The 272,061-nt window shown below is 39.9% G+C and overlaps 14 protein-coding genes across 16 annotated transcripts in view; 8 read left to right on the forward strand and 6 right to left on the reverse strand.

Annotated features, from left to right (window-relative positions):
* Positions 1-7,545: 7,545 nt before the first annotated feature.
* On the reverse strand, positions 7,546-22,633 carry kif5aa (kinesin family member 5A, a). The gene is made up of 28 exons (XM_030784083.1): positions 22,505-22,633; positions 20,801-20,888; positions 20,213-20,286; positions 19,436-19,540; positions 19,181-19,229; positions 19,000-19,055; positions 18,401-18,488; positions 17,770-17,894; positions 17,451-17,555; positions 17,189-17,337; positions 16,415-16,563; positions 15,198-15,418; positions 14,785-14,853; positions 14,429-14,635; positions 14,048-14,194; positions 13,606-13,794; positions 12,861-12,978; positions 12,472-12,530; positions 12,208-12,314; positions 11,659-11,760; positions 11,267-11,327; positions 10,921-10,992; positions 10,675-10,779; positions 9,595-9,811; positions 8,414-8,555; positions 7,940-8,004; positions 7,727-7,754; positions 7,546-7,624 (listed from the first exon to the last, which is right to left on the reverse strand). Exons 1-28 carry the CDS (start codon positions 22,631-22,633, stop codon positions 7,546-7,548), a joined length of 3,105 nt encoding a protein of 1,034 aa, XP_030639943.1.
* A 2,686-nt stretch (positions 22,634-25,319) lies between these two features.
* Positions 25,320-30,322, forward strand: stac3 (SH3 and cysteine rich domain 3). Its single transcript, XM_030785249.1, has 12 exons — positions 25,320-25,336; positions 25,558-25,636; positions 25,986-26,142; positions 26,591-26,688; positions 26,902-26,962; positions 27,286-27,383; positions 27,625-27,691; positions 27,837-27,883; positions 28,332-28,423; positions 28,646-28,697; positions 28,799-28,936; positions 30,215-30,322. The coding sequence occupies exons 1-12, from the start codon at positions 25,320-25,322 to the stop codon at positions 30,320-30,322; spliced, it is 1,014 nt and encodes a 337-aa protein (XP_030641109.1).
* Positions 30,323-37,324: 7,002 nt separating this feature from the next.
* ndufa4l2a (NDUFA4 mitochondrial complex associated like 2a) lies at positions 37,325-40,217 on the reverse strand. The gene is made up of 4 exons (XM_030784878.1): positions 40,100-40,217; positions 38,443-38,528; positions 38,192-38,252; positions 37,325-37,814 (listed from the first exon to the last, which is right to left on the reverse strand). The coding sequence occupies exons 1-4, from the start codon at positions 40,139-40,141 to the stop codon at positions 37,758-37,760; spliced, it is 246 nt and encodes an 81-aa protein (XP_030640738.1). The 5' UTR covers positions 40,142-40,217; the 3' UTR covers positions 37,325-37,757.
* A 1,846-nt stretch (positions 40,218-42,063) lies between these two features.
* On the reverse strand, positions 42,064-48,161 carry actr5 (actin related protein 5). The gene is made up of 9 exons (XM_030785250.1): positions 47,778-48,161; positions 47,457-47,695; positions 47,084-47,253; positions 46,452-46,669; positions 46,133-46,270; positions 45,905-46,012; positions 45,552-45,691; positions 45,017-45,149; positions 42,064-42,393 (listed from the first exon to the last, which is right to left on the reverse strand). The coding sequence occupies exons 1-9, from the start codon at positions 48,159-48,161 to the stop codon at positions 42,064-42,066; spliced, it is 1,860 nt and encodes a 619-aa protein (XP_030641110.1).
* Positions 48,162-53,433: 5,272 nt separating this feature from the next.
* Positions 53,434-55,806, forward strand: LOC115821297 (vesicular inhibitory amino acid transporter-like). Its single transcript, XM_030785085.1, has 2 exons — positions 53,434-53,823; positions 54,619-55,806. Exons 1-2 carry the CDS (start codon positions 53,434-53,436, stop codon positions 55,804-55,806), a joined length of 1,578 nt encoding a protein of 525 aa, XP_030640945.1.
* Positions 55,807-62,233: 6,427 nt separating this feature from the next.
* LOC115821423 (bactericidal permeability-increasing protein-like) lies at positions 62,234-70,634 on the forward strand. Its single transcript, XM_030785251.1, has 15 exons — positions 62,234-62,328; positions 63,009-63,120; positions 63,323-63,451; positions 64,135-64,290; positions 65,051-65,114; positions 65,215-65,275; positions 65,365-65,456; positions 67,603-67,779; positions 67,968-68,027; positions 68,235-68,402; positions 69,272-69,339; positions 69,476-69,518; positions 69,747-69,810; positions 70,401-70,477; positions 70,581-70,634. Exons 1-15 carry the CDS (start codon positions 62,235-62,237, stop codon positions 70,632-70,634), a joined length of 1,419 nt encoding a protein of 472 aa, XP_030641111.1. The 5' UTR covers position 62,234.
* Positions 70,635-93,689: 23,055 nt separating this feature from the next.
* On the forward strand, positions 93,690-100,160 carry LOC115821424 (bactericidal permeability-increasing protein-like). The gene is made up of 14 exons (XM_030785252.1): positions 93,690-93,810; positions 94,356-94,467; positions 94,673-94,801; positions 95,351-95,477; positions 95,837-95,897; positions 95,996-96,087; positions 96,340-96,516; positions 97,069-97,128; positions 97,401-97,568; positions 99,138-99,205; positions 99,298-99,340; positions 99,551-99,614; positions 99,914-99,990; positions 100,122-100,160. The coding sequence occupies exons 1-14, from the start codon at positions 93,690-93,692 to the stop codon at positions 100,158-100,160; spliced, it is 1,338 nt and encodes a 445-aa protein (XP_030641112.1).
* A 1,817-nt stretch (positions 100,161-101,977) lies between these two features.
* LOC115820915 (PRELI domain containing protein 3B) lies at positions 101,978-106,186 on the reverse strand. 2 transcript variants are annotated; one of them, XM_030784626.1, is made up of 6 exons: positions 106,091-106,186; positions 104,823-104,991; positions 103,762-103,851; positions 103,588-103,658; positions 103,207-103,309; positions 101,978-102,969 (listed from the first exon to the last, which is right to left on the reverse strand). In XM_030784626.1, the coding sequence occupies exons 1-6, from the start codon at positions 106,120-106,122 to the stop codon at positions 102,853-102,855; spliced, it is 582 nt and encodes a 193-aa protein (XP_030640486.1). In that variant the 5' UTR covers positions 106,123-106,186; the 3' UTR covers positions 101,978-102,852. The 2 variants fall into 2 exon arrangements, with proteins under 2 accessions (XP_030640486.1, XP_030640487.1); XM_030784627.1 differs by lacking the exon at positions 103,762-103,851.
* Positions 106,187-107,633: 1,447 nt separating this feature from the next.
* On the reverse strand, positions 107,634-149,298 carry LOC115821426 (piezo-type mechanosensitive ion channel component 2). Its single transcript, XM_030785254.1, has 54 exons — positions 149,235-149,298; positions 146,991-147,086; positions 143,421-143,522; positions 143,116-143,161; positions 138,194-138,356; positions 137,689-137,902; positions 137,166-137,379; positions 136,686-136,851; positions 136,221-136,313; positions 135,622-135,751; positions 134,513-134,664; positions 133,982-134,245; positions 132,604-132,709; positions 132,069-132,256; positions 130,712-130,860; positions 130,083-130,250; positions 129,608-129,649; positions 129,475-129,507; positions 129,268-129,371; positions 128,906-129,069; positions 128,471-128,647; positions 128,088-128,234; positions 127,411-127,611; positions 127,020-127,224; positions 126,533-126,634; positions 126,252-126,417; positions 124,243-124,486; positions 122,356-122,452; positions 121,812-121,971; positions 121,458-121,547; positions 120,912-121,009; positions 120,325-120,375; positions 119,876-119,985; positions 119,630-119,750; positions 119,309-119,380; positions 118,498-118,664; positions 117,683-117,882; positions 116,895-117,086; positions 115,785-116,030; positions 115,068-115,326; positions 114,468-114,656; positions 113,864-114,071; positions 113,467-113,593; positions 113,185-113,332; positions 112,414-112,628; positions 111,966-112,124; positions 111,549-111,696; positions 110,878-111,066; positions 110,654-110,746; positions 110,142-110,311; positions 109,666-109,782; positions 108,502-108,577; positions 108,159-108,361; positions 107,634-107,889 (listed from the first exon to the last, which is right to left on the reverse strand). The coding sequence occupies exons 1-54, from the start codon at positions 149,296-149,298 to the stop codon at positions 107,634-107,636; spliced, it is 8,061 nt and encodes a 2,686-aa protein (XP_030641114.1).
* A 4,129-nt stretch (positions 149,299-153,427) lies between these two features.
* Positions 153,428-172,465, forward strand: LOC115820457 (guanine nucleotide-binding protein G(s) subunit alpha). The gene is made up of 12 exons (XM_030784049.1): positions 153,428-154,754; positions 157,718-157,790; positions 160,159-160,213; positions 160,459-160,578; positions 163,880-163,977; positions 167,090-167,144; positions 167,258-167,331; positions 168,972-169,030; positions 169,151-169,271; positions 169,433-169,563; positions 169,818-169,885; positions 170,496-172,465. The coding sequence occupies exons 1-12, from the start codon at positions 154,616-154,618 to the stop codon at positions 170,640-170,642; spliced, it is 1,140 nt and encodes a 379-aa protein (XP_030639909.1). The 5' UTR covers positions 153,428-154,615; the 3' UTR covers positions 170,643-172,465.
* Positions 172,466-174,725: 2,260 nt separating this feature from the next.
* Positions 174,726-181,180, reverse strand: LOC115820420 (vesicle-associated membrane protein-associated protein B-like). Its single transcript, XM_030783999.1, has 6 exons — positions 180,980-181,180; positions 179,172-179,324; positions 178,542-178,645; positions 177,949-178,029; positions 177,671-177,847; positions 174,726-177,385 (listed from the first exon to the last, which is right to left on the reverse strand). Exons 1-6 carry the CDS (start codon positions 181,035-181,037, stop codon positions 177,218-177,220), a joined length of 741 nt encoding a protein of 246 aa, XP_030639859.1. The 5' UTR covers positions 181,038-181,180; the 3' UTR covers positions 174,726-177,217.
* Positions 181,181-185,912: 4,732 nt separating this feature from the next.
* On the forward strand, positions 185,913-201,157 carry LOC115821427 (L-rhamnose-binding lectin CSL2-like). Its single transcript, XM_030785255.1, has 9 exons — positions 185,913-185,925; positions 187,600-187,644; positions 188,385-188,514; positions 189,018-189,127; positions 189,786-189,830; positions 190,719-190,854; positions 192,025-192,122; positions 200,784-200,919; positions 201,046-201,157. Exons 1-9 carry the CDS (start codon positions 185,913-185,915, stop codon positions 201,155-201,157), a joined length of 825 nt encoding a protein of 274 aa, XP_030641115.1.
* Positions 201,158-202,287: 1,130 nt separating this feature from the next.
* LOC115821428 (L-rhamnose-binding lectin CSL3-like) lies at positions 202,288-219,716 on the forward strand. The gene is made up of 9 exons (XM_030785256.1): positions 202,288-202,417; positions 215,994-216,123; positions 217,083-217,192; positions 218,121-218,165; positions 218,552-218,687; positions 218,813-218,928; positions 219,132-219,176; positions 219,319-219,454; positions 219,602-219,716. The coding sequence occupies exons 1-9, from the start codon at positions 202,288-202,290 to the stop codon at positions 219,714-219,716; spliced, it is 963 nt and encodes a 320-aa protein (XP_030641116.1).
* Positions 219,717-270,681: 50,965 nt separating this feature from the next.
* chmp4bb (charged multivesicular body protein 4Bb) overlaps positions 270,682-272,061 on the forward strand; it is a 2,334-nt gene continuing 954 nt past the window's right edge. For both annotated transcript variants that reach the window (XM_030784278.1, XM_030784279.1), the window contains exons 1-3: positions 270,682-270,917; positions 271,622-271,799; positions 271,912-272,026. In XM_030784278.1, the coding sequence (XP_030640138.1) occupies positions 270,734-270,917; positions 271,622-271,799; positions 271,912-272,026 (477 nt within the window). In that variant the 5' untranslated portion in view covers positions 270,682-270,733. The remainder of the gene's footprint in view (positions 270,918-271,621; positions 271,800-271,911; positions 272,027-272,061) is intronic.

Genomic DNA, 272,061 nt, shown 5'->3' on the forward strand with positions numbered 1-272,061 from the left:
GGACGCCCTCAATCTCTTCATTCTCCTGCAAAATAACATCCGTGATGTCTTCAATAATCTCAGCTCTAAACTTCACAGCAAGTTTACAGACAGTGTCCTTGAAATGCCCTTTGCTGATGACACACTCTCCTGGGCTGGCTTCTGGGATGACACACTCAAGAATCCCAGTGATCTGCTGATGGAAATTAACGATTCAATCCAGAAGCACGACCAGGACATTGCCAGGGCTGACGACAGCATGGGTGTGTTCATGAGAGAGGACCAGGCTAAGGTAAAGAGCCAAAGATCAAAACGCCGTAATGCACTCCACAGCATCCTAGATCAGCTAAAGAGTATTAATGACACAACCAAGCAGCAGGCTTGCAAGATGCGCCTGGCAATGGAGGGCTTACTGGAGATGAACATGCGGATGCAGACACAGACAGATCCCGGCACTGAGCAGGAGCAGCAGCAGTTACCCAGAAATACCTTCAGTCCTCCTTTGCCCAGCTTGAAAGAGGATGTGACTAAACCACCCATGCCAAAGCCACCCAGCCAAGCTAGGCCATCTGCACCCCCAAGGTTTCAGAACAGAGTGAGGAGTTATGTCTCCAAGATGTTCACCCAGCAACAGCAGACAACCGTCCAGCCACAGCCAGACAAACTTCCACCTCTAGTTCCACCTGCAGATGCAAGGACGTTGGAACGCTATAAGGTGGACATGGTAACAGAAGGGGTGGAGATTGAAAGGACACTGCTGGGAAGCGTGAGGTATTTGTCTGAATGTTTGTTTGTATGCTACTCACATTGAAAGCTTACTTGAAGAGCCACTGCTACCGTATTGTGAGATCCATAATTTTTGTCATTTATGGGAAGAAGATGCAAATGACCAGCATTACATTCTGCCTTAGTAGGCTAAGCATTGCTACAGACCTTGAGTTCAAGATATCTTGGGGAAATAAAACATTGTATTAGTAGAGTAATGAGATCCAAATAACTAGTTACTGTAGATTAGCAGACCCAAATGAGATCTTATTCTGCATGAGCATTTGTCTTGAAATCACCACAGGCTTCAGATAACAGTGATTTTTGTGTGTGTGTGTGTGTGTGTGTGTGTGTGTGTAGGTACATCTTGAACGCAGATTGTCAAAAGGCTAATTTGGTGAAACTGCACAAAGCTCTGTGTAGGGGACGGATCTCAGCCGACATCTACAAACTCTCTAAAGGGCTGATTTTAAATGCGTTTGACCTCGGCCAGGAACGACTTGCGTTGCTGATGCGCAAATATATCAGCTTTAAGACTCTGAGGAAACTAAGGTACTGTCAGCTGTATATTACTCAGCAACTTTAGGGGAAACCTTTCAGGTGTACTGACAGTAATGTGTGTGTAAGAGAACAAATCAGGGAGTGCCAATCAAAAAATAAACTTTAGACATGGATAGCACTGGAAGTATAGCATAGGATGACTTGTGAAAGCATTAGTGGTCATCACTGATGCTAAATAAATAAATAAATAATTTCCCTGTTTTATTCCAGGCATAGTCTGGACGCGATGCTGCACTCTGCTCTCAATCAGCACGAAGTTGTGTCCATTAACAATCTCTGCGTGTCACTGAAAAAACTGGATTCGTATGAGAGTTCGGTGATGGCCCGTTGGACGTCCAGGCAGCTTGATCTGGAGCATCGTTGCCGAGCCAACTTGGCCCGCATGATATACCTGTTTGATCAGGTGAGAGGAATGGACTTTTGGTATCCGGTTGTTCAAAACTGTAATGTGTAGCAGTGTTCAGTAATATATATGACAGAAATACTTTCTTAGAGCACTGTGCTATTGCTGGTGGGCAGTGATAAACAATGAAACAATCCTAAAGTATAGTCACCACAAACTTTTTAATCTGCTGACATTTGCCCCTCAGCTGCAGGAGGACTTTGGCCTACATCTACAGAGTCCATTCCATAACACAAATTGTTTCCTTGGGAAGCACTTTGGGTCCTTTGAACCCTATGACTCTTGGGTGCTGGTCAACGGGATGGAGAAGTGTGGCCCCACGCGTCCAACCATACCACAAATTGTACAGGCGATGCCAATGGAGTCCTACACTAGACCCGAAACTGCTGAAAACCTGGGAGCCAGGTATAAGCAGGCCTTCAAGGCCATTCACACATGACAATAATGATTATCAGCACTGACAATGGTAGTGATTTATAAGACCTGTAAAATCTGTACCACACAGGGTTTAATAGCTCAAACAGTTCACTGGGACAAATGATTATTCCACTCATGACAGGCAAATAGAAAGCAGAAACTACATAAATGTCTGTCGATTTTTTTAATGGAACCACAGTCCATTTTCTGATTGCACATAAACAAGTTGATACAAATAATAAGTTTCTGACTTTTTATTTTTCCCTCCTTTGTTTGAATGTGTTTTTCATTTGTGAGTTATTCAAATTATGTTTGATTTTTTTATTACGAAACCCATTTGCTGGCATTCAGTATTGATTAGTCTAGGTTGGCGGTCTGTGATTTTACACTGAATGTCATAAAAAATCTCTGAAAGTGATCTCAATGACGGCTATTGTTAACGTTCACCACTCTTTTATAGTTTGTTTAAGAGCAGTGTGAAGCATTGTCCTAAACCTCCAACCAGACCTCCATTACGTCGAGTGAGGCCGAGGTCCAACATCAAGCTACAGCCGGAACTGTCACCAACACTGGGAGTCAGGTAAAATCAGACCTTAAAGCCCATTCACACACACCATAATAACAATAATGATTATCAGCATTAACAGTGATACCATGTGAATCATTTGTACCACACAGTGTTTTACAGGTGAAACAGGCAACCTGGACAAGCCTCCAGTCTGGCAATCCAGTTGTATGAGTTCACTCTTTTCTATCACTGTTATTACAAACTCAGCACTGCAATATATGATATACTGACTTAAATATTTTGGTTAAGTGCTGTGTTTACGTTAGAGCGATGTAGTAGCCCTTTAACTAGTAAATAGTTCACCTGTATGCAGTGTTTTGAGGCAAAGCAGTATGTTAACATGCTTTGTTTTATAAGAATGAAAAAAACAGTCTGTGAGAAGGAAAGCTAATGTCAATAAACAACATTGTCAACAGAGGCAAGAAACTGAGCAAGGAGGTGCCGTGTCTTTGGGAGGTCTCTGCCACCCTTGAAAAGATGCAGCAGGCCGATAATGCATCAGCAGCTCCGCCCACACCTCTGACCAATTATGTGTCAGCAGCCCCGCCCACCTCTCTGCTACACACTTTAAATATTCCCCAACTGCTGGCACTGGACATTGGTCAGAGCAGTCCTCTCAGACCTTATCTGGACAGGTGTGGCAGCCACAAACACATACAGTTTCCTTCATTGTTGGCTACCTTACTGAAATATCTCAAAGTTTCATAAAACAATAATATGATTCACACGGAGAGCTGATTTAATATTATATGTACTTTGCTTTAAAGAGCAATAGAAATGTTACATTTTATAACAAGACTACATTACAATTTGATGTCCACCTCTTTCTCTCTCTTTTTTTGAAGACCTTATTTTATTTTTTAATTGCTCTGTTTCTTTGTTCATTCACCGAAAGGATGCTTGCAAATCTGAGGCGATGGGGAGTGGATGTTAATCGTCCAGCAGTCTGATGAACAGAAGTAATGCGTCCCACACAGACAGAAGCATCAAAAAATAAAGAATTACTTTCATGCAAGTTTGTGCCTATCTGACTTGTCTTCAGTGTAAAGTGTATATGGTTGATTGACATTTAAGCACAAAAATTGAAAAAAAAATCTTGGTTGTATATAGTTGTATATAGTTGTATTGCACACACTCCTGGCTACTCAGATAGTTTGCTATAATTCAGTTTTTTGTATTATGTTAATGGTATCCAAAAACTTACATAAACTCATCACTTTTAATATCAAATAGAAACAGGCAGGATATGAGAACTGAACTAAGATAATGGCTGTGTCCGAAATGGCATACTAGCGTACTGCATACTGCATACTAGCCTAGTATACACTGCATACTGCGCACTACTCCACACACTAGTATACAGTATGGTACGCAATTATGAGAACTTTCGTGTAGTGTACTACACGTTTGCTATTGGTTGGGTTATCTATTCTGTTAAAATCGAACAACACACGACAACCACAAATATGTATCAAAAGTAGCCCTATAAGAAAGCGTATGAAGACTTATTACACCAAAATATGCAACTGATACATTTATATTCGGAACTGCAGCTGCAGTTGAAGTTGAAGCTGGTTCTGTCGCTGTCCGCCATGTTTTTAAAATTTTTTGACAGTTGGAAATCACCGCGTTGCTTCATGGGATGCAGTAGTCGGCGAATTGAGCAAGTAGTATGTAGTATGCCATTTCGGACACAGCCATTGTTAGCTCACAGTCAGGCCTCTTAAAACCACACATAAATAAAATGATGCATCTGACATGGATTCGCAGTTTTCAAGTCAGCTGGACTAATGGCAGTCTTTGTCCTTTATTACCAGTTCTAATCAATTAACTTCTCTGAGGACCTCGTCTCACCTTGCGGGGGTGGTATTGATTCTTTCCCTTTATTTGTATTCTCTGCACTTAACATCTCTATAGTATCTGTCTCGTGGTGACAGAAGTAAAAGCTGTTTGAGTGACTGAGAGATGCTGTGTATGCACTGTTCATTGCTGGAGGTATTCTCTAAGGGCAACAACCTTACAGTGTACAAAAAAACAAGGCTCGTGTTAAAATCTTATTTAAAAACTTGATAATTGTGTGAATAATTGAAGAAGAAGTTATGAAACTAATGACCATGAATTTGGAGCTCTGAAAAAGTAACAAGGCAAAACTCACCTCTTTACCTTCTGATGTACCTCAAGGATGGTTATCTGTTCTTCCTGGTTGAGCAAGGAGACACTCTCCACAGCGTTATCCAAATAGCTGCCTGTTAAAAACTTATGGTGTCACAGTGTATGATACCCATTTCTTGGACAAGATCTGTTTATCCAGAGTTAGCCTCAGTATTATGTATGGACTTCAGAATTTTTAGTGTTGCAAAAAGATGCGTCTGTATTCTAAACTTAAGAATTATTTCCATTTTTCTTGATTTTTTTCCCCAAGTGTAAACAGAGGAAAACATGTTCTGGACAGTAACACCATATGAGAATTCTGATGTTCAAAATTCTGGATAGAAATGTTTGCAAGCCCAGTATACTCTGCTGATCTGATTAACTAAACAAACATATTTTTTTTACATAAATATACTTATTTTTTACCTAGGTGTGACACCCTAGACATGTAAAAAGCATATCACATCAACCACCCATAATAATATCTGTGTTTATGTGTAGCAGATATGTCAGGAGAAAAAATAGTGACTAAGTGATAATGATAAGTAATGTGGAGAAAAATGAAAGAGATGTTATTCACAGATTGGACAATCAGACTTAATTGGGTTTGCCTTTGTCACAGAGTAAAATATAATCCTATTACTGATCCATCACTGACCTGTTCATCCAGAACCTTCATGTTGTGATTAAAAAAAGGGTTTAATATGATCATATGAAAGGTTCCCAACACATCTCTGTTTATACAGTCTCATGGTCTATTTGTATTTGCACTGACTTGATATGTAGTTACACCTATTTTTAAATGATCCGTTGGCATTAATATATTGATTGAAATCATATATAAATATGCAATCAACAAGAAGGAACCCACACACAGGATTGTCTTTTAATTAACATTTATGTCTTGCAATTGCTTTCCAGCAAACTACATCAAATGTACACATTTTGGAGCAGGTTCATGAACAGCTTTAAATAAACAATTTTACAAAGTAAGACATCATGGGCAATGTAGTTTAGCAATGAGCTGTTCTAGACACCACTTTTCCCCACTTTTCCTTTATCACTGATTTCTAAACTAATCTAAATTTCCTCTGCAAGGATAAAAGCACATTTCAGCTTTTAAGAAGAAACACCACTGAGTCATTTCCTTGTTCAAATGATATGCATGTGAGTATTGGGCGGGCTTCAAACAGTATAGAGGAAATTTATCATGGCAGAACCACATGCACTGAGATAGACAGTTGAGTTCTAACCTCTCTTACCCCCGTGTATGATAATTGATAAATGTATATGTGTTTAAGGGCTGGAAGACATTGGACGTCACTGACAGTCAGCTCTCTAAGAGGCTCTGAGGATCCGCTGGGTAGGTCACATATTATATAGATTAAATATCAGATAATAAGGGTTATACACCCTAAACATGAGCCTAAGTTTGCACACATACGCACTCGCATATACGCATATACACATATACACATATACACGCTTTCAGAAGATGGAATTAGCAGGTGTTTTACCATGGTTGTCCACTTACATATGTACACACACACGCACACAAAGGGTTAGCAGACCCTGTGCTTTAGTGTGTCTTAACATACATACCCATACACATACTATCTAATATAATCTACCAAACATAATTCACACCTGTAATTCATCCTGATTGGCTGATCAGGACCTTGGCAGAGATAGCAGCACACCTCATTGGACAGAGAGAGTGACCGACAGGAAAATGTATTATTCACATCATCCAATTACAATCAGAAGTTGGGGGTTCGCGTCAACCACTTTAAAAACTAAACTCTACTTCAGTCCATGTATGCCAGCTGAGAAATCTCTTCATCAGTATAAAGATTCAGAAATGATACAAAGGTTTTTAACCAATCCAACCAATGACGTGATTCCGACAAAACTAGATGGGGGTCATTTAACCCTTAAAAATGGTGTTGGTACATCTGGAGGTAGTAAGTACATGGATATCATGTGTGTATTGAAACCACACACACAAACACACTCACGCTCTATAGAAGTGTGTACATAACCACACACTTGTGCTGCATGTTTGCAGAGTTTGTGATCAGCTGTCTTGGGTTAAGGCTTGGTAAACTCTACTGGGGAAATAACTAGACTTTTCTCTAATGATACATTGATAATAGTGCATGTCTAGGTCTTAATGTGGAGTTGTGTGTACATATATATATATATATATATATATGTATATATATTTATATGCATATAGAAACTATGTACTATTTATTCACTATACAGGACAACATGCAGAAGTGTGAGTGCGCTATGAAATATACAAGACAAGATGTACAAGAGAGGGAGGAGGTCTGGGAAATGCAGTCATAAAGGAGTGGGCAAGGAGATAAACAGTATAATACAGGACAGAGAAAAGGACTCTGGGAGGTGGAGTTCTGAAGTTCCAAGAAGGTGAAGAAAGCTGATTGGTCGCATGCAGAAAATCAGGATTATCTGCAGAGAGAATGAAACAGTGAGAGAGAGAGAGAGAGAGAGAGAGAGAGGCAGAAAGAAAGAAAGAAAGAAAGAAAGAAAGAAAGAAAGAAAGACAAAGAAGTCTGTCAAGGAAGGAACTTGGTACTAGGTATTTGTGAGTGCACAAATGAGAGTGCAAGACATGAAAGAGTGCGTGTATAGTAATGTAACGTTGTGTGTTTTTTATTCACCTGTAATTCGATTAGCTGGCTGCGGTCTCTTGCTGCACAATGTAAAGTCTGGATGGATCTTCCATCCCACTGCCACAGTGAACATCATTCCTGAGACAATAGTGAAGTGTTAAAGGTGAGACCTACTGACCTACTGGTACTGAACACAACCAATAAATACAACATGACTTCATAAAGTATTGTGTCTCTCACCTGTTATCATTAATATCTGTGCTGTTTCCTGTATAAACCCAAAAAAATGGCATTAGATAAAGGTTAGACTGTGTGTGGGGCAGCTCCAGATATCCACTCAGAGTTACACACACACTCAGTACTTCCTAGTCATTCATTTATTACACACACAGGGATATTTCACTAAGTTATCATTATGCAGTCACACACACACACACACACACAGAGACTCACCGTTTTCCACATCCAGAGGGTAAGAGCTCAAAATATCTACAGATCTTACAGTACTGTAGCCCACTCTGTGAAATAAAACACACACACACACACACACACGCACACACATAAACACACACGCGTGCACATGCGTACACACACACACACACACATTAACAGAGAGTCAAGTGATCATGAGGACAAGCAGTTTTCTAAACAGTGTAGTGTACTCTTCTTTAATCAGAACAGTCCTGTGTTATATTACATGTATGGTCTGTGGCCCTTGTCCCACTTTACACACAGGACCACCCTGACAGTAAGTAAAAAGCAGAGTGAAAAGAACTTGAAGGGAGAGAAGATATGGATAAGAATAGAGCTGGAATAGCAAGAGGCATTTGAGGAGAAATACAGAAAGACGATATATGCATGAGGAGAGGACAGGAGAGGAGAGGAAAGTAGAGGAGAGGCAGACGGGAAAAAAGAGATCATACGTACGTGTTGGTATTTGGGACGACAGGTTTCTCTTCTCTCTGAAAGAGGGCATTGCTGTAGGATGTGACCGGTGGCTCACTGGCACGCACAGACAGTGTGGTTGTCGGAGACATGACAACATGGTGCCCAGGCCGGATTGGTTTGGCTGAGGATAAAAAATGCACCATAACAGGTTAGCAGCTGTCCCCAAACAGAGAGTGTAATAGAAACTCATAACTTTCCCTACACTGCTTTCTTTTTAGTCTAGCAAAAGTAATAGTAATTAGCTAGCTCTAGCATGGCTCGATGTCTAGCTATGTTTAAAGCAGGGCACAAGATTTAGTGCTTGTAAAATGTCTATCAAGTGCTAAGTGGACTACACAACTTCTAGCTTATAAAAAGACGTGCCACTTACTTCACGCTAACTTAGCTAGTATAGCAAGTAAACATGTAAGATGTAAGTAAGTAAGTAAACATGTAACATGTAAGTAAAAAGCTGTATGCTCTTCAATGAAGGCTCTGTTTACATACAGAGACAGAGTGCTTCCAAAGTACTCTGAAGAGATATAATTTGTTGTAAGATGTTCTCATGTCAGGAAATGCAACCAACAAAAATAGCCAAGGCATTGCATGGGTTCTCATTGTCCTGAGTGTTAGCTTTCTCAGGAAGGTACACTAACACAAGCTAAACATTCTTAATGCAAAGCCCTAGAAAAGATTAAATCAACTGAAAAGTAATTTTTTTTGTTGTTGTTGTTTTTTCTTTACAGTACAATTCATATTTTATACAGTACAATTCATATTTTATAGCCCAAGTTAGCAAAGGTTATCAGCAATGGATTGTCTAAAATTTCATCTCCTAGGTACTAACTCAGATTACTCATACTGTGTGTGTGTGTGTGTGTGTGTGTGTTTGTGAGAGAGAGAGAGAAAGGGAGAGACAGACAGGGAGCTGGAAAGAGAGAAAGAGAGGGACAGACAGAGAGCTGGAGAGAGAGAAGGAGAGAGTAAGACAGAGAGCTGGGGAGAGAGAAAGAGAGAGAGAGAGATGGAGAGAGAGAGAGAGATGGAGAGAGAGAGAGAGAGATGGAGAGAGAGATGGAGAGAGAGAGAGAGAGATGGAGATAGAGAGAAAGATGGAGATAGAGAGAGAGATGGAGAGAGAGAGAGAGAAAGAAAGAAAGAGATAAAGAGAGAGACAATACCGATTTGTGCGGCATGAGGGCGGCGGAGCTGGTTGCGCAGACGTGTAGGGTCACGGAGGCGTTCCATTTCCTGCTGGTAACGGCGACGGTCATTCATGGCACCCTGCTTTGCGTCCCTCAGTGCCACCTCCAACGCCCGAACTCGCTCAGCCGTAGAACGAAGACGTTTCTCCAGCTTTGGAAGCTCACAGCGCAAATCTGCATTATCACGTACCAGCTACAAAGAGAGAGACAGAGAGAAAAGACTTAAAGTAGTGACAATAAGGAATGCACACGAATCATGAGACTACAGTGATGTGTCAAACATGATCAGATGCTGAGGACATGCCAAACACACAGCCAAGGCATACATCTCTCTCTCTCTCTCACTCTCTCTCTCACTCTAGTATCTGATAACTAATCTGTCACTCATCCTCGCTGCATGTAAAAGGAAAATTATAAAGCAACCGGGGAGACATGTTAGCTTCAGTTTAAAAGCCTACTGGATTGTGGGAATGTGCAAGTAGCATGATGTGTAGTGATATGCAGGGGAAGTTGGGAAATGTAGGCAAGAGGTGGAGCTAAGGCCTGTACCTGCCGATAAAACTCCATCACCTGCGCGGAGAGTTCTCCAAATGCAAGATCAAAGACACACACGCGTACGCACATGTACACACGCAAATACGGTAACACAAACAACAGCAAAATAAAGACATATAACAACGAATAAACACGCATAAACACATTGGACATTCAAGCACACAACAAAGCAGCACAAGACAGGGGTGAAAAGGAAAACAAGCAAAAGTGAGAGAGAGAGAGTGATAGAAGAAAGAGAGAACAGAGAGAAAAGAAAGGGGAGGGATAGTTTTGTGGAGAGTTTCATGTATTTGGTGTTTGGGAGTGTGTGGTTGGTAAAGACATGCTTTGATGTTTTCTCATTAGAAGTATCTATATAAACACTGTTTTTGGAGTGTTCACAAGCACTTGACATGAAGCGATACAGAGCATCCAACACTGTGCATCCATGTGTGTGTGTGTGTGTGTGTGTGTGTGTGTGTGTCTGTGTCTCTGTCTGTGTGCATGTCTGTGTGGACCCACCTGTTTGTGAACTTTTGTAAGCTGATCCAAGTTGTTCTCAAGAAAGGAAATCTTCTGTTTCTGGGTGTTAGACCCCCCACTATCATCAGGTCCAATTTCTGAACTCTACTCAGTGAGAAAGAGAGAGAAAGACTGAGAATGAGAATATTAACTTAAACTTTATTAAACTTTATCTCATTTATTAAACTTGTTTATCTTCTCATCTGACATGCTGGTATAGTGACACTGGTTGGATCTGGCACTAACTTTTTTAACTCGAGACGTGAGGTCTTGAACGAACAGCTTGCGCAGGTTGTGGAGGGTCTGGAGTTCACGGGCCTACAGAAGAAAAAGACATAAGTGACATCTGTAGGCACTGTTTACGAAGAATTAAACACAGATGAAACTAAGGAACTGTTTACTGGCTGTGTGTGGTGTGATGTTAAAAAATCATGTTTATTATACTCCACAAGCAGTTACTCAGAGCTTCAGAGGAGTTCTCATTGAGACGGAAAACACAAACATAAAAACAGCATTTCTGAGAGAGCACTACTGTAAAGAGATCAGAGGACGAGTGAAAGAATAAGGAGCGAGAAGAGTAACACAAACGTACGACAGTCTCCTCCAGTCCTTTCAGATCCTGTTTGGACTGCTCGTGCCTCTCCTGCTGGAATCTGCAATATCACACACACACACACACACACAGATACACACATGCACAAGCACACACATAGAGTACATACACATACACACATTTACACGTACGTACACACACACACACACAAGCGAATCTCAGTCACATTCAGACATATAACCAACTCATTCTACCCTAAATTGTGTCTTTTCAGACAGCATGCCCAACACGTTTGTGTTTCAGTGCGGACTACAGCTTAATGCTTTCACAAATTTAATCTCTCTCTCTATATATATGTGTCTGTGTGTGTGTTCTGCATTTGTGGAGTAGTTAAACAGTGCTGTCACAGTGAAATGGAGACTGAGGCGTACGATAGCTGTTCCAAACGAGCACTCTTGTTGTCCTCCTGTCTCTTCAGATTACTGAAGTCTGATCGCACATGGGCCAATTCCAGCTCCAGGGCCTGGTTCTTACTGTGGAGAAACATTACACACTGTCATTACAATATTGTCACCACTACTACAACTACTACCACCACAGCTGATATTCTCAATCTTAAAAGGTTTTCTAAAAATGGAAAAAAACAACTTCTATAAGTGCTTGCACACAAATGCTGAGAAAAAAGGCCTGTGGACGCGGTGTCATGTTTGTATTTTGTTTTGGGCTGTTAATTTTACACAACAACATTCTGTCAGTCTGAAATAGAAGGATCTGATTGGTTTTAGAAGGATCTCTTTGATCTGAGACGGGGGTAACTGATTGGTCTGAAATGAAGAGATCTGACTCGCATATATCTTCAGACTGGCAGATATGAGTATGTTGATCTGATAAGCGATCTGATGGACGTGAATCGGTGAGATGTGGTGCTTGGAGATGGAGAGAGAGAGAGTTCTCTGTGAGAGAAGGGAGAAGTGACTGACTCAGTGATTTCATCAATGACACGCTGTTTCTCGTTGATCTCGTCTCTCAGCCTGCTGAGCTGAGTCTGCCTAGGTTCACGGTGGGCACCCACCCGACGCACAGCCTTCTGTTTAAACAGAAGAACGGGAGTCAGGTCTGTGGCTAGACCGAATGAAGGATTTTATTCATGAATCTTTACAGGATCACATTGAGAATTCAAGTTCGTGGTCTTTTTAAATCACATTAAAGGAATGAAGTCAGTTTAAATAGTTTGGGAGAATTACCTTCCCATCAGCCTCCTCTGTTTCAGCTTTCTCACCATCATGCTCCTCTGCGACGCTCTCTGTTTGGGGACAGACACATAGAAAACAAGCTGTATGAAGATATGTATGTGTGTATATGTATGTGTGAATGTATGTGTGCATGTGTATGTGGGCGATGGTGGTGTGGAGAGATTTCATTAATTTGTTAATTACACATATCTGTGTTTTAGCTGGATTTTCCCAATTTGCATGTGTGTGTGTGTGTGTGTGTGTGTGTTTGAAGGGGTATGTGTGTGTGTGTGTGTTTGTGCATGCGTGTGTGCGTGTGTGTGTGTGTGTGTGCATGTGTGAGTGTGTGTTTGAAGGGGTATGTGTGTGTGTGCGTTCCTGTGTATGTGTGTGTGTGTTACCTGGGTTCTGAAGGAGAGACAGTTCTTCACTGAGAGCGTCATAACTATCCTCCAGCTGCCTCTTCTTCTGCTCCACATTCTGCATGTACTCAGTGAGAGAGCGGATCTTTGCCTCATGCTGCACGCACACACACGCACACACACACACACACACACACACACGATATGTATGCATGTACACACACATACAAACACACATGCACGCACGTGTGCGTGCGCCCACACACACACACGCACACACACATAAACATAGCAAAGCACACATGCAGTCACATTTATGTTGTGAATAAATATCTACTAGATCACATACTGACTGAAACCACAAACCACTCAAAACTGACATGTTTGTAACCTCACATGAAAATAACATTGTTCTGCACAAACACACATTCACATACACACACAAAAAAACCTGTACACTCGTCATCATTATTTAGAATGCAGGTTCAATTCTCGCACTGATACTTCAAAGAGCTTTTTCACCAGTTCAGCTATTTGGATTATACAATACATGGGTACCATGAAGACAAGACAGACAGTATAATATGAACATAAACACATATTCATATGAACTTACTACACTAACTGTTGACCTGTTAAGGCAAATATGCGCATTAACACCCACTATTTGAAAGCCACTATAACACCAAGTCCATGAATATTCATACATATGCGAATTATAACCAACAGGTCTTAAAGGCACACTGCCACATTTCCACACACACACACACACACACATACACACCTGCGAGATGAGGAGCTGGCAGGAGGAGAGCTCGCGGCTGGTCTCCTCCATTTTACGGTGGCATTCCAGCTGCATGCTCTCCAGCTGCCTGCAACGCTTCACCATGGACTTCACCTCCGACTTGATCTTACTGATGTACAGCCTCGCCACGGTGAACTCCTCCTCTATGGCCCCACTAATCTCTACTGGCTACAGACAGAGAAAGAAAGAAAGACAGAGTCGGCACCATTGTTTTATCAATAGAGTTGGTTGACATTACAGTAAACGTTGATGAACTGATAAATGACATTGAAATAAAAGAGAACAAAAGAATAGAGGAACACTGTCAGCAAAAATAATGAAATTACAGCTAAATTTATAAACAAACTTTAATGTTTATTTTGTTTTAAACATGTGTGAATTGAAGCAGCTTCATATTTTCTCTCCTCCTTGTCTTCCTCACCAGCTTAATCTCTCCGTTGCCGACGATGGTGCTGAACTCACTCAGGTCTCTCATCAGACCGTTGAGAACATCGGCAATGCGCTTCCTCTGCTGTGAGCTCACTTCCTGCATCTGAGCTAGCTCTGCCTCCAGCTCCATCAGACTAGCCTACAGATGGAGACAGAAAGGGAAAAAGAATTCTCTAATTGTTCTGAAATGATTCAAATATGTTCTGGATACATATTTTCATTTTCTGGATATGCTGAAACAGCTGTTAAGTTATGAATGTTTTCAGTATGTGAATGTATGCATATATGTACGTGTGTGTGTGTGTGTGTGTGTGTGTGTGTGTGTGTGTGTGTGTGCGCGCACGTGTGTTTCTGGACGTAGGTGTGTCCTCACCATCTTGAGGCTTAGTTGCTCGGCAAGTTGTTTGTTGTGGAGGCTCTTCTCCTCCACCTCCAGGCTCTTCTGATCATAGTTAACGGCCAGCTCCTCCAATGCCTGCAGCACCTCCCTCACCTCTGCCTTGGCACTCTCGCTTTCCATCTGCAGCCGTCCCAGCTCCGTCTGAACCTTATCACTGTCCCCACGAGTGGAGGCCAGCAGCTGCAGCACACACACACACACACACACACACACACACAGGCACACACACACACAGGTCATTACTATAATGTGAAGAACCACGAGTGGTAACCTTGGGGCACAGATCTTTACATTTCTTGTACTACTATTATAAGGTGTCTAATACTTACCTCATCTTGATCCAGCATCTGCTGCTTTAACTTCTCAATCAACTGACACTGAAGATTAATCTCATCATCCTACACATAAACACACAGAGAGAGAGAGAGAGAGAGAGAGAGAGAGAGTGAGAGAGCGAGAGCGAGAGAGAGAGAGAGAGTTATGTCGTTAGGGATTATGACAGGCATAATTTTAATGATAGTCATTCAAGAGTGTCCATATTATTAAGACCGTGCATAAGCCACTAATAATGTTGAAATGTCAGCATTACTATGACATAAATAATATTCTACAGGACTGATGATGACACAGGACAATCATAACATGGACACGTATGTGTTAGGGTGTGTGTACAAATATAAGCTTGTTGATGTGTTTGTGTGTGTGTGTGTGTCTGTAAACGCACTCGTAAAAACACACAAACCTTGTCGTCCAGTTGTCTATACAGTTTGCGAATCTCCTCCTCATATTTCTGGCGCTCCTCCTCGGAGATACGCACCACGATGGAGGAGGAGTCAGTATCCCTCTCTTTCTCTTTCTCTTTCTGCTTGTCCATCTCTCTCTCATTGTCCAAAGCTGAGTCATCGATGGTCTCCAGCTTCACCACATCAGCCTGGGCTTGCTCTGTCTCCGGCACCTCCTCACCTGCCAGAAATCAGCACGTCATTATGACTCAGCATGTCTGTGTGTCTGCACCGCAGCCAATTCACCCATAAACTCAGGGCTCAAAAATCAGCAAACATTTCAAGATCTCAGCATGCTGATTCATCTTTTCAGCATCTGCTTCACTTTGACTACTTGTGAAAAAAACGGCAACAAACCACGTCACTGCTGATCTGCCACTTTGCCACTATGGCCATGTACCCAGTTTATCCCAGTATCCCACTTTTTAACTAGTGTCTGATAAGAATAAGAGGCAAATGAATTTTAGCTTTGTTTTAGGACCTTTCAACAAAACAGGATGTTTCTTTATAACCTTTCTTTGTATGTCTATATCTGAATGTCACCCACCCTCCTGAAAAGGCAGTCCTATTGACCTGCAGGTAAATATGGTCTACCAGACAGTGCTACACTGCTAAGCAAGGCCAGTGTAACCAGGAACAAAGTCCACCCAATCCAAGGCCCTGTTCAAATACAGTCAAGAATTTTCCTCTCCTCTTAACCTTTTCTTCCATTGCTCTAATCTTCGTAAATAAGGGGTTGAAAATGACCAATCATGACAAATTTTATGGGTGCTGCTGTTTTTCACCAAAAAGCCAGAAAATCCAAACAGTCCTCATAAAACCCAGCAGAGAGAAAGGGTTCAGAGGAGCATGCTTGTCTAAAGATCTGGAGCAGGGCCGAATCTGAGGCTTTGTCTCCTGGCTCTGGAGCCAGAGAAGAGGATGCTGACAGCATGACTCAGCTGTTAGCTTTATTTTAACAGATGTTTCACTGCAGTACAAAGACAAGTTCACAGTCAGATGGGTTTGTCCTCTGTCGTCAAAGAGCGTCTTTATATCTGTGCAGTCTTTTGTGTGTGTGAGTGTGAGTGTGCAGAGAGAGCAGCAGAGAGAGTGAAAGAGACAGAGAGATGGAGACAAAATGTAAGAGAGTATTGTGTTTATCTGTGGTGTATGTATGTGTGTGTGTGTGTCTCACCATTGCGCCAGCGTTTCAGTTCAGCCTCCAGTCTCTGGATCGTGTCTCTCAGAGTCTTGTTCTTCTCTTTCTCCTTCTCGTACTTCCTCTTCCACTGCTCTGCCGTCAGCTCCAGGTTGATAGAAGCAGTGTTCCTGATGGTCTTAGCTCTGAGCAGCGGGAGAGGCAGAGAAAGAAAGAAAGAAAGAAGGTATTTTGATTGATGATGTATATGTTTTAAGTGAAATGTGCCTCAATTTCTGTTTGGTCTGTGTGTTCTGTAAATAGTCACTTCTGAAAGTCGGAGTAAAAAACGAAGGGAAAAGATTTATATGAACCAGTGGTTGTAGCTGTGACACAAGGGAACGAGATGACCAATATTTTGTTGGGATTTGGCTCATGAATGGTACAAAGCCTTGTCTCAAAAAAGACAACTCTGATAGTTTCAAAGACAGAACCACTGAGCGTCTCCCTGCTTTATGCAGCCACTCTCATTACTGACCAAGCAGTCTGCTGGGCCTAATAAAACAGCCATGCTATCAATATCTATATCAATATCGATATCAATATCAATATCAATATCGATAACTATATCAATATCTATATCTATATCTATAATCTATAATCTATAATCTGTATCTATATTTATATCTATATCTATATCTATATCAAAATCGATATCAATATCAATAACTATGACATAGCATACCAGTGGTACACGATGCTTACATTAAGATCACACATGTGTATGTACGTATGTGTGTGAGGGGAGATGTGTGTGTTTCTGTGAGTTACCGTTGCCCAAACATGAGGGTAGATTTAGTCTCAGCCTCATTGAAGCTTGAGGGGGAGCAGCAGATGAACATGGTAGTCCTGCAGTTTCCCCCCAGCGAGTCCTGCAGGATCCTGGTCATCTTACTATCACGGTACGGCACATGGGTCTTCTGCTCTCACACACAGACACACACACAAAATGAGATGACATGAGTGAAACATTATACAGTCTACGCACAGAGTTAATTCCTTAGTCTGTGAATGTGTGTGTGTGTGTACTCACCGTTCCTTCAGCGAGTGCTGAAATAACATTGCCCAAGGAAGAGAGAGACTTGTTGATATTTTTGGCCTCATCCAGAACAGCACCAGCAGCACCAGTCTTGCTGACCTGAGAGAGAGAGAGAGAGAGAGAGAGAGAGACAGAGACAGAGACAGAGGGAGCGAGAGAGAGACAAAGAGGGAGAGAGAGAGAGAGAGAGAGAGAGACAAAGAGAGAGAGATGGAGAGAGTAATTTCAGTTTAGTTTTCATGTCACTTTTTACAAATACATATGGATATGTTCACACATACATACGTGTGCGCGCACATACACACACACTCACCTTCTCGCTGCCAGCCAAGTCCACCAGGTAGAGCTTTCCAGAGAGTTTCTGCTCTGTCTCCACATGCTCTTGCTTAATGTTGATCAGGAAGATACTGTGACTGCGAGAGCTATGCTCATTCATATCTGAGAGAGAAAGAAAGAAATAGCAAGAGAATGAGAACGGGGTGGGGATTATTTCAATAGTAGTTCTCCTAAAATTGAACACACTTCTTCTTTATCAGCTTTATCTTAATTACACGTTATAAACTTGGAGTATGTTATGAAACTCATGACATTTCAGCATGGGTGCATTTCTGAAAGACACAGAATGCTACATCTCAATTCACATCAAACGAAACCTTTCAGTCCTGCAGTCAGTCAGTGACTGTGACTGAATGAGACTAAACCACTCTCTGATGCTCAGTTCAGCTACTAAATCAACCTCTGGGGAGACAGAAAAAGAAGGTGTGCCTTTCAAACCCATATAACCAAAGCAAAAGTGTTTACATGCCACCAGAGGGCGCCACACAACATATCAAACAAATATACTATTTCACTCAGCTTGCATACTATATCCTACTGCAAATTTTACAGTGTACAAAAATTTTTTGTAAGTAAAAATGTAAGATGTTTATTGGAGCAGTACTCACTAGTGACTGCAACATGGCGGTTTGACTTCCCCTCATCAATCACGTCCATCACCTCCTCTGGGCTGGAAACAAACCGCTCAGTACAGCCCTGTGAGTCAGAGAGAGAGAGAGACAGAGAAAGAGAGAGGGAGAGAGAGAGAAAGAGACAGAGAATGGGAGGGACAGAAAGAGAGAGAGAGAGAATGGGAGGGAGAGAAAGAGAGACAAAGGGAGAGGACGGGAGGGTAAATGGAAAAAAGGACTGGACTCATTTAAAGCTCTCCTTAGAACAGGGGTGTCAAACTCCGGTCCTGGAGGGCCGGGGTCCTGCTGATTTTTGTTTTCACCTCTTAGTTACCTGTTGATTTTCACCTTGAAAACAGGTGTGGACACTCTTCAGCCAATCAGAGATTCTATTTAGTTGGTCTACAAGAACAACAGCAGGACCCCGGCCCTCCAGGACCGGAGTTTGACACCCCTGCCTTAGAATATCATCAAATGTAATTCTCACATCAATAAATAATACAAGGCAACATGATGGAGAGTGGTCTCTCATACACAATATATACATGGAGACCAAAGTAACCTGATACAGTCACAGCAGCTGCGGTATCACCCACCTTGACGTATGGGACTCTGTTCTTGTCCTCATGCACAGACAGGTTGGTCTTAGTGACTGAGACAGAGAGGACAAGAAGTGGACATATGATCTACTGTACCGTTTTACTGGAAAATGTTTAAAAAGGATGATTACTGTGTATATAAGTAACAAAATGGACCCAAAAATAGCTGTGTACAAACCATCCAGAAGATCCCTGATCTTTTCCATATAGATCTCAAAATAGGACACCTGAAAAAATACAAAAAAAAAAAAGACAACCAAAGAGAACAAGAGGAAAAATAACAATGGAGATTAAAAAGGGGGAAAAGATTCACGTCTGGAGTCAGATCCTGATGTAGACCTCTGTGTGTGTGTGTGTGTGTGTGTGTGTGTGTGTGTGTGTGTGTGTGTGTTAGAGTGTGTGTGTGTGTGTGTGTGAGTGTGTCTGTGTGTACCTTGATATGAAACTCCAGGTTCTCATCCATGGAGAAGATATGGTTGAAAATATCTTCAGCAATGCGGGGAATGATGCCCATTTGCTGGGGATCATGCAGGTTTCCCTGGGATAGGCGACCAGACATGTCAGTCAACAGGTAGTATAGGAGACTACGACAGGCAAACAATAAAATCTTGACGTGTCAGAGTGAGATGGTAAATACTTCTCTTTCAATTTTAGTTAGCAAATACAATATTCAGCTGTACATTTTGGCTGCAATTTGGTTATAGTTGTGGTGGAGATGATTTCATTAAAAATTGAAATCATTAAAAATATTTCAGTTCTAAAGCAATTTCCCTGAACTGATATACTTTAAGGAAACACAAAGCAAAAAAATAAATCATAAAGTACGACCAGTTTGCATCTGTGAGGACACAGACAATAATAAACAATAAACAGTATGAAAGCCTGCAACGAACATTGTCCCTTTAAGACAGATGTATTTTGTTATTGAACATCTTTGTGTCTGTATTTGGTTTGTTTGTATACAGTCTTACATCAGTACTGTACCACAGAATAAATCCCCTCTCACACCCCAAATGATCTTATAGCATAGTTTTTTTCTCTCAGATATATTAACATAATATTCTCATTCTCAGAAATTACATTGTAATTAATTGGAATTAAGACAAAAAGAGAATAGTAACCATGGAGCACATGTGTGGCCATGCAACAGGACCAGCCTAATGTATAGGACATTGTGTAATGTCATTAGGTTTGGTCCGATGACTCTTACCTCCATGGTATGGGTTTTCCCAGAGGACGTTTGTCCATACGCAAAGATAGTACCATTGTATCCACCCAGGACATCTTTACACATAAACACACACACAAAGAGAGACAGAGAGAGAATAATAATTATGTGACAGAGCAAAAACAACAGAATAACTAGCAGCTCCTACACACAAAAGAAACACACTCTCATTATTATCATATTCCTAGGCTCCTGGTAATGAATATACTACAATACTATGCAGAAAATAGTAGAACAGCTGACAAAACACACAGCAGAAGAGCTTTCTGAGGTCTGGCATATGGGCTATTACTCATAACACCAATAAGATGTAATGCTGCTTTTTATGGCTCTGTTTGCTGCATGTGAATGTCGTCTGAGAAATGATGTCACGTTTGACCCTGGACAATGGACCTGACTACACATGCACACACACGCGCACACACGCGCACACACGCGCACACACACACACACACACACACTTTTTCTAGATTCCATAACATGTCTGTTGTGCTAATGATAATAAAGATGTCCACATACACAGACATATACAGACACAAAGAGACATATTTGCTATGGTATCAGCCTCACCTTTCACAATCTGCTTGGCACAAGTATTGTAGACCTGTTCCTGAGTGGTGTTGTTGGGAAACACTCGATCAAACGCATAGGACTTCCCCTGTAGGCAGATCAGACGATTAGATAAATGATATACACACACACGCGCGCGCACACACACACACACACACACACACACACACGCACCTATCGCCATGACTATAGCAATTTCCAGACAGTCAGTAAGCAGAGAGAGAGAGCGAGAGAGAGAGAAACAGGGACAAATAGCCAGTCACTTGGTTGGCTTTCAGTTATTGATCATACAATGTATCTCATTAGCCTACAGAGGAGACCAGAGACTGGGGACAATTGAATTTACTACTGGAAGAGTTTAGCTGTCAGATCCAACTGACCCCCATGCAGAAGCACACACAAGATCATATATATTCATATCTGCAAAACAGTTTTCCTCTATCATGCACAAACCACCTGGAGCCACTGAAATCTAACCCTACAATGCATCTAAATGCCTTATTCCTTGTCTTACCCAATCCAGAACCCCACATTTGACTATATTCATGCCAAACGTATGGGTTAACCTGACCTCAAACAAGAAGAAAAATGTTAAATTCTAACGATCTAACAACAGTGTTCTTTTCCTGGCCCAGGTCCAATCACACACCACATCCTTATGCTCGCCAAATATTAATCCAATAATCCTGAAATGTGTTACACTGCCCTCTCCCAAATTACTGCTGGCACTGCCTAGCCCGACACACATAATGAGCTAGTGTCTCCACGCCCTACCAAATGCAACCACACAATCTAAACCAAAACCCCACCCAAGCACCACCGCAACGTCTACCAAAAAAACCTCCTAACACTCAACCTCCACCCAACAACCAACCTCGGCGTATCACGGCAACGCCAGGCCGGTCGAGCGCCCGCTCTCACGCTAGTCTGTCAGCATTTCACTTTCTATATTCCCTTATTAACAACCAGACCAGCTATATCCAAACGCAAACAGAATTTAAAACACCTATTTTAGGATAAATTACGACCTCTTCAGGATCACCATTCAACTGATAACATCACATCTTAAAAATGTCTTTGTATTTCATTAACCTTTTTTGCAAATGAAAAAACTGGCACCATTCGAACAGCGATATTGCAATTAATCTGACGAGAGAATATTTACGATATGATAATTAGCTACATCTGAAGCCATGAACTGAATGACAGTGGTACTGTGAGGACAATTTTTAACATCTCCCTGAGAACAGGAAAGCGATAACGTTTAAGAGACAGACGTAGCAAATGTAAGGCCGAACTGTGTTACCAACACCGTCAGACAAGAGAAACCGAACGACGCATACAATCTTTGCCAACAGACTGTATCCAAGGACACCGGGCCTGCATAAACTATAACATGTTACTTAATTATCAATCCAGCATCCTTAGCCCTATATAACGCTACATCATTACTGCAACCAAAAATGTCAACCTGAAATCTGTTTTGCATAGCAAACATGATTTAAATCTAAAATTAAAATTGTGATTACGTCATAGTCTTCATTTTGTATTACTCCCCCTTTCATTATAACGGTTTTTACACTATATTTCCACGACTTTGCCTTTATTGTTGTTGTCGTTATTGTCACTGAAATAAAGTGAACAGACGAATAAGGAGCAAAGAGAATAATTAATTTATGAGGCTAACAGACAAAAGCGTCTTACTCCGATGATGACGGTGTCGTCCCCTTGAAATGTAGGGAGAAATTTATCCCCACGCAGAATCTCGGCTTGATTCAGGGGGCGAAAGCGACACAGCACTTTAATGTTGCATTCTGCGGCGGCGTCGGTCATGATTCCAGCGGTTCTAGCGAGATTACTTTACCGGATAAAAGTATTAAATGTTTATGTCAAACAGGCCTATACGCCTGACGAGGATGTCGTTCGAGGGACGCAATACACCAAGCTTACAGATAATCGAATGAATTGCACAGCAGTAGGCTACACCGCCGAATATCGCTAAATTTCTTCAGATTTCGATTGCTGCTCTAAACAGGCTAAAAATCTGAAGGTTAATCGGTCTTGTCGGTTTTGTTATTGTTTCGGGCCGAATAGGATGCGAAGCCTTGGAGAAGGTGATGCGTCTCTTGTAGAGCTGAAGGATGCTGCGCTCTGTTTAGTGATTCAGTAGCAGGGCGTGGTCTGGTTGCTCCTTTAAAGTGGTACTCGCATCCAGCGGGCTGCGAGAGAAGTGTTCTCTATAGCGCTATGGATATACTGCAGTAGAAAAAAAAAACATTATCAAACTACTAAAGTTGGTCTCCCTTAAAATTTTAGACAGGTACTACATATTCAATTAATTTCACTGGGAGGACAAAATAGAGCATATTTTGTTCTCGTTTCATGAGATGCTGGGATAGTGCATCTGAAAGCAAACCCCTGAATCATGCCTTCCCGGAACCCGACCCACACTGATGTCAAGACAAAATATCGATTAGTGACTAAGATCGGATATCCTTAAAGAGAAATTTCTTCTACATTCCCAAGTCTGTTGTGTTTACCTGACCTAGATAACGCTATTTACATCGACACTGTGAAATTTGTTCAGTATTTACTACATGTACCCCCATGTATCTAAGCACTAGTGACACCATTATTTAGCCATTAACATACGCATGTGCACTTCTTTTCACCGTTATCATAGTTCTACCGTTATTAAGTTCAAAGTATTGAACAGTGATGCATATCCTTAAGAATTCTATCGGTGAGTCAGAAAACGTATTTATATATCCTTACGTGAATTATAATGTTTCAAAAATAAATATGAGATGTACCAAACATTGTAAAGATTAAAAATATTATATTCGACATTTCTATTGTATAGTGTTTCTCTTTATATAGACCTAATCCAAATCTATGCACAAAATCCATTTAAATTGAGAGCAAAGGGTAACCTATAAAAATGAGTCATTTTAATGGAGATGCAGATGATGATGATGATGATGGTGATGATGGTTTGTTTGAACTGACTGTGAATCTATAGGCCTTTCACATTCAGGGTGGTTTGAATAAGAGCAGTGGAAGAATGTGTGTGTGTGTGTGTGTGTGTGTGTGTGTGTGTGTGTGTGTGTGTGGTGTACAGAGGGGTGTCCAATTACCCCTCGTCATCCTCCAACTGAGGCATCCAGCTGTCGCAAACACTCACCGTGACACACACATACACACACACACACACACACACACACACACACACACACACACACACACAGACACACACACATGCACACAGAGACCGTACTCCTTACATGTAGTGACCTGTAGTGCAGCACTACAGTATATAATAAAGAGGACAAATCCACCACTGAGAGAACTGCTTACAAAACAGACCTAGGTCACACAGGGCATTATCAGTATATGTGGAGTTTCCTTCCCCTCTGCCTTGGTTTTAACCTGTGGACAGAACTTTCATTTGTGACAGAAGAGCCCTGATTTCCACTTCAGCTGGAGCTTCTGATCTGTAGGTAATATTTAGTCGTACTTTCTGTGTGTTTTTGAGATTTTGTCGTGTTGCCTGTCAAAAACATCTTGTAACTGATTCTGATTTATGATTGCTTTATTACATGTTTATAAATTTCTGTTTAACAATTCTTTACGTTAAAAGATTCTTCATAATGTAATAATATACATCTTAATTTATCCTCAAAATTTAGCACTACAGGGTTTATCTTAAAATTTGTTGTCAATTATTAAAGAATATTTGAGGCCTTTTTTTTAACTCTTGTTCTGCCTGGCAGATGACCCAAATTTAGACATGCGGGGATATGGTTTCCTGGTCCGGGAATAGAAACAGTGGTTACTAGTATACTCTGGAGTGTTCAGCATTGGGCTGAAGTTAAAATGAAATACGTTGTTTTTTGATATTTTACTTCATACTGTGCCCACACAGCATGTAGCGAGAATTGTAGGAAAGGAGCCATCAAAAACTCACGGTCCATCTGTTGAACTCTGCTATGCTAACAGATTTATGAAGTAGGAAGAAATAGGAGAAGTTTCTATTCACAACAAGAGACTTCTCATAGTGTAAATGTGTGTGTGTGTGTGTGTGTGTGGTGGTAGAACTAGTGAAACTAATATTGTACACTACTTGGAGTAGTAGTAGTAGTAGTACTCATAGAGATGAAAATTCAGCAGTCCTCGCAGACCCAGAGTCGCCATGTAAAGTGCTTAAAGTGAAACTTCTGTAAAGTAGTAAAGTGCAAAAGTGTTAAGTAGCAAGCATCACATGATTATGTTTAGGAAGTCTCTCAGCAGGCTGTAAAATACAGTCTTCACATTCACAGAAAAGTCAGAGAGCTGTATCTTATTTCGTATCTTTACAGTAATGTATTCAGATGAATGCCTCACTCAGGTACATTTGAATTCTGTACGTTTTCCTGTTGTGCTATGGTATGATGACAGACTGTGTCTCTGTAGATCTGAGCAGACAGTGCTGGAAATACAGTGACTTCTACAGAGGCCCAGAAGGTTCAAACAGTGCGTCATGGCTCAATATGACCAGTGAGTATATTTTTCCACTCATCACAGAATGTCATGACTGACTGGATCTATGAAATGAATAACACCTGTGTAGCAAACCAACCAAATAGACTGACAGAAAGGGAGACAGGCAATCACAAAGGCAGACAGGCAGACAGAGAGAAATGTAGGGAGACAGGCAGACAGAGAGAAATGTGAACTATGTAAACCTGGGCTCTCTCTCTGTCTCATATGTTTAATAGACTAGAAGATAAGGACTCACTGGACATCCATGACAATCCTCCAGCTCCTGACAATGTGGTAAAAGAGGATGACAACACTGTGAGTTTTCTCTCTTACTCTCTCTCTCTCTCTCTCTCTCTCGCTCTCTCTCTCTCTCTCTCTCTCTCTCTCTATCTTTCTCTCTCTTTCTCTCTCTCATTTGCTTGTTCTGACACATACACACAGACACAAACGTACACTGTCACACAAACACACTCAGACAATTACTTTAAGGTTCACAATACCTCTACAGTAAGTGAGATTCCCCACTCTAAACTTGCCTATTCATGCCCCCCCCTCCTATCTTCTCTCTCTGTCTGCCTCTGTCCTTCTCTCTCTCTCTTTCTCTCTCTCTCTCTCTCTCTCTCCCCCTCTCTCTCACTCACGCTCTCTCCCTCTCTTCCTGTAGGTATATTTTGTTTATGATGAAGAGGTTGAGGAAGAGGAGGCCCCTCCCGCTCCCACCCCTGAGCCGGTGATACTGGTGAATGACAGACCACACAAGTTTAAAGACCACTACTGTAAAAAACCCAAGTTTTGTGACGTCTGCGCTCGAATGATTGTCCGTGAGTTCACCCCCCTCAACCCACACAGCAGCATAACACTGCCACAACACTAATATAACATCACTTTAACTAAACTGTCCAAATAATGTAGGGTCATAGCCATCAAGACATTTAAAATGCCACAGAGAAAGTCCCAGGTTAAACTGAACTTCAGCTCTTGAAAAAATTAATAGTTTTATCCTAAAATTTTACAAATACAGCATTGTAATTCATAACACTTACCAGGATAAAAAAAAATCATGGCCTTGGGGAGTCTATGTTGAAAACCATTTTACATCAGAATGTTCATCGGTTTATTTAATATTTCATAAACAGATTTAGCAGGATAAAACATGAAGCTTGGTGTGAGTTATTGCAGAGCTGTTTGTTTCCTCCCTTTGATGTTTTTAAGATATCTGCAGTGCTATTGTTCTTTTTCCCCCCCTTTTCTCTCCTTCTCTCCTTACAGTCAATAATAAATTTGCTTTGCGGTGCAAAAACTGCAAGACGAACATTCATCACCAGTGCCAGTCCTATGTAGAGTTTCAGCGGTGCTTCGGTAAAATAGTGAGTTATCCTTATCAAAGGCCAGCTGTCTGGCTCTCATCTCTATCCCACCCATTCTCTCTTCATTCAGTGTACAGTAACCTACTGCTGTGGCAAACTGACGTGTAACAAAGCACCAGTAATTTCATTCACTGATTTTAGTCTCTCTCTCTCTCTCTCTCTCTCTTTCCCTGTCTCTGCCTCCTTCTTTCTCTCTGTCTGTCTTTCTCTCAGCCCCCAGGTTTCAGACGAGCATATAGCTCTCCTCTATATGACCAGGAGATTAATAACCCTGGTGAGTTCAGTTATGGAAATTATGCTCATTATCATGGCCATTACAGAACCAGCTGCTTTTTTGTGTCACCAGATACAAAGGAAATTCTATTCCAGTCTAAGCATACCAAACTTCTGTTTGTGTGTGTGTGTATGTATGTGTGTGTGTATGTGTGTGTGTGTGTGTGTGTGTGTGTGTGTGTGTGTGTGTGTGAGTGTGTGTATGTGTGTATGTGTGTGTGTGCGTGTGTGTGTGTGTGTGTGTGTGTGCATGTGTGTGTGTGTGTGTGTGTGTGTGTGTGTGTGTGTATGTGCGTGTGTGTGTGTGTGTGTGTGTGTGTGTAGGCCAGACAAACCGTACTGATCCAGTGTTTGAAACTCTGAGAGTTGGAGTAATTATGGCAAACAAGGAGCGCAAGAAAGGCTCAGAGGACAAAAAGAATGTGAGTCATTAGTATTTTTAGTTTCTGCATGTCTCTCTCATTCTCTGTCTGTCTACTTGTCTCTCTGTCTTAGGGTTGGTCTGTGTATGTCTAGCCTATGGCTGTCGCTCTCTCCATACATCTGTCTTTCTCTGATTTCTCTAATTATCTGTGAAGCTGCTATTGTTATAAGACAACGACAAAAAAACACTGCATAAAATGATTATAAAAATTAATTAAATGTTATGTTCTCTATCATCAGATGATGATGATGATGATGGAGGAGGAAGATGCCCAGCAGCCCAAAGAGAATGAGGAGGGTGGAGAAGGTGAGTTGGAGGGGTGGAGGGGAAGTCTGGTGTGAAGTGTGGCGGGGAGGTTATAAAACTGAGAAGATTATCAAACTGAAAAGATTACAAACTGAGTGTGGTCATGCCTTAAAACTCACACCTTCATCTCCTCTGACCATTTCAGTGAAACAAGATGGAGACAAGAAGGACAAGACAGCCACGGATGACAAAGTGAGACACTGATTTCAAACTGAGATATCATCTCTGGCCAACGTATATATAAAAAAAATAATAATAATATGGTGGAAGACAAGAAAAAAAGCAAGCAGGCAGAAAAACAGAAAAAAAAGAAAGAGAGAGTGCACTGAGGATTTGAATTTCAGTGGTTATGTGTTCCATCAAACCTTCCCGCATTTGGAAGTACATTCACTATTACCGTATTAGCAAAATCTTGACAGGCATCAGTTTGTATGAAACACAGGTAAAAGTAGAGGCTATGTGTTTATGAAATACCATCTGCTATGATATGAACCAGAGTAATATAGAACGTAAAAATAAATATTTCATTTGCATAACGGTTATGTTTATTGACACTGGAATGAAATAGTCGAAAATGACCACCAATTATTTAGTTGGTCAGTTTGTTTGTTTGTTTGTTTGTTTTGACTGATTGTTACAGAATAAGAAGCAGCAGCAGACGTTCAGTCAGTCTCATTACTACGTGGCCCTCTACCGTTTCAAAGCCATCGAGAAAGACGACCTGGACTTTTTGTGAGTGATTCAAGAGCATTGTAATGATCTGGTTTTTTATTAACATTGAGTCCAGTCTACAAGCCTGTTTGGAAATATTTTCACTCAGCTTGTTGCTGGGGAAACCAACTTTAAAACAAATATGTTTTATTATCTGAAGCAGAAACTGTTCAATAATCTTTTTGTTTTATTATTTCCCTTTAAATACGTGTGTGTGTGTGTGCACGTGCGCGCCTGTTTCAGTCCTGGGGATCGTATCACAGTTATTGACGACTCTAATGAGGAATGGTGGAGGGTGAGTGTTAATGATACAGTAAAACTTCATAATCCGATAACTGTTAATGTAATCCCTGATCTTAAACTCTGCTCTAATCTCCATACACATGTGTGTATCAGGGTAAGATTGGAGAGAAGACAGGTTACTTGCCCATGACTTACATCATCAGAGTACGTGCAGGAGAGCGGGTCTTTAAGGTGACACGATCATTTGTGGGAAACAGAGAGATGGGCCAGATCACACTCAAGAAAGACCAGGTTAGTGTGTATGTCCCTCTTTGTGTGTGTGTGCGTGTGTGTGTGTATGTATGTATGTTTAGATGTAAAATAGGTGAATGTGAAAGTGTGTTTGTGTGTGTGTGTGTGTGTGTGTGTGTGTGTGTGTACGTGTATGCATGTTTAAATGTGCAATACTTGTATGTGAGCGTGTGTGTGTGTGTGTGTGTGTGTGTGTGTGTGTGTTTAGATGTGCAATAGGTGTATGTGAATGTGTGTGTGTTTGTGTGTGTGTGTTATTATTGTACACTAAATCTAAAACTAAGATGAAAACTAATGGTTTTGAGACATTTTTGTAAACTGAAATGAAATAATTTACCCAAAGAAAATGTAAAAACAAAACCAAATGAAACTAATAATGATTGCTAAAAAATGACAAAAATAAAATAAGAAAAGGCAAAAAAAAAATTGCCGTTCTCGTTTCAAGGCGGCGGACGTCGTATCCATTCAAGGCGGCCGATGTCACACTCGCAAAATTCGGTGTTGCTATAGCCAACAAACATAAAATGGCAATCAGGACCTACGCTCACTAACTAATGGAATTAGGCCTTATAAGTCAGATATGTCAGGGAGGAAACCTGTATGGGGCTGTTTCAAAGTTAACTGTGAAAGCGATACAAGCAAATGCATGGTCAATTCAGGTAACAGCATCTGTGGTGTAGAAATCAAAGGGAAAAAATCTTGAAGTTCACCTTCAAAGTTACCATTGATGGGAATACATATTATTCATGGAGAGAGATGTAGTGAGACAGAGCGTGAGTGATGAACTTAACGTCAGCAATAGGCCTGCATCCAGCCAGCTGCAGACCCTAAAGGTTGACAGTGAAAACCCATGTCATATTGTTTGTATGAAGTAAATGTTTGAAATATTTAATTGTGTTCTCGCCATTTATGCATATTAACAAGCTTTGAGTCTGAAACAAATGTATTGCATATATTGGTTAAGTTTAGTCTTGAAATGTTGATATCTTCAATGATAAGCGGATTATTTTTCACGCTGCACTAATTCTAAGGTTTTTGTCCTTAACTAAAATTGCTAACTCTAAAACTGAAACTATAATAAAATAGAAATGAGTCCATGAAATAAAAACTAAACTAAAACTAATGAAACCACTGGTGAAACTAACTAAAACTAAACAGAAATTCAGATCGAATACAAACATATTATCACAGTAAAAGTGAATTTGAAAATGGAGCACTATCAGAACCTTGGTGTGAATGAATGTATGCCCTAACAGTCACTCACTCATCTGTCTGTAGATAGTGGTGAAGAAGGGAGAGGAAGTGAATGGGTATCTGAAGGTGAGCACTGGTCGTAAACTGGGCTTCTTCCCTGCCGATCTGCTACAGGACATCACTCCATCCTGAATCTCCTCCTAACTACTGCAGTTGGTTGCCATGGTGTCACACTGTCAACTTCCTACTATGGCAACCCATCAGAATCAGAGCTCATCATGAACAGTGTGTCACATGTACACACACACACACACACACACACACACACATTTTAGACACCACAGTTTTAGGTTTTGTTATCCCTCATCTGCACAAAACTTTTGCTATACTTTTTATAAAATTTTATGAGCCAAAACAACCAAAGCCAGACCAACCAAAAGGAATGCCTGAGATAATTCAGCATGAGAGAGTTGAAGAGTATAAAGAGTGGAATAGTAGACACAGAAAGACTGGGCGGTCATACAGGAATCCTCCTCCTTAGTCCAGAACACAGATGTTTACTGAGGCAAAAGAAAAGGAGCCTGTACATTTATAGAGACCATTGAGACAATGTTTCTGTCCTACTGGATCGATGCCAGGCATCAGGTTAGACCAAGACATGATCCAGCAGGTTCACATTAACCGTGGGGTTCAGAGCAAGTTCTGATGTGTAGTCTTCTCTTGTTTTTCTCAGTGTCCTGACACAGCAGTCTGCTCACACAGAGCAGACACTGTCTGGGATTCTGTACTGAGAGGGAGGGAGGGAGGGGATGGGGGAGGGGAGGGGAGTGGGTAGGGGGGAGGGGGGAGGTGAAGGGAGGGTGGGTCAAAAAGAAGGAAGAGCGGAAGGAGACTAAAAGATGAGGGAGTTGGGAGGGGGGTAACAGTCAAATTCAGCTCCTTGGGGTAAATGGGTCAGCTGGACAGAAACTCGAGCTCTCTCTGTGTACGTGTCTGTGTGTGTATGTGTGTGTGTGTGTGTGTGTGTGTGTGATGACTGTGTGGTGATACCTTGTCTTGTTACAGTATGCTCCTTAAAGAGAGCTGCAGTCACCGTGCACCACTGAGGCTGTTTCAACAATCCTGCTTAGAATGAGTTACAATCACAATTCAAATAAGCACAGAAATGAACACATGCAAAACAGGCAATTAATACCAAAGTTTATTCAATGCTTGATTCAGGGAAACACAATATGCCTCAGTTATAATAGAATAAACCTAATGCTAAGCTACTCAGTGAGCAATACTTTGGCATTTGGTTATTTTTTAAAATGATTTTGCCCTTCAGAACTTAATCAAGAGTGAGGTCACAGAATTCTCTAGTCAGTGTGGGAGGTTTAAAATATCTTTATTCTATTTTTTTTTCTTTTGTGTTTGTGAGTATGTGTGTGTTTGATTTATTGAGAAGGGTGTCACATGTTCATGTGTTCTGGTTTGCTGCATTCTAATTTTGTACAGCTATTTACACCACACTGCTAAATAGATATAAGTACAGAAAGTAGACTGTCCTTAACTGAGCGTACAAAGATTGTTTTTTTTTTTCACCAGAATTTGAATTCTAGAACTTTCATAGAATTGCAGCCTGCCTTGTGTAACCTCGAACAGCAAATATGTTTTGCTTGTAATAAAGGTTACTATTTTTTGTATACAACGAGTCTCTTGAATTTGCACTCTTTTTGTGTGTGTGTGTGTGTGTGTGTGCATATGTGTATGTCTTTGGGAGAGCATCTACAACATGCATCTAACTGACCACCTGGTTGTACACACATTTGAGAGCATTATCATACTATGTTTTACTCAGTGTGTGGCTCAGAGTTGGATTAAAAATCATATGTGTTGTGCAAACCCCTGCTAATGTGTTTACACTCAGGTAACTGTATTTTGTCCCCACTGCAGTCTGCAGATGCCCTAGTCACAGAGCTTTTGTCTGGGTCAGTTCCTATAAGCTCCACTAGAGGGGGATGTTGCCTATGTCTTGGTGACTTCTGGAAGACTGAGGATCCTGTTTATTCTCACAACTATAACTACAATTATATTGTAGAAAATAATTGGATTTAACATGTGTATGTGCGTGTGTATGTGTGTGTGTCTGTGAGTCTTGTTCATCACGTTTGCAGAAATCCATGTAAGCCCTGCTCGGTGTGTCTTACATCATAACAAATGAGTATCTCCAGTGTTCATTCAGCTTATTGACATTACCACTGCTATGACGGAAACCAGACACACTACCACATTCAGGAGACATGTGGTCACTGTGTGTGTGTGTGTGTATGTGTGTGCGCGCGCACATGTGTGTGTGTGTGTGTGTGTGTGTGTGTGTGTGTGTGTGTGTGTGAGTGTCTTGGGGTGGTTGAGGATGGAGGATCTCAAAGAATTAACAGGTGGCTTTTTACACAGCAAAGAAAGAGTGTATGATAAGTAGAGGGTAACGGAGCCTGAAGAAACAAACAGAAGACAGATCACTGATGGCTAAGGCAAGTGTTTATGCAGAACTGAAAACATTGCAAAGTGACTTAATGACCAAAATACAGTTTAAGTATAAAATACTCAATAATTCTAAGACACATGGGGCAACTCCTCACATGGGGACCCTACTTCACAGGGAGCTACAGATGAGAAACAAAAGTGCTTGTGAAACTCACTTGATGAGAATAGGAGCAAATCGTCATGGTAACCACTCTAATGGCCACTCTTACACCGTGGTCCCAACTCTCATGTGACCACCTGTTCTCGCTCCAGACTCTCCTTTACTGTCATCACAAAGGACAAATTATCAATCAGTTATGGAGCTGGGCTCAATGTCTTTTCATGACATGTGTGACAATACACGACAAAATACATATGTCTTACTACCACAAACTTATAAAACAGGGTGTGGATATGTGACGATTCAAATGAAAAAGAGTAACACTCTTTTTGCTTTTACCCCATAATAATTTACATCATAATAGCACTCCCGTGCTTTGGGGCTGTTCCATCTCAACAAAGGCGGGAGGATTCTAGAAACGTCTTAACTGAGATTCAGTTCCTTCTTCACTGAGGCAGGTGATATTTTGATGGTGTTGTGGTAAGCATAAGAGAGGACACTCTAATGAGTAAAGGTAACTTGTTAACTCTGCCTGAAGAATGAATGCTTAAGAGATGCATAATTAAAATGATCATAAAACTGATAACAAAAAAATCTAAATAAATAACAATGTAACAGAACTAACTGAGCTATATTTGGAGAAAACAAAGACATATTTGATAATAGCTTACTACAATGACAAGATTGTCCGCTGAAATGAACTTAGGTCGAGCATATAATGAAATCAAAGTGTTCTCCTCTTATTACAAATCAAATAATATGTTCACAGATGATCTTCATTCACTTTCAGCATGTTTCTGCTCTCTCTTTGCTGACTGGAAACACTGTCATAATACTGGGGATGTGTAGACCACTGTGTTTTGGTTGAAATTAGGAAAACTATATTGCTACAGAATTTCTGCATTTATTTATAGATTTTTAATAGTATCTGCAATGGAGAACTTTTATACACCACAATACTCCTTATCCCTTTTTTAAATACAGAAAATTCAGTATTAGTGAATGTCACAGTTTGACTTAAATAGTAGCAAACATTTTGGTAATACATTGTGAAAATTAATGCATGTTATAGAAATGTTTTTGACGATTTCTAAGCAACAGCTTCCCATTTTGACTGGAGGTTTCCTGAAGCATTGTGTTATTTGTAAATTATTTCTCATGTAAAGTGTCTGGACATGCGCCAGCAGATTCCAGCAGCCGGGCCATTTACTGGCTCCAAAATGACAAACACACAAACACACATAACCCACAGGGACCATCTTCTCCTCTAAGTCAGAGAATGGAGAGAATGTGTGTGTGTGTGTGTGTGTGTGTGTGTGTGTAATATACACTAAAGTCAAAGTGTCATAAAAGTCAGCTTATTCCCACTGAGTGTGAATCTCTGTCTCTCACCACACACACAAATGCACACACACACACACACACACACACACACACACACACACACACACTAGCCTCAACACATCATCTCCCCTGGTGAATAGCCTGTACAATCCAGTTTCCATGGGGCACTGTTCAGAAGCCACACCTGTTCTGATCACTCATCCTCTCTCTTCTGAACACGAGAGGGGAAGAAAACAGTCTAGTTCTCCCGCTGTGCAAAATGTCAACATCAGGGACAATATCAAGAACGTCACACATTATTCTGACTTGACCTCAGATAAACACATGTTTCTGATGCGTTTCTGTCATCAGCTCACTTGGGCTTATGAATACACAACAAGACTTTTTTTTGTAATACTAACAAAAGTATAAGACAGCTGAGTCTCTTTCAGTGCTGACAGTCCATAAACAGAGCTTAGCCAATCAGAACAAAGGCCTTCAACCTTCAGGACCACAAAGCTTTTACATTTCGTGGCTATGAGTCTGCTCTCCATACTAAATAATGCAACATTACCCAACTGCAGTATTAACAATTTGTTATGAATGCTTATGAGGTTAGTAACATTCTGTATCTCAAGAAAGAACAAAAACATTATTAGAGATCCTAAAGAACATCCATTGAAAATTTGCCTTTCACATGCTTTTTTTCACTCCCTCACACACAAACACAGACACACACATGCACACACACACCACTTTCTCTGTATGCCTGCCATACAGACATGACCAAAATATCATGTTTGTATTGTTGAAGCACACTGGAGGGCACCAATCTACAGCAGAGAGAGATGCCAAAGCAGCGCCTCCACATGTTTGAATACGACAGATTCAAAATGCACCATTTTCTCAGTACAACTGGCAAACCATCCACTGGACTAGGAGCAGAGGTGCCCTCTAGAGGTGAAGATCAAAAACAACACAGGTGATGAGTCATGATCTAATGGGCTTACTGAAGCATTATAACAGGTTTATGCCACAGTCTCACAGCTTCATTAAGGCATTTGAGTGGCAGAGGGAGCTAAGTGATCTATTTAAGCTATACTTGGATCTCAAGATGGGTAACCAGGCCCAGTTTCCAGACTTCCTCCTCATTATCCCTACACACACACACACACAGATTTGTTCTGATATATTATTTTGGACCAAGATATACTCGTATTTTTATTTTTTTTTCTAGTATTTTTTCGAGTATTTCTAGTATTTTTTGTATATTTTGAAAACCAGAGAGCATGCCAGTGCATGCAACTCTCATTGGCTGAGCACAAGAATTGGCTTTACATCCTTTACAGTTATACACCATGTAGAGGAGCTGGGCAAGAGGCAGTCTTCCCCCCCCCCTCATCCATTCCAGATTTTTAAAATCATCTGACATCATCTGATTTTAACAGTTGCATGTGATGTTTTGGGAAACACTTTGCACGTAGCCACTGCCATCATAGGTGATAAGACACATTTGAAAGAGGGAAGTGTACAGTCAAATAAATCCGTGTAGGAACTGACTGTAAACACAGCTGCCATCAGGAATGGCATGACAAATCAATGTCATTTTGATTAACAATATCAAAAAAGTACAAATACTGACTGAGAATTAAAATATAATATCATAGCGTTGGAGCAAACCTTTGAAGAGGCCAAATGTCATCTCCCCTCTTGTGTTATTGTTAACATTGTTATTGTGCCTTGGGATGTGGGAGGAGTCCACACTGTTTATAGATTCATCAGACTGGGAAAACATACTTCTGAAATCTAGATGAGTTTATTTGGCTTATCTCAGCTGGGGCTGCAGCAGCATCTCAGAGCTCACTAAGTAAACACTGCACTGAAGACAGTGTATTTCCTGTGTGCGTTGGGTCCATTTCCTGTCCCTCACAGAGGGTGAGACGGAAAGAGTGAGAGGGAGAGAGAGAGAAAGAGAGAGAGAGAGAGAGAGAGAGAGAGCATTTTCTAGAAATACTACGTCAGTAAGTTGCATGGGGTCAGAGTTAAGCTTTCAAAATCTGTTGACATAAAAAAACAGCCATCTGCTCATCTTTCCATCCGTTCTTTTCCCTGTTTCTCACGACCTGTGAGTTTTAAGTGAATCCTTAGGGAAAGGGGTTTTATCTCTTCTAAGACTGCCCAAAATACTTTCAGAAAGAGGAACGGATTAAATTCTGCAAGGAGAACATACTCTACAAAAGGCTTTACACAGTTTAACTCAGCACACAGCAACAAAAGAAAAAGCAACAAACACTATAACACTGCAACCTAATATCATTAAACTTTGAAACAAATCTCTGTTAAGAAACAGATTGCACTGCATAACATTAGCCATTGTGCTGAAGCTAAGGCAACACACTTGTGGCACAGTTGCAGTGTGATTTAAAGAGCCCTATAAACCTCTGGGCTATTAGTGGTCCACTTTTTAGTCCATTTGGCCAAGACACCTTGTGTTTTTATTTATGTCAGAGCAGGGTTCAACATAAAAACACATAATGTGTAGCAACAACACACACACACACACACAAACCTGATAACCATGAACCACAATGAAGCACTCTGCTTTGATATTTTTTTGTTTAAAACGTTTTGACTTTTTTTCCAGGGACACTACATTAAGCCTCTGTCTGGCAGCAGGCTCTTAGATAAGGAGGTCAGTTTATTACGACTGGTTCAGACTACAGCTGAAGGGACTAACATGACCTGCTCTGGTGTTCTGCACTAAATGTGCATTTGTGTGTGTGTGTGTGTGTGTGTGTGTATGTGTGTGTGTGAGTGTGTGTGTGTGTGTGTGTCTGTGTGTGTGTGAGTGTCTGTGTGAGTGTGTATGTGTGTGTGTGTGTGTGTGTGTGTGTGTGTGTGTGTGTGTATGTGTGTGTGTGTGTGTGTGTGTGTGTGTTTGTGTGTGTCTGCTCCCCAAAGATGAAAGCCACAGACAGGTCTTATCTGTGGGCTGGATCTGTTCTAGGCAGTGATTGTGCCTTGTTCACCCAGGCACACCTGTCAACTGACACCCACAAATAGAACCCTGTACAGACAAAACACAAACAAAGAAACAAAAACTCAAATCACATGCATTCATTTAATTTTTTTTTTTTATTAGGGTGGAGTGAATAGCAGGTCAAAATGACCTGAATTTTAGCTACTTCACATCCACAAAGATCTTAATCTTATTGAACAAACTTTGCCATCACACAAAGTCATGTCTTTTTTACCACAGTATTACCACACATAACTCTGTTACAGTTGCTGTCCTCTGCTTGAACTGTGCTGATGACTGTAAAAAGGAAGAAGAGATTTTAGCAATCACACTGGATCTTTTAGGACTGCAAAGGAACAGGGAGGGATAATGTCAAAAATCATGAAACACATCTGCTTTTGTGTAGAAATCTTCAAATTCCTTGTGATTACTTGCAGATATGGGATTTAAGACAATTACTTTTGCAATCCTAATCTACACCTACTCTTCATTCTCATCCAACATCAATATTTCAGTTGATACACAAAAACTTTACTTGAAAATGTTCAACATTTTCAGTGGGGGTCCACATGACTGATGTGTGTGTGTGTGTGTCCGTCATCCAGCAAGGAAAGAAAAATGAAAGGGCCCTGCAGTCCAGAGAATGATCTAGAAGACTTTCAGAAGTCTGGGCCCTCCTTCTTCAGATTCTTGTAATCAGTGTTGATTGCCACAAACTGAGAGGAAGCAAAATAGATCATCAAATCAACATAACTACTAGAAAACAATGATAACCATTAGATTTTGAAGTGATTACGGTCAGACAAATTGTTGTTGTTAGCTTATGACCTTAAGTTCATCAAGTTACCTATGTTAGATAAAAATAAAAAAAGATAAACAATTGATACAAATGTAAATGCTGTTAGTTTTTGCAGTCTGTGAGGATATTGTAAATACTTATTAAATTAGGTTCAGTGGTGAAGTAAATGATGAAACTGCTGAGTCATTTTGTCTAGTCAGTTCTCTATTATGCACAATACCACGTCATGCTTCCGTAGAACAGGGCTATAGTTAGTTTACAGCTTAATATGAGGCTTTAGTTCGGCATGTTTACCTTGTACTGATAGGTTGGGTTAAGCTGATTCCAGGGCTCAGGGTTGCTGGTCTTGTTCCAACTGAGCGTTTGCAGACGTAGAGTGCAATGAGTGCAAGTAAGACCAGAGGATCAGACAAAGAGCCACAGAGTCCCAACAGGCAGTAATATGTCTCAGTAAGGGCTAACACACAACAAGTTCGTTAAAGAGAACACCCAGGGTGTGAGGAGGTGCGCAGAACCGAAGCATTTGAATTCGTGTTTTAACTTACGTGACATGGGGTCCCCTGGCCAGACGGATCAAATAAAGAGTTGCTCCACCCATGCCCAGACAGATGAAGAAAAACTGCGGAATAAGCTGTGTGTGGGAGTGAGAGAGAGAGAGAGAGAGAGAGAGAGAGTACACTCTTATGGGTGCCATATGAAACCATAGAGGTTCCATAGAGCACCCTCTTAGCAAGAAGGATTCTTGAGGGTGCTATAGATTGTTAGTTTTTTAGGTTACACAAAAAATAGACAAAAGTAACACGGGAAGTAATATTATCACTAATTAATCAGCGACAATCGGGCCAGTAAGTAAACAAAGCTGGAGCCCTTATGTTGGGTTTTGGATTATGTAATTTATGCTGACAGTACATTTTATGCCAAATGTAGGCCTACAGTCTAGACTCGGCATTAATTTATCAGTAAGGTATCCTGAAATTCCTCCGCTTGTAAGACTACAATAAACTACAATTTCCGATGTTCTGTTTTTTTTTTTCTTTGCGACAAAAACACTGCTGTCCGAGCATTTTGAGCGTCGGGTTTGCCGTCAGTAGTCGCAGGGATGTATAAAGTTAGATGTTGGATACCATCAAGATTAGATCAATTTACATCCCTGCCCTCTGGTTGTTCTGTTGTAGACCGCTTGCCAAGCATCGTCATACACTGTGTCTGCGTGTCTAGACAAGTTTTTTTTTTTTTTAACTAGCCAACGTAGTCTATAGCAGATCGTTTCTCTCCCAGCGCAGTATGCCTACGATATGCGCTGTCCAAATGCTGAAAGCTTCTACAACATATAGGAGAACGTAGAAAAGCCATGCGGAATTAGACTGATTTAACATACCCTACCAGAAGGACAACGACGTTATGATTTGAGTGTTCCGGTTAAACGGTACAATTTCTGAGGAACATGAAAGGCTGCATTTCAAAAATCCGCGGCGGGTATGTGGGTCAGTCGCAGATCCGTTTGTCCTCTTGTTTAAGTTCAGAGCCAGATTGGATAAAGAGGGCAATAAGGACGTTAATCTCTCTGATATTTTTTTTAGGTCCCACACGTGAGGAGTAAACAAACCATGTGGAACTAAAACGCAAAGAAAATAATGAATATGACAAATAAAGAACCGACATGGAGCTAGAACGCAAAAGATAATAATAATAATAATAAATAAGTCAATTAAACAGTAAAGGATTTTGAACTGAAAAGCAAAGAGAGTGACTAACATTACAATGACAAAAAACACAATTACAAAAACACAATTTAAAACAACAACAAGGGCATTTCAAGATTTGATTCGATTAATTTACTAAAACCATTCGTTTTTTAAACTGCAAAGGCGTGAGATCATGAAACACTCATTATATCAAATCATAGATAGATAGATAGATAGATAGATAGATAGATAGATAGATAGACAGATCAAATTTGCCTTGCGCTTTCACGCAGGAGCAGTTTATCCGCTAAAACAGCAGAACTACACATACACAAGCTAATTGGTGTCACAGAAGTATTCACTCAAGAATATATCTATCCGTTAAAACTTCGGTCTTAATGACATTTGTTTTAAAAAAAAAAACAATTTAGACGAATTTCGTTCTGTAAGCACAGCAAATATACAAACTACAATGCCAACAACAGGGTGAGGAAATAGCCATAAAAAACGAACTCACTCCTGGGTGCTTCCTTGCATGTTCCCGAACAATACGAAGCATTATGACAGATACACGCCTACAGTGCTGTGATCTGCTTAATTTAAATTGACCAGACTTTTTAGAGAAAACGATCTAATTTTACGTGCAATACACACACCCAGCTGTTCTAACTTTGGAAGATCAAGAAGCCCAGAGATCCTATTAGAGGGAGGAGGGGAGGAGACGTATTGAGAGAGAGAGAGAGAGAGAGAGAGAGAGACATTATCTGATTTTAACAGTTGCATGTGGTGTTTTGGGAAACACTTTGCACGTAGCCACTGCCATCATGGGTGATGAGACACATATGAACATTTGAAAGCGGGAAGTGTACAGTCAAATAAAGGAGTGGAAGTTAAGGGTTCTTTGATATTCTCCAGTATTTGGATCAACTTTCTTTCTTTCTTTAACGAAACCAGCTGACCAAAGGCTGCCTTGCCATTCCCTTTTGGCTCAAATCAAGGCACGAGGGAAAAGAGGGGAAACGCAAATATTTATCTAACAACAGATTATTTAAGTTAGAGTCCATACAGTACACGAATAAACACTCAGTGTTCCGAAAAACTGATATTTAAACATGCCCCGTTTCTCGTTTCAAATATAGTAAAAAATAGTCTGCCCACAATATGTTAGTCAAAGACGGCGACAGTACACTGTATTATCTAAGTGAGGTTTTTAAAAGAATTACTTTACTGCAAATGAACAGGCTATTGGTTAAGTTGACCCATTGGTATTTGTAAAGTGGAAAGACGATAAGCAACCACTTTAATAGTAGTGTGGCATATAATGTTATAGTGCCATAATCCAGTTCAATAGGCGATTGAACCTCCGTAACACTGAGTTGGTCAGATCCCTCACTTAAAGTATGCAAATACCTTACGGTATGTAATGGCTTATGGTTCGACTCCTAAGAGAATGAATGAACGTTGAGCGTACTGTGAAATTAATGAACAAATTATTGAATTCATGCAAAGCGAACGACGTTCGCTTTTACATGCAGCACTAGGGGGAGGGGAAGGGATGGGAGGTGAAATAATTCGCTTAACAGATCGCAGAATAAGATAGCGAATACAAAATAGTCAGAAAACCCAGTCCCGACATCTTTCCCCCCTGCACCAAGAGTAACATGTACCGTGAGGTCCGTTGTGACACCACTTGTCTGTTGCTTTCTTTACGATGTAGGCTACTGAAAACTATCCTAACAAATTACCCACATTCTGCAGGCTAACGAGAGACTCGGTGAAACGATAAATAAGAGGAATTTGTCCCAACTGAGAACAAATTGCCCTCTTTCGGCTGGGTGATGAGAGACTCAGTGAAACGATAAATCAGAGGAATTTGTCCTTAATCGAGCCGTGGGTTAGAGCTCCGCTTTGAATCCAGACATGGTGACGCCAGCTTGTTCCTTTGTAATTGGTGGGTTACATAAATCCTACAGAGGAAGTCTGCAAAACCCTGTCTCACTTTTGGACAGCGTAGCCTTGGGTCACGGTCTGGACAGGGACTGTCTGACAGAAGTTCTACTGGGCTTGAGGAGAAATGAGGTGTCAGCCCGTTTTAAACTATTTTGATAGTAACTCGATGGGTCGTCACTGCCCCTGAGAAAACTGTGCTCCCAATATTTTTCAGCTGACACTGTTGAAGGAAAGCAACTCAGTGAAAATGTGCAGTTATTTATATATCATAAAAAAACACAAATTACAGAAATTTAGCACAAACCAGGAACAGAAGGGACAGACAGTTTAGCACAACAATCTCACGGTTTAACATCAGCACTATAAAAATAAAGTCTTTTCAATGTTCATCAGGTGCAACGTGTCCTGGCCATGCACTCTTCAAACTCTAAATACAAGAGCATTGAGATGTCGGCCTCCTTAGACATCTTTCCTCTAAGTAGAACTGCTATGTATGTGGTACTGGCCACGCTGTATGGATACACAGCTGTTCTATTGTGTGGATGTGGGGACTCCAGATTCTGAGGCAGAGGCAGGTGCAGGTACAGTGTCCATGGCTGATTCTGGGGTGGTGGCATGCAGTGGCTGCTGTGTAGGGGTGGGGGGCTCCGCGGCCTGGGGGGGGTCACTGGCCCGTGGTGCTGGTTTGCTGATCCTCATGGGGATGAAGAGGTTGGAAGCACAGTGTTCACTGAGATATTCTCCCCCTTTCTCTTCGTAGTCCTGACGACTGATCCAGCCCTGAGCCCCAGGAGGGTTCCTCAAAGCCCACTCACAAGCCCCAAACCAGGCATCCAAGGCTGGTCGTGATGCCAACGATACCTGGGAATTAATAACATGGTTTCTTTCTGAAGAATGTAGCTAAAACCCTAATAGAAGACAACAAAAATAATCCTAGATTTTTATTTAATATTGTATCAAAACTAACTGGGAATAAGATCACCTCGGAAACAGGCACACCATCAATATACAGTGGTGACGCCTTCATGAATTTTTTCAATAGCAAAATTGAAAATATCAGGCAAACAATTCAGACTACAAATTTAAAACCAGATAAATTGATTTCTAACACTGTAGATAACAATATAACTATATCAGATCAGCGATTAGAATGTTTTACTCCCCTTCAAGCGACCGAATTAACCTCACTAATTTCTTCATCAAAATCACCAACTTGTGTATTAGATCCCTTACCTACACATTTCCTCAAACAAATACTACTAGTAGTCATCGAACCTCTTCTAAAAATAATCAATTCCTCCCTTAGCACTGGCTACGTACCTAAATCTTTTAAACTAGCAGTTATCAAACCCCTAATTAAAAAACCTGACCTTGACCCCTGTTCGTTGTCCAACTACAGGCCAATATCTAACCTCCCCTTTATCTCCAAGATCCTAGAGAAGGCTGTAGCACAGCAGTTATGCTCATACCTACATAGGAATAACATTCATGAAATGTATCAGTCAGGATTTAGGCCTCATCACAGCACAGAGACAGCACTGGTTAAAGTTGCAAATGACCTATTACTGGCTTCTGATCAGGGTCGTGTCTCCTTGCTTGTGTTGCTTGACCTCAGTGCAGCCTTTGACACCATCAATCATACTGTTCTCCTTGATAGACTAGAAAATGTTGTTGGAGTTCAGGGAACGGCCCTCTTATGGCTTAGGTCCTACTTGACTGATCGTTATCAGTTTGTTGATGTAAATGGTGACTTCTCTACACATACTGAGGTAAAGTTTGGAGTCCCTCAAGGTTCTGTTTTAGGCGCACTGCTTTTTTCTTTATATATGCTATCTCTAGGTAATATTATTTGTAAACAGGGTATTAGCTTCCACTGCTATGCTGATGACACACAGTTGTATGTCTCAGCGAAGCCAGACGAGAGACACCAGCTTAACAAAATTGAGGAATGTCTAAAGGATATTAGGCACTGGATGCTTACTAACTTCCTCTCACTTAACTCTGAAAAGACAGAAGTACTTGTACTAGGATCACGTGCAGCTAGGAGTAAGCTTTCCGATCACATAGTAACTCTGGATGACCTTTCTCTTTCATCATGTGCAGCAGTAAAACACCTTGGTGTAATTATTGACTCCAGTCTTTCATTTGAAGCTCATGTAGATAACATTACCAGGATAGCCTTCTTTCATCTTAGAAATATTAACAGGATAAGAAATGCATTGTCATTTCAAGATGCTGAAAAATTGGTTCATGCTTTCATTACCTCTAGGTTAGACTATTGTAATGCCATACTGTCTGGATGTTCTAATAGGTGTATAAATAAGCTACAGTTAGTTCAGAATGAAGCAGCCAGAGTTCTTACTAGAACCAAAAGATATGATCACATCACCCCTATCTTATCCACACTGCACTGGCTCCCAGTCAAATCTCGTATTGATTATAAAATATTACTGTTAACCTATAGAGCACTAAACAGTACCTGCGCGAAGACCTGGTCTTTTATGATCCACCACGCCTACTTAGATCAAAAGGTGCAGGCTATTTGTTGGTACCTCGAGTTATGATGGCTACAGCAGGGGGCAGAGCCTTCTCTTACAGAGCCCCACAGTTATGGAACAGCCTCCCAATTAATGTTCCAGACTCAGACACAGTCTCTATGTTTAAGTCAAGGCTGAAAACTTATCTGTTTAGCCAAGCCTTTTGCTAACAGCTCTTTACTAGGTAAAGGAGCAGATCTGGAGGGTTCTCGGGCACAGAATGTATGGTAAACTGGGTGTTTGGATGCTGTTGCCCCCCCACTCTAACATGTTCACTCAGGTTTGTTGATGGTGGAGTGGGTGGCCGCCTTGTGTCCCAGAGTGCCCTCATGTCCGTATTACCTTCTAGCTCTCCCTTTTAACTATGCTGTAATAGCTAGTCTTGCTGGAGTCCCTGCCTGCACTCGGCACACGATGTATATTTTCCCTTAAACATTATGTGGAAATAAACATCTAACAATTTCTCTCTCTGTCGAGCCACACGTGCTACTCCTGAGATACCAGTGATCCTGACTCCTCCTGCCCTCTGGACTGATCCATCCTGGTGTTATCATCTTTCATCCCCCTGTCAGCCTCCTGTCAACATCGCCATCCCCTTTGTTCATGCTCTAATTCACTTGCAATTGTAACTGCCCACTGGGTCGGCACCTATTGCACACCTGTCTGGCCAAGGAGGGGTCTCCTCTCTCCGTGGTCCTTCTCAAGATTTCTCCCATTTTCCCATTTGGGTTTTTGGAGAGTTTTTTCTTGCCCGCCATGAGGATTAAGTCAGGGGGTGCCGTCCTGTTTTGATTTGACTGTTGTTGCCTGTAAAGCCCTTTCAGACTGTAAACAGTGATATTGGGCTCTAAATAAACTTGAAACTTGAAAACCAATTTACAAAATCTGTTTTGGTTGCATGGTGTAATTGTGAGTGTGTATGTGTGTGTGTATGTGTGTGTGTATACCTTGAAGTGTGACTGAAAGGGTCTTATTGCAAGAAGCTCTCTCTCCACTCTGTCTTTTACACCATTGTACTGCAAGTTTCCTCCAGTCAGAAACACATTGTTTACTAGCTCCCCCTGCTGTTCTGGAGTGTACCTGAAACAACACACACATGCACAGACTCAGGTACATTCAGACATCAATTCTGTTGGGAATCAAAACATTACCTGATCAGATTTCAGTGACTTATGAAGTTACATGTGAACTAGGGAATGTAATTTTGCAGTTCCTCTTATGCAGTACGCAAAATGGTATGCTGCTATTCAACTGTCTCAGGGACTTTTCATCCTTTGAAAACAAGGGGGTTCATAAATGTACCAAGGATATAACTAAGAATTTAAGACAATAAAATTTACACATAAAACTCAAAATGCAGAAGAGCACACTAAGTTTAGTTACTCAGCCAGTTTGCCATGAATAAGGGAGATGCAGGACAGAGTTTCGTAATGTTGGTTGTAACATGTGAGTAAGGTGTGTTTAAACTGGCTGTCTGCTCACTGCTGAAGCACAAACTGCACAGTCTCCATCAGGCCCATCTGCTCTTCACCAATCAGAGAAGGCTGGAACAGGACCTCTGGGGCACGTAGTCTCTCAGTGCCTACAAACAGCTGGTGATACTCTGCCATGTTAAAAACCGGCTACACAAAGAGAGAAGGCAGAGACAAGAAATTAAAAAAACCAAGTATACACTACAAACATAATTTAACATCTTTCCCTATAAAGAGTTTGCATAGTGATGAATCTAGCATCAGAGAACTGACTGAGCCATTGTTATTAAAGTCATACGTATTAAATTATGGCAATGTTATGAACTTGATATGTACTGTGTGTATGTATATAAACGACAGTACCTGGGCAGTGCTGACAGGTTTCTCTGACTCCGTGCTCTCTTCACTAAAATCAGGATCCATCTCATTAACACTGTCCCCTTCATCCACAGGCTGCTCCAACTCTGCAATCTGATACACAGAAACGGTAAACCCTCCATCAGAACACACACACACACACACACACACACACACACACACACACACACACACACACCCCCACCCACTCAAACGCAACAAATAAACAAACACCTCTGTCCTGGTTTGTCTGCTGTGCTCCACGCTGATGCTTAGTTTGTGGATGTAAGATTGGAGCTCTTCGGCGGAATCCATGTTAAGCTCCATCAGGCGCCTGTGGAACTGCTCCACTAAACCCATCTCCAGCAACCTCTATACAAACACATTAACACAGCAGGAAGCAATGTGTGTATGTGAAGAAGTATGTGGTGTATATGTGGTGTATATGTACGGATGTGTTTATGTGGCTTTACTTGAAGTGCAAGGACCGTAAGCAATCATCTAGTTATTTCTTTGCGTAGGTATATGTGTGTGTGTGTGTGTGTGTTTGTACCTGCACAGCAAGCAACGTGTCTAGTCGTTCCTGGTCCTGCTGCAGTCTCTCTTCACGCCGACGGTTGTTGATCTCCTGCAGCCTGCGCAGCTGCTGTGCTCTTCTCTCTTGCCGTTCTTCCACACTCACGACTGCGCCTGCAGCCTTCCCAGAAAATGGCAACTGCATGCGGTGCACCTCCTCCTCGTAAAACTCCGCGCTCCGCCACTTTTCAAGTTCTGCAGGAAAAAAAGCAAAAAACAAAACACACACACAATGCACAATGACCAACAATGAATGAGCTCTAAATTTAACACAGACTGTGTGTGGTTTATGTAGGTCTGTTTTAGAGTCATAATATTAGGTATACTTATGTTGGTAATACTCAGACACTGTGAGACTGTGTGCTTAAGTTACACAGTATGTTGTAATAAAACACACTACGCTATTTGAAAAAGACACCTGAGGAGTGATGTAAGGTACTCTGGATCAATGCTAAGTGATGGTACCCTATGAGAGCTGCAGTACCCTATGAGAGCTGCGGTACTCTGTGAGAACTGCGGTGGTGTTGAAGAGGGGTTTGGTGTGGTTCAGTGTAGCCTAGTGGTGTTGTGCAGAGCACTATGGAGCAGATGTGAGCAGTGCAAAGTTACCTTGTAGGTAGTCAGGTGCAATATAGCTGTGCTCGTGCAGTAACTCTTCCATGCGGCTGAGTGTGATGGCTGCCTGGTGGGCTGGGTACTTGAGCTGAAGCAGTCTCTGCAGGTACACTGCTGACTGACTTCCCCCCACATTCACACGCTTGCAGTTTACTGCATCCAGTCTATGGCCAGAACAGAAAAGAAACACACAGAAAGAAAGAGAGAGTGTGTGTCTATACATGATATGTAGGCCTTTACCATTAACTACATGAACTATAGTATATAGCAGTAGTATCCACTGATCAACAGCGGTTACTGCATCTCCGTAATGAGTCTGTTAGCCAAAATGCAGTTGTTTAAATCGAGAGGACGATGTGTTCCGTACCGGCCGTTGATAAAAGGTAGGACGTGAGAACAGTGGTATCCAGAAGAGACGATCAAGCCGGTGTGGGGAGGCTCCAAACATCGCTGAGTATTATTGTAGAAGAAGCTAAACAGACTGTCCACTCCGTAAGCTACCTGCGGTGCACCATAACATTCAAACACAAGCTCCGACATCATCTGACGGCAGTGGAGTGGGTTACAGGGCGCCTCCGTGAGGACCAGAGGGTGTTCGACACTTCCCTGCAGATAAAGTGCCTTTGAAGTGAGGAACCAAAAACTGGGAGAGCAACACAGAAACTGTTTCATTGGGTCAACAACTCACCTCTGTGCCAATACCAAGGTGCATGAATATGTAATCAAACATCAGCTCTTGTATTTCGAAATTAACAACAACGTTACGGTCGAACTGGCTCTTGAGAAGCCAGCGCAGGGGTTCCAGATTAGGGATGTCATTGCCGATTTGAGTCTCACTCCGTGCTGCTCCTCGACTCCGTGCCGCCACGGATTTGAACAGCAATCGAGGAGTGGACAAGTCCTCCACGTTGCATGCCCACCCGGCACGGGTCTGGAACGAACCATTATCTATGACTATCGGAACAGGACATGGTCGCAAACATTCCGAATGCACTTCGAATATCGGATCAGGCGATGATTTGTAATCTTGAAAGGAAAATATTTTACATGTTGAACTTGTCTTGGTCGTCATTTTGAAATGGGCGTCACTTCAAAATACACCCGGAAACTGTGCTGTCCTCGTATTGCTGAAAGAAAAGTTCCGCCAACAGCGGAAAAGTCAAAGCAATCTTAAAACGATCGCGCGATCTCCAAAAGTGACCGCAGGGGTCCCTACAATTAATGTGATGTATACATATAAATATATATATCCTTCAAGGAGTTGCATGAATTGTTTAAAGCAGGAGATTTCAATACGACATCCAGAGTCTCCATGTGATCTCTGTAAAATGTCGGTCAAGCACTTTTGACAATGACCACAAGGTGGCAGTAAAAGTAGTGCCATCCTTGCGGAGACTTAAAGTCGTCAAGGGAGATATCATGGAGATATCACCAAGGGGTGTCCCTCTCGTCCATGACGTAGTTTACCGGGGTCTTTTTTTGTCCAAGAAGAAGAGGAAGATGCAGACAAGGCGAACCGAATGTGACTGAGGATATGGAATCCCTGATAACTTCACCGCATACGGTGCTTTTGTTGTAAACAGCGCTATAAAACGCTTACATCCCTCAGAATAGCTCAATGTAGAATTTCAGGGAACCTACCATGGTCTTACAACGATTTGCTAATACCATCAATATCCTTCGGAAACCTCAAATTACAAATAATATCACATATTCCGAATTACTGATTATGAATGAGAGGGGCACGTGGGAAGCCTGCAGGTTAAAAATAACATATATGTGGACATACATTAAATGAAACTTAATTGCAGTAATCGACTCTAGTTAACTAATGAATAGAGAATCTGAAAGCGATTGTGATCATTGCTCAGCAGAAGATAATAGATGCTGTGTAACTGCTTTGTGACATGCATGCATGTGTGTGTGTGTGTGTGTGTGTGTGTGTGTATGCAGGCGCGCCTGGATTGAGTTAGACACACAGTTCAGTGCTCAAGCACAAAGCTGTGACTGAAGCAGCCCTCGGTGACACTAATGAGCATAACTAGGTCACATCATCTGAGACACTCACACACACACACACACACACACCCAGGAGGCATGAAGTGACAGTGGTCAGGGTAGAACACATGGAGCCCATGCATGTGTTACTCACTGTCACTGAGAGAGAGAGAGAAGGACAGAGAGAGACAAGGGGACATACTCTGCGAAGAGGCTCTTCTCCTCATTTCTCTCCTACAGTCTCCTCCTCTCTTCTCCTCCTTTTCTGACTTCATCCCTTTTGCTCGCTCTTTTTCTTTTTATTCATTACAGACGGGAACCTCTCCTAACCATGAACAATTTATGGCAGTACCATACTGAACAGCAGTAAATTTAAAAATCATATTAAAGGGGTTTTATAGACCTTCATAGTATGTTTCAAACACTCTAAGTACATTCTCATAATTTCTGAATCATGCTTAATATTCCTTAAGCATATTCAGCCTTACCTCAATAATGTTCTATGTTTTTTTAAAGGCTATTGTGTTCTGGAACTTAGACAGGAATAAACATGCAGCAAAATTATTAAAATGGGTTTTTCTTACCTCTCCCCATACACTCTCTCTCTCTCTCTCTCTCTCTCTCTCTCACTCACTCATACACACACACACACACACAATCACATTTATGTATTAAAACATAACCACACAGAACCATCTTCCAAAACCTTTTAGCTCCTTTGACAAACAGAAACATGCAAGAATGTATGAAGCACTAAAGCACACATACTCCCCACCCCACCCCACCCATCCACACACACACACACACACACACACACACACACACACACACACACACACACACACACACACATTCACAATCACACTGTCACAACTACTCTCCTCATTTCCATGCCCTGTAAACACAACAGACCTTTCTGTACCCATCACAGACTAATGTGTTTGTGCACCTGTCGGTTTGCATGCATCTGTGTCTATGGCTACAAATGTGCGTGTGTACGTGTTTTTTTGTTTGTTGGGTTGTTTTTTTTGTCCTTTTGGTGAACGCAGAGAAATGTAATATACATCTCAGTCCCACTCTGTCTACACATGAACCAAACAAAGCAAATTTGTTCACTGCAGCGTAATAAGAATTCTTGCTTAATGTGGAATATTTTTAACAGTTGCACTGCTGTCACCTCATCTTCTGAACTGCCATCTATTCACAACTCAGATGAATAAAAGGGTGCCCTCCAAAACATTTAGCTTCTGTGCTCTGCATTTGATGCCTCTAAGCTTTCATTCCCATTGGCTAAGCTGTGAAGTTACAGTCCGCCTTGATTTATTTTATCTCAAAGCTCTCAGACAGCCGTGAGTGTGCACGCGCTCGCGCACACACACACACACACACACACGCACACACATACACACACTCACACCCCACCAGTTACGGAATCCATGGCAACTATCAGAGAGGACTGCTCACCAGACATGGTTTGGCTAATCCCAGGTAAAAAGAAGCCCTCTTTCTGCACCCCCCTCATCTCCCCAACCCTGAGCTACTTAACTCTCTCTCTCTCTCTCTCTCTCGCTCACGCGCATGTACACACACACACCCTATCACTGAGTTGCGAAACTAATCTTTGTCATTGTGAACCAAAGCTTAGTCAATCACCATGACAACCCCATTTGATGCAGGTGCAGTTAAAATGCCAGATTTCTGATGCCTGTATATGAATGGGCTTCATAAAGACATGAAACATAACATTTCTTTCATACACTTATTTCAAACCTAATTATTTGCTCTTAGGATTTAAAATGACTTCTTTTGAAAGACATCTGATTTTTGTTGGTATAAAAATGGGACTGTTTGTACATTCCATAATGATCTACTCTATGAAGTGCTTACATTATTTTATCATTTTAATACAACATAATAATACATTTATAATTTTACATAAATTTTCTTTTCTTTCGGTACATACAGCGATGCAAAATATAATCTTTTTGGAGAGAGAGAGAGATAGAGAGAGAGAGTTGCATTCCTTGAGGCATGTTTGAGATTTAGCAACCCTCCCCCATCGTGCTAGGACAGAGACTGAGAATGTGACACACACACACACACACGCACGCACGCATGCGTGCGGGTTGGAGGGGCTGAGGATGTGACACGCGCACAGATTGCCCAAATACAGGATCCAATGCCCATCCACACACGCATCGTGCGAGCGCACGCGCGCCAAATCTCTCTCTCTCTCTCTCTCTCTCTGACACACACACACACACACACACAAACACACACGCACAGCACTCTTCCTTGGACACAAATGGCAGCTGGCAATGCAGCATAAGTGAAGCATGAAAATATGCGGAACTTTATCTGTCCTCTGGGTTGTGGCTATTTTTAGAGCGCGAGTCGTCTTTTACCCCGCTCTTTTTGGTAATACCAAGGGAATTGTTGCTGCCAGTGCATGTAGCTCTTTCACTCCACAGACTCTGAAAATTACATAATTCTTACCCTTTCGCAGTAGTATAACAATTTTAATGCAGAAAATTCACGTTTTGTTTCGCCGCATTTGTCCTGATTTGGAGAAATTCAGGCATTTACTGCAATCTATTCTTTAACTCCGTATGGCATGTACAGTGATTGAACCTGGATCTACAATTCTATGCTCCCCCCACCACCACCTCCAGGAGACCCTTTAATTATCTAAATAACTAAACTCAAACAAAGCAGGGAATATTAAAATGCATACCAGAGATGCTGTACATAGGCATTAATAAGTATAATACAGGGACTTTTACATCTTTTTAAGCATTGCGCATAGGGTACGTGAGTGTATGTGTGTGTCTTTGTGAGAGGGAGAGAGAGAGAGAGAGAGAGAGAGAGAGAGAGAGAGAGAGAGAATACTGAAGGAATCTTTAGGCATCTTTCCAGTGATCCTGGGAAGCAGAAGAAGAGAGAGCTGCAGAAATTTTAAAATAATAAAATAAGAAACATTTTATCAGTGTTAACTGTGCAAACCATAGCCCCTAACTGTATCAAATAGTTGAGAATATGTAAAAGGATCAGTATATGCACTGCGAGGAGCGAAAGACAGCGATCGGTTACCCTGTCTTTTTATATCAACTGACAGTTTTCATGCAAATCGAAAACCGTGAATACACGTTTCATATCAATATATTGAGTGGCTGGTGACACACGTTGGAAAAAAACATGTATTTCAAAGCATCATTTCCAAGGATCTGATTTTTTTTCAGCATCACCGTGTTGCGTGACAGAGCCAAATTAATAGCCTTTAAAAGGGAGCTCCAATGCACAGTATAAACGCACCGCGAATCTTACGTTATTTTTCACATGAACTATAGTGGTCTGTGGCAAATCAAATGTGGTTTATTACTAATATTATTGTTATTATTATTATTATTATTATTATTATTTAATAATAACAACAACAACAATAAAAATAATAATAACCCCATCCTAATTTGTCCCAGCTCTTATGTACTTTTTTAAACAAAGTAGTTAATTTCAGTGCAATATCTCAGCTGTTGTTTATGTTTATGTTTTTTATTTTTAATATCCCAAATAACCTTTGCCACAGCTAATTTAACCTGGCCGTTCAGATCCCTCAGCCTGTTTGATCTCCCCTGTATCCAAAATTCTGCCTATGATGTCTGATTAACCTAACATTTCATAACGTGTGCATCCAGCCCAGTGTCGCTGTCTCCTACACCCTGGTGCTGAACAAGGATTGCGCTGAACCATGTACTGAGCAAACGTTCGCATGGACAAGCGCACGTGCCCGATTCACACACACCCACACGCACACACACTCTCCCTCTCACTGCACCAACACTAACACGGACACACACATACACGCGCACACACACACCCGCACGCACGCACGCACACAATCATTGGGAACTGCCATTTGTCACTTCAGGAGTAATACCGTGTGTGATTTTGATAGGGAAAATCCCAAACTGATAGCTACTTTTAGAACAATAGAGTTTTGGATTCGACAAGTTAAGGTATTCCATTCGGATTATTTTTTGCGTACCCGTTGGAAACCATGTTTGCCAAAATCGAATTGTGTGGACGTTTTTTTGAGAATGACACGGACGGTCAAGGACAACCTTCGACTCTTTAACCGGATAAAACGAGTCTGAAACAAATATTTAGGGAATCAAGAGCTAAAAAAAAAAAATACGCAACACGTTGAAATGTCTCTTCAGGAAGAATGACAACCGTCTGACAGGGGCGTAATTACCTTCAAATTTGATAAAATCTGGATGATTTCATATTTATATAGCTATATATTGAAGGATTCAGAGGTAGTGAATCTGCTTTCGAAATAAATAGAAATGGCTCATTTAATACGTCACAAGATTTCCAATAAGATCACAAATGCCATGAACACAGCCTCCAATAAATCCCAGGCTAAGGTAAGCGGGGTGTTCGCGCGTTTGGGCTTCCAGGCGGCCACGGATGAAGAGGCGCTAGGCTTTGCCGAATGCGATGATTTGGATTATGACTACCGGCAAGGCATGCGGATGGACGTCCTGCAAACGGACGAGGCCGGTGGAGAGATGGATGGAGACGGGATGGTAGAGGGAGACAGCCACTACCAAAGAGACGGCACGGGCCCGCGGGGTGCACGCAAAAGTACGGGCAGTTGTGAGGAGCTGGCTGCACAAGACAAACCTAAAATCACTGCCTGGGAAGCGGGTTGGAACGTCACTAATGCCATTCAGGTAAAAGAAAATTAATAGCAATAACAATTTAAATTTAAATAATCTGGAGAATGAACGCAAAAAACGAAATAATTCATATAATAGTTATATTACATGGTTACTTAAAAATAAACTGACAAAGAGGCGTGTTGATTAAACGCAAAGACGACGTCTGACGTGTCTTTATGCCGTAGGATCCTGAAAATCAGGCAAATATTGATTTTTAAATGTATACAGTTTTCATATTTACAGCACACAAAATTAAGATATGAAGTGAAATCCAGTCTTTTATTTTAGACATAACCTGTTCTTTTAATTCGTTTATTGTTGGTTGGTGGGTAACGACTTTTTACAGTTGATTTTCTAGAGCCATATAACCGGGAAAATCCAGAATTCTTTCTCTTTTTTTTCATTCTGCAGACCCAGTTCGATCATATCCTATTTAACTAACTGTCGCTGAAGGAAGGAGGAGTAAATACGTAACTCTTCCCTCCGCCCGATTGGTCATAACCCAAAATGCTCCATTCCAAATCGACAAACACCAAAATTTAATTAATTTTATACCGCAACAATTTGAATTTATACACGAACAATTAATTAAAAAATGACCGAATGTATCAACTCGTATTACATGACAAAACAAAGTGTCTGACTGCTCAAATTAACACATGTTCCTGCTAATCAATAATACACTGTGATTTAAAAATATGAGAAGGTTATATCGTCAAGAGTTTTAACGAGGGGAACGAATGAGCGACTGAGGGCCTAAATGATGCGCTGACTCTAAGTGCACTCTCTTTGTTTTTTTGTCCTCAGGGCATGTTCGTCCTTGGTCTCCCTTATGCCATCCTGCACGGAGGATATCTCGGTCTTTTTCTCATCATCTTCGCCGCTGTCGTCTGCTGTTACACCGGTAAAATACTCATCGCGTGCCTCTATGAGGAGAATGAGGACGGCGAGCGAGTCCGCGTGAGGGACTCTTACGTGGACATCGCCAATGCTTGCTGTGCGCCACGTTTTCCAACTTTGGGTGGCCATGTAGTAAACGTAGCCCAGATCATCGAGTTAGTGATGACGTGCATCCTTTACGTGGTCGTCAGTGGCAACCTGATGTACAACAGTTTCCCTAATCTGCCAGTGTCGCAAAAAGCCTGGTCGGTTATTGCAACGGCAGCACTGTTGCCATGCGCTTTCCTCAAAAATCTGAAAGCTGTATCGAAGTTCAGTCTTCTCTGCACGCTGGCACATTTCGTCATCAACATTCTGGTGATAGCTTACTGCCTGTCCCGAGCCCATGACTGGGCATGGGAGAAGGTCAAGTTCTATATCGACGTAAAAAAGTTCCCAATCTCCATCGGCATTATCGTGTTTAGCTACACCTCACAGATCTTTCTGCCATCTCTTGAGGGCAATATGCAGAAACCTAGTGAATTTCACTGTATGATGGACTGGACACATATAGCTGCCTGTGTTCTCAAGGGCCTTTTCGCCCTTGTGGCCTATTTGACTTGGGCCGACGACACCAAGGAAGTTATCACAGACAACTTGCCGGGCGGTATTCGAGCCGTTGTCAATATCTTTTTGGTGGCCAAAGCCTTGCTCTCGTATCCACTGCCTTTCTTTGCTGCCGTGGAGGTCTTTGAGAAGTCCCTCTTCCAAGACGGAGGTAGAGCGATGTTCCCTGACTGTTATGGACCGGGTGGACAGTTGAAATCTTGGGGATTGGGTCTACGTATCGGGTTGGTCGTATTCACGTTACTCATGGCCGTCTTTGTCCCACATTTCGCGCTGCTCATGGGCCTAACTGGAAGCCTCACTGGCGCCGGCCTGTGTTTTCTGCTTCCGAGCCTCTTTCATCTGAAGCTGCTTTGGCGGAAACTCTTGTGGCACCAAGTCTTCTTTGACGTCGCCATCTTCGTAATTGGAGGGATATGCAGCATCTCCGGGTTTATCCATTCCATCGAAGGGCTCATTGAAGCCTTTAAATATAATATTCAGGATTAGGAGACTGACGAAGGGCCTCTCAGTAATCCCATATAAATGCTAATGCAGTCTTCGTTTGGGTCCAAATCTATAATTGAGCGTGAAAATGAGAAGTGTTTCACGATTCGCCAGGATTAACTCCAGCGATTCTCTCTCTCTCTCTCTCTCTCTCTCTCTCTCTCTCTCTCTGTCGCATCCTCATCCCAAATAACGTGCAATATTTTAATAGACGTTTCAATATTGTGCTGGTGCGTGCTAGTTTATTTTTCGTCAGTAACTGTATGCAATATATCGAAAAATCTATTAAAGAGTTCATGTAATCCATTGCAAAAGGATCGCCTGCTGGGAATATTTTGTCTAAGACTTAAAATATCGTAGTGGCTGTTTATTGCACAGCCAAAGTGAACTTGATGGTATTTTCTTCAATATATTGACATTTGAATTGTTATGAATATATGAACAAAAACATATTGCGAAAAAAATAAGTAGTTTTAAACTGTGACAATTTTGAGCAAACCCAAGAGAAATTTATTCTTAGATTTTCCTCTAAATATAAATAAATCAAAATGTTAACGAGATTATCGACTCTTCTCAGGTTAACACAATAAAAACAATACGTGTTTGAAACAAGCCAAAATGATAGTAGGAATTGGGAAGGACAATTTCTTTCTGTGCTCTAAGGGGCGTCTTGATCTGAACAGATTACACGTTATCAGCCACGCGCATATATGGTGAGGAAATCCGCTTGCTCGGATTTCGAAGGTGCTTTCGGATTTGAAAAATAAGCAGACATAACTGGCAATTTATTCAAATGATTTCGTTCTCAGTCTCCTCGATTTAGACGTTTGTCTATGCACTTGTCTTTGGTGTTTTGCGTGGTAACTATCATTTGTGAGTCGATTTGAAGTGCGGGTCAGAATGGCTTGTGTTGAAATGTAATTAAACTGTGTTAAATGTAGCCTAAATGTGAGAAATTCCAATTGTGCTTTCGTCACAGTGAGTATGCAAACTTTTATGTAAATAATGAAAACAACAATAAATGTAACAGTTTATTTCTGTTGCTCTTGTGGTTTATAACCGTTATAAACTAATATGACGACACTGGCTTTCAACCGAGATTTTAAAAATATGCGACTTACTGGTTTTCTCATTAATAATGTATGCGATTTCTTTGTTTTTAGGTGGCTTTGAAAGCCGTCACAGTGGTGAGGATACTCTGCAAGGCTCTTCATATGTTCAATTTTTGTAACGTAATAACAGGTGTGTTAACGTGTTATTGTAACTATAAGTACAAACAGATGCTCCAGGGGGCAGTAGTACATCAGACATTCACTGTCATAGAGAGTCTTATGAAGGGGAAGCGAGCACTGGGCCATCTTAAAATTCTTCTAATTTGCTTCTAACCACTTTTTGGAAATAGTCAGAACAAACAACACAAATTCGGAGAAAAGCTTTCACTTCCATCTTTACCATTTAGAAAGAGGATGTGCCAAATAAATGTCAAATAAAAAGCACCCTGAATTTGCTTCCCCATTAAAAAAAAAATGGTGAGAGTATCATGTCTCTTTTTGGTTTGTTCTTCTGTGATGTGTGTTTGTCTGTTCTAGGTTTTTATCAACAGGAAGTGCTTCAGACAAGAATTCAGTGCTAAAAACAGACACCACCACTTCTTACAAAATGTAGTTCAGCTGGCCAACTGTACTGCGTGTAGAATGACTGCCATTTTATCTGAGATGCTAATGCTAATGCTCAGGTGGAAGACATTTCTGCTGCAGAGTAAAAATTACACCATGGCTTTCAGTCAGGTCCTCTAGGTTTGGCAGGCACTCCACCCCATTCACTCCCATTAAAAGTGTCACTGTTTAGCTCTAATTCACTTCACTTTAATTCTGTGGAATGCGTTTGGTAGCTCTATGTTGCCATTTCTGAGGTCAAGTTTGTAGTATCAGCACCCCCCTTACAGAAAAGGAGTTCATTCAAGTGTGCTATTAGCATACTTCTTGTAAACCAAAAATTACTGAGTGTGCTTTCAGTTAACTTTTTATGTACTTGTCAGAGATATACTAAACAAAATTATACTTGAGTATACTTGGCTTAAACTGACAAGTATACGGAAAATTTTAAGTATATTTGGCCTATACTTGTACTTATACTTACATATACTTGGCTTATAGTGACAAGTATACAGAAAAGTCTAAGTATATTTGGCTGTACTTAACATTTTGACTGAATTATACTTAAGAGAAGTATAAATAAGTATTCTTCCCTTATACATAAAGTTTAAGTATACTTGGCTTGTAGTTGTACATACTCTTTTGATAGAGTAGCCTATATACTTATTCAACACATATTGGCTTCCTTGAGGTAGTACTCCAGCATATCTTTTACATACTGTCTTACAAACTGACATGTTCAAGTTTATAGTAACAAGTCAGCTTTGGAGTGGAATAGCTTACAGTAAATAATACATGGGTGGAACTGAACCTGATCTTTTATTCAAACAGTGTTATTAACCCACACAGAAACACATAAACATTTGGCTTCTTTTATTGACAATTCTTCCAAGGTGTGAGAGAGTATTGTAACAGACTTGATTCATATTGTGATACTGGCTTATATTATAAGCCATTACCATGCATACACACACGCATGGGCGCGCGCGCACACACACACACACACACACACACACACACACTCACACACACACACACACACACACACACACAAACACACACACACACACACACACACACACACACACACACACACACACACACACACACACACACTTATTTATTTATTTATTTTAAATCTCATCATAAAACATCAAATCAAATGACAAAAGGAGCAAGTCTCTTTAAGTAATACACAAATCATTGGCTACGACACTGGACTTGTGATATGACTCATGACTGTTCTTTTAGTCCCGTTCATATCAATTTGGCAAAGGTGCAATGTACAATTTGTCAACCATTTCAACAACAACACATTTCACTGTTATCATATCTGGCCAGATAGCACTGATGTTTCCAGTCTTCCTAACCTTATGTATGAAAGTACTCTGTACATTTACTTGTGAATCTTTACATAAAGGCCAACTAGATTTAGCAAGTACCTCAACTAAAACACAGCAATGTTTGGTACATGCACAATATGCAGGGCTTTGATGTGCACACTTTTATTTAAAAATGACTAAGTCATTAGCTATTTGTGAAGGGACATTCTGTGTTCCATGAAAATACTTTAGTAGTGTGTCAATATTGGATTCAAATACAAAGGCTGACGTAGCCCATAATGGCCCCAAGTGTTTCACACATTGTGTGATGTGTGTGAGTGAGAGTATGTTGAAAGTCATGTGGTGTTTCCTGTACAGTCTTTGATATTCAATGACCAATTTTTTAGACAAACATGCTCTCAATCCTGAGTATGTCTTGTGAATTTTAATATGTGTAGTCCACTGGTAGCGTTCATATTAGTTAACCTGAAGTCTAATTAAAGTACAGTTAAAGTGTTGGGGGTGGGGGGCAGAGGAGTGGAGCATCCCAGCATGCACTGGGGCGCTGAATTGTAAATTAGCCCCAGTTAGCTGTTGTTGGTTTATGTTTCCCTTTTGTGTCTTGGCAAAGTGTACGTGTACTGTTTATCATGTTGTCTTTGTGTTGTGATGTCCAGCTCTTGTGACAATTTGCATACCTTCATTGTCTGTGCGAATGATCTATTCCCTTCCTATTATACTTGAAAGTATAGTGGGTATTACTTCTGAGTTGACTGCTGCTATATGATGATTGCTATAAAGCAACAAGAAATAGTGTCATCACTCTAATTGAGACCCAGTTGCTATGTACTTAATATACAACTAAAGTTCAATTTCAATTGTAAAACAAAACCTAAATAAAGTGAAAAAATATACAAGTAGTAAACTGTACGTATGATGTTAAGTTCACTTAACTTACAAGTATGCTTGCAGTGTAAAAACTGTTAGAGTAGTAGTTTACTGAGAGTATATTTAAAACTGTACTTTCATAAACTAAAAAGTGGGATAGAAGTATATAACTAGTAAGCTAACAGTAAACCTATAAGTTCACTTTAAGTATAGTTCACAGAATAGTTGCAGTCTTTTCGACCATGCCTCTTCTCCGCCATTGCTCAGCGGTGGTGGAATGACCTCCCTCACTCAGTTAGGACTGCGGAATCTCTTGCCATCTTCCGCAGGAAACTGAAAACTCACCTCTTCAGAGCCCTCCTGTCCCCCACTGCCTAATCTATTTAAAAAAAAAACAAACTAACCTTGTCTTGTGTTTTTCGTTTACTGTTCCAGAAGTCCAGGAGCTTAATACGAGGGGTAATTAATGTACAGCCTTATTGTGATCTCTGTTTATGAGGTAATAGGATCTGACTGATGCACATATTGTAAGTCACTTTGGCTAAAAGCGTCTGCTAAATACCAAATTGTAAATGTTAATTGTACAAAATAAAACTTAGATGTAAACTAGTTGTGTACTCAAAGTTTACTACTCTTGCACTTAAAGTACACTTAAAAGTATATTTTTATAAACTAAAAAGTGGGCCAATTTAGTCTCAAGAAGTATTGAAATAGTATACTTACAAGTATACTACTTGTACATTGATATTAATATACTTACTACATAAAGTATACTTGGAAAATATACATGAACCTTACCTATGTTTACTCAATAAAATGAACTTTAAGTACACTTTTTTCTGTAAGGGCCCTACGAAATGTATTTAGCATGAGGTAGCAGGACTTCTGACCGTAAATCTGTTCATATTGCTTTGCACTTCTATTCAGCAAATTCAGAGAGTTCATCATGGACAACACAAACACACTTTGGTGCCCGTCTACAGACACTGGGGCAAATGCAGCAAGAAACAGCAGCAGAAAACAATGCTCTTCGACGAGTCATTTTAAAACCATGGGCGGTAATTGAAAGTGAAATGGCAGAAATTAACAGTAGAGAAATGAACCCTGGGAAACCCAAACTCACAAATGTACTGTCTACGTTACAATCTCTTGTTCTGTATCCCTCTGTATGACTGTCCAGTTAGCCTCATTTTAATAGACTGATGTATTAAGCTGAGGTTGAGTCTGAACCCTTTGCAGATCTTGATGCTGTCATCTCTAAGGACTGTTAAATTACTCAGATTTACTTAGTGAGCACACAGTGAGATTGATGGTCTGGAGGGTTTTAAGAGTTAGGGTGTTTCATTTCAAGAAACCAGAAGAAACTAAACTTAATTTTCTTGTGTGTTCTGATGCATTTATCACTCACATTTCTTTCACTCAAAACAGTCATTCACATTCTAACCCAAAGCCGTTTCCCCTCAACCATTTAATGTATAACTAACTTTTGGCAATTAGTAATCAAGTGACTTCTTTGATTTTTCCAATGTGCTAAGAGTCGAACAAAGACTAGGTAGAAGTTTGAAGTGTGAAAACATAATGGTACTGTGTCACTGGCCAACTTCCTCCTCAGCTTCTCTGAGCACCTCAAAGACCCCCCCCCCCCCCCCCCCCCCGACACACACACACACACACACACACACACACACACACGCTTGCTGGGTATAGAGAAATTGTATGCCATGTTCTGGTTTCCTGTTCTAGTTGCTCTTCCTGAACATGGTTCTCTGAACTTTACTATCATCTACACAGATGAATCTCAAAAATTCAAGAGTATAAAATGATACGCAGACAACTCACTGCTCCTACAAAGGGAAAAGAATCTTCCTGATTTTCACGGCTGAGGTAGTTTTCATGGTTGAAGTTTAACATATTTAGCCTCAAGAAGGTTTCAGGTCTCTGTGAAATAAGGAAGTATGTATTTTTACAACTCAGAAGTAGAAACTCTGTGACACATAGTGAGTCAAGACCACAACCCTTTGGTGGAACCTGGTGAGTACCCCATTACTAATACACAGATATTACATTTGACATTGAAAAAAGTTTGAACAATAATACAACATATTGAATAATAATTGTAATAATCAGTTCAGAAAATGAAGGGGAGGTAAGCTTCGAAGCTGATTTGTGAATTTGTGGAATGCTGTCTGCTTACTTTTTGCAATACTAACAGCAGAACCAACAACTGCACTGTTCTATGAACACTGCTCTTTCTGCTTTGTGATTTTCTGCAGACAGATGAACATAATTTGCTTAAAAATAAGAACAATTGAATTTCTGCCTCTCTGCCTTCAGCATTGTTACATTTTTTAATCAGTAGCTGCTGCCTTAAAAAATTAAACCGCTAAACTACAGTGAGGAGTTAATAGGGCTTGAGTTAAATGCTGTCCATTTTTTTTTATCACTGTCCGTTTCTCTGATGCTATTGTTTATATAGTTGTTATTTCCACTGCACATTGTGACTGTAACAGATAAGAGCGTTGACTGAGAGTGTTGAGTAAAGATGTGGCTGATTCCTCTCATCCTGATGACACTAACCCCCCACACACTTGGGACACCACACACACGGGAGGAAGAACCCGGAATACGAGCTGCGCTGACGCGGAATGGGCTGGGACAAGGTATGTACAGCCGTAATCCTGTGAGAAATTAATCTTTTGAGACAAAGGATGGATCATGATCTGTCTTAGTCGTCCATAGCAAAATGCAAATATCCTCTCTTCCCCTGTCTATACTTAGCTGAAATTTCAGTCAGAACCTTCAGTCGTAAGAACTCAGTATGTGTCCCAAATAATCAAAGCTTTGTATTTCATGTCAGCTGACCCGGTTATCCTTCATTTTCATGTAGTTCCACCATCACCTGCTGATTCTTTAGATCAGCTGTAACCAAACAGTGAGATATTCAAAGTCAAAAGGTGCCATGGTACATTAGTGTGATGTAGAACTTCAAAATCAAAATGTTGTCTTTTACTTGTTTAAATGCTATGTATAAAGTAAATCAGTGTGTGATGACAAAATCTTTTGCTTGTTAAAGTACTACAAGTAAAGTAGACTGGTGTTGTGTTTTGTTTGTTAAAATACTGTGGAACAGATTGGTGTGTAATAATGTTGCCACAACTGTTTGTTTCTGGCGTACTTACACAGTTCAGGAATATTCTGGCTGTGCAGTGCAGTGCAGCGCATGGGTGAATAAGTGAGTGAATGAATGAGTGTGTGTGTGTGTGTGTGGGTGTGTGAGTATGTGAGTGTTGGTATGGAGGTGCATATACACACAGTGCATGTATGTTGTCTGACTGTACAGCATCCCACGTGTTGACTGGTTGGATTCAGAGCAGACTGAGTACCATCCACCTGCCGGAGGTCCAGGGAGAGGTGGACATTGGAATAGGAGCTGTGTACTATGTTCTCCATGAGTCAGTGTACAAGCCAGACAAATTACACCTGATATCAGACCAACAAAACAAATGATATGTAATGAATCAGAAAACACAATGCTTGGAAACAGTAAAACATGTGCAGCAATAATCTTGAAAATCCCTTAATATAGAGTGTTTAAGAATTTGATCAGTGTTGGAAAGGGAGAGTAGTGACATTGTTGTCATGGCAACTCTGCAGCATGTCGGTTGTCCAGTGCGATTTACCCGAACCTGAAGTGGCGCCTACAGAGGGGACAGGCATCTCTGTGTTGGTTAGTGGAGTCAGCATCAAAATCCAAGGGAGTTGGAACACAAATTTTGGTATCATGTGAGTACAGCAACAGTGCCAAGAGCAGGATAGCTCTGTTCTGTTCTATTCTATTCTATTCTATTCTATTCTATTCTATTCTATTCTATTCTATTCTATACTGCCTTAGAAAGTATACAGGTTGTCTTCAACTTACATTACTTGTGACTCAGGGCCTGTTGGACTTACGACAGCTGTCCCAGTAAACTAACGACAATATTTTCCGGTAGTTTGGTCATAACATTTAACGACGACCGTTCCATCCACGGTATGATAACATTGGTTGGCTGCTGTGCCATAAGTCAGTCACATTTGTTACTGTGGGTCCCAGTGTGACCGGGTGTCTATTGAAGTGCAAGATTCATTTAATCTAAAGGGATTTCTGATTTGCAACAAAAGACAGGACTTAAGTCGGGGTTGAGGGAATGAAGACAACCTGTAATTCTCTTTAATTCTAATAATAGTAATGAATATGATTATAATTAAGTATTCATTTAAAACATTAATAATAAATAATAACTCTTTATGATCCCACTATTCTTTATTATGTTATATTATGCTACACCAAACTAAACCAATCCAAACAAAAGAAGACAGAAATCATAAATGTGAATAAGGGTCGCTGTACTGCTCAGGCAATGGAAAGCTTAAATGTTGTATTTTTCTCCCTTTTCATCATCCTCTAACCCCCCCTCCACATGCAGCCATGATGGCGGCTGGTTTGAACTGGCTGTCTTTGACATCCTGCTGAAATCCACACTACAGTTGGGGAGTGATTATGGGGCACGACTCTCTGTTACTGCTCTATTCTGTCAGGCAGAAGTTGGAAACGTCGATATAAACTTTCATGGAGGTGCCAGGTAAGTGGAAAAAAAAACCATTGCATTAACACGCAGCTCCATTCAAAAGTGCTTGCTGTAATATAAGCACTTGATCATACTTTTTTCATTCAAAACCAGGTTGAGTGGAAAAACAGAATGAGGACAGGTGAAGTGTGCCAACCAATCACATAATTAGCTTGTTACCACTGCGTTCTGTCATTCAAATTAATGAATGAACTGGGAACCGCTAAAGCCACAGGAACTGCACAACTCACTAAACTATTATTGAGCTGGTTAGATAGAGTCTAAATATACCTGATATTGTTTTGTCAGAGGTGAGTGTGGGACCCTAATCATACACCTACATAAGTGATGTAGAAGGTGGACATGTGACCAGTGTCCATCCATTAGGAATATCTGACAGGTCTAGAATGGAAACAGCATGAATGACACAACATCATTGGGTCCTGTGTGTGTGGGTCAAGACACATCTGACCAAATAGAGAAAGCATTGCAGTTGGTTTATACTTATTCAGGTGTTTTAATAAATAAGCATTCGAAATGATCTTTCTTTTTTTTCATATTGCTGACATGTTTGATATGATTACATTAAAAATAATTCATAACTGAATGATTTTAATGTCTTCATCATTATTTACGGTGTTAGATTAGTAGTTAGATTATCTGAGAAATTCCTCTGAGCACATAGTAATGTTCTCCACTGAATGTTTTGTTTGACGAGAGCAGCCTGTCACAAGATGTGATGATATTGTCATAATTCTGATCTATTACCGTTAAGCTTCATCTTCCAACCGTTTGTGAGTCACTTTACCGGACGTATCATATCAGAAATTCAAGTAAAGGTAAGATACTTTTTAATACATATTTTAGAAATGTAAAAAGTATGCAAACTAGAAATATAACAATTTGTTGTGTAAACGTGGTTTGATCCGAATTTTACAGATCTGCCCGGCGTTTAATCAAGCAGTTGAGAGCTTAGAGAGTCATCTAGCGGCAATGGAGGGTAATGTACCTTCGAGAACAAAAACATAATGATAGAAAAACGTCGACGTTAAAAATGATACATGTGTAATGTCGAATTTTGTTTTTCAGTATCTATACCAGTGAGTCCATTTGTGTTTGTGAAGATTCCTCTAACAGAATCTCCGATTGTGACAGACTCTGGTATTGAAGTAGACATTAAGGTAAGATAGTGGAAGTTTTCGACAAATTTGTTTTAATATAACAGCTGCGTGCCTGCACTAGTTTATTCTAACAAGTCAGTTTTCAACATTTTAATCTTTATTCCGTTGTCCCGTGATAACGTGTTATTTTTCTTTGTTTTCTCGAGATGTCGAGTTATTTATGTTATTATCACGAAATAACGAAACTTTCTCGTGATAATGACATAATTCGATATTGCGGGAAAACGATATGTGTTTTTACAACTTGCGTCATATGACCAGAGTTCACTTGAATAAAGACAAAGAGCCGTTGTTAGTGCTATTGTCACCGGTCTCTGAAATGTATTTTCAAGTTTCTTGTTCAGCATGCTTACTAAAGTACCCGGAGTTGTGATGAACCCAAAAACTGGTTTTATGGTTTTATTTTGTTTTTACATTTCAAGGTTTTATATTAAATGTTTTATCACCTGCATCTTTAAACGTTGCACAATTTAAGCACAGGCCACTTGACTATTATTTTGTCACCATGGGAAAACAGTTGTTTTCTCGAGATCTCGAATTAATTATGTTGTTATCTCCAGAAAACAAAGAAAAATAACACGTTATCATGAGAAAACAGAATCTAAACTAGTAAATCCATGGCCTCTTAGGGCTTCCATACATTCACTGGGTAAATATTACACAAACTATAACTTATGTGATAGCTGAAATAATTATCATAATCATAATTATAATTATATTGTTTTGAAATGTCCTGTGCTCCTGTTCTGTGTCTGTCTCTGCTCCTCACCTGATTCTGTTTATTCTATTTATTAACCTCGTTTCGCCCCTGTTAATTTCTACCAATCTTGTTCCCCCAGTTTGGTTCTCCTTTTGTATTTAAGCCCTTGTGTTTGACCTGTCCTTTGTCTATCGTTGTTTGTGTTTGTTTGAAGACACTCTGTTTGGCTGCACTGTTTGTCTCCAGTTTTGGTTCCTGTTTGCGCCTGTTTATTTGTCTACTTTTTTGTAAGTAAAGTCCTCCTTTTTTGTTATCACGTCCACTGTGTCTTGCATTTGGGTCCAGCTCCACTGCACACCTGACAGCAAGAATACAACTACCCTGACATTTACCTTAAATCTCTCAACAAACAGAACCTTAAAGTGTGGGCATGTTATTATTATTATTGGCATCTATGACTATTTAGAAGAACCACAAAAAAAGAAAACAATTACACAAGCAGGGAGACAATTTATATGCATGGTGACGCATACAACCAGCACAAATGATCGCTGTCTACATGCCACAATCATGCAAATTAGCAGGTTCACACAGTGTCCTACTGCGCATTCGTTCAAAGCCATTGGCCTGAAACTGCTGGGAGTGAAACTGTGGATCTGCAGTCAGACCCTTCTCTCTCTGTCCCTCCCTCCCTGTCTCCTGGCCAATCAGAGCCAAGTTGAATCTTATTGGCTAACCACCTTGTTCCCTAATCAATTGTGTACACCTGTCCTCAGTTTGTTCCCTCTGTGTCTGTGTATATATACGCCTGTGTTTTCCTTTGTATGCTTGTGAAGTCTTACACTTGCTGTTTTTATAGTTGCCTTGCTGTCCTGTTAGCTTTTCCTTGTTACCTAGTTAGCACTATTAGCCCTCTGCCCAGTTAGCCTTGTTAGCCCTGTTCCCTTTGTTTAGTCCTGTTTCCTCTATTTAGCCGTGTTCTTTCTTTTAACGTCCAGTATGTTGACCATAGCTTGTTCTATACTTTGACGCTGTCTAGCCACAAGTAGCCTGTTAATAGTTTAACAGACCTTGTCTGTTGATTGACTATTCAATAAAGAACTGCCTGCACTTGCATCCAGTCTCCCCTCAGTTCGTGACAGTTAGTAGATAGGCTAGTAATACGTCAACAAACGCTACCCAAAGCTTACTCCAGGAAGTCTTTGAGCTGCCTGCATAAAAGCATTGTACATGTCAATCACAGCTTGTAAACTCTTTTAGTCCTACAAAAATTTACCCATATTCATTTAGGCCATGTCCATTGTACCATAACTGGGCTATATGCACTTGGCTCTTGCTGCTGTCACAAATGATTTTCATACCAACGCTGCTATTGTGGATGCCACATCATAAAGAATCACTTGAGTGTGTAGCCTAGTAGACTGACATTGAACATTGTACTACCAGGGTATATTTTACAGCATCCAAAATCCTACTGAGCCCCCATTTCCACCAAACCACTTTGCTTTGCAATGGCAAGATGACTGTATGCTGGCAGCTGGGGCGTCGGAGTTCTGTGTGAACACCGTGGCATTCGCGCACTTCACAGCAGGAGCTCTTCAAATCAACATTACGGACAGTATGGTGAGAGCGTTTCTTTCTCCGTATTGTTAATCACTTCCAAAGCTTCCTGTCTAGAAGCATATCAGGAGACTTTAGAAGCTTTGGTCTGCTTGAATTGAAACGTGTTCAGAAATGTTTGACTTATAGAAGAATAAAGAAATGTAAATCTATTTTATGCCCGATTATGTCCTACCTGTGACCCATTTTAGATTCCAAAGACGTCTCCAGTTCACCTCAACACCAGCCAGTTTGGGCCATTCATTCCACAGGTTCGTATGACGGCGCACGCAATGTAGTCCTACAGCTTGGTCTTACTGAGAACATTACAACTGTAAGTTTAAAACTCATCTAAGATACAATGGCTAAAGAAAGAATTTTACAGATATACTGCACTGAATCATTAACTTTACCAAAAATTGATATCTAGATAGCTAACAAACACAACACACTAATCAGTCACTCCTGGTTCCCTTCAGTTGCCCAAGCTGTTTCCGAACCGGCTGATGCAGGTGTTGCTGTATGCTAGCGAGTCACCACACGTGTCCCTCCGGACAAACATGATTATTGTGGAGGTGTCTGCTGAGGCCAAGGTCTTCGCTGTCCAGCCAGACTCCTCCCTTGCTCCTCTATTCAAACTGGACATGGTGAGACTGACTTACACACATTCCAACTCTGAAGAAACCCTGAACCTACTACTCATATTCTGGATCAGAATTTTCTTGTGTAATACACTAACATGGGGTTTAGCTGGTCTTTCTCATCACTCTGTCACATCTTCAAAGCTCAAACTCAACCACCAATATCCTGATCCCTCACGACCCACAAGCCCTCAAAAACACTCCTTCACTCACTCACTCACTCCTTCACTCGCTTACTCACTTACTCCTTCACTCACTCACTCACTCCTTCACTCACTCACTCCTTCACTCACTCACTCACTCCTTCATTCACTCACGCCTTCACTCACTCACTTACTTACTCCTTCATTTACCCACGCCTTCACTCACTCACTCACTCAATCACTCACTCGCTTACTCACTTACTCACTCACTCACTTACTCCTTCACTCACTTACCTCCTTCACTCATTCCTTCACTCACTCACTCACTTGCTCCTTCACTCTCTTACCTCCTTCACTCACTCACTCACTCGCTTACTCACTTACTCCTTCACTCACTCACTCACTCACTCACTCGCTTACTCACTTACTCCTTCACTCACTCACTCACTCACTCGCTTACTCACTTACTCCTTCACTCACTCACTCACTCACCATCTCACACACACAATTAGTACTCACGGGACCACATATCTAAAATAAGTCTATAAAAAACATCCCCACAAAACATGTGCTGAGCAGCTGACAGGAAATATAAGTATAGATGAGGCTAGGCGTATGAACTGAAACTGCTTGTTTTGGCCAGGTTTGATTTTGTATACTTTGTGGTCTTATGCAGCTCTCTCTCTCTCTCTCTCTCTCTCTCTCTCTCTCTCTCTGTCTCTCTCTGTGCAGGAGATCAGTCTCAGTGGTAAAGTTTTCATTGAGGGCCAGCTGCTGAAGGGTTCTCTGACTCTGAACAAGTGAGTGAACCACAACAAGTTATTCATTAATGTCAATGTTTTGAATTTTCCAAGATATGACCCTCCAAAAAATAAAATGGACTGGGTGTTCTCTCTGCTCCTAACATGATATCTCGCATTGATACCCCGTCAACAGTTTTACCATGACTCTTGGATCATCTGAGATCGGCCAGTTTGAGGTAACTACTTCTTAGGGGTGAACATATTATGTTCCTAAAAAGTGGTCAGAGATTGGTAACATACTTTTGACAGCACATTAATTGTTAGGTAATAATAGCTTTGCTGTAGGTAGGACTGAACTTTGGCTTAGTATGTATTGGGTAGGAAATGAAATGTGAAGTCATTGAGTTAGGACATTAGGAGACATTTAAACACATAGTGTATTGATTTTCGTTTTGTATTTACAGATTGGTGTTATGCAAAACACAATGAAGACAGCATTGAATATGGTTGTCCTCCCACAGTTGAATGGTAAGAATCAAACATGGCATTAGTTAATGTAAGTTAATGTTAGCCTGATTTATGTTGGTCTGGTTAATGTTAAGAATGATTAATGTTGGTCTGGTTAATATTAGCCTGGTTAGAGTTGTTTTTGGCCTGGTTCATACTAGCAAAGTAAATCTTAGCCTTGTTTAACCCTAGCCTGGCTGACATCAGCCCGCTTAATGTTGACCTGTTTAATGTTCAAATTATTAGCCTGGTTAACATTTGCCTGCCACTGCCCTGGTAGTGTTTGTTACAGGTTTAGACAGGAAGTGCTGCTCTTGCATCTTGTTCTTGTTTGTGTGACTCACTCACTCATTACACACACACACACACACACACACACAGTAAGGCAAAACTGTGCTGATGTCAGGGCTTACTACTTATGCTTAGGTTGACAGAGGGAGCCCACATTTGAGTGCTTCTGCATGTTATACAGGTTCTGGCAAAAGGTGATAACCTGTGTCCAATGCCATGAGTGACCTTTATTTTCTTTTGTTTCAGATACATTTTTACAATTGTATATCTATCTGTCTGTCTATCTATCTATCTATATATACATATTTTTTTCAATGCAGGGAAACTGCGTGACGGCTTGCCTTTGCCTTCTCCAAAGGGATTCAGTTTAGCCAATGCAAAACTGACAGTCGGGGAGGTTCGTTACTTTGTTTTGACAATAGTGAAAATTTGTGGAAGTATTTGTCATATCATACCCATGAACCTTGTCTTTTGTAAGTAATCTTTTTCTCTCTTTGCAGGGGTTTTTGGCTTTGACAACAGATATTGAAGCTCCTTATGAAGACAAACTCTGAAAGTGAGGTTCTGAGGGGGATCCCACTTATGTAGCCAAAATTGTCTGTTGGCTGAGCTTATCCCTAGCCCTACTACAGGGAATTTTGTGGAAAATCACAAGGGTTATACCAGTACACCTCATGGTGATATTGAGACCCACTGCATCTACTGTCTCCACCACCAAGCACATTTCAGAATAATATCATGTTTATTGAAAAATAACTCTATGGCTTCCATGGTTTCCAAAAAAAGGGACCAAACATTTTAACTTGAATAATGTGTTGACCAAAAAGTTGTTTTTTTTTTTTTCTTAATTTCTCTCTGCGTTGAACAGACATTTTTTACTGCATTTGATGAGTCGAATTTCTTAATGCGTGACTTTATCTTTTGTAAAGTGAGACTGGTTTAATGGCCTTAAATTAAACATTAAATGTGGAAATTTAAAAAAAAACCTACAGTATGACAGAAGATTTGGTTCTGAATGAAATGTGTGCAAACTTATGCAGGTTTGTTAATTGATTTTATGGTGAAGTTTTGTTATTGTTCAAAAACGTATTAAAAAAAAAAAAATCAACATTTGCCACAGATGTGTGAAAACAGCAGATCCTTCTGCATCTAATATACACACACATTGTATTCAGTTTGGGATTTACTGCAGAAATGTGTCTTTTGTTTAGTACTTCTCCCCATTGTCTCCCCAAAATACATCTGCTCTGAGAACATTCGAAACTGATCCTGAGAGTTAACTGTTTAAATGTTCTGCTGGGAAAGTCCAACAAACCAAGGAATGTGAAATATTTACACAGGATCTCAGTACAGATCTAGTTGATGGACTCTTACTGCTGACATTTAAACACATTATGAATGCAAAAATGAACCGGCATGTGTTTGTGAGAGCTGTGGTGTTGTGGGACTGTAAGGCGCTGGTCATGCTTATCACCATCACCGCCCTCAACCTGGGGTGTCGGTCAGAACACCACTTAAGGCCAAGATGAAACTTATTGGACACAGGCAAGGACTTCACCAGGAGACCAGAATAAAGACTGATATTCACCTGTATTCAACATTGTATGTGTGGTTCTGTGAATAAACAAGGCAAAGCAATCAGTACAACTTTTACAAAGCAACGTTGCACGTACATACAGGCATAAATACAAGACTCGTACTGTTATTAGAAAAAGTATACAACAGGCAACTTCAAACACAAGCATAAACAGCACTCTTACACACACACATACGATCAAATATATCTACCGAAACTACGAGCAGAGACTGTTAAACTTAACTTTATACAACCCGACACAGCATGCTAAGTATAAGTGGATATGCGAACGTTTCCATTCATGCTATAATAACTCTCGGTATTCATATTTAACTGCTTATGCAAACTTAATGTAGAAATTTCATTTTTTACTTTTTGCATTAATGCACAATGGAGCAGAAGGCAAAAGTCATCAATAATCTGAAGAATCGCACAGCCGAACATGAACCCACACCAAGCGTACAATGCTGTTCTTTCTAGAAAATCCATTCCTTAAGACGCTGGCGCTGCACCTGACTCGAGCGCCACCCAGTTTATTGATTTAAGGAAGACAAAGGTTCAATAAGATTATTACAAACCGAAACTAAATTATTCCGTCTAACCCGCGTCCATAAACGAACACAAAATGAAACCAAATAAGTCTATGGCCTTTTGTACAGCCGCCCCCGAATGTATGTAGTAGATTTGCTCCAAACAAATGGCAACACTATTTGAAATGAAACATGCTCAAGGTGGATGGCTGTCGTCTTCGGCTGGAAGGGCGGGCAGAATGACCAGTCGGGCAGCAGGTCGGGTGTATGTTCTGTCTTTTACCTTCACGTCCGTTGACCTGATGCACCAATCAGGGCTGAGGTGAACCTTGATAATGGGCCCAGTGGGCAAAAGAGCCCTAGGGAGCTGAGGGTCCACAATCATTGTCACAGAGCCTTCTGTGACACCCGTCGGAGACAACTGCCACTTCTGGCAGGGCTGTCATCCAGGTAAGTGCAGCCGAATGAAGCAGGCCCAAAAGTGGTCGGCAAGCACTTGTGCATGCTTCCACCGCCACCGACTCAGGAGTTCATCCTTGGCGTAGACAACTTGATGCAGAGCCGCCGACCGGCAGTTTGGTGTCACAGGATCTGGAGTCTTCCACTTCAACAAGCACTGTGCGGAGGACCTCCTCTTGAAGTGGCTGTGCACCAACTGTAGTATACAGCGCCATCTTTACCGAGTGGATCTCCCGCTCCCACACACCCCCAAAATGAGGTGCAGCGGGGGGACTGAATTGAAAATGGATTTTGTGTGGAGCTAAAAGCAGCTGAAGATCTGAAGACATTGCCACAAACGCCTCACGCAGTTCTCTCTCACCAGCTCTAAAGTTCGTCCCTAGGTTGGAATAAATCTCAGCAGGCGCTCCCCTCTGGGCGATAAACCTACGCAGCGCCATCAGAAAGGAGTCCGCATCAGTCGAGGTCAGGACGTCCAGGTACACGGCTCAGATGGTCAGGCATTTGAATAAAATTCCCCACCTCTTCTCCAAGCGTATGTCAGTATGTAATGTCAGTGCTTAAGTCCCACTTCAGTCCTGTTGTACAGTGTAAATTCTGTTATTTTATTTTCTATAGGTGAAATTACAGTTTGTGAGACGGGTTGATCTGCTTGATTTGAAACCTGGTATGTTTCTGTCATTATGGAAGGAAGAGTGATCCATAAATATACATGAAATAAAAAGTCTATGCCTATGACATAGCTAGTTAAAACCTACACAACATGTTTCACTGCTTTAAACAAACCATTTATTGAAAGTGTAGCACTTAGTGATTGCCCTGTAATAGCTGCACATAAGCACAACCCTCAAAATGCCAACCCAGTAAATGCTAAGCCTCTGCGGTCACGCTGAATAGTGTGAGGATGATGATATCATCACTAAAATAAAAAAGGAAGCAGATGAAAACATAAATAACATCTCAAATATAATCTTTTGGCAGTGAAAAAGAACAGAAATTACCAAAACAAAACCCTATTGTTCAGGATATTCAGGAAATGATTGAGTTTCTATTTTTGGTCCTCTTCCATGAAATTTGTTTTTGTTTTCTGTTCTTTGAATTGCTGATGAACATTGGCTACAGCACAACATAATGTATGTTCCTAATCAAATGCTTATTTACCATTTTCTTTCACATTTAGGGGTCTTTGGAAAGATAACGTATGAGCAGGCATGAATTTATAACACAAATGTAATATTTTATCTTTCTATTTTGTTTCCTGTTTTACTGTCATTCTACCTGCAGAGGCTCCAGACAGCATAGCTTGTGTCACTAGGGTAATCACAGGGTAATCACAGGGTTATGGCCATAAATCCACCAGAAAACAGGAAATGGAGAGTATGATTAAGAGTAAATTACTTGGCTCCTTTAACTAACAGTCATGTTCATTTAACCGTTGCCCATTATTCTAACACAATAGCTGCTTTGAAGTTGATGATGATGTTGTAATTTATTTGAATTTGAATTTTCTTCATAATAAAAATAACAGGCTTTTTTGAAAACCTGAATCAGATTCTTTTACTCATTTCCTTCTCCCATCCTCTTCTCTTATTTAGGGCCTATGTTTGCATGTATAGGAATCACTTTTGAAGGCCAGCCCATTTTTTTTGTCCTCACTTTTCACCTTCATCTTATGTAATCTAACTACGCCAGGCTCTACGTGCACTATGTTCCCTAGGAGACACTTGCAGGTGAGAAGTCTCAGCGGCTGACTTTGTATGCGCTGGAGGACGTATGTACTAGTCCTCACCCTCCCGCATTGGGAGTTGTTGGGATCGTTCAATGGCACAGAGATACGAGAGTACAGGAAATTAAATATGCCAACATGGAAGCAAGGAGAAAACAAACAAACAGAACATTTCATGTCAAAAATGGACACCATCATGTCTTACAAATACTTGCTGACCTGGCTGAACTTCCCAGCCACGACACGTCCAGAATTTTGTTTTGTCTGTCAGCTGAGGCCAGTAAAGCTCTCTGGGGCTTTCCCCTTTCCACAAAGAGGAGGAAAAACATTCTTGGTCTTAGTGTTCTCAAGGCGTCATGGCCGATCTGACCTTGACATCTCTTCCTTGGTTTCAGAGGCCTAGCTCTTGAAATAAAACCCTCTCAGGATGAAATGCAACCTCCCTGGAAATCCTAATGGATTACATTGAGGAGCACTCCTCTATGGAAGTACAGTGGAATGGAACTGAATAGCTATATTATTTGATAGAGAACATGTCAAGTCATAAAACATGACCCCACTGGCCCTTAAAAATGTAGAAGTTCTCCTACAATACTAAAATGAGGAAGTTAATCAAATCATGATGCACACAGTAAAAAAACAGGGATTTCATGTCCTTGTTTCTCAAGTTAGACCAGTTTGAAAACTGGTAAAATTAATTCAACTGTGACAGGCCAGTGTGCATTGGCCTTACACTGTCATTGCTAGAGATGTACAGAGACATCATTATCTGTATCTGTATCCGTGCAGCCAACAAAATTATCTGTCTCCGTATCTGTATTCGGATAGTAGACCGGAAGCGGGCGTGTTTTACACCGGAAGTCATGTGAATCGGGCAAATGTTGTATTTTCTAACTTAATAGGCTATTCATTGGCAATGCACTTTTTGTGCCTGAAAAACATCACATTGATTTAATATTGGCATATAATTAGTTACGAAAAATATATTTGCACATCATCATACTGTACTTTTCATCTCTCTTGCTCTCTTTTTTGTATTTTTTTTTTAACTAAACTGAGTTTTATGAACTGTCTGAACACTATGGCCGTAAGACTTACATCAGGCATGCTCTTGTTTTTAGTGCATGCCTGTCCGGTCCTTTTGCCTGGAGAACTTCTGTGTACTGATGGATACAGTCCATATCAATAAGCTTAGAATAGAGATAAGCTTTGAAGCAGCATATGAACTGAACCACAGTGAGGAGTTAATAGGGCTTAAGTTAAGTATAGTGTATAGTATGCTCATAGAATTATCCATTTTTTTATTGCTGTGTTTTTCTCTTATGCTATTGTTTTTAGTCATAATTTGCACTGCTCCTTGTGACTGTAACAGATAAGAGTGTTGACTGAGAGTGTGGAGTAAAGATGTGTCTGATTCCTCTCGTACTGATGACACTCAGGACGTGCAGAGGGGGTGGCTTTAGGTGCTCAAGCACTTGACCCTTTTCCCCTCGATGGCCTTAGCGTTTTTTTTTTTTTTGCCTGATCATGGCCCTTATCAAGAAGAATATTAGCAATTAATAATATTTAAATTACAAGTTAAAAATACCCGTCTGGCTGCCATCCATAAACTGAAGTAAACTGAGGGGTGAAGTTTCCAGTAGCCGTGGGTTTGTTTCGTTATCTGTTTACGTGTCCCCCTCCTTCTTTGAATGAAGGGGCCATTAGAAATTAAGCGCACAGCCACCAGCTCGCGCGTGCCAGTGAATCTGAAGAAGCCGCAGTCAGTAACTCTGGCTAAGGTTGGGCGGACGAAGCTTCGTGAAACTTTTGAGGCTTCTTTCTGATTGTGCCGAAAAAAGATCCGAAGCTTCGAAGCAGCTTCAGACAGCAGTGATATCTGGTGGTTTGCAGGAATAATAGCAGCCATGAACTCGAGACTGCGGAGAAAGAATGCATACAAAGCAACATTTTGATCTTCTAGTAACCATCCGTCACTCATTAAAGTGCAGCAGGAAATGCACATGTTGCTACCTGTCTCAATTTGCTACAATAAAATAATGTTTAAATGTGCTGTCCTTAAGTCGCAATTAGCTGCCGTGACAGCAAACAGTATGAAGGCAGTCTGAGCTACAATCGATACTTGTGATGACACTTCACATATAATTACACTTATTCTTGTGACCTCTCCTGTGACTGGTATATAACCATGAATCATTCTATAATTTGGGGTACATTCCATGTCCATTGATGATAATTATATTTATTCTAACTATTTTTTTCAAAAAATATAGTTTTACTTATTAAAGAAAAGCATATTATATTATCACACAAACATCATGTGCATTCTATGCTTCATTTAGCTTGAAATTAGTCATGATGTTCCTAAATTGACAATTTTTGCTATGTCCGTTTTTCAGTTGAGGGTGTCTTGGTTTCACAATGATGAATAAAAACCATTAAAGTCAACAAAAACTATTTTTGTGTGTGTGTATTTCAAAAGTCCAAATACTAGGGGTGTCCCCGACTAAGAATTTACATTGTCGGGTCTGATCGGTCAAGTCTTGTCTATTGACTGATTGTCAAATCATGATTTTTTTTCTGACTGATCCATATTCTCAGTTGCTTCCATTTTTTCACACCAGACAAAAGAGCTGAAACACCCGATGAAACAATTTATCTTCTTGACTTATTTTTCAATAGGACATGTTCTGTCCCTTTTCTCGGCCATTATTTGAAAAGTCTGCATTATGACTGACCTTACAACGATAATAAATATGCCCATTTACAATACAGAAGAAGGCCCATAGCTTACAGTAAAAAAGAAGCGACAGTAGGTAGGTACAAAACTTTTCTTTTCCGCACATAGAAACGAGTTGATAATGAATCGACCAAAACTGAAACGATGCCACTGTCAAGTGTCCGCATGTCAAACATCGAACAAAGTGGCATATAAAAATGACCAAAACAAAATATAGGTTTAAATAACACAGTTAAAGTGAATCACTACAAGCTATAAATTAAAGGCAATACGGAATAAACATTATTCGTTAAACGATTCCTTAACGTTAACATAAAATGAACATTTTAATTCCATTAAGTGCAGGACAAAGTCAACGAAAAGTAGATTAAAACGTACAACAACATTTTGGCTGAAAGAGAATAGGATAAACCTAATAAAGACCAAATAAATAACAGTAGAGAGATCTAATGGGCTCTTAGCACTGCAGACGCCAAAACTTCACATAGGTCAAACCATTTCCGATGTTTTGGTGACGTACGAAGCTTCGGACGTAATCCGTCACTTATTACGTAGTATGTTTCTATGTTCGAGTCAACGTGCTTTGCGAAAGTGACGCGAGCTTCGGAGCCTCGGCATCAAACGTCCAATCACTAACACTGGCAAACAGGAAAGTAAGTAATTTCTTGTTCTCTATAACTGAGCCGTTATAATATCTGATGTCACACAACAAGTGATCTATTTGCGCACTTCATACCAAGGCTTTAAACCGGTTCAAGGAACAAAAAGGAAAACCAGAAACAATCGATAGCCTATCTCGCTTGGAACAGAAACGAACCCAGCAACTTTATATTTGTTAATGCTCTGGAACAGAAACATTTATCTGAAATAGTGTTAACCGTTTAATAATGTTATTTTTTTTAGTTCTTTTGTTTATTACAACAAATTAAAATATTTTCTGCTTCCAATAACTTTGGTGCGGAGTTTACTTCCTGTCTTCCTCTGAACTTTACTCACGTCTTCGGATAGCGGATATAAATTTACAGATGCTACACCGAATTCTGTGATCATCGAATTCTGTGACCCTAGTGTGGTAAAAATGTTTTGGTTATACATGGAAAGGGCAGATAAGTCATGTGAAATGGTTTAGGTGGCGTGTCAGACCTTTTCTCCCAAGTTACAGTAGGGTCACATATTCTGACGACAGCTATCAAAATATGTGACCGCTTATGCCTAGGTCCAGCTGTTGACCAGAGTGATGACAGTTTTTTGGCCATACAAGGGAAGGTAAAAGAAATCACCTGAAATTGTTTGGGTGGTGTGTCAGACCTTCTCTCCCAAGTTACAGTGGGGTCACATATTCTGATGGCCCAATTAAATAGTCCAGTAGCCTAAAGCTGTCAGTATGATCAGTTTAATCAGTTGTTGGTTCCGTTTGAAATACACAAACTGGCTACTCTGCAATCAACAACATTTAGCAGTGTTTAACCTAATGTTAGAAGCAGCTATAGAAGCCCTGAGATGCCAACAGTTTACATTTTAATTTTGATTCCGTTTTCTCGTGATAACGCGTTACTTTCTTTGTTTTCTCGGGATGTCTACTTATTTATATTATTATCACGTCATAACGAAACTAAATAAACAATGTATCGCTTTCCCGAAATATCGAATTAATTATGTCATCATCATGGGAAAACAAGTTTCATTATTTCGTGATAATGACATAAATAACTCGAGATCTCGGGAAAACAAAGAAAAATAACACGTCATCACGAGAACACGGAATCTAAATTTAATATGATTCCATGGCATTTTAGGGTTTCCGTACTTTATGACATGATTAACCAGCATTTGTAAACAAAACGCTCCGCACTGCATTCACCTTCATTTGTGTACAGTCTATCAGCTTACGTTGTTTGCGTAATAAACTCGTCCGTGTGAGCGATTCTAAGCTGCCCAGTGGCAACAGCGCTCACTAAGGTCACAAAATTCGATGGTCACAGAATTCGGTGTAACACCGGCGGCAGTAAAATGTGCTGTAGTCTCCCTGTTTGCAACCAGAGGAGCTAAATATTATGCTATGCTCCTTATAAAATGTTTATCTTAAACATCAGCTTCATCAATGTTTGATAGTTAGGCTACAATGTAAAGAAAACTAATGTTGGAAATAGCTATAGCTCGCTCCAGTTAGGCTAAACATAATGTGTCTCGCATAGCCGGTTCGTTAATTGCAGCGTTAAAATGATTTGCGCTGTGCCCGAAATCACTAGGTGAGTTCGCCATTTAGCGCTGTCCGAATGTGTAGTGAGAATCGTTACACCATATAGGCCTACAGTGCACCCAAAGTATCCCACAATGCATCGTGCAAAGTAGAGTACAACCAGAGCCATGGTGCAACCGATGTACCCTACACTTACACTTTAGACCATCATGCGTTGGAAAGTAGGCAAGCCTTTACTGACAAATCACAATCAGATGCTCTGGTGTTTTTTATGCAACAAGATAAAAAAATACGAATATCCAGCGCATAATTATGTAGCAGCGTAACATCCAAATAGCGTCCGAAATGTATCAACAGCTGTCTGCCCGTATCCTCTAGTGAGTGTTCTATGTAGCAAACACTGTATAGTGAGTAGGGAGTGATTTCGAACACAGCTTTAGTCTCTCGTGAACAGGAAGCCACAGTGGGTTTCGGCCCGAGGACAGATTGGACTACAGCGCTCCTAGTTAGTGATGCAATGTGTTTTTATCACGTTACGTTAACCTTTTGTGACATTAGCGATAGAGACAATAGAGTAAAATATTCATCAGTAGGCATTTTATACTGTTCGAAAGATGCATATTGTAATGTCACACACAGTCCTACATGGAACGTTATTAACCGGTATTTCATTTGGTTCTGACCGGTTCGGGAACTATAATTTAAGGTGGAACGCAAAACCATAGGCTAATCGTGAATATCGATTCTGCTCGGAACTAATTGAAAAAAAAGAAATCCGGTTTGAAGCCCTGTTCCAAACAGAGACTGCTACTCCGCGACGTTGAGAGATGGCGAGTTTAATTTGTGTTTCAAAGCAGTTGGGTGGTCTCTCACCTTGTTGTTTACTTGTTGTCATGCTCTGCAGTCAGACGCTTCGGCGACGCACATAGCAAGTGTCTATCTGCTTCTCAACCGATAATATTTTAGATAGGTCGCCCGGCGAAATGGACGGTCGACATGGTCAGAAGAAAAGGAAATGGGAAGGTGAGGCAGGGACGGAGGGGGTAAAGAAGATAAAGGCCTTTGTCACAGACGCTGAACGCTGCATAAGAAGCACCTTGATCGCCAGCAAGGGATCAGGTAAGTCAAAAACACAAGCTAAAACACACACACACACAGCATGGCTAGCTAAATTGCTAGTGTGGCGCAGCGGCCCATAGGCTACATAGTTTGGTCCTGGTGGAGGAATTATATCGGAGCAATGAGTACAACATAGCGATCAGTTAAGTAGTATCACACCAGATGGCAGGGTAGGATTGGGAAACTTAATTTCCCCCCGGGACTTAACGAGTTCCAGCGGCCCACTGCGCATTGAGAGGTATTACCGTACCATTACCACATATGGGCGCCCATTTTACTCTTTCCTGGTGGGTGCTTGGAACGGAACGCTAAGCTTTAAACTGTGCAAAGACCGACATACCACCATATATGCCTATGTCAGTCAGATGTCACTCTTCTAACCAACAACCATATCAATACAAATAAAAAATGATTAACAAACAGTGCCCTTCACCGCCAAATAGAGAAAGTGGCACAAGAAATCAACACATAGTACACAAATGACGCAAATCGGTACGCTGATTGCAACTTCAAGAAGCAGAGTGATGCAAACGACCTAAATATCATTCCAACACTCGGTGGCGGATTTAGGTATTGGCGACATGGGCAGCCGCCCAGGGGGGCATCTTGCTTGTGGCTGCACGGGGCTTCCTCACAAAAAAAATCGGAATGGTGACATTTGCGCGATCGGATTTCTATCGCTCATTTCCACGCAACGTCAATGATATCATGACACCGTGTACGTCAATTAACCTTGTTGGAATGGGCGCCGAGGTAGGGGGAGCGGGGGAATCTATCAAATAGCGCACCTTTAAAAAAAAAAAAAAAAAAAAAAAAAAAAAAAAATATATATATATATATATATATATATAAAAATAAATAAATAAATAAAAAATAGCGCACCTCTAACTTTGTACAGTACCAATGCAATTCGTAAAATCAGTCACACTACGAAACGCTACTAAATAAACCGCAATTCATTAATAATACGGTGAAAATGTGATTTCACAGACATATTGTTGCATTTTTTCTGGTTTGTGCGAAACTGTCTAAATAAAAATTACAGTTAGTGCAGAATGGTGCTTTTTTTGTTGGAGGGGGGTAGACGTACAACTTTTGCGTTTTGGGCGCTGAAGGAGGGGTTCCCCCCGAGCGCCATACAAGGTAGAACCGCTACTGCAAACACTCTTATACAGTTACAGGATTACTCACCATTCCAGCGGTTAGTCCCTCAGAAGGAAGGTGTTTCTCCTGGAGGATGTGCGCTTGATGAATTCATCAGCAGCAACATCATCCAGATCTTAACTTCTGGAGAGGTTCGACATGCTAGCGTTGCTGCCGCCGTCAGCATCACTTGACTGACTAGGCCTACTTGACTGGTGTGAATGAGTGTCTTCAGAGCCGCGTGTGCTACTGCTGTTCTAAGTTTAACTAAAATCGTTGGCCTGTCCATTTCCCAGAATATTTAAAATGGAAGACGACATCGTACAGCAAACTTTCTTGGCGAACCATAGGACAACAACAACAAAAAACCCCATCAAGGAACGTTTCTGTAACCAAAAAACAATGTTCCCGGAACGTTCTGGGAACCAAATATTGTTAGCTGGGATGTGTCTAATATTCGTTACTTTGGCAACAGCCTTGATTCATCTCCAAGTTTTTTTATTTATTTATTTTTTTATTTTAGTCTTACCTTTTCAGTCCCTCCTTTCCGTTTTTTGCTGTCCTTACTTTTTTATTTTTAGGTATTGCTACTATAACCAGAGCCAATACTTGGCCTATGTGTGTTCTGAAAAAGCTTCCCAATCCTAAAATGCAGACTGGAATTTAGTGATGATGTGAGAGGTCCAAAACATGATGTAGAAATGTATTTTTCCAACCAAAATATGTATCTTTAAAAGTAGTATATGTAGCAGTATTAAAATTTAAAATAATTTTTTTAATAACAAAAGTTTAAATTTGAATATAATTAGCTCCTAGGTAGTTTTGCAGCCCACCAATGGCAGCGACCCTCTCCCTATGGCCAATCCAAGCCTGCCAAAGGGAGTGCTGTTATACTGGATATGAACACGGCTGTGATTCGCATTGAGTTCAGTTGATTTCACAAGAATTAAGTTCGCATTGGTGTAATCAACGATTGCATTGGAACATCTGTAAAGCCAAGTGAAACATAGGCCTAATAGTAAAACATACCAGTGCTGTTATACTCAGTGTCAGCACTCATAGAATGCCTCTTGTCCAGTCAAATTACTTTGTTGGAACTAGCTTATATAAATGACATTGAAGTCAATATATTTTGTGTAGTAAAAAATAGTAAACCTAGACTTAACTGAGATGCTTCCTTAACTGGCTGATAAGCGTGAAAGAAAATTTGCTGTGAGTTAAAACTTTTATACAGAGGCATGTTTTTGGACTTTTGTGTTATACTTGCAGTTATGTAGCAAATGTTCAATTTCATTTGTGCCTTGAGTGAACACCAGTGAGTGTAAATTTGTGTGTGTAAAGTTTTTTGATACTTGCTTGAATATAATCATTTGAGCTAACTTTGCATCTCATTGGATCTCAGTGTAGGCTAATTATTTTGTGTGTCTAGCCTTGTACATTTGTATGTGCTATGATTGGTGTATTCCTAGTGAGTTTTTGGGGGCTCACGCATAGCCATAACATACCTTGAAAACTCAGTATTCAGACAGGCTATTTGTTGGTCAGTCCCAAATTTTTATATTATGTAATCTGGATAACTTTCCTCCCAGATGAACCTAGTGGCCACATTTATAATTGGTCTGGTACCTGTTACATCAACAAAAAAGGTTAGCCTACAAAATTAGCAATCTGGCGGTTTGCGTTAACAGGGTGGCCTGGGATGGAGATAAATTCCTGGCCTTAGTTATTGTTTTAGTCCACCCCAGCCTGTAGTATGACACCTCATCAGGAAATTGTGCAGTAGCACAGTAGCCAGCCAGCAGTATAGTGGGTCTGATTATGAAGGTTGCATTTTCGCTAGTTAGTTCTCTGATCATTTTGCTAGTTGGTTCAGCATGTGTTTAGTGATAAAAAGCATTCCATAACATGTTATATGTTATTAGTATTGTCATTTATTCTGTTGTTTTGTGCCTATTTCAATAATAAACTAGAGATAAAATATATTATTGTTTTGTACTTGCTTCTTTATATATTACATATACAGTACAGATTCATAACTGAACAGCCTTACACATTCCCAGCCTTACCTAACTTATCTGGGACTGCCCTGTGCACAACAGTGCTTTCTGGTATGCATTCAAGTCTGCTTACAGCCCCAGCAGACACTGAGAAGAAACAGCAATCCCCAGGTACACCAGCTGATCATGTCCTCTAACAGTCTGAGAGTAGTCTGCACCTGAGTAATCTACAAATAATAATTACAATAATGCATTTTGAAAAACCAAACTCTTCTGAGGTGTAATCATAAAGTATGATGCGGTTTGTTATAAGATTTCATTTTACATTCTGTTTGAATATTGGTTGCTATTGTTCAGCGGGTTACGCTGTAGTTGGTGTTCTGACATCTTCATCCATGTGCCCCTTTTTAAAATTGAGCACCTGCCCCTCTAAAGGTCTGTGCAAGGCCCTGCCCGGGGCACCACATACACCGAAGGAAAAACCCGGAATACGAGTTGCACTGACACGAAAGGGACTGAGTCAAGGTACGATGTCCCTCTCTCCAAAATGAAAACAAATATAACCTTACCATTTCAGACATAAGATATGACTTAAATCTAGCCGATTCAGAGCAAAACCTTAAACACATTTGGACAGACTGCTCCTGTGTCTGTGGAGGAACAGTGTCTCAGTCAATCAAGTTTTAGTCAGGGTGTTAACCAACAGTATCTAAGCCAAAGATCTCTGCTGTTCTTCATAGCACTACACAGCTCTTCAGGTCATTTGGTATGTCAAAAATAGCTCAGTGGTGAATTAGCTCCCCTGATGCTGAAGTCAGGAAGTCAGATAGTATTCATGCTTACTACATAGCGTCCTGGGTTATGTTTCAGTACATCTTATTATGCTTGTTAAAACCAAGATATGAATTCATGCCATATTTGAGGGTTAAAAGATTAAACATCTTTTAATCTTTAATTATGGCATGAATTTATATAATTATATATTTATATTTATATCATTATATGTAGTCTGTGTTTGTGTAAATGAATATTGGTATGGTCCTAGTTTTTATTCAAGTGTGTTATTGTGTACATACAGTACGTACACGCTCTCTAACTGTGTAGCGTCCTGTGTGTGTGTGTGTGTGTGTGCTCTTTCTCTTGCTTGTGTTCCCTGATGCTGTTATGCAGTATCCCACATTCTGACTGCCTTGGCTCGAAGCAAACTGATTGGTTACCGGTTGGATGACATCACGGGAGGTGTGGACATCTGGTTGGGAGTCGTGCGCTATGCCCTTTGGGAGTCAGTATATAGTATCAACACTTTACGTTTATCCAACAAACAAATGTTGTTTAAGTGGGAGGGAAAGTACAAAGCATTTAAACAAATAAATTGCATCTCCTGACACTTTTGACTTAATAAAGGAACACAGTGTGTAATATACACTGAACAATTCCAATATTTTTGCTAATAAAGCTGATTTGCAGTATTTGTGTGATATTAAATTGGATCAGTGTTGAACAGCCAGAGGAATGACAGTGTTGTCATGACAACTCTTGCAGCATGTCGATTGTCCGGTGTGATTTACCAGACCCTGAGGTGGTGCCTAAAGAGGGAGCAGGCATCTCTGTGCAGGTTAGCAGACTCAACATCCGGATCCGAGGGAACTAGACCATAGACTGCGGCATATTGTGAGTGCAGCATCCATGCCAAGAAGAGTACTTTTCTAAATCTGTTCTCTTTCACCCATAGCCTGTTCCATCCTTATTCTGTTCTGTTCGACTGTATTCTGATTCTGTTGTGCTCTAATTCTGTTCTGGTCTGTGTTCCCTCTGTGTACAGTCATGATGATGGCTGGTTTGAGGTAGCAGTATACAATATCCAGCTGAAGGTCACAGTGCAATTGGGGAGCAATGAAACAGGTCATCTTTCTGTTACAGTGACTTCCTGTGTTTCAGATTTTGGGGATGTTGACATGAACTTTCACGGAGGAAGCAGGTAAGTGACAGCACCATATTAAGACAGAACTGCGTTCAAAAATGTTAAAGGTTATATGAGAACCAAACTTAAATCCAGTAAGCCGAATGAAAAAAGAAGAATGAGAACATGGGTATCTGTGCTAAGTAATGTGGTTATCATCTTGTAATCTCTCTGTTTTTTCATTAGATTAATACCTGAGCAACAGTTTTTAGAGTTTGAGAGGACTGCCATGAAATGTGGTTATTTTTGTCAGATTCAGAAAAGGCTCCTCCTAAATAATCTCATGAAAGAAGTTAATTAGCCAAGCAGCACAGAATGAACTGGCACTGAGCTAGAGTCAAGATAAGTCTTGCAGTATTTTGTCAGAGGTGAGTGAGGATTGTCTGTGATTGGCAGACATCTGCTTCACAGTGACGTATAACAGAAAGTCCTCTCAAATTGAATCCCACTCTGGTTTTGTTCAGTCTCCAACCATTGCCAATGGCTAACAGATCATGTTTGAAAGGAGTATGAATAACATTGTGTGCATCACAGATAGGTGTGTGTGTGTTTTTCTTATGTATACATTTTTTTAGCTGTATCTTTCAACCGTTCCTGAGACTCTTTGACATCAAATCATTAATTCGAAGCAAGGTAAGAGATTACTTTAAAAATTACGAACATAAGAAATGTGCAAATGATGGTGTGTAAAAATTGTCTGATCTTCCTCTTTCAGATCTGCCCACGGTTTAATGAGATGGCTAAAGGGAAAGAGATTGTTCTGAAGGATACGAAGGGTAAAACATGTTAGAAATAAATGACATGAAACAAACTTGGGCGTTTTAGATTGGAGTTTAAATTAAAATTCACGAGTTGTGTTTTGCAGTGAACCAATTTGCGTTTGTGCAGATTCCTCTGATGGGGTCTCCTCTTGTGATGAAGTCTGGTATTGAAATAGACATGAAGGTAAGTTTGTATTGTATTGAGTGTATTTGTGAAGGAAACTTTGTTCATGTGTCCATCCTGCACTTCTTTTCTCATCAAAAGTTGCCCCACATTTTGTAATAATAATAATAATAATAATAATAATAATAATAATAGTTATTTAGAGCCTAATATCACTATTTATAGTCTCAAAGGGCTTTACATGTCTATAACATAGTCAAATCAAAATTATATTATGAATAAGTTCAAGAAAATAGATAAGTCTTTAGACTTGGTTTAAAAGTATTCTGAGAATTTGCCTCTTTAATATAGACATAAGCTAATTTACCAGCTGGTTGAAAAAAACCAACTTAACTAAAGCATTTGCAGTTTCCTGTAGTAGGCTGGTGTAAATTATCATACACTTCAACCACAATTTCGTGCAATTGTATGAAATAATTCGACACACCTAAGCCAGACCTACGGGACATTGTCATAGTCACGCTTTTAGTTTTGTCTGTTGTCACATTTTGTACCAATACAGCAGTGCTAATTGTCTGCTGCTGTTGATGACATCCAAAGATGATTGACTGAATGTGTAACCTGGTAGATTGACCATGGGTAAAACGGTTACAGGGCATATTTTACAGCATCCAGAATCCTACTGAGCCCGCATTTCCACCAAACCACTTCACGTTGTCATGGCAAGACGACCGTATGTTTGTGGTAGGGGCATCGGAATTCTGTATGAATACATCGGCATTTGCGCACTTCAAGGCTGGAGCTCTTCAAATGTACATCACAGACAGCATGGTGAGAACAAATCATCCTCTCTAAAATACAGAGAACGATGCGAAGAGAAATGTCATTCTCTTCAAGAATACATGTATCCCACATCCCTCTTAAAGGCAAATTCTCTAGATCAGCCTCTTAATTAGAGGCTGATTTTTAGCTGAAAAAGAGGTGGGTGTGCTCTTCAGCCAGTGACAGACCATGTGTAGTTGGTTGCAAAGAAAAGCAGTGGGACTTTGGCCCTTCAAGACAGGATTTGGGCACCTCTGCTCTAGATTTTCCAGATCTAGGAGACTCAAGTGTACTCAAAGTTTCAACGAGTGCAGAAAATTTTAAAATGAGGAAAAAGAATACAACAAAAAGAGGGTTATCCTGCTATCTGATGATCTGTTTTCCCACTCTACCCGATGTCAGATTCCTCAAAGTAATCCAATCCACCTCAACACTAGCGACATCGGCAGATTCATCCCACAGGTAAGTATCTCTGCCCTTTGAACACATCCACATCAGAAACTGAGAAAACATCCTCTCCAAGCACCTGACAAAGTTTCAACAGGGCTTTTGTCTCAGTCAGATATAATCACCATATGAGCAATAAGCATACAATTGTTGAACTGTAAAACTCATCTTTGGAACAGTGGTTAAAGAACGATCTTTGCAGATATTCTTAGAAATTTGCTAACAACTAACATAATAGATGAATGAAGAAATATAAATGTAGATAATCGCTATATAGATAGATAACACAACACTAATCAGTCACTCCTGGTTCCCTTCAGTTGCCCAAGCTGTTTCCGAACCGGCTGATGCAGGTGTTGCTGTATGCTAGCGAGTCACCACACGTGTCCCTCCGGACAAACATGATTATTGTGGAGGTGTCTGCTGAGGCCAAGGTCTTCGCTGTCCAGCCAGACTCCTCCCTTGCTCCTCTATTCAAACTGGACATGGTGAGACTGATTTACACACATTCAAACTCTGAACAAACTCTCATCCTATTACTTTACAATCTCTCTCTCTCTCTCTCTCTCTCTCTCTGTCTCTCTCTGTGCAGGAGATCAGTCTCAGTGGTAAAGTTTTCATTGAGGGCCAGCTGCTGAAGGGTTCTCTGACTCTGAACAAGTGAGTGAACCACAACAAGTTATTCATTAATGTCAATGTTTTGAATTTTCCAAGATATGACCCTCCAAAAAATAAAATGGACTGGGTGTTCTCTCTGCTCCTAACATGATATCTCGTCATGATACCTTGTCAGCAGTTTTACCATGACTCTTGGATCATCTGAGATCGGCCAGTTTAAGGTAAACACTTCTTAGGAGTGAACGTGTTACGTCCCCCTACACTGGTAGTCACAGATTAGTGAGAGTATTTTGAGAATTTTTTAATTCTGTGTAATAATAACTCAGTGGCTAGTAGGACCATAGAGTGTGAACTTTGCCTCAGTTAGACAGGGGATTAACCAAAATGTGAAGTCACAAGACAGGTCCATGAGGAAGGACATCAGGAGACATTTAAATATATTGTGTAATGGATTTCATTTTGTATTTACAGACTGTTGCTATCCAAAACAAAGTGAAGGTGGCTGTGCTCTCTGAGTTGAATTGTAAGAATAAAACACACACACACACACACACAAAGTAGTATCTGCATGACAAATGAATTAGTGTTGTTTTGCTTTGGTAGAATGAATTTTTGAGAACAGATTTTATGATTTTTGTTTTTAACGTCAGGTAATGTTCGCTTGGTTAATGTCAGCATAGTTATGATTAGTGTAGTTAAAGTTAGCTATGATTAACGTTAGTCTGATACTGTTAGTACTGCCCTAGTACTGTTTGTCACAAGTTCAGACAAGAGCTGCTGTTCTTACATCCTGTTTCTGTTCGTTTCACACACACCCACACACACACACACTCAACCTCACTTTTTTTTTTTTTTTTACAGTGAGACTACAAGCTGGCGTTCCTTTGCCCTCGATACTTGAGTACAATGTGACAAATGCTGAACTTTCACTTGGGGAGGTGGGTGGATTTTTTCTTTGTTTTAAAAAAGTTTTTAAAAAGTAAAAAGTGCAACACCTCTTTATCTCTGCATAACAGTGGCAAATATGTAAATCTGTAAAGCATTCTCTGTCTTTGCAGGGGTTTTTGGTTGTTGCAGGAGATTTTGTGGGTTCATGATGAGGTGCACTGAAACCAAAGCACTACGGCCAAGAGACAACATTTGGCTACAACTGTTCCAACCCATATTTTCAGTTAGCTCAGATTTAAAATGTGTGTGTGTGTGTGTGTGTATGTTTTTTTTTTTTCATTTCATTTTCCCAGTACCCATTTTGAAAACAGTCAGCACAAATTTTCTTTCTCATTTTATGTCATTGGGTGTATCCTTTTCTGTCTTACGTTATAAAAAAAATAATCCTTGACAAAAACTGACTCTTGACAAAAACTGACTCCTTCACATCCCCAGATCAGATTTTGACTGTCCAAACCATCAGTCACTGAGTTATTTCCTTCAGAATCTGTAACCACCCAGTTACAGTCACAGGAGTTACAGTAGTCACAGGAGTTTCCTCCTCCTCCTCCTCATAGGAGTTTCCTCCTCCTTCAGAGAGCAGTTATAACCCTACAGTTCTGAGCAGGTTTCTCAAACATCCCATTTACTCAGAAACAGTGTTTCCACATTCTGCTCCCCTAGGATGCACCGCCATTCTATGTGCATATGACCTGTGAGTGTATCAGTGAACCAATCATTAAGCCATGAATTTCATTGTTCACGGGTGCTGCAGGGGTCAGAACATTCTGGAGAATCAAGATGAGAGGCACTCTCTTATAAGAGACTAAAGGACTTGAACCTAATAGTGACATTTTTTTTTGATAGAGAATGTGTTGGTGGGGAGAGCTTCTCCTCTGATACTGAAATGAGGAAGAATGGATGGGGATTCAAACAGAAATGGGGGTTTAATTTCCTGTTTTAAATTCTGCATTGACTTGTTGACTCTGCTCTGGACTGTTGCATGTTACATACAAACAGAGAAAGATTACAATATTGCTTATACATTCTAATTTGTCAAGAAATTAAATCAGCCAAGAAATTACTGTATAAAGTCTTATTTTGTAGTCTACTCTCAAGTTCAATAAACCTCTACTAGCCTTTTTTCTGAAACAGTTACTAACTCATTTTTCTGAAAAGACTGTCAGAAATCCAAAACGTAATAACCCTTTACTACACCTCCCAGACTCAGCGTCTCTCTTCAGAATTAAATACTGCATTATACTAACTTTTACTAACACTATATTGTACTAACATTACTAACACAGATTTTGTAGAAAACAGTGAACATCCCATTTCACTTTTCTTATGTCAAAAACTGCTGAACCCAAGACTGCTTGTGGTTGCTGAGTGACAGTTGAGTGCAGGATCTTATTCGATTAAAAAAAAAAAAAAGAAAAAACCTCTTTCATGGTTGAGCGGGAAAGAGTACAATATAATTGGTTTGGCCAAGCTTTCAAGTCTGAGAAAAAGGAAGTGTGTATTTATATGACTCAGAATCAGAGAGTACATGAGATGACATTCAGATACATCATTAGCACAGTCCACATGCAAGTCTGGTGAGTATTCCTAAATATTATCTTTAATATTATCAGAGTTACTGCTATTACTCTGTGATTTGATCTGTGTTTTGTAAAAGTCCACTGAGTCCTATGAAGGTAAATTCACTGTATGAAAAAACAAAAAACAACAACAACAACAACAACAAAAACAACTGTGTGGTGCTAACATGTTTTCAAGCCATTAAGTAGGCTAAATTAGAGGTTTCCATTGGTCATCTGATTTGCAGACATAAAATACAGTGCATTGTGCTGTAAAATGTGCATTTCGGTGTGCTGTTTCTTTGTTTAGTCTCTGTGAAAAATGATTGCCGTCTGCTGTTGTGAAAGGAACAGGTGATCAAAGAGCTCAGCATAACCTTGTTTAGGACTGAAGTTATGATACACACAGAAGCACTGGATATTCCTGTCTCTCTTATGCCATGTTACCATAAGCAGCACTCAACTGTTCTCTTGTCTGTCATACAAATAAGCCAGGGTGATTGTTTTTTAGACTGATGTGAGGATCTGTTTTGAAGGATCATTCTTGAAGGACAAGCCTCTTTAAGGGTAATTCATTTACAGATAAGTCTGAAACGACTTATTTTCAAAGTTTAAAATGTTATACGGAGAAAAAGTGGGCCAAAGTTTACAAAAAAAGCCCTAAAACTATTAGTTAATTTAGAGAAATGATGGAAGACAATGTTGCACTTAAATAGAGTTTTCGCAAATATTTTAACACATCAGATAATGAATCAAGAGAAAAGGGGAAGTGAGAAATCTGCCACAAACATAAAAAGGGAAAAACTTCAAACGACCCTCGTTTGAATGCAGTCTCTTTTAAAAGTAACTCTGAAGCCCCCCACAAAATACGAAGAAATGCTCGTCCTTTGTTGGATCAGACACAGTAATGAGGTAACAGTGATTTTATTTTGCTGACAAAATTAAGCTAAGGCCATTGTGTTGCCAGAAAGTAAGTAAATAACCAACCAAAATAAAATGATAAGAAATTCCCCGTATGTCTGCACATGCGCAAAACACAGTTACATTCTCACATTAGACGTTGAGAGGGGATTTGAAAGTAAACTCGCGCTACCATCCACATCACATTTTCACGCTAAAAAAAATTCCCTATTACACTGTTGGAGCAAAAACTGACAGACAGACAACACAAAAGGGAAATGTAGCGACACAGTAAGCTGGAGAAACTCGTAAGATAGCGAAGCGAAGCGTTTCGAAAGGTTATGACAACACTAGAACAAGACAGATTTGCTAAACCTCAAATGTAGAAAGTAACCGCGCCCGCAGTCTCAGCAGTAGTCCGAGCTTCCGAGCGTTCTCGTAGAAACTGACTCAGCCAACAAGTAGCCCAGTACCGAGTGAGTATCAAGCTGTCACTTTTTTCAACCTTTTAGAGAGAAATTCGTGTAAAATATTGTACTACCTTCTCCAGGAGTAATAGTCTGCATTAAAGCAAAATTATAAAATATTATATCGTATAAATGTAAATGTTAAATATAAATGTAGATGTTAAATATAAATGTAAATATTAAATATAAATGTAAATGTTAAATATTAAATATAAAAACTAAATATATAAGAACGGTCTAACTGCCGCAGTTTCAGGCCAGTGGCCGATCGTCTAACCTTAACCCCAACGCCTACCCTAACCCTAACCATAAAAGATTCACGTGTCACGTTCACTGAATGCCACTGGCCTGAAACTGCTAGTATGAAACTGCTGTTAGGCTTAAAGCTGCAGCTCTGCAGGCAGATACTATTGAAATATGTAGCAAACATGCTGATTGGCCATGTGCCCCCAGTTTTGTATGAAGAATGGTGGTCTCAGTCACATCGGCCTGTAGAAAGTTTAAACTGTAAACACCATAAACTTTCTACATTTACATTTACATTTAACATTCACATTTATATTTAATATTGAACATTTCTATTTAATAATTACATTTATATTTAACATCTACATTTATATTTAACTTTTACATTTATATTTATACAATATAATATTTTATAATTTTGCAAACCATTACTCTTGGAAAAGGTAGCACAATATTTTACATGAATTTCTCTCTAAATGTTTAAAAAAAAGACCGTTGAAAATTGTAGTACATTTTCTTTTACATTTGGCTGTGCTAAGTATGCAAAAACTGAGGAGGAAAACAGAAGGTGCAACTTTTTACAAATGGCACCCCATAAAAATTCTTTCAGCTCTTTCAGCTAGAGAGACATATGTTGACGCCTGTCAATTTAAAGAAGTAGCAGCAGGTAACAGACCTATATATTTCATTTTCTAAAAAGGTGACCGCATCAAATAACTTAGAAGGCGTAGAAGGCTAAAAGCAAAGACATGGCACCCGAGACAAAAGCATACGTAGAAGGCTAAAAGCAAAGACATGGCACCCGAGACAAAAGCATACATTGCAGTATGAAGACTCAACTTGGCATAGGCATGTTTCTTAACAAAACATATAAGGCTTCACTGTTTACAATTTCTTTCAGAGTTTTTGCATGCACTAGGTTATTGTGTGCTTCAGTGCTTCAACAAACTGTCTTCCTCAAATATGTAGCACATAACAGCCAAAGGCCTGAAAATATCTGGATTCTCTCTCTCTCTCTCTCTCTCTCTCAAGAACCCATATCGGTGTTGAATGATTAAATCAAAGAAAGAATTTTACTGAACTTGTGTTAAATGTGGCTTGAAATACATTTGTCTGTATGGGTAAAGCATTTTTTGTTTTGATCCTCTTTATGAATGGTGGAACTGTAAGTATCAAACTGTGTAACCCAGTAATGTGTAACATCTGTAACAGTGGAGTAAAGATATGCGTAACCGGCTGATGTGTAACGTGTTACAGGGGAGTAAAGATGTGGCTGATTGCTGTTGTTCTTATGACACTAAGCCTGGCCTCACTTGGGGCACCAAGTACACACGTAGCCACAGAACCTGGAATACGTGTAGCTCTGACCCAGGAAGGCCTGAATAAAGGTAAGACACGCTTTACTTTAGCCACTGTTTAAACAGTGTTATTGGTGCTCTGTTTCCCTGCAGTCTAGAAAACAGGTGAATCAGTTTCCACCTCACAAACTCTAGCGTGCGTAAGCTTTTGCTCCAGCTCTGTTCAAACACACCTGATTCAGCTCATCAAAATCTCACTTAGCAGCTGAACGGGATAAAGGCTAACAGCAAAATCTATCACACGCTACAGTGCCACAGTAAACTTTGACCCTGGTCCTCTGTGAGCTGCAAGCCAATCCCTCATGATTTGTTCTATTGCTAATAGCTTGTGTTATTGTGTCATTTTTAAGCTTTTAAATAATATATAAAACATATATATGGTTCTCCTGGACTAGGCTGAAGGTTCCTACTGTAAAGCATAATACTTGTACTGTTTTTCTGTGTCTCCCAAAGGCTCTCTAACATGTCATTCAGCAGCGAGTGGCCTTGTGTCTTGTGTATTTGTGAATGTGTTACTGAGTTTTATGTGTTCCTGTATGTGTCTTTGAATGACTTTGAGTTCTCTGACCGTTTAGTTTCCCATGACCTCACTGGCTGGTTCCAGGAAAGAATCAGCAGTATCCACCCGCCGGGCATCAATGGGACTGTGCCAGTTTGGATAGGAGCCGTCCGCTACTTTCTCACAGAGTCAGTGCTCACAGTCTCAGCAAAATGATTGCAACACTGTGAAAATACGCTGTTCTAGTCTTACAAATGTTTTGTAAAACAACACAGAACAAAACAAAAAAACATACGACATAAATTACATGAACATCTGGACATTTTAAAGACTAGTTTTTTGATGTGTGTAATATTTAATTTTGTTGAGAAGTGATTGATACGTCCTTCCCAGCATGTCAGTGGTCCGTTGTGATTTGCCGGAGCCTCAAGTCAGTTATGCAGACGGACAGGGCATCACCGTGGTGCTTGATGGACTCAGTATGCACATCAGTGGGAAATGGAGGGCAAAACTCTCATTTTTGTAAGCAAAAGTCTCTGATGGAAAGAGTGGAATTGTTCCTCTCTTTTTTCTTTCCCCTTGCATTCTTCTGCTTTTATAAGCCATTATATTTTTCATGTTTCTGCACATAAAAAAATTAAACAGTACAATATATTAATAGCTAAAGAAGGATGTTTTATTGTTGAAAAGGTTAAAAATAAATGAACATAAAGTCTTATTTTAAATGCTGTCTAAAACATGCAATCTAAGATCAAGGATTAAAAAACATACATTGAAAACTATTTTTCAAAACAAATGTTGTATAGAGACAGACGTTTTTCTGCTCCTCTTTCTTGAGTGGCATCTTTAATGTTCCTGTTTAACTCTACCTGCACTCTCAGATTTTTTTTTATCTGAGGAATGTCGTGAACAGAATCTCTATATTTGTAACAACTGACAGGTTACAGGAAAGTTTAAGCAAGTCGGTTCTCTGTGTCCTAACTGAAAGTCTAGGCACAGCGTTAGCCTGTAGGTCTGTAGCCTGAGGTCTTGTGCTATGTTTTAATGACGTTGTTCTCCCTGTCCACACAGATCTACCGGTGGCACATTTGACTTGGCGATATTTAACGTACAAGTAAAAGCCACGTTAAAACTTGGTAGTGACAAAGAAGGACACCTTTCTGTTACGACCGGACCCTGTGTGGCGTCGGCTGAAAAAGTGCAGATTGACTTTAAGGGACTGATCACGTGAGTGCACTGCATTTAGATGTCAGCCTACAAGCATCACGTTCTGTAGTCCACCTGAAATAGATATGTCTTTAGATCACACAAAATACCTTGTATTTTACGTTTTCCTGTTGGTATTTTTCATTAAATTGTTAAAAAGACTAACCGAATTTGTTTTCTTTTTTCCTATTTAGCTCTAAATTCAAAAAATTTTTCAGAAGTTTTCAGGCTCAAATCACAAACCAAATACAAGTTATTGTAAGATCCACTAAAATTCATTTTTTCTTTTTGTTAATACTCTAAATTTGTGTTTTTCCCTGCATAACGTTCATTTGATTTTACCATGTCTAGATTTGTTCAACGCTCGATATCGGAGTCCAAGAACTAGACCGAAACCTAACGGCATTACCAGGTACAACACAATGGGGATTGGAGGGGGCCAGATTCTCATATAGGTCTAACTACAGCTTGTGCATATATTTTACTCGGGCATTTTAATGTGTCTTACAGTTCAGTTACCGGTGGGTCGATATGTTTTTGTTGCCATTCCTCTTACAAACCCACCTACTGTGAAGGGCTCACACGCCCAGATAGATGCGAAGGTAAGCTGTTCAAGCACGGGGAAGAATTTGTTTTAAAATAGAGCCAAACATCTAATTAAAAAACAAAACAAAACAAAAAAAATGAATAACAATCTTCATTCCAGAATTTGACCTAATTTGTCCCATCCTGAGGCAGCGGCGGATAAAGTGTTAAATATGTGGTTTCTACTCCAAAACAAATGTTTTCTGTTGAGATGAATGTCATTGAAGTTATGTTTCCCCCCAACATTTTCACGTTTATTGTTCAAACAGGGAGCGTTCTACAGTCGGAAAAACGCCACAGAGCCGCCGTTTTCGCCAGACCACTTTAACTTGACAGTGGGGAGGAATAGAATGATCTATTTCGGAGCGTCGGAATTCTGTGTGAATACGGCCACGTTCGCATACTTCACAGGAGGACTGCTGCAAATAAACATCACGGATGACATGGTGAGAGCGGGCATCTTTTACTTTTAAGTTTTTACGGTTTTAAACCTTCAGAAATGCTTTAATTAGTTCACTGGTTAGTAACGCTCCGCTTAGTGGTATAGTGCCTATTAGCCAAACATTTAAAAAAATATTACCATGGAAATGCCTGCCAGTTTGTTTTTGTTTTTAGGCATTTCTGTGGTGATATTTTTTTTTAATGTAGGCATTAGGCATTTCCGTGGCAATATTTTTGATGGGTGCGTAGTCCTGCTACACAGCATTATACCCGTGGCCTTATGGATAGGAAACTTCACTCTAATCGTAACATGTTCCATACTCAAATAGAATACAAACAAGATAAAAAAAAACCTGTTCTTGCACTGTTGACCTTATCGACACATATGTTAGCCCCCCCCCCCCCCCCCCCCCCCCCAAGTATCACTGATGGGCAGTTCTCAGGATTCCCAGACCAGACTGAAATGGTTTGCCAAAGCCAACGGACAAGTCAGACTCAGTTCTGTGTCACACAGTTATGTATTTCATTTCCTGTTTTTATTCATCTGTCAATCTCAGATCCCGGCACAGTCCCCAATCCAACTCAACACCAGTGACTTTGGGGAGCTCATCCCTGAGGTTCGTATCTGTACCAACAAACAACACATGTAATGCATATAAAACACAGCTGGCAGTCGTGAAGTCAACACAAAAGACTAGGAGGAAAACGGCTTTCATGAGTTCTCCACAGGGAAACAACATAGAGTACTCATATACTGTAGACTCTTCAGTAGTGTGAGTGAATTCTTTAAGCCTCCAACAGTGTAACACTTATTTAATTATAAATAATGAAATTGTCTGCTGATGTACTTTTGTCCCCAAACTCACTTCTCTCTTGTGTTTTATGACAGCTGCCCCGGCAGTTTCCTAATGAGCTGATGACAGTGAGGCTGCGCGCCAGCCAGTCACCACGCTTCTCCCTCCAGGCAAACCTGTGGACCCTGGACATGTGGCTCTCAGCAGACACTTTTGCCATTCAGCCGAATTCCACTCTTGCCCCACTCTTCACACTGGACTTGGTAAGACCATTGACAACACAGTGATGGACATGTATCCAAACCTCTTAAGACACCAGAGGTCTACTCCCTGGTCTTAAGTAAAGAATAAAACAGGCTGTGCAGTTGTATGGAAATAAATTATAAAGGGTTAGTGGGATGTGGTCTGGACATGAACAAGGGTGCTGATACCACCTCATATTTCTTAAAGAATAGGGTTCCATGGCTATAGCCTCTGAAGGAAAATCAAATGCTTCACATATCACACCCATGATGTTAACCACAAAGGAAGTAATGTAAAAACCTCAAACAAACAAACAAAAAACAGATTACAGATATAGTTTTAGGGCTTAAGGAGATCACATAATATCTGGTTGTATGAGGAGGGTGTCAGAGACTATCATACAAGCATCATTTCTTCCTACGCTCCAGTAAGTACAAATACTCTCCTCTCCATATCCTGATTCATGAGAAATACACGTCTGGTCAGTATATTCATAATATTTACTGTGAACTCTGGCATGACTTGGTTAAGGACAAACCACACTGATCATTTATCATTCCCTGTTCACTGTTTCATCTGAACTCTACCTGTGGCCATGATCAATGGCCAGATTCAGTTTTGGGATTTTGAAATTGCACTCATTCAAGATACACACGACTTAATAATTGTCCCCTTCATGTTCCAAAAACATCTGCAGCTGTCTGGTTTTCCTGGTTGTCATTAATTAGTTCAGTTAAACATGCTGACAGTGCTGTGGACAAGATGGAAACAAAGCAAAACCAAGTTAAAAAGTTAAATAATATTCAAAGGTATTTCATAAAGAATGAAACTGATATGTTTGTCCATGATTTACTGGTGGTAACAAATAGTGCAGCCCTGTGACTTCAGAAGTGTTTAAGCAATGAGCAGAGCCTCAGGCTGTAGGATGAAGGAACCAAAACCCCTCCGTTGGTTCTTCTTTGTTATGGACATGGTTATGCTGTGAACGTGAGTGAAGGATAATTGTTAGGACATCTTAAAACAGCTCTGTGAGGACCACAGACAAACCTGCACTGGTTTACTAAATATGCCTATGAATTTACTCATTTCACATTGTGCTTTGTTTTCAAAGTTGCATTTCCATCTGTGGTAAGAGGTCCCAGGGAAGGTAATTGGTTGTGGTGTCATTTGGTTAAGTGTCATATAGTTTTCTCCTCGTCTTGTTGCTATGTTATGCTTTAAGCCAGGAGCCTGTATGGTTTTTAGTAAGCCTGTGTGAAATGCTCTTTTGTGCTGTTCAAGCTAATACTTGATGAAGCCACGGTGACTGGCTCCGTATGAACTTGACATATCATTACTTGAGGAATCACCAACCCCCTTTACCCTCATGGGTTAAGATTGCTGTCTAATGACCAGGGAGACCTCTACAAATATGAGTAATCCAGACTGGAAGAAAAGTGGCAGGGGAAAAAAAGAAAGTAGCTAATATCCCCGGGTAGAGGTAGTCAAAGGAAGTGGAGAAGAGTTTAATTTCTCTGTTCTGGAAAACATTTTTTATTTTGTAAAAGAACCAAAATGATGTCTTGACAGTGATCCTCCTACTTTTACAGAACGTCACATTTAGTGGCAAAGCTCTCATTTCAGATGGACTGCTGAAGGGATCTATGAAACTCAGCAAGTGAGTCTAAAAATGAATATGTCATCAACATGTTATAATAATTTTAGATGGAAAAAAATCCCAACAGAATAACGTTTTCGTTCTGTCGTCAGTGTGTCCGTATCTTTAGGATCCTCTCATATTGGGCCTTTTTCGGTAAGTCTTTCTTCACACTGTTTTCATACCTTAAGACTTTGCACTGCATTGAGAAAAACAATTGTAGGGCCATAGAGAACCACACTTTTTTGTAGTGAAGGCACTGAATTCGGAGTTTGATCAGGAGCTAGAACTGAACAGGAGGAAATAGGGAGCGCTTTAATTTTCAGGATAATAAATATTGATAATGAATATTGATTGTGTTTATAGATTAATCCGCTCCAAGTTGCTGTGAACAATTTATTCACCGATGTTCTGCTCCCTCAGCTGAACAGTAAGTGGATACAACTATGGCTGGTTAAAAGTGTCATTCATTCATTCAGAGTCCATCTCTAGTTACATAAAACTACACATAAATAAACAGAGCTACACAATTCTCCATTTGACTGGGAAATAATGCCAGAAATCATTTAAAACGGAGCGTGCAAGTTTTGATTCACTAACAGAAACTAAGCACAGTGTCTCCAGTTGTTGAAGGTGAACAGATGTTCTCTTTGAATTTGAGTTATTATATTTTTTAATTTTATAAACATGTTTTTTTTTTAATGTGGACCAAATCGCTGTCTGTTGCAGAGTTGCTTCAGGTTGGTTTTAAGATGCCTACAGTTTTTGGATATAGCATGGTAAATGCACAACTCACCATTGACAATGTGAGTATAGTAACTTCTCATAGCTTTATTTTTGTCATTAAATCACATGATGCAGTTGTACTGTCTGCATTATGACATCATGACGTATGTCATTCACACCCTCAGACTTCTCTTTTTGATTCTCTTCTCAGGGCTTTGTTTCTGTTAGTACGGATATTCTCATTAAATGATGTGTGGCCCAGGAAGAACAAACTGAGTCCCAGAGAAAATAAGCCGCGGCATCCCAATGAAGTACTTCAAACTGATTTCATGCACTAATCAAATCACTATGCATCACTCTAACAGAAAAGCACCTTTAAAATCAGTAAACTTGTTTTTTGTTTTAATGTTTGTTTTCAGGGTTTGCTTTATGATGTAAAGGACAGTTACACTGCAAATCAAAAGTAACTGGACTCATACGTTTTATGGATATTGTTCACGTAAGCATCCCCATGATTCTGATTAACCTGACCTCTTAAACTAACAGAAACTTGCTACTAGGACCTCAGATACCATCACTATGCATTTCAAATCTACATGGGTTGATTTACAGCAATGCAATTATGTGAATTACAAAACAGTGCTGTGTACAAGTTGACTGGACCAATAAACACATTTACCCAAGGATCTGAAGACTGAGAGTTTACTTGACATTAATATTTGTATGTTGTTTTTTTTATGTTTAAGATGGAGAGTACATACAGAGTTCAGAAACATTTACTCCCTAATAAGACATTATTAAATACATAACTCATTTAAAACTGAGTCTCTCACCCTCCCTGGCTTACTCATTTTGACCATTACAAATGTCGGTTCACTAGACACGAGTTCATTTTTTGGCTGTGCAACTTACCTGTTACACAGCACAAATTCTTTATGGCAATATTTGTCTCTTGCAAACCCTGTTAGTTGACCACTGACTGGTGTGTTTGTGAAGGACCAGTCATCAGAGAATCCAATCTGGCATGATTAGCAGGACTTGGTAAATAAGACTCATGTTTACTGAGCTTGCTGAGTTGCAGTACAGGGACTGTGCAAACAGTGTTTGATTCAGAGAGCTTTCCAGTTGAACAATACCGATCACAAAACCCACTCAAAAGTAAAGGGGAAAAAAAACACAGAACAAATCATAGAACACTAATATTATATCCATATAGTAAAAAGGACATTGTCATGCCAGAAGGTTTGGTTGCAACACCTCTTTTATTCCATGTTCTTCCACACTACTTTGCAGGCATTTTGGAATGTATATTCCAAACAAACAGTGCTTTCAGTCGTAACATTGAGACAACGTTGCAGTGACAAAGTACCATCATTCAAGTTTCACACACAAAAAAATGGCTACTTGTGCGATGAACAGTCTGAATTGAGCGTGTCACTCTGAGGGCTGATCTGAAATCAGTTTAGCTTGACAGCTCGTACTGGTGAAGATCAGAACTGGGGCAGGAACACACAGAACCTTAAATGGCTTCTAAAATTTTGGGACTCCAGAACATTGTTATGTAAACCGCACGGTGGCTGAAACTATAATTAGAGACCTGCTACTTGAAGACCACAGAGGTGCACACTTCTAAAGCCATGAAATTTCCAGAAAATATATTCTTACAAAGACCAAGTTAACACTGCTTCTGCACAGAGCTCCTTTTTAGTAATGTCAACAGAGAATCTGTGCTAACATGTCTTCTCCATGGAAGAGAGAATTGATGCTGTAAATAAAATCTGAAGCAGGCATGAATCCCCTGAACACAGGAGGGATGAATAGCCAATGTGAGACAAAAGCCACTAAGGCCTCTCGCAGTCAAAGGGTTAAGTCTCCAGAAAAGATTTCCCCTCTAATTCTCAGACACAGTTCAGCATTTGTCCCAATTAATAAGTGAAGTAGAACCTGCTCTGAGAGCATTTTCATTTCAGGGAAAAAATAATTAAGTGTTAAGAGACTGGAAATTCTGGACCATGGTGCTACTGTGGGGCACGTTGGGGGGGGGGGGGGGGGGGGGGGGGGGGGGGGTCAGATTTAAGAACTGAAATTGTGGACACTGAGAAAAAACACAAAACAAAAACAAAACATGAGGACACAAAAATTAAATATGTTCTAGCCGTTCTCCACACTGCTTAACTAAAAGCATACTGACAATAAGGTCAAAGAGCAATGTTAATTCAGTCTACAAAATGAGACATTCTTTTAAATAAGCTGTAACATTCCACATCTTTATCCTGACAACACAACAGTCGCATAAATAGGAAAGAAAAAGAAAGATAAAATCTAGTCCTTTAGTCTGTTCACAAAAGCGGTCCCATGTGGTAGACTTTGAGAACATACTGCTCTTTTTGTTTTCCTTTAAACAGTGGTTCCCCATTTGTGGTCCTGTAACGTTATCCGGTTTGTGGTCATAGCATGGCTAGCTTTAGCGTGGGTAGCTAGCACCTGCTCACACACCCAACCTCAACAGAAAAAAACCCCTCTTTTTTGCTATGGAGTCTCAGAAAGATCTCAACGGTCACAACTGGTCTTCAAACTCCCAGTACAAGCATCCACACATGGTTCTCTGGGAATTGTTCACACCAACGACTGTTAAGAAGATGGTATAGAGGACGCAAAGGCTGGTCTAGTGGGAGGAGTCCAGCTGAGTGCTCTGGTTTGATGAGGTGAGTGTGTGTGTGTGTGTGTGTGTGTGTGTGTGGATGGTGAAACCAAAGGTGGACAAAGTCTGTCTGATGGTCTGAGATGAGTTGGTGGTGCAGGGAGGGTGGATGTGTTAACAAGGCAACAGAGGTCAGATGAAGAGCAGGTATGTGCGTATGTATGTGTAGGGGTGTGTGTGTGTGTGTGTGTATGTATGTATGTGCATGTGTAAAAAAGAGAGGGAGATACTGGTATAGGGGTCATTTTTCTGTGACGGCTGCTGCCATGGGAACCCTAATGGAGCCTCGTGCTGTCGCTGCCAACTCCTCGATTTCAGCATTTAACCTGTGAATGACCCATTCCATGGCCTCACGACCCTACAGACGGACAGAGAGAGAGAGAGAGAGAGAGAATGTATTATTACCTGCACTTCCTCTACACTAACCAGTTATGTCAATAGAGTACCTCAGACTCAGCAGAGAAAAATGAGACTGAAACACATTGAAACATATTGTCTGAATATTTAAGGCAGTTTATAATATTTAGTTGCCATATTCTTCCTCATTAGTGGTGTGAGGTATTTCAGAGTGTTTAGCAGGGAACGGATGCTTCACCTTTGATGCATTTGTGGAGATGGTGTTGGCCATCAGACCCTCCAGGTAACTGCTTAGACTCACGCCCTTCACAGATATCAGTGCCTCCTGAGTCAATACTGTCCTGAACAAAGCCAAAGCCCAAATCTGTTCAGACTCCACACTGCTGCACACTAGTCTCTGCACATCATCTGCTCTGCACTATCACTGAACGTACACTCTTACATTAGGTTTCACCTTTTCAATAAACTAGACAGAGAATAAATGAATAAAAAAATTTTGCCAACATGGTATGACACACTGGCCATTTATAATGGACTAAGGAGATACGGCACTGAAAAAGTAAATATCATTGTAATGAACCCAAACTGAGGTAGGAGTTAGAAAGTGAACCAGACTCACTTTTCTGGATCTTGGGGGTGTGGTCTGTATACCAGCCTCTCGTCCACGGACACCATGTTAGTGAAAGAGATCTAAGGACAGAAATTAAAAATAAGTTCAGGGTGGTGTTGGGTATGACACTGTTCACGTAAAAACCTTCCCGAGTATAAAGTGATGAACACTAAGGAGACTCACATTTGTGGATTTGAGCTCAAATGTCTTTTCTTCTGGGTCCACTACCGAGTGTTCCTGAACGTACGTGCATGACCGTGTTGTTCCAATGATCTAGACAGAGGGGACAAATTGTGATAGTTAATACAATGTACACTAAAAACCTCAAAACAGGCACCCAGGGCTTTAACATTATGTTTTTTTATCTAGCAGGAGCTAAATCATTAACATGGCTAATTTAAATGACCAGTTTAAAATTTAAAACCCAAACAAACCACTTGTGTAAAGACATGATACAACTGACTTTCAATAAACAGCATTCTGCTTTAAAAGAACAATAAAAGCTTTTGCAATAAATGTACTATGTATATATTTAATCTATAAAATTGTATATAATCTATAAAAATCTAACATGAATCAAAACTGCTAAGTCAAAAGAAAACATCTGTAGCATTATATAAAAAGAGCATCTGGATGTAAGGTCATTCTGTACTTGACCTCTTAGAAATGAGACAACAAGAACATAGAACATAGTTTTACAGGAACATAGCAGTGTCTGTACCACATGACCTGTTCCACATGACCTGTACCAAACGAGACACCCGTACAAGAACATAGCTGTTGGCCGTGACTCATTCACATAACTTGGAACAGGGTAACTAGAAACGTGCGGCTTACTGATGTGACGCAAACCAAATCAACACTAGACTCCCAAGATGTTTGCCAGTATGCCATATAGAAGGGAGGGGTGGGTTGTTTCAGAATGACCTATGGACTAGATAAATGAAAGTAAGAAAAGACTAAGAATCTAGCACAAGGTCACAGTTACTTGTCTATGTAACTGTGGACAAATCAAGAAGAGTGACACATTGATAAGAAAGCAGTGACACGCAGATAAAGGCACAGTTTAATTCCACTTGATTCAAACAGACTAAGGTTAAAATGATATACCCCAGTGTTTTTGTATGCTTTGTGCCTGAGATATGTATAGATGCAACATAAAAAGCACAGAAAAACAAGTTACCGTGAAGGAAACTATGCACGGTCAATGCTTTGCTGTGACAGCGAAGGGGGTGTGTACTCACTGATTTAGCAATGGAAGGTAGTCCCCATTCCGTGCTAAGCAGCCTGTGGCTGTGCAATCGACCTTGTGTGTCTACTTGTCTGTCCAGTACATCCACGCCGATCACACTGGGATTCATCGGATTCGGGTACTTCTGCATTGCTGCTTTAATTACGGTTTCCCATGGGTGACTTGGTGGGGGGGCAAAGACATGTACTATGAGACGACGGCTCAAAAAAACATGAATCTAACTTTACATACAACACTTTCACTGTGGAAGTCTGAAATCATTTTACTGACTGAAATCAGTTTATACAGAGTGATAAAGTTTCACATGTGAACAAGCGCTGTGCTATTGTCTTTGAGCAAAAGGCACCGAACATTCTAGTACGTTATGGTGCATCGTACTTATGTAAAAGTACTCGTTGCCTCGGTTACTAGCCTATTCTTCTAGCGCTGAGGAGATTACTAACGGATCTACATACGTTACTCTGTCGTATTTGAGAGCGAAAACGTGGGATGAGATGACAATCCACATGCCATTGAAATCAATCCGCTAGCGCAGTTTACGGTTATTGGAGACGCCAAGATTCATGTTCGGCATCCATAGAAGTCAGCAAGAACATATTATGTAACAACGTGAGTCGCTGATCATAAATTCAAAAACTAACATCGACGTTACGTCTTCACCACATACCTATGTGCCAACATCAAAAATAGCTTTATGTCACAAGCGTGAACCTTTGCACCGAAACTTGTGACTTGAATGTCAGCTTGCTAGTGAGCTAACTTACCAGCTAATCGGTTCATGAGAACTTAGGCTAATCGTATCCTAGCATGCTAGCGAATTAGTGATATTAGCGAAGTTTGCGAAAGATGAGGGTATCCGTTGTAATTAAATTAAATGTGCCATGTGTAAAAAATGTTTGAAGTGTTTTTTAAACAGAACAGTTATGAATTAAGCGATGCAACGTAAATCTCCTACAATGTCATTACCGAAAGACAGTAAACTACCGTTAGTTATCTCCCCAGTCCATTCTCAGGAGCCTGTTACTTAACCGTACTTAGAAGCTTAAATAATAAACTAATATATAAATACATTAGTTTATCAAGTTGTTTCTCATCAGGATATAACTATATGAACCAACATTGACATTACTGAAAGACAGCAATTTACCGCTAGCCAATCTTCCTAGTGTGCTCTCGGCAGCCTGTTACCTAACCTACTTATATTAGTTGACTACCTAAATAATTTGTCCTTTCATCGGCATATAACAATAAAATACTCACTTAAAAATGTGTTCTGATGCCCAGATCTTCATGATTTTTCCGTGAGTTTGTCACTGTGTCTTGAAAACCGGGTGACAGTGTGACCGGCGTGACTGCTTGGCAAACTGACAGCGGCAAGGAGGATTTTTCAGAGGGAGGCGCTAAAGCTCATTCTCGCCCCCTAGCGGTGTTCACGTCATTTTCCACCTGATTACGCAACAGTTATTCTTGAACCGGTCGGACATCTTGCCTTGACCTCCCACGCTATCCTTGGTAATAGTTTATTTTCCGATAAACCTTAGCTGATACTGAAAATCGTCTCACTGTATTGATATAATTATTTTGTCAGGGATAATCATCTTGCAGTTTTTCAGTAATAAAAAAGAGAACGTGATCTTAGAAAAGGTAAATGTATAAGAAGTAAGTTTTTGGCAGACAGAAGTCTGCCAAGTACAAGACAAATACTTGCAAACCTTCTACCATCCGGCTCTCTTGATATTTCAGAGCAGGTCTTTGGACAACTGAAAAATATCCCGTGAAGCCGTATATTACAAAAGAGGTTTTATTTCACAGGGCACAACCAACCACAAGACAAGTATTGAAACCTGTCAAGGTTGTTAACCATAAACCAAGTAACATTACACTTGACTAGCACGGCTAAGGGGTATCTAACTAACTGTATCCCATAGGTTACAGTACCAACTCCTCACATCCAGTATTTAGTTATATAAAATTGTAGTTTAAAAAAATGAATAGCTTAAAAATGCATGCATTATAAACATCATGAGCGTACAACTCAGAACTAACCATAACTATAACTCTAAATATGATTATCATTTGAATGACATAGAGCTTGAGATAGTACATTGAGGGAAAAGGCCTGTTTTGACAGTTCTGAGAGAAGCATTCTCTTAGTATTCTGTTCATGTGTACATGCAATTCTTATATGAATGATCATTTTGTTCTTATATCACAGTGTCTCTTGATTAAAAAAGAGCTTATCTACAGTTTTCTCTTTTCAATAAGACAGACTAGTGTTTAGTGTTAGATTAGATTAGTGTTTGTTAAGTGACAAACGGTGGCAGTAGATACATAAATCGCTTTCAGTAATATACATGTTAAAGAATGTAGGTCTAATATGAGGGCTCCACATAAGATATTATCAGAAATGTACTTTTGGACTGCCTGATGTGGAGAACTGATGTGGTTTACTGATCTGATTGCTCAGTGCTGTATGCCATATAAAACCTGTGTGTGTGTGTGTGTTTCTTGCATCATCACTGGATTGTGTGGGCTGCTCTTCTTGGTGGACCTTCAACCCTTTCCACAAACTGAAAGTCCTAATTTACTGAACCACAAATAGGAAAGAGTAGGGTAAATGGATTGTCTTATATCAGCTCCTCTAGTGAAAGCTCCAGAACGACAACAAATCAGACCAGTACTCTCTGGTATGTGCTTGTCCCTAAAAGGTTAAGTTAGGTTAGAATAAAGAGTTGAAAGATCAGATGTCCTTGGAACACACACCCAAGATAAACCTAAGTAAGCAGGTAAATAAAAGTGTTTTTTAGTTGTTTTTCTTTTCTCGGGTCATTTTGATCATGGTCTCTGGTGAGCGGTAGAGGAAGATAAGCTTCTCAAACAGCTGTTCCTCCAGTTCCATCTCTCCTGTCTCCCTGACAACAAAGATATCTGTGCAGAGCTTCAATACACGATCCACGCAAGGCAGTTCCTCGAACATAATGGAGCGGGAGATCCCGTTGAAGAATTCCCGCACGAACTTTCCAATCACCAGCACCACTGACATGTACAAACCCACGATGCTGCGGGGTGGAAGGAGAAATGATGGGAAAGAAGTAACGAGAAAAGGAGAGCAGAGTTGAAAAAGAGGAGGTGGAGAGATTGAGAGGAAAGGGAATAAAAAGATATGAGAACATGAAAGAAGATTAGTAGAGTTGAAGGGAGAGAAAGAACAACGAAATAAGAAAATGTCGGAAATACAAAAAAAGAACTACAGATGTGTTTTTTATAGACTTGGTAATACAATGGCATGTGTACATTGGTACAGGCAAAAGCAAATGGCCACACTCACCCGTAACCAGCCAGGAAACCTAAGCTGGACGGACTGACTTTATCATTGAAGATTACCATCTTAATGCTGTGACACTTCATTGGCGCATGAGCCAGAGAACACTCCTCCACCACCCACCACTGTCTTTCCTCCCCTTCAGCACTCCCATTGGCCTGACGCAATTTGACAGACAGTGGACGGAAGAAAGCCAAATTTTGCATATCCTCTGGGCGATCAGAGTGTTCTGTGGGCAATTTCAAAAGATATTATTCATATAAATAACACTTTCAATGATAGTCTCATTGGTTATAGATTAGTTAGTCATATATTAATTGTATATATGGTTTAGAGGTGACTTGCCCACAATGAGTCGATGAGCCATCTTGGACTCCGGCCCAGAAGGACCTCTGATGTATTTAGGCAGCAGATTCTCTATTATCCTGGACCATATCACCAACAGAGGGAATATCATGAGTGAGTATGTGTTGCGTGGTGTGGACAAGTGTGTGTGTGTATGATAAGTTAAATTCATTATTCAAGACAGAAAAGTCTAATTCAGAAAAGTCTGATTCACTAATGGTTGAACGGTTTGGTTGAATGGTTTGGTTGAATGGTTGAATGTCTTTGTCACTTGCTTATGTTTTAAGATTTATGTCATTTCTTTATGTAATGTTTATTTCATTGGTTCGCTGTTTTAACTTAAATAATGCGCTCTTCATTCTGTTGTGCATGTTAGCCGCACGAGGGAGAGACGCAGACCAACCAAAACCCCAGTCACATCCTCTCTGTCTGTTCACAATCTTCCCCTGTTTTAAAAGGTTTGCATTATTGTAATAATAATATTCCACTTCAATATATTATAATGTAATAAGTAACTGAATCAATTTTATATTTGTGTATGAAAGGTTAGTGATAAATACTAGTTAATGTAACTGTTATTGTCCAGTGCTAGCGGAATGAAGTCATATGATTGTAACAGCTGATCAATGTAAATACACTAGATTACTTTCCTTTTTTTATGGTTTTGTTTTTATGATTAATGTATATTTTGTGTCTTAAGACTTGCTCTATATAGATGGCTACTTGAATATTTGTGTTTGTAAAGAGTATTTCAAAGATTAATAGTTTTCGTAATAGCGCAAGGAGTAAACACGTCTAGTGGTGTGTGTGAGTTTCTATGGCAACGGGCCTGCTACTTTGACAGTTGGGCAGACAGCTGTACAGTAGCCCTACCGGTGAAATCTCTGTTTTGTTTCAAGGTTGCGTTGTTCTGTATATAATTCAATGTCAATCATCTTTGTTTATATTGTCTTGAAAATAGTATATATATATATATATATATATATATATCTATATGTGTGTGTGTGTGTGTGAGAATGAGATGATTCTCTATATTTTAACGTTAATAAAGAGAAGGACAACGCCTGAGAATGAGAGTCGTGTCCCTCCATTCACAATTTTCCCCTGTTTTAACAGGGGTACAACATTTGTGTATGTATGTGTTTATGTGCGTATTATTTTCACTCACACAGAGCCACTGTGTGTTCCCTGTAGCATGTGAACGAGTTCGTCCCGCAGTTTTCTGTCCTCATACTTCACTGTGTGCTGACCTGCAGTCTCAGCATTCATGGACAGAGATGCATTCCTGTACCAACACCAGCAGTCAGTGTGAGACTGAGAAATGACACAGAGTGTTAAGCTGCTGCAATGCTTGTCAAGCTAGTTTGAGGCATGTATGTTAGTGTATGTGTGTGCATATGTGTGTAAGGGGTGTGTGTGTGCATGTTTACCTGAGTAACGTCCAGCGCAGTGTCATGTGTATATATATATATATATATATGTGTGTGTGTGTGTGTGTGTGTAATGCATGTGTGTACCCAAGTGGTGTCTAGTGCAGTGTCATGTATATATATATATATATATATATATATATATATATATATATGTGTGTGTGTGTGTGTGTGTGTGTGTGTGTGTGTGTGTGTGTGTAATGCATGTGTGTACCTGAGTAGTGTCCAGCGCAGTGTCATGTATATATGTGTGGAGTTGCTGAGCTCACGGATCATGGCCTGTCTGCTGGCAGGACTGATGCTCCATAGCAGACTAGCATCACTTTTTATCTTGGCTATCACTATATCCTCCGCCATATAATTCACAATGAACTGCATCGCAGCCTGAGACAGAATGACAGAAAGAGAAACAAGCAGACAGAGAGTGAATGAGAGAGAGAGAGAGAGAGAGAGAGAGAGAGGCAAATTTTAGGCAGCACATGTACAGGTACTTGAAAGCTCATAATGGTCCTCATTAAAAGAAAAACTTTGATATCCTCAGTCCTGGGCTATCATGCAGTTTTGGTTTATTTTTTCGGCGAGTTACATGTGTACTGTGCAATAAGCTTTGACAAATTGTAACAGTTGTAAAATTTGGTCTTTTATAGGGACCACTAGTAACTCTTTGACAGTTCATCCAACCAGTGAGGGATAATCAGGTGAACAGTGCTATGACTGGTGGTTTACCGGGTGTGTGGCATACTGATTGGTCATGTGGTTGTAGGCAGCCTCTGAGTAGGGCATCAAATTCTGTTCTTGGGCAGTCATGGTGAACAGAGGCTGTGAAACACAAAAAAAACAGAGAGACATGAGCAAAAACGACAAATTCTATATGCAATTATACATACACATAATTTTATATATATAAAAACATCTTAAATGTCACTAAAATAAAACATATGACCACAGACCTCATATCCTGCTATGCTGAGCTGTATGGAAACTTCTAAAGGCTGATTGGTTACCCCAGCCACAGATTTGACCAATGACATGAACAGCAGGGGGAACCAGACGATGCAAATGAGGGCGAAAATGATGAAACCTCCCATTCCATATTTTACGACCTTCTTCTTCTTCTGGCCAGGAACATGAGGGTATTTCTACAGAAGACACAGGGGAGGACAGACAGCTAGAGATTGGTCTGTAGTTTGCTTAGACAATTCAAAGAACAAAGTGTTGACAAAACAACGCTGAAGGAAACCATGCCAGGAAACAAGGAGCAAGAGAATCAGTTGTTGCTCATAGTTTAGCTAAGCATGAGAGTTCATCCTTCTTTTAGTCAACTACTCCACTGTTCATATGTATACACACTTATACAACTCAAAAACCTTGTCAGTATTTTGTCAGATTTTGAGTCAGTGAAACCATTTTGAGGCTACACGCTTTGCATAGCCACAGTAAGCGGTGACTCCAGTCATGATGCTGTGCATGGCCAGGTCTCCCTGTCACACCAGCAAGGACTGGAACTCTCTGATGGGTGCTGAATCATCTCCTTTTCCTCTGCACTAGAGTATCTGTTTTTCATGGAACCAGTGTTGTGTGCTGATGAGAACTGAAGCAGGTTCTGGAAGTCCCCCCCTACCTTCTCAGACTCTCTCCAGCATTTTAGGATGAAGATGTTGGCGTAGATGTCCTCCACACAGATCCAGCTGGAGAGACTCAGGGTCGTGTCAGTCCAGACCCAGTCCATCACTGCACGCAACTCTGTTAGGAATGGAACTAAACGGAAACTGACGGACAGACAGACAGACAGAGAGGATGACATCTAAGCTATTAAACAATCAAGGTTGTCTGTTTTTTTTATTTTAGAAGCGGACATGGGTGTTTGGCTTTCTTTATTTTTCTTTTTCTTCTTCTTCTTCTTCTGAACAACAACAATAATAGTAACAATACCACAACTATTACAACAACCTATATAATAACAGAGTAAGAAGAAGAGAAAGAGGAAGTGGAGAAAAAAGAGACAGGTTACTGGTGTCGTGGAGTGTGCAGGCCTCACCCCTGAAACAGGAACAGGTTGAGGTAGTTGTACTGTTTGGTGAGAAAGTTGCCTAGGACACGGTTTGGATAGCCACACTTGATCTGGTATGCAGACAGGCCAAAGTAGATACACTTCACAAAGTACCACAGCTGAGCCACCTGGTTCCTGTTAAACCTCCTGAAGTTAAGATAATATAACATAAACACTGAGACCAGTGATGCCCACCTCAAGCGTGATATATTCATATTCATAATCGGAATATTATTATACTAGTTTATTTTTTGGAATAAGACTCAAAAACTTTGATGACTGTACTATTCAAGACTTTGTGTTTGGGTCAAACTATATAACGTTTTACATGAAAGTCATATTTCAGTAAATGGCTATTACAATAGATACCTTAAGATAAGATAAGTGAGAGTGTGCATTGTTTAGGATTGTGTGGTGAACAAATACCAGCCCTGACCTCTCTGTGACCCCAGGAAGGATGAAAAACATCCAGAAGTGAATTCCAAAGACCAGAACCACCTGGAAGACGCATTTTCCCAGTAAGGTTTTTCGGAGGTACAGCGCTCTGTCCACCACCATGGTCCCAAACTGAATGAGCAGCATAACCAGGAAAGCCTCGGGAACCTGGTCCTCCGACAGAGACTCTGTAATGTCTGCAGCAGCACTGTGCTTCTGCACACAGAACAGCACACAAAATACACACACACACACACACACACACAGAGAAGAACAAACCATACGGATTTATACTGACACTCCTTATATTAGTTAACACAACCTTGTAGCTGATTACATGGTTGGAAACTGAAGTTTGACAGCAATAAAGCTACTTGTTCGAGTGAAGAACAATACGTCAACCAAAAGCTCAAAACAGTTTGGTGAGGGGAACTGCTTTCTTAAACCCAATTCATTTGAACACCAGGTAAACTATGTTGGTCCAGTTAGACTGAAGTGTAGGCATACTGGTTCTCATACTCAAATGTTTAACATTACATACTGAGACTATGTTAGCCCAGTGTCACATTCTGACATTGTGCCGGCTTTGTCTCTGATGTTAATAAGTTATGATTAACACTGAAAAATATCTTTAATACCTCTCAGTTAGCTAACCTGACCTAGTCCATAAAACATGTGATCTAAGCTTGATACAGAATGAGTAGTGAAAGCATTAGAAGAAAACACAATACAAAGTAGCTTTTGCAGACACGGTTCCGTTTAAAAGACTGACCCCGAAAGCCCAGTAGCCAAAGATGATGACAATGAAGTTGACAACATCAATCAGGAACATTAAGGCATACACGTCACACACGGGGCTGTACTCTGGGTGGATGATGTCATAGAAGAACTGCCTGATGGGTAAATATATGTGCAGAGCTCTAGGAAATAGAGAGAGAGAGATAGAGAGAGAGAGAGAGAGAGAGAGAGAGAGAGAGAGGGGACAACAGTAATGTTTCTACTTGAACCTGTTTTGTGCATAGAAGTTTGCTAACAAGAACTGTAATAATCCTACACTTCAATGACAGCTGCTTTGACTTCCAACATCCTCTCCCTGATCCTTTGTTTGATCTGCTCTTTCTTGGTTAAGGGCACTTTGGAGTGATGTTTCCTCTTCTTGGAGCGGCGTTTTTCCTTGTCATCTGTTGAAAACAGTATTAACATATCACAAACACACACATGAACAACCAATAAATGGCATGCAAAAACGTACTTAGGTATACCACAAAATAACAACACACAAGTAAAAACACACAGACACAAGCCTTGTCAGTTATAGATGTATATTTCTATAATAAAACTGTACTCTAGTGGGCAGATAGGGTAAACTACATGCAGCGTTTACAGTAAGGGACATCTCTGAGAGACAGAACTGGTTAAATATGAAATATTATGAATATTACTTGGGCCACCAGCCCCATGCCCCTCTGAACTCTCTGCTTCTTTTCGTCTGCGGAAGAGGGATGCGGTGGAGGTCTGGAGAGGGAGGAAGCGCAGACGTCTGCGAGTCTCCCCTGCTTTCTCTCCCACAGCACTCTTTCTTTTTTTCTCGGTTTTCCTCTTCAGTTTTTTAAAGAAGTCAGGCATCTCCACCTCCTTGTTGTCCCAAAGCCCATGACACTGCCAACACAGGGACAATACAAATAACCAAACAAATAAACACATAAATAAAAATGTACATAGACAAATACATGTGCTACGATTCATCAGGCTCATGTGTGTCTTGAACCCGTCGATTAAAGAACAGTATAAATGAACATTACTGTTGTCCTTCTCTCTCTCTCTCTCTTTCCTAGAGCTCTGCACAACTGCCTGATGGGTAAATATATGAGCATGAATGACAAAGTACTATATAACACATATTAAAAAAATACTTACAGCAGATGAATTAATTAAGCAAATTCAATCTCAGAATGGTTAAGATCTCACTTGTTTTCTGTAAGTCATTTGTACAGAGACTTGAGAGTTTATTTTTCACTATATGTGTTATATGACGTGATTCTGTTTTGACTGTACCTTCAGGATAGAGCGGTGGAAGAAGAGAGCAAGTAACTGTAGAAGGTCAAAAAGAACATAACCGTCTTTTTTCTCCACACCCACAATATTGGGCAAGGCGAAGGGACGCTCTGCGTTTATGCCCCTATACGCCGAGGTAGTCCACGGGAAAAACCCAAACTGGAAGAAATACTTCACCACCACAGTGAGCTGAAATAGAGAGAGAGAGAGAGAGAGAGAGAGAGAGAGAGAGAGAATAAAAAGAAGAGACAGACAGGAGGAGAGTGAAATCAACTAAGATCATTAGAGTGATTATGAGGTTCTGAAAGTGTACCAATGTGTAAAGAAAACCCCTTAAGATGACACAAACCGTGTTGTGCTAATATGCTGATACAGTGAAAATCATGTTACATTTTTAACACTAATGAGTTCATTCATTTTCTGCTGTCATTTTCACTTTGATCAATGATATCCTTGTGAACACAAAACACAATAAAAACCAAACACAATCCAAATAATCCCAAAAAAAATAACACCACCACCCCCACCCCCACCCCCCCCAAAAAAACTCCAACATGCTAAGATGAAGAAAACCAGACGCTGGCTTTTGTTTCGACTGACTTCCGTATAGATGATGGCAGTCATCCAGAAGCGTTTGGTGGGGCGTGGCACAGACAGCATAGCCCAGAGGAAGATGAGAATGGGGAGGAAGAGGGTGAGTAAGGAGGCAGAGACCATGTGGTTGAGGATGATGACGAAGTAGCAGAGCATCTCGGACTGAGACACCATGGTGTTGTAGAGAGCCATGAACAGACGCAAGAGCCTGGGCAGAGAACTGAAGAACCTATCAGACTCCTCGATCTCCGGGATGTCAAACATGCTGAGGAGAGGAGAGGTTTCATAAAATCCCACTGTGTAATGTTTAGTCGGTATTTTGATGTCTATAAGCTTTGTATTACTGCATGTAAGATCACTTGTACAGGGAAAAGAACGAAAAGCAGCCAAATTCAAACTAAGAGTTACGGCAAATCCTGTGAGAAGCTTGGAAGAACTTACCACAGTTTACTTCTGTTTACTCCAATGCTATATAGTGTCTTTATGAGCAAATAAATACTCACTGCCCAGATAAATATCATTAAACAGGTTGCACAGTACTGTATATGTGTAATGGTGTGTAATATTTTGATTGTTTTATTTGCAGATGAGTGAGTGTATAGTGATGAGATGTATGTGTGCAATGGTAAATGTACATGTACCTAAGATGCTGTACATCTGTATGTATATGTTGGTGGTGTGTGGGTGTGCATGAGCATGCATGTGTGTGTGTGTGTATCTCACTTGTTCAGCAGGAGCTCACTGGCAGTCAGAGCCCTGGTCTCTTCACACAGAGCTCGGGATTCTGGGAGATCCGCACTCTTCTCCTCTAACGATACAGAACCAGGCAGCGCAACCTGTCCATCCACCTGTTCGCACTTGTCATGTCTCTCCTCCTCTTCACTCCGATCTTCTCCTCTCTCCTCCTCTTCACTCTTATCTTCTTTCTCCTTTTCTTCTTCACTTTTATCCTCTGCTTTCTCCTCCTCTCTCACCTTCTCTTCTCTCTTTTCCTCTTCCGCATCTTTCTTTTCTCCCTCTTCCTGATCACCGTCCCCATCTTTCTCTTCTGTTTCTTCCTCTGATTTCCTTTGCACGGTCACTGTCTTATCTTTGCTCTGTTCTTCTGTCTCTTCAGATTCAACACCCTTCTCCTTTCTTTCAGTTTCTTTTTTACCCTCTTCTTCACTCCACTCTCTTTCTTCCACATGAGGAGAGATGTCTTCTTGGCTCCTTAAATACCAACCATTTAAATGGGAAGAGGGAAAACCGAAAAGAGAGATAGTAACACATTATCTACATTAAACAGATGGAAGAGAGAGTTAAATCTCCTATCTAATCTGCTGGTCGTTCTGCAATCACGTGCAGATCCATGTAGTGCTGCCCTTGTGTGTATTTATATTGTAAACCTCATGGCAGCTGAATTTAAATGACCACTGCGATCTTCTGTCTTATTACAACTGGTTACTCTCTGCTGTTCCTTAAACATCTGTGATTAGGTGTTTATTTACTCTGTTTTTTAAATGGGGAAAGGATTTACACAACAGAGTTAAGTGCTGTTTCTGATGGAGAGGGAACTGTACTTAAGTAGGAGGCCAAGAAAACACTGAGCCCATGTAAAAAAGAAAAAAAAGGTATGAATTTCTTTGAACTGGCTTTGCATCTTCAGAGGCATCCAATCTAATCATGAGTGAGCAACAGAAAAAAGAAACATTTCCCACACATAGGAACCCTAAAGACAGAAAGGCTCAGGGGAGAGAGGTCAGAAGGACAGATTCATATTTCTAAAAGATCTGTAGAAAGTGAAAGTCTGTATGAAACAGAGTCTGTGTGAAACAGAATGCTCATGCTTACTCCATGGGAGAGCTTTCATGGTCAAAGGAAGTCATATCGACACGAGAAGATTTGAGTAGTCTCCGGCGCAGTTGATCGGCAGAGGGTGGAGCCAAGTGGGGTTGGTCAGCCAATGGTTGGACGGGAGAAGGGTCGTCAAGGTCGTCTTGGGTCAGCTGGCGTGACATTATCATTGTCTCATCCGTCATACAGCTACAATGTAAACACACACACACACACACACACGCACACACGCAGGCATGCATGCATGCACACACACGTGCACACACAAACACGTGCGCACACACACACACACACACACACACATACGCAGACACAAACATAGCTCAGTATCAGCAACACCTATAAAAGAAAATTAAGTGGCAGAAAACTGATGACTTCAGTACTTAAACCCAAACTTTACATTATGGCCTGGAGCCTCACAGGGCATTGTTAAGCCTTAAGCACTTTTCTGAATACAGACTAATATGGGTTCTCCTCCGTATCAGTGGATTTCAGCATGTGTATAGCAATATGCTACATATAACATTTATAACAATATGCTATACGAATTCATACATGTCAAAACAGAGATTTTACATTCAGGCTTCCTCGAAAGACTGTCACCATCAGCGTTCATCAAAACATTCAAAGAGGCACTACACATATCAGTACTTCATGAAGTGGGCTGCCCTTTGTCATATGGTTAGCAAACACATTCAGCACAATCGCAATGGATGCAGAGCCCATGAGCGAAGCATCTTCAGAATGCTTTAATAGTGAAGCCAGTGGAATAGCTGTGTTTGCACCTGGACACACTGCTTCCCCAGGACAGTTTGGAGTTGGCGTTCCGGAGTTTGGCGTAGCCACGTGGCGAGGTGGGAACAGGTGGCGGAGAGGAGGCAGGTGGAGTCAGGTCCTCCCTGGCATCCAGTGATGCCAGTGTACTCTGTCTGGAGAGCCAGCTCTCGTAATACTGTCTAATACTGTCATTAGTCACCTCCCTTCCCTGCGGCAGAGAGAGAGAGAGAGAGAGAGAGAGAGAGAGAGAGAGAGAGGTGTCACCAGTGCAGTATCCATTTGTTTCAAATTCTACACCCTTGAGATAAAATTATGTCCAAAAGCACCATCTAAAAGCATTTTAAAGCATTTCCATGTATGAATCCTCTACCACTAAAGTATCTCAGAGTGAAACAGCTGGGTCTACAACCCCAGCTTTGAATGAGTGCTGACAGCCAGAGAGTCGGGTCTGTCATCAATGACTGGCTCTGTAAGATGTACAAACCAACCTTTTTCAACAGACAACCTGCACAAGAAAACAAAACTGCCTGTTGCCCTGGAAACAAAGAAGTGCTGGTTCCAGTGGCTTGGACAAGGGCCAACCACATACCAGTTAGCAGTGGGGAGAACTGACTATGCTGGCAGAGATGGGCCTTATTTGCTGAAATTGTAAAGTGCAGCCAAAGATAGACATACATGTACAAAAAAAGGTCATGATAACCTTTCATCCCACCAGGTTATCTACCCCTCACTGATTTCAGATGGCCTGAACTATGTTTTTTTTTTTCCACCACGAGATAAATCACCAAATGCTAAGGGCAATTCCATGACTCAAAGAGCCCACCTTGTTCTGCTGGCATGCCAGAAGGGCTCTTTCAAAGCGCAGGACTTTGGAGATGTCCAGACTGTCCTTACAGAAGGAATTCAGTGCTGCCGTGAGGTCATCCAGAAGAGACAGGAGCATGACCCAAGCCAACTTCAGGAAGTCAAAGGCCCTTTGGAGTATGTGTTCTTTAAGAGAGAGAGGACGGAAAGGGGATTTGGCCAGGTTATGTCTTTATGTGTCTATTATTTTCTTTTTTTAGACTGTCAGGCTACTCTTTAGCTACACTGGCACACAGATGGCACGCACAAACCTAAAGGCAAAACTAAAAATGTGTGTTTCACCTTTTTAGGTAACCCAGAAAAAGCACATTAAGGTAATCGTGTTGGCTCAGAATGCAGGCATCCTGTGAACTGCCTTAAAACTGTGGTTAGAGTCCAGAATGTTTCCTCACTTCAGGCTAGTCATAATGCTGGAGAGACTGGAAAGACTATCTATCTATCTATCTATCTATCTATCTATCTATCTATCTATCTATCTATCTATCTATCTATCTATCTATCTATCTATCTATCTATTTTCCTTAAAGCCAGTGCAAGGTAACACCATGTAGCAGTGATCAATTCCTCTGAACAGCTGGCAGAATGTATTGACTCTATGATAAGGTGGAAGTGCTCATTTCATTGGCCTTGTTTTATTTGTACTGATAAGTTTACTGTGCTGTATATACTAACTCAGGCTTTGCCTAAATGAATGAGTGGATGACAGTGATGGAGAGTTAGCACTTTTGTACTGTGTGCAGGTTCACTAAGTTTGCAATAATCCCATGTACCTTTCTCTCCCTCCTCTTCATCAAGGCTGTTTGCATCCAATTCATCCTCGCTGGAGTCAGCTCTTTCTATACCTGAGACAGAGAGACCCTCATCATCCTCAAACATCCACACAGTTACCACAAACCCTCATTGACGACGCATATAAACTACAGCAAACAAGAATCAAATAGATCAGACCTTATTAACTTATCAAAGCTTGACAAGACTGTAAAGCTGACTCACACATAATTAACTGCATAAAAAACCCCAAAAATTGCCTTTACAACTGATTACAGCCAACACATGGTGAAACCCTATATGGTAGGCAGTGGTGGTCTCACCCTGCTGTCTGTGAAGCTCTCTCTTGGCTTTTCTTCTCTCTTCTCTCTTCAGCTGTGACTCCTCTTTCCTGTGGCCCCTGAGGGCAGCTTTAGAGCCCACAGTCCAGGCCTCATACGCCAACTACACAGACAAGGAAGACCATGCTGATGAAAAGTGTGTGTGTGTGTGTGTGTGTGTGTGTGTGTGCACGCGTGCATATGTGTATGTGTGTGTGTATGTGTGTGTTTGTGTCTTATTTACTTTACCTGAAAGGCTGATTTTTTCTTGGGTGGAGCTTCTTCCTCTTTCTCTTCCACCTGTTCCACTTCTTCCTCACTGTCACTCTCAAACAGGTGATATCCACATGAATCACTGACTGCACACACACACACACACACACACACACACACACACACACACACACACACACACACACAGAGAGAATAAAACACAAAAGTGGGTATAATTAGTGGTTTTGGAGGATAAGCTGGAGTGAAACACAGAGATTATGAAAGCAGAACTTACTAGAAAGATTAAGAGATCAAAAGTGGAAGCCCAGTTTGGGGCAGGTGGAAATTTGGTGTTAAATGTGAATGGTTTGACCAAAGGATGGTGTGTATCAATCAGAATGGAAGGACAGAGCAAAAGAGTGATATAGAACAGTGGCTCCCAGTTGTGATTTGGGGTCTGGGTCAGGGGAACAGACAGTACTAACCAGCGGGTTGAGATGCCCAGGGCTTCCACCATTTACTGTGATCACTCTCCCCTGCAAGATATTCATTCGTTTATTCGTTCATTCAATGGTTTCTTTGTTATTGTTATCATGGTAAGGCCCCAGTGCATGATTCTGACTACATATAGTGAACTGTGGTGAACTTATCCCTGTTTTAACACTTCTGTTTTCATCCCCGGGCCAGCATTTCACCCTGGGCAGAAGCATTTCAATCCTAGTTCCATGGCAAGTTGACAAAACCAAAGTGTGAGATGCATAGGCCAGTGTGAGATGAATATACCAGTGTGAGATGAATATACCAGTGTGAGATGAATATACTAGTGTGAGATGAATATGCCAGTGTGAGATGAATATATTCGTGTGAGATGATTATACCAGTGTGAGATGAATATGCCTATGTAAGAAAGTCTGTCTGGAGGTGAAACTGATCCCTCTCAGCCAACCCACTGCATTCTGCAGTGTCTAGACTTTTGTGATATTAACTTAATTCACAGAATCAGAGCTCAGTTATTACTTGTTTAAATTCCTTACTTTATTTTATACAGTACTAAATGTGTAGGTGAGGTTACCCTTTGCTTCTGGGTCAGGTTTGGGTTCTGGGTCAGTAGTGGCTAGCTGGCCTGCCTTCCCTGGTCCAGTCCTCTGCTTTGATTTGATTTTCTCCATTCTGGAAGAAATGATTGAAACAAATAATCCCACTATTGTAAAAGGTCTGAAATCCAGCTGTTGTACTCATCATCTTAACAGCACCATCCAACACAGATGTACATCCTGCTCCACACACACACACACATGCGCATGCGCGCGTGTTTGTATTGAAATCCTATTGGGGACTTCCCACTGACACCCATTATCATGTGACTAGAATACTAACCTATCCCTAACCCTAACCCTAACCAAAGAAAGGGTTGTGGTTAGGGATGGAAGAAATGTTTTCACACCTTTTGTTTTATCAAGAACAACAATTTAGTTTAGATCAACATTGCTCTCATAGTGGGGACCAGCATGTCAGATTATGCTATCTCACTGGGGACTTTTGGTCCCCAGAGAGACACCAATACATGGTACACACACACACACACACACACACACACACACAATGAGACTATTCTTACTGTTTCTTCAGTGTCTCCACTGATTTCTTCTCCATCTCCAGTCTGGCTGCCACACGTTTTTTCACCTTTGCGTCAAACAGCTCTGCCCCCCTTTCATAAATGAACATTATTCTTTCAGCGAACTAACATTTTACAAACTGAGATGACAAACATGCTTATGAGACCTCTACATAGTTTTCATATACACATTCTCACATTCATATATATAGGACAGTCTTATATTTACACATTCTTTAGAGGAATGGATAAGAACATCAGACTGACTAACTCTGTGTTATGTGTGGGCTTGTTAAAGTTTTAGGTGACTCAGTGGACTTCAGGGAATTCAGTAATTTCTGAAACACTGTGTCAGACCTGGAGGCCAGGATCTTGGAGGCTTTGAGGTCAGACACCACATAGAGGAAGTAGTAGCTGAGGAAGACCCTTCTCTGTGCCAAGAGGACAGTAAAACATATGGCGTCCCACACAATCCCAGCTTCCCCCGCCGGTAACTCACAGGTGTCATCAGGATCAGCTGGACACATATGGAAACACAAACACACACACACACACATACACACGCACACACACACACACAATTAAGATTCACATAAATTAACTTTAAATATCACTATCTCTGACCATATGTCTCTATCAACAGTGTCTGTAAACAAAATTTTATTCAAGAGATTACACATCACCACGTATGATAAGTGAGGTTCAAACCTTTGCGGTTCCATGACTGTTGCACCATATTAATGTGTGTTATTAAACTATAATGCACATTAATATGCTAAAACACTTTCAGATCTATGATGTATGGTGCTGAGTTCTCAGTGGCAGAGATAATCATCCTGTTGGTCTCTCCCCACTGGCTGAGTGAGATGTCAGTCAAAGGGAATGTGTTTTTGTTACTTACGCACGTCGTAGCCGTTGATGGTGCAGAACATACTGAATGCCTGGATGAACCAACAGCCACTTCTCAGCAAACTGCCCAGGTAGGCACAGGAGCCCAGCTACTTACACACACACACACACACACATACAGAGAAACACATATGCACACACACACGCACACAGAGAAACACATATGCACACACATGCATGAGCACATGCACACACACACGCACACCACAGCAGAAGTATAACATCATCACTATATGCACAATAAAACTCAATAGCCATTCTGTTCACCACACACACTTTTCACCACCATGAATGCCATGCAAGCACCCACACCCACCCACCTACATACTAGGGATGGGATGATATAGTTATCTCACAATTTGGTTTGATATACGATATAAGGTTTGCGATTCGATACCGCCACGATTTGATAGAGCCTAATAACAGTTCAGTGACAGCATATGAATATTCAGAATAGATATTTAATTTTTAGCCATGCAAAATACAAAACAAATTCTCATTTGAATAAAGTTCTCTTCTAGAGAACACACAAAGAGTAACAAGAGAAATTCTCATGAAGATCAGAAATACCACAAAGGTGTCATAAATACAAGCTACCTCAGTGCTTCCCAGCAGCAAAGGTAATCAAACATATTAAATTAAATAACTAACATGACATCATGAATCATAAATTAAGTATGTGTCTCTACATTATGAACAGAAACTGTTTCTGTGTAAAGGGAGATACCATAAATCCCTTCACGTTTTCGTTGTTCAGTTATTTTAAATATCAGTTTTCACTGACACACATACGTAATGCGTTATTTTGACACAGTAACATTACGATTAGTTGAAATAAATCTTAGTTTTTAAATGATGCGTAATATAACAAGATACCATAATTCCATTATTGCTTTCATTGTTAAGGGATCTTAATAGGCGATTTTCAATCAATGACACATGTTCGTATCTAACTACGCAACGTATATTCAGGAGAAGAATGCAGTAGTTTATAAAGTCCATTCACATTAATTAAATAAGAGTCTTTGTTGTAGAGAGAGGTCGCAGCCAAAGAAACTTTAATCTCTAGAGGTGGTCGGGTATACATTATGAATAGAAACTGTTTCTCTGAATAACAAGTTACCATAAATTCCCGCACGTTTTCGTTGTTCAGTCATTTCAAACAGCAGTTTTCAATGACAAACGTGTGCGTAGCCTGTGTAATGCGTTATTTTGACATTGATAGTCACGTCACTCACTCTCACTCACTCATTATCTGAGCCGCTTATCCTGATTAGGGTCGCGGGGGGTGCTGGAGCCTATCCCAGCGCTCATAGGGCGAAAGGCGGGGAAACACCCTGGACAGGTCGCCAGTCCATCGCAGGGCAGACACACAGACAAACACACTCATACACACATTCATACCTAGGGGCAATTTAGTGTCTCCAATTCACCTAATCTGCATGTCTTTGGACTGTGGGAGGAAACCGGAGCTCCCGGAGGAAACCCACGCAGACACGGGGAAAACATGCAAACTCCACACAGAAAGGACCCTGGCCGCCCGGCAATCGAACCCGAGACTTTCTTGCTGTGAGGCGACAGCGCTACCCCACTGCACCACCGTGCCGTAGTCACGTCACGATTAGTTGAAATAAAGATTAGTTTTTAAACGATACATCGATAACACGATACTATCATTCCATTATCGCTTCCATTGTTAAGGCATCTTAATCGTTGATTTTCAGTCAGTGACACATGTTCTTCGCCTATGTAATGCGTTTGCTACGCAATACTATAAAACTCGATATGCGACGTATATTCAGGAGAAGAATGTACTACTACTACACACTTACACACATACACACACACACTCGCTGACGGACACGACACACAGACTCACAGAGAGCAGATTCTTCAGGCTGATGACGATGCAGGTGTATGCAATGAGGTAGTCCCACAGGCGGACGATGTAGCGTACGGGCTGGAGCAGCAGAGTGCCGCTGAAGAGCATGAAGTAGAAACAGGCCACCAGGTAACCCAGGCAGAATATATTAATACGTGTGGTGCCCGTGATGAAGATCAGACACAACACCAACCAGAAAAAATTACCGAATACAAACATCTTCACCATGTCCAGGTAAGACCTGCAGAGACAGAGTGAGAGAGAGTGAGCGAGAGAGCGAAAGAGAGAGAGAGAGAGAGAGAGAGAGAGAGAGAGAGAATGAGAATGCGTAATTTCTCATTCATTTCTCAGGTTTAAAGGGAGCTTTCTACTATGACTGCATTTGCAAATATTTACACACACAGAATAGAACAAACACCACGCGCCTAAGGATACAGACACACACACACACATACAAGCCCCATAAACCACCCACACATGTTACGCAAAAACACATATATTATTAAACTCATATAGAAATTAAATGAAGGCATCTCTCTCTCTCTCGCTCTCTCTCACTCACACACACTCATAAGGCCCTATCTTACACCCGGCGCAACGCGGCACAAACCCAAGGTGCAAGAGTCATTGCCCTTTTTCAGACCCGGCGCGGTTGACATTTTTCCGCCCAGTGCCCACGTTGTTTTAATAGCAAATGCACTTGCGCCTACCTGGGAGGATCGGTCTAAAGATGAGGAGTGGTCAAACGCATTGTTGGCGCTTTGCTATTTTGACTTCAATTAAAAGCAACTGCGCGTAGACCAACGAAAACCTAGTCTAAAGTATGGCGCAGTTGTTTTATTGTTATTTTAAGGGCGCAATATATAGTAATGCGCGCCTACATTGGTGGGTTCGCAACGCAAGCAAACCCTGTTTGTTACGGCGGCACATATAAACATGGATAAAAAAACAAACAAACAAACAAACTAAAAAAATCACTGAAATATAGACGTGAAATATTATTGTGGACGTCAAGATATCTAAAGATACATGAGAGTAAAGATGCATGAAATTGTTATTTGATCAGTTATGGCAATACACAACAGCATTTAAACAGATTCGTTCGGGGGACGTTTTACAGCGGCAGCAACAATGCCAGCAACTATGATCACGGATTAAATGTCTTAACTCGTTTAAACGACTTTTATGCCACCTCATCCCTCACCTGTCCCACAACAATGAGGAATGCCGCCGTGGATTAAGCTTATCCAGACTGTAACAGACGACTGCCATCTCATAAATATCCTTCCAAAAATAGTGCTTGAATTGTCATTCAGTCGAAAACGTGTTTTCTGACATTTAACATTAAAAAACGCATTGTAATAGAGAGGACGTTTGGATTGCTGAGAATGCGCTTCAAATGTTTGGTTATTAGATGCTTCATGTATAGCCTGGTAAGTAAACTGAACGCCTTATTTGACTGAGAAAAAGTCCAAAATCTTGTCCACCCAATATTTAATTTATTCTGGAAATTTTAAATCACAGGAAAGAAGGATAAGTTTGCTTCGTCTTGGGGAGCTGTCCGCTTTTACTTCGCGCACGAGGAAGTCTGTCTCCTCCGCCTCCATTCTCTAGTTTCCTGCTCTTGCTAATTCCTCCGTTTCATTACCAAGGGCACGCGGAGGTGACTTTTAAAAAGAATGAGAGATGATACTCTGATTAGTTTATTGTACGTTACGCCCAAAATACACCGATGAGTTAATTAAGGGCTCAAGTACAACCCCTTTAGACCATGCGCCATACTTTGCATTTTATCCGCCGTTAAAACAGCAAAAGTGGTGTGACCACGCCCTAAAAGCACTTGCGCCATCCGCATTAAATCATGCGCTTTAGATAGTTAAAATAGAGCCCGAAGTGTGAATTATAGAATAATGATGTTTGTTATCATTAGTTGTAGTCTTTGCCATTGTTATCATTAGCTGTAGTCTTTGTGAATGACACACAGACACAGACATACACACACACACCTACAGTGCAGGTAATTGTTGACAGGGACATATTGGTTGAGGTTTCGTGGGTCAAGGCTTCGGCTTATTTCCACATTGTCTCCAGCCAAGAGCCTAACAGAAGCTCGATTCTCCTCCTCAAACACCTGCCACTGCAGAGACGCCACCAACAACAGCATGAAGTCATCTACAGAGAGAGAGAGAGAGAGAGAGAGAGAGTGGAGAGACAGAGAGAGAATAATGGAGCTTAAATGTTTCGCTGAGAGTAGAGGAGAACTATGAATGAGGATAAACTGACTCACAGAGGATAAAGTTGGGGTTGGGTCTCATGGCATAGTCGGGGAGGTAAAGCCATTTTATCAGGTTGGAGCTGAGGGCATCAGCCGACGTCCTCCATGGATAATCTGCAAAAGGAGTGAATCTTCTCTAACACAATATAAAAAAATGTCTCGTGGACAACACACACCTGATTACCTTCTGTTGGTTAACTGAAAGCAACGGATTGATATTGAAATGAGGTTTGCCCTTAGTCCTGCTTAGCTGACAGAGAAAGTGATCCATCTTATGTGTGTAAAATACCATAACTAGGGGAAAAGCATAGCTGTATGTTTACAGAAAAATATCAAAAGTTGAGAGAATAACAACATGTTGGGAACAGCTAGCACTTGTGACACAATATCTCAGAAACTGAATAAAGTTTAGTTAAATCACAGATCCTGAGTGAAGAGAAAAATGTTCAGTATTTAGTGTGTGGAGTAGCATTGCTGAGTTGGTCCAGGTGTATCTCACCTGTACAGAGTGCAGGAGGCAAGCCGATGCAAAGCAAGTACTGGAACGTCATCAGGCTGCTTATGAAACAGCAGTATTTGGACCAAACCTCTCCAATGGCTTTTCTGCGCCGACGCGCCAGCACACCGATCAGAGCCAATGAGTGCAGCAGAGCGTAGAAATCCATCCTCTGGCCAATCACATTCACCGCCACAACGAAACATAGCTGACACAAACCCATACCACATGCTGAAGTTACGGGATGATCCAAACACTCTCCAAACACAAATGATAACACGCAGTAACTCACTAAAGACTGAGACTAAAGCGGACAAACATATATGATAATTAATATCTCTTTTGCTGGATCAGGCAGAAAGCGCTGAGATGGTTTTAATTGAGTCAGATGTACCTCCAGACCAAATTTGTAGAAGAAGTAATTGGTGAAGTATTTGAGGCAGGGTTTGATGCCATGGTCAAGGTGCTGGCGGGTGACTCCCTGAAAGATGGTTCCCATGGGTGGAGCCTTGAGGTCGTTATGGAGACGATAGTGGAGCTGATGTCGATGGATGGTCACGTCAAACACGAGCAGGCCCAAGACCAGCAGGTGATTCTGATGAGACATCGGTACACAGTATATTATACACACCAGCACACAACATACTATACAGACCAGTACACAGTATATTATACACACCAGCACACACTTTCACTCTTTCTGTGCAAAATGACATTATTTATAAATTCATATAAGAATAGTGATAAAAACAGCACTGCTGTGACATTAAAAGACACCACCATGTGATGTAAGATAACGTGGCACATAACAGTGTACTAAAAAGTAGGGCAGCTGAACGTGCAAAAATGTGGCATAAAGGAACCTGGTGACAGGTTTTCTCGTAACAAAAAAATAAAACAAAAACATACTGACTTTATTTGTCACACACACACTGAGCAGTGAGCAGTGAAATGGAGCCTCTGCATTTACCCCATCCCAACACCAGTGAGCACACACACACACACACACACTCTATGAGCTAGGAACAGTGGGTGCTATAAGGGGTGTATATGAACCTATAAACTCATTACCCGAAGGCAGGGCAGTATGCGGTCCCCACACTTTCTCAGTCCCCCGAACCAAAAAGCCGGATCCACTGGTTCCGCATACAGGATGGACTTCCTTAGGAGCTCTTCTGTGTTTGCAGCATACCAGCTCCCATTGGACGACAGCAGACCCTTCAAATACACACATAGTAAAAGGTGATTTTTTTCAACATGTCTACAAAAGTCAGAGAATAGACATATAAACAAATAGCAGGCTAGCATAGGGCAGGTGCTAACTCCCAGTAATTCATCAATAATGCACACACACTGTCCTACACAAACACACACACACATGCATGCACATGCACACACACGCACGCGCGCGCGAGCACACACACACACACACACACACACACACACACACTCACAGCAGTGCAGTTGGATGAGTACACGTGCGGTTTGATAAACTTGAGCTGATACATCATTTTACAGACGACCATGACACAAGCCCAGACAGACGACACAGTGGAAGCTGTGGGCCGCAGACGTGGGAATGGCAGGGCAAATGTCCACAACACCAGGAAGAGATAATTCATCAGACAGACCTGTATTACACACACACACACACACACACACATATACATACAAACACATATGCAGAGTTAAACACAACTGTGTTCCAACGAGGGTTGTGACAACTGTTTGTGTGTGTTTGTTTGTGTTTGTTTGTGTGTGTGTGTGTGTGTGTGTGTGTGTGTGTGCACGCGCGCATGCGGATGACTGTATGTGTATATGTGTGTATGTGTGTGTGTGTGTGTGTGTGTGTGTGTGTGTGTGTGTGTGTGTGTGTGTGTGTATCTGACCTCCTGTAGGCTGACCCAGATGATGCCTGTGGAGACCAGTTTGAGGGTGTGGAGCTCCAGCAGTCTCCAGCAGAGCTCCTGAGCATGACGGAGTAAGAGCAGAGCCTGCACTAACAACACACTCATCCTGTCCACCACCAACAGCCACTGGTTCACCACGGGCTCTGTAGACCAGACACATACACACACACACGCAAACGCGCACACACACACGCAAACGCACACACACATAATCACACTATAAGGGAAAATTTAATTCAGGTTGTTAAATGATACATTTTTGTGACTCCCTGCCCTAAACATACACTCCATTGTTAAAGAGAAAAGGCCAAAGGCAACTTGCTTAGATGAGTGTCACTTACCATCGATTTCTGTCTCTTTATCCTGTTTCCTCTCTGAATAAGTGGACATTCCTGAACTGTCTAGCAGGTCATCGCTCTCCTCACTCAGTTGCTCCTTAACCAGCCTATCACAAGGTAGCAAAACAAACCTCACGTAATATCACAGCGGCAATGACTAAATATACAAATGTGATAAAACATTCCATTAACTACAGCAAGAATGCTTACCGTTTTTGGAATTTTTCAATGTTTTCCTTGATCCTGAGAAAGAACACAAATGTGTACATAGAAGTTAAAATACATGTTAAAACAACACTGTGAACGGAGTCATACCTCTCTCTCTTTCTCTCTCTGTCCTTACGTTTCTGTTAGCAGAGCCATAGATTCTCTCAGGTCCTGTTCTCTGCATGGACAAAAACAAAAACAAGGTAAACAACGAAAAGGGTTATGGCGAGGGTTAGTGGACTTGGACATTACTGTAAAGATATTAAAAACTAAAATGAATGTATATGTGCTAGTGTATGCACATGTAATACATACATATATAAATATATATATACACACACACACATACACACACACACATATACATGTGCACAGTAGTTGATTTGTTATTTTTTTAATGGGGGGGGGGGGTGGCCCAGTGGTCACTGACTCTACTCCATAGAGTATAGAGGGGGATGGCAGGTTAACAAGGAGGATGCATTTTGATAATTTTGTTAACAAGGGGGATGGCACCCCCCTTATCCCTCTACGAATTGCTTACTGTATATACATACACATACTGTATATACAGGTTGTGTGTGTGTGTGTGTGTGTGTGTGTAAGCGTGATACCTGGAGCTTGCTGGGTTGACTGGTACATTCTCCAGGTCTGTGAGAGACAGGAAGTCTGAGTTGAAGTAGTGGAGCTGCAGGATACAGGCCAGCAGAAAGGCAGCAGGAAGCAAGATACGTGCAAACAGCTCCACAGTGTCAAACTGCTCCAGCCCCAGATCCCTCAGTCTAACACACACACACACACACACACACACATCTAAATACATACCTTTAAATACATAAGATTTGAGTAATTATCTTTGTGTTCTGTCTCAGAAAGAGGGACTGGCTACAGGTGGTCACAAAATAAAATCATACCCCTGAATCGAGGTGTGTTAGTCCTGTTTCAGTTACCAAAGCAATTTAATGGACTAAAACTTAATAAGAATGGCTGACAGTGTTAAACAGCTAACATTGCCCTTAGAGCATGTACCCAGGTCAGAGATAATAGAGTATACAAAGCTATATGGGCCAAATGCAAACAACCCCCCCCCCAAAAAAAAACAACAACAAAAAACCCCCAATTTATTATTATTTCTTTAGATTGCTGAGTATAACACTATTGATATTAAAGACAGGATATTGATACTACGTTAGCTATTGGAGATCCAGTCTTAAACAACATGGGAAAGCATTGTGAATCCCACCCTTCCTCAGACATGCCGATGATCTGGCGGAAGAGTCCAGAAACCGTCTTAAACTGGTACATGTAGATCAGGTTCAAGACCAGCATGGAGTAACCCACCACCACAGCCCAGAAATACTTAAGAACACGGCGCCAGACCTCATACTGGACCTAAACACAGGAGTACAGAGGCAGTCCTCAACAGGGCAGGGCAGTTAGCACAGACAAAACATAATTAAATAAGACTAAGGTAACAGCTTTGGTTATTATCAATAACCATTTGTAGAGCTGCAAGTGGAACTGCTAATTCAAAAAAATTGACTTTTTTTTCCTGATAAAATAATTTCCTCCTGGATAATAAAATGATAAATAAAATTATATAAAAAGTAATAAAATAAACAAGATAAAATAATAAAATAAGACAATATGAAAATAGTAAAATCTTCCCAGATAATGAAAAGGGCAGCATTAAATAGAAACAACGTATAAACTATGTATAATAACTATATATAAACTACTGTATATGTAAAGCATCTTTGTGGTAAAGTGAATGGTCTAAGGCACTCCACGGATAAAGCTGCATCACATTAAATTGTCAAAATGTTCAGTAAATTGCTCAGGTGGTGTAACCAACCGGAAGGCACTTACAAGGTAAAACTGCTGAGGACAAATAACTGCTGCAGTGAGGTCTCAGCGCTGAGCTGTTTGTCTTATCAAACTGTTAGCAACATGCATCTCTGAGCTTTTTAAGCAAGATGTAGCTTTCCATCGTAAATCCTTGTGTTTTGACACCTCATAAACACAGGCTGCGATTATTCAACGTCTTTTTGTGTTGTAATGATTTTTTTTTTTTTGCAGCTTCTGCTGGCTTTTTTTTTTCTGCTCTGAACTGACTGTCTGCCGTAATGGACATGTCAGCGGAAATTTAAGGAAATAGAATATGGAGAAAAAAGGGTGAGCTGGAGATGTACGGGTCGGAGAAAGGATCAATATCGAGAGGAGAAGTTTCCAGGCTCAGCTGGTTGTTTTGTGCCTTTGTCTGTTATAACCATATTCTAGCTGACGAACAATGAAAAATGACCTAGCCTGGTTTTAGCTGCATCTCCTCAACACACCTCAGTGAAAGATGACAGTATGTGAATTTAGCATTGTTATGCCATTGTATGAGTCGTTATTTGTGATTTGAAATGTCAGTAAAATGTTTATCTCAAACGAAAAGGCCATAGCATTGCGACGGATTGTTTCTCTTTTCTTCCCTGTCAGCAGCTGAGTCTTTGCTCTTCTTTTGCCCTCTCCTCTCTTATGCATTCACAAACTGGGACTTAGAGCGGAAGAGAGAAAGAGAGAGATAAAAAAGCGAGGGAGAGAGAGTGCCCTACTTGATAGAGAACGACGCAGAAGAGGAAGAGGCCGATGTAGAGAATTTTGTAGACCACCACCTTCCCAGAGAAACTGATGACGAAGAACATGGAACAGCAGCAGAGGATCCAGTACTTCACCAGTGTTCCCTTAACCAGTCCTCCCAGTATGGCCATTAGAGGAGACGCCTCGTTCTCGTCAGCTAAACACACACACACACACACACACACACGCACACACAGGTTACCATCATGATGAAGAATGCGCTGACATAGCTCTGATATCAGGTGTATAACATACTTAACAAGCGGTTGCTGTAGAGAGAGGAGGTATTTCATATTCTTAAACATAAAATGAAACTGAACATTAATTACATACATCACAAATAATTGTATTATCACAGAATATATCTACTGCACCGACAATCGCACAAGCATGAGAAGCTATGATTCTACACTCTATACACTGGGCAGAAACTGTTCTTTTGTACTCTAACATTTCATTTCCTTCATTTCACTGATTGGTTTATGAAGGGGGGGGGGGGTTCCGTACGTGTTTGGACTTTGACCTCCTCCAGACTCTCCTTCATCTGTCCTTGTTGCTCTTGTTTCTCTCTTAGCTGTTGGCGAAACAACATCCAGAAGCTGCATGTATAGAAGACCTGTAAACACAGAAAAGCATTTACAGCCTGCAGACCCCACCAGCCAAACTGCATCTTTGTTAAAGTATATCGCATATATACATGTTTGAATTATGCAACGCCTGTGTTATTAATAATCATAGCGTTAATCATCTTTGAATCAACTTTGATTCAGCGTTCAAGGCTATATGTATATTCACTGGCTGTGTGGAGTAAGTGAATTACAAAAGTAGTAAATTACAGCTACTTTCATCACTCAACCTGAAGTTTTTCCTGTGCCCCTAATCAATTTCACTTTCATTGCATGGAAAATGTTATTTGATTCATTTGATCAATCAATGTTTTTATTATTATATTATTATATTATATTATTAAATTATTATTATTTATATTAATACAGTGTGTAGTGAACATATTATTTACTGAAGGCAGTCATTTCTGTTTTTTTAGTTAAATACAGTGCATTACTACAAATAATAATATTACTATATATATAATCCACAGTGTATCTCATCAAGCTTTCATGGAGTATTTCTTTAAGCTAACTGCTTTTACTCTCGTAAAGGTTGTATGTCCTCTTCAGCCAATGATAAGTCAACTAAACTGTATTGAAACATATTAAAAATCATTTAAACAATACTACTCCTGTCTGAGCAGGACCTCTTCAGTGCTCTGTAACTTCTGTAGTCACGGTGCTGTAAAACAACACTGTCTTAAGGTAATTTCCAAGGGTAATGTAAGGTTTATCTACTCACCTGTGATACTGCACAGAGAGGATGGGGTGTCCCGTTTTGATTTTATTGGTTATTAGTTTGGTAATGTGACAGTAATGCAATTATCAGTAACGTGTAATTATTTCTTGTATTTATACATAATCCTAAAAACTGCTAAATATATTAATGCTCCTGAAAAGGGTAGTCTTTTTTGGTCATGTTCAGGAACTGATTTCTCATAAATCAATAGTAACATCTAGAGAGATGAAAAGAGGTTTTAAATTAAAATTCAAATCAAAAAAGTCTGAAAATGAAAAATCACTAATATTGGGACACTAACCATCTTACATGGTGTACCAGTGCTGATTTATCTTAATCAATGAATTCTATGTCGCGGCACGTGCAAAATGTCAGATATTTGTTTCACAGAACACAACTAGCATTACTGCACTGTCAGATATACTGGCACAGGACACTTGACTCCACACCTCTTCTCTGACTGGATGTTTTGATTCTCCCTCCCTTTCTCTTTCTCTCTCTCTCTCTCCCTCTCTCTCTCTCTCTCTCTCTGCTTTGGTACCTTTGCTCCCAGGTGCACACAGGGTGCTGGGTAACCATAGAGATCAAAGTCAATGAGGACAGCCTTTGGGATCCTGGGAAAGAGCTCCTCCCTGTGTAGGCGGAGCCCACTGATGTACCCGCCCACCAGCAGCAGGGTCCCATAAACAGCGAGAAATGGAGCGCTGAGCATGGCATAACGCCGGCGATCCCTCAGCATCCAGATTACACACGACCACACCAACAGCGCAAACGTCAACCAGGAGTTATAGGTGATACTCCAAACCTGCATATAAAACACACACACACACACCAACAACACAAAAGTGAACCAGGAGTTATAGGTGATAATCCATACCTATATATAGCACACGCGCACACACACACAAACACACGTGCACACACACACACACACACACACACACACATGCACTCACACACAACAGCAGCAATGCAAATGTGAACAAGGATTTACACTTGATACTCCAGATCTGTATGTAACTCATGAACACCCTCAGACACACACACACACACACACACACACACAGGTTACCATCATGATGATGAGTGCACTGATATAACTCTGTTTCATCATGAACTGTCCAAACAAGGCGAGGCTGCTGGGCTCTGATGGGGCAGGGGGCAGATCTGACTCATCCTGTGTGTGATCTTCTCCTTCACTCTTCTCCTTCTCTTCCTCATACTCTAAACCAGCAAACACACACACACACACACACCACTCTTTATGTGACTGATTATATTAGACTTTTAATGCAAGTCACCTCAATTACTGAGAGGCAGTCATCATTAATTAATTTATGTGTGTATGTATGTCTGTATGTGTGTGTGTGTGTTGTATGTGTTTTTGTGTGTATATATGTATGTCTGTATGTGTGAACGTGTGTGAGTTTTTATGTATTTCTGTGTGTGTGTATGTATGTATGTATGTGTGTATTAGAGGTATAACGGTACATGTATTTGTACCGTACTGTTCGGGACAGGACGTTCGATTCAGTGTGCTGTGATGGGAGTGAATATAGGCTTTAACCACGCTCATTACGTGCATAACCTTTTTATGCTCTGTTCTTCAGTCAACCCAAAAGCTAGCAAATAAGGTGATAACTGACTTTATTTTAAAGTGATACTAGATTTGACAGTGTGCCCTCTCTTCTACATTTCTGGGTGCGGAACTAAAATTAAAAACTCAGTTTCCTCTCCAATTCCATAATGGAGCCGTAACTTAGCAACTAAATTAGTACATGTACAGTGATGCAGCCAGATGTTTATTTTATTATTATACTATTTATCTAATTTTTTTACATTTATTTGATAACCTTCAGAAGCACTTTAAGTTTTGTTAATGAGCTGCAGCAATATTAACTGATTTGTTAAATATATATAATTATAGTTTTATAATTATTTTTTCTAGTAATACCTAGACGTGACTGAGGTACATACTGAACTGTGACCTTTGTGTACTGTTACACCCTTTGTGTGTATGTATTTGTTTTGTTAGTTTGTTTGTTTGTTTGTGATCAATAGGCCTCAGGAACACGGGCAGTATCTAGTAGTACTTGGCTGATTTATTCTGAAGGTTTATAGAGCACAGAGAGATTGACAAAGGGGATTTTAAATGTCTCTCATTTCTTTGAGAAAATGTACCGTGAGACATGGAGTTATGTGTGTAGACTGGAAGAGCAAGGCATTGTGGGTATCCTCCTTCAGACAGATGTGACCCAAGGCTTGAGTTAGTGTGGTCCTGCCAAGCACTGTTCATCACCATTATGATAGGCTGGAAAAAAAAGAACAAGAACAAAGATGGTACTTTGGTATCGACTGAAACACTGTGGTTGGTAAAATATCCTGAGTCCGTGGAAAATGGAAACTTTTAGCAACTGAATGTTTTATCACCACTGTGTAAGCCAAGGCTTAAAAAAAAGCCATGAGCTTAAGAAAATGTTTAGATTGTGCATGATAATCATCTTGAGGAAAAGGAAAAAGAACAGATTATAGTTCTCATCACAAACTCAGACAGGTATTACAAGTAAAGACACTGAGTACCTCATCTGAAACACCAATGTCTTCAGCCACACTGGAAAGCAACTATTCATAAGAGAGATGGAGAGAGTGAGAAAGACAGAGAGAGAGAGAGAGAGAGAGAGAGAGCAATATGAGAGAGAGTTATGTTAGGAAGAAGCTGAATAAAGGATAATCTGTTAGAATGAAGGAAGGGGCACACAAAAGGCAATTTGAGTTCTTACTTCTCTTCTCTCTGGGGGGAGGAAGATGATCTTTGAGAAGCTGGGTGGAATGTCTGCTTCGCCGACGTGGCTCTCGATGTCGAGAAGCAGATCCTGACAGAAATGAAACTTCATTCACTGTTTCCATTTCAAACTCAGGAAATAAAAGAAGTAAAGGACAGAGTTCACATTTTCAAAGGAAGATTTTTTTGTGTGTGTGTTTGTGTTTTTATATCTGCATGAATTCCCTGATTGTAAATATGTTTATGATTTGTTAGTGTGTGTAGTAGCCACTGTGGATAGTGCTTTGGTTCTAGTTCCTGTAGACAGTGCTTCGATCCATGCTTGTGTGAATGGATATGAGGTCTGTACCTGTCTGGGTTATGTGTGGATCTGTGTCCATTTGTGTGTCTCTATCCATGTAAATGTAGATTTTGCCTGTTGTTCTGTGTAATAATGAGTGGTGTGTGTGTTTTCCAGTTGTACCTCCTCCACAATGTTAACCCATCTGTGAAGCAGAGCTATTAAAGTGTAGTACAGAACCAGCAGCACCAGTGGATTTACTATCACAGGCCAGCTCACATCCTCATGCAGGGCCACACTGAACGGCTCTGACACTTCAGTGTGGATGAACGCAGTCATACCAAACAGCCTGAGAGAGAGAGGGAGAGAGGGAGAGAGAGAGAGAGAGAGAGAGAGAGATGGCATAACTCTTCAGGCTCTCCTGATACCTCACACCACAACTTTGTTTTCCTTTTAAAGATCAAGTAATGTAGTGAAAGAAATAAACAGACCATTGCATGACTGATATGTAATGGAAAGTTTCTGCGTCACACATTACTGCTTTGTGCACAATATAAACTGTATCAACTCTATTGAACTGAACTGTGGGACAGCATCCAATTATTGCAGTAATTTGTTTGTTTGGTCTTTGTGCAATAGCTCTGTTATTCTGGGTGTGTAAACCTGGCATAGATGTCCTGAGGAGGGACGAGCTGCTGAAACAGGGGAAGCTGGTAGAGGTAGAGGGACAGGATGTGTCCGGCGCTGAATATGGTCATCATCACACACAGACTGCTGAAGAAGAGCAGTGAGATGGAGAAACCGAGCACCCAGCACCACACCAGGCTCAGGAATGCTCCGAAATACACTGCCGACGTCAGAGAGGGCAGGGCTATGCCTGGAACAACACCCAGCAAATGTACTCACGTATAAATATACTCCCTCAGTGTTAATTCAACACTGTCAGTTTTAATTTAGAACTGGTGAGGGAAGGAATGATCAACTCAGATTACTACAGATTAGGCTCTAGAGACTTCATCTTGCAAAAAGTGGAGGGAGTGAACGTATAGTCTGTTGTGGGTGTGTGTGCTTGTTGATGTGAGTCTGTGCATGTATGGAGCTGTGTGTGTGTGTGTGTGTGTGTGTGTGTGTGCGTGTATGGAGCTGTGTGTGTGTGTGTGTGTGTGTGTGTGTGTGTGTGTGGTACCTGCCAAGCCCAGCAGTACGGTCACCAGTGCTTTTCCACCAGTGTCCATAATAGTACAGAGGAGCAGTCTCACTCCTGCCCCAAACACTATGAGCTTCTGAACAAACTGAGGAGGAGCAGTGGGTAGGGTAGTGCTCTCATCAGAACTGTCCAAAGATGATCCCTCTGACTCAATACTGCCCTCGTCAGACTCGGAGTCAGACGTCTCCAAATCCTGTTAAATTAATCCAAAACAGGGTTAGGGTTAAACAGCCTCAGATATGACTAATGTGAGAGTACAGTGTTTTAAGCAATAATAGCTGTAAACATCTATTTTTAGTATGAAACTATATTACATCCTTAAAGGATTGTAGAATGATTTTCTGTGTGGTGGGTAGTATTTGGCCAAGAATGTTGGTACCTTATTCTGAAATAATCTCATCCCATTTATTTGAGAATGGATTTGGTGAGAGAACACATTTTAAGAAACAACAGATCGTTTTTGCACAGTCAGGGATGCCGGTACCTCAGTGTCTGAGGAAGGCACACAGTTCTCGTGCGGAGCGACTTGTGGTGTTGGCGGTCGTAATAGTTTCCGACTTAGATGGAAAATGAAGACCGTGGACAGGAAGAGGCCTAAGTCAGGCATCAGGTGACGAACCACATTCCCAGCATCCACCTCACTGAACCTGTACACCATAATAACACACATAAAACAGATCTTACCATGTGGGAAGGGCTAAAGACATTGTTAAGTCATCCAATGAATTGGAGGGTATTTGAGATACACTGCCAAATATTTAAGATCGACTGATCTACTGGAGTTTCTAATGTGGCCTCAAAATGTTATGGATATGGACTGATACTGTCTATCTAAGTCTACAACTATCTAAATTGTTTACAAATAAATTATACAAACAAGCCTTAAATAAACCGTATAAAATCTTAATAAGAAGTGGAATTATGTGTTGCTGTAGACACTCCTGTAATCAGTTGGATTTTATGTCTTTAATTTAAAATGAGCATTTAAACTTTTACTGCCTCAAATGTGAAGGTATTTGCCTCAGTTAAAACTGACCGTAGAATCAAAGCTCGTTCAACATGGAAATGATGGGAGATATTTTAATGGTATACCTTCTGTTACAATCTATTCTATATCATGCAACATGGTTTTAAAGCCCTTGTTAGGGTATAGGCAGTATAACTGGGATCTTTCCAGAGGAACGATTGTACATTTGCTGCAGTTTGCCTGTCCGTTTCTATGGAAATAGAACATGATTGGATAGAACATGAAACAGATTAAGGCCCACATATGGCTAAATTTTGCATATTACAGTTAATGACAACAGGGCAAATTTATAGTTGATTCCCAATTTGCTGCTCAACATATAACTCTATGTGCTTGGAAAAAATACAGTGAATTGAATCCTGAATGAATTCAGTGTGTTTCAGACACTTGTAAAAGGTAAGAGCTTTAACTGAATTGAACTGAACTGAACTGAAGTGACCTGAACTGAACTGAACTGAATTGACTTGAACTGAGTTGAATTGAATTTATCTGAATTAAATTTAACTGAATTGAACTGAACTGAACTGAACTGAACTGAATTGAATTGAATTGAACTGAATTGAAGGGAACTGAACTGAACTTTCACTGCTATTATAGACACTTTTGGCTTTAACCAATATGTCCACGAACCCACTCATTCCAATAGCAACACCATAGACCTTAGACCTTCTAGCTCGTGGCTTAAATGTCTCTTGCGTAGTTGTCTCTCCGTACTCCACTCTGACCATTTTCCTATTACTTTCCAGGTGACGCTCCCCTTCCCGCCAGTCATCTCCACCGTCATTTGTAGCTGCCGTCGCAATAATGCTTCCACCACTGCTGTGCTCACTGATCTGCTTCCTACTGCCCTCATCTCTTTCAGTGATCAGCAAGGGTCTCCGAATGACTTGATGAACAGTATAAATTCTACCCTCCGTAATACACTAAACATGGTAGCACCATTAATTATAAAATATAGGCGTATAAAGTATAGGCGTAGAATGAAACTGGCATGCCACTAAACTAGAGGTTTAGACTATGAACGCGCCCTCTCTATGGCCAAATCTGCCTACTAATCGAAAATCATTAATCTTAACAAAAATAACCCCAAGTTTCCTCTTAACACAAGATCTAAACTAACCTGGAATCACTTCCCTAAGTCTAGCTTGTTTACAGCAAACGATTTTGTTAACATTTAAAAAAAAAACAATAGACTTAATCCATCGCGATATTCAAATAAGTCTATCAAATCAGCTTGCCTCATGCTCTTCGGCTCTGCCCCAGAGATTAATCAGGATGTGCACCCTTTAACCCAATATAATCCTATCCCTTTAGACACGCTTTCCAAACTGGTACACTCCATTAAACCAGCCTCTTGTCTACTTGACCTCCTACCTCCTAAACTTTACATAGAGCTGTTCTCGGTCCTCGGTCCAACAATGTTCAACCTTCCAAATATGTCGCTTAAGTATGGAATCTTACCCTCTGCTTTTAAAACAGCCGTGATCAGACCTTTACTTAAAAAAACCTAACCTTGACCCTGAAGCCTTAAATAATCATAGGTCGATCTCTCCCATCTCTCCCATTTAATCTCCCATTTCTTTCTGAAATACTTGAAAAAATTGAGGCTGCTCAGCTCATAGCCCATATGTCCTCTAACAGTCTGTTTGAAGTGTTTCAGTCAGGCTTGAGGTGTTTTCATTCTGCCGAACAACTGTGCTTGCTAGAGTGACTAATGATATCTTAGTAGCCATGGATACTTGCGATACCTCTATCCTTATCCTTCTTGATCTGAGTGCAGCATTTGATATGGTTGATCACACCATATTGTTAAAGTGCCTGGAAAATCAAATCGGTATTCATGGCCTGGCACTCTCTTGGATTAAATCTTATCTCTCAGAGAGAAAGCAGTGTGTCCACTATAATAATATGACATCTGAGTACTGAGAGCTTAACTATGGCATTCCTCAGGGGTTGGTCCTTGGCCCTCTCCTCTTCTCCATTTGCATGCTCCCTCTGGGTGATATTATTCATAGTTGTAATATTAGCTTCCATTGTTATGCTGACAATACTCAGATATTCTTACTGATCAAGCATAATGAGCGCTCTGAGTTGGCTAACGTTGAGGCGTGTCTTTGGGCTATTAAGGGTTGGATGACTGCAAATTTCCTGATGCTTAACACAGGCAAAACGGAAATGCTGATCATTGGTCCTCCTGTGCATGAGCATCTTTTTAGTAATCTTACCCTAAATTTTGACAAATGCATTCTCTCTCAAAACTCTACAGCTAAAAATCTCAGTGTGATTTTTGATTCTAGTCTCTCGCTAATGACTTTACCTTCACAATATTGCCAAAATTAGGCCCATGCTAAGTATGGCTCATTCTGAAACCATTGTTCATGCATTCGTCACGTCTTGCCTCGCCACGATTATTGCAATGTTCTGTGCTCTGGTCTGCTTGCCTCTAATACCAGAAGTCTTCAACTAATCCAGAATGCTGCTGCCAGAATCCTGACCAGAACAAGGACGTTTGGCCACATTACATCTGTCCTGGCTTCCCTTCACTGGCTCCCTATTCTTGCCAGAGCAGATTTTAAGGTCCTCTTATTAACGTATGAAAGTCTACATGGGCTTGCGCCAGCCTTCCTATCAGACTTAATTACACCCAGTTTTGGGGGTAATGAGTTACAAAGTAACGTGTTATTGTGATTATATTACTTTCCTCCATAATGAAGTAAAGTAAAGCATTACAGTTCAAATTTCAGTAATCACAATACAGTTACCGGATTATTAAAATGTCCTCTCCTGCGTTACACACGCCTTTTCAGGATAATGTTTTTCATGCCAAATATTTAAATTTAACTTATTAAAAGGGTAGTCCCAGTCCTAGGTGCTAATTGCTCAATACAGTGTTCCAGCAATGTTGAAATACATGATTAGAAGCAGCTATGACGTGACACACACCTGTTCACCTTAACTATGTATCTATAATATGACTACCCACTGTCTCTAAGGAGTTATTGGGTCCTTGACAGTAGCTCCGTTAAATGAGACAAGACCGACAATTGATTAGTTAGCTAGCTAGCAAGGTCTGCTACATTTGAGAAAACCTGAAAATACGGTGTAGCTAACCAGGACAATAATATGGAGAGCTTTAATGTTACTTTTAATCACAAAATATAGATAACGCAGCTGTCGGCTGATGATGAGACCAAAATGTATCACTAGCTACCTCAGAAACTACCGGTAGTTAACCACTGTATCGGATATATCATTTTTACTGTGTAGGCTAGTCCAACCAGTATTGGCTACACTGTTTTCTAATTAAAGGCTGATAAGTTATGCCTTTAGCTGTGTTCATACTTTGCACTAGGCTATTGCATTGAAAATAAAGTAATGAAAGGACTATGATGTTTGTCCTTGTATTTTTATGTGGTAAATTGGGGAATTTGTAGTTTTAGAGAGTAACTCAGAAGTAAAGTAATGAGTAGTGTAATTACTTTTCAGAAGAAATAACAAGTAAAGTAATGCCAATAAAATTTTAAGAAGTAATTGGCAACTTATAACTAATTACTTTTTTTGAGTAACTTCCCCAACACTGATTACACCCTATAACCCTGCACTCCCAGGGTGCTGGATTACTAATTGTTCCTAGAGTTAAAAAGAAGTTGGCTGGCTACCGAGCCTTTGCCTTCCGCTCTCCCTTCCTCTGGGATGGTCTGCCTACAGATATTGGGGAGGCAAACTCTCTTGATATCTTTAAAACCAAACTTAAGATTCATGTGTTCTCTCTAACTTATGGACAATATCATTTCAAATTGACCATCGAGGGAGGCTCAGTCTCTGCTGTAAGCTCTCCTGTCATAGTTTACTTTAGTTTCTGCCGGCTTAGATGCCTCTCACAGTTCTCTGTTCTTCTCCCTGCCCACCACTTTCTGTCTTGACCGTTTTTTTTTTTTCTGTACTTAAACAGTTCTCTTCTGTCTGTGTGAGTGGTGAGGTCGAGGGCCCCTGCTGCTTCTGTTATCTTTATTCTATCCACAAGTGTGTTTTCATTTACATTTTATCTGTACGGTTTGCAATTGCCCATTGGATCGGCACCTATTGCACACCTGTCTAACCATGAAGGGGTCTCCTCTCTCTGTGGTCCTTCTCAAGATTTCTCCTATTTTGCCCTGTTACTCTTGGGTTTTTGGGGGGAGTTTTTTCTTGCCCGCTAAGAGGATTAAGTCAGGCGTGTTGTCCTGCTTTGATTGCTGTAAACCTGTGGACATGTAAAGCCCCCTGAGACTGTTAACAGTGATATTGGCCTTTAAATAAACTTGAATTTGAACTTGAATTTAACCAAATTGAATTGAATTGAACTGAACTGAATTGAATTAGTAATGACTTTTTCATACCTTATGATGCCCAGGTGATAGAGAACATCATCCCAGTACCCACTCACTAGGGAAAAAAAGAGTACAAACAAGAGTAATACTTGGAATATCATTACGTCAGCAAGACGGGACAACAAGTAGACTCCTTCATCAAATTTTCATCAGCTCCAATGTGTACAATAAGAACTACCAATTTTATTTGGGTACAGACCAGAGAAGTTGTTGTTGTTTGTTTTGTTTTATAATCATGCTGTGTACTTGTTGGTAGAGGCACTCTGTTTAAGTAAGGGCTGTAAACAGGAAGTTCTTAGATGTGGTGATCTCACCGTGCTTTGGCACATATGCAAACGTAATCTGCATCCCGCACTGCAAAGCCAGAAACATCACGCTGGTCGAACAAACGATCACAAGAAACTTCCCCGTCTTGCCTACAACACAAACACACACACACACACACACACACACACACACACACACACACACACACACACAGGTAGTTTATGAGACTAATGTGCAGGCTATAAAATACATATAGTATTATACAAAGTAGTATGAAGATGATCAGAATAAGAACGTCATCCATTTTCCATATGGCCGATCTGTCCAGACATCCTTTAGTCTGTGTGATTCTCAGTGGAGCACTAAGCCATGTTTTAATTAGCTTTTATGAGTCTTTGGGCTCCATGTTTGGGGGTTTAATGGCTCTGAATTACAGTGAGTAAGAGAGAAAGCACAGCCATGTTACGCAGCTTACAGACTTTCTGCTTACGACACCAGGATGTGGTCTGTCTTTACTGTCGTAACTGACTGGTCTGTGGGCCCCTGGAGCCAGCTGGACACAGCAGCTTCACCTGTATCAGCACTTAAAGACCAAAATGAGAGCGCTTCATTTTTAAATAATAATCAGCTTTAATATATAAGGGCCCCTCAGACCTTCTGTATATAAGGGCCCCTTAGACTTTCTGTTTTATGCAACTAGCTTTTTCCTCATCAGCAATGACCATTTTGAACTAAATATTATAAATCTCTGTGAAAAGATTAAACCCATTTGAAAGTTATAGTGATATGATACACCAAAAAATGTTGAGCTGGTTTTACTTAAAGAGGAAAGGCTTTGTGAAAATTAACCATGTACTATACTCTACCTGGTTTAAAAATGACACACATCACGGCTGCTTAAATAAATAAATTAGGAGAAATTTGTTTGGAGTGAAACGTCCACAAACACCTGATTTCACTTTCAAAAGATAAAGAAACTAGTCTGTCATTTAATTTTTTTAATATATCTATCTCCAAACTAAAAAGCATTTTCCATTTACAGTATGGATGGTATTTAGGTAAATGTGGAAAAATCGCACTGGAATACATCTAATGACAACAAAAACGTATACGCAACAAAATGTGAAAACACACTTTCACATGGGTGAGTGAAAGCTACCCCATAGCACCTTCATGATACATACATAAAAGTTTTTTTTATTACAGGCTATGATGACAAGTTTAATGTCATCAGATCTGCTCTGATTTAATGTCATTGAAAGAAATTCCATTCCATTTCATTGACAGAAAATTAGAACTTATGTAAAACAAATGAATTCAACTCCAGTCAATGTCTTGAGATGAATGAATTGTGGGTGAGTAGATCTGTAAGCTCTGACATTGACTTGTATGATCTAATCAGTGGGTAATCACCAGCTCTGATGTTGACTTGTATGGTCTAATCAGTGGATAATCCTTCACCTTCTCTTACTCTGAGCCTTTGAGATTGTGAGGATTAGCCAGTTAGCTCAGAGAACGTCACTGTGGCATAAAGTCATACAGATATGCGGTGGAGTGGATGGGTACTATGGATGTTTGTTTTTGTTTGTTTAGCAGAAAACCAATTCTACTCATAAACAGCATTAGCTGATGCAGCAAATGTGTTTCCGATAACGGATTTTTACTAAAAGCTTTATGTCAGTTCTCTGCAGAAGCCTGTTTGATGGATCTCAATTATGACACTGTTTAATCAGAGCCTGCTTCACTCACACTGTAGAAATGAACATAATGTGTGTGTGTGTGTGTGTGTGTGTGGGAGAGAGAGAGACAGAGAGAAAGGGGGAGGTAAACACTTAGAACCATACAGGATGCAGAGAGGATGGTGTAGTTGTAGAGAGTGCTCAGACAAATGGCAGGTGTTCCTCTCATTCCAACTCCGCTGACACGACCACTCTTAATTCCTCTTTATAATTACTCTGTACTGAATCATTGATGAGACCAGACTGGTCACATCTCTTTACAAAGTACTGCCGAGGCTGACTGGCCACTTCTTTAATTTTAACTGCATGTATTGATCAGAGCAAACACACCCACACGCAGACACACATTTCCCACATCACTGCTTTCTTTTACAAGAATGGAGACCTTTCTGTATTTTAACTTGAGTTAAAGAAGAGCTTAATTCATAGCTGTTGCCAAATTGGAAAAGACTTGATGACAACAGTTTTCTGTCGTTGCTGCTGGTGCCAATTCTACATGTGAGAGCACTCTACTTTACAATGTAAACTACAAACAGCATGTCGGGCTGAAAATAGTATCAAAATACAGGTAACTGCCAAAATAAGAGAAACACCAACATAAAGTGTCTGAATGAGCTGTTACACCAGTTACAATACATGACGGCGTGTTCTACAAATATCTTTAACACTGCTCTTTCAGTTAGACCAGTCACAGTACACCATGGCATGTTTCACAAGGATCTCCTTCACAAGGAACATCCTTACATTCTTATCATCCTCAATTCTTACATAGAATTTTTTTTTTTTTTTCACATTTTGTTTATGGTGGATGGAACATGTCGTCATCTTTCGAATCTACAGTAAGTTAAATTTAAGTTAAGATATTGTGACTGAGACAGCCATAGCATATGGTTTTATGTAGGTTTCACATTCATTAAACCACTCAATGACCTCTCATATCCTGTGGATGGGTGCACTGTCTTCCTGAAAAACACTGTTAGATGAGGAACTGTAGGATGACGGTTAACGCTCAAAAATGGCTTTTTATTGGCATTTACCTCATACTCTGAGGTTGAGGTTGAGTGGGACGTAACAGTACCAAGAAAAATGCAGCTCACATTGTAAAACAATGGCTAATAACCCTACATGGAGGGGAAGGGTCACTCGGTGGTATTGGTTTCCTTTGGCAGTTGTCCGTTGGTTGAGAACTGAATGAACTCATTGGAGGATGAACTCAGTGAACTCATTGACTTTTTTTCCCTGCTCCCCATTGTACACACCTGTGCTCTCTACACCTCAATTCCAAACGTACCGTCACAGAGGGGCTGGTGCACTGTAGCCTCAAGATAGTATCCCTCACGCTAAAGATCTTAACAGAGATGATGTTCATAATGAAGCTGCCTATTCACACCTCTCATTCAGAGTTGCTCATCTGTTTTGTCCTACAACTCACACCAAGCCAAGCGGGTGACGATGTTTTTCTCTCAGGCTTGCATCAAAACCTCCTGACCACTGTTCCTCGTGAATTACCAGCAAGCTGATAGTCTTTTTCACTGAAACTTTGACCAACCTCACACCACCACCCCTCTGTCATATTGCCACTGAGATCTCTTCCTTTAGCCCTGATAGCCAAACTAACAGGTGACTGGATCTGTCCTATATTTGTGTACCTGACCCAAAGAATGATGGGATATTTCATCACTTTATTGAGTCAAGAGCCACACCTGGGAGGACACAGCATTTCTCATTCATTAAAATACAATTTAAAAAAAAATAATCTTAGATATAATCTTAAATGTAGTTAAGTTTATATATAATAAATTATTATGATAAAAAATATCATGACTAAATCTTTGACTCAAAGTCATCTGTAAGCTCTATCATTTTTTAGCAGCTTACTTTTCATGGTGGCCGGGCTGGGGTTGGGCATTAGAGGCAGAATGAGGAGAAAGAGAAGATACAGTACAGACAGTCCATTGTACCGGAAGGATATCGCTGTAGAGAGACAGAGAGCAAAATGCAATTATAGAATATTCAAAATATTTCATTTCAATCAGTTACTGTACAAATACATTGTCAGGCAATGCAGTGTGCCATGGTTAATTCTGGAGGGTTTTTTTTTCGTAATGAAGTGTGCAACGGTTAATTCTAAATTTAAAATCAATTTCTAAAGTTAAGGTCTTCTGTGCTGCTCATACAATATTCAGGAAACTGTAAATGTACTATATATGGTTGATCCTGAATAAATATGTTTAGTGGAACTGTATATTAATATAGTTATATTGATGCTGTGGAACAACTAAAAATAGGTTTTATGAAACACAGTCCACAGTAAAGACAAACTGTAAAAATCGTCTACACTGAGAGCAACACACAAACATGACATAAGACTGTCTATCCACAGATTTTTTTTTTAAAACAAGACTCAGAGAAGTTCAAGTCACACACGTGTGAATGTGCTAGCCAAAAATGACATGACATATGAAAATGCATTCCTTTCAAGAACGGAGAAAGAGTAGTCATTTTCAAATAGTTCATTCAACATAGTAGGTCAAAGGTCAACGGCATGGTGTGATTGACAGATTTCACATGAATGGTTTCTTAACGGTTAACTGTAAGGGTGCTAATGAGACTGAGGACACCTGGCCCCTCCATATTTTAAAAAATGATTCAACTCCTTCTTTAAGCGGTGCGGTTGAAGAAGGTGTTTTTTCTCTATACAATCATGTGAAAGAGATACAGTTTAGCTAATGATTATTTATGGCGGTGAAGTTATTGCAAGAAACAGCACAGACAGCCATCTAAAAAGCCCAGCATATGAGGGCTGAAAACAGGCTGAAAAAAGTCAATGGCATTGATTTTTTTTTTGCATTTATTTTTGAAATTAGATATCTTTTTAAATGTATATGTAAACAAAGTGCGAGGGGAGGCATTCTGTTCAGATGGCTGGAGACTTAATGTGCATAACCTTTGGATTTTTTGTAGTATAACGAAGGTTTGTGTGTGTGTGTGTGTGTGTGTCTGTGTGTAAACAATTCAGCAGAAAGTAAATGCAACGGCATTGACTCATTGTACTGCCTTTAAAATGCGGTGTTGTCGTTCAATATCACTGAGGGCTTAAAAATAATGAAAATTTGATATTAAAAACAAATATCATTCGAGAATATTATTTTCTAATTTGTATTGTAATGTGTATCAAGTATCTCTTGATAAAAGAGATACTTGTTTAAAATGTTTAATTTGGAGGGCAGTTTTGTTTTGTATGATGACTCTTACATTTACATTGGTCCCCATTATGACCTTTTAGGCAGAAAAAAAAAAAAATATATATATATATATATATACAAATTATATACAATACAGTTCTTTCCCTCTCCAGCTGTTTTAAACTGGTGACAAAATTGTAAAAGACAAAACAAAACAAAACAAAACAAACCCCCCCACTGCTGTAAGTCATGTTTATTTCAGCTTAATTCTTAAAATGTCTGTTCAAGAGAATCTGAAGAAAAGACTAATGACGGTTTTCACGGTAAATTGCACAGTGAGACGTGGAGCATATTTTCAGTATTCTTAATAGAATATACGTGTAGGTAGATTTTCTGAAGATCATTTTCATTGGTTTTAGTTGGGGGTAAAATTATTTCTTGTTTATAAATGCCCTTATTTTAACATCACAAATATATGTATATATTGTGCCCTGCTAGTTCACATGTCATAACCTGGTCTGTAGATGTTGTACACATATTCATGTTAAGTCAAGTTTATATCTTCCATTGTATAAAATGGCTTTAGTGACTCATGTCACAATTCTACTTATAACAGCACTCTCAGAGTTTTACTGTCTTCAGTGCCAGACAAATAAAGGCATAAGAAATAGACATAGTAGAAAAAAGGAACAGATCTCTACCCCATAGCCACCAAACAGACTCCTATTACCTTACAGGGGTTTTTTCAATCGTTACTGACATGCTCTTTCAGATGCCAAATTGATCAGACAGTGCCGTGATGATAACAGTGATTAAATTTCTACAAGTGCTCAAGACATCACTACCACAGTCAACACTATTCTGACATGTACACACACACACACACGTTTTTTATCTTATGAATTTAGCGCTGAATAAAGAAATGTTTAGGACTCACCAGTAAGCAGAAGCAGAGGTAGTAGTAAGTTATAAACCATTCCCATAACAATTTCACCTGCCATGTTTCCAGAGGAACAAAACACAGGCACACACACACACACTCACTCTGACTCACACTCACATACACTGATCTCACATCCACTACAGCAAGTCCCTTCTGGAAAAAAACACGCAGCATCCTCAGGCATAAAAGACACACGCGTGCACTCTCTCTCTCTCTCTCTCTCTCTCTCTCTGTCTCTCTCTCTCTGTCTCTTACACACACACACACACAGTCCTGTTCCTCAATACTGTGTACTTAATTGAGAGGTGAATAGTTTGAAAATAGTGGTTGACTCCCGATTGTTGGAAAAGGTACTAATTTCTCCAGGTCAAAGAAAAAAAAAAAGATGCACAAACAAAACCACAATTCATCTGTCTTCTGTCTTCCTTGGCGTGCTTTGACACTGGGACACAAAGATTTACACATAGTGTGCTGTGATGGTAATGGGGTTTGGCTTCACTAAAGGACTCCCTCTGGGACTTCTGACATCTCTTTATGACTGATGATGAACTTGTCACTTAGTGAGTGAAGGTGCACAAGGCACAGCTCAGAGTGTGTGTGTCCATAGTTAAGGTGAGTATGAAACACAACAACTGTGGTGAAAATTCAAAACTGCGTTGTTGTACATGTTTTTGTTTTGCTTTTTTTTTTTTTTTTGTTTGGGTTTCTCTTTTGTTTTTCATGACGTTGTCATTTTTTTTGCAGATCAGGAGGAAGCATATCTAATATTCATGGGGGTAGAGCCATTAGCCGTTCACGCCTGAAACAGCCACTGAGTAGCCAAGGGCTGTGCAGGAACACTACCCAACACTGAAGACTTCATATACACACACACACACACACACACACACACATACACCTATACACTTGTGAGTACATACACACAATAAAGGACAACAATAAGCAGCTGAGAAATAAAAAATGTTTTTTCTCCTTCACTTGACTCTTCTATCTATCTATCTATCTATCTATCTATCTATCTATCTATCTATCTATCTATCTATCTATCTATCTATCTATCTATCTATCTATCTTTCTGTCTGCCTGTCTGTCTGTCTGTATATCAGCAGAGTTCTGAGCTGTGAGAAAAAGAAAGGCAGTCCACAGCTCAGAGTCAGTAGAACATTAAAAAGCTAAATCCCCCGAAGCCTGTCACAGCAGAATAACACTCATTTAAGAGTTTCAGACAGGTCTGAGATAACAGACACGACAAAACTGCTCACTGATCTGATGATTTCATTAAAATAAATAAATAAATTAAAAATAAATAAAAATAATAATAATTGCATAAATGAATTTCTGACTGTGTAGATGTTCAGATCCTGTGGTCCTGGTTCAGCCTTTGCATGAGGCTTTGATCAAAGATATGTCTGTAACACACAAACACATCACAGTGCGTTATGTATGTATGTTATGTATGCTCTTGTAGTGACCAGTCAGTCTCATTGGCATATGTATGTGATTGAATATTTGAGGAAGGTTCTTAGAGATGAACTGGATTCACAGGGAGTGTTCCATCACAAAATAGCGACTGGAACACTTCAAGATTTAATTAGTTGTCTGAAAATGCTGCTGGGATTTCGGTTAGGGCATTAGAGCATCTACTCTCACTCTTTGAATTTATACTTTAAATGTAGCTCAAATCTGTGATCTCTTGAAATATACACAGGGGAGAAAAATGTTAAATAAAGTGAAAGTTTTTGGATAATTTATACTGGAATCGGTTCTCATCTCTCATGAAAATAGCACCCTCGAGCAATTGTGATGTTACATGTATTGATGGATATAACAATGTCAAAAATGAATTCTGTGCAATACCTGGAAATTCTTTGCTGATGGGCAACTCTCATAAGGGTTCAGAGGATAAATATTATTCATCATATCTCTTTTGCAGTAACTGGATATTAGGACATTTATAGTGGAGTTCAGTGGGAAAAGAATACATTTTAATGTGGGAATAGCATTTCAACAATTTATCCCACTGCTGCCATCTAGTGTCTCACAAAAGAAACACATCAGGTCGTAATTAAAGCTAGTATTTTATTACCATAATCATACCAACAAATGAACCCTTACTGGACTACTTACGTAGATAGGGCTATTCATACACTTTCTACTATTTTATTGAATCTCATTTCTCACTTTTATAAATAAATATTCCTTTTTTTCCCCTTGACCCATGGGGTTTGGGTTTCAGTTACTGTGAATTGTATTTTAGCTGTAAGCCAGAACTCTTGAGAGGCCAGAATTCATGACTGACCAGAAATACATATATGTGGTCACTGTATGTGTTTTTGTGTAAGAGGGAGACAGAGGGAATCACAAAATTCATTATTATTCTACATTGGAATGTGGTTTCAAACCCTGTCAGGACATGTAGAGTTAACAATACTTAATTTGACACAGTGCAACAGCAAATGGAAACAAAACAACAGGCAGTTCATCAGTCCTTTTTTTAAATAAATAAATAAATAAATAAAAGTTAGAATGATGATGATGATGATGATGATGAAGTGGTCTAAACATACAAGTGACCTGCAATTGGCAAAACAGCTGTAAACAGTCACCAGAATTGGTCATCAGCACACCAAGAGTACAATGGCTCATCAATATGAGTCTGCCCATTGGCAGAACTGACCAAAACTGACTTTGTTGCTTTTTCGACTGTTTCAAATTAGGTAAATGCAAGGTACACAATGAAATTATTCAATGTAAAATGTATAATAGTTGTTTATTTTTCATGTGTGGGAAAAAAGTTGTGTTTGTGCTTAAAGACTGCTGTAGTCATGACGGGCAGGGAGGGCACGGTCAGGAGGAGGCCAGCCTTGCTGGGCATCAGAAAGAGGAGCACCAGCGAAAAGAGCAGTGAAGGACAGGTGAGGGCCAGGCTTAGAAAACAGACCAAACTGAATTCAGTGAACCAAGGAAAGAAAGTGTGTTCTTTTTTCTTTTCTTTTCTTTTCTGCATTTAGAGGGTTCCATGTCAACCTGAATATGTGTTAAAATGTTGCAAGGACTCAGACTGGTTTTGTGGTGTGATACATGCCAATAGCATCTTCAAATGGGCTCACCTGGCAACAGCACTGTACTATAAAACAAGTGTGTCGATACCACTACTACTGCTACTACTACTGAGTTTACCAATTCCACTGTTTTCCTTCATTTATTGGTGTTATTGTTTACTATGACAAAGATGTGTAGTAGACACATGCTAGTGTCATATTTTTTTCCCATAGTGCTTCAGTGAACTGCTATCGCTATGGAATACAGGACCAGTTTAAAGTCCCAGTCTGACCCTGTTGACTAACACACTATTTCTTACCTGGTCGCACAAATTACAAGTACGCTTATACGTCCAAGACTGAGTGTAACAAAACGTATAAGTTTAAAATCGAGTGTAATAAAACGTAAGCTCCTCTTTAAGCGGCAGCAGACGTCCGGGCCCTGGAGCGATGACCTTGCGTCCCATCAGAGAGTGCACGTCGCTTCTGGGTGTTAAATTTGGCCAAAAGGGGGCAGTAGATCCCTTATGTTTACAGCCACGAGTTTTCAGGCAACGACCCATGGGCACATCCCTACACATTTCAAAATTAAATAATTGTTCCCTTAAAGTAAGCCATTTAATGCAACTTCCAGTCAAACGATCCACACTTCCAAGTAATCCATAGATTCTCTGTACAGTCACCAAAATCTTAATCAGCGACAACGTCAACTACCGTAAATTTTGTTGAATGTAGGGAACTAAACGTCTAAAAGCAACAGTACCCAAAGATAACTACATTTGTCAAACAAAAAAATGCTATGTGTAAAAAAATAGGACATAAAACACAACATGAGACTGTATACGGTGTACAGCCTTACGGCCAGTTTCGTGTCCTGTTCTTGATACGTATAATTAAATCACTTTGGAACACACGTAGGAGAAATCCTTGATCTTGATAGTTGGTCGTTATATTTTTGTTTTATATGAATTGTTCTATTCTTTCAAAATACCTCCTACCGGCATTTCTTCGAGGAGGGCGCCTTTTCTCTGCAGAATTTCTGCACGCTGACGTTCTGTGCAATCATGTGATTCGACCCTGTCCGTTCCCAGGGTTCAGCGAGAGCTGTTTGCCCCACCCCACCTCTTCAGCGCTGTCTATCTCACTGCTCTATTCCCGGAGAAAAGGGGAAAATAATATCCTAAAAGAAAACCCTTTTCCGAATTTACACATCAACGGCTCGATAAGGAAGTGTAAAGCAGGCGTAGTGGAATGTGTTATGACAAACGACGCTCTGCATCTACTTGTACATGTGTACACCTATCCCTCGAATTGTAGAGGAATACAAAGCTGAGACTGACAGCGGGTAATATCTGCTAGAAACAGGGAAATACCGAAGAATTTCGTCATTTGGGCTTTCTTAGAGTTTCGGAATCTCACCAACATCTGTCCTGGGAATATCGGGGCTCTAATGGGAATCGTTTTGGAGTGAAAGGACACAGAAATTAAAGCAACAAAAGAGGAGGTAAAGAAGGCCCTTTGGATTGGGGAAAAACCAGCAAGGAGCAGCCATCGCTAAGGAGAGGAAAAAGAAGGAAATTTTGAATTATTTTTCAACACCTTATGAAATAGTGGAGGCACTGGACAATCTACGGTGTATCTTGATGGAATTACAATAATTTGGACGAAGATGAAAACACCGATAATGAGACGCATGTAGTTCGTTTAGTGTAAATATTTTTTTCCTCCTCACTAGTTTCCCGGCCGACTCTGCGTGGAATAGGGCTACAACTAGGAAACGAAGAGAATCGCGGCCTGGTGATATTGAAATGTTTATAACGACACAAGACCAGTGTCTTTTGCAGCAAAGACGCACACATCAAGGAATAAAATATCAGTTTAGATATCGGTCGTTTGTTCAAGCGAAGCCTTTCCGCTAATCTATAACATTTATCAGCCTTCCGTCTGCTAAGTGAAAGGGGTTGAAGCCTCAAGTAGTCACATCGATGGCCAGTATCTTTCGTGGGTATCTGGGACCTTTATATTAACTAGAAAATCGTGGAAAAGCTGCCAAACATCTGAGAGGCCGCACCAGTGTCGTCATCAGCAGTCTCCTGCCCTTACACTAGCTTGAAAATACGCATAATGTGCAACTATAATCATTAACACGAAATAGTATCGTCTGAAAAGTAGCACAGGAGCCGTAGGCCTATGTTACAGTGCAACTTTTACGCCAAACTGTATACATGTAGCAAATATTTTTGATTAATTCGCGGCTCAAACAAAGGATCTAGAATAGTTTGTTTATCTATTTATTTTTTTGACATTCCCCCCGGACCTTTGTCGTGCGGGAAGATGGGTTGTCTGGGGAACAGTAAGACTGAAGACCAGCGGAATGAAGAGAAGGCTCAAAGAGAAGCAAACAAGAAAATAGAGAAACAACTTCAGAAAGACAAACAGATATACAGAGCCACTCACAGGCTGCTACTTTTAGGTAAGTGACCACTGGATGGCTTTTTGAGGCCTTTGACCCGGTGTAAGGAACACCTTTCAATAGCATTATCATCAGAGTAGTTGGCAAATTGTCTTCCAAAATCTTTCTTTGCCTAACGTGATTCCTTTTTCAAACGCCAGGGTATTTGCATGATAACTGTAGGTTACTCCTGCTTTGTGGCTTGTTACATCTCTTAGGTAAGGAACTGTTCAAAGCTACGCATTCAGGGAACGTACGCGTATAAAGGGTGTCAGGATCTCGTGTGTTTTGCCCATAGAACATGTGTGGCATGATTTGACGTGTGGGTGTGTTCTCGTTATACGGGTAATTCAGAGGCCTGCTACCAGAATTCGTGTTACATATTTGTCCAGCTAATCGAACATAATTCATACGTGGCGCTATACATTCATGAACAGTTTTGATGTATTTTGCGAACCGCAGTTTAAGACGATCAAAGTGAACGACGTTTTTTTTATTTAACCAAAACGCTTTGTGCTCAGTTTTAGTGGCAGACATACCGGTATTTCCGTTTGAGCGGAAGTCGTGGTTATTTGGAAAGCAGAACTGAACACATCAGACCATAACAAAGATGTCCGCCACTAGACCTCTATTGGCATTCGATAGTGTCCTTCACGCAATCCCAGACACTGTTTGGCATTGTTATTTAGCTTAGCAAGCATTGTTCAAAGTAGTGGACAGTGGGATTAAGTGTAGTAGGCCTTAATTTGAGTGACAACGCTTATTTTAAAATTATGATTTCAATGAAACGTCAACCAGTTCTCGAAAAGCCTGTTGATCAACGATACCCTTTTAATTAGTTAGATCACTTATCTTTCAGTCAGTTTTGATTTGGAATTTATTATTTGTACCACTGTGTCTTGTTTCAGGTGTTGATATTTGTACCTGTTATCTTGTTGATTCCCTTGTTTTCTTAGAGGTGCGGTATTTTTAACTGTAGCAGGCAACAGCTTGCAAAGTATGATTTACCAGAAGGGTAGCACTTCATCTGATCTGCCAGCCGCATGCCACAGCACTGGAGCAACTCTTTTTAAATTCCTAGGCTGGAATTTGATGTGGAATTTAATTTTTTTTTTTAATAAAAAAAACATAGACAATCCTGCTGTAGGACTAAGTGCCAACACTAGAACTGGTATCCAGTGTTGTGTAAGTGACCACACAAACCTAAGATGATTGCTAGGACTTAAACTCAAGGTTGGCACATGCATTTGTAACAATTTGTCCGAACAAAAGTACAGTCGCCTCGTATGAAATTGGAGCCATAAGACAAGAGCTAACGCTTCCACCCACATATCCACCTCAATCATTTCCTTGTTTCAGCTAGTCTGCGTGCTTATTTCTTTTTTTTTTTATCTGTCCATCCTTCGACATTTCTTCAGTCTGAAGTCGCTGTACCTTCTTGCCCCAAACTATGCCCCATTTGAGATGAACATATTAGGACTGAACTTCTGGAGAAACCAGCATTACTGCAGTTCCATTCAGTTAACCTCAGTGTTTGCATCCTATCCCATCTCATGCAGTCTTCCTTGTGGCTGTGGAAAGAAAAGCTGTCAGTCTCCACACAGGAACCTCTAAAACCAGATGACTACGTTAGTCAGCAGTTAAACAATTAAGAACCTTGTCCATTGCTAGAGTAATAACAGTATACATATATTTATACATTTTTAGATGATTACATCTAGCTTTTTCTTACATGTTTGAAACATTTGGGAAAAAAAACAAAAGTAAAGTATGAATGTAACATATGGATTCAAGGCTTATTTGCAAACCATCCAGATTAAAGATCACACAAATTTCTCTTCCTTACTCTTGATGAGAGAAAATGACTTCCTCATGCACAAGCAGGTAGGCTACATATAGTTGTGTTTGGTGTCGTAACCACACCTTCGGCCATAGTGAACCCACATCTCTACAGTCCGCTTATCAATGCTCATGCACTCTGTCACACTTAGCTCCACAGGCCCTCTCTCTCTCTCTCTCTCTCTCTTTTTCTTTTATGGTGAACTGAGCAGGCCTGTTTTCATCTTGGGCAAGTTCGAGATAGCCGTGCAGTGCACAGACCTGGGTCACATTTAGCCGTAGCTGAATGACCTTTTTTTTTGACCTTCACTCTGATAGCGCTGGAGGAGTCTTAAGTGGCACCAGGAAAACTTCAGTTGGCTTCTGTGTAAAACTGCTGTCATAACCCTTTCATATATGAAGCCCACTCAGATTTGTTAGTACGAGATGCAGTATCGTTGAATGAGAGGCTGAGTATTTAAATACGTCAGGTACTTAGGGTTTTTTTTTTGTCTTTTTTCCGTTTGGTCTGATAGATTGTGTGACTTGTAGTCGAGGGTTTGGGACAGCGGGGTGTATGTGCCAACCTTCCCAGCGTTTTTAGTGTTCTTCAGTCCAATCGGGCGGAAAGAGGAAATACTCTTCGATTCTGAAGAGATGAACAGTTTTCATCTTAGTTATTAACTAGTGCTTAAATTTAAGTTCTTCTGAACTTTTTACGAGCTAAAATGAACTAATTAATTTTTTAAAATAAATTCCTATAACTTTTTTTTTTTTTTTTTACAGTATTACCTCACTTTTTAATTTAGCAAGTTGCATCTTTGGCCTGTGAAAGTTTTGACATGCTAACAGTTAGTAATTATAGAGTGGTGAAACAACACCACAAAGCTCGGATGATGCCTCAGAGCAAATGGCCTACATCAAGATGATACGAGCTAGTCCCATGCGGAAATCGCCTGACTGCCGTAGTTATTGGTATTTCTGATTCTGGTTTTGCAGAGCGTGTTATAGGCTCTGGGTAACTGGGGCCACACGGGGACAAATGGATATACAAGAGGACAGTTTTGTAGGTCTCAGCATGAAATTGATGGATAACAGAGGGAAAATGAAAAGGTGTAACAGTGCTAATCTCTCTCTCTCTCTCTCTCTCTCTCTCTCCCTCTCAGGTGCTGGAGAGTCTGGAAAGAGCACCATTGTCAAACAGATGAGGATCCTGCATGTTAACGGCTTCAATGCAGAGTGAGTATGAACTTCATGTAGTGGCTGAGTTCCTGTTTTACTACAGCATATGTGAGAGGGGGTGTGTTTGTGTGTGTGTGTGTGTGTGTGTGTGTCACACCACTCCTAAAATTTTTGATGAAAGATGTTATGAAAAGGAGAAATACCAAATGGTTAAGATCTAAAATAACAGTAATGCCATCAGTTGAAACAGTGGAGCTGAAAGAGTGTTTTCTAGACAGATGGGAAATATTTCATGGGATTTTGCATGATATGTCATATATACAAGTCTGTGGCTACAGATCTACACGTATGGATTGAATAGCCAAATAGTAGGTTTGAGGACATGTGCTTTGGAGAACTATGTCCAAGTGTGGAACTTCTCTAGAATCGTATGCAATATACCTTTATAAATTATTAATATGAAGTAGTTCTTATATGTTTGACTGGATTACGACACCACTACTGTAACTGACTTGATTTCACCTTCTATATTTTGTTCAGTATCACAACCTCACTGGACTGATCAGATGTTAATGCATTTGCCCTGTTAGCTGTCAGCTTGGTAGCTTAGTTTAAACTCTGATCCTTTCAGTAACATCTTCACTTTCATAGAGCCAATGATGTCATAGTAGGGATCACATCACAGTGTGCCAATCAGGCAAAAGAACACACAATGAAGCAAGTGATGCAATAATGAAATGATGTCATAGAGAAAACTTCAGGAAGCTGAAAGAATTTGTGGTTTCATTGAAATGAACTCAGGCTTTGCTTCCTGGTGTAGTGGGGTTACTTCCTGGTGAAGCTAAGAATGTCTTCTCCGTCAGTGCTCCAGCCACTGAACTGAACTTGTCATTGTCACTGACAGACGGTGTTTAAGTGTTTGTTGCAAATGTATGACTCAGTCGTCACAAGACAACTGTGCCCGTAGACTTTGGATTTCTGTTGTGTTTTGATTATAACAGACTATGTTGAATGCCATAACTCCTGTGAATCTGGTCTGAACTTAAAAATGAAATGATGAACCCCTGGTCTTCATACTCACATATTGATCAGACTCTGACCTAGCTTTTACGTAGAGATGAGTGCAGTCGAGAAAGCTACGACTCAGGAGTTTAACCACCTGATGAAGCTAGTTGTTTCTAGAATGTTGTCAAGGGACTGAGGGAAAAAAAACAGCAAAAAACCCCAGAATTTACAGTTATCCTTACAAATCTTCTGTTCCTTGTCCATAATTTGCCATTTAACGGCAAGTTTTAGTTTCTTATTTCTATTTTTTTATTTGAACTCACCGTAGAAATAGGACAGGTGTTTGAGAAACAGGTGGTCTTGACTTTGAGTTTTTGTAAGAAGGCTCACCCATGGTTGTTGATTTTTTTTTTTTTTTATACCTGGAAAGTACAATTTGGTTTCTGTTCTACATCTTGAAGGATGATTTACTGCCTGTATAATGGATGGGAGGGAGGGGGTGGGGGTATACCACAAAACACCATAGCTGTGGAGGACCAACACTGAGTGACGAGAGACAGAGCTGTTATGATAGGTTATGGAGACAGAAGGGGCTTCTGTGATTGGCTAAAAAAATCTTGGCAGTGTTGTTTGACTCAGATGTCTGTAAGAGTCCAGAAGTGACTCTGAAGTCTTTTAAGACAGACACTCTCTCTTTTTTTTTCTTTTGTCAGATGTGACTGTAGTTTACTGGAAAAAGCACAAGTACACACATACAATGTGGATTCAGTGTTTCTCTCTGTCTCAGTACGCTCTCAGTCAGTCTTTCAGACTCACACACGCTCTTTTCAGTGTGGGCCATGTGATTTTTAATGACTATCATGTTGAAAATGTAAATAGGCCCTTCTCTCTCCTAACCCAATAGTGAATGTGTGTGTGTGTGTGTGTGATGAGAAAAAAGGATCTCAATGATCATGTATTTCCTTAAGTTAATTTGTCTGCTTTACACTTTTTTTTTAAATTTATTCAGCGTAACTTAACGAACAAGACACACCATGTTTCTCATTCACTTTAATGTTGTATCAGAATTTTTGAAACACAAGTCAAGCCATAAGTGAATTGCTTCTTATAGAATTTAAATATCCTTTTAACAAAAAACAATATCAGAATCTGCAGCAAAACTTGAAATCCCAGAATGCAAAAAAGTTATCGAGAGTATATGAAATGACTCCATGGTGTGTGTCAATACCAAACTGCAGGTACTTTGATCACTGGTTGTGATTTGTCTCAGCTATCACACTACTGTCAGTGAAAGGGAGCCAAGCCCTTACATAAGTCTTCACTGTGTCACATGATTAGCTTTTTATGACAGTTATCATGCTATAAGATATGTGCGTTGGACTCATAAAATTATGAAATAAATTTTCTTTGTTTCCTGCAGAGAGAAAAAACAGAAAATACAAGACATAAAGAACAACATCAAAGAAGCCATAGAGGTATGTGCTCTTGCTTGGAGGCAAATTTCTTTTTACTCAGAAATGTATAATCACAGTAGAGAACGACCCTCCCACCAGGGAAGATGTTGTGTTTATTGTATATTTAAGGTTGTGAAAAGGTTTTCTGGTGTTTGTGTGTTTGTTTGATTGTTTGTTTATGGTAAATGTAGTCAACTGATGTATGCATGTTTCTTTTTCCTATTGTGATCCTGTTGTCTTTCTTTTTTTTTTTTTTCCCCCCCCAGACTATAGTGACGGCCATGAGTACGCTAGCCCCGCCTGTCCAGCTCGCTTGTCCAGCAAACCAGTGCAGAATTGACTACATCCTCAACCTAGCAAATCAGAAGGATTTTGAGTTCCCACCTGTGAGTTCAAATACCTCCCTCCCACCCCAACTCCACCCAGCTCCACTCAGCATGCAACAGGTGAAAAAAGGAGCCTGGCAGCTTAGACCTCTAGTCAAACATGCTAATAGTTTTCATGTCTGATGTACTATTGGATTCCCTTGTGTAGTTGTGTTGAGGTTTCTGTGTGGTCGGCACGTCTGCTGTGTCACTGTCATTGAGGTCTCTTTTAGCTAATTGTACAGTTCACTCAGCTACACAGGTACAGGGGAGACAAAACACAGCACGTGTGAGTGTATGTTTGAGACAGAGTGACAGTGTCAGGGGAAAAAAACGCAACACTGTGTGTAGTGTTACAATATGAATCTAATTGTCAGACATCCACCTTAGACAAGTGTGTATGTATGTGTGTGTTGCATTAGGGATTTGTGGGAGCTGAGGGAAGCGAGTTGCCGTATCTGAAATGAATGTGTGTGTGTGTGTGTGTGTGTGTGTGTGTGTGTGTGGCAGATGAGGGACATTTGGTCCCTGTGCTCTCCTCATTAGAGCTCATTGGCTCTTAATGGGGCCCTAAAGTGGGCTCTCAGGGGCCCTGAGGTCCTGTGTGTCTCAGTGGAACTGTTTCAGCTCCTGTCCCGATAGAGTTACACACACACACACACACACACACACTTACGTACACAAGCACATATGCATCTGCTTTGTTAGCCATTTCACTACCTTACACATGAACATAATGCTTTTAATCTATTTAAGTGTGAATTGGAAGCTACATACTCTGAAAATGTGGAATTTTTTTGGATTTGCAAATTTTGGCTTTATGTCTAGAATGAATTTGGTCATTAAAACTAAAGTTTATGTGCTGCAGTTTCTAAAAAATGGTAAGAATTTCCAGTCATAAAATGTTATATGTAGTGAAGGTGGTGGGCAAATTTCAGGGAACCCTTGCTAGAAGAGGTAAACATTTGGGAATGAATTTTCTGTTTTTGTTTAAGTTATGGAATATGAGGCGGTTTATTTGAAACCAAAAGCATGTCTGGCCACTGTTGCTTCCGGTCTGTACGGCTACCTGCCAGGGACAATCCTCTGACACTGCGCTCCTAAAACGAAAAAAACAAATCAAGTGAGCTGTTGGTAAGGGTGTTTTGAGTGATTACTCATAAGCGTTTTGTTTTTTTTTTTGTCCTGACACAGAGGTTTCGAGTGCGCAAATGAAGCCAGCACGGCCAGCAGTCAAAATAATGCGGCTGATCGGCAAAACAAAAACCCACTGATCATTTTTTCCCAGAACTGACTCATAATCAATACAGCGCATGTAGGTCATGTTGTGTGTTTTTAAGCAACGCTGAAGGGTTTGATAGAAGCAGTGTGGGTATTCATTACCGTAATGTAATGAGTCATGTCTTTTGGTGTAGACCTGACATCAGATATATGGTTTAGATAGGCCCCGTAGTACATTTTATGATAAATTACATTGGACTATAAGCTGTGTGTAAGCCATGTCATATCGTGTAACAAATGTGTCACCACATGACATGTTCTGACAGGTACTGGGTGATGGTGTTGACACCATCACTCACGTACCATACATACTGTATGCTGCACATATGTTTAGGAAATGACGTTCCTGCCCATTGCCTTGGTATCTTCGTCTGTTTGTAAGGTATCTTTGTCTTCCTATGAGCATGAAACTACGGGTTCTCCCAAGATAGAGTTGGCTGTGGCTGTGGCTGATTGACTTTGTTTTTTTAAGATAAAACAATAGATGCTTTAATAATTTTGGATTAGTTTTCAAGTATCCTCAGTGAGAAGAAAGCAGTAGAGATTCATCCAAAGTGCATACTTTTGAAACACAGACAAACTGAAGGAGTAGGCAACCATCATAAAGGACTAGTGCTTTCCTTTCAGTACAACTCCTGCTTATCTTCTCCCCTCTTCCTCAGTCAGAACAACATCAGTAATCGTTTCTCTCTCTCTCTCTCTCTCTCTCTCTGTTTCTTTCTCTCCCTCTCGCGCTCTCTCTCTTTTTTTTCCTCTAAAGATGACAGGAAGAAATAAAATGGAAGCAGAGCCCCAACAGAGGGAGAGAGGGAGAGAGGGACAGAGCGAGAGAGGGAGAGAGAGACAGTATGGCATTCAAGCAGACGCTGGCGGGCATGGCATAGGGCAGAGTCGAGTGAGTCCAGGACTGAAATTAGGGCCAGACTGGTGTAGGGGGAGCCCTAGGCGGGCATGTGACCCTCTCATAAAGAGAGGCTCTGTGTAACAGACACATGATGGGGAGGCTGAGAGGCCTTTGTCAAACACAGGCACACAGAGTTATGAAATACAGCCCATAAGATAGGCCTGTGTCCCTTCCCTGCCTTGCTTCCCTTTGCTTTTCTTTCTTTCTTTCTTTTTCTTTACCTCTCAAGAATGCAAAGATGTTTTTTTTTTTTTCCCTGGACACCTGTGTATGTTGTATGTGTGTGCAGTGGAAGGCAAGGTTTGTTTGCCGCTGTATGTGTTCTCTTAGTGTGTGTTCAGGTGACAGTTGATGTGCTCAGTCTTAGCGTTGTAAGCTGATTTGCAAAAAAAAATTAAAAATCTGGGAATATACCAATAAGAAGAAATCAGTGAAATACCTGATACATTTTTATGACCCCGCTTATCACTCGGTGATCATAAAAAAAGACAGTAAAACTTAAGTTTCTGTATTTGAATACATTACTTCTCAATTGGAAAACTTTTTTAACAATTTATTTCAGGCTCAGCTTTAAACAGCTTATGTTTTTCTCTTTGGAAGCAAATATTCCCAAGTTTCAGCCATTTGCCTACATTGGGTTATGGCCTGTTTGGTCATTTTCACCACAAGAGGGTGCTGTTTAGAAAATGCATGAAGAACAAAACATCCAGATGAATATCAGGTTAAATTTAGTAGAAAAATTTTGTGGAAAATTTGAGAAAAACCAAAGAGAAGGAACAGTAACAACAGCTTACTTTGCAGATACGTACACAATCATAGAGATACACATGCTCTTGTGTAATCCACACAAACCCATACTGAGCTACACACTGAAAGCCCTCAAACTACGTCGGAAAACTTTGCAAACACGCTCAATTTTGAATTATCAATGTGTAAATCAGACTGAACTTTGAATCTGTATATGTTCTCATTGCAGACGAACCCTTTCCTGACCTGAGTGTAAATGTTTAATGCCTAAGCCCAACAGTTAATCTCTGACTTGCCGTTTAATTGAATAATAACTATAGCAGCTACTAATTACAGTACTGTGTGTCCCCTGTGACTAATTTATTACCTCTCCCTCTCTCTGTGTCGTAGGAGTTTTATGAGCATGCGAGGACTCTTTGGCAGGACGAGGGGGTGCGAGCCTGTTACGAACGCTCTAACGAGTACCAGCTGATCGACTGTGCACAGTAGTGAGTACAAACCACACCACTGCCTATGCATCCACGTGCTTCATCTTTAACTTGATGTGCTTTGATGGAAACGCTGTAGAACAACTGTACGGTGCTAGGCTGAATTCTGAGCATCTTGTGGGTGGGAAAAGTAGTGGATTAGCCACCCAAACTCAGTGATGTTTCAGGGCCTTGTTTAATGTGTTTTTTTACATCCTTTTTTGTTTTGTTTTGTCACAGTGCACTCCTTTTTTTCTCAATATTTGTGAGATGTTTTTAGCATGGTGGATTTAGAGGTTTCTGTTGGGATTAACTGACTGATGTGGTTAAGTCAAGCTATGGGCGAGACCAGCATGCAGGGAGGACCTGTTGGACCAGGTGTGGCTGGTCTCTCCAGTGAGTTACTGGAGGCAGAGATGACAGTACTGTGAATCTCTCTCGGTCTTGTCTCTGAAGGGGGTAACGCAGAAGTATGGTTGGTAATGACCAACATGTTTTCTCACTTCCCAAATTCTTTTGAAACTGGCCACAAAAAAAAAAAAGAAAAAAAAAAAAAAAGCTTTCCTTGCTGGAGAGACAACAACAAAAAAGACTTCTGGGAAAATCTTGCTTAAGGGACATTTTTTCCCTACCTATGTGTCATTCCGAGTGTTTTTGTTTTCCAGACGTGTATTATACAGACAGTGTTGTGGTGGTATTGGAATTCTTACTCTGAGCCCTGCACAGAAAAAAAAACATGTTTTTTCAATAATGATAATAAGTTGCCAGGAAAAGAAAACTCTATATTTGAAATGTATCATTTCTAATTGTGCTGTAACATCTCAAAAGTGGCACTTTTTGACTGTGTTGCGTTTGATATAATTGGGCATGGAAAAAAAAGCAGTGAGATCACCAATCTTAATGTTAACGTTGGCCGTATGTTTGACGAAAAGAGGATTATCTCGCAGGTCGTTTTTTACGTGTCAGTCATAAACCCGTTCATGAATCGTTTTCTGTCTTCAGGCCAGATGTTGTCCTCCAATTGTCTTTACACAAAGTCAGCATTTGTCTGCACTTTGCTCCTGATGAAAAGAATGAATAAGAGAAATCAATAAGAAATGTTTTTTGAAAAATGCTGCCAGTGTCCCACGTCTCATGTGTGAAAGAGGCCTTGGTGTGAAGTGCACAGAGATACGGTCAGTGATGGCCAACATGTTTCATAATATTGACAATAAATCAGCATTGACAAGAAAAACTGTTGAAAAAAGGTGTTCTCAAATGTACTTTTTTTTTAAACTAAAGGCAAGTTTTCATCTGCACTGTTTCTCCAAGTGAATGAGCTGAATCATTTTAATGGAAGACGTGGACAGAGCCTTTCTTATGGTTGATTTTTTAAAAAAAAAAAAAAAAAAAAAAGGGAGGGAAAAAAAGGGGATTAGGTGTTTGGCGTTTACTGTCTCAGACTTTGCAGTGGTGTGACTGATGGATTTGATGGACATGTGTCGTAATTTTGTGAGAACGGTCCTGCAGTTTTTTACAGGAGTTTAGCAAAAGCTGCCCTGTACAGACGTGAGCTTGGACTGAAGGAGAAGACAGGGAGGGCAAGGAAAGAGAGGAGAGGAGGAGAGAAAGAGAAGAGAGGATTGAAAGAGAAGGGAGAAAACAGGGGAAATGTAGTACTGGATCAGTCATTGTTAGGGAAAGAGATACAAGGGGCTGAAAACATTGGGTCTGACGATGTTCGCAATGTTAGTTAACTAGGTGTGTGTGTGTGTGTGTGTGTGTGTGTGTTGGTGATGGGCAGTATGTATGTGTGTCTTTATGAAGTTTAGCTGTGTGCTTCACCCACACCTCTTAACCCACCCCCTCCTGCCTCCATCTCTTTCCCTGATTTTCTCTCTTTCTTTCTCTCTCTCTCTCTCTCTCTCTCTCTCTCTCTCTCTCTCTCTCTCTCTCTCTGTCTGTGTCTGTCTTTTTCTCTGTCTCTCACTCTCTCTTTTCTCTCTCTTTTCTCTCTCTCTCCCTCTCTCCCTCTCTCCCTCTCTCTCTCTCTTTCTCTTTCTCTCTCTGGTTACACTGGGTTTTGAGTTGATAGTCTATTTATAGTGCCAGTGGTTCTGTCTCCGTAGCAACCATGCTGGAGACCAAGGCGCCAGGGAGCTATTTCTGTATGCGCTCTGTAATCTCTCTCTTTTTCTCTTGCTGTCTTTCTTTCACTCTTTCTCTCTCTCTATTTCTCTCTCTCTCTCCCTCTCTGTCTCTCTCTCACACCCCACCCAACCACACTCAGATGGTTCTCAGTTTTTCTGCTGGATTGAGTGGGATTGCAGGCATGTGAAGGTTAGGGAGTTGAATGTCATTGAGTTAGGGTAACTCATTGTATCAGCTAGGTTAAGAGCTAGTTGCAATATGCATAAGTAGGATGTTTAAGACAGAGGCTTATTGAACGAGAAAAAAAGAGAAGTAGATGGAAATTTACTGACTCCTTACTCACTGTGTGGAAAAGTTCATGACGTGTACACACACACTTTCACTCTCTTCAGTCCAGTTCTCCTCTACAGTGTCCTGCCCAGGGAGATGTGTTGCCATAACAAGAAATGAAGACTACACACACAGAGCTGAGACCATGCACATGCGCACGCCTATACAAACAGTTTCACACCTGTTGCACAGTCAGTGTAGCCTGTAATAGTTAAATGGAGTGTGATTTTTCTCTGTTTTGTCAGACGTCAGTCAGCCCACATGGCTCCTGAACAAATGATATTTTGTATATTTTGGAGCTGGGGTCAGTGTGGTATACCAGTTGTCATGTGCTGTGACAATGGGGTCCAGTCAGGTGGTCCTCTCTGTCTGTTTTTAAGGGAATCAGCATCAGATGTTACAGTTATACATGTAAATTCATTGTCATGCCAGGGGGGTTTGAAACAATTGTGCTGTCTTTGGATAATGAATTTACATGTTTTTGTTTTCTTCATTGTTTTACTGTTTTATTTTTTGTTTATTAATATTTGTTGGAACTAATTGAAGTTTCCTGTCAGTGGGGCAGTCTGCAGTTTTATGTTGTTGTGCATATTTCTGAATACCTTAACAGAGTTGTAGTTCTCCTTTTCCTTGTGACAATAAAAATGTCCCTTTTCTCTTTCCGTGCCTACAGCTTTTTAGACAAGATAGATGTTGTTCAGCAGAGTGACTATACACCATCTGACCAGGTGAGGTACCACGCAAACTCTGACCTCTGACCTCTGCACTGGAAGTTTTGGGTAGCACTGATGACTTAAGGACTTTTTCTCTCTCTCTCTCTCTTTCTCTCTCTCTCTCTCAGGACCTGCTAAGATGCCGAGTTCTCACCTCTGGGATTTTTGAGACGAGGTTCCAGGTGGACAAAGTGAATTTCCAGTGAGTGATCCAGTCAACTGCAGAACTCCTGTTCTCTGTGTATCACCCACCTGTCAGAAAGTGGAGTTATTTGAAAATGTAGTTGGAGAGTTTTCTGACTCAAGCAAAATTTCTTCTGTACAACCTGTCTTCTCTGTTTCACGGTGGCTCAGTGGTTAGCACTGTTGCCTCACAGCAAGAGGGCCCTGGGTTCCTTCCTGGCCCTCCCAGGTCCTTTCTTTGTGGAGTTTGCATGTTCTCCCCATGTTTGCTCCGGGGGCTCTGGTTTCTTCCTACCATCAAAGACATGTATGTTAGGGATAATACTCCTATCAGTGACCTTGACCAAGGCACTGGCATAAAGACCTGGAGTTGCTCCCCGGGCACCTGCACACTGCTGGTCCCCGGCCCAGTTTCTAGTGTGTGTGTGCTCACTGGATCATAGGATGGGTTAAATGCTGCATTTCACTGCTCTAGTGTGTTTGTGACCGATAAAAGTTCTTCTTTTTCTTCTGTTTATAAGAAACAAAGAAAGGAAAAAAAAAAGAGACACACTTTGGTCTCAAAATACGGCATCAAAACTCTACAGTTAAAATGTAGAATAGATCAATGTGAAAATATACAAAAAATATAAAACATTTAGAGAACCTGGTCTGAGAAGATGAATTCTGCTGAGCAACCAGCAGAGGGCATACTAACTACACTCCTCATTCAACAAGGTTTTTAGGATTTATGTTGCTTGAAGAGGCTTAAAATATGTGTAAATATGTGTAAATATGTGTAGTTAATTCGGTGTATAATACTCAGTAGCCCAGTATAACTCAGCACTGTATACCAAGAGCAGATGTTTTTTCCTGATCAAAGACCAAGGTCATAAGTAATCAGTGGTTGTAAAGTGTGTTGTGTAGAAATGTCAGCTGAAGAACAAATGACATGCCTGCTTTACCTTCACCAGGTTATGACATTGAGTGACATTCTTTTTTTTTCTTCTTGATATGAACACAAGCCTCTTCTGTGCAGTGCTCAGTGGAAAATAAATCTGTCCCACCTACAATAAAAAGTTAATACAAAGAACCAAGATAGTACTTGGAAAAAATGTACCATTGTGAGGTGGTAAGCAGCTAGGTTTGTGAGGTCGCCCTCTGGTGGCTGACATTGGCGCCTGCTGTTGCCTTCCAGCGGCTGAATTTGGTCCCTGCCTCTCACTGGGCACTCTCTGGGAACACTGGTTGAAGTTTAGTGGTGTTATTTTTCAATGGACCGTGAGAGGCTTGGCTAGTTGGTTGCATCGTAACTTATTCTGTTACTGGGTTTGGCTCCTCTGGTTCTTAATGTGTAGTATTTGACTAAAGTATACCAAACATAAAAAAAATCAAATCTTTACATGGGCATTCTTTGAAATATGTTATGAAACAATGTAAAATCACATGACTGTTTGGTTATCTTTACTACAAACACAACTCCATGAAGAACAGGTTGCTTGCCAAAATCTGAAATATTTTATGAAAAGATGTAAAATAGCAAAGAGCGTCCACTTAGAGATTTATTAAATTTTTTTGTTGATGCTGAGTGTAATTGATGACTAGCTGAGTATAGTTGTTTGATGGATGTCAGTTGACTGATGTCTGTTTGATATTTGATTGTTGCTGTTCTCTCTCCAGTATGTTTGATGTTGGTGGACAACGGGATGAACGCAGGAAGTGGATCCAGTGCTTTAATGGTAAATATCCATGACTGAGTTTATGGAGAAGGAACCCCTTCATGTTCAGAGCTGGAAGCCTTTTTTTTAAAAACTCGTTTCCTTTCCATTTCTCTGTCTCTCTGTGTGTCTCTCTCTCAGATGTAACAGCCATTATCTTTGTGGTGGCCAGCAGTAGCTACAACATGGTCATTCGAGAGGACAATCAGACCAATCGCTTACAGGAGGCACTAAATCTTTTCAAAAACATCTGGAACAACAGGTATAGATGCACACACAGGTGCACACACACACACACACACTTCCTGTGAGACCCTAGTTTGTTTCTATTCATAGCCAGAAAAACTGAATGTTTGTTCTCCCTCCCAATCTCTCTCTCTCTCTCTCTCTCTCTCTCTCTCTTCCCCCCCCCCCTCTCCACAGATGGTTGCGGACTATCTCTGTAATTCTGTTTCTGAACAAGCAGGATCTGTTGGCTGAAAAGGTTTTGGCAGGAAAGTCAAAAATAGAAGAATACTTTCCTGAGTTTGCACGCTACACAACACCAGATGATGGTGAGGCACTTATCCACACACAAATATAGAGAGACAGAAGTACGTGCTTTTTCTACCACATAAGAGTGTGTTCTTCTGTCATATTAGAGTGACAACGGTCTTGCAGACATTCTCCTCTAGGGGGAGCTCTGTTCTTGTATTTGAAGCTTGGCTTTGTAGGTCTGCTGGTCAGGTATCTGTAAGGTCTTTCTGCTTTCAGCTTGGGGCTTTTTTCTGTGTCTGAAATCAGTGTCTGATTTTTTTTTTTTTTACAGCAACACCTGAGCCTGGAGAGGATCCGCGTGTTACAAGGGCAAAATACTTTATCCGGGATGAGTTCTTGGTGAGTGGAGCTGAAATACAGCATGGTCTACTCATAGCTGTATAAATCATAGAGTGTGTCATCCCATTGCAGTAGCATGAAACTCACATAGATATAGAACTTAAAGAAAACAACGGGCAGCTCACATAGGTGTAGTACAAAAAGAACACACTCTTCAGAGTAACTGAGAATGCATACTAAAGTGCAGTGTTTAAGTGTGCTTGTGCTGTACTCAGGTAACTGGACTGAGGGAGATGTGAATGGTTATTAATGAGACTGATCACATGAATAATGCTAATGATTAATAATGTCTCAATCCTGGAAGGTTGGTGTTGGAGAAAACCTGTGAAAGAACGTGATTATATTTGTGGTTGTTTTGGGAATATTTTTAGTTTAGTAAGTTGATAAAGTAAACTTAGGTGTTGTCTGTATAAGCTGAGGTTGTCGATTGACTGAATTGAGGTTGCTGGACTGAGCTGAAAGTCAGTTATAGTCACTTGAGGTGGTTGGTTTGAGTGGTAGTCAAGTAACAATGTCAACAGTGGTGCAAACCTCACAACCAGCAAAGTGGAGGTTGTTTTAGCATTTGGATTAGAGTGATGACGTCTCTTCTCTCTCCTGATTTGTTCAGAGGATCAGCACAGCAAGTGGAGATGGCCGGCACTACTGTTACCCACATTTCACCTGTGCTGTGGACACGGAAAACATCCGCCGCGTCTTCAACGACTGTCGGGACATCATCCAGAGGATGCATCTCCGACAATACGAGCTCTTGTGATTGGAGGAGACAAAAGATGGTCAGACTGTGAAAGAGCTCTTGTGATTGGAGGAGAAGGAGTAAGGACAGACTGTGCAAAAAGAGCTATCGTGATTGGAGCAGACAGAGAGTGACCGTATGAAGAGCTCCTGTGATTGGAGAGAGAGACTGTGACCCCGCCCCTCTACACCTACCACCCCACCCTGCTGACCCCCCCTCACCTCCTACTGGCCTCTACACACATACACACACACACACATTCACATTTGGGTGTCACCCCACAGACCCATAAAGACAGTGCTGAAAGACAGAGAGATGGAGAGTGGGAGTTACATGAACCGATGCATCCATTGGCTCAAGTGATGCGCTCTACCACTGTACACACACACTTATTCACATACCTCCATATGCTGTCTTTTCTTGACACACACGCACTCTTGAACATTCTCTGACACACATAAGCTTACACTGCATAGCAAACATTCTCTCACTGGCTCTCTTGACATCATCACTTTCAGATGTATGCTTACACAACTCATATAAATAACTTAAAAATACACACACACACACAAACACACACACACACATATTCCTCAGCTGACAGAGAAAACACACGTACATACACACACAGTTTACCGTGGCAGTATGGATGCCAGTCTGTACCCGTTGTATTACGGCAGTTTAGGAGCACTTGGCTCTATTTGGCCTGCCTTCTCATTGGCTGGCTCTGTTTGGCCTGCCTTCTAACTGGCTGGCTCTGGACTCTCTCTCTGACGTAAAAAAAAAAAAAAAAAAGACTGAACGGGTCTCACTGAGGTAGAGGATGGACCAATGACGGACAAAATACGGAGAACAAAGAAAAAAAAGTGAGGTATGAGGTGGGAGATAAAGGTAAAAAAAAATCTCCTCATAGCTAAAGCGTATCTTGACCCAGAGTGAAGCTCACATGACCCTGAGTTTCAGTAGGAGCCGAAGAGAATTATTGGACTGACCAGAAAACCCAAAACTGTCGCTGTTTCTCTGTCTCTTTCATTTCCCCTGCCACTCTCCTTCATTCCTTCTCCTTCATCATTTCCGTTTCCACTCCCCTTTCTCTCTCTCTCTCTTTCTCTCGCTTTCTTCCATCATCCTCTCTTTTCTTTATCTCTCTCAGTCTCAATCTGCTTCACCCTCAAACTCTCTTCTAATCATGCACCTGAGATAAGACTAGCAGTGGTCTTTTCCTCAGCGACTTGTGAAGAAAATTCTTGAGGAAAGACAGAGGAGGAAAGGACAAATGACAAATGGGACACTGCTCTGTTCTGTCACTCCTTCCTCTGTTACCCTTCGTCACGTTCCTTCCATCGTTCTCTACCCTAACCCCCCCACCCCAACCCCACCCAACACCGATCCCAGGCCTTCTGTCTGTCTCTCTCTATTTTACTGCTGGACTATTCTTGTACAGATTGTAAAATGTATTATTTTGTACAACTTTATTGAAGAAAAAAAGACTTGTAGAAGACCCCTGTGCCTTGATCATGACTGCGTGTAAAAAGAGCTTAAGGTGTACGCTATGTGTCTCTGCGCTGTATTTCTCTGCCTGTTCACCCCAAGGGGAATTGGTCGACTATCCTTACCCCCTCCCCCTACTCTGATTAAACATGCCTGTTTTTACATCCATATACTTCAAAAGAGTTAAAAAAATAATAATAATTGAAATGTATATGGGTTTAAAGACGGTAATTTTAATAGAATCATGGAAACATGACCTATCTGTGCACTTAAATGTAATGTGCATTGAATCTGAACGAAAGTGTTCTCAACAAGAATACTGGTCAGCTTTTCCTCCCTCCTCACTTTTCTCCTTTTTTTTTTTCCTCCCTTGTCAGTTACGACTGCGAGTGTGTTTTCCCGACAATGGAGAGTTATTATTTTAATTTCAGTTTTAGCTGTAAGGTTGAGGTGATAAAAAAAAAAAGAAATTATCCAAATGCAAAACATGGCCTGTTTCTAAGTGAAAGCTTTGTTTTTTGTTTTTTTCCTTTTTTTTGGTTAAAGAAAACTAAAAAAGAAAGAAGTGGTTATGTTTGAGGTCATTCCTGGATCTATCTCCCAGAATAATAATAATAATAATAATAATAATAATAATAATAATAATAATAATAATAATAGGTTCTAATTCAGCTTTCCCTGCTGTGGCCCAGTCAAACACAGCTGTTGAAATATGGCTTTTCACACTGTGACTATTCATGCGTAAGACTGACTCCATTTCTGTTCTGCCAACCACACACACATTTTCATTTTATTTGTAAGAGAATATGTTCCATAGTTTCATGTACATGGGAAAATGAATTTAAAGAGCTGATCTTGAAAGGAAAAGACAGCTGTCCACACAAGAGGGGAAGGGTAGAGGGAATTCGGCAGGATTAGGTAGAAGGATTTGTCAGGAACATAAACATGATGATTGTCTCTAGAAAGCAAACACTGTGGTGTTCCAGAAAACATGATGCGGTGAATCGCAAACCTCTCTCAGTTCGAACACAAACCTGGAGTACTTTCTGTTTGTTTAAATCAACTTTATCATGGATCTAACCATAAACAAACGGTATATCGAGACTAGTCATTGGTGTAGATGGTGGGAAACAGAGGGGAGTGATGTAAACTCACATGTCACCAGTAAACATATTTAAGTTACCACTCCAAACCTGAATAATCAGTGTCCAAATCCAATTACTTGGCTTTGATAGTAAGATGAATAATTTTTTTTCTCTTTCTGCTTTCTACTGATTGGAACTGTGTCTTTGACAACAGACACACAAGTCACATCCACAGTAGAGAGGACATCCCATGCAAATGAACAACACACACAGAAACGACACCAATGATTACTCATATAAACCTCTGTTTAGCATGAATACTGCAGAGGAGATGAAAGATTTCTGATACTAGTTTTGGAGACAGAGACATTTTTGACTTGTGAGAGATTAGTGGGTGGGTAATGTCTTAAAAAAAAAAAGGCACGGTGTGTTCCCTCTGTGATATCACACTTGAGCAAATCTTATAATTGTGATCGAGGGTGAAAGGTCATGTGTACTCTTACTCATGTGTACTCTTGCATACATAATTCCTATAATGTGCCTTCTTTTGGTGAGTTAGAAATACGTTGTTAGTAACATGAAATCTGAGCTCTTACCTGAGGATCTTTAAAGACATTTTTGCAGCTGCCTCTGACATGTTCCCTGCCCTGTTTTGACACTCAAAGCATTTCAGACATTGAAATTATTCTAACCATTTTAAACGTGGTTTGCAATGTGTGATTCCAAAGTGGACAAGAGTGAGATTTAAAATAGTGCATGCCTGCACTGACACAGTGGTATCCAACACAGCACATGAGAGAAATGGAGTCAGTAATATAACTACCTGATCGAGACAGACAGGTGACCAGAGGTGTGATGCCTGGGTGTGCCAGTGAATCAGTGTCATATTTCATCGCTCATTTGAAAATGCACCCAGGGAGAAGTCAGCACATTAGGCCTTTGAGTCTCACTGACTAGAGATCAGTCTCAGTGCCAGCCATAACCCAGTTGCTGATTTCAGTTTTATTCAGAGTAAATTTAGATTGTTTGTGTTTGAGTCTCACTGACTCTAAATCAGCCTGTGTCAGCCATAACCCAGTTACTGTGAAACCTCAGGGAAAAGTCTCAGCTGATTAACACTGTGCTGGTTATTGGGTATTACAGGGTTATACACAGAGGACCCATTCAGAGGATGCATTTACACAGTAACAGATAATTATATACACTGCAGTATTGCAGTGTCACTATACTCACCTCTGGGACTGCTGAAGACCACTGCATCACTGGTCAGTCCTACAACCTTAACATGCTAAGCAAATAATGAGGAATAACTCCTAACCTTCTTAGTGTCCATTAACAACATCTTATTACATATGTTGCACCTCTGAAGAGGATGCTGCTTTCTTTACAGACAACTTAAATTTAAAGTTTATATAAGCATATTCATATATAATATTCATATATATTCAAACTATTTTCTCAGCAGGTGTTACCTAAAATAGATGCCTTCACTCAAATCGTATAAAAAAAAGTAGAAGGCAGTCAGGAGGAGCTGTTTTGGTTTATTTATTGAATTTATTAAGACGCTACATCACCCACCAAGGTTGCTTTGTTTTAGGCAATGGACTAGTTCCCTATGAAGTTATTTTTGCAATGATCTGTTTATTGTAGTTGTCTTTTCTTTATGTACATACAAAACAGTGGAGCCAATTGTGGTTGCATTGAAGTGATGAAGAGTAGCAAGTTTCTGTGGTGGTCTTCACCATGTCACTAGCCCCAAGACTCCTTTTTTCATCCACTCAGACACATGACGTTTTCACCTTGGCCGGGAACACGCATTAAACACCAGTTACACGCACACGCATGGAGGTCCATACACAGCTTAAAAAAAAGAAAAAAAAAAACAAAAACACAAAAGGGTGAAGGGTACTTTGGATGGTGCAAGCCAAGACAGTTTTAGCCCAAAAACACTGATCCAAAGGAGGGGGAAAGAAACTGACCCAAAAAAACCCTCCACTTCTAACTACTTACACAATAAGAGTCCCTTTTTGGAAGGAACAAAAAAAAAAAGCTCTCGTGTGTTTCCACACTCAGATGAAGCCAGAAACCACATTAGTGTTAAAGCTCCACCAGTACACAGTGCATTACCACGGTCAGACTGAACAGAGACAGTGTTATGGATGTATGAAGATCCACACACAAACATATTCAAAGACATGGAGGGGAAGGAAAAGATACAAAGTGGAAGGGCAGATGCTGGAAGGTAGTCATGGCTTTTCTTTTTTTTTTCTTTTCTTTTTTCCTGAGGGTGGAGGTTATATGGACAGCAGACACTCTACCCCATCCTTCTGCCTGGCGTTGTGTTTATGAGTTTTAGCCAGAAAAACAAAACAAAACAAACAAACAAAAAACAGAGAAATGACAATACTCCCACAGGTATAGCTCTCTCACAGCTGCAGACTACACTACTGAACAGTTACCTACTGCATCACCATGGTAACCAACGTTTGAAGATTGTGGTGTTGCAGGGTCTCAGGAACAGATCCAGATGCTGTTCTAATGCTAGTTTAGGTCTCTAGGTCTCTATCAGGATGGCAGGATTCTCTGTGTAGTGAGCAGCCGCCAAATTCAGATACCAGTCGCTCTAAACAGTGTTTCTATGGCTCTTATTATACATGTACATGAAATGCTAATGCCTGAAGGCCCAGCGCCTGCAGTGGTGTGACTGAGGAGCAAGCTTTTTTGTTTTGGTTTGGTTTTTGTTTTTTAGAATCCTGATCACTTCTTGCTGCTCAACTCAAAAAAGACTCAGTCAACCCTACGACAGTGTTCATGTGTTCACTGGGCAACTCAGTCTTCATCAAACTGCTGATTGACTGCAAATTAAGAATTTGATTATTACTCTTCCCGTCTTTTCTGTGAATGAGTGTTTAAAACTCCAGGATTAATTCAACCGGTCCTATGTCAGAAAGTGTGCACAGGAGAGCTGATCACTAGTACAGCACATCCAGTGAGATCCACTAGTTGATGGCTGCCTGAAGACTTTGGACTTTAAGGCCCAATACATATATATTATTAAAAGTCATATATAATCTCATCTTTAGTATGTGGATCATTAAAGGAGAAAAGGGGAAGCAATATCTACTGTGTTTTTTTTTTTTTGCAAGTGTTCTCAGCTGTCTGCAGATGTGTAAACCTAATACAGGTTTTTTCTTAATGACAACACTGGCTAGTTTGAATGACACGTCAAAATCAGATTATGTGTGTGAATATATAGGTATATATGAAAGGAGTCAGTCAAACCAGGGAAGGTAGGCTGAGGTTATAATGAAGACGCTGGATAATGATACATGCAGTAATCACTGCCTTTGGATCCCTTTGGATGAATTTACTGATTAAACTTAGAACAGAACCACAGGATCTCAAACTGTTTCATGCTATACTTTTTCCAATGTGATCTTTGTTCACCAAGCCTTTCCTCAGTTCTTTTTAAGAGTCCATTCAACCGCCAACAAGGACCCTGTGATTTTCTTTCCTCTTTCTCTCCCTCTCTCTCTCTCGTTTTTTTATAGCTAGCTTTAAAAGGACATATACACAATGGTTAATTCAGCCTTTGATTGGTTTGGTTGTCAGAGACACCTCACGCCACCTAAACGGTTTGCTTATCATTCATTCGCACACAAACGATGTCACTGCTCCACACAATGATTTGTATGTGTGCAGCAGAGACAGGCAGAGTATTACACAGAGGGTACAACATAGTGATCAGAAGGCAAGACGTGAGTTTGTTGTTGTCGTTACATAATCAAATAGCTCTCTTTACCATTACTTTAAACACTCTACATAAACCCTTATTATATTGCATTCTGCTCTAAACAAGTCCCATTCTTTCCTGTTTCCAGAGCATGCGGCCAACTCCATGTTTGACTGTTTGTACAACTGTCCATCTATCTGTGTGTGTGTGTGTGTGTGTCTATGTTTGTCTGTGTGTATATGTGTTTGTGTGAGTGTGTATGTCTGTGTGCCTCTGTCGGTCTGTCTCTACAAGGCCAGTTTGCCGATGATGACTCCGATGACGAAGAACAGCACACACAGAGCGATTACACGGGTACTAAGCCCCTCTTCCCGGACGGTAGAGCTGGAGACATGGGAAGAGGTGGCGGCAGAAGTTGTAAGCGTGGTCTTCCTCTTCCTCAAACCATCATCCTCCTGAGAGAGAGACAAAGAGAGAGAGTGATGCATTAGTCTAAAGTGGTTGCCATGGGTAAAATCAAATGACAGATCACTCATGTTTGCATGGAACTGGTGGCACATGAACATTCTATATACACTTAATTTGTCAACAAAGCTGTTTATACAATTAGAAAGCCAAAAAAAGACCCTCAGGTTGACAGAACTATCACTGGAATTGTTTTTGTTATAGGAATTATAACAAAAACATAATTGATTCATGGCATCACAGTTTGTTGACTTGAGGAAAAGGTATAATCTGACCTTTATCTGTCTGTTCTCCTCTCGGAGTCGTTGAACCTCCACCTGCAGTCGCTTGCACTCCTCCATGATCTTCTTCACCTCTCCGTCATCCAGTGAGGCACTGGATGATTTGGGTAGAGAGGAAGCCTCTAACTTTGACACAGAGGAGGATAGCCCCTTACTGCTCTCGTTGTCATGCTAGAGAGAGAGAGAGAGAGAGAGAGAGAGAGAGAATGACTAATTTCTCAATAATCTCTTGCAGGGTCCAAGGGAGTGTTTTCTATTATGACAGTGCTTACAGCTTTTTCATTCTCAGCCGGCAGCTCAAAAACACATCTCAATTTAGAGTCCATCAAGTCTTCTGGTTTTGCCTCTTTCCACTGTGGAGAAAGAGAGAGAGAGAAAGAAAGAAATGCGAGATAATTTTAGATAATAAGTACATGGAAAGATTGGGATGGACAGAAAAACAAAAATCTCCTATCGTCTCTCTCTAAAATAGCAGTGAGACAAAAATACTACAAAATCAGCACTCTGATCTTCTCCACATGTCACTGGCTTAGCAGACGTCTATACAATACAAACATGTCCCTCTAAATCTCTTCAGCTTCAGTCTGCTGTCTGTAAATGTTGTTTTTAACTAGATGAAAAGTTGGAAAACCCCTCCTGTGATTTCAAACAGAAAGCTCTGGAAGCTTTTAGAAGCTCTACTCATGTAGGAAAAATACACATCCTAAATCCAACAAAAGAAGCTCACAACCTTGCCCAACAGCATGAATCATCTTAAATGCATCAGATCTCGAAGCTTGCTTCAAATCTATCAACTCTATCCAACAACACTCGGCCGGTTATGTTTCTGCTCTGTAAATCTGAGTGGTCACGTTACAATACTCACCACTCCCTCCATGTCCCCCATATTTGGTGGAGCCAACATGGATTGCACCATGAACTTGTGTTTGCTCTTTTCATTCGGGTCATAGTCGAAGGGCTGGAGCATGACTGTGGAGCAGATAAAAGCACAAGGGTCAGATTAGTGTAAAGACAACGTGCTAGGTGTCGTTGCCGTTGCCATGGCTCCAACAGTGCTTTATATGTAAATGGCCTTGCTAAATTTCTTCCCACACATTGACCCCGACCCCCTTCTTGTGGAATTTTTTTTTTTTTTTTTTTTAATTCCACAACTGAGGAGACATTTTCTATTAGAGAATAAATTCATAATTTCCTTGTAAAAATTGTTTTTTAAATGTAACAATTTGGTCAGATGAATTGTTCCTGATTTCTGTGTTTAGTTCCTCTAAGCCAGTGGTTCTCAAATCCTGTCCTAGGGCGCCACTGTCCTGCACGTCTTTGTTTTAAATCTTCATTATCACAGTTAATTGAGCTAATCAAGGGCTTGATTAACTGATCAGTGGAATCAGGAGAATCAGGAGAGTTAAAACAAAGATGTGTAGGACAGTGGCCCCCCCAGGACTGGAGTTGAGAAGCACTGCTCTAAGCCAAAGTGAAAACCTGATTATACACATACCAGAGACATTGATGGAGGTCCCTGCGTCGATGATGCCGCTGTTGGGACGAACACAGTAGCGACGAGGGGCAGTGGTTTTCACCTTAAAACACACATTCCTATCTGTGGGGTTTGACAGCTTAAGAGTTGCTGTGACCACATCTGTAAAGGGACCTGTGGAGAGAGGGAGAAGAATGCCCATTTCAATGCATCCTCTGGTTCATGTAAATTTCTCCACTTCCTTGTTCCAAAGAATCCTGGTAGACACATGCTTTCTGTGAAGGCGCTCCCTACCTCTGCCTCTTGGCATAACCTTTCACTCCTTCTATACCCGTCACCACCTTCTATACCAGAGTTTCTAGTTTGTTGCAAGGAGCAGACCACTAAAGTCACCAAAAGGAAGGAACAGAGGAGAGCACTGCTATTTTAATGTATAACATGTAACTTGAGAGATACAGAATTGGGGGTGTTTTCATACTCTATCCCTTTCAGTCAACAGAGTTTTCATGTATTAATGCTTCAAACAACCTCAGACCTATCTAAAAATAACTGAACTCAGACCATGTTAGCAAATGGTCTGAGTTTGGTTTGTTGCAAATTTATGGTGCGGGTCTCCTTATTTTCACAACTGCAACACAAAACTTCAATCCTTCCGTTGTTTTTAGAACTGTTTTTTTTTTTTTTTTTTTTTTAAATATATATATATAACCTTTTTGTTCCTCACAACTATCATTCAGTTATGTTGTCCAAGTTCCAGCTGAAAGATGACAATTTGAATGTTAAGTGTGCTGAGACCAGGCCATAAGTTGATCAGGAGATCCAAGTCTTTTTTCAAATATGGCAAAACAGCATGGAAAATGAAAACAAACTGTTCTGTTTCTGAGCTGCTCCTTTTAGTATGTTTAAAGCATACTGACTTCTAACCAGCACCTACTACTGGAACCCTAACCCTAACGCTAACGGGCAGTGGTTTCAAATTCGAGTATTAAGCGAGTACAAGATGTCAACACTGAAGCTGACAGAGTCTAAGAATTCCAGCGCTGGCCGACAAAAATAAAAATACTGGAGTCGATATAGCCTCTCGAATGAATGAACAAGACCACTGCGTGCAGTGTAATGTTCGATGATCCACCAGCCTCATCGGAAACATCTGCAATTTCTCAGTGTAATGGACAGGACGTTCACTTAAAGCCCTTCATTTGATAACGTCTGCTAAATTCGCTCTACTGCCTGCCTTAATTCTCTTTAATGCTTTTACAAGTCTAACTGCCAAGTAAATGACCGAGACGGAAAAAATGATTAATACGCTTTGCGAAAGATAAAGTGGAAACTGCCACGCAGTCGCCTTATCAAGTGGCCAGCGTTAACGCTAGCAAGCTACCGCCATTTCATCATTCATTAATTCTAGACTATTATTTAGTTACTCCGCTAACTAAAACGTTTCCTATTTTGTAGGCGTTTTAACCGCTAGCTTAATGAAACCGGAGAAATGTGCCTTCATGACAGGCGGCCTTAACTTACTTTTCAAAGGCCATGATATCATATCACAGCTAGCTTGCTAACTGAGGAGTGGAATGCTAGCGCGGATAGCTTAGTGACAGGATAGATGAAGCGCATCGGGCCATAATGCTAGAAGTACTAGCTAGTGTCGTGGCTACCTATAAGCCAAGCGTTTCTTTTTTTTCATTCAAACCTTGCAAAATTAGTCACTTCCTCGAATAACTGACATATTTTTAATGCTTTGCAAGACTAGTGTTATGATATCGGGCTTTCTCAAACGGCCAACATGAATAAAACAGACCCTGACAGGCCCTATCCAAAAGGCTCACCTCTGAATTTCAGTTCGTGTTGTGGCTCCAGCAAAAGGACCTGATCTTGCCTGGCCATATCCCAGTGGTTTGGAAGACTATCTAACGGACACGGGCGCTATATCAATTCTGTTGCACGTATTACTGTCGAAATATTTTACGCAGTTTTGTCCTGCTTCAGGCCAGAGACCTGATCACCGTCGCTTAGCTTGGACAGCCAACAACAGCTGTGTGAATACAGGAAGGAGGTGAGAAGGAGGCTTGACGTCATCTGAGGGCTTGTCTCAGATGTGAGGTGTGTCCCCGGCTCAGAACAAACTCTAGATAGATGTGCGTTGTTGTGGATAAACGCGCTAGAGGGTTTTCCATGAAACAGGAGTTTTCATGTAGCCGTATAACTGAAACCAAAGCTCTAAACTGTACATAAAAAAGAGAACAGCAACGAGACGTTCCTAATGCACACCCTCGACTTTTAGATTAAGCCATCCCGGTAATTTAGAAATCTGCTTTGTGAAATACTCATCTGTTATCGGAAATGTAGTAATAGCCTCCTTAGGCGATCTGCATGAGGTTTCGATTTGGACGGTGGAACAATAGTCCATGACTGTTTTTACAGGTTTACCAATGATGAATATCAGCACAGTTCCATGTCACTCTGTTTGGAATGACATACATGCGAATCTCGGTTGTCTATGGTACAGACCTATTTCATTTTACGCCAATAGCGATGTACAAAGAAATTTCAGATATGGGTTTGTAAGTGCGTTCGGATTGCTAAAAGGTGTTTCTACCTCTTTTTGCCGCTGGTGGGCACTCTTCTTTAAGTTGTGGTGCGAAGTGCGGTTTTACGTAGTACTGCAACATTAGATAGCACAACACATCTGTGTTGAGTCTTCATTAGCTTTGAAAGTTGAAAACACATTCTTTTTTTTTCTTTCTTTTTTGTTCTTATTTTTTCATATACATAAATGTGTGTGAGAGCAGAGCTATGAATATCCCTGTTGTTGGATAAAATGCATGACGTCTGTTTCGTTCATAATTATGTATTTAAATGTTTAAAGCTTGCAACTTTGCGAATATTGTTCAGATCTCTCTCAGTAGAACCTAAGTCAAAACCCGGCTTAACGTAGGTAAACACATTATGAAATAATCTTACATTCAAATCTGAAAAGAAGTTTACAGCTTTAATTTCGTCTGACAAACAGTTCATGTTTAGAAATAAGTTTTCCGACCTAAGGAAAGAACGTTTAAACAAGGGGGAAGGTTAAAGCTAAGCTTGTTGTCTAATGTCATTTGCCCTACCATGATATGAACCGTAGCAGAATGTGGTGAATGTCCTTGATTGTTTAGAGATGCAAATAAGTTTTGAGCTAGAGAAGGGAGCATTTCTTCTCTGAACACAAATAATGATAAAAACTGAAAATAAGTTCCTTACTATGTGTCTGCAAAGTAATTAATATGGAGAGAAACTGTTAATATATTACTTGGATGAATTTCCTCTTAAACATACAGTGATGTTTAAGGTGTTCAGGCAGTCTAAAAGCACTGATTAAATCAGTTGTTTATGGCCACTGCAGTGAGCTGCTCAGTCCTGAGCTGCTTTTCTGACTCACCTCCTGAGCCTTCATTGACACCCATTTCATACTTTCTCTGATGTACTTCAGGACAATGGGCAATAAACAGTGATGGAGGACTCAAAGTGGTAGCCTGTGTTAGCTGCAGAAAACGCAGTGTATTAGAAACCACAGTATTCAAACACTTAACAAGGTTAAATTCACATTTAAACTTAAGGTTATTTTACTCTGATCTTAATGCAAAACATACAGGTGAATGATTTTCTTGTCATGTACTGGTTTGTACATTTGTGCAAAGTTGCTACCATTAGACCTAACTGGATATGAATATTGGTGGCCATGACATGGGGATGACTGAAACAGAACAGGCATTTGACATATAATCAAAGCATTCCAAAAGGTTTAAATCTCAACTAGATTGCTCATGTTAGTCAGGTGTATATATGGTTCGGAGTGTGCTACCAACCCAGTAAATGGAGACTTAATACATGCATGGCCATTTGAAAAATTGAGATGAGGTGGACAGAATGAACTGGACTCAGTGCTCTAATGGACAAAAGTTTCTTTGTTGCATTTCTTTTCAGTTATGGAAGAAATTTTTCAGATGGTAATCTGTCAACTGAGCTCATGTTCTGGATCAAATGCAGTCATTGACAGACTGTTCACGTCAATCAAATCTGAGTTTCAGTGTTTATTTGCCTTGGCTTGTTTCCTTGAGTATTTGTTTGTAGGTATGTGTGTTTTCTGTCTGACTTTCTTTTTCTTTTTGTTTATGTAAGAGATTCTCTGCTAACATTTATCATAACTGATGTGTCATTTGGACATATTTTATTTGTATGAAAGACACCAAGAGACCGGGAATGTATACTGACTTGGAATCTCAGCACAACCTGTTCTACTGTTCCTTCTCATCAGGAAAAAACCTAACTAAAATTTTCCACGCATGGTAATCATATCAGGACACCCAGACAGAATTTGCTACACTGGCAAACCACCCTATCTGGTCACCGTCCACTAAACTGAGCCCGAAATTTTATTATGATGAAGTAACCGTCCAGATGGCCTATTATCTCTGTTTATCTCAAAACCAGTTTCACTGTTTCCCTTCAAATTGTATTAATTAATGCTTTGCTAAATGAGTGTTCATATTTATATGTTTAGATGTCAAATATTTTCTTTCAAGTGCAGTCCATGGGACCAGAGCTCTGCAAGTCCATGTTATCGGTTTGTTAATGAAATATCTATGTGTGTCTTTGACGAGAATTTTAATAAATGAAAGTCATTTTATTATGGGTTGTGGTTATTATCAGCACTGCATGTTGGAAGGAAATGTATTGGTGGTTTTATTCTGTTATAAATACTAGATTACTAGACCTTAACCTTAAATCTTAAAGCAGACTGATATCTCCTTGTTACTGAAGCACATACTCACTGATACACAGAGACACAAGTTTAGCTTAAACATAATTTGCTGCATATATTTGAATCCAGATGAAGCTCACACATACACAAACAAAAAATATTATGACTAGTTTTACAGTACCATACTGCTAAGTTAGGGCCTGACAGACTGTGCCAACACTGATGGGGACTGGCCCAAATATAATGGGCTGACTGGGATGCGTCTGTCTGAGTCTTTTACAAGCTACACGGTTCTCTTGAAAATAAATTGCCTCGATTTTTGTCCCAAGCAAATTTCTTACATGCATGCTGACTGGAGTTGGTCCAGTGTACTCAGATACACCTGTAAAGCCTAGTCTTTTGAACTAAAGTGTTGGTTGTTTCTGCATTGTGCATAAGCTTGGATTCAGAGGAAGTTCATGTATATATAAACTAAAAAAGGTGCTCTGCACATATGAAAATAGGTATGGAGTACAATGCTGATAGGTCAGGACCTAACCAACAGTGCCAGCACTTGATCAGAACTGGCCCAAATCCAGTGAGCCAACTGGGATGTATCATTTTAAGTCTTTTCCATGTACTTTTTTCTCTTGAGAGTGTTCAGTTGTGTCTTAGGCAACTGTCTTACATGCATGCTAACCACCAGAATCTCCTTCACAAAGAAGACACTATAAGTCTGTCAGCCATCTGTCAGGATGTATCAAATATTTGTCTGTATACTGTCAGAAATCCAGTGTGTGTTCAGTAAGAAAATATTTTGCACAACAACTGTTGAGTTGCACAGCAACATTTTTCTACTTGTTTATGAGAAAGATTTTGACTTCCCAGAAGTAGCTGTTTCCTACTTCCTTGGTTGTTGAATCATATAAATAAAAGATTGCTTAACTGTCATCCTCATCACCTTGACTGACAGATTCAACAACACAATGCTTTCTTTCAAGTTCACTCTCTTTACCTGTAAGTAACTGATATTATCACAATGTTCTGGAGTACGCTAATCATATAATAAAACAGTTTTATAAATGTTCTCTCTTGTGAGAGCAAGAGATACAATGATCTGAATAAGCTTTACTCAGTTTAGTACAATTTCAGAGAAAAAAAACTGTCAAGAGAGGCCTATGTTTTTGCGATACTTTGCAACTTGATTTATAAAATGCTGTCTTTGTCTTTTAGTGCTGGTGACTGTCTTCAGTTTGCAGACTTCTGCAGGTAATCACAAATGTACAATATTTTAGTCTTTGTTTATGCTGTCTCTTAGAAACCAAATTATTGGACTACTTTAAAAATTTGGTGCAACACCCTAATTCAGCATCTGAAGTCTTACAAATTTTCAGTTCCAAATCATTAGCTAATTATCATCATTCTCTCTTCAAAAGAAAGCTGAGTAGTTTTTGAAAGCTCACATATTTAAACCACATATTTCTGAAAGTGCACAGTATTGGTTAAATGCAGGAAAAAAATAGATTTTTTTCTTACTTTTGTTTTTTAAACACTGCTAGTATGTTAGAATATGTTACATTCCTAAATTTCAACATGTTGGAAACAATATAGTATTCAAACATTTAACAAGTTAAACTTTACATTTAAATTTACATTTAAGTATTTTTTTTCTCCTGATCTTAATCCCAGGTAAATTGTTCTCTTTCCATCTGGTGGTCTGTACATTTGTGCAAAGCTGTTACCAAGGTTTGGGTCAGATTACTTTGAAATGAAGTCAGTTACTGAGAACAAATTACATGTCAATTTTTGTAATTAGTAAAGTAATCCATTGGATTACAAAAAAAATAATCTAATCTGAATGCTTTTGGATTACTTCAAAATCATACACTGAAAATATTGCACCTCATACTGAAAAAACGGAGGCAGCCACAAAAATTTTAATTCCACAAATATTGTTTTTTCTCTATAAACATCTCAAAACATTTTCAATGCAAATAAAATGCATTTTGCATATTCAGCATTTACCGCACTGCGCCACCATGGCGGGGACTGGTCCATATAATTGGGCACTCAGGGTCAGCAGCAACTTTGCATCGCCACCCGACCCGTCTTGAAACACGGACTAAAGAGTCTAACACATGCGCAAGTCAAGGGGTGTGAGATCCTCATCCTGAGGCATTTACAGCTGGTCATACTGTATGTCAGACGCACTTTTCATGAGTTAATAGCATTGGTTATCATGAAATAAGTTTCATAATTTTAAAATTACCATATTTTAAAGATGTAGTCTAAAATGTAAACAAGTACTTCTTGACAATGTAACTATAGTCTGACTGCACCTTTTTTCAAATGTATTTTGGGCACATTAGAAAATTTATTATTTATTTACTCATTTTTTGTAATGTGATTATGTAATCCCGATTACATGTAAAGTAATGTAACATGTAATGAAAGCATTCTGTTACATCTAAGATTTATCAGGCACTGTATGATAAACTTCACAGCAGAGCAAACATTGCTTCCCCAATTACAGTGCATGGACAATTAAAAAAAGATGTAGATTAAAGGTTCAAAGTGAAGAACTTCAGAAATGCATACGGTTAACAGTGCAAACACTCACTTGGAGCTGGCTCATGTCTAGTGAGCTGGCTGCATCTTTCTTCCTTGTTACTTTGTTCTCTTGAAAGTGAACTATCTCAGTTTCTATCCCAGGTAACGTTGTTATATGCAGTCTGGATGGAGTTGGCCCAGGTCAAGTGTGCCAGCTTGGAAACTTCTTTAAAGCCTAGTCTTTTTAACCAAAGCATCATTTTCTGAACAGTAAATACAGTTGGATTCTGTGAAAGTTCCTGTATACACAAAAAATGAACAATTAAAAAAGATGAAGATGAGAAATTCTAAATGAGGGACTTACAATAATGCATGCAGTACATGTATATCCTAAATATGTAATCTCATACATCCCAAAAGGCTAATATAGCATACAGATAATTGAGATAGTAATTATGAAGAATGTGTTTAGTAATTACTCAAAATGTGTTGAAGTAGCTTGGCCCGCCTGTTGAGCTGTTTCTTCCTTGCTGAGAGCTTGATCTGCTTTTCTCTTCCATGCAGGGTGTAAAATTAGCTCCTGTCAGTAATGAGAAATGATTGTACATTTTCCTCTTGGCAAGGAAATCTTACTTGGATTTTTGCCACATTCACGGGTAGCTGGAGGCAATACAAATATTCAAATATCCAGCAAACCTTCGAAAGAAACCAAACCAGAACAAAACAAAACAAAACAAAACAAAACAAAACAAAACCAAACCAAACCAAACCAAACCAAACCAAACCAAACCAAACCAAACCAAACCCCACTCAAACTGTTAATGTCCTGAAGGACTTTTATTTAAAAGGAAATGAAGCTAACATTGGCTACATTGGCTAGTGAACAAACCGAAGCAATAAAGTTCATTTATCTCGATGTGCTGCCACAGACCTGGTGCATTCTTAAGGGCATTTACCCCCCCCCCCCCCCCCCCCCCCCCCGCCCCAGTGAAGAGAATGCACCTCATCTTGTGTCGGCTGTTTAGTATAGCAACAGAGGTACACTTGTCTTTTAAGTAAGGCTAAGGATGGTCTTTATCACTATGATTGGCAATCAAAGTTTTGGCGCTCAAACCCTTCTGTGTGTGTGTGTGTGTGTGTGTGTGTGTGTGTGTGTGTGTGTGTATTATTCGCCAGAGACAGTCATCACCTGCTATGGGTTGGTCCAGCGTTTGAGCTGTGGTGAGTTTTCTGTGATTATGCTCTGCTGTGTTACTAAACCTTCTGCCACGGAACAAACATTTTACACTACTATTTGCTCTATTACATTAGATTTGACAAACAGGCCTTGCAAGTGTGGTACTCTACTGACTGTTTTCTGAAAGCCAATCAACTGAGCTTTTACTGTCACAAGACTGAGGCTGAGCCCTTATAATTGTGACTGAGTTTGGGGCTGCCCATCGTGTTATAAGAGGTTAAAAAGGTTTAAAACTTGATGAATTTTGATTCTATGTGTTTTATTAACCCACACGCAGATAGGTTAAAACAAAGAACAACTGGAAAAAACGTAATAATAAACGTGTTTCTTTGTGAAGAGTCCAATATTTCCAGTCAAATCCTCTTCCTTTATTATACAATGCTGCATATTAAAGATATACAGATATATAAAAACTTATTACGGCAGTGGATGTTAGCTCCTAGTTACAGAGAGATAGCACCTGTGAACCCTAAAACTAAGACAATGAACACATTATGAACACTTCAACATCCAAACAAAACGCATGACACAAAAGGGTCCACTGTAAAACAACCCAGCCAAAAACAACTTTCTGAGTTTAATACTGAGGTTATTTATACATTAGAGTATTGCATTCTTGTTTAAATGATCATTTCAAGTAATAATATTATTGTTGTTAATATTAAACATCATTAAGCTTTAATTTGTAAAATATCTCCAATCTCTCCAACCCATATGTCTCCAGAGGATGGAGTGATCATTGTGCAGTCAGCTACATATGGACGGACAGATGCAGAAATCTGCAGTAGCAACCGACGGCAACAGGAGCTGGCCAACACAGACTGTTCCCGTACGGTTCCGCGCATCTCAGATATGTAAGTACTTTCTTTTGACTCTTTGAATCTTTACATCACTCAAGATCTAAGGCAGATATGTGAGAAGGACAGAAGAGATTAAATGACTGATATTCAAAGTATTACATTTTAGGGACACCTTTGGAAAATCATAGTGGTTTGGGGAACAATAGTTGTACATGGTGACATGTTACACGGTTATAGTAAATCATTGTTTTTGCCTATTTATTGTCCACCAATGGTAGTTCAAATTTTATATTAAATTCAGGCACTGCATATATTAGAGGTATAACTGGTCACTCTTTTCATGGTTCCATTTGTGCCTTGGTTTTTGGGCCATGGTTTGGTTTCAGTGCAAAGTTTTAGTCAGACTTTGTGCAATGCTGAAATATTTGTTGAAATCTCTGCAAATTCTACATTTTGGATTTTGATTTTGCAGGTATAAAGAAAGTGTACATTATGTTTTGCAAACTGCACACTGATAAAAGTCTATGAAAGAAATGGTGTTCTTGCATTTCTCACAGATGTAATGGGAAGAAAGTGTGTGAGATCAATCCTCACACATTCTCTCTTCCTGACCCTTGTTTTGGAACCTACAAGTATTTCACCACAATCTACACATGCGTTCCAACTCGTGAGTGAAGTTTAATTATTTTTATGTCCGTCCATTCTTACTTGCTTTAAAAAAAGCTTAAATGAAGGAGAGCAAGTCTCTCTTGTACCGAAGGTTATATGATACCACAGCATTTTGAATGATTGAGAAAATGAAACAGGGCTAACACAAAGTCATTTCGAACTACTTATTAAGATGACCAGCTAAACTTAAGAATATTTATGATTATATGCAGCACCGAGATTTACAAGCAGACATACCTGCCCAGCTAACCCTCCTGTCATCACAGATGTGACCATATGTGTTAACACCCCTGATGTCACAGACGTGATCATTTGTATTAACTCTCCTGTTGTCACAGATGTGATTTTTTGTGTTAAATTTCATGTTGTGGCAGATGTGATGAACTGTTTTTTGGGAATCTAATTTTGTTGATTAAAGTGAACTTGTACTCTGTCCTTTATAAACATAAAATCAAATAGCTCAGTAGTACATTGTTTCATGATTATAGCTGCAATAAAAAAAAGTGCTTTCATAGACATAAGTTCATTCAACTTTTTTTGGCCAGGTTGTACAGTTATTAGTTTCTCCTCTCTGCCTCTTCCTTGATCTTTCACATCTTGCTTCCTGCTCATTTTGAATAACTGTCTATGATAACAGTACTGTTTTTTTCCTCTAGAGACCTCTGTGACATGTGAGGGTGGATATAGCACACTGGACTGCGGTAAGTTATTTTTCTTTTGTTCTTTGCCCACTCTAACAGGTCTTGAGTTCACATGTTCAATCTCAAAGTGAAATGTTGGTCTGAAAATTTACTAATTCAAATCAAACATACAATTCAAACATAACTGAAATTATATCTTCATATTTACCTTATATACACCAATAGCGATTTACTGTTACTGACTTGTCTCCAGTGAACATCTCTTGGTGTCTACGCATTCCATGGCATTTACATTCAGTACAAGCAAATTATCTCTGAGATTCATGCTTCTTAAGCAGTATCTGTTACTTAAGTATGGTAGTTTCTGAGGACTGAATGGACCAATATAATTAGTCAACTTTACTGTCTATGTTCTATGCTGGTTTTCGTTGAGTGATCATTATGTTTTCATATTTGAAACATTGTTCATCTTGGTGTGTTGTCAGGGTTCTGTTGATTATTCTTTGTGGTTTTGTTTTTGTCTTATATAAAATCAGATCATGATATGATCTCAAAATTTACAAATACAGTACAGCCAAATGATTTTGAAATACATCTATGTCATATAATGCACTCAGATGAGATGAACATATATTTCCAGCAGAAGTAATGCTTATAGTGACAAGGACAAGGAACTGACATATTCATCTTCCAGTGGCAAAGGCATCACAAACCAACCATAGCCATGGTCCATGTTTTACTGTGTTGATCACCGGGATTAAAACCTGTGGTCTTCCTATAATTCATATTCTGCCATGTTCACGACAGAGAACTTTACCTCTATGTTAATGTATATGACAGGTTTTATGAACTACAAAAAAAGAAAGATTTTGTTCTTGTAGTGTGGCCAGTTTTGAAAAATGAAAACAAAAAATTAGAAATCAACAACAACATGTAATCCCCATCTAGGTTCTGATGTGATTGAGATTATCAGCGCAAATTATGGACGCACAAACACCACAATCTGTTCAACCGGACGGCCGAAGTATCAAGTCACCAAAAGCAACTGCTTCGCTCAAAACACCGTGGCTAAAGTTGCTGAGCAGTGAGCTACCTTACAAGTTTACACAGAGGAAATCATCAGTTTAGAACTACTCATTAAGATGACCAGCTAAACTTAAGACTCTTTATTATTATATGCAGCACTGAGATTTACAAGCAGACATACCTGCCCAGATTTTATTATATAGTGGAGAATAATGTTTCTTTATGGTTCGTACTGGCCCAATTTCCTTTTCCCTTCTCTTTTAAAGGTGTAATGGAATGAGTAGCTGCGATGTGTATGCATCAAACAGTGTCTTTTCTGATCCATGTTATCTGACCTACAAGTACCTGGAAATCTCTTATTTCTGCATTCCACGTTCAACAAGTGAGTGCTTTTTAGTACTTTGATTCTTTCTGTCTTTGATCTTCTTCTTCTTCTTCTATTCTTTGTTATATTCACTTTTTTCTTTTCAATATTTTGATGAAACTATCTGAATCGTAATTGACTGGTTCGGAATGTGGTACCAACCCAGTGAATGGAGATTTCAAATCCAAATTGTGTCTCTCTAATTCTCTCTCTTTATTTTTCTTTCTCTCTCCTTGAAAATGCAGTCACTCTCTAGATTGAGTCTTTGAGAGTTGACTGATATGTATGCATTATTCATATTTTCAAGGCAAATCAGCAAACCTTGCACATTGTCATATGTACATATAATCTTATTTTGTGTCCCCTCTGTAGTGTCGAGTGTGACCTGTGAACACCATACCATGGATCTAACCTGTGGTGAGTATACTCCTCTAAAAGAGTCTAACACAAAATCCACTTCCAGCTTTTGATGCCGATCAGTTTTATCAGTCTTAGTTTTTTAAATTTATTTAGTAGTCTTGAGGTCTAATGCACTTTGCCGGTTGAAGTGCTACTGACAATAACTGGAGTTCTTTTCTTATCCAGAGAATGGTCGCATAAAGATCCACTCTGCCAATTATGGGCGCACAGATTTGACAACCTGCTCCTACAGGGTCCCCAAACGTACGGACTGTCACTCATCCAAGTCATTTGGAATTGTGTCTGAAAAGTAAGTTTATCTTCTAGCCCCACATATGCAACAATGCACAACATGTACATCTTTTTTTAAACACCTGTGTTACAGATGACTACGTCTGTCACTGTTAACACTCTCAAATCCATGTGTCCTCCCTCTTTTGTGTCTTGTTTTCTTTCTGTACACAGATGTGACGGTAAGAGTCAGTGCTCTGTGCGTGCATCCAACAGTGTCTTCTCTGATACCTGCGCTGGAACCTACAAGTACCTGAATGTCACCTACTCGTGTTTTTAGCTCAACGGTAATGCTCGGTCTGCCTTTCTCAGGCTGCACATGCTGATGTTTTTGGGAGAAACAACTTGGACTCAGTTTTCAGTCATTTTTCAGCCTCATCACTGGACCAAACACAAGGAGATTTCAAACATGGTTCTACATATAGGGAACTTTATATAACTCGTTTCAGAAGTTGTCTCTGTGAACATCATTCCTTATGTGGAACAAATCTTGTACATTGTATGAGATGTGTACTTGTAATATTCTAGTATATAGATAGGACAGGAGAATTCACACAAATGCAGGTATTTAATTGGCATCAAACTTGTTTCTCCTGAAATCATTTCTTGTGTAGAACAGTTACTGCCGATTGGACATGGTTTATGATTGTATTACTCAAGTAAGTCAGAGCATTTTGTTCCACTTGGCCAATTGTGAGCTTGTCCCAGGTGATTCTAAGACAGATAAACAGACTTTAACCCATTGTTTATTCACAGACTGTCTGACTGAGACTATTATCTGTTTTCTTTCATAGATTAAATGGGGAGCACCATCTACCTGAAGAGATCAGCTCCATCCCCATTGTTCCCATAAGTCTTTAGTTTTGTGGTGTGGTAGATTGGTAACTGTGCTTTTCTATTCTAACAATGAATCATTATATGTCCATTCCTATTGTTTCCACTAGTCTTTAGAAAATGATATACATTTAGTTTTACCCTTTCACCTTCAGTTTTATGCTTGAATATGTATGTGTTGGTGGTGTTGTGAGAATTGTTGTGAAAAGTGATATCATGTGGGGCTTTTTCTTTCCTCTGTGAAAACCAGCTAAAATAATATAAACCTTTCTGTATTTGATCTTTTTTTAATCTTTTGGTCACTACTTGGCTGTGAACTGAGCTGGGTTACACTGTGAAGAGCGCACTGAGGACTTTGTCTGATAAACATCTGTACGCTGTATAAGATTTTCCTTCTGCAAAAACACTATTTGCACACTTGTGTTTTGCAACCATCTTCTGTAGCTGAATCAGGGTAAACAGTCAGTGGGTGACATGAGAGAGAGTAATTGTTGGGCTGGAGATTTAGTTTGTGATAGATATTAAAACTTGTCATGCTCTGTGTTTTGCGGGGAATGACTATGCTGACTGGTGTATGTCATTTTGCTAGATACATCAATAAACATCTGCGAGCTGCAAATTCTTGGGATAGAATTATTATGGAACCTGGGATCTATTGGATCCAGCCCTTGTTTTTACATTCTCTCCCTCTCTCTGTCTCTTTTTTTTCTCTCTCACACACACACACACACGCACACACACACACACACACACACACACACACACACACACACACACACACACAGAATGATGTAAGATAGACCAAGCGTTCACATCCATTTTTCCTTTAAAGTTTTATTGTTGGGCAGCCATTTTCCATACAAGTCCAGTAGTAAAAATATGAACTTACTCTGTGCAGACACCCAAAGTTTTAGACCAGTGTGGCTAAGAATGGAGGCCATGTCTTATTCTCCATTTGCACTCACAGCTCTGGTATAGTATCCCACCTCACACTGATATACAAATACATTTTCCATGCTGTAATTCATGTAAATTTGGAAAGAATTTGTACTTTATTGTTACAATAGCCTTGCACTCGCTCAAGTTACTGAAAAGCTTTTTGCCTCAAGTCAGTGCTGTTGATGCATTAATTATCCAACTGTTAAAGACAACAGCTTTTACTCATCTCGCTGCAACACTTTCTCAAGAATGGAAGACATTTTCATTTCTTATTCTGCCCATAAGTGTGTATCGGCCGCCACAATTTGCCAACCCTTATATCTTATCACTCTCCAGGAAGAGGGATGGAAGAGGAAAATGAACTCTTACTCTTTTTCCATCTATAGCTCATTCCAACAGATGGCATTTCAACGTGCTTTTATTTTAAAATCAAGAATTTTAAAGAATCAGGAACCATCAAGATAAATTTGAGAACCTTTATTGAAATGAATAATTCTCTGTTGTAACACCAGACATTTTATGCAAGAGAACTAAATGTTGTATATAGGATAAATGTATTGCTTTCATGTCCAGTCTATCCAAAATTCATAACAATGAGATTTGTGACTTTGAGAAACAGAATGGTCCCTTGGAGACCATGCAGAAGTATAATTTTCTGGATAACAGTGATGCCCTTCTCGCTTTGCTTTGTTTAAACATCTGGCAACATCATGGGCTGAACTCTTACGACTTAGAACAAGTCAGCTATTTTATGATCACCCAGACAGATCCAGTAGACTTTCAAATTAAAGCTTTCTAAGCGGCTTGCTTTGACAGATGCGGTCATACACTGCTGTTGGTTACTCACAGAACCTTCTGATATCGATAAAGTCTTACTGAATTATTACCCACAGCTTTGCATATCGGACATCACAGCCAAATTAGGAGAAATCAGTGTCTTTTTATATCCTACTTTGTATACCCCTGATCTGCCCTCTCTCCACAACTAAGACCAAAAGAGTTGGATGCTCTGATTTGACTTGGGTGATAAAAAAAGGAAGCCATTTCTTTGTAGAGACAGGAAACTCCTGATCTAGTTGGCATTCCGCCTGATTTACTATCAGAGGTTTGGGATTCATTTAGCTTTCACTGAGATTGATAATGTCAAAATCGAAAATTTCCAAATGAATTTCTAATGAGGCATAGCTAGCCAAAGTACCATACTATGTTGAACAAGCCTTAAGTTAACATTTAGACAGAATATTATTGCCCTACTGGATAACAATTGCAGCCGTGAAGAGTGTACCGAGGACTTTGTCTGATAAACACCTGTAGGTTGTACACAAGTTTCCTGTTGCAAAACTGTTTATACAAATATGGTTTGCAAGCATTTCCTGCAAATGAGTCAGGGTGAAACACCACTGGATAACTCTTTTGATGTCAGTGAGATTAATCTGTTGGTTGAGGGTTTATGGAAGGTGACCCCCCATATCAAAAGTAAAATTAATTCCACAAATTGGAAGTTGATGAACTGCTTAATTTCTTAAGATGCTATGCCATGGAGAAGGCAGGACTTGACAACATTCACAGTCAGACCCCTGCCAAACCGGCACAGTACAGCTTGCCATGATGTCTGATCTTTGTCTTAGCTGTTGCACCACTTCAAGTGAATTTTGCCACCTCCATTTAAGCAAAAGCTTCCACCCCCCCCTCCCCCATCTAAAACTACTTTGACTCAAAATAAAACAAAGTCTTCGTCTTTGCCGGCACAATTAGCTCCGTCCCAGACAAATTGTCCATCATGTTGCTGCCTCCCAGGGTAACGTGACCTTCATGAGAAATTTTGCCATAGTTTTTTCCTCATACAATGACCATACTTTGGGCCACGCCCATTTCTAATTAACATATATTTACATGTTGATGAACTTGAAAATGAAAAAGCAAAGTGGGCTGTGAAAACCAAACAAACCAAGATGGTGCCATTCCTCATTTGTACTTTAGTTTCCATTTTGACAGACATAGCACATCTATCTCTACACTTGAAAAATTTCTGTTAGCTATTTATTTTAATTATGGCCATGCTATTCTGAGATGATGAAGAAAATGAGATGTTTCAAGTTTAGTTTGCTTATTAGTCAGAATATTCACACACACACCCACACACACACACGCAAAGACCATCCATGGCCTTACTTAAAAGCCATGTGTACCTCAAGATGAGGCAGAAGGTTTAGTAACACAGCAGAGCATAGTCACAGAGAACACAAAACCCCACAGCTCAAATGCTGGACCATCCCATTGCAGGTGATAACTGTCCATGCAATTGCAAATAATACACACACACACACACTCACACACACACACACACACACAAACACACACACACACACACACACACACACACACACACACACTCACGGACCAAGCTTTTTAAATTCATTATTATGAAAACACCCTTTTCTGAATTTCAGCAGCTGAATAGCAAGGTTTTCACTCACAAATAGTAACTCCTCTTGATGCCTGTAAATGTATCGCTTAGTCCACACGACCCCTCAGTTTTCCGACCCATAGATACACCCACTGAGGTCTTTCTCAAAGGCAATGTGCTGACATGTTCATGAACAAATTGTTCCTTTGAACCAGACCTTTGAGGTGAACAGTGGAAGCTGAGTCACATCTCCAAAAGATCCCTGACTTTTTAGTGGCCTGTCTGGCACTATCTGTGTGCATGGAAGCAAAGTCAATGCATTAACTTCACTATTCACAGGTATAACATAGCTCTAAATGAAACATGAATTAAGAAAGCAGTTGATACACCCATCTGGTTTAGTTTAACATAAATAACATAAACCTAAAGAGAATACTGCCTAAAAGTGACTGTAGTCATTTACTAACGCTTATGCAACAACTACAGGCAAAGTGGTATCTGTGATATTAATTAACATTTGTATGTATTTCTGACATGGCAACAGTTCTGATATGCATACACTGTTATTTAACATAACCCCAAAGAGAACGTTTAGAAATAACGATGCCTAGGTGAAGCAACAGTTCTTAGACACCTGTTCTGTTCTGGTACAGTCCATTATTGTCACAGTGATGTAATAAAATAACATCAGTGATGCATTAATAAGAAATACTTGAGCAAGACATCTTCAGAGCACTAAAACAAATTACCATAGCACACACACACAAACCATCACTGTTATCAGCATTACTGCAATTGAATGTAAATGATGCTGTAGCTGTTATAGAATATTACACCATTATTGATTTCATATCTGCACACCACGTATTTACTATTTTTTTATATCTTCACTTTTCTTTATACATTCTCCTTTCAGACATCCGTCTGTTTCACTGACATTGAGTAACTTTCTGCTTAATAAGTAACGAGTGAATATCTAAAACTGCGTTTCCCTTTAATTTTTTCTGTTTATAATCTATAGTTTCTTATGAATATTGTGAAACATGATATTTCACAACTGGCAAAGCTTTCATATTTTTGTGCGTGACTATTTCTTTTCTTTACTTTCTTTATATCTTTGATTCTCTCTCTCTCTCTCTCTCTCTCTCTCTCGCTCTCTGTGTGTGTGTGTTTCCTGTTTCCTGGTCTCTAAATCCTATAAAAGGTAATATCATAAACATCCTCATCACTTTGACTGAGAACTTCAGCAGAACAATGGTGTCCCTCACACTCACCCACTTTACCTGTAAGTCTTTGCTTTGGATCTGTAATGTAACTGTGTAGCCAAAAGTTTTAAATAATGTTTTTTATACACAATTCTTAACTGCAGTTTTTAATGCTATTTAGTAATTCAATAATTCTATACTCACTGCACTGATATTTATACACTCAATTTGATCAAAAAGTTTTAAATACAATTTAAAATTTTAAATACATCTTTTTTTTTTTTTTTTTTTTTTGAAAGGTATGAGATTTGATATGTAACATACATATGGCTCGCACTGGACAAATAGGCTGAGCAAAGTTCAATATTTATGTCCTTTCAGAGATAAACCTGCTGGTTTCACTTTCCTGAATTATACATGTTTTTAGTGGGACTTTCTCATTGTCTTTCAGTGCTGGTGGCAGTCTACAGTTTGCAGATATCTGCAGGTAATCACAAGATACCATACTATTTAAGTCTTTTGTCAGCACTGTTTCTTAGAAACCAGGTTTTTTTCCTCAGAAACAATTGAAATTACCTGATTAAAAAAGCATCACAATGCCGTACAAAAAAGGAAAAAATTCAGATTTCCTTTTATTTCTTTTAAATAGCAAGTATCGCTCACTGCTAAGGTCAGCAATTAGGATGTCACAACATGCAGGTCCCGATTTAAAACATAATGATCATAACAACATCACAACAACTGGTGAAGCCCAGTACACAGTCTCAAATAAGGGTTCTACTTTACCACTGAAACATCTTAATAAGAAGGCACAAGTCACTTTGAAATGAATTTCAAAATTCAAATTTATTTAAAGGGGTTACACTCACATATCTAGCTCATCTCTAATGCCATTGTCTGAAGAACACTGTAAAGATAGACGATATCTTTACAAAGTCATCACCAATTTAAAAAAATTCTTTACATGACTTCAAACTGAATTTAATTTAGTGCTGTGTCCAGTCTTTGGTGTGGGGTGTCAACTCATTCTGCTGTCTGTGTTAATTACTTCCCTTCATGAGCAATAGTTCAGTACCTCATCCATTATCCAACACATTTGATCTGTGGGAAAAATTATGATATGAAAAAGAGAAACAGAGAGAGCGAACAGTCTTACCAACCCTAAACTCAGTATTTACAATCTACTTCTTTGAAACTAAGTGGTTCACTGGATCTAATACTTCCTGTTTTTGCAAAAGGGACAGGAAAAATGATTAACATGACACGCAAATATTGGCTACCTAGATGATTTGATGTCCATTATAAACAAAAGGTTAAGAAAAAGTACCTCTTTGTTTTTACTACATAGTTTGTGCATTCCTAGTCTCTGAGTTAGAGGAAAGTTTTATGGCACTCTCCTTAGCCTGCCCAGGGCGACTGATTATTGTCAATTTGTAACTGGCTCTTCTTGAACCCAACATTGTAAATTATTTCTTACAAAGGGCTTGATCCTTAAATTTATGGTTGAACCATCTCAAAATCCCACTTCTAAGTACTTCAGTACTCCAATAGAGTTGAAACACATACATTTGATTGCCTACTATTCACAGACCTTTTTATGCTTTTGGTCTGAGTTACATAATCTTATGATACATAACATTTCTCAAATGAGCCAGCCAGGGAGTGCTACTAGCCAAGAAGATTTCCACATCTTCCTCCATGCTGCACCTTGTGTGTCTAGTTGTGTCTGCAGGTGAAATCACTAATTTTTCTATTTGGATACATTTTTGCCATAAAACGTCAGTCCTGAGATTTTTTATGTTCTCTCAGATGCCCTGAGTCAGGTCTATCCTGATAAACTGCCACCTCCTTTATTTGATGTGACATGTGCAGTGCATTCGTTTCACAATTGGCATGAATTTAATCTGCATAGGAACCTGTTCACTCCAGCTACATAGAGTGCCAATGTGGAACGGGTTTTGAGGAGACGCAGGTGGATCCGGTGCAGACTCAGTTGCTATGTAGCTAGATGCACAGTCTTACAGATTAGATTCAGACATGATCTTCCACCTCGTCACTAAGAACAGTACAACAGACTGTACTTGTAAAGGATCACAAAGTTTTCTTATTTAATATTCCATTGCCTATTCTTACTAACATATTCCTAGCCTCAAGGCAAAAGCCATGAATAAAGGTGAATGTATTTTGACATTTATTTATTTTGCAGTCACTTTTATGCAAATCAAGAGAGGCAGAACAGAAACCGAACATGTAGCCATTAATGAGCTGCTTTTTGTGCCCGAGATCAGAAGCAGATCAGGTGCAGTTGCGAGTTTGTGGGTGGAGAGAATCTTCAGGTTTCTTCTGGGAGCAGTTATCTGAGGAAATCACATAACACTGGCATGGTAACCACGGGGGTATTCCAGAAAGTGAGTTTAATGAAAACTGTTAACTCAGAACAAGCAGTAAACCTCCTAATAGAAGAGCCCTATGGCTTTGTTTTGCTAAGAGAATGAAACCATAGGGCTCTTCTATTGGGAGGTTTACTGCTTGTTCTGAGTTAGCCAACTCACTTTCTGGAATACCCCCAAGATCTCCTAAACATCTGTTTATGTTGTAGGATTATTTATGCATGCAAAATATGAGTGTATTCACAAAGATCTGAGAAACAAGTCTGGCGCTGCTGGCTGCAGTTGTCTACTCTGTTTCCTCCTTGTGCTTGTGTTGCATGTTTGGTGACTGTGATACTCAAGCTGTTCTGTCTCTTTCCACTAGAGGTCAGTGTGATCTGTCAGGGTAAACAAAAAGAACTGAGCTGTGGTAAGTCATTCGTCGTTTGTACTTTGTCAGCTTATGAGGCTCTGAGATCAAAAGTTCGTTGTCAAAGTTAAATTTTTGATCTAAAAATGTATTATGATTCAATGATTTTGACATGACATCAAGATAGATATCCGAAGCAATGTCACAGCTGGTTAGAGAGACTGGATGCATTTGCAGGTTACTTTCAGTTTATTTAAGTGGAACATGAACAAAGATTTCTTGGAACTTACAGATCACAGATTTAGGTCTCCAGGCAGGCAGACAGGCAGACAGGCAGGCAGGCAGGCAGGCAGGCAGGCAGGCAGGCAGGCAGGCCGACCGACCGACCGACCGACCGACCGACCGACCGACCAGTCTGGCAACTCAGGCATTGACAATTCCACACAAAGAAACAAGGGAAAAGCAGGAGTATTTATACCAAACAGAACAGGACTGAACTAACTGAAAACAGGTGGAACCAATGATTCAATTAACAAGATAAACCAAGGAACCCAGGAAATAACAGATCTTAACCAAAATTAGCTACTAGAGGGGGAAAGAGAGGACCAGGGTGTGACAAACAATGATCTGAGATGAGGCAAATGCGAGCAAATAAATAAACAAACAAATAAATAAATCTGTGCATATCCAGTCTGAAATGGTGTGAAGTTATTCAGTGAAGTTATTTTGTGGAAAAAAAATGCTTATGAACCGCCTCATAGAATCAAACATGGAACTGCACTGAACAAATACCTGTGATCCTTGTCTAGGTTCTAATCTGATTAAGATCTACGATGTGATTTATGGACGTTCAGACAGGACAACCTGCGCTGCTGGACATAAATACGGTCAAATCATCAACACTGACTGTTCTGATCGCAACGCCTACGCTGTAGTTGCTAAGCAGTGAGCCAGCTCACATCTTTATACTTTGCCTGCTGAAATCCCTATTAATCATCAGAGATTTTACTATATAATGGACCATATTGTTCCTGAGTGCCACTATGTTCCACTTCTTTTTCTCTTTTAAAGGTGTAATGGAAAGAACAAATGTTTGGTGCATGCATCAAACTCCGTCTTTTCCGATCCATGTCCCGGCACCTCCAAGTACCTGATAATCAGCCATTCATGCAAGAAATTGTAGATATGTGAGTACAGTTTAGCGTTTTTTTTTTCTCTTCTATTTGATTTTGTTTTTCTTTTTCTTCTTTTTATCATTTACTTTATGTTTTATTGATTTTCCTCTTTCTGATATTTTGATTTGATGAATCCTTCTGAAATTTCATAGTCTGTGAGGTGTGGCACTGACCTATTGAATAGAGATTTCAAATACAAATTCTGCCCTTAACTCTCTCCTTCTTCATCTTATTTTTCTCTCTCTTTCTAATTCTAAAGTTTATATTTGAAAGTCCCTTAATGTGTACACATTTTTGTCATGTTTTCAAAGCAAGTCATCAATTTTTTTCAATTTTTTGTGCACATGTAACTTGAGTTTGCTTCTGTAATTTGCCTTTGTAATTCTGTAATCAGAAAATCCTCATTATTGGATGGAGGGAATTGTATCAATAGATGCACAGAACTGTATTTAACTGATTTTAGATTTATTTCTCACACAGTGCTTGTACTATTTGAGTAAGTCAATACATCGTGTTACGCTCGGCCATTTGTGAGCCAGTCAAGTGTGATCCTAAGACAGACAAACATATACTAAGCCATTGTTTATTTAAAGACTGTCTGACTGAGACAATTATCTGTTTTTGTAGATTAAAGATGGAACACCATCTGCCTGAGGAGACTGGCACCATCTCCATTTTACTATTATTCTTCTGCTTTCTGCTGTGGTCAATTGATGCATATCATGCACCCTGCATGCAAGTTTGCTGTTGCAAAAAAAAAAAAAAATCTCAATAAATATGTGAGCATTGAACTTTTTGGTTAGGATTATTAACAATGACCCTGAAATCTACTGAATCCAACATTTCTGCTTGCACACACACACACATGATTATGAAATGGAGGCTCTATTGTGATGGACCAGTCTGTCCCAGTTCTTTTTCTTTTTGAGTGAGTTTGTATTATCTATGGATTCAGACCTGAGGTCAGCTGAAACACCCCCCCCCCCCCCCCACCCCCAATTTCATGCTTCTGAGTGGGAGACCTTCCCAGGCATCTCGCTAGGTGACATGATATCATTGACACGACACGCAAATGTGCGATAAAAAAAAAACGATCACGCAAATGTCACCATTCCAAATTTTTTTGTGTGGACGCCCCATGCCGCCCCCGCCAAGATGCCGTCCTGGACGGCTGTCCATGCCGCCCATGCCTAAATCCGTCCCTGCCTGCACAAGTCCATTTCAGCAGCCAGTCCTGTGCGATGTCGAGAATCCCCACAGCTGCACTGGTTGTGGAACTTCGTTTCTGCTCTATTGGAGTTAATGGCTTTAATGGAGTTGATGAACTGGTTCATAGAATGCCATCAATAGCCTCTGTCAATAGCACTGCCAGTCCCGTGGTTTACAAGCCACACAACTGCTTTAGAGGTTAAATTTGGCCTCTCTCCACCTTTGGTGAAAATAATGCATTCTTTTCATCTTCTGGCAAAAGAGTGCTGTCAGCAGTACACTTCCAGTCCCAATGTGGCAAACCTCCTGTTTAAAAAGTACTCGTACATCTAATACATCTCATCTTTACCACGTCTCTGTACAGGTTTGTATACTGTAAAAAATGACTGATTTTACTTGAAAATATAGTGCAACATTTTCGCATGCTTATTTTTAAGTATACCCCACTTAACATTTTAGGTCATTTTTACTAAAAACTTAAACTGACATTACTGAAAAATCTGAATTTCACTTCATGTCTTTGCTTAAAAAAATATGTATCTCCAGCTAGTAAAATGAAGCTGTTCCATTTAGACTTCCTCAATATTTTAGGATGAATATGAACAATAATTTGAGTTAATACTACCACTACTACGACTACTGCCACAGTGAAAATCCGTAACAGGTGGATTTAGTAGACTAGTAGTCATACGCCAAATAAATTTAAAATCACAACACAAATAACAGTCTTTTAGTCAACTTCAAATCAACATCATTTTATTTTAAGAAATGGCATGCAAAAACTTGAGAACACCACAACAGTTTTGACAACAGAAAGACAGGAGCTCTCCGCTTATTGACATATCAGGGCAATGGTGTCTTGCCAAATGTGATAGCAGAGTACTTTGAGTCTTGAAGGCGCAGGGGCATTCAGAGTGTAGACAGAGTGTAGACACAGTGTAGGGGTGTAACTGGTGGCACACCAAACAGTCATGATCAATTCTGTAATGTTTAAGAAGGTCTCGTGAAACTTCTTTTTGGCAAAATTTACACACCCACTTCATGCAATTCTACAAGAATTCCGCCAGACAATGCGAGTGTGATTCCGCCAGATAATGCGAGTGTGATTGCACCGCAGCATCAGTTTTTGATTTGTGACTCGTGTACTCGCCATCTTACATTGCTTTGTGTAGCAAAAGACCATTGAATCCAATTACTGACTGCTGCTGTGTGCAAACCCTTGTTGTACCACTAGAGACCTAAAACTTTCCCAATTCATTTTCGATGGGAAAATAAGTGATTAAACAGGGCAATTAAAAAAAAAAAAAAGAGTGGACCAATCCAGGGTCCAAAATTAGCACCCGCCACTCGCCAAATGCGAGTAAAAATCTATGTTGGTGAATAAAATAAATGAGGTCAGTCGCCATTGGCGGGTTGCTGATATAGGCCTACTTCGCTACAAACTTTCATCACTACAACACATAAGTTGATTGACTATGTTTTGCAATTCTTTGATTGACCCTCACTGTCCACCGTTCACCGGGTAATTAGTAATTACGTTGTTTTTAATAACATCGTATCCAGTGGTGTAGCCAGACATTTATTTTCGGATCAACCTCGGCAAAAGTGAGTGGGCACGACTTTCACTCACAGTCCATCACTAGCCTAAATATTCTTTATAACCTACTGCTGAACCAAATGACAGGACAGACACCCCATATCGCAACTGTAGTGTACTCAATAACCAAGCCAGATCAGTCCTCCCTTCTTTGTTTGCATTGAAACTGAGTATGTAGTAGACCACAGTACTGCTGCAGTTTTAAGCTACTCATCAAGCACACTTTAACCAGAAGTAGCATAAAACACATGTCCTGTCACAACAAATGCATAATATAATGCTATCACAACACTAGCTGGATTTCCATCCAACTATTTAATGCAATTAACGCTTAAACTTCTCATCAAACCTTTTAGGTCACATAAGAAATTTATTCGCTAGAAAGAGCTGATTAGCATAGGGTAAAATGATACTGGTTGATGGAAACAGCATCAGCAACCCAGTATAGATCTGAAGAGAGGGGAAAGACAAAAGACATGCTTATACATTAAGAATTTTCCCTCTACGTACAATAATCAAACCCACACACATTGCTCTTGTCAGGCTCTAATCCAGTCCTTCCACTTCCTAGCCATGTTTTCCCTCTCTCCCTTTTGTATGTGTGTTCTGTTCCTCTGTGTTCCACTCCAGGTTCATGCAATTCCTGTTGCTCCCAGACTGCATGATTGACAGCTGACTTCACCTAACGCCAGCATTCTCTCCACCCACCTGTTCCTGATTTCCTCATTACTGACTAAGGAGGAGAGGGATCACATCGAGTGGAAAATATCTCTATGAATAATTAGAAACATTTGGAATTCAAAACTATCTTGTTTATGAAGGAAAGGTCAGTGTACAACTGTATACTTACTGTATGTGTGCTGGTGTTCAGATGTTAATTTTCACCTTCTGGGCTTCAGCATCTGTGAATGCCATTATCAGGTCCTCTATGTCCAGCGTTCCTCTGACTTTTTGCTCTATTCATGTAATGGTATGATATGACAGCCATCAGTTTAGGCAAAATTTCCTTAAACTGAGCATCTTCCTTCTTCCTCTTTCTCTTCTCAAATCCACTTTGAAAACGCTGTATTGCTTCACAAAGATAGTGACTGTCTGTCTCTAATGGCAACTCGAATTTCTATGTCATTTGATTTGGTGCAAAGGTGGAAGGTCAAGGTGGAATAGTCCATTAAATGCGAAATGTGAGGAATGCAGCCATACGGTTTTTGACTGCAGCAAGCGCGACAGTTTGGAATTTACAAACAAAGAAAAGCCTCAAACAACACATGCACCTCCATTTTGTACGGTAGGAATGTTTCATTACCGGATTCATTATCATTTCGCCAAGACCAATAAAACAAGACCAAACATCAATACACTCGGCTGTTCATCGATTCAAAATACCAACCAAGGCTCAATTTAGAACGCTCTTTCACAAATAGTCTTACTTCATAAAGAATATAGAAATTGTTTTAATCTGTCAACAGGAAAGCGTCAAGTGAGGAGTTGTATATTTCTGCACTTGTATGGCCACATCTGACACAACTGAGAAACTGCTCATGTGTCAGATCTAGCATAGTAGTGCAGTAAAGTGTTTGTTTAGTGGCAGAGGATTAAGAAACAGAGTAGGAGTTAATTATTGCAATCTTACCACAGCTCAAACAGTGGACAAATCCATAACAGGTTATTACTGTCTCTGTAAACAACACACACACACACACACACACACACAGACATCAGTAAGCTGATCAAAGCACTGTATTTTGAGCATTACAAAGCATTACAAAGCAGGCTATAACTGATCAAACATTTGCTGTAATTTTGTCGCAAATTTAATACAAACATTCTGAATAAATGTTTCAGTTATTGTTGACAAAGGCAAATGGATCAATAGACCTAAACAGGAGCTTAATAGTAAAGAGGGAATATTTTGTATACCATATCCAGATGAGCTCTCTTTGTGACTGCATAGTGTAATATAGAAACAAGGACATAATTAGTGGTCTGGGTAGAAAGCTTTCTAATGGCCTTTTTAGTGAAGGTGAAGCTTGATTACCATATTTTGAGTATCAGCTCTTGTTCAATTAAAAAAAAACTTTTGCAATTTGTTGTCCATTGTCTGTTAGGGCAAGCATACCAATTCATATCTGTATCTCTGGCTATGATTAATGTCCTGTCACAGAACCATCATCAGTCAGTTCTCTATCTTACCTTGACCTGCTTTGCCTTAAAGGGATTGATTTCAGCTCTACACTTGCTATATATGTATTTCACCTTGTATTGGATATTTGACTTGCTTAGATATGAAATTTATCCCACTGTACAATCACAGTATACGAATATGTATGCATTTAGGTTATTTTGGTTATTTTATTTACACTCCATATTTTTATACCAGTTGTACTTATAGCAGTTGTAATTATATAGTAATTTTAACTGTAATAATTTTAGTAATTGCAGTAATTTGCAATATTATAGTACTGTAGTAGTGTGACCCACAGTAGGCAGTGAGACTACTGCTGCAGGTGGACCAGAGTGTCTTATGTTCTTTCCCAAAGACTTGTGTTTACTGACCTTTTATGCAGTTAATAAATTGTACCATGCCCTCAGTCCTGTGTGTTAATGGAAAGCAGATCTGGTGTGGGACAGTGTCATCTAGGTTATATACAACACAGGTTACACTAAATAAAGGCTATTCATCAGGTGTGGTTTTGTCTTTCTTTTTTTTTTTTTTTTATTAACCCATATTATGTAGTGATTTACTAATAGTATTTACAAATCATTAGTTTCTATAGTCATTACAAGTATACTTTAGATATATTTGATTTAATGTTTACTTTTCAGAATGCATGTATGCTGTGTGCCCTTTTCTCCAATTTGCCTTTATAAATGTACGCTCCAAAAGACCCTGTGTCAGAGTGATACAGAATTTTAGTCCGTGAAGAGAACCACATTGAATTCTATAGCTGTGGATACCTAGAGACTTTTGTTCTCTTTCTCATCTTCTCAGTCTGTTCCATAGTTTAAATTTATATAGACATGCAGGTGCCCAAGAAATGTAGTCCAGGGAGCCTGAGTGTGAGGACTGAATGTCAGCTATGGAGAGGAGGATCCTTGGACAGCTATATAACCATTGATTTCTTTTGTTAAAGGCTCATATTCTCACTTTTTTTTCCCAAACAAAAATAGAAAAAGAACACTGTGTGCGTTGTTGATGCTGTGATCCATGTCAGTCAAGTTGAGGAAACTCATGCCATTACTGAATTTTTTTGTTGTAAGATTCAGGAACCAGGAAATATCTAATCTAAGACACACGTGCACGCACGCAAATCCAAGTCAAAAGAATGGGGAAATCTTTTTGACTACAAGAGTACATAAATATAAACAGTTGCAATCAGAAATTAAGATTATAAGGGTTTACCAATGAAAGTTTTTTCAAAGAGCTAGATTTTGCTTTGGACCACAAGGAACATCAAAGGTCAACTAGAATATGCCAGGAGGAATTTGGATATGACTGCAGAGTTTTGGGAGACAGTTCTATGGACTTATGAAACTAAACTGGAACTGTTTGGACACATGAACCAGTGGTATGTCTGGCGCCAGACGGAGAGATGTTTTACTTTGCAGTACATGGGCTGATAAATGTTTCACTGATTGTGAGATTAAAAATTGCATAGACCCTCTCCATCTCAGACACCAGACCCAGTGCCACACATTCAGAGAGTTATTTATGGTAGTTAATTATGATTTCCCCATTCTCATGCACAACAAAGACCATGCCAGACAAGTGATCAAAACACAATCCTCATCCTTTGTGCATAGGCTAATAGATGTAAACTAGTCCATGTAATCCCAGGGCTTGACCGCCTCAGAAGGTAGCACCCAGTGGTGATCCCAACTCAGATGGCACCACCATTTGATTCCACATTTCACAAGCTTAATTGTTTGCATCCAGAGCTGTAGTCAAGACTAATTTATCCACACACAGGCTATAGCTATAATCTAATCCAAAATAAACCATACACAAGGTTTTGGCACTTCACAGACAGAAGTGTACAGCAAAGTAAACAAAGAAAGTATAAGGAAATAGTAAAGCAAAACAAAACAAAAAAACAAAAAAAAAACCCCCCAAAAAAACAGCTAAGCAACAGACAGCTATACAATGGATTGCAACCAGTTATATGATCAACTAAGAATTAAGAAAAGCAATTGATACACCTTAGTTTACATACATAAACATAAAGAGAATCCTACCTAAAACAAACCATAGTCACTAACAAAGTCGCTACTGCAATAACGACAGGCAGTGTGATCTCTGTGGTATTCAATATTATTAGTATGTGTTTTTGATATACCCCCAAAAAGAGTGATTTAAAACAGCGGTAATTATATATTCTCTGTTTTGGTCCAGTCACTTGGTACAGTGTTGCTGTGATGTAATAAAATAACATCGTTTTGCCAATAATGACAAATACTTGACCAAATCATCTTTAGAGCAATAATAAAAATTATCATAGAATCCACACAAACCTGCATTATTATCAGTATTATTGAAATTAAATTTAAATGAGAATAAACTAATACTATGTCATTACTGATACTATATCTGCATACCATCTAAATGTAAACCTTAATAGTTTTATATTTTTCCATATACATTTTCCTATTAGACGTCTGTCTAACTGGGTGTCTACTCCAATCTGTTTCACTGTATTTTCTAGTCAATCTCTATCTATGAAATTGACTATGTATTAATCTGCAGTTTCCTCTTAATCTTGTGAATCATGTCACTTTAGTAACCTCCGCACATTTATCTGACTGATCAGTGAAAAAGTATTCACTAGGTTATTTTTTGTTTCTTGGTTTCTGAATCTGATAAAAATAACATCATGAACATCCTCATAATTTTGACAGAAAACTTCAGTAGAAAAATGATGTCCTTCACGCCCACATGACCCTTAATTCTTTGCCTCGAGGTGGTGATATCTAGTCTGTCTAGTCAAAAGTTTAAATAGTTGTCATAATTGTTTTTTTTCTTATATTTGTTTAATTGATTGCCATTTTTAATACTCTTTTAATTTAGTAATTTAATATTCGGATATTGTTTCAGTTCGGTTTGACCAACAATTTGCAGTTTGACCATTTCACATGGATGGTTTTATAAGCATATGAGTCCACACATTTTTAAGAGCTTTTGTTTAACACACATGGCATTGGACAAATATTAGTGTCCGTTTAGAGATAAACCTCATGATTTCACTCTCATAAGTCTGTGGTTTGAGATATTTAAAAAATGTATTTTAGAGGAGGCATTCGATTCAGGTGTGTTTCTATATGCTTTGTAGAATATTGCATTAGGTTTCTATTCTACCGGAACTACAAGCAAGTCAGTGCATTCAGTAGGTTGTTTCAGAGTCATTAGGCTCTGTAAATGCATTGTGGCAACAATACAACAATGTATTGACATTAAAAAGAAAATGTAATTTTGAGTACTTGAGTATTTTTAAAAAGCAAGTACTCCAGTACTTTAACTCAAGTAAAAATTTAACTGAATAATTTTTATTTGTATTGGAGTAATATTTGACCAGGAGCATCTATACTTTCAAGTAATGTACTGTGTCCACCTCTGCCTAAACGTGACCAGCATGTCACTCTGTCATCTTACAACTACAAACTAACAAAATGAGCTTGCTGATAGACAGGTCTTATGTTTCCCTGGTTAAGAGAACGCTGACTCCAAATCCTTTTGCACAAGGAGAATAACAAAGAGGAGGTCCTCTAGGTTGTGTGGAGATCAAGGTTGCAGATTGTACTAGCTCTGCAGTCACAGGGTGGGTGGGGAACTAGGCAGCAAGGTTGGCTTTAGTGTAGTCTGGAGCTCCATGGCGTAGATCATATCAAAGATTCATGGAAGTTCATACCAAAGGAATTAACTGCACAAAGTTCACAGGACCCATACAAGTATATAAATGGTTTAATATTTTAGAAGACAATTCAAAGTTACTTTTTTAAATGATATTTTTTATATATTTTACACTCTAGTTTTTTATCGTAGTTTCTTGTTGGTTTACTAGTTTTTTGGTGGGCGGCTCTGGAGATGGAGTAGGAGACGGGACTGAGTGGTCCAGGGGTTCTGGAGGCGACGCCCTCAATGAGGTTACTAAACAGTGAGCTAATACACATAATTATACTGTGACAGCTAAAATTACTGTTAGATACAACAGATTTGATTATGCAGTTTTTAATCTCACAATCAGTGAAACATTTATCAGCTCATGTATTGCAAGTTTAAACATCTCTCCTCCCACTGCTTCCCGACAACAAAGTGGTCATCTTACATAATTTGGCTTTTCACAACAAACAAACCCTTCATATCCAAAATAAGGCCCCCTTTCAAATTGCCATCAGAAATGCTTTGCACTCATAGAATTATGTATTGTGGTAGTGAGAAAACTTCCCAAGCCTGTGTAGCGTGATATATGAAAAAGTATTCAAACAGGCCAGAGGCAGATGTTCTTGTTTTGCTTTTGGGTTTTTTTTTCCCCTCCTGTTTCCTGGTTTCTGAATCCTATAAAAGGTAATGTCAAAAACATCCTCATAACTTTGACTGAGAACTTCAGCAGAACAATGATCTCCCTCACACTCACCCACTTTACCTGTAAGTCTTTGCCTCGAGCCTATAATGTATCTGTGCAGTCAAAATTTTAAATAGTTATTATAACTTTACTTTTTTTATTAAATTTTAAACACTCTTGTAGTGTATGTAGTGATGTAATACTCACAAATTTTGATATTATTTCAGTTCAGTTTGATCAAAAAATGACATTTTGTTGTTTCAGAACCTAAAATGGATGTGTTTTTAAAAGCACATGAGCTGGCGCACTTGACAGAACATTCATTTAATACAAAAATGACCAGTACTACAGAAACAGGCCAGGCGTAGTCTAGTGTTTGTGCCCTTTTAGAGAAAAAGCTGTTCATTTCACCGTCATGATTAGTCTGTGCTTTGTGGTACTTTGAAAGCTCATTTTTAAATTGCTGTCTTTTAGTGCTGGTGGCTACCTACGGTTCGCAGATCTCTGCAGGTAATAAAAAAAATCGAATAACACATTTATTTATATTAAAAAGGTTTTATTTAATACAACTTTTAAGTTTTGTTCAGTAACATGATGATTTTGTCATGATGAATTTTTGAGAGGCTGTTTCCTGGTTTCTGAATCTTGCCAAAATAAATAAATGACTAAATCCAGTAATGTCATGAGATTCCGCCAAGAAAGCTGCTAGCAATGGCCCACATTTTCACTGCTCTTAGAGAGTTTCAAGTGAAGACTCGAATATTTAGTTTCTGAAGTTTCTGAATATTTATGGTATTGCAACTTGTGACATGCAGATCAGTATTCCCTAATGTATGGACAGCTGTTCCCTTCTGGTCTGTAGAGGGTGTTAGTCAGTCTGTTGTGAAAGTCCTTTAGAAGACTGGGTGACTTGGACTCCGACAGTATCAACAGTAATGGGCATGATAGACCATCAGCGTTAGATCTGAATTTAATGTGATGTGAGTGCCTTAGAAAACTGACCACCTTTGTAGGTGGGCTGCGGTCAATCAGAGCATTATTGCTTTCATGCTGTGTAAGCAATCTAGACACAAATGCAATAGGTATTGCATCCATTCAACAATGTTTTGAGATCTCATTCTAGTCAGGGAATATTAATGTCAAATGCACTCATCTGATTTGCAAGATACTGCCATTTTGCCATGGATTGTCTGAAGCATGTGTGCTACAGCGAAAGCTACAGCGTGAAATCATTTAGCCAGGATGCCAATTAGGCTATGTGAATATGTATTGGAAAACTAATCTCTCAATGTCTTTTACATTGCAGCTTTCTTGTGTTATGAAATTCAAATTTAAAAAATGGAAGAAAGGTTATTGAAATCTATCTCAATTTCTGAGAATAAACTTTTAAGTTAGAAAAAACAGAATCTTTTATCTGTATAATTCATCAAAGTTAAGTGCAATGCACAATAAAGTTTAGCACTCAGGTCTAAGCTAGTTTGCAAAAAACAGCAACTCTATCACAAAATGACATCGATAATCATTTACTCTATTTACACGAGTGTGTTATTGGCATTATTCTGTGAATTGTTAGTTTTATTGGTAATCTAGATGGATTAACAGGAACAGGTTGGAATTAATGAAAGATTTAAAGGGGAGATTTGTTCCTCCTCTGTTTCCAGATCACCAGCCACCACTGCAATGAAGTAGAGGAACACCACGTAAATATGGTGCATTCCATTTACCTCAGAAGTCGGAACTTGGAGCTGGGAATGACGTCACCCTCGAGTTGTCCATGTTCCAGGACAACTGTTTTAGCCATATTAGCCATTGTTAGCAATACCAGTTGATAACAAAACATTACACAGTATTTTGTGCATACAAACACCATAGTAACATGTCCACAGATAGAAGTTGGACAGTACTGTGTGTACAACTGATTTAATGAAACACAAATAAGACTAATTAAGCTAATTAACAGTATATTACTACAGCATTCACTACTTTACAACTGAGGGCAGCCATCTTGGATTTTGAAGTCAAGGTTGGTGAGGTTCCTCTGACTTTCCGAGTTGGAAATGTGACTTCAGGGGGCGTTCCCAATGAAATTTTCCGACTGGGAACTCAGAAATTCCGACTTCTGAGTTCAAATGGAATGCACCAATAGCTATGCGCGAGGTGGGGCCATGTGGTCATCGTATTCAAAAGGTTCCATATTCGCCTGCCTACACAGCAACATAAGTGTTATGTTTTCAAGATTCCACTCTGGGACCTGGTTTCAAAAGTTTGTGTTTTCAACCCCGGAAAATGTTGTTATCGTGTGGAGGAAAGGCCAAAACACAACAAAACTTTTCCCTTTTTGCAAAATCTCTGTTTTCACTGTTGTCGTGTGGACGGCCCCTTGATCTCTGGAAAAACTTGGTCGCATTTCTCAGACCACTTCCAGCGTGCTCCTGCCTGGGTGGCAAACCAGCGGCTTGTGAGCTGCATGCAGCTTTTTGCCTGCTCCTGTGCGGCTTGGGGCTGATTGGTGCTGTCGGTTGAGGGTTTTTTTTTTTTTTTACATTTTAAAATATTTCTGATAAATCAAAATGCATTTTAATATTTGACAATAAATTTGCCAATATTTTTGAAATAAAAAATAATTTTGTCATCATGTGATTGATAGGAATCTCCTACAAGTCATGCTTGTAGGTACTCTAGCTCAATCATAAAACATACTTGTGTTAGTCAGGTTAGTGCTACTGACTGAATCGCCAGAAAAATGTAAAGCAAAGCACAAATATGAAGAGGAGCACAGGACATTGTTACCTGAATGGGAGGGATAGTATTTTTTTGTGGAACAAAATGGGAAACACTTCTGCATGATAAGCTTCAAACCTGGAGTGCCATTTCACTTCACTCCATGCTAACATGGCCCAGGAGTTTCCCCAGAAGCAATGAACTTCGCAAGCACAGGGTAAACACATTGAAATGTCAGGCCGAGACGTCGACTTAGTTTTTTCGAAAATTTACGAAGCAATCAGAGATGGTCACATTGGCATCGTATCAGGTGGCATGGAACATTGCTCGTGCTAAAAAGCCATACAATGAAAGGGAATTTGTGAAGACATGCCTGAGATGTTGTTGCAATCCTCACTGCTGAAAATGAAACGTTCTGTGTCTGACCTGCAGCTGTCATGGCACACCATTGAACAGAGAATATCAAGTTTCAAGTTTATTTAGAGCCCAGTATCACTGTTTACAGTCTCAAAGGGCTTTACAGGCCACAACAGTCAAATCAAAACAGGACGGCGCCCCCTGACTTAATCCTCATGGCGGGCAAGAAAAAACTCCCCAAAAACCCAAAAGGGAAATGGGAAAATGGGAGAAATCTTGAGAAGGACCACAGAGAGAGGAGACCCTTCCTTGGCCAGACAGGTGTGCAATAGGTGCCGACCCAGTGGGCAGTTACAATTGCAAGTAAATTGGAGCATGAACAAAGGGGATGGCGATGCTGACAGGAGGCTGACAGGGGGATGAAAGATGATAACACCAGGATGGATCAGTCCAGAGGGCGGGAGGAGTCAGGATCACTGGTATCTCAGGAGTAGCATGTGTGGCGAGTAGCATGAGTAGACATTAGCAACTCATCTGAAACACAGAGAAATACTGGTATTTCAGCATTGCTTTGGACGAGTCTTGCGACGTTCAAGATAAGCCACAGCTGGCAATATTTGTACGGTCTGTGTGAAGACTGCTTCACACTGTGCCATTAAAAGATAGGACCCGTGACATTGACCTGAAAGAGACGCTCATGACTATTGTTGAGAAGGCAAATTTACAATTCTCAAAACTGACAGCAATAGCCACAGATGGTGCACCAGCTATGTTGGGAATCAGCAAATGGCCTTGTAGGGCTTTTGTAAAGCTGCATTTTAAGTGAACACAAAGCAAAATTTTGCTTCGTTTTCCTCACGCGGGTTTGATCGCTTGCTTGAAAAATGAACAGCCGAATTTCATGATACGTCACAGCAAGCATTTTTCATTCCCCCCACCAGATTACACATGGCTGAAGAGGAAGAGGTTTCTGGGAGGAGGGGGGCATGGCTTCTAGCCCTAGTTGAAGGTGATTAGCTTTAGCCAGGCAAAATTTTCACTTGAAATTTTCACCATTTTTAAACTCAAGAGAACACTTGTTTCAGCTATTCTATAAGTCACTGTTGCTGTTGTGCAGTGGGCATGCATGTTTTGTGTGGCTCTTTGCAATGGTATGAGTTTTGTTTTTTTTTTTGCTCTTTATGCTGCACTGGTTGGCCACCCCTGTCATACACTTTTGCGCTGGGCAATATGTGATCAGCTTACTTATATGTGTGTCTGTGTACTGTTTACAGAGACAGTAATCACCTGTTATGGATATGTCCACCGTTTGAACTGTGGTAAGATTGCAGTAATTAAATCCTACTCTGTTTTCTTAATTCTTTGCCTCTAAACAATCACTTTGTTACACTGCTATGCTAGGTCTGATACATGAGCAGTTTATTAGTTGAGTCAGATGTGGCCATACTAGTGTACAAATGTATAATTCTTTACCTGACACTTTACTGTTGACAGATAAAAAATTTACATATTCTTCATGCAGTTTGGCTATTTGTATAGTAATCTGCTTAATTAAACTGTACAGGTAAGGGTGGGAATTGCCACAGAGGCGATGATACGATACTCTCACGATATCTGGGCCACGATGCAGTATTATTACAATTCTTTCCATTTTATAATACAGGTAGTATTGCGATTTGATTCTGCGATACATTGCAATTTATTTCTCCCATAAATTAATAAAATGCATTATAATTGCTAAGGAAATAACACTCAACTCAATTCATCTCACTTGAATCTTCCCTTTTAATTCTGAGAACAAAATTATCTACTGTACTTTTTGTGAATAGTACAAAATACTAACCCAGTCCTTCACTGAACACACACACATGAAATAGGGTGTGGTTTTTCCCCATTTCACCTCCTCGCCTCCCGATAACTCCGGGTGGTGCCTTGTGAGCTGAGCCCTCAAGTTGGTCATATTTCCAGAGTATTTGATTTTCTGTATTCTGGAAGCCGAAATAAAGCCACACTCTGGACTTGAGAGCAGACAGTGCATTACATATAGGAGTCTCCGGAGCCATCTTGGCGACTCTGACTTCCTCTCCAATTTCCACTGTGATGCAAGAGAAGAATGAGGTCTTGCACCATCTAGTGTACTTCAGAAGCAGTGTTCAGAGTAGACATATGTACCAAAATAAAAATATATTACATGAATTAAAAATGTTATGAAATAATATTGAATTAATAAATATCAATACTTGGCACCGCTGTGTCGATATAATATCGTGCTGAGAAATATTGCAATACTACACTGTATCGATTTTTTCTCCCACCTCTATGTACAAGTAATAATGATCATGTAAATATGAAACATTATTTACTTCTAATATGTAACATCCCTCTGTTAACAAATTTTGTCTCCAGAGGATGGAGTGATAAATGTACTGTCAACCACGTATGGAAGAACAGATGGGCAAATCTGCAGTTACAACAGACCTCAGGAGCAGCTCACCAACACAGACTGTTCCCAGTCGGTTCCACTCATCTCACAAATGTAAGTCATTTCTTTTCCTATTTCATAAAGACAAGTGAATCCTCACAACCTTTATATTGTCGCTCTTTCTCTCTTCTTCTTCTTCTTCTTCTTCGCCTTTTCTCCTTCTTTCCTCCTTCACCTAATGGATATGTAACATCAGTCTGCTCTTGACTGATTTGCAATCACAAATTGAATTTTCAAGATGACAGGATTTTTCACACACAGCTGACACACTGTGTGAAATTCAGTGTTCGCAAGAGGACAATTGGACACAATACTTTGCTATAATTGTCAAGTGATTTTACTGGAATATTCTGAAGAACTATTGGACAGCTAAACTCGTTTTCTTTGGGCACCCCAAGAAACCTTAATGTGAGGCATTGGTGCATCCAGTCTAAAATTATGTTGTGGTTTTTAATGCTGTACTGTACATATATGGGGGTATTTCAGAAAGCAGATTTAGTGAAAACTCAGAGTTACTTAATAGTTATTTAGTAGTAAACCTCCTAATAGAAGAGCCCTGTTTCTTTATTCTCTTAGCAAAACAAAGCCATAGGGCTCTTCTATTAGGAGGTTTACTTCTTTCTCTGAGTTAACTAACTGAGTTTTCACTAAACCTGCTTTCTGAAATACCCCCATGATCCTATCTGTTTTTTTATTTGTTTGCCTTTCAATTTAAAAGAAATGTCTGAGACTCTCAGGAGATAGCATACTAACACATAACTGCAATAAACCTTAAACAGTCTATGTCAAAGTTTTAAATATTTTTGTCAGTATTCCTAATTATTATTGTCTTAGCTTTTAAATATTTTACATGTCAAAATGTCTTTTTTAAAGAATGATATATTTGTAATCTATTTTTTGGATGTGGTTACGACATTAATATGTCAAGGAATTGAAATGTGCTTTTATGTATATGAATGTTGTTGACTGTAATGTTAAATAAATAATAACTGTGTTTTCTTCATCTCTCATAGATGTGATGGAAGGAAAGAGTGTGAGACCAATCCTCACACATTCTCTCTTCCTGATCCGTGTTTTGGGACCTACAAATATTTTACCACAAACTTTGAGTGCCTTCCAGCTCGTGAGTGAATGTTGGTCATTTACACAGTTCTCCATTCTCACTTGTTTCCAGAAACATTTGAACTGTCTAAGGATGGTAGACTGTACATAGCTGTTGGCTGTCTGTGTCTATCTCATTTCTCTCCGTCTGGCTTTCTTGTTCACTCCCTTTCTAATTGTCGATGTAGGAACGGGATTTAGTTCCAAATGCTTGACCATGATGTCCAATGGGAAAGTTTAGCTGTAGTTGCAGGATGATTCCTTGCTCTTGCACCACAGCTCACTCCACAGTGTTTAAGTGCAGTGTTTAACAGGTAGGTTTACACAGAGGAGATCCTTTAGGCCCTACGGAGATTAAGGTCATGGGTGGTACCAGCTACAAGGTTTCAGGGTCTGGAACAAGGAGTGACTAGACAGCTAGGTTGGTGACTCACTGGATTCAAGCCCGCTCTTAGCCTGGCCACGCTCCACCTCTCCTGACTATAACAGTGCCACCCACTGCTCATGGATAGAATTACTCAGCTACATATAAATTGGACTCGTTCCTGTTCTCATAGACTCCTTGTGAGGTTTTAAGTGTTTTGCATGATCTACTGAGCTGTTGTCTATTGATTCCATATCCATGCGTGTACAATCCTGGTCTGGTTAATGATATTCCAATTTAAATCTTGTGTTTTGGATTTGGTAACTGCCTTGTGTCATTGGTATTGTGGTTTTTGAATTCTGCCTGCAAATGGATCATCAGCTACCATCATCACAGTCAGCTTCAGTGTAGTCTGGTGCTCCATGACTTTCAAGGCCTGTAGTGTCTGAAACCGATGGAGAATCTGGCCCAAGTGTGGATGGAGATAATCTTAAGATTAGGAGAAATTACATGGTACTCTGTCTCCTTAATGCTTGTGTAGGATAATTTTCCATGACACTCAAACTGTCCTTTCTCCTTCCTCTAGGAGTCAGTGTAGCATGTGAGGGCGAATATAGCACACTGGACTGTGGTAAGTAATTCAGCTATTTAACTTAATCTAACAAAGCCTAACAGGTTTTAAGCTCAAAACTTTAATCTCAAAATTAAATTTTGATCTAAAAAATTATGAATATGGTTGCACCATACTGACATGACATCAAGATATTTTTCTTATACAGTGGCCTTGTATGCAAATCCCTATGGTGTTGAATAAGGTTTTTCTTTCAAGATATAGAACAATACAATACACAGTACAGAACAGAACAGGTGTCATTAACTATACGTTGATATAAAACACACATTTTATAAACTTTAAACTAAAGCATCTGAACTTGATACATCTATGATATCTGTGGTCATTAGTTTTCTTCAGGAAACCACACAGAAAACCACAAAAAACTTGTAATCCTCTTCTAGGTTCCGATGTGATACAGATCAACAGTGCAAATTATGGACGCACAGACAGCACAACCTGCACCCTTGGATGGCCAGCCCATCAAATATCTAACACCAACTGCTTTGCCCGCAACACTCTCAGTCTAATTGCTGAACAGTGAGCTAATTTACATGTGTATTCTTTGACAGCAGATAAATCACTCTTAATCACCACAGATTTTACTAAATAATGGATTATAATCTGACTGTGTGCTCAGTTTCATTTTCCTCCTTCTTTTAAAGGTGTGATGGACAAAACAGCTGTAATGTGTATGCATCAAACAGTGTCTTTTCTGATCCATGTGTTCACATCTACAAGTACCTGCAAATCTCTTATTTCTGCATTCCACGTTCAATAAGTGAGTGCTTTTTAGCATACTGATTCTTTCTGTCTTTCTTCTTCCTCTTCTTCTTCCTCTTCTTCTTTTCAAAGAGATCTCAAATTCTAATCCTCTTTCTCTAACTCTCTCTGCTTATATGCTTCTTTTTTTTCTATGTAACTTTCTTTTTGACAGTTAACCAGACACATGTAACCTGATTTTCCTTCTCCTCTCCTCTGTAGTGACGAGTGTGATCTGTGAACATCATACCAGGGTTTTGAGCTGTGGTGAGTGTGCTGCTCCTGTTGTCACAAGATGATGATACAATTTATTGTCTCTGGGAATCAAAATGTATATTAAAAAAACATCTCCTGTCTTAATGCTGATCTGTTTTATCTTTTTATCTGTTTTATTTTTTTTTCCTTCCAGAAAACGGTCACATAAAGATCCAGTCTGCCAATTATGGGCGCACAGACTCTACAACCTGCTCTGGTGGAGTCCCCAGTAATCAACACACCAATACCAACTGCTATTCATCCAACTCTCTTGGAATTGTTTCTGCAAAGTCAGTTCATTCTCAGCCCTCAATATAAAACAACATAAAACATAAAACATTTACTTGAAAGACTGCAAGAGATGCTTGCTTCTATCTATTCTCACATCTCTTTCTCTTGCTCTCTCTCTCTTGCTCTTGTTTTGTATCTATACATAGCTGTGACGGGAAGACTCACTGCTCTCTGCGTGCGTCAAACAGTATCTTCTCTGACCCCTGTGTGGGAACCTTTAAGTACTTGGAGGTCATCTATTCCTGTTTAGTTCCATGGTAAAGCTCAGTCTTTTCGTAATGCACAAATACTGATATCTTAGGATGAAATAATTTGGACTTTATTAGGTTTCAGTCATGTGGAAATTAAAAAAAAATAACGATGAGAAAGAACAAAAGGAAAGTTCAATTATGGCTCCGGATATAGGGAACTGTATTGACTGGGTTCAAACTTGTTTCTCCACACATCATTTTTCTGTGTAAAACAGTTACTGCAGATTGTACATGATATAGGCTTGCGTTATTTAAGTAAAAGGGCTGTTTTTTACACTCTGGCATTTATGGGCTAGCCCAGGGTGATTCTAAGACACACAGTCTTTGATCCATTGTTTATTCATAAAGTATCTGACTAAGATTACTATCTGTTTTCTTTCACAGAGGAAACATGGAACACCATCCACCTGAACACACTGGCTCCATCCTCATTTTCCCATTAGTTTTTAGCTTTACTTTGTGGTACTGATCAACATGTTTTTTTCCAGTCTAACAAAGATTCAGTAAATAAGCAGACTTCCTAAACTTAAACTGATTGATAAAAAATGAAAATGATAGCATTATTGTGATTGGACTGTATTTTTGCTCCTCTCTACTTTCAGTTTCAGTTCAGTTTTGTTCTGAGAGAGAAACTGGGATCATGTGTCTCTATTTCCTCTGGGAAGAATCTTGAGTGAAATAAAGCTTCCTGTGTTTGATTTTTGTCTTTGTTCAGTTATTTATTATAGAGCTTTTCACACAGCATATTCTTAGCCCAGGGCTATCCTTATTTGCCATTATAGTTATAATGGCAAATAATCATAAGTGGTAATAGTAATAATAGCATTAATAATAATGATAATAATCATCATCATCATCATCATTGTCATCGGTATAGTTATAAAAGTGAACAATCATAATTGACAGCAGTGACAATAATACTAGTAACAAAAATATCAGTGCTACTACTACTATTACTACTAAAAACAATGATAATAATAATAATAATAATGACGTAATAAGAAATTGGAAAACGCCCCCATGTCCATCCGTAAGATCAACTCTGCTTTCTTTCGGGTACAAGATCTGTGGCCAATGGAGACAGACACACTTTTCATAACTGTGGCAGAGACGATGGGAGTCAAGGATCTACTTACAGAGACTGTTTATTAGAGAAACTGGTCCAAATTACAAATCCAAGAACCCTGTCAGACAACACGCAAAAGTTCACAGATACCATAAATACAAAATTACAGGACTGCCACCAAATCCAAGACACAGGACAAGTATCAGAAAAGCAGTTAATCAGATCCGATTCAGTTACAGGAACACAATACACAGAACAGCAGCAGGCACCAGGTTGCTAATCCTGACTGCCCTCACAATACCTCACAAAGCAAAGCCTGGGTGAAAGTCTTGCATATACTAATAGAGCTAATTTGAACAATAAGCAACAAATGGCGCTAATAGTGATGGGGGGCGTGGCTTAGCCCATAATTTCTCAAACTCTGGGCTGCAGAGCGTTTCCGGGGTGGGGCTAGGAAACTGCCAGGTCCCTGCCCCCTTGACTGAACTTCTTCCTTTCAAAATAGCAACAATGGTAACTGCCTGTCCACAGAGCCCTGCCGCTGCGCCGGTCAAATTATGCTCGGTGCTTATGTCGCTCGCCAGGTGAAAATAGTAACATTTTATTGAAGATTCTTGAATGTTAAGCGTTCCACAACAACTATTTTCACCTGGTGAGTAACAGAAGCACAGAGCATAATTTGACTGGCATGGCAGGGGGTTTGGAGGACCATGAGTTTCCTGTTGCAAACTAGCGCGTCATAGTTTGAGAAGAGCTGGCTTAGCATGAACAAGAGCTGACTTGAATATGATAGGACAACAATGTGGCTGAGCATACATGGAGCATAAATGTTTCTTCTGTGATCATGCTAGTTAAGCATAGATAAGTCTTTTTAAGTATCAGAGCATATGAGTCCACTTATTTAAAAAATCTGTACTGGATTCAAAATCACAACTGAAGAAACAGCTGTCAACAGCCAAACAGCATCAAACAGCTGTACCTGTCTACATCTGTCCTGGGAGCCTGCTCAAGTCTGCCTAAGTGAGACACCTAGTGGTAACAACCAGGCATCGGTGAAGCTCTCAGTTTTGAATCTTTTCACACCTGAAGAGTGGCCTCTCTCCATCACACACACTGGAGATCTAAAAACATTCAAAATAGTGTATGTATAAAGACATCATAGGTGTGTTTGATGTAGATCAGGCAGCAGTGAGTGTGTCTTGTAATTATGTTTGTGTGTGTGTGTGTGTGTGTGTGTGTGTGTGAGAGACAGAGAGAGAATATGAATAAGAGTGAAGAAAGATGCTTAGGATATTTATTAGGGTAGGTCAACTTCTTGGAACACAACCAGAATACATGCATTTCAAATAGCACATTACATATCAATGATTGATATAATTCCTGCTCAAAAAGACCACAATTCTGAAGAGTTAGTTAACACAAAAAAATTACACAAGCAGTCTTTACTGTGAAACCCTATAGTTTACTCACAGGACAGACTCAATAGCATTTAGACTTGGATTTGAATGTTGAGGAAAATCATTTGCTGATACCATCCACAACAGTTCATAAATTTCATATTTAATGAAACATTGAAGTAAATAATATCTTAGTATACAATGCAGTATGGAGCAATATTCTGCTCAGGGCTGTTCTATGTAAGTATACACCTGAAACTAATTCAGTTATATCCAACTTGTTTACTCCTTTCAAAAGGACTTTGAATCCAAATTCATTCAAGTTCCTCTTCTGATACCAGGTGTACTTTTCACTGCAAGGATCTCACTGACACACCATCACATACACATTAAATCTTCATGAAACTGAGGATGGAAAAGGGGGGGGAACTGCAATTCAATTAGTTCAATGAGACTTTTTCAGCCTCATGGCAGTCAGGACATGCATTAGTTAAATGTAGAGAAATGTAGATGTACTAGAGTAAATCATTGTCAGACAGGAGAAGCATGTTTATCCAGTCTGTCATACCACAAAACTAAATCATCATGATAACCCTAGGGCTGGAGGCAGTCTGTTTGGATTAAAGATTAAGATTAAATCTCTGTGATCACACACACTGTGAACAGTGAGCAGTGAATTTGACTTCTGCATTTAACCCATCCATACACACCAGTAGTGAGCACACACAATCCCTGGGCACAGGAGCTGCACATGGGGGCAGTTGGGAGTTAGGTGCCTTGTCCAAGGGCACTTCAGTCATGGATATTTCTTGCCAGTCCAGAGAATTGAACCATGGATGTTTCTCTAACCATTTGGCCATGAGCTGCCCAAAGATAAGATAGAACTCAAGTTATGTGACTCTGGTGGGACCCAAACCCAAAACATTTGAATGGCTTCACCAATAGAAGTCCAATATGCCATCCATTGCACCACAGAGGCTTTGTTTAAGGTTAATGGGTTAGTCTCTTCATGATGTTCTCTACAATAGAAACAGAGAATAGTCTCAGTCATACTCTCTGTGAATAAATAATGGATTAAAGTCTGTTTGTCTGTTTTTAAATAGCCTTGGGCTAGCCCACAAATGGCCAGTGGAACAAACTGTCCTGACTTACTTGATTCATATCAATTAAGTGAAATACAGTTCCCCTAATCTGGAACTGCACTCGGCTTTCTGTCACAGGGTAAGTAATACTCGTGTGCCCCATACAGTGAAGGGGCATTTTTGGGTAATCACATGACCCAAAGTTACGTAAGCCCAAGTAATTTTCCTCTGAGATATGATTTTTCATACTTAGAAAAGAAACCAAATCATTACCATTGAATCAAATAGTAGTAAGTGATGTGCAGGTACTTGTGGGTGCCCACACAGGGATCAGAGAAGATTTTACAGGAGGCATACACAGGACACTGACTCCGACCATCACATCTACGGACACACAGAAAGCAAGACACAAAAGAAAGAAGAGGCGGATTTAGAGAACATGAACAATGACAGAGGCATTCGTCTGCTCAGTTATAAAAACTGTACATTTGGTATGTTGTTGTACAAAAAATTAACTCGCTTCGCCATCACAGTTCCAAAAAAGCTGGATAAGTAGCAACTGCTGTTGGTGTGTTGATTGTAAGGAACTCCAGAAGGACAGACTTAGGAGTCCATGCACCATAATTGGTACTGATGATCTTTATTTGGACGCTCCCTGGATAAGAAAAGAACACTACTGTTAACAGCATTCCTCATTAGCAGCTGTTGAGATGATATTATATTCAGAGTGCAGGTGCTGTAGAAGAAGACAGAGATTTAATGTTAGACCAGCAGTTGCTAGTGAGAGACCTGTGAAATAAATGTGTGTGTATGCTCCATTTTCGAAGTTCAGTAAAGTTTCCAAACTATATCGGATGGTGTGGACCTTCTGTTCTTTTATAGATACAACACACACCACAGATCAGAACCCCTATATGGTGTTCACAGGTCACACTCATCACTACAGAGGAGTAAAGAAGCAGAGACAGGTAACATGTGTATGACAAGATAAAAATCTGACAAAAACGATAAAACATTTACTTACACATAAAGCAAATGTCATATATGTCACAATTTCATATCAAATGTCATATTTATATCAATTTCATATTAAAAAGAGAAAGAAAGACAAAGATATTAGACGGAGAGAGAGAGAGAGAGAGAGAGAGAGAGACAGAGAATCGAATCATTAAACAACACTTACAGAAAACATGTAAAACATTTCCAGGTACTTTTAAGTGTAAACACAAGGATCAGAAAAAACAAGAAAAGAGTTTGCAGCATAAACAATGCAGCTGTTTTGTCCATCACACCTTTAAAGAGTTAAAAAAAGAACAAAATGTGAGGATACAGGAACATAATAACTGTAATTCCAATTTCTAAACCATACACATCAACATTAGCCCACTGGTTGGCAACCTCAGTGAGAGAGCTGGAGGCAAAGCAGCTGGTGTTGGAGACATGACTGGTTGGTTGTCCAGTGGAACAGATTGTGGTGTTTGTGCATCCATAATTGCATTGATAATCTCAATCACATCAGAACCTAAACAGGGATTACAAGATTTTGGGGTTTTTTGTTGTTGTTGTTGTTGTTGTTTGGTTTTGCTTGGCTTTGTTTTTTTTGGGTTTTTTTTTTTATCATTTTCAGAACAGCACAGGTGTCCCATTTTGGTAGATACTCGATTAATAATTTAATTTGAGGAACTCAATAAGACTGCATGTTTAAAGCTGAAGAGCAGTATGTTGAATAATTGTATGTCCCTAAGGATCTTGATGGTTAGCATTGATAAGCAATGAATGTAATGTATATGTAATGAATGTAGGTATTGTAAAGAGAGTAAAAGAACGAAAAGGGACAACGTGGTCTACATGGAGGTTTTGATGGCTGTTCAAGCAGCCCATGTACTTCAGTAAAGTAGCGTCACAACCGAGGCATGCACACAAATATATTACACATAGTCTGCAGAGTATGAGAAGTCAGTGGAAGACACTATTTTGATGTTACTTGTGATATCATATTGCATTGATGTTAGGGATTTAGCAGTGGTGGTTTGTTAATGCGGGGCGCTGAGGCGCCAAATATCTAGACAATTAAGTCTACTTAAACATAATTAATTAGATAATGTGAAATAATTATGAAATAAAAACTGCTTACTCGTACAGTGCGCCTGTTAGTGTGTCAGTGCCTGTCAGCATTCATTAAAAATTGGTTCTTAATTGTATGTGGTTAATTTCTGTGTGAATACATATGCTTCCTGGGTGAAGGGCACCAGCCAAATGAGAGGGTATGGCCATTTGATTGTTAGTGAACTGCGAAGTAGACTCTGAATGGTATATTGCCATGTTAAGTGAAATTCTGTTAGCCACTGTGTTCAGTTCCAAGGGAACTGCCCAGTGTGCAGGGAGCTAGGGAAAATAGGTATATCACTTCACTGAAAGTTTCTCCTCCAGAGACGCTCTCTCTCAACTGACAAGTAGGCACGAGCATTTACCTCAGATAACTGCCGCCGCAATGGAAAGAGAGGAGTTTTTTTTTATTTTTTTATAGATACATACAAACATACTACAAAATATATAACCAAACATCACATCGATCCTACCTCATTACCGCTGCATTACAGTTCAGTCACCAATAATAACAATACTAATTATGATCAAGCATCAATTATAATAATAGTTATAATGGCAAATAATCATAAGTGGTAATAGTAATAATAGCATTAATAATAATAACAATAATAATAATAATAGTAATATTCATCGTCATCTGTATAGTTATAAAAGTGAAATCATAATTGATAGCAGTGACAATAATACTAGTAACAAAAATATCAGTACTACTACTACTATTACTACTAAAAACAATGATAATAATAATAATAATAATAATAATAATAATAATGATAATGACATAATATAGCAGATGAGTAGTGGCAGTAGATAGCAATAAAAACAAAGGAAGGAAGGAAGTGAAGGAAGGCAGGGGGTTGATTTGTTGGAGATTTAAGAGCTACAAGGATGGGTTCCCAGGTATCGCTAAATTTTTTTGGTCTGTTCATTGTTTTTTTTTTATTGACTCGTTTCATTGAGAGGTAGTCTATTAAAAGATTGTGATGATATTGGTGTGAGTTTACAGGTGTTAAATGGTGATCTTGGCTGGTGGCTGGTGATCGTATTCATTTTCCACTAAGCCTCAAGAGTTTCTGAAATGATGATGAGCTTATAACAATTATGTTTTTTGATTGATTGGGACAAGGTCTTTAATAGAGTGTTCTTCACATACTGACTGCTCAGTTTCAAGCCAAGGATCTTGTTGCATGTTGAATATGTCCATTTCATTATGTACTGTAACTGATGAGCTAAGAAATAATGAAAAAAGTTTGGGGCATTTAAGCCATCAAGCAGCTTTCTTTCCCGAAGTGTTGAGATATTAATTCTTCATTGTTTATTTTTCCAGTAAAATTTTGTGATTATTGAGATGAAAACCAATTGGATGTTGGAAAGATGGGAATCATCGAAAAAAAAGTTGATTCTTGGTAGGTTGATTCTTGGTAGGATTGACATATAAAATTGTACATGGGATTGCGCCTTCCTACCTGTCCAAACTCTCTCCATACCTTTAAAATGAGACTAAAGACTTATCTACTTTCTCAAACATATGCATAATATAATTTTGATTTGACTTTGTTATAGACATGTAAAGCACTTTGAGGCTATAAATAGTGATATTGGGCTCTAAATAAACTTATTATTATTATTATTATTATTATTATTATTATTATTATTATTATCATTATTTTCACTGCAGCTATGCGGTCAGCAAGTGAGAGTAGTTACTCCAATGGCTTAAATGATTTTCAGTGGTTTTGAGAATTGGCATGAAGTTCAGTTCAAACAAGTCTGAAAGGTTGAAGGAAATATCAATGCCGAGATATCAAATGTTACCTGTAGGGATGTTAAGTGAGAGATTGGAGATCACAGCATTCACGTTAACTGGGAGAATAAGGGATTTTCACCAGTTGGTTGAATATTCTGAAATGATGGAAAATGTCTCCATCAGACTGAAACGGCTGGAAGTGACGTTAGAGAATTTTGCATATGTGCTAATAGGTCATCTGCATATAGACTGACCTTACGGGTTGTGTTCAAAGTGGTAATACCAGTGATTTGGGTGTCTTGGCAGATGGCAGTTGCTAGGGATTCAATAAACAGGGGAAATAGTAGGGGTGGGAGTGGACATCCTTGTCTTGTACCTCTGTGAAGTGTAAAATGTTGTGCAATTATACCATTTGTGATTACTGATGCTGTGGGTGGGTCGTATGAAATTTTGATCCATTGAAGAAATGACTCCCTAAAACCAAATCTTTCTGATGTGGAGAATAAAGATGTCCAGTTAACCCCGTCAAATGCTTTTTTGGTGTCTAATGATGATTGTATTTGGGTTTTTTTTTTTTTTTGTATTTGGCTAAACTGATTAGATTTAATAGGCGTTACGTGCTATTTGACGAATTCCTGCCTTTAATGAAGCCTGTCTGATCAGGGTGTACGTTGAACATTGCTGACAGAGCTGATTCAGAGCAGCAAGACATTCCCCATCCATGGCCTTATTTAAGTGAAATGTTTGTTGGTAGTCCTGTAGAGATGAGGGAATTTCTAACAAAAGAGTTTAAGGCTCAATTAGACCTGAAGTGTGTTCTCATGTTGATCATAATGTTTCGAGTTCTGGTGCTGACATTGAAAACTGATTTGCACATTGAAGTGAAGTTGATGCTCATTATTTTCAGTATATTGTTTTGTATTGTATTTTATTTGAAGTTAGAATGGTTTAACAGTCTTCGAATTATATTAATATGACGTGAGGTTCAGTTAGCTTTACACAGAAACAGCTGGTAGAAATGTCTTTCAAAGGGGTACTTTTTACTTTTATACTTTGAGTACATTTCAGAGCCTGTACTTTTTCACTTTTTCTTGAGTAAAGAAGTAAATCAGTTACTGCAAACACTTCAGTATGTAGTGGTAAAAATAAAAATGATCTGCTCTGTCTCTAATGGTATGCATCACTTCTAGATCTTTGTAAATCTGCTCAACTAGTATGTCCTCCTGAGCACACACAACAAAATCACACCACTCTAAACCAGTCAAGAGGATCTGTCCTTGAACTTGCCGGTAGTACTTCTGCTGCCTCCGAAGTTTTAAAACACCACCTGACAGTTTCAGATAGGGACAGTCCACATAGCTCTGAATGTTGGGGGCGTTTGACTTCTAAAAGACCAAATGGTGGATTCTCAGAGGGATCAAAGATTACTCCATCAGGAGAGCAACCCAGTCATGGAGCGTCAGGGTGAACAACAAACCCACACGGTGAGTAGTTCACATTTTTCAGACTGCAGTACTCCTTAACTGCAACTGGCCACATATCTGCTCCCCTCTTCATGTCCTTGGTCTGGACAGTTCCACTGTAGATTCTCTCTGCCAAATTTTCAGCAGATATATGTCCACGAACATGGCATGCCTCATGGAAGCATGTAGATGTTAATCTCATCCTTTCATGCCATTCTCCCCTGCGTTACAGCTTCAATCCTGAGACCTCTAGGGACTTAACATGCAGTTGTTCCTGCTCTAACAAAACATAGGCACATTCTGATGGCTCAAGCCTATAGTTTTGGATGGGAGGGGGAGGTTGAGTGGGGGCACCTGGGATGTTAATGATTTGTCGCATTGCTGGTGGCTTATGCTGGAATGAAAGCACACTCCCTGCCTGTACATCCCCAAAGGCAGATTCAACTAATGGGACCGCAGCTGACATGCCCATTGTTGTAACCAAAGGTGCAGCTAAAGGACACATCCTTGTAGACCTCTGACACCCTTAGCATGGCAACATTGGGCATTTCTCCATCCAATGCTTTGTAAAGCGAACTTCTAAAAAATATTAAAAGCAAAAAAATTAAAAACCACTACACCACATTGCTGCCACAATTCTAGTTAGACTGCTTAAAGGTAAACCACATTAATTAACGATAATATAATCTAACCTCACACAGTCAGCAGTTGAATTTTTTGGTTTGCGAACCTCCATTTCTCCTACTGGATCTGGCCTCACACCCTGGCAGTAGGGACATATTTGACATTGCATCATGACAGCTACATATGGATATACATATAGATGTTGTATTCACATGCTAGATGACTTACAAGTGTCCTTGGTTTATGCCAGAGCTGCTCAGTGTCTGTGCAGCTGTGGACTGGGGGTACAGCAGGAATGTTTAGCTGCGAGTAGTGTGCAGTCTGATAAAGAAGGGCAACCAAAGGGTTGCATAAGGCACATCCTGCCACACAGGAGCAATGATTGCTCACCAAAATGACAGGGTTTGAGTGTTTTAACACCATCTAGGGAGAAATGGTAGCTTAGATGAGAAATGTTGCTAAACAAATGTGAATAAAAATAATAATGAAAAACTTACAGTATATTATATATGTAAAACATATCTTGCTGTGAAGCTCATAGACTCTCAAAAATGCTTATATATACCCATCCACTTTAATTAGCAGAAGACAATAAATAGGCTAGAGGCAAGTACACACATACTCACATATCTATGCGTGTGTGTGTGTGTGTATATACATACTACCGGTCAAAAGTTTTAGAACACCCCCATTTTTTTCAGTTTTATTGAAATTTAACCAGATCAAGTCCAATCCACATTGTTTACTGTCAGACGTAGTAGGTGTTGAAGACAGCGAGTATAAAAGAGAGCCATGTCTATCTGATTGTTTACCGGCGTATAAAAACCGGGAGTTGATCTGCTGGTATACGAGAACCCGGAAGACAAGCGTGCATAGAGCCTATTAACTTGAGAATAGAGCGAGAGAGATGACTCAAGAGACAACATAAAAACAGAAACTCAGTGCAAGGAAAACAAACTTCAAGGCTTAGCACCAAACAAACAAAGGTCTTAAATACACATAGAAAATGAGGAATGGGTGTAATAATAAACTGATAGTAAGGTGAGTTAGAGTGGACGGGTCCTGCTCCCTCCGGTGGGGAAAGTGAAATACATAAAAAACAGACAGTCCAAATTTCGGCCTAACGTTTGTTTTCACATGGTACTGTCGTACACGCTAACCATGAATGTTAATCTTGTCACAATTACTCATCAGAAGCAGCTGTTCCTCACAGCACTTAATGTGCATTTGCCAGTGGTTAATTTCGTGTACCTAACATTTCTAGCTCTCACTAAAGAACATGAAAATAGAGTATGGTACATGGAAAATTACAGAAGCGCACTGCATTCACAAAAGAAAAACAATTAGACACCTTATCTGATGATTACGAGAAAAAATCTCATTACGAGATCAGGATCCTGTAATTATCAAATGTGGCTGCCCGATTTGCAGCGCCCTCCGGAAGCATATGCACACTATGTTACATTTTCTGGCAAGTGAATTTTATAGTTTACTAGATGGGGTGCCGCAGATTGGGAGGTTGCAGCAAATTCGGCAGCTACATTCATAATTAGGAAATATTTTCTCGTAATTACGAGATCTTTTCTGATAATTACGAGATACTGATCTCGTAATTATGAGATCTTTACTCGTAATTATGAGATCCTGATCTCATTAATTATGAGTTCTTTTCTCGTAATTACGAGATCTTCTCGAGGTCTTCGTTTTTCTTTTGTGAATGCAATACGCTTCCGTAGAACATAGCTTATTCTATGTGAAAAAAATACTGTGTGTGTGCATGTGCGTGTTTTTAGTCCCCTGTATTAGCCTATGCTAAGTTTAGTGTGAGTGTAACTCTAACTGTCAGGCCAATTCAAGCATATCCCTGATGCGACGCCAGTATTCACTGGCTGAGTTCTCCGATTTACAGATCCTATATAAAAAAGTATATTTGTGTATATGTTTGCTTTTTTATATATATAATAACATTGAATTCATTACTATCAACATCTTTTGAAATATGAGAATAATTCTGGCAAGATAAATATCAGAAAATTTTCTTATTTGAAGGTTACCCAACATAACCCATCAAGATTTCCAGCATTTTTCACCATTATTTTGGATATTAGACAATATGTACTTGCATCATACTGAGAGACAATGCATTATATAAATGATATTCAAAAAGCTATATTAGCTTTTAGTATTAGACAGAAGCAAATATCCATGATATGTTAATCAAGATACTGATCATCATTTTCTCTCCTGTTTTTGCAGCTCTAATCAATTCCCTTTTTCATGTTTTTTTGGAAGAAAAAAAATTACCCCATGAAAGTTACATTTTTGGGGGTACAGCTCCATAGGCCCCAATTCATTCTGGACTTTCTCGTTCTGAAGTTCTGAGAGTGGAAGTTCTCTCCTATCTAGAAATTCTCTGCTCAAACCTTCTTTAAATCTTATTTCTTACCTTCTCTTTTTTTTTAGAGTATGTTCAATACACTAATCTACCACAATTTTTAAATGTAACTGTCACGCCCTGGTCCCTCTGTCTCCTGTGTTCCCTTTTTTTCCCATTTGTTCTCCCTCTAGTGTTGGGTCTGGGCTCTGTTTTCACTGGTCTCTTGTCTACCCCCCCTTCTGTCAGTTTTTGGTTCAGTCCTGTTTAGTCTTTGTTCAATCATTGCTCTCACCTGTGTTTAGTTAGTTATATCTCGTTTAGTTTGATATAAGTACTCCTTGGTTTCCTCTGTTTCTTTGTGTTGGCATTGTTTTGATTTTCCAACTAGGGGTATCCCGATCCAATCTCAAAGATCAGTATCGGGGCCAATCAAGACATTTTTAACTGATCGGTATCGGCTTTATTGAGCATGACCCTAAGCCCGATCCTTTGTTTTACATAAGCTGTTACACAGGTGTCATAAACGGAGAGCATAATTTGTGGCAGGACGCGGCTAAAATGTCTGCAGTTTGCAAATGTCTTAAATTAAGAAACGAAAGCAGTCCAACAGCCACTTGCAGTGTTTGCAATGAGAGTATTTCATGAGGCGGTAGTAACAGAATTGTGTTCAATAGCCTATTACCACTTTGATACAGCACCTAAAAAATAATCACTCAGCGGAATACAATGAGTTCACTCAGGTAACTCAGGCAAAGCCTGCTCCGAAGCAAAACACATTGGAGGATATACTTTTAAAAGGAGAGAGAAATTTCCTCAAGACAGTGAATCAATCGCTTTGGATGACCAGCCCATCGCTGTGGTAGCGAATACAGAGGTGCATTCAAATTCGGCAAACTGAGGTGAACATTCCAGGCAAACATGTTTTCTTATAACTTTTAAATTTGAACGTTTTTTAGGTCAGCATACTCCGACGACATTAATCCTCAAGGCTACTAATAACAACCAAGGTATCATTTCAAAATTGAAAGACCTAATGCTATAGTTATATGCGATGTATGCGAATTAACCTAAACTAACAACCACATAGAGCAATACAGTCGCTTAACTAATGCTAAGGATTGATAACGACAGCATACCATAAAAAGACTTTCAGAAAAAGTATCAGCATAAGACAGTTTGACAAGTTAACCAGCTGAATTATTGTAAGAAGATCAAATAAACACAAAGTATATTTTTCTTGGATAATTCCCATCTGAGCACACATCTCCCTTAGTCCAGCGTCCATGTTTATTCGCTGAGAACTACCTCCTCAGACTGTTTGTGTGTGTTCGCAAACGTTTGCGAAGAACTCAAAGCAAACATAAAACTGTTTGAAAATATTTGTGAATATTTGCCTTCCTTTGCTTATTTGAACGCACCTCAGGTTTTCGCCGTCTTTTTTTGGATCTTTTGGAGCCAAAGTACGCCTTACCCTCTTGACACTACATTTCAGACACTGTTTACTTTGTTATTTTGTAAACTTTTACTTTGTTATTTTGTAAAAAAAAAATAAAAAAATTATGGAACAGCTTGGATGCAAGCAATTTTTTCTTAATGCATTGCTATTCAGTTGATAAACTGAACTGATTTTAATAACTTTAATTTACTTGAAGTGTATACTGTGCAGTTGTATTATCTAGGAAAATACAAGTATCGGATCGGGACTCGGTATTGGCAGATACTCAATATTAAATGACTTGGGATTGGGGCAAAAAAACTTGATCGGGACATCACTAATTCCAACGGTTCATGAACAAGGAATCCGATGCCTTGGAAAGTATTATGGCAGCATCTGAAGGAAAGGAGCAACCTGAAAGACACCATGGCTCAACTAAAAGTCTGGCTCAAGGCAATTGACAACAACCAGCTGCTTGGAAGGTTTAAGGTGTGGTGCTTCCAGGGTGGCATCATACCATGAATGCAATGGCCATTCCTGCTAAATGACTTTCCCATGACTCAAGTAGAAGCAATGGAGAAACTGTGTAGCAAATTCTTGCAAAGATGGCTCGATGTCCCCCCAACTTTCAGCTTGGTCAACCTGTACAGCAAGACCTCCAAGATCCGCTTACTAGTTTCATTGGTGGTGGAAGAGCCACCAAGGTAAGAGCAGTAAGCACACTGCTACTGTCTGAGGATGGGAAATCAGGCACGCTAACAAGACCATCAATTGTGGCAGGAAGTGGAAGCCTCAGGAAGCAGTGATGGAAGCCGAAGTGTTCTGGAAACACCAGGAGATCACTGGGGTGGTCTGTCAAGGACAACTAGGACTTGGAAACTACAGCACCAAGAGATGGAGCAAGGCCAGTGCCAGAGGCAAGAGAGGACTCGTGGTGCAAAGGGTCCGACAGGCAGTAGAAGAAGACCGCCGCTTAAAAGTAGTAGGGCTTGCCTGCCAGGGACAGTGGATGCAGTGGGACCAGGCTCTCGAGCAATCGCTGTCCTGAAAGGAACTCTGGGGTACCGACCAGGGTAAGTTGACCTCCCTCCTGCGTGCCGTGGCTGACTTCTTGCCAACTCCTAACAACCTAAAGATCGGGGGAAAAAAAGAGGACCCATCCTGCAAGCAGTGTGGAGCAACTCTTTGCACCCTGAATCACATCTTGACTGGATGTCCCAAAGCACTGGGAGAAGGCCGATACGGGTGGAGGCACGACAAGGTCCTTATGGAAATTGCCAAATGGATGGACCTGCAGAGGGTCAAAGCCAACAAACACCAGGCAACACCACCCCAAGCCATCAGTTTCGTAAGGGAAGCGGTTAAGACTCCATTGGCAAGAGCAACTGCAAAGAACCCACAATCTATTTTGCTTCGAGCTTCTGACTGGGAGATGCAAGTGGACTTGAAGAGAAGACCTGTCTTTCCAGAAGAGGTGGCTGTAACCTCGCTCTGACAGGACATGGTTCTTCTGTCCAGGAGCACATAGACCATCTTAGTAGCTGAGCTCATGGTGCCCAGGGAGGCTAGCCATCTCTCACGAACAAAAAAAGGCCAAGTACCAAGATCTGATGGTTGAGGCTCTTGCCAAAGAATGGCATGCAACCCTATTTCACCCTGAGGTCGGCTGCCGTGGTTTCCCAGCAACACCAGTGCACTATTTCTCATAGAAGATGGACTTGGAACCTAAACAACTGAAGAAAGCCACTGGGGAGACAGCCATGGCAGCTGAGACCAGCTCAAGATGGTTGCGGTTGACAGGAGCCTGCTGTTGGAACCCGTCTGCAGGTGAAGGCTAATTTGGTCTTCACTGCCCCACTCAGGCGATGCGTACAGGCTAAGGGGCAAAACACTTGTGACCCTGAGATACCTGCTGAAGATGCAGAAGGGTTCCAAGCAATGCGAGTGCTCTGACTACCCTGCCACCAAAGAATACCATCAAGAGGAGTAACCTGCAACACCACATCCTAAAACAGCTCCAGCAGTTTCTGTTTGTAGCCAAGATATTGATAATAATCAATGGAAATTTATCATTCTTTCTCTGGGGACTTTTGTGGGAGAGACTACCAAATCAGGGCCAGATGTGACTGAGTTTCAACACCACACAGTGCCTTCTCAAACAAATAATCAAAGTCCCATTGAGTCTGATGCAGTGTAAGTTTATTGTATTAGATCATTAGCAGCATACAACAAACTGAGTCAGGTCCCGGGAGTGACTGAATCATCCTTCACAGATCACTTGCTTTTATACTAATTCTTATCAATCTTTTAAATATAGACACCAAATAGGCAAGCCACAGCATATTAGTCATGCCTTTCACATTCTTCACCTATTCGGTAAGACACCATTATTTCACAAAGTTTCCCAAAACGTATCTTTTTATACACCACTATTTCTTAGGTCTCATCCCTCTGAATAAAAAAAAAATTACTTGAATTTTACTTCCCCCTAATGGCATATCCAAGAATCACAGTTTAACCTAAATCAAAAACAGATAATGATATTTTTATTTCATTGACTTATACTGGTATACATTTCAACTAAATTTACTTAGCACCTTGGTTAGCTCCTTGACTGGTCATTGTGAAGAAAATCATTTTATTTCTCAGACTATGTATTTGCACTCTGATCTTACTTTTTTCTCTCCTTGTTTTGGAATATTTCAGTGTACACACAATGTACCATCAAGCACAAATAGTTAAATCTAAGATAAAGTAAATTTGACAGTCTATCAAGTTTGCTTGTTTCCTGCATTTCATTTAGGAAAAAAAAAATTTACACAGAATGACTATACTACATGCCAACATTACTACTATCATACAGCACCATTATTTTGCATGTTTCAACTCATGTAATTCATATCAATGTGGAATTTGTGTGTATGCCAAGCACCAAATTTATTTAAGATATCCCAAACTATAATAACTGAAAACTAACTTTAAAAAAATTTCATTATTTAAGTATTTAATCAGCGGGCAAGTTTCCCCAAAGGCATCAGTGATAAGATCTCCTCAAGATTTTTAAATACCATACTAGAAGGATGCCAAAGTGGCGGAAGTAGAATACACCTTATTGAAAATAAGAATTAGCCAATTCACTGGACAGAACTGACTGTATTTAGTGCTACAGTGGCTAGCTATCGAACTGAAGCTAGCTAGCCAACATTGGGTGGACAACCACTACATCACAACCAGAAGTCTTCCTTATGTAAGCTTGCTGCCTAGTTTATTATATTAGCAATTCAGAATGTTATAAAGTAGGTTCATCTGTAAATAATGTTAGCCAGCAAGCTCATGTGCCAAAGATGTGGAGTGAGGTTGCCAGCGTCAGCAGCTTGCTAACTAGTTTAGGCTACGCAGACTAATTGTTTGATAGAGGACACTTGGCTTCTTAGGGCTGATTTATGCTTCTGCACAGGCTCTACGTGAAGCCTATGCTGTAGCCTACATGCGTGGCCTACGCCGTTGTGAGCATTTATACTTGTGCGTTGGTGTGCCTGCGTCGCTCTGTAATTACAAACCCAAAAGGCTACATCGTTACACAGAGCCTACGCTGTATAAATTGGCCTTTATGGCAATCTGTGACAGAGTATACGTATTTTCTCTTGCCAACCGTCTAACTTAACATTGCTTCATATTGAGTCAATGTAAGTTGACGGTATTCGAAGAGTAAGTTAACTTTGCCATCAGTGATTAATTTAGCATTAGCCAGGTAGTCTGCACAGATAAAGACACACAAGCTAACAATTATTTCAGTTTAGCTTAAAAGTTAAATATCTAGTATATCATTTTGCCATACTGTACTATATATATAGTGCTTGGAGTTTTTAATATCACTTTAATACTTTGACTAAATGGAGTAACACAAAATTAAGCAAGCAAACTTGCTATCAAACTTACCTTTGACAAATATCAACACTGCCTGCCATTGCTTGATCATCCATGTTGTTAGTCTATTTTTGGAGCATCTGTACACGTATTAACAGTTTGGCTTTTATTGATAGCTATATTCCTTTCTTTGTTTAATTGTATATCACGCAGTTCATGGAAACTATAGTAAAGATATTAAATGAATGAGTGAAAGTGCACATTCTTCCCACATTAAGTTGTTGGAAGCTTAACATACTCATATAATCAGCCAGTTTCTTTTGAATTGGCCTACTTAACATTTTGTTTCACATGAGCAAATTCTTGGTATGTTTTTCCCCCCACCCCTAAAATGATTTTTTGTATGAATATATACATGTTGAAAACAAATAATAAAGCTTGAGGAAACAGGGAAAACAAATATCAGTTCTCAATTATTTCCCAATTCCTCATTCTGGTGATCTCTAAATTTTCTAAAAATGGGCTTGAACTGCTCTGCACAGCTCAAGATAAGGGAGGCCATCTGGTCAGAGTCTTAAATTATATCCTGAGCAGTGTTGATGAAAGGTGCAGTAATTGGTCGATACTGTATAAAATGATGTTTTCAGGCAGAAAAGCTGAAACTGGTTTTCAATATTGAACAATGTCGGTTTTTCAGCCTTCTTTGACACAAATTAGATGGGTTAAAACATACAAAACTATGAGGCTGTGTAAAATTTGTAAATTAACGCTTTATCATCAATTAACAAGAAGTCTGAAGCAAACAGTAGCGTTGATGTGCAAAACCGTTGTCCTGTGGTGGTATTTAAGTCCTATATGAAAAGCAAGTAAACCTGATAGATTGTCCAATTTATTTTGGGTTAGATTTAATTAAATATTGTGGCAGTTTAGTATATAGTATGCAAATTAAAATATTCTTTTAAAGAAATAAAGAGAGAGAAGTAAGATGATTTAAAAGTTCTCAGAGAAAATAGCTTTGTGACATCTATTTCTGTACCTGCGTCCACCTTCTTAGACTTTTCAGAGTCCAGGTTGACAGGTACAGGTACTGTTGTAGAATACGTGACTGAAAAGAGAAAACAAATGAATTTTTTGTCTTACGTGTTAGAATTGTGCACGGTTAATCTTCCTCCATGCTCGCCCACAGCACCATGTAGTTCTTCCCTAGGCTGCGTGTCCTTCGACTGGTCCATGTGTCCTATAGACGGCTCCTCGTTCATTTTCATGCACAGATATTACAGTATTAAAATACAATGATTACATGAAAGTTGTACACTGTCGAACCTGGTCGCTCTTTTACTCAATAATTTCATGAGGTTTCATTGAGTTTTAGTTTGTCTCCGATGTCACCCATTATTAGAAATGTGTTACAGCATTAAACACTATTTATATGACTTCAGCTGTTTTCTAGACAAACTTGAGGGTAGTGCTGGGCGGTATGGCCTAAAATGTATATTATGGTATAATTTGAAGCATGGTTTATATCACGGTATAGTTGTTTCTTAAAATTTCAATATAAAAGCTTCTGAAAGGTTAAAGCACTGGTATTGCAACTGCATGGCAGCTATTACTGTACTCTTAACTGTATTCTTTTTGTTTTCCCTAAAGTACCGCACTCCTTCACTCTTTGACAACCCTTCCGTCAGTAAATGGTTTTTTAATGTTGACCCAAGACCCAAGCAACTTTAAGGAAACATTTGTTAGCATGTTTGTTGATAAGCAGTGAATGAATATGTTAGGATTCTGGTGGATTGATCATATTGGACTCTTAGATCATTTATTTCTGTGCCCACAGTTCAGATTTTAGTGGGTATGTTTGCTCAAAAGATTTGTGCTTTGTCTTGTATTGGCCCTTAACTTTGCCGCATTTAGTAATCGCCACGGTCTCAGTCTGTCCATTCTTGATTAAAAGCCCTGTTTTCACTGTCTACTTTTCTCTTTTTAGAGCACACCATGTGAAATTACATTTCTCTGAATCTCTTATTACTCTGACTGTTGTCTCTCATCTCCTCTCTCCCCTGTGTGTATCTCAGTCACTGACTCAAGTTGCAACGCTTATTGGAATGCACAAATTTCATTGGCTGAGTAGCGTCATGTGAGGTGATTTACAATGCATGCAAATGGTCTGTGAGTTTCCTGGGCCGCTAAACCAGTGCCATAAAGGCTAGGCAAGCTGTGCCAGTTTAAACAGAAACACTCCTGTCAAAATTTAATAATTCTCAAGAATTTATTGATTATAGGTCTGGGTCTGGACCCTGACTGTGGCCCACCTATTATTGACCTCGGGCTTAATGCTTTGCTGCCCACCACTTCTGTAGTTACGTCATTGCCACTTTAGATCTGTGAGGGCTCTACCGGTCAGCGCGGTATAGTCAAAATCCATACCGTTGGGCAAATTCATACCGGTGCACTTTCTATACCATTTATACCATCCACCCCTACTTGAGGGAAAAGCGTGGTATTGGCGGAGAAAGCAAAAGGTAGATGCTCACACTATCTGTAAAATAAAGAAACTGCAGCCAGCTACGACTGGGAATATCTTCTCTGAAGCCTCTCTGATGGAAAAAACGGACAAAGACCTCTCCCATATGTTGAGAGACCTGGAAAAAGCACAGTTCTACAATAAAGGCATGAAGGTGGCTTTTCACTTTGCAAGGACAGGTCTGCATAACCTAAATGTTCCTTACTAGGTGCGTACACAGCAATTTCAGAAGTGCCTGGATGAGGTGAAAGCCACTGACAGAGTATCGGAGGTGACTGGACTCCGAGAAGAAGTGGAATTCCTTAAGAGGGCTAATGCTTGACGGCAGGCTCAAATCTTCAAGGTCAATTAAGAGAATAACACCCTTGTTTTTCCACAATAAAATGCTCCAGCGGGGCGCCAGTCATCAAGCCCCACTTGTGGTCAGTGAAGCACCAGAACTGGATATTCCCGTGTCTCCCTCTGTCTATGAAAAGTTGCTCACTGATTGAATCAAAGGCTCCAGAATGCATTCGTTCTGTACCCTGGAAAATCCAAGCAACCATAAAAGTGCAAAGCACACTGTTGATTAGTTTCTAGAGGTTAGCCACATGAAGAGCAGTTATAAACCTCTGAGAGCACATCAGAGGACATCACAATGGCATAACACACAGCATCCTAGATCAATTCTGATCATCCTGAGCAGCAGCAGTTCCACCTCTAGTTCCATCTGCAAGACAGACATGGAGACAAAAGGAGCAGAGACAGTAAAGACACTGCTGGGAATTGTGAGGTATTTGCCTGAATGTTGCACATTCAGACGTACAACCTAAGCATTGCTACAAACCTTGTGTCTAAGATACCTTGGAAACACACAGTTGTACTGGTAAACTGATTCAAAATCCAAATAACCAGCTGCTGTAGATTAACAGACACAAATGAGATATTATTCTGAGTGAACATTTGTCTTGAAATATTGCAGGCCTCAGAAAACAGTCAACCTGGGCCGGGAACGACTTGCGTTACGTATGCGCATATATATCGGCTACAAGACACCAAAGAAGCTAAGGCACTGACAGCAGTATATTGTTCAGCAAGTTTAGGGGAAACCTTTCTAGGTGTACTGACAGTAATGTGTGTGTAAGAGAAGAAATTGGAGAGTGCAAATCAAAAAATAGATCTAAGACTTAGAGGGCACTGAAAGTATAACGTAGATTGACTTGTTAGAGCATTAGTGGATGTCTTTGGGAAAAAAATGAGGAAAACAAAAACACTTATTTGTTTTACTCCAGGTGTAGTCTGGATTGGACGATATATATGTAGCGGCCCACTCCCTTCTGTATTATGGGAAAATAGGGCGTTTGGGTTCGTTACTTTATCTAGAGTTAAAGTGTTACCTTTACTCGGATTGTATGGTTCAGTAGAACCAGTCTTTTTTAAACTATTAATAACTCCAACCAGACACTGGACTAGAATGCGAAATGTATATATTTTAAATTAACAAAATTAGTTTTGATTAGAATAACTTCTATGCAATTAGTTCCTGTTTTGGTATTTAGGATGAACATGAAATGAAAATACAATGAACATACAAAACTGATCCCTATAAGCAGCAATCAATCAGCTACTCAATCCTTGGTTAACGCATTATATACAAGTATTCATACTACACATACACCCATACATGAAATACATACATACATTACATACACAAATTTCATATACACTCAAACAGTGGGCCCACACACACACACCAAACACACACACACACTGAAAATAACAAATGTTGCAGGCCTGTACGAAGCTGGGGTGCGCTGAGGCAAAACACAATAACTGCCGCTTTACTCGCAGGAGCAAAACGCAGTAAAATTTATAGTTTCAGCAAGAAAGATGAGAAAACAAGGGAAAGATGGGCTGCTTTCTTGTGGTCGCAGGTGTTCCTGACCGGGAGGCTTCAACAGGGGAACCACACGGCTTTCCCGGTCGCGCGTGGGCTCTGCCTGTCCTTGCTTCGGGTCGGGATCTTGTACAACTCGTACACACGCTGACAAGCACACTAACTGATGCTAACCTTGACGGCAGTTACACACTTAGCTAAAAGAGCTAATGGCGCTAATAGCTCGTCACACTTTCAAACACACTTCTGCACTATAACGCTACCGCATACCACTCACATACATATATCGTTAATCACGATATCTTTCCGACCCAATAACTTGATCGGATTTAGCGAGCAGTGCTTTAATTAATACAGTTGTTGTTGTTGTTGTTGTTGTTCTCTCTCTCTCTCTCTCTCTCTCCCAAACTTTTCTAGCTTCTTCCCTCACTCTGTCAATTTCTCTTTTCTCCTCTCTCTCTCTCGCGCTTCCCTCCCAATTTATCCTATGCCCCTCCCACTGCCCAATCACAGTAGGACTAATTCTGAATGACATAGTTTAAACCAATCTACATTTAAAATGAGGAAAATCGGTTTATAACAGAATTATATTATGGACTATTTCGAACATTAATCCAAACACATTAATTCAACACAACTAATGTTAATGAATTTAAACTTTAAAATTCTCAAGATAAGATAAATTAACTGTTACAAAACATAAACATCACTGTTTGTAAATAACAGAATTTCGGGGGTTATGTGCTTTTCTCATCCGGGCTACATATACTCTGAACCAGCACAGAGTTGCATCTGTTCTACATGTCGCTGAATAAACTGGACTTGTATGAAAGTTCCCACTGGACAGCTTTATTTGAAACGTCATTGCCATGCCAACATGGTCCACATATACCTGTTTTTTGTATTCAGTTATTCAAAGCTGTAGTATGTAGCAGCGTTCAGCAATACAAATCAGAAAAATACTTTCTTAGAGCAGTGTGCTTTTGCTGGTGGACAGTGATAAACAATGAAACAATGCCAAAATATACTTACCACAAACTTTTTAATCGGTTGGCATTTGCCCCTCAGCTGCAGGAGGACTTTGGCCTACATCTGCAGAGTACTTTTATTGGTCACACTCACTGAGCAGTGAGCAGTGAAATGCAGCCTCTGCATTTAACCCATCCTACTCACTAAAGCAGTGAGAACAGTGAGCACACACACACTATGGGCTAGGAGCTTTGGGAAGCCGCAGGCGCTCAGGGACCAACTCCAGGTCTTTTTGCCAGTGCCTCGGTCAAGGTCACTGACCGGAGTACTAATCTTAGCCAATACGTGTCTTTGTGGTGGGAGGAAACCGTAGCAAATGTGGGGGGAACATGCAAACTCCTGGGACGGCTGGAATTTGTACCCAGGCCTTTCTTGCTGTGAGGCAACAGTGCTAACCGCTGAGCTACTGTGAAGCCCTTTGGAAAACACTTTGGGTTCTCTGAACCCTATGATTCTTGGGTTTTGGTCAACGGGATGGCCATTCACACATGCCATAATAATGATAATGATTATCAGCATTGACAACAGTAGTGATTTATAAGACATGAAAAATCTGTACCACACAGGGTTTAATAGCTCAAACAGTTCACTGGGACAAATGATTATTCCACTCATGATAGGCAAATAGAAAGCAGAAACTACATGAAAGTATTTTCTTTTAATGGAACCACATTCCATTTTCTGATTGCACATAAACAAGTTGATACAAATAATAACAGACATATACTTATGAATCTGCTGTTATTAGGGCCTCTGTTATATCACTGATTCTTTCACAAACATGTTTTCAGTTTCTGACTTTTTATTTTTCCCTCCTTTGGTTGAAAGTGTTTTTCATTCGTGAACTATTCAAATTATGTTTGATTTTTTATTACGAAACCCATTTGCTGGCATTCAGTTTTGATTAGTCTAGATTGACAGTCTGTGATTTTACATTGAATGTCATAAAAAATCTCTGAAAGTGATCTCAATGACGGCTATTGTTAACGTTCACCACTGTTTTTATAGTTTGTTTAAGAGCAGTGTGAAGAATTGTCCTAAACCTCCAACCAGACCTCCATTACGTCGAGCGAAGCCACGACCCAACATCAGGCTACGGCCGGAACTGTCACCAACACTGGGAGTCAGGTAAAATCAGACCTTAAAGCCCATTCACACACACCATTATAACAATAATGATTATCAGCATTGACAGTGATACCATGTGAATCATTTGTACCACACAGTGTTTTACAGGTAAAACAGGCAACCTGGACAAGCCTCCAGTCTGGCAATCCAGCTGTATGAGTTCATTCTTTTCTGTCACTGTTATTATCGCAAACTCAGCACTGCAACATGTGATATACTGATGTGTATATGTTGTGTTTACGTTAGAGCGATGTAGTAGCCTCTTAACTAGTAAAGAGTTAAGTTGTATGCAATATTCTGATGAATAGTAGTATGTTAACATGCTTTGTTTTATAAGAATGAAAGAAAAGTAAGAAAGAAAGCTAATGTCAATAAACAACATTGTCAACAGAGGCAAGAAACTGAGTAAGGAGGTGCCGTGTCTTTGGGAGGTCTCTGCCACCCTTGAAAAGATGCAGCAGGCCGATAATGCATCAGCAGCTCCGCCCACACCTCTGACCAATTATGTGTCAGCAGCTCCGCCCACCTCTCTGCTACACACTTTGAATATCCCTCAACTGCTGGCACTGGACATTGGTCAGAGCAATCCTCTCAGACCTTATCTGGACAGGTATGGCAGTCACACACACGCACACATACATAATGTCCCTCATTGTTGGCTACCTGACTAAAATATTTCTAGGTCTCATAAAACAATAACATGATTCACATGGAAGATCGATTTAATATTATATGTACTTTTCTTTAAAGAGCAATAGAAATGTTATATTTTTATAGCAAGACTACATTACAATTAGATGTCCACCTCTTTCTTTCTCTCTTTTTTTGAAGAAGACCTTATTTTATTTATTAATTGCTCTTTGTTTATTCCCAAAAGGATGCTTGCAAATCTGAGGCGATGGGGAGTAGATGTCAGACAGAGACTATTCTGCCACCTGATGACCAGGGGTAATTTCTCCCACATACAAAGAAGCACTAAAAAAATAAAGAGTTACTTTCACGGTTGTGACACTGCCACACTGAATTCTGGGTCATATGATTTTAATTCATTGTGAAGGGCATAAATATAATACATACTGGGTTTACTATTTATGAGAAAAAGTAGGGCTATGTATTTTCCTTTATAATGTAATGGTACGTCTTTTTTTTTCACTGTCACAGAATGGTATGTAGGTGTGGGTTCTTTAAGGTATCACTAACCAAGGTTATTTAAGCAGGGTGTGTTTGGCGAAGGGGAGGATTCACGGGGTGAAGAGGAAGTTTGTGTATGTTCTGTGTGGCGTCAGTTTTAAATGCCGCAGCTACAACAGCAACAACAACAAAAAAACTTCTTAGTTCATTTATACATATAAGTAATGAAAGGGAAGAAACGTAAATGAACTGCTGAGTTGACTAAAAGGAAAATGAGTGCAATCCGTTCCAACTGTCCTGCGTTGTTCCACCAATAAGAAAAATAAAGTCCACACCAAAAAAAAAGTACAAAATTGAGCTCACCGGGATTCAGCGGAGGAGAGTTGGCTTGCCAAAATGGTTTGTTCCCATTTTTTTAGGTCTTGGGGGGCAAAGTATTCTAGAATTCTATGGCAGTTAGAGGAGTTAAGAAGGATCAGATTGTTATAAAACATTACAGAGCACAAACGGATGTAATTTGAATTTGTGTATGCCCACTGCCTACCAAGTCCCTGACCTCATCGCACGTTACTGAAAGATGTATATATACATGTGCATATATACAAGCAAAACTGAAATTTGAAGATTTCCTTGTAATTTTGTGCCCGAATACAAGTTAAACCATTTCATTTGAAAAGCAAAAGACTCTCTGTAACCAAATGGGACGCTTGAAGCATGTCTGATGAAAAGGTGACTGCGACACTGACGGTAACAGTTTCTCAGATATTTCAAAATTTTTGAAATATCAGTACTAACCTCACAAACAGAACACAAATGATGCAAAAGCTAGACGCATAGTATGCTCGGTGAATCTTCCAGTTGTAAAAGGTCGCAGATTGCAAGCATAGTATTCTGTGTCCTAGATCGCTCCAATTTGATAGAAAATAACTTTGTAATTTTACAACGTCGACTGAAACTAGCGTTCCCACTCACATACGCTCGAACGTAGGCTACTAGCCAGCCATCACCACTTTTATATTTGCCTAACAGCGACTCCAAAATGAAACATGTCAAAGAACGTGCGACTAAATATGACTCTAAATTTTAGGATAGTAATTTGCTGCCACCCCCATCAAAGATCGATATAGGCTACTGCCTAGTTTAAACAGCACTGTGATCTATGTTATATTTACATCTTTTTTTTTTTTTTTTACTTTTTGGCACTGGTCTATCTATTCCTATAACAACAGCAGCAACAACAATACTAATGTTATAGTCGCCATTACATCCTTAATGACCGTTCAATTTTGTAAAATCGAACTGAAGCGATCGTCAATTGTGATGTCATGTTCTGAGCATATAAATAGCGTGACTAGACTTAGAAATTACCACTACTTCGAAAGTGTAAGCAGGAGAAGTTGGAAAGTATACAGCTGTCCCGAGACCATTGTGTATTAACACTTTAAACTTTGTGAGTAAAAATGAGCGAAGACTCCTCCATGGACAGCACGGACACGGCGAAAGACGCACAGCGTAGGGGAGACCTACAAATTGCTGTAGAGCGAGTGTTGCGGAAAATTAACCGGGCACAACTGCAGCGAGCAAGAGAAGTAATTCATTTGTTTTCTCCTTTTAGTTGCGTATTGTTCAATAGTGTTTCTTACATGATTAAGCTTCGCTCTTTGTTTGATGGTTACCTTTATCTGTGAGAAAAGATGTAAAAGATGGCTTGATTCTTAGTACTTAGTTCTGGTGTCAGAGTTTCACAGCCATAGAATGACTTTAAGTCATCAAAAATTCTACAAAAAAACATTTCTATATAAGAGTGACATTTTCAAAGTGGTTTTGAATCTGCATATTGACTCAGAAAGGGGCTGCTGTTCAAACAAGATTGCAGGGGAAAAAGATTTTCGAGAGGTTTTGCAAGATATTATTACATTTCAATCTGTCTGTTTGACCCTGGATTTCAATATATTATTGATTCATTTATTATTATACTTATATATAATGCGTGGTTATACCGTGATCATGAATATAGCTGTCAACAATGCAGCATCAGTGGCTGAACGCTATACCATACCTTTATTATAGTTACAGCCTATATTTAATTTACCAGTTTACTGTTAGATTTAAACATTTTATGAGTATTTTACGGAATTATTTTCGGTGGACTTCTGCATTATTTGTTTAACACGTTTAACGTATTAACTGAGTGTTGCATGTAAATTGACAGTATAGCCAAGCCAAACCAACGCGAAACGATAGCACGCCAACCTGTAATTGGAAATGGTTGGAATTATTTATGTATAGGTGTAATGTTATTAAAATGATCGGCCTCGAACGCAGTGGATTTAGCTGTATCGATAGCAGCACAAAGTATTAGCCGCCCTTTACTACAGCACTGCCGGAGGTTAACTAATGGAAATTATGAATGAAAAGCAGTCAGCTGACTGGATAATATTTCAGCTGAAGCATGATTCATACGTTTTCAAGTGTAATCGTGGAATGACCTGTGATGGAATACTGACCTATAATGGAGAGAAATGGGCCGGCCCCTTACTTGGTATAAGATAAATGAGGCAAGTTAAACTTACTCATTCAAAATTAAATTGCTCTGATTTTTACACTCTCCTCTCTTTCTCCTCTGCTTTCTGCTCCTCTTCTCCTCTCCTAGGACATATCCGAGAGAGTAGAGGAGATCCTGAACCGAGTAAACCTGGCACTCTTAAGGGTAGAGGTGGAAGGTCTTGAGAGCGATGTCTCTGAAAGTTACATTGAAAGTAAGAAGAGACAAGAGAAGACTCTCGCTGCCTTTTGTGACCTTCAGGAGTCCAGTGTAGAGATGGAGAAGCATGTAGATGAAGTTCTCGAGGGACTCAGGGATATGTGTGAGTAACAGTGAGGTTATACAGTATGGGGTCAGGGTGACAATGAATGGATGAAGGAGTTTGTTGGATTAACTAAAACGACTTAGAAAAGCAAATACATATCATACACCATATCTAAATAAATCGTAGCGGGTACTGAAAAAGAGAGTAAATAGAACTTTTTCTATCTGTCCAGCTGATGATTTGCAGAAGCTGGAAGAGGATGCAGAAATTTGCGAAGTCAGTAAGGAATGGGTGGAAGAGATGGACGTTAACATCCAAAAGTCCATTTGTTACTTTGAGGAGTGCCTGAAGCGCCTATACCACCTCGGCTCTTTGATTATCGACCTGGACTCTGACAAGTCCAAGAAGGTGGAAGCAGGTACATAAAGAGATGTCACAAACCTGTCATGCGCAACTTTCTGCCACTGCACATTACCAAGCTCTTTAATTATCCAGTCACATTTTCAAAAGCTCTAGAAGAGATATGGGCAATATATTGTGTGTCTTTGATTGCTCTTTCTGAATTCAATCTAAAAAATGACTTTGTAACTTGAAATAAATTCAACAAATGCAACTACATTGCTTCAAACAAAACTGCCAGCCACTGCACAGTTTTAACAATGTGCAGATGGAGACCCTGTCCACAACATGAAACAATGAAATTTTATGAAAACAAAAGAACAAATATTATGCCAGTACATCTTGAAACTGGCGTAAAGTTAAATGATTTATTTACATAATTTACTTAATTTTTATTCAATAATTTCATGAGATATAGTTTTGCGTCGTGTTTCAGATCTCACTCGTGACAAGAGATGTTCTGTCACGGCATCAAACACTATTTATATGACTCTAACTGTTTTCCAGACAAACCCGAGAGAAAAATGTGGCACTTTTGGAGAGAACCAAAGGTAGACGCTCAAACTATACGAAAAATAAAGAAACTGCAGCCTCCTACAGCTGGGAATATGCTCACGGACATCTCTTTGGCGGAAAAAGCAGAGGAGGACCTCTCCCATATGTTGAGAGACATGGAAAAGACACTGTCCAGCAAAAAAGGCATGAAGATGGCTTTTCACTTTGCGAGGACAGGTCTGCACAACCTAAATGTTGCTTACCAGGTGCGTACACAGCAGTTGCAGAAGTGCCTGGATGAGCTGAATGCCACTGACAAAGTGGTGGAGGTGACTCGGCTGAGTGGAGAAGTGGCGTTGCTTAAAAGGGCCAATGCTGGACTGCAGGCTCAAAACTCTAAACTTAAGGAAGAGAATAACACCCTTGCCTTCCACAATAGAATGCTTCAGCAGGCAGCCAGTGTTCAAGCCCCACTCGTGGTCAGTGAGGCATCAGAAACAGTTGTTTCAGTGTCTCCTTCTAAACCACTTAAAACTTACTCGCCACCTGAAGTGAGGGCTCCAGAACGTCCTGTTCGTCCTGCGCTCCGGAAAATCCCAGCAACCAGGAAAGTGCCGGACGATGACTTCAAATTCATGGATGAACCAACAGTGGATCATTTACCAGTGGTGCCACAGGAAGAGCAGTCATCAGCCTTTGAGAGCCCCCTAGCCCAAACCTCTGAGAGCTCTGACATCACTGAGGACAAAGTTCCAGCAGCACCAGTATCTGAGTGTGTTGACATCCGTGATGAGATGGAAAAGAAGAGTTGCACACTGCTGGAGGATTTCCAGTCCTCAGTATTCAACATCATTGAGAAGTGCCTGATGGTGAATCCAGGGCCAAATGAGATGGGCATGGCCGGACATTTGGAGAGCATGGGCTTACAGCCAGACAAGGCAAAGGACGCCCTCAATCTCTTCATTCTCCTGCAAAATAACATCCGTGATGTATTCAATAATCTCAGCTCTAAACTTCACAGCAAGTTTACAGACAGTGTCCTTGAAATGCCCTTTGCTGATGACACACTCTCCTGGGCTGGCTTCTGGGATGACACACTCAAGAATCCCAGTGATCTGCTGATGGAAATTAACGATTCAATCCAGAAGCACGACCAGGACATTGCCAGGGCTGACGACAGCATGGGTGTGTTCATGAGAGAGGACCAGGCTAAGGTAAAGGGTCAAAGGTCACAACGCCGTAATGCACTCCACAGCATCCTACATCAGCTAAAGAATATTAATGACACAACCAAGCAGCAGGCTTGCAAGATGCGCCTGGCAATGGAGGGCTTACTGGAGATGAACATGCAGATGCAGACAAAGACAGATCCCGGCACTGAGCAGGAGCAGCAGCAGCAGGAGGAGGAGGAGCAGCATCACTTACACAGAAACACCTTGAGTCCTCCTTTGCCCAGCTTGAAGAAGGAGGATGTGACTAAACCACCCATGCCAAAGCCACCCAGCCAAGCTAGGCCATCTGCACCTCCAAGGTTTCAGAACAGAGTGAGGAGTTATGTCTCCAAGACGTCCACCCAGCCACAACCAGACAAACTTCCACCTCTAGTTCCACCTGCAGATGCAAGGACTTTGGAACGCTATAAGGTGGACATGGAAACAGAAGGGGTGGAGATTGAAAGGACACTACTGGGAAGCATGAGGTATTTGTCTGAATATCTGTATGCTACTCCATGAAGACACATGAAGTTTATTCAAAGAGCCACTGCTACCATATTGTGACATTGCCTGATCCACAATTTTTGTCATTTATGGGAACAACATGCAAATGACCAGCACTAGATTCTGCTGTATTAAGAGCAGACCTACAGCCTTAGTAGGCTAAGCATTGCTACAGACCTTGAGTTCAAGATATCTTGGGGAAATAAAATATTGTATTAGTAGAGTAATGAGATCCAAATAACTAGTTACTGTAGATTAGCAGACTCAAATGAGATCTTATTCTGAGGGAAATCACCACAGGCTTCAGATAACAGTGATTTTGTGTGTGTGTGTGTGTGTGTGTGTGTGTGTGTGTGTGTAGGTACATCTTGAACACAGATTGTCAAAAGGCTAACTTGGTGAAACTGCACAAAGCTCTTCGAAGGGGACAGATCTCGGCCGACCTCTACAAATTCTCTAAAGGGCTGATTTTAAATGCGTTTAACCTCGGCCAGGAACGCCTTGCGTTGCTGATGCGCAAATATATCAGCTTCAAGACTCTGAGGAAACTAAGGTACTGTCAGCTGTATATTACTCAGCAACTTAAGGAGAAACCTTTCAGGTGTACTGACAATAATGTGTGTGTAAGAGAACAAATCAGAGAGTGCCAATCAAAAAATAGACTTTAGACATGGATAGCACTGGAAGTATAGCATAGGTTGACTTGTGGTTGTTATTAGTGCTAAATAAATAAATAAATTCTCTATTTTTCTCCAGGCGTAGTCTGGATGTGATGCTGCGGTGTGCTCTCAACCAGCACAAAGCTGTGTCCGTTAACAATCTCTGCGTGTCACTGAAAAAACTGGATTCGTATGAGAGTTCGGTGATGGCCCGTTGGACGTCCAGACAGCTTGATCTGGAGCATCGTTGCCGAGCCAATTTGGCCCGCATGATATACCTGTTTGATCAGGTGAGAAGAATTGATTTTTGCTATCCGCTGGTTCAAAACTTTAGTGTGTAGCAGCGTTCAGTAATATATAAAAATATAAAAAATACTTTCTCTGAGCAGTGTGCCATTGCTGGTAGACAGCGATAGACAATCCTAAAATATAGTCACCACAAACTTTTTAATCTGCTGACATTTGCCCCTCAGCTGCAGGAGGACTTTGGCCTACATCTACAGAGTCCATTCCATAACACAAATTGTTTCCTTGGGAAGCACTTTGGGTCCTTTGAACCCTATGACTCTTGGGTTCTGGTCAACGGGATGGAGAAGTGTGGCCCCATGCATCCAACTATACCTCCTATCATATGGCCGATGCCGGTGGACGAGTCCTACAGTAGCCCAGAAACTTCTGAAAACCTGGAAGCCAGGTATAAGCAGGCCTTCAAGGCCGTTCACACATGCCATAATAACAATAATGATTATCAGCACTGACAATGGTAATGATTTGTAGGACATGCAAAAATTGTACCACACAGTGTTTAATAGCTCAAACAGTTCACTGGGACAAATGATTATTCCACTCATGATAGGCAAATAGGAAGCAGAAACCACATTCCATAAACAAGTTGATACAAATAATAACAGACATATATATATATATGACTTTGCTGTTATTAGGGCCTCTGTTATGTCACTGATTCTTTCACAAACATGTTTTCAGTTTCTGACTTTTTCTCTCCTTTGGTTGAAAGTGTTTTTCATTCGTGAATTATTCAAATTATGTTTGATCTTTTATTGCGAAACCCATTTGCTGGCATTCAGTTTTGATTAGTATAGATTGACAGTCTGTGATTTTACACTGAATGTCATAAAAAATCTCTGAAAGTGATCTCAATGACGGCTATTGTTAACGTTCACCACTGTTTTTATAGTTTGTTTAAGAGCAGTGTGAAGAATTGTCCTAAACCTCCAACCAGACCTCCATTACGTCGAGCGAAGCCACGACCCAACATCAGGCTACGGCCGGAACTGTCACCAACACTGGGAGTCAGGTAAAATCAGACCTTAAAGCCCATTCACACACACCATAATAACAATAATGATTATCAACATTGACAGTGATACCATGTGAATCATTTGTACCACACAGTGTTTTACAGGTGAAACAGGCAACCTGGACAAGCCTCCAGTCTGGCAATCCAGTTGTATGAGTTCATTCTTTTCTGTCACTGTTATTATCGCAAACTCAGCACTGCAACATGTGATATACTGATGTGTATATGTTGTGTTTACGTTAGAGCGATGTAGTAGCCTCTTAACTAGTAAAGAGTTAAGTTGTATGCAATATTCTGATGCATAGTAGTATGTTAACATGCTTTGTTTTGTAAGAATGAAAGAAAAGTAAGAAGGAAAGCTAATGTCAATAAACAACATTGTCAACAGAGGCAAGAAACTGAGCAAGGAGGTGCCGTGTCTTTGGGAGGTCTCTGCCACCCTTGAAAAGATGCAGCAGGCCGATAATGCATCAGCAGCTCCGCCCACACCTCTGACCAATTATGTGTCAGCAGCTCCGCCCACCTCTCTGCTGCACACTTTGAATATCCCTCAACTGCTGGCACTGGACATTGGTCAGAGCAATCCTCTCAGACCTTATCTGGACAGGTATGGCAGTCACACACACGCACACATACATAGTGTCCCTCATTGTTGGCTACCTGACTAAAATATTTCTAGGTCTCATAAAACAATAACATGATTCACATGGAAGATCGATTTAATATTATATGTACTTTGCTTTAAAGAGCAATAGAAATGTTATATTTTTATAGCAAGACTACATTACAATTAGATGTCCACCTCTTTCTTTCTCTCTTTTTTTTGAAGAAGACCTTATTTTATTTATTAATTGCTCTTTGTTTATTCCCAAAAGGATGCTTGCAAATCTGAGGCGATGGGGAGTAGATGTCCATCAGACAGAGACGATTCTGCCACCTGATGACCAGGAGTAATTTCTCCCACACACAAAGAAGCACTAAAAATAGAAATAAACAAAGAGGTTCACGCAAGGTTGTGTCTGTCTGAATTGCCTTCAGTGTGAAGTGTATTTCCATGTGTATGTTGAAATGTTACCAGTCGATCTTTGTTCCAACCCTCACCTATGGTCACGAACTCTGGGTAGTGACCGAAAGAATGAGATCGCGGATACAAGCGGCGGAAATGAGCTTCCTCCGCAGGGTGGCTGGGCGCACCCTTAGGGATAGGGTGAGGAGCTCGGACACCCGGGAGGAGCTTGGAGTAGAGCCGCTGCTCCTCCGCATTGAAAGGAGTCAGTTGAGGTGGTTCGGGCATCTCGTCAGGATGCCTCCTGGGCGCCTCCCTATGGAGGTGTTCCGGGCGCGACCAACTGGGAGGAGACCCCGGGGAAGACCCAGGACACGTTGGGAGAAATATATATCTCGACTGGCCTGGGAACGCCTTGGGATCCCCCAGGAGGAGCTGGTGGATGTAGCCGGGGAAAGGGATGTCTGGGCTACCCTCCTCAGCCTGCTGCCATCGCGACCCGGTCCCGGATAAGCGGGAGAAAATGGATGGATGGATGGATGGATGTTGAAATGTATCACAACTGTCAGGAGACAAAATAATCATAAATCTAAGTGAATGTGGAGAGTATTTTAGAGAAAATGGAAGAGATGTGGACGTCAGATTGGACGATCAGACTCAGTCAGGTCTCTGTCTTTCTGACAAAATAAAACAGAGCTGGGTGAACCTCATCTAGGAACCATCAAAGAGAGGTTCTTCAAGGACCTTCATTTTGTGATTAAAAGGAGGTTTATCATGATCAGAAAAAAGCCCACAAAAACCTCTCCTATACACATTCTTGTATTGTATTTGTATTAGTGCTGAATTGATTAGCAGTTGCATCTATTTTTGTACAGACCTGTAGGTTTTAGTACAAACAAATGCGTGTATGTATGGAGAAGGCACAGTCCCATACATACAGGGATGTGTACACACATATAGTATCTGTGTATTCATAGTCATAGTATGTCAGTGATCTGTAGAGATCTGGAATAACAGCTACGTAATCATTGATAATTTGTAATTTATATCTTTACAATCATTTATATAACATTCATAATACTTCAGTCTGTGTAAACATTTCAAGAAAATGTTGTTTGTGATGTTTCATCTTTTTATTTTTATTACTATTATTACCATTATTATCAGCAGTAATAGTAGTAGTAGAAGTAGTAGTACAGTAATGACAGTGGTAAATTTTCCAAATGGAATTAAACCTGTCATGTGAAGTATGTGATGTCATGTGTGAATACACGTAAGCAAAACTGAAATTTGAAGATTTCCTTGTAATTTTGTGCCCAAATACAAGTTAAACCATTTCATATGAAAAGCAAAAGACTCTCTGTAACCAAAATGGGACATTTGAAGCATGTGGTGTGAATGAATGCACAGTCTGATGAAAACGTGACTGTGATACTGACAGTAACAGTTTCTCAGAGTCAGTCTCTGATATTGTGGAGATTCTGACTGGAAACTGATTACATGTGGCATCACCAATTATATCCCCCACTGTTCTAGATCCAAACACATTTGACCCTTACACGTCTGACCTTTTAGTAAGGGCTGAAAATGAGTATATGTACTGAGTATATAAACATGCGCTAGATAACCACAAATATCATCTTTTTGTGTTAACCCATTAGTTTCTTCAAAAACATCAAATAAATAAACAAACAAACCAAAAAAAGTAACCGCAGACAACACTGTTCTTTCTTTGTGAATCCACCTGCAGAGCCCAAGTGAGAAACACAGGGTAAGATTTTAATGGGTTTATTTATTATCGTTTTGTTACAGGAACATAAATGTTCTTTCAGAGGAGCAATAGGCTCTATGCACGCAAGGTCTCTGACGTGTTTCTGTTACACTTTATACCGACGTAAACATCCAGAGTACATGTTAGACTGTTGTGCTTAGATTAAAACAAAGGGGCAAATCTATCCGGTTGAACTGTGTTCACACTGCTATGCCAAGTAGGCTAGACTCAAGTTGTTCAATAAAAATAAACAAGAGTATGTTGAAACAAGTAAAACTAATCTGTTTAAGGGATGTACACAGTTATTTTAAATCAGTCTGAACTAAATCCATAGGAACTTAAAAGAGCTCAGTTCTTTTCTGTTGAATCAACGATTACGAAATTATTTGATTCACTTATTTCATTTCCGCATGCTCTGATGACGGACATCGCCCCGTCCTGTTCCCGAGGCTGTTTCCCTGGCCCAGCTCAGCTCCTTAGCCGACGTCGAGGCTGTTTTGAAGAGTCTGCTCCATTCCTGTTCCTCTGCCAGTTTGGAAAGTCTGTTCCAGCCAACCCTCCCACCTGCTCGGCCGCAGTGGGGACCCGTCTGCAGCAGCACCTTCGGTCATCCCTCTGTGCGCCCCCCCACCCACCCGGTCTGTTCTGGACTTTGTTTTTGTTTTGGGTCGTCTGGGAGCCGCCCCTTAAGGGGGGGGGGGGGGCTCTGTCACAGCCTGCACCTCATTTTGGACTTTTAGTTTGACATGTCTTTGTGCGCCTGTTCTCTGTCCCTCACCTGTTCCCGTTTGTCTCATTATTAACCTTGTTAGTTTTATCCAATCCTGTTTTGCCCTGTTTAGTTTCCCTCTGTATTTAAGTCCTAGTGTTTGCCTTGTACTTTATCCATCGTCGTTTGTGTTTTAGAGCACACTGTTATGCTGCACCTTTTTGTTATCAGTTTTTGTTCCTGGTTTGCACTTGTATTTTCATCTTTATTTTGTCAGTAAAATCCTCAGTTTGTCACCTTCATCGTGTCTTTGCGCTTGGGTCCTGAACCACACTACCAGTGTGACAATTGTGCTGGTAGTGGGACCTTAATGTGAAAGAACAGTAAAACCTGACAACACAAAATTAAGAAATCTTGCCATACAACCATATTAAACTAAGGGCATATCTTATCCTTTTGTTTGATCTTTCTTTTACTTGTTTGTTTATTTTAAGGATGGAACAGTTAAACTTCTATGCAACTAAAAGCTTCTTTGGTCTTTTATTTCTTTTGCTTGTGATTTCTCTTTGGGTGTGTTTGTAGATTTCAGATATGGGGCAGCTGAACATCTCCTGAACAGAAAGCTTATTTTGTCTTTATGGCTTTTGTATTTCTTTACTTGTGAATTCTTTTTTCAACATTGCTGATTTAAACTACAGAGCAGTTGAACTTCTGGTAAAGTAAAAAATTATTTTGTCCTTTTTGTCATTTCTTTGCATTTTGCTGTTTCTGACTTCTCTTTGTTTGCTGTCTACTGATCCCAGATATTTTACAGTTGACCATCTGTTCATTTCTTTAGCATTTCTTTATGTTTTTTCTCTTTGAGTATTGACTTTAGCAGTGGTATTGCAGGAAGCAATTTCTTTTTTTCTAAATGCAGAGGAACATCTTGCATTTGGTGCATCGCATATGTGTCATTGTGTTGCTTATTACTGGCACTTTTGTTTTTTTAGCCCAAAACATGTTGATTCATGGGTAGCCAAGGCAGGCCATGTAGACTGATAGACTACAGAAGATCTGCACTTCTTGGGATGTAGTATTAAGACTCCTCTAATCTGAAGCTCACATTGATTTGTAAATGCTGCCATGTCTTCAAAGACATTGCTGTCGATCTACTGGTAAAAACATTGAATTGGACTCCAGTCTGCACAGGTTGTAGGGTCATCATGAAAATCAGGAGGCATAGGTAGCACAGGTGAGAATCTATGATGATAAAGACAAAGAAATGTTATTAAATGTTATTAACTAATTCTTCCTCGGTATACATTCAGTTAAACAGCAAATTAACATTAAATCACTGAAATGTAGCTGTGGCAGTTCTATTATTGAGTATAAACACATAATTTGTAATACTGTGCTACTAAGAATATTAGCAACATATAACTTTTTTATCGTTATACTGAGTAAACTTAAAACATTATGTGCTAATCCTGGTCCACAGTGGACAACGCCTTTCATCTTGCTCTGTGTCTGTCGACTCATCTGATGAGCTTTCTGCCTCAACTTCAGAGCTCTCTACCTGTTCTTCAGTTGGTTCAAGCATTTTCTCAGCGTTTTCCTCATCTGATAATTCTACATCTGAATCTCCCTCAACAATTTTGTGCAAATTTTCTCTGCCTTAGTCTCCTACAACAAAATGGAAATGTGAAAAACATTTAGGTCGTCCTAGTGTCCATTTCGGAGGACCTTGTTAAACTGACTATCATCTTTCTCACGAAGTGATAATCAAACAATGTTTGACCTACCTTTTCCCTTTCCATAAAATGTGCTTGTTCTTATACAGGCCACTTTGTTCAGAAAGGAAGAGGAAAGTTCGTCAACGAACTTTTTTCCACGATGAAAATGAGACAATAGCTAAACAAAAATGCCCCTCTGAAAATAAAAACTGTGAGGAAATATATTATCATTTTCGTTGCAGAATAATAATTAGACAATAATGTCAGAGACGGACAAAAGGAAAATTATAGGCTTATATTTTAACATCCAATTATGTGCATGCACTCAGTTTGCAAGATATGCACAGCCATGTAATGCATGCTTATGATTGGTTGATGCATATTGGTAGTGCTGCCCAGCCAATATCCCTCCTCCTCTGGCTACTGAAATCATGGCTACTCTCAATAGAAAAAAAAGCACGAATTTGTGGAGACATTTTAGCTATAAAACAACTGAAAATAAAAGGGTGGGGGAAATACCACAAACCTGCATTTATTGTAAACTGTGTTTAATCAGTGTAGGTTTTTGTGCCTTTTTTTAACAGAATAATAGCATAGACATGCAAAGAGAGAGCAGCCTCAAAGCACTGTGTGTATACTTGAATGAGGACCATGCATAGCTAGTCAAAGAGTACATTGTAAGCAAATGCTTCTCTCTTCCTTTCATCATCTGGTTCACTTTCATATTTTTACTGTACGGAAATGTTATTCTTAAAGATAAGTTGTCCTATAAATAAAGCACATTTTATTTTGTTTTGCACAGGATTGTGATTGGTTGAATGTCAAAAAAGACATGGTGCAGACAGTAATGGGGGTCTATGTCGTTTGACACGAAGGACATGAATAAATGGATGAGCCTGAGGATACTGGTGTCATGATTGAAGGGGCTGTGGTTCTCAGCTCTTTGAGGAATGTAGCTGTAGCAGTGAGCATGTTATTCAGACTCATTTATACCTTGAACCTTTCTCACCCACAAGAGCTCAGATCTACATTTGAGGTCATCCAGAAGGTGTTCTTCAACCTGGATGGACACAGACTTTCACCAAAGCTGCAAGCCCTGAAGGACAAGATGCTGGAATAAGGTACCAAGCCTTGTGTGGACTAAGACTAAATATTGAAGCAACAAGGCGGCAACATTGTTGATCATCTTTTTTGGATGATAGTTTCTTTCTGTGTGCCTTTGGTTTGGTAGAATGGCCTTGAAATTAAAATAAAGAAAGACTTGAGACATTCACTTTGAGAACATTTCATTTAATTGAGACTAATACATTTGATGGAAATTGTAGTGATCAAAAACTGGTTTAAAGGAAGTAAAGTTGTTCAGTTAACTTAAACAGCAATAGTTAACCAAACATTTCCCGTTATGTCTAAGTGAATTGGTAAAGATTAATTGGCTCAACAAGACTTAATTGTTTTCAGGTAAAATCCACAAAATAATTCAAATGAAAATGATCTTATTGGGTCAACATAACTTTTGCTCTTGGCTGCCATTTGCCTTAATTAAGTTGAGATAACACCATTCAAATGTATGGCAACAGGAGTCATAATTGAAGTAAGTTAAACGAACGATTATTTTTTTTGAGTGTATGTATTGTTGCAATAACAGTCTCCTCGACATAGTCCAGCTGTATTTTTTAATTCGTAATTTACGGATAGTCTGGTGTCCATTAGTTTGGCAAAAAAACAACGATTTCACTGTGTTATATGACACACGCGCACACTGTTAAGGTTTATGAGGTTGGGCTGTAATTCTGAAAATTTGAAAAGTGCGTCTCCATATCAATACGTCGTCCTGCTCCTGGTAACTATAGAATATCCAGAGTCAAACACTGGTCAGAGTTGTTCTCAACTTTGCCAAAAGCACACGTTTTTACGCTGCTCTCCAGATAGCAAAACCTTGCGATTTTCTCCGAGACATCTGACCTGAATTTTAACATCTTCGACTTCTCACCTTTTTACCTAAAATTTTTAAAAATCCATGCGACTACTGAGATTTTCGCCGTGAGTCCCAGCACTGGCCTGCTTAGGCCTTTCGGCTACTAATAGATTTTATCGGTCACGTCGTTCTTCTGTTTAAACAACCCTGAAGTTTAGCTTTATTTACTGTCGAAATCTCTACAATTTTTGGAAAATCCAGACAACTGTTCATTTTTTTCGCCTTTAGACCACTAATTGTTTAATTGGCTGTAGTTAGAATTTATCGGACTGTCAGTCCTGTAGCATCTACTTTATTAAGAGAGTATTTGAAAAAAAAAAATTAGAATCCACACGGGAGACCTTTGGTAAGTAGGACTAACTTAATTTTCACTCGCTGTGTTTGGTGGTATTAATCTGATCTTTTTTTCTAGAGTTTCTACATCAGTTCACAACGTCGGTTGTGATCAGTTTGAAAATATATTCAGTAAGTAAACATATAATAATGATAATAATAATAATAATAATAATAATAATAATAATAATAATAATAATTATTATTATTATTATTATTATTATTATTATACTCCCTTATCTTGATATTACTTCCGTGGTGGAACTAATTTGAAAAATGCATTTGTCAGGTTCTAAGCAGAGCCGTTGAGAGGCTCTGGTTCTAAGGCTGCGACGTCATCAAATAATTAAATGACACAGAACCTTAACTGGTCTTTTTAACTGTAATATCATATTACAGAGTATTTAAAAAAAAAAATTAGAATCCACACGGGAGACCTTTGGTAAGTAGGACTAACTTAATTTTCACTCGCTGTGTTTGGTGGTATTAATCTGATCTTTTTTTCTAGAGTTTCTACATCAGTTCACAACGTCGGTTGTGATCAGTTTGAAAATATATTCAGTAAGTAAACATATAATAATGATAATAATAATAATAATAATAATAATTATTATTATTATTATTATTATTATTATACTCCCTTATCTTGATATTACTTCCGTGGTGGAACTAATTTGAAAAATGCATTTGTCAGGTTCTAAGCAGAGCCGTTGAGAGGCTCTGGTTCTAAGGCTGCGACGTCATCAAATAATTAAATGACACAGAACCTTAACTGGTCTTTTTAACTGTAATATCATATTATCTCGATTGTGTGCGTGTGTGAGTGAGCGTGTTTGTCCTTTCATTCATTCATTTGAAAATTTTCAGTGAGTAAACATATTAGTAGCAGTAGTAGTAGTAGTGGTTGTGCTTTTAAAAAATATTGTTTTAACCTTTAGCTGTTGAAACTTATTGATGTTGCAGTTGTTACGGCAATACATTTTAGTACGCATTTTAGAACAACAAACTATGACTCACCGAGCACATTTTCAAAATTAAAAAAAATCAGCTTGACACCACAGATACAGTCTTGTGAAATTTAGAGAACAACATCCACACAGTTGACATGGATGATATATTGCCTGTTGTCTATAAGAATTTAAATTGGCAAAGACTTCTGCAAAGAAGAATGGAAGAGCTGAAGAGTGAAGGTAAAATCATGGGAGGTCGTGAACTTCATTGGATAGCCTAATCTAAATGAAAGCTTACCATGACCAGGCTAAATGATCATAAATGGTTACAGTCTGTCAATTCTGTAACTTATAGATATATTTCACAATTGATTTATTGACATTAGACTGCTGTGACATCATCACACGTTGTTGTGATAATAGTTCGCATGACTCCCCTTCTTGTGTTACATAGCCTGTTTGATTATTAGCAGCCATGCCATTATTGTTGTTGCCCTCATCGTCCTCGCTGTTGTTTCTTGCTACCTACATCACAATATATCGTCTTCTGAGTCGTTTGAAAAGCAACCACGCACCATAAATCACTGAGACAGAGTATGGTGTGCTTATCTTGAAAGAGAGTTTTTCCAAAAACTTAACTTTTTGTACAATTGAGTATTAACAATATCAGTACACAGCAAATTTTTAATTGATCGAATTCACTGTATTTAGATTTATATGGTGTAATTTGCATCCATAATATGTAGGCCTGCAGTAGTTTTATGTCATCTAATCTCTTAGTTCTTTATCTTTATCTCTTGTGCAGAACATCGGAAGCATGGCTTCAGACTGCTCGAAGAGAAATGCCTCATGGGAAAATGCCCAATTCAGTGAGCACGTAAGCCTATGTCAAAATTCAGTGACTTTGCCTTTACCAAATGTAAATTATTCACTGCACTGACCGCAATGGATCCCTGTGTATTACAGCAAAATCTGCTCAAACAGTTTCTGGTCCAGAGAGAGAATGTCCTGCCACCACATATCACAGCCACTCACATGAAAGAATGGAGCATCTTCCATGGGAAAACAGCCTGCACTGAGAAGTAAGTGTGAGGCTGTCAATAGTAAAATGTCTCTGATTTTTCTTTCATAGAATATTACCAGTTTCCTAACGAGACATACCTTTTGAAATTAACATACTGTTACATTCTTAGTAGCTTGATTTGTAGTTGTCTTGATTGTTGTAGTGATAGGACAGAAGGATGTAGTGATAGATTCTCTTGTTAAACAAGTCATTCAACTGATGTATTTTTTTTTTCAAGATTTCAAGACTTCTTTGGAGAGAAGATAGTCTATCTCAATGAACTGGTAATTGTGGAAATATACCATGCTACTGCAAGTCTACAAGTATTTTGTTTGCTTAGATACTGTATTAAATGAGGAAATTAGCATGTCCTTATAGAAGAAGTAAGAAAATAGAACCTTCGTGACTTTGCCTCGTTGGACGACATTTTAATGGAACACTCTGCTACACTTATGTGCAGATGTGGCTTGTTAAAAGCCGATGCAAGCTAGGATCAATTGAGGAGGAAGTGCTTCGTGAGGTCCACATGGAACTAAGCCTCTCTCAGCAATTCACTTTGAAGGTAATGTGGCCATAAACCCCCGCTACTTTTTATACTGATGTAATTGGATGATGCATTAGGTGACATCAAACATTTGGCTGATTTATACTCATTTGGAAAACCTTCTGAAAGCACAATCTCTCTCCCATGTAAAGATGACCTTGAAGGGGCTAGAGGCCTTGATTGGGAAATTCAGACCAGCCCTGGACTTACTTGTCAACAAAATCCTCACGCCAATTTTATTTGGGTCTCAGGAAGAGGTAAGTGCTTTTTTAGGTAAGTTTACTTATTTTGAACATTTTCAAGCCCAGTAGTCTTATCACTTTCAATCTGTTTCTCTCTTTCTCTCTCTTTCTCATATTCCTTGCTTTCTCTTTCTCTCCCTCTTATATTTGAAGAGCTCACCAAGAGCACAAAGTGCCAACAGACCACGCTCAGCACTCCCTCCACGAGTCTCTCCTAAATCACCAGAAGCCTCCATAATATTACGAAGCTGCAGCAGAATGATTAAGTGTCTACTAGATGATCCAGTCCAGCAGCTGACAGTTCTGGCACCTCTGATCAATCGCAAAGCGCTGATAAAGGCCGGAGCATGTTCTGGAGAGAACAATATTGCTATGAAGGACCTTTTTAACCTGATTACATTTAGCAGCACAGCAATGGAGATGTCAAGGAGGGACTCGAGTCAGTTGGAGGATCCCTTCTCGAACGCTGAGAACCTCATATCAGCAATTATAGAGAAGGTGAGAAGAAAGATCTTGAGCCACCTCTGTAAATGCAATGGATTATCCCCCACCACAAAACTACTGGAGATGTTCCTGAATTCCAAAGCCGAAACTAAAGATGTCATAAATGCAGTCTTCCTGAAGATTGCTGAGGTGCCCAGGACTGACACCCAAAATGATCCACCCATGGGAAGGTACTTCAGGAGGGCATACCGTCTTCACCCAGAGCCTAAGATGGAACATGTCTTACAAAGAGTCGCTGAGTGTGGTAATCACAAAAGTGATGCCATATGGATTCCCTTTGGGATATTAAAAAATGAAGACGACGGTGATGTGCTTAATGGGGAAACTGAGAACCCATTAGCTATGGACAGCAGCCCTTCAGCTGTCCTGAGACAATTTCCACGAGCTAGAACCTTTGGAGAGGTGGAGAAAGAGCAGACTGTGTTGACTTCCAGTCCTGGGCACAGTGTTTCGAACAGCAGACATGCGATGGCTGGTATAAATCTCCCAGTAAAGGGCCAAAATGACTTGGCAAATGTGTGCGATTTACCAGACAACGATGCAATCAAAAACTGCATTGTCCCTCATGATGTCTTGCTGATGGTCCTACGTATAGCTTTGCCTTTTAATCTCACTGACACAAACATTGAGCCCTCATCTCGAGAAGACAGTTTCGTCAAACACTTGTGCGTTTTGCTGCAAGAGGGACTAACAAAATATCAGAAGAACAGAGTGTTCCGCCGTAACCTCGATAAGGTAAATATTGAGCAAAGACACGGTGGATCATTTAAAACCCGTCGTCAGCTTCTCTATGGACACCAAGGATGGGGACAGTATCCCATTCAGTGTCAACGTTCCAGCACTCAGAGTGAAGAGTACCACTCAAACACAGAGACCAAAGACTAGCCTGGAAGTACTGACTGAGAAGGAGAAAGAAGAGGACCGAGCAGAACTCTACAGACCTTTGACAGAACAGGAAAAACAACAACTGGTGAGACAAACATGTAGTCAATTGCTTTTGAATGTTAACATTCCCAGTCAACCTGTATTTGTCCTTAGGATATCACTGTGCCACCTAAGCAATGAACATTTGTCAGTGTTTTATTGTATGTTGTTCTATTACATTGTTATAGTGTTATAATACATTGTGTTGTGTAAATTATTCAGAAAAGAGTACAACCCAGCATTTATCAAAATGATTCTCATTACACACTCAAAGGCAACATTTCTCATGGATATAATGCAATTTACTGTAAATGTTCATCTGATTTTCTGTATTTAACAGATGAGAGACAGAGATGCTGAGCAAAGTGGTAAGTTTTCAAATTTTATGTTGTATATATGAGAATATTTGAAATCTCTTGATTATAGATGAAGCAGTAACTCATTCTAAAATTATTCCCCATTTTCCCCCAGCCCTAAAAAAGAAAAGGTGGTGGGAGATCTTTTTCTGCTGCTGTAGACGAGTGAAAAGATCAGGAACACCAGAAACATCTACCAGGATCTTTTGAGATGCTATATTACCAGCTTTGATCTTGAGAAATCATTGTCTTTTATAGTGTATAGTATATTCATTTATATACTATATATTATATATTTCTTGCAGTCTTTTGAACATTAAATAGAACCTCATTCAGCAGTGGTCAGTGGTCATAATATTACAATTTATTTATTTTGTTGAAATATTACACATTAATTTTTCATAAACACAATAATATTAAGTATTACATATTTATTTTTATAAGCATAATAATATACATTACTTTGCTCATGTCATCTTGAGATCACATCATGTTTTAGAAGAGTGTGAAAAGTTGAGCATGGGTTGATATCATGGGAAATACTCAAAGCTATTGAGGCAAATTCAAAGAAAATGTTATGAAATAATGCTCTTAGTGTTCACATTCATTCTCACAAGACGGGTGTAAAGACAGGATGTAAAGCTGTTTTGGCTCAATCATACTGTAACACATCCACACATCTCTCCTAACAGCCTGTCAGATTATAATTCATCCACACATCTCTCCTAACAGCCTGTCAGATTATAATTCATCCACATGTCTCTCCTAACAGCCTGTCAGATTATAATGCATCCACACATCTCTCCTAACAGCCTGTCAGATTATAACACATCCACACATCTCTCCTAACAGCCTGTCAGATTATAACACATCCACACATCTCTCCTAACAGCCTGTCAGATTATAATGCATCCACACATCTCTCCTAACAGCCTGTCAGATTATAACTCATCCACACATCTCTCCTAACAGCCTATCAGATTATAATGCATCCACACATCTCTCCTAACAGCCTGTCAGATTATAATGCATCCACACATCTCTCCTAACAGCCTGTCAGATTATAATACATCCACACATCTCTCCTAACAGCCTGTCAGATTATAATTCATCCACATATCTCTCCTAACAGCCTGTCAGATTATAATGCATCCACACATCTCTCCTAACAGCCTGTCAGATTATAATACATCCACACATCTCTCCTAACAGCCTGTCAGATTATAATTCATCCACATATCTCTCCTAACAGCCTGTCAGATTATAATGCATCCACACATCTCTCCTAACAGCCTGTCAGATTATAATGCATCCACACATCTCTCCTAACAGCCTGTCAGATTATAACTCATCTGCACATCTCACCTAACAGCCCGTCTCCTCAGACCTAGGCTGTGTCCGAAATGGCATACTAGTGTACTGCATACTGCATACTGGCCCAGTATACACTGTGTACTGCACACTACTCCACACGCTAGAATTCAGTATGGTACGCAATTATGAGAAGTTTCGTGTATTTTATTTTTCATGTACTGCATACTACTTACTACTTTTACCTCAAGATCAGTATGTGAGTAGTATGTAGTATGCCATTTCGGACACAGCCCTAGTCTTTCACCTTAGCATTTCCTGAGAAAAACAGAACCAAGGAATGAAAGAGCACAGTGGTTCAGCAGTTTGGCCTCTCGCAGATAATTCTGCGTTAATACAAATGTCACTTTGCATTGTTTCACTACAAATACACCTCCCGTGCACACTCATATTATGTCTGGCATTAAATTACTTTTCGAAGACACCAAAACTTGAAGTGAGGAAAGTCAAGCACTTGGTGTGTCTTGAAAGAATATTCCACATATCTAAAAGGTTTCAGAGTTAATTATATAAAAATGCCACTTGTTGTCTTTTACTCAGTGAACTCTCAGAAACAGCTAGCTTTAAGTTTATCGGCTACCTAAAACTGTGGGTTTGCTAAGTTACTGTAAGGCATGGGAAAGTGTGAGATACAGCAGAAAAACCACTGTTCTAATATGCATGAAACGGTTGACTCAGCTCATTCATCCATGGCACGTAACCTTTATTAGGATCAATTATAAAACTTTAAAATCAACTCCCCCAAAACTCCCAGTCCCTGCTCTCCCATACTCTCTCTCTCTCTTTTTTAAATATCATTCTCTCTCTCTTTTTTTTTTTTAAATTTTGATATCAAAAGTAGTCTCACACTCCTTTTAGCTTACTCATGGTAGCTAAAATTAGCCTCACAGCCTTACACGTTGTTTGATTTTACGAGTTGCTTTCATATGTACTGGACATATTGGATGGATTTAGTATGTGGTGGATTTCAGTACCTCTGATTAAGACAAATGACTTGACTGTTACTCAAAACTCTTTTTTTTTTTTACAACCAATAATTATATCAAAATAAAAGTCAAATTAGGAACACTGTGTGAAAAAGAAACATTACATTTCTAAATGTAATACAAAATACTAAGCTAGGAGGTAGAATCAAACACAACAAAAATGACAACAACAACAGACATATAGCTCTGTTAACCACCCTTTCTAAACTTCTCAACAATAGCCATAGCATCAACAAAACAAAACCTCCACACAAAGTAAAACAGTAAAACAGTTGCTTCGCAACAAAATCTTTGGAACGAGAAGGCAGTTTTCTCTTTGTCTCCCTCTGAAGACTGAAAACTGACATGGAGAATATGAGGATGGGCATGAAGAAGTGAATAGCTCTTACCTTTAGTGTCTTGGTTTTCAGCATTGCCCTTTTTTCCTCAGTAACATTTTTTCATTTTGATGCTTTAAAATCATATTTGTTCTTGCATGTGCTAATTGATTTTACTAAAACTTCAATGAAATGTCATCAAAATAACAATTTAGCCATCAAAGTTCTTAGCCAGGAACACCAGCCTTTAACAATTTCTGGCTTGAGGGATGCCGAACGCACACTGAGAGGGGGAACTTGTGGGTACAAAACTGGCTTTTGGTACGTGGAATGTCACCTCTGTGGGGGGAAGGAGCCGGAGCTTGTGCGGGAGGTGGAGCGATACCAACTAGGTAAGATACCAACTTGGCTCTGGAACCAAACTCCTGGATGTGGGCTGGACTCTATCCTTCTCCGGAGTTGCCAGGGGTGAGAGGTGACAGGCAGGTGTGGGGTTACTTGTTAGCCCAAGACTGAGCGCCGCTGTGTTGAAGTTTGTTCCGGTGAACGAAAGGGTTGCCTCACGGCGACTTCGGGTTGCAGGGGGGGAAATCTTTGACTATCTTGCCGGCGTATGTGCCGAACAGCAGCTTGCAGTACCCAGCCTTCCTAGAGACACTGGAAAGTGTCCTAGTGAAGACATCATCTGGGGAATCTATAGTTCTACTGGGAGACTTCAATGCTCACGATGGCAATGATGGAGAGACTTGGAGGGGAGTGATTGGGAGGAACGGCCTACCCAATCTGAACCCGAGTGGTGCTTCGTTGTTGGACTTCTGTGCAAGCCATGGATTGTCCATAACGAACACCATGTTCGCGCATAAGGCGGCTCATAAGTGTACCTGGTACCAGAGCTCAGTAGGCCAACAGTCGATGATCAACTTTGTAGTTGTCTCATCAGACCTGCGGCCGTATGTCCTGGACACTCAGGTGAAGAGAGGGGCAGAGCTGTCAACTGATCACCACCTGGTGGTGAGTTGTATCAGAAGGTGGGGGAGGCTGCTGGACAGACCTGGTAAACCCAATCGCGTAGTGAGGGTGAACTGGGAACGGCTGGCTGAGGACCCTGTCCAGAAGATATTCAACTAACATCTCCGGAGCTTCTCCCTAATCCTTAGAGAGACTGGGGACATGGAGTCCAAATGGGCCCTGTTCAGAGCCTCCATTGTTGAAGCAGCGGTTTTGAGCTGTGGCCAGACGGTCGTCGATGCCTGTCATGGGGGCAACCCAAGGACCCCGTGGTGGACGCCACCGGTGAGGGAAGCAGTCAGGCTGAAGAAGAAGGCCTTCCGGGCTTGGTTAGCACGAGGGACTCCTGAATTGGCTGAGAGGTATTAAGGTGTTGCAATGTACTTTTTAGCTAGGATGAAACTTATTTCTGAGAAATGATCCAAAAAGTTGGCTTCTAAGAGACACTATATACAAAAAGGTTACGTAGTCTGCTGTTTTGTGATTACCTGCAGAGATCTGCACACTGTAGACAGGCACCAGTACTTAAAGACAAGGGCAGCATATTAAAAATGAATAATATTAACTTTTAAAGTACCACAAAACAGACAGATTTTTATCATGAGAGTAAAATCAGCACGTTTATCTCCAAAAGGACACAAATTCTAAACAGTGCCCAGCCTATTTGTCTAATGTGAGTCGTTTGCATGTTAAATTAAAGTGGTACAGCTCATTCAGCTTTCAAATTACACATTGTAGGGTTTTGATCAGTCTAAAGTGAATTGAATTGAGTATCGGCTCTGTGACTATTCATTTATTAAATTAAAAGAGTAAAAAAAAACTTACAAACTACAAACAGCATATAAATGGGGAAAAAAACCCTGAAATAATAACTGTAAAAACTGTTGAAGCCATGACAATTACTTACAGGTCAACAGAGTGAGCATGAGCGACTTGTCAGTCTAGTTGAAGTTATGAAGACACTTGTGCCTTTTTTAAAGAAATGCCAGAAACCAGGAAGTAAGTGTTCAGAAAAAAAAAACCAACTAAAAACTGCCATTAAAAAATTCTACAGCTGTGATTCTTTGCCAAATACCTTCTTACCACACACACTTGACACATCTTTTTTGGCTATCAGATTTATATTGGATACCATAATTATATCACTTAATTGAGATACTTGGCACACAATAGTCTATATCATGGGTTTTTTTTGACCCACTTGTAGCTCACTTACTTGTGTGTGTATCTGGTCTGATAATGAATTCAGCAGTGGCACTTATGCAACAGTCAGCTCCTCAATGGTTCTCTAGTGAACTCCGACTCAAACCTTAGAGTGTGTAACAACGTGGCCTAGGTATTGAACAAGGAGCCTTCCTGGAAACTGGCGTCACATGAACTTGATCTCCTGCCAGATCAGTGTCCAATAGTATGCTAGCTCACTCCACAAGCAACAAGAAAACCACACCCACAGCTGCACCACCCTCCAGTGCCTTACATGTCAAGCAACACTTTGTCATGGAGCCAAGCCAAACTGTCTTTGTATGCACTCAAACAGAGCATATATTTGTAAGAATGTAGAGCATATATTTGTAAGAATGTAGATTCAAACACACCAGGGAGTCACTCCTGTACACATCATCTTTTCAAAGACATCTGGGAGAAGGTTTTGTGTTGGATCCATTAGCAGACACACTGATTCTGTCTCCACTAAGGTAGATTTTGCAGGCTCCAACACTTAGGTTTAATGTGACACTTAATACCTCACACAAACTAATAGAAATTCACTCTGCTGTGAGGCCGTCGACATTTGTTGGATGACCCACTGTCACCTGTCACCCCAAGGCCTGGACTGAACATGCACCTCAATTGATTTTCTCCTCTGAGTGTATGAGATTTGGCCCTCACTGCTTTGTGCATGAACTCAAACCGATCTTCATAAATACTGATATCATCCACATCCTATTCATTTTACAACATTTCGGTAACAGAGGAACTGTCTCTAAACTGTTTAAGCAGCTGTAACTAATGTACGTTTTCAGAGGTATAAGATTCACCTGCTTATACCCATCAATCAAATGCAGGCTAAATTAATAAAAGCGTTTTAGGTTTTAGGATGGACATTACAAGCTAAAATAAATGCAAGATTCAAAACAGAATTGTGCGAGGTTTAGGTCAGATGCAAAAAAAAAAACCTTGCTGCTGCGATTTTTCTTGCTACATGCACTGTTTTTAAAGTCATGACACACAGATGTATTTGTCAAAAATTAGTCAAAGCAACTGAAGACAAAAACCTGTGATCCCTGGCTGGATACTGATGTAAGAAAAATATGTGGTGTAAAATATGAATGGGACAACCTTCTCCATTGCTTTTACTCTAAACACCATCACAGAGGTTACTGAGTGGTGAGCTAATTTAGATGTTTATACTTTGAAAGTTTAAATTACTGTTACTGCAACATACTTGACTAAACAGTGAGATTTAATGTCACTTGCCGTCTGCTTGCTTTTTTGGTTGTTTTTCCCCTTTTAATAGTGTGATTGCCAGAATAGTTGTATTTTTTTCTGCAAACTGTGAACAGAACTGGGACACACTGTGCTGAAATTGTCATGGTCTGTTAAACACCTCTAGTCTCATCTAAGAGACCTATTGGGGAAAAATTACATAAATAAGTTTTGAATGCATTCCAACACATTCCCTGTATGCTACTGAGTGTACATAACCCACGGGTGATTCATTTCGTCTGAATGTGATGAATGTCTCCATCACAGGCGAGTATACAGAAAAACCCGCTCCAGCAGAGGGACATTGTGAGGAAACAATTTCATTGACTGTCCTGTGGGTGTCGCAGTGTACAGTATTTGCAGTGATACCTATCAGACATGACGCCATTCCTCTTGAAGGCGGAAGTAAGAGCGTCAACAACTCACACAGTAATGTGAGTGACATAACTGAAGCAACCAGGAACTGAACACATCAGAAGAGGTTTTTTGGTGTACCTGTAGCCTAAAAGATTAACATGTCTGTATTCGGGAAGTTATTTGGTAGTGGGGGGAAAGGAGGAAAAGCCCCCAATCCACAAGAGGCGATTCAGAAACTCCGAGAGACAGAGGAGATGTTAATGAAGAAACAAGAATTTCTAGAGAAAAAGATAGAGCAGGAACTCATTGTAGCAAAGAAAAATGGCACGAAAAACAAACGAGGTAAGCTTTCAGAATAAAAACATTTAAATGAAAATGACGTATATATCTGAACACTGCCACCCCTCAACTTAAAATGTGAGAACTGATCACTGTTTCAAACGCTTAGATGTCCCCGTGGTTTTGGTGGTTAGCTTGCTATTCTGTTAGCTATGGAAATAGTTACTGAGCCGTAAGATAAGACACAGCTTGTTAGCCAAGGTGAATTAATTGTCTGTCAGTCAAAGGTGTCACAACCATAAAGTTACTGATTTCGTAGACTTTAGTGAAAAAGACCCTTCATCCAGTTTCAGGATCACAGGAAGGTGTTACATATTTAATCGTATACTGATTCGGAAAAATGTCTATACAGATGTCAGCGAAACGCGGAAGTTGGCCAAGTGTCATTTTAATGAACTAGTACACAGCGCTGCCTTGGCTTCGTCTCTTCACGTTATTGAGTCGTAGCCTACTTTCACGTGACAAGACAGCTGGGAAAATTAAGCTTGCTATACTGCAGTGGGTTCTCATACTTATCCTGGGTCGACCACCTTCAAACGCAGTTCTCTAAGCTGAAAGTTAAATGATAGTGGAACAAAACATGAGAGACTTGTCAAGCAAGACGTGTCAACCAAGACTTGCTAATAACAACTACCTGTTGGCTTGTTCACTTTTCACAAGATTAGAAATCTGTTTCAAAACTTTTGTTTTCTCTGCTTTTTCTCCAGCCGCCCTACAGGCTCTGAAGAGGAAGAAACGCTATGAAAAGCAACTGACCCAAATCGACGGTACTCTTTCCACCATCGAGTTTCAGCGTGAGGCTCTGGAGAATGCCAACACCAACACTGAGGTGCTGAAGAACATGGGCTTCGCTGCCAAGGCCATGAAGAATGCCCACCAAAACATGTAGGGGACTGACTTGGCCCCGTGCCACCCCTCGTTCGTTTAATGTCCTCTGTTCATTCTAAAAATTTCACTGATGCTAAAACTTTTATTATCCCCTGATTTATATCCTCAGGGACATTGATAAAGTCGACGACCTCATGCAGGACATCACTGAACAGCAGGAGCTAGCCCAGGAGATTTCAGACGCCATCTCTAAACCTGTTGGCTTCGGGGAAGATTATGACGAGGTATGGGGACAGAATGCTGTGTGCTTTAGACACAT

This window comes from Chanos chanos, chromosome 9 (genome assembly GCF_902362185.1).
Source record: "Chanos chanos chromosome 9, fChaCha1.1, whole genome shotgun sequence".
In the NCBI taxonomy this organism is placed as follows: domain Eukaryota; kingdom Metazoa; phylum Chordata; class Actinopteri; order Gonorynchiformes; family Chanidae; genus Chanos; species Chanos chanos.

Bases quoted from the DNA above. Each gene is read 5' to 3' on its own strand.
- actr5 (XM_030785250.1), bottom strand. From the start codon at position 48,161: ATGACGACCAAGACAAGTTCAACATGTAAAATATTTTCCTTTCAAGAT. The intron at 47,696-47,777 runs GTGAGTTGTTGA...CTTTATCTGCAG, and splicing joins ACCTTGGTATTGGCACAGAG to GGAAGTGTCGAACACCCTCT. The intron at 45,150-45,551 runs GTGAGCAGACAG...GTGTTGTTTCAG, and splicing joins GTGCAGTTTGTGCTTCAGCA to GTACACTCCAGAACAGCAGG.
- ndufa4l2a (XM_030784878.1), bottom strand. From the start codon at position 40,141: ATGCTTCGTATTGTTCGGGAACATGCAAGGAAGCACCCAGGA. The intron at 38,529-40,099 runs GTGAGTTCGTTT...TCCCACACACAG, and splicing joins ATGCAAGGAAGCACCCAGGA to CTTATTCCGCAGTTTTTCTT. The intron at 38,253-38,442 runs GTAAGTTAAAAC...GCAAACGCTCAG, and splicing joins GCCAGGGGACCCCATGTCAC to TTGGAACAAGACCAGCAACC.
- LOC115821427 (XM_030785255.1), top strand. The intron at 188,515-189,017 runs GTAAGTACTTTC...CATTTCTCACAG, and splicing joins GTTCCGCGCATCTCAGATAT to ATGTAATGGGAAGAAAGTGT. The intron at 189,831-190,718 runs GTAAGTTATTTT...ATCCCCATCTAG, and splicing joins ATATAGCACACTGGACTGCG to GTTCTGATGTGATTGAGATT.
- LOC115820457 (XM_030784049.1), top strand. From the start codon at position 154,616: ATGGGTTGTCTGGGGAACAGTAAGACTGAAGACCAGCGGAATGAAGAG. The intron at 163,978-167,089 runs GTGAGTACAAAC...CCGTGCCTACAG, and splicing joins CTGATCGACTGTGCACAGTA to CTTTTTAGACAAGATAGATG. The intron at 169,272-169,432 runs GTATAGATGCAC...CCCTCTCCACAG, and splicing joins AAAAACATCTGGAACAACAG to ATGGTTGCGGACTATCTCTG.
- LOC115820915 (XM_030784626.1), bottom strand. From the start codon at position 106,122: ATGAAGATCTGGGCATCAGAACACATTTTTAA. The intron at 104,992-106,090 runs GTGAGTATTTTA...CCCCCCACCAAG, and splicing joins GCATCAGAACACATTTTTAA to TCACCCATGGGAAACCGTAA. The intron at 103,310-103,587 runs GTGAGTCTGGTT...GGCTTTGTTCAG, and splicing joins CACCCCCAAGATCCAGAAAA to GACAGTATTGACTCAGGAGG.
- stac3 (XM_030785249.1), top strand. The intron at 26,143-26,590 runs GTGAGTTCACCC...CTCTCCTTACAG, and splicing joins CTGCGCTCGAATGATTGTCC to TCAATAATAAATTTGCTTTG. The intron at 28,937-30,214 runs GTTAGTGTGTAT...ATCTGTCTGTAG, and splicing joins TCACACTCAAGAAAGACCAG to ATAGTGGTGAAGAAGGGAGA.
- kif5aa (XM_030784083.1), bottom strand. From the start codon at position 22,633: ATGACCGACGCCGCCGCAGAATGCAACATTAAAGTGCTGTGTCGCTTT. The intron at 10,993-11,266 runs GTACGTTTGTGT...TTTCTTCTGTAG, and splicing joins AAGGACTGGAGGAGACTGTC to GCCCGTGAACTCCAGACCCT. The intron at 8,005-8,413 runs GTACGTATGATC...TTTATTTCACAG, and splicing joins GTCGTCCCAAATACCAACAC to AGTGGGCTACAGTACTGTAA.
- LOC115821297 (XM_030785085.1), top strand. From the start codon at position 53,434: ATGGCTCATTTAATACGTCACAAGATTTCCAATAAGATCACAAATGCC. The intron at 53,824-54,618 runs GTAAAAGAAAAT...TTTTGTCCTCAG, and splicing joins ACGTCACTAATGCCATTCAG to GGCATGTTCGTCCTTGGTCT.
- LOC115821428 (XM_030785256.1), top strand. From the start codon at position 202,288: ATGCCGCCCCCGCCAAGATGCCGTCCTGGACGGCTGTCCATGCCGCCC. The intron at 202,418-215,993 runs GTTGTGGAACTT...TTTTGTCTCCAG, and splicing joins GAATCCCCACAGCTGCACTG to AGGATGGAGTGATAAATGTA. The intron at 218,929-219,131 runs GTGAGTGCTTTT...TCTCCTCTGTAG, and splicing joins CTGCATTCCACGTTCAATAA to TGACGAGTGTGATCTGTGAA.
- LOC115821424 (XM_030785252.1), top strand. From the start codon at position 93,690: ATGTGGCTGATTGCTGTTGTTCTTATGACACTAAGCCTGGCCTCACTT. The intron at 93,811-94,355 runs GTAAGACACGCT...CTGACCGTTTAG, and splicing joins CCAGGAAGGCCTGAATAAAG to TTTCCCATGACCTCACTGGC. The intron at 95,898-95,995 runs GTACAACACAAT...TGTGTCTTACAG, and splicing joins AAACCTAACGGCATTACCAG to TTCAGTTACCGGTGGGTCGA.
- LOC115820420 (XM_030783999.1), bottom strand. From the start codon at position 181,037: ATGGCCAGGCAAGATCAGGTCCTTTTGCTGGAGCCACAACACGAACTG. The intron at 179,325-180,979 runs GTGAGCCTTTTG...CTCTCTCCACAG, and splicing joins ACACGAACTGAAATTCAGAG to GTCCCTTTACAGATGTGGTC. The intron at 177,386-177,670 runs GTCAGATTATAC...TCTCTCTCTCAG, and splicing joins AGGAGAACAGACAGATAAAG to GAGGATGATGGTTTGAGGAA.
- LOC115821426 (XM_030785254.1), bottom strand. From the start codon at position 149,298: ATGGCAGGTGAAATTGTTATGGGAATGGTTTATAACTTACTACTACCT. The intron at 136,852-137,165 runs GTTTACACACCC...TCTCTCTCTCAG, and splicing joins CCTCAGGACATCTATGCCAG to GCTGTTTGGTATGACTGCGT. The intron at 114,072-114,467 runs GTACAGTCAAAA...CTGTGTTGGCAG, and splicing joins TCCACCGCTCTATCCTGAAG to TGTCATGGGCTTTGGGACAA.
- LOC115821423 (XM_030785251.1), top strand. From the start codon at position 62,235: ATGACACTAACCCCCCACACACTTGGGACACCACACACACGGGAGGAA. The intron at 69,519-69,746 runs GTAACTACTTCT...TTGTATTTACAG, and splicing joins CTGAGATCGGCCAGTTTGAG to ATTGGTGTTATGCAAAACAC. The intron at 69,811-70,400 runs GTAAGAATCAAA...TTTTCAATGCAG, and splicing joins TGTCCTCCCACAGTTGAATG to GGAAACTGCGTGACGGCTTG.